The sequence below is a fragment of the Anolis carolinensis genome, chromosome 5 (genome assembly GCF_035594765.1).
Source record: "Anolis carolinensis isolate JA03-04 chromosome 5, rAnoCar3.1.pri, whole genome shotgun sequence".
NCBI classification, from domain to species: domain Eukaryota; kingdom Metazoa; phylum Chordata; class Lepidosauria; order Squamata; family Dactyloidae; genus Anolis; species Anolis carolinensis.
The window spans coordinates 37,743,044-38,031,401 of NC_085845.1; the positions used below are offsets into that span (position 1 = coordinate 37,743,044).

The window sequence follows — 288,358 nt, forward strand, 5'->3', positions numbered from 1 at the left end:
TGCTCATGCCTGATATAGATGTATATGTATGTGTGTATGGATTCACTGTATATTGATATTTATGTATGTTGTATGTCTTCCTTTGGGAAGATCACTCCAAAGGATGACATGACTATGATTTGCTTTTTGCCTTTCTGTGACTTTGGCTTTTTTACCTCCCTTAATGTTACACACGTGCCTGTATCTAGATGTATATGATGTGCGCATCTATATCTGTCTTTTTTGGTCAGATCACTCAAAAAGATGACATGACCATGATTTGCTTTTTGCTTCTCTGTGACTTTAGCTTTTTTACCTCCCACACGTGCCTGTATCTAGATGTATATGATGTGTGCATCTATGTCTGTCTTTTTTGAGCAGATCACTCCAAAAGATGACATGACCATGATTTGCTTTTTGCCTTTCTGTGACTTTGGCTTTTTTACCTCCCTTAATGTTACACACGTGTCTGCATCTAGATGTATATGATGTGTGCATCTGTCTGTCTTTCTTTGGGCAGATCACTCCAAAGCAGGGGTCCCCAAACTTTAGAAGCAGAGGGCCGGTCCACAATCCTTCAGACTGTTGAGGGGCCGAATTATCATTTGAAAAAAACAAAACAAATTCCTATGCATACTGCACATGTCTTATTTGTAGAGCAACAACAACAACAACAACAACAACAAAGCAATACAATATTTAAAAATGAAAACAATTTTAACCAACATAAACCTATCAGGATTTCAATGGAAAGTGTGGGCCTGCTACTGGCCAATGAGATAGTCAAGTTAATTAGGATTGATGTTGTTGTTGTTGTTGTTGTTGTTGTTGTTGTGTGCCTTCAAGTCATGTCAGACTTTGGCAGAGTCTAAGTCTAAAATTAATTATTTATTTACTGCATTTATTTATTACATTTATATCCCACCCTTCTCATCCCGAAAGGGACTCAGAGCAGCTGTATGTACACACAATATATTATATTATTAGCATAACACAATATTAGCATTATATATTACTATATTGAACTATACCACTATACTATTATATAATATGTAATATATAACATATAATTAATATTATTATATGGCATTACTATTAATATTATATTGTATAACATAATATTATTATCAATATTATATGTATATACAATATATTATATTATTAAAACTGATATAAAAATATTATATTATAAAACTGAGGGCGGGGGCCAGGTAAATGACCTTGGAGGGCCGCATCCGGCCCCCGGGCCTTAGTTTGGGGACCCCTGCTCCAAAGGATGACATGACCATGATATGCTTTTTGCTTCTCCATGACTTTAGCTTCCCCCCCCCCCTTCTTTAATGTTACACACATGCCTATCTAGATGCATATGATGTGTGCATCTATGTCTGTCTTTTTTGGGCAGATCACTCCAAAGGATGACATGACCATGATTTGCTTTTTGCCTTTCTGTGACTTTGGCTTTTTCCCCTCCCTTAATGTTACTCACGTGCCTGTATATATGTATATGTATATATGTATATGATCTGTGCATCTATGTATGCCTTCCTTTGGGCAGATCACTCCAAAGGATGACATGACCATGATTTGCTTTTGCTTCTCCATAACTTTAGCTTCTTTGCCTCCCTTAATGTTATATATGCGCTTGTATCTAGATGTATATGATGTGTGCATCTATGTCTGTCTTTCTTTGGGCAGATCCCTCCAAAGGATGACATGACCACAATTTGCTTTTTGCTTCTCCATGACTTTGGCTTCTTTGCCTCCCTTAATGTTACACACGTGCCTGTATCTAGATGTATATGATGTGTGCACCTATCTATCCATCTAATCTATCTGTGTGCCTTTTCCTTTGACCAGGCAATGGCGAGTCCTTCTCCAGGTGGTAGCATCCAGCTTTGGGCAATTTAGGAATGCCAGAGATCTCTCTCTCTTTTTATTTTTCTGTCTCTCTTTGGGGGAGAAACACCCTGCTTGCTTGCCTTTTCTCTCTCTCTGTGTGTGTGTGTTTTGAGGCAGGTCCCTGGATGCAAACAGAAGGAAGGGAACCTCCTTTTTCCTCCCTCCTCCTTCTCCTGGAGAAATGGAGCATGACATCTTCCGCGGTGGCAGGGCCTCCAAGAGTTAAAAAGAGACAGTTTCCAAGTGCAGTGGTGTCTCTCTCTTTCTCTCTCCACCCTCTTTCTCTCTTTTTTCCCCCCTTTAGTTTTGGCAGGGGATTAAAGTAGCTCCCCCCTGTGGCAGCAGTGACCCAGAAATGAGTTTGATTCACCGAGTCCTTCCTCCATAACAAGTAAAAACGTCAGTCAGGGAGAGAGAGAGAGTCTCCCTCTCTCTCTCTCTCTCTTTGGATATATCTCTGTGTGTGTGGCTGTGGGTCTTTTTGCACGGGAGGGAGACACAACCTTCTCCCCCCCCCCCTCTTTTTTTTCTCCTCTGGATCGATGAACTCATGAGGCAACACGGAGCCGAGAAAGTCGAACCTCGTTGGCAACCATTTCAGCAAAAGCAGCCAAAGCAGCCAAAGCAGCAGCAGCAGGTAACTGCAACCCGGGCGCCGCTTTGCAGGAAAAAAAAGAGCCGCCTTTTGCACAGCCATATTTGATGTTGTGTGTGCCTGGTGTGCGCCTGGATAAATGTGTGTGTCGCCTTGCCTTTTCTCGGGTTGGTTGGTTGGTTGCTTGCTTGCTTCGCTTTGGAGTTGTTCTCCTCCAGCTCGAGAGCGGTTTCGTGCCGAAAGGTCGCTGCCTAGTGGAAATAATCGAGTACGTCATTAACATGGCGCCAAAAGATTGGGTTCTTGATAGAGGGAGAGATATATATATATTTCCCTATCAAGGGGGGGGGGGGGAGTTGCGGCTTTGCTATCCCACAAGCAACTTGCAAGGCAAAGTGGGGCTAGAAAGGAAGAAATATCAACACATCATTGCTTGCTTGGAAGCCATACAATAATCCCAATGGAGTGTTTTATGGGCGGGGGAGTTGGCTGCGTTGCATGTTGCTTTGGGCATAGCTGGCTTTTTTTTGTATTTGTGTCCCCTATTTATTTAATTTTTTGCCCGCGCAGAGAGGTTTAAGACTTTCACTGTAGTTTTTTTTCTCCTTCGTGGGCTTTTCTCTTTCGACTTATTTCTAAAAAGGAGGGAAAGTGGGCCAGTCATTGCCACAACTTAAGAGATATACAAGCAAAGGGCAATGGCAGCAAGAGCGCAGGTCTCTCTCCAAAGGAGACAAGAAGTGCTGGAATTGGAGTGTGTATGTGTGGAAACAGGGGAGGAAGAAGTGCTGGAATTGGTGTCTTTTTCCTCGTCTAGACACCCCCCAAAAGTGCCCCAAAGGGCAGACAGAATGAAAGTTGCCCCACTAAAGTAAAACTTTACCACATCAATGGCCACTCCTCCTTTCCCAATGGAGAGAGAGAGAGAGTCCATTCAGTCATGTTTACAGGCTTGTAGGTTTGAAATGAGGGGTCCTTAACAGTGATGTTGTTTATAGGGGCCCTTCCACACATACCACATTATCTGCTTTGAACTGGAATAGCAGATAACTCAGAGCAGTGTGGACTCAGATATCCCAGTTCAAAGCAGATCTTGTGGGATTTTATGCCTTGATATCCATCCTGGGTTATATGGCTGTGTGGAAGGGCCTTAGGTTTGAAATTGTTCTGAGGGCCCTTTCAGATAGGTCCTATATCCCAAGATGTGGTCCCAGGTTTTCTGTTTATCTCAGATTATCTGGCAGTGTGGACTCATATAATCCAGTTTAAAGCAGAAAACCTGGGATCAGATCCTGGGATATAGGGCCTGTCTGGAAGGGCCCTGGGTTTTTATAGTGTAGAAAGCCTCTCTGGGCCCTTCCACACAGTCAGAAGATCCCACAGTATCTACTTTGAAGTGGGTTATCTGAGTCCACACTGCCCTATATCCTACTTCAAAGCAGATAATGTGGGGTTTTATTCATCTGTGTGGAAGGGGCCTGTGATAAACCTAAAAGACTTCTGGTGCTGGGTTGAGGTGAGTTTTCCAGGCTGTATGGCCATGTTCCAGCAGCATTCTCTCCTGACGTTTCGCCACATCTATGGCAGGCGTCCTCAGATGTTGTGAGGTATATTGGAAACTAGGCCAGTGAGGTATATGTATCTGTGGAAGATCCAGGGTGGGTGTTGTGGGCAAGTGTGAATGTTGCAGTTAATCACCTTGATTAGCATTGAAAAACCTTGTAGCTTCAAAGTCTGGCTGCTTCCTGCTTGGGGGAATCCATTGTTGGGAGGTGTTAGCTGGATCTGATTGTTTCCTTTATGGAATTCCCGTGTTTTCGGAGTCTTGTTTTTTTATTTACTGTCCTGATTTGAGAGTTTTTAAACTATTGGTAGCCAGATTTTGTTAATTTTCATGGTTTTCTCCACATGTTTGTGGATTTCAATGGTTTACAGGTTTGAAATTGTGTTCTGGGTTTTTATAGTGTTGGGATGGAGTCTCTCTGGGCCCCTCCACACAGCCATATAACCCAGAATATCAAGGCAGAAAATACCACAATATCTGCTTTGAACTGGGATACCTGAGTCCACACTGCCATATAATCCACTTCAGTGTGGATTTTATACAGCTGTGTGGAAGGGGCGTCAGATAACCCAGTTCAAAGCAGATATTGTGGGATTTTCTGCCTGGATATTCTGGGATATATGGCTGCGTGGAATAATATCAAGGTAGAAAATCCCACAATAATGGCTTTGAACTGTGTTATCTGAGTCCACACTGCCATATATCTCACTTCAAAGCAGATAATGTGGAATTTTATTCTGCTCTGTGGAAGGGGCCTGAAGACAAACCTCAAAGACTTCTAGTGTTGCTGAAGAGAAGAAACCTTTGAGGGAGACACTTCTAAGCAAAGAGGGCTTGCTTATATATTGAATAATGGTATTTAATATATATAAGCAAGCTCAGCAGAAGTGGCTGCCCCTCTCTTCTGCCGCCCCAAGTTGTAAGCCCACGTGTTTGAACGTATGGACACAACGTGGGAGCGAGGGGCGTGTGGGGAAGTGTCGGAGCCGTGGGCGACGGCGCTGGTTTGCTTCCCGTCTGGATGGCAGCGGGTTTCCCTCCGTTTTTGGCGCGGAGGGCGAAGAAGGGGGAAGGCCGCGTTGCCCTGGGATCCGAATCGTCGCAGAAGGGGCTGGGAGGCTCCGTGCGTTGCCCTTCCTCCCATCCTTTTCCTTCCTTCTTTTTCCTGAGAGGCGGGCCTTGCTCTCTCTCCCTCAGGCTGCGCTTCCTCAAGCGCCACCAGACCGAAGAGGCGGGCAGGTGCACGGCCTCGGCGGGTGTGTCCACACTGTGGAATTAATGCACTTTGACACCCCTTTAACCTCCATGGCTCAAGGCTCTGGAATCATGGGAGACATAGCTTGGTGAAGCGCCCTCTGGCAGAGAAGGCGAAATAACCAGGAAAACAATCACATGCAGGCATGGGCAAACTTCAGCCCTCCAGGTGTTTTTGCCCCATGCCTGTGCTATAGCATTGAGCCATGGCAGTTAAAGTGGCATCAAACTGCATTAATTCCGAGTAGATGCTCCCCCTTTTTGTGTGTGTCATAGTGCCCTTCCACACAGCCATATAATCCAGAATATCAAGGCAGAAAATCTCACAACATCTGCTTTGACCTGAGTTATTTATTTATTTATTTGCAGCATTTATATTCCATCCTTCTCACCTCGAAGGGGACTCAGGGAGGATCACATTGCACACATAAAGGCAAACATTTAATGCCATAATATAGAACAGAGACGAGAAGCAGGCATGGGCGGGCCTCGAACTCATGACCTCTTGGTCAGAGTGATTTGTTGCAGCTGGCTGCTAACCAGCCTGCACCACAGCCCGGCCCTTCCACACAGCCATATAACCCAGAACATCAAGGCCGAAATTCCACAATACCTGCTTTGAACTGTGTTATCTGAGTCTACACTGCCATATAACCCAGTTCAAAGAAGATAATATGGGATTTTATTCAATTTGTGGAAGGGCCCCGAGTCCACACTGCCATATATTCCACTTCAGAGCAGAAAATGTGGGATTTTATTTAGCTGTATGGAAGGGGCCATAGAATAGTCTCTCTGTGCCTCTGAGGGGGAGAAATTGAGGTGGCCCAGCCTTAAAATTTACCTCAGGACCCTGCCAATTTTGCTGAGGGTGCATCTACACCAAGCATGGGCAAACTTCGGCCCTCCAGGTGTTTTGGACTTCAACTCCCACAATTTTACCAGATGTTAGGAATTGTTGGAGTTGAAGTCCAAAACACCTGGAGGGCCCAAGTTTGCCCATGCCTGATCTACACTGTGGAATTAATGCAGTTTTTACACCACTTTCCTTATCATGGAACTATGGGTATTCTAGTTTTACAAGGTTTTTCGTCTTCTCTTGACAAAGCGTGTTGCTGCCTCCCCCTGCTACAAACCCCAGATTTTCATAACATTGGACCATGCCACAGAATAAACTGGTGTCAAATGGCAATAATTCTACACAGCATAATTTACAGCCTTAGGACCCTTCTACACAGCCATCTAACCCCGAATATCAAGGCAGAAAATCCCACAATATCGGCTTTGAACTGGGTTATCAGCCCACACTGCCATATATCCCAGTTCAAAGCAGATGATGTGGGATTTTATTCAGCTGCATGGAAGGGGCCTTAAGGGCCTTCCACACTGCCCCTATATCCCAGGATTTGATCCCAGAATATCTGTTTATCTCAGATTATCTGGCAGTGGGAGGAGCCCCCGGTGGAGTAGTGGGTTAAAGCCTTGTGACTTGAAGGTTGGGCTGCTGATCTGCAAGCTGCCAGTTTTGAATCCCACGGGGAGAGCGCAGATGAGCTCCCTATATCAGCTCTAGCTCCATGCGGGGACCTGAGAGAAGCCTCCCACAAGGATGGTAAAACATCAAAAACATCTGGGCGTCCCCTGGGCAATGTTCTTGCAAACGGCCAATTCTCTCACTCCAGAAGCGACTTGCAGTTTCTCAAGTCACTCCTGACACTGAAAAAAAAATCTGGCAGTGGGGACTCCTATATTCCAGTTTAAAGCAGATAATCTGGGATCAGATCCTGGGATAAAGGGCAGTGTGGAATTGCTCTAAGTCTCAGTTATAATCTAGAGAAAGAAACATTGGCGCTGGGCCTTTGATACATCACAGGGAAAAGCTTACACTCTGGAATAAATACTACTACTAATAATAATAATAATAATTTTATTTCTTACCCACTTCTCCTCATGCTTTGAGACGGGTTACAGACAATTAACATACATAAACACTGCAGGAACACCACAAATACACTTATACACGTACGTCTATAAAAGCAGTTTGCCATCACTATTAACTGCCATGGCCCAATGCTTTGGGATCCTGGGAGTTGTAGGTTAGTGAGGCACTAGTACTCTTGGGCAAAGAAGGCTAAAATCTTGTAAAACTACACTTCCCAGGATTCCATAACAATGAGCCATGGCAGTTAGAGGCACTCTTAGAAGCCCAGATGGAGCTGGTACGGGTTGTTAAATAACTCAGGAATGGAAAGAATGTTTTATTATATTATGATATATTATAATGCGATAATGTATTACAAATATAATATTATTTCGTTACAATATAAAATGATACAAAATTTTTGTATAATATTTCATATATAGGATATTTTAGATGATATATAACATAGTAATACAGCAAAGTCTCAATTCCCTGTCTGCCTCTAGTAAAAAAAAATGAGTTGTGGGTGGTGGTGTTTTCAAATGCCTGCATCATTGCCACCTAACGGTCTGTCTCTCTCTTCCCCGCCTCCAGTTGTAAAGGAAGACCAAGAGAGAAAAATAGCAGAGTGCAATTGGAGAGCTCTCAAGCTCCTTGATAAAAAATAAAGACAAAGCAGTGTCTTCTCTCCCCATCAATTTGCCTTCTTCCCAAACACATACACAATATCCATCCCTCGCCTCATACCCTTTGTGGTGTGTGTGTGTATTATGGGTAAAAATGATGTGTGTATTTTCCCTTCTCGCCCGTGGGTGGAGGCCAGAGGGCGTTTGTTTGCTTGCTTGCTTGCTGGATGGTTTCCTGTGACAAGAGGTGATCCAGTTTCCAGAACTGTCGAAGAGCGGGAGGGAAGGAAGGAGGGCATTCATCTCTGGGGCTGCCCTGTCCATGCCTCTCCATCCCCTCCCTCCTCCTTTCCCTGCTTTTTTTCTTCCTCTCTTCCCCAGACATTGCAACATGGAGATTTTGGGTGCACAGGGGGCGGTGAGGAAGAAGAGGAGGTGGCTGCATGGTTGCTTGGAGAGGCGGACTTTTGGGAAAGAGCAGCAGCAGCACCAAGTTTGATTTGCAACTGGGGTCTGAGCGGATTGGTGAAGCAGGGAGGAGGAGGCGGAGCGGAGAGAGGAGGAGGAAGACTGGGCAGTTTCAAATGGAAAGCCCAGGATGCTGGAAGGTACCAGCCTCTTCCTTGCTATCCACTCACTCCCTGCCACCGTTTCTCCTCTGGGGTTGTGTACTCTGGGCTCTTTGATGGCTTCCCTTTTTTTGGAATGCAAAATTGCGTGTATGCTGTCCTTTTCTTTTGCTGTTTTCCCCAGCTTGCAGTGCTTGGACACTGCAAAACCGGTTGGCAAAGTATGGCTTGCTTGCATGGACTGTTGGGGAAAACCCCTTTTATGTGGGCTCTGCAAAAATCTGGGAGGTTGTTGCATCTTCCGAGAATCTTTGAAAGGACCTATTGAAAACTGACGTTTTTAAAAAAGGGAAAATCCGTTTTTTGAATACTTCCTCATATGGCAAAGGAAACTTTAAAAATACTGACCTCTCACACTTCCCTCCTGGTTAAACTGTTGGTAGAGTCAGGTCCCCAGGAGTTTAGCAAATTCATCTTATCTACGATACTGGGCATTCTTTATTTCTTGGAATTTTCATTGCAGACTCATGTAAAATAGAGCCACCCATGTTTCGATCTGTATGTAAACAAGGTGGGAATTGGAAGTGGGAGGGAGTCTTTAAAAGCCTAAACTTTGTTCTTGTTTCCATAGTAGTAATATTCAGTCAAAAGAACTTACATAAATCAATATTTATATGTAAGCTCCATTAATTCAGTGCAGTGTTTCTCAAACTCTGTTCCTCTAGGTGTTTTGGACTTCAGCTCCCAGAAGTTCCAGCCAGCTTTCCAGCTGTTAGGAATTGTGGGAGCTGAAGTCCAAAATAATTAGAGGAACATAGTTTGAGAAACTCTGATTTAGTGAGTTTGCTTTGGTCAGACCAAACACTTTGATTTAAGCTATATAAGGGTGTATTTACATCGTAGAATTAATACAGTTTGACACAGGCTCAATTCTATGGAATCAGTTGTAGTTTTACAAGATCTTTAGCCTTCTCTGCTAAATTGTCCTGTTGCTTCATCAAACTACAAACCCCATGAGTCATGGCAATTAAAGTGATGTCAAACTTAATTAATTCTGTAATGTTGATGCACCTTACCATCACTCTGGTATACCATATTTGCTCAAATTTAATGCTCACCTTTTTCGCTATATTACCTTCCCAAAGTGAGGGTGCACATTAGATTAGTGTTGAGCCAAATCAAAAGGGGAAGCTATTCAGGAGCTCCTGGAGCTCCTATTTGAGGGCCATCATCTCTAATTTAATTGCCATTACTCAATGCTATGCAGTGCTGGGATTTGTAGTTTGATAAGATGTCAACATTTTTGGCAGCCCCCATGATACACCCCCATAACTCCATAGCATTGAGCCATTGCTGAAAGTTTTGGTGTTCTAACACTTTTGTTTTTAAAGAGGAAATTACAAGCCTGTAGCCACTGTAATGCACACTATTTGGGCCAGATTACAAAGAATGCACATTTTGCCTCTGTGCATTACATCTGCCAGTAAATACTTTTTTTCAGTTTCAGGGTTTTGAAAATTGTGGTGTGTGTTAGATTCGATGGTGCATTTGACTTGAGTTAAATACAGGTACAGTAGAGTCTCACTTATCCAACACTCGCTTATCCAACATTCTGGATTATCCATCGCATTTGTGTAGTCAATGATTTCAATACATCGTGATATTTTGGTGCTAAATTCGTAAATACAGTACTTACTACATAGCATTACTGCGTATTGAACTACTTTTTCTGTCAAATTTGTTGTATAGCATGATGTTTTGGTGCTTAATTTGTAAAATCATAACCTAATTTGATGTTTAATAGGCTTTTCCTTAATCTCTCATTATCCAACATATTTGCTTATCCAACGTTCTGCCGGCCTGTTTACGTTGGATAAGCGAGACTCTACTGTATTTCTGAAGAAATTCTCAATATTGATTTGCAGGAATGTCCTAACCTCCATATCCAATGAACTGGTGCTACTCAATCATAGAATAAGTAAAGTATGGATGGCACTACCTCCTTTCATATTACATTTAGTTTTTTCCTATATTTGAGATTATAAATATCTTACTGTTAACACTCACTCCACAGGAAGGTTATACCTTTATTAAGACCATCAAGAATCCCACAAAAGTTTGCAATCTTTCCAGTTCTGCAGGTCTCTTAAATAGGAGCAGTGATACAGACTCAGGGAGATCTAGAAAGGAAAAAAAATGACATGAGTGTTTTAGTTGAGTGCTGCCATAAAATTAATCCTAAAAATAGAGATCTCCAGTAGTTTGTCACTTCTTTAGACTACCTTTCAGAGAAAGGAACTGACAAAACCACCTCTGAGTATTCCTTGTTTAAGAAAACTATGAAGTTAATGTGGTCAACACAAGTTGGCAGGCGATTAAAGACACATGTACACACAATCACTAATAGGTATGCATGTGCCTTAAATTTAGACACTAACATAAAAGGTTGCATTGTGAGATTCAAGATTATACAGGTATATTTTAGTCCAATAGCTATTGGTCTGAAATACACCTGAGTAATCTTGAATGTTTAAATCTTTCTCACCACCCTTATTTATTTTATTATTTATTTATTACAATATTTATATCCTGCCCTTCTCACCCAACAGGGGACTCACGGCGGCTTATAAAAAACACATATATAAAAATTATACAGTGCAATATAAATCAGTTAAAATTATTATTAACTTACATCAGTATTCATAAAACACATAAAATACAGATAGGCATGTTCAGTTCAAAAAACTGGGTCTGTCGATTGAGTTCCAGCGTACATGATAATAATGAATGCTGCCAATTATTATTCGAATTTATAATGTTCCGTTCAATGTGTACATCCCTAGAAGTGGCAGCCTGTCTTGAGTTTCTGCTGTATTCATTAGGTGACAAAGGACACCATTTAGGCACAACACATGTGCAACTTTGAACAGAATAGATTTTTTTTTATCTTTGCCATTATGAAGACTATGGTCACATTCTGGCACATATAACCTGCTTCAGTATCTTTGACTAAGAATTCATTAATGTCTATAACAATGGTTTTGAACCTGGGGTCCACAGTTGTTTTTGGCCTACAACTCCCAGAAATCCCAGCCAGTTTACTAGCTGTTAGGATTTCTGAGAGTTGAAGGCTAAAAACATCTGGGGACCCCAGGTTGAGAACCACTGGTCTATAAGAATATGTGGCTGGCTACTGTAATAAAACATCTACGTATCTTTCCTATTTTGCTTAATTCCTTAAATAGATTGTCTAGGGCCCCTTCCACACAGCTGAATAAAATCCCACATTATCTGCTTTGAACTGGAATATATGGCAGTGTTGACCTAGATAATCCAGTTCAAAGCAGATATTGTGGGACTTTTCTGCCTTGATATTCTGGATTATATGGTTGTGTGGAAGAGCCCTAGGTTGCATGTCTGTTCTCCATTTGTTTTATCTGATAAAATACGCCCTGTTCCTAGAAGATCTTCTACTCTGTGGGATATTGCTGCACAGCAAGAGTTGCACATTTTAGTGACAAGCTGCTTCTTCCAGCTGTAGATTCTAGTCCAGTTCTTCTGAGTTGTTAACACATATGTTTAAAATAAAAGCCCCTCTTCCTCGCAGCTGTACATTTCCCTTCCAGTATCTCTGGTTTCTTTCCCAGGGTGCAGAACTGTTACACAGCAAAATCCAGCACCCTCTTAGTGCTTACTGCTGCGACATCATGCTGCTATTTCCTGCTGAAATTGATTCAGGTGACAGCTCCCTCCATGCTTAGGTCACCAAATAAATCTGGTGGGTGAAAGGTAGATTAAGCTAGACACACGTGAACTAATTCATCACTGCCTGAGTCCTTGACAGCCTTCAAAATCAAAGTAAGTTAGTTGTCCTCTTCATGGAGGTTTAAATAGCTACAAAGATTCAGGATAATGTTGAATTATCCTACTAATACGTGCATATTCTGTAGTGGTGCAAAACTAGGGAAAACATCTACAGAAGTCAACTGAGTGTAACTGAAGGGCACCCATGCATATATTACCCACTGGCTTTAGGTGCCATTCATTTACATATAGCCCACAACTAGAGTGTGTCCTTTTTAGCACATATATTAAAATGGTTTCAAAATGCTCTCTAGCCTAGATGTGCTAATTAGGTCCCAGTTTAACCAGCATTGCTTCAGTTCATGGGCTATTTTAGAGAAATGCAAATGGCATAGTTTTAACTTCAGGGTATACATTTGCATTAGCCCTGTGCTGTGTTTAGTAGTTCTGTGAGGTTTATTATGGAGGCAACCGTTAACACTGTTATAGTTAATGATCTGTCAGAACTTGAATTATAATTCCTGTTTACCCAGGGGCTTATGGAAGTCATTAAAAGTACTCTGGGAGGAAACACAAGTTATAAAAGCTTTGACCCGGGGATGCACATTTAATGTCCATATAGAAACTTCTTTCTTCTCAGCTATTAAAATAATAATTGTATATTTTCTCTGGATGCTAGTGGTCAACTTACATCAGGCTACACTGACAGATACATATCAGTATTAGAGATGTGTGCTGACCACAGGATTCTCTTAGGTTGCTGATTCAGCACTTTAGGAAATGGCTCACTTTGAAAGTTATAGGATTTGACTAATATTCTACATGTGGGTTGAAATTCAGAAGTTTTTAGAAATCTAGGAACTGGTGTTCCCACATCCCTCCATTTGTCATACTTGTATGACATTTGTGATATAGTAGCTTCTTAAGAGTGGATAGTAAAAAGGTAAAGGTAAAGGTTTCCCCTGATGTTAAGTCCAGTCATGTCTGACTCTGTGGATTGGTGCTCATCTCCATTTCTAAGCCGAAGAGCCGGCGTTGTCCATAGACACCTCCAAGGTCATGTGGCTGGCATGACTGCATGGAGTGCCGTTAGCTTTCCGCCGGAGCGGTACCTATTGATCTACTCACATTGGCATGTTTTCGAACTGCTAGGTTGGCAGAAGCTGGAACTAACAGCGGGCGCTCATTCCGCTCCCGGGATTTGAACCTGGGACCTTTCGGTCTGCAAGTTCAGCAGCTCAGTGCTTTAACACACTTTGCTCCCTAAGAGTGGATAACTCTTTCTAAATTGCTGACAAATGGGTGACTATTTCTTATGGAGTGTGTGTATGTATTCTTAAGTCAATGGGATTTTATTTACCGGCATGGTTGCCTTTCTGCAGAAATTAAGGGTGGCACGTTTGAGATGAATAGGTGAAGAGTCTTTGGACAAGATTCATGTATGATATTGTTTAAACAGATTTGGATGAAAGCAAATCAGTTCTAGGTAGCTTTAGGAATTAGTGATCAAGAGGTGGTTTACTTAGTAGGTGGTGCTCACTTATGAAAGAAAGATGATCTAGAGTTCCAGGGGAATGTGAATATTGAATAACTGAGGTAGATTTAAAATGAAATCTTTCATTCTGAAAAAAGAAAACTGTTTCTGTTAAGCTAGCTTTGGTATTTCCAAACATGAGTTCCTTTGTACTATCCAATTTTGAACTTGGGTTGTTCCTTCGTAGTAATAAAAGATGCTGCCTTACTGCAGGATATATAGTTTTCTTCAGCTTAATATTGTTGACACAGGCTGGTAGGACCAGTTCTTGGGCCAAGCACCTTTCTCAATCATTCAGCTGATTGGTGAAGGATATATGTAGTCAGATGTCACTGGATTGTGCTCCCCATCATTCCTCAGCTATGTTGGGCAGAACTAGTGGGAGATGTAGTCTATCAGTAATCATAGAGCCAAATGTTCCCCATAGCTGCTTTAACTGGCGATGCCAGAGATTGAACTTCACACTTGTCAGTGTTGGTGCTACTGAGTTAAAACATTTTACCTTTGTTCTGTATTGCACTATTATTGTGTTTTTCTTTCCAGTTTTTAGTCTTTTAGTTTTTAGGCTTTTTTATCGTGTCAGAAGCAAATTGAAGCAAGTGGCTTCTGGTGTGAGAGAATTGGCTGTCTTCAAAGATATTGCCCAGGGGACGCCCAGGTGTGTTACCATCCCGTGGTGGGCTTCTCTCATTTCCCCACATGGGAAGCTAGGGCTGGCAGACGGGAGCGCATCCCATTTCATGGATTCGAACCGCCAACCTTCAAGTCAGCAGTTCAGCCGGCACAAGGGTTTAAACCATTGCGCCACTGCGGCTCATTGTAGGCAAAAAAATAAAGGTTTTCCCCTGACATTAAGTCTATTTGTGTCCGGACTCTGGGGGTTGGTGCTCATCTCCATTTCTAAGCTGAAGAGCCAGCACCTCCAAGGTCATGTGACTGGCATGACTGCATGGAGCACATTTACCTTCTTGCTGGAGCGGTATCTATTGATCTACTCACATTTGCATGTTTCGAACTGCTAGGTTGGCTGGGGCTAACAGTGGGAGCTCACCCTGTTCCCCGGATTTGAACCGCCGACCTTTTGGTCAGCAAGTTCAGCAGCTCAGCGGTTTAACCCGCTGTGCCACCGGGAGCTTCTTCAGGCAAAATGAGGTATATAATTACACCTGAGTTAATGAAGTAGTAGACATATTTCTGGGCATTATGTCCTTAAGAGATATTTTAATAACAGAAGCATAAATAACATAGAAAGAATAGAGAGATATTTCTCCATCTTTCTCCACCCCAGAAAGCATTTCTGTATGTTTCAGCAAACATTTTATCCAAGACTAGCTGTGCCCGGCCACGCATTGCTGTGGCGAAGTATGGTGGTATGGGAAATAAAGTATTGAGGAATTGGTGGTAGTTAAGGTAAAGGGTAAAGGTTTTCCCCTGACATTAAGTTCAGTCGTGTTTGACTCTGGGGGTTGGTGCTCATCTTCATTTGTAAGCCGAAGAGCTGGCGTTGTCCGTAGACTCCTCCAAGGTCATGTGGCATGACTGCATGGAGCGCCGTTACCTTCCCACCGGAGCGGTACCTATTCATGTACTCTCATTTGCATGTTTTTGAACTTCTGGGTTGGCAGAAGCTGGGGCTAACAGTGGGGGCTCTCTCCACTCCCCCAATTTAAACCTGCGACCTTTCAGTCCAGAAGTTCAGCAGCTCAGCGCTTTAACACGCAGTGCCATCAGGGGATATTATTTCCTAAAGGTTGTGAATATACAGTATTTCTGATTGGTTTTTTTCCTGTTGAAGGCAAGTATGAATGCTGCAATTAGGGGAAATGATTAGCATGTAATGGCCTTGTAGCTTTAAAGCCTGGTTGTTTCCTCCCTGAGTGAACTTTTTGTTGGGAGGTGTTAGCTGGCCCTGATTGTTTTCTGTCTGGAATTCCCTTGTTTTCAGAGTGGTGTTGTTTGTGATATTTTATGTGCTTCTACTGTCTGTGGTCCTCAGAAAAGAGAGGATTTGGCAGACTTTGGTGATGGGAATACTTTGTTGGGAGGTGTTAGCTAGCCTTGATTACTTCCTGTGTGGAATTCCCGTTTTCAGAGTGTTGTTCTTTATTTAGTGTTCTGATTTTAGAGATTGTATTGTTCTGTTTTATTATACCACAGTAATTTTGATATATTCTGATTTTAGTGTTTGTGAATACTTGGAACCAGATTGTATTCATTTTCACGGTGCACAGCAACACAATAATAATAATAATAGTAATAATAGTAATGATAGTAATAATAATGACTTTGGTAATACACACTGCTTCACTCCATTCCCAGCTTCCTTTCTGGTAGAATCCTTTCTTGGGAGGTGTTAGCTGGTCCTGATTGTTTCATATGTGGAATTCCCAATTTCCCTGGTTTGAGAGTTTTGCTCTTTATTTACTGTCCTGGTTTTAGAGTTTATATTGTTTTATATTATTCTACCACAGTAATTATTTCATATTACAGTAGAATCTCACTTATGCAACATTCGCTTATCCAATGTTTTGGATTATCCAACGCAGTCTGCTTTTTAGTAATCAATGTTTTTGTAGTCAGTGTTTTAAATTCATTGTGATATTTTGGTGGTAAATTTGTAAATACAGTAATTACTACATAGTATTACTGCGCATGGAACTACGTTTTCTGTCAAATTTGTTGTATAACATGATGTTCTGGTGCTTAATTTGTATAATGATTACCTAATTTGATGTTTAATCAGCTTTTCCTGAATCCCTTGTTATTATCCAGCATATTCACTTATCCAACGTTCTGTCGGCCTATTTATGTTGGATAAGTGAGACTCTACTGTATATTTATAATCTTATATTATCTGCTTAGAACTGGATTATATGAGGCCCCTTGTACACAGCTGGATAAAATGCACACTGAAGTGGATTATATGGCAGTGTGGAGTCAAGATAATCCAGTTCAAAGAAGATAATATAAGATTCTAAATGGGTTATATAGCTGTGTGGAAGGGCCTTGAGTCTACACATTATCAGTTAAAATCTGATAATCTGTATTTTATAGGCAGTGTGGAAGAGGCTTAAGTGAGGCCTAACTCTGCCTGTCCCCTGGGCTGAGTGAGTTGCTAGGAGACCAAGTGGGCGGAGCTTAGCCTTCTAATTAGCAGCAATTGGATAAAAACAATTATTCCTCTCCCTCTAATTAGGACTTTATTTTTCTTTTCGTTTTCTTGTATCAACCTGGAGACATGGATGATGGGTTGTGTTGTCAAATTTCGAGGTTGGGGGGGCCTTTAGTTTTGTTGTTTTGTTGGTTGCTAGGATCCCATCACTCTTTTATATATATAGATATCCTCGTCTAGATATTGGACACCTACTTTAACCTGTGGAAATTGTGTGTGATTGGTTTTATGTTTTTTAAGTTCAATTATGTATTATTTTATTTAGTTTTATAAATTTATTTTGAGATTGTTTTATCCACTGTTTTGATTTGATTTATCATTGTTTTCAGCATTGAATGTTTGCCATTTTGTTAGGGTGGAGTACAAATAAAGTGTTGTTGTCTGAAAAGTTTTGGGCACCAGTGTTCATCTTTGCTGTAAAAACTGGTCATGAGTACCGTACTCCACTTTTAAAAAAAACTTGTTGATTTACAAGAAGACACTTCCCTTCTCGTTATTGTTTCAAACTCAACGTGAGAGACACTTGGGAAATGTCTTCAGATTCACATTTGATCCTATAGGGACTAGAACTGTGTTTCTGCTCTAAAGTACTGAATCAGCAAAAAGTTGAAACTGTACCTGATTTATTCTTTTATCCATTACTTCTTGCTACTCACAAAATTCTAATGAGTTTGTATGTTGTAGTTTTACTTTGCAAAATCTTTGTTGCTTGTTCCTTCGCAGAAGAAGTTTGACTGGTTTATTCTCAAGTTACGTTTTCTTATTACTGAGAAAGGGTCAAATGCCCAACTATTTGACCATAGCAACAAGGTATTTATTACTTCGTCTATGACATTTGGGATTACCTGATGTAAAACACTGCTGTATACTTAATTGAAATCTTAATTCTGATGACTATGGATCTGTAGAATAATGGCAGTCACTGTTATTGTTGTTATTGCTATGTCCAATAAAGTCGGTTTCCAGAACTCCATGAATGTGGGAGGCCTCCAGGCGATCATGTTGTCAACAGCCATACACAAATCCTGCAAACTTCCTATTTCAGATTACCAAATGCCAGCACTTTCCTTTCAGATGAGTCATGACTTTATTGGACACATCCAACATGCAGTAGCTTCAGTGTAGTCATTTTGGTTTATAGTGAGAGTTCAGGCTTGATTTATTTTGGGACTCATTTATTTGTCTTTTTGGCAGTCTAGAGAGGACTGTGCTCAGCACCATATTTTACATGAGTTGATTTTTTTAGCCTGTCAATTTTCTTCACTGTTCAATATCCATATGTGGAAATTGAAAATATTGTGGCATGAATTATTGTGTCTTTAGCATTTAATGATACATTTATGCACTTATAGTCTTTTGTAGTTTCTTTATAGCTGCCTTTTCAAATCTTATTTGTCTTTTGATTTCTTGACTGGTCCCGATTTTTATTATCTATGGAACCAAGGTGGAACCTTCAACAAATACTATTTTTATAAATTTTATAATGGTGTGTTTTTAAAAAAAACAATTTTATTCAAATTATTTTAAACATTTAACTAAAAATAAAGACATTATACGAAAAATAAAAATCCTTGGATTCTGAGAGCCAAGGGGGAAAGTTATAGGAGTGGGGGGGGGGGGGGGGGGAGGAATGGGGGAAGGATAGATAAAGTGAAGGAGGGATAGGAAAAAGGGGAAAGTTTATTGACTTCCGATCTTCATAGGTGGTTTTGTTTTTTCTCCATCACTTTTCTATCTTGTCTTATCACTTTGCTTAGTGGTGTGTTTTGATATATGGGTTTGTTGTATTAATGCATGTATCCGCCATAGCATGTGGTTCTCTCATCTCAGCTGCTCTGAGTGGAAAATTGGCAATGCACCCGGCCACAGATTCATTTGCTAGCGGCTGCCTGAGTCCTGCCCATGTATCGCTGCTCCTTCTGCTGGCCTATCTCTGCTGGTATCTTCAACCATTGCTGGGGGCCATTGCTGGCAGATTCCCTGTTGGTGAGACTGCCAAAAGTGGGTGAGTATCGGCTCCATAAAGAAGATTGGCAGGGTGGGCGGCCGATGATGTCAGCTGTTGTGCAGGCTGCCTGCACACTTCTGCCGCTCCCACAATGCTTCTATCCTTGCTGACCTCTTTGGCATGCCGCCATTGTTGCGGGCTGCTTTTAGTGATCCCCTTTAGAGAGGCTGCTGGGGTTTGGTCGTCAGCTGCCCAAGGAGGACTGGCGATGCACCGGCAGTTGTTTCCACCTGTTTTGCTGGCTGCTTGTGTATCACTGCCGCATTCTATCACTGCCTGGGCGCTGCAGGAGTAGGCTGGACTCTTGCTGTGGCTGACTTTTATTATCTGTCTGCTAGCCACGGTTTGTTGCTATCGCCAATGCGACTGCCCCTGTCGCCGTCGCTGGTGCTGCATCATGTTGGCAACAAACAGACCAACAGAGTTTTTCAAGTGGTCAGAGGGCTCCTTCACTCTGATTCTCAGGGTGGGATCCCGGTAGAAACTTCTATTGTGTAATACTGTGGAGGAGCCACCACAGTGATACAAGCGCTAGATAATAAATAGTGCCATTAGCAATAATTCAATGGTTCTTACTCTCAGGTTTGTAATCTTTGATATGGAGCAGTTTTTAAAGTATTGTTTGTTAGCCTTGGGACAGGTGGAGCTTTTCTGGGAAAATATCAAAATGATATTTTTATTTGTCTCATTTCCCGTTTCTTAGTGGGGGTTTGGACTGGATGGCCCATGAGGTCTCTTCCAACTCTACTATTCTATGATTCTATGGTATGAGGAGGAAAAGTGTAAATAGGAGCATGTCAAGTGTAGCAGTTCATTCGTCCCACATTCATAAGGTGTGTGCTATCAGCATTTGTGATAGAGGTGTGCCATCAACATTTTCACAGTGTTTTACACCATTAAAGTTTTATGTGAAAGCTGAATGGCTTATTTAGAAGTATCATGCAGTGTAACCATAGGCCTATATCCATTCATATTTCTGGATATCTGCATTTGAATACTCAGGTTGATCTACAATGTTTTGCTGCCTGAAGCAAATAATAAGATAGAATCAGTTTCCGTTCCGTGGAGAAACATAGGACTGGCAGTTGAACCTTTCTTCAACATTGCCAATGGGATATTTTCTTCTACTGCACATAAAGTATGGCTTAGCAAGTGCAAAGCCAATCCCATAGCATATGTTTTTCCTCCTCTGTATTGATGCCCCAACTGCTGCCTCAGATGACAGCCTCATTTTGTCCAGCGAATACTCTTCTCTTAAAAATCTAGATTTAAATCCTTTCTTAATTATCTACAGGTGGAGAGTCTGAGCAGAAAATCACGAGGAACTAGTATTCAATGCTGTTATTTTTCACTCAACTATGTGTTGACATTTTTGATGCTGTGTGCCTGTGTGTGTTTATGTGTTTGGTCATTAGCCTTGAACACTTCTTAAACAAGAAAACAGGCCTGTGACAGTTGTAGTGTGAGGGTGTAAAATTAGGCAAAAAAGCACTCAAACAAGCAATAAACATTTTAATGAGAAATTGTGTTATTAATAAATAGAAAATCCCTTTTTAGCTAGCATGGCTTTCTTCCCTTTTAGGTATAACACATTTCTGATATGCCTAATTTCAATCAGACATAATTTTAACAGAAATTTTAGGCAGAGATATATGATGAACACTAGTATGATCTCCATACCCATGGAGATACCTTCCAAGATAGACATAGATACCTGAAATCATGGATAATAATATGGCCTATAGTTTGACTATACTTGAGCAGAAACATACCATAGAATGTCATTGGAGGACCTAGCCAGACCCACAAACACTTATGGGGGAGGAGTGGATATTTTGTGGGGCATAGTTACTGTAAGTAAAAATTTGTATATTGTATCTGTGAATAAGAGAGTTTTGCTGTACTTCACTTGATTGAAACTAAAACCATATGGCAAACATTGGATATGTTTATACAAACACTGTAGATACTAAAATGTATGTTTAGGCCTTTACACAGAGTCAGACCATCAGTTTATATGGAGCTCAGAAAAGTTAGATTTTATATTACACCTGTATGACAGAGAGGTTGGACTGGATGGTCCTTGTGGTCTCTTGCAACTCTGGGCCCTTCCAGATAGGTCAAAAAATGTGGGGCCTGTCAGGCATTTGCCTGAAGCATCCAAAGAATGCCTCAGGTAAAAGCAAAACCCTGCTTTGTCCCAAATTAATTAGATAACCTATTCAATCCTGGCCTTCCTGAAAGGCCTGGGTCTAATGGGACATTGGGCCTGTGGGGACTCATCCATGAGTAGTCCTAGGACTACCTGGGGGTGAGTCCCCACAGCCATCTTGCTTCTTGGGGCTTCCAAAAGCTCAGAGGAGTGAGTTGGCGCCCACCCCTTCCCTCAAAACTGCCCTTAAAACTTGTAAAAACTTGCCGGGCTGCCATTATGGCGGTCTTGGAACCCTCCTGATGTATAGAAATGACACACCAGGAGATCGGGGGGGGGGGGGGGGGGGAGGAAAATCGCTCCTCGCTCCCATCTCTTGATGTGTCATTTCTACACATCAGGGCCACTCCAAGACCACCGTAAAGGCAGCCCGGTAAGTTTTACAAGTTTTAGGGCGTTTTTGGTTGTTTTTTTTTTTTTTGGAGGGGGGGGGGGTGTCCCCATGCTATCCCAATAAGCCCATTTTTTGGGGGGGGGCAGACATGTAAATTTAAACCCACGCTGAAGCGAGTTTTTTAAACCTGCTTCAGCGTGGGTTTAAACCATGACTGGAAGCCCCCTCTGTGTTCTGTGAGCTTCCATAATCTCCAACTTAGCAAAACTGCAGGTCATGCTGGCTGATAGAGATTGGGATTTGTAGTCTAAAAATAACTTTTCCAAGTCTATTTTTTTTGTTTAGTGTGATATTGTCTTTATTGAGTTGTAGGGCTCCAGTTTCCAGGTTTTCAGCCAAATATTTATCCATTATATCTATGCCAGGTAGGATAAACATGTAGTTTAATTTAGTTTAGTTTTTAGTATAGTGATATATAAATGTTTTGTGGGCATTATTTCTTTAAGACAAATGTTGATAGCAGAGGCAAAAATAATGTAGAAGAAATTGATATACGTTCCTACATCCCAAAAAGCAGAGCAGTTCAATTTGTTTCTGAAGCCTCTCTTAAAAATCCTCCTGTTGCCTATTCTGCTAAAAAGACATCTAGCTAGACAGAGGAAAGAATGAAAAAGAGAGCTAAGAGATCATAAAAAAGACTTTGTAAAAAACAGCTTCTTTGTCAGAGACTTTGCTGACTGAAGAATGTCTATACATTATTTTAATGATTTGCAACATAAATAAATGTGTATGCCTGTGTCCACTATTTTGTTTTTAAGAAATGGGGACGAATACAAGTGGTTTCATCTTGAATGTGTAGAAACTGGCTGCTTTGTTAATACTTGCCACAGAATTTGTTTTCTATATTCCTTGTTTCAAATGCATAATAATCCTTTAAAAACCCCAATAACAATTTGTGAGCTATTAGACTTCACAGGATAATTGCTCTCCAAATTATTGGAGTAGTTTTTTCTTTCTTTATGATTGAGTGCATCCTGTGCTGTCAGTGACATAAAATCAATAAATGAGTGAAGTTGTAAACCTCTGCCTTTTTTAACACTTTAGTAGCTAAATCTAGTACTACAGCTACTGGTGGAACATGTTAGTCACAGCTAACGTAAGCTCCAATGATTTCAATGAATCTTGGATTTAGCTCAAGATCATGTACCTGCCACATGTTAATTTAATTTAATCTCCCGACAGTCTTCTCCATTAGCTATGCTGGTGTGATGGAAGTTGCAGTTCAACATCTGCAGGATGATATGTTGTCCACACAATTTGTAATCCATATAACATTGAGGGTGAAACAACTAAGTAGAAGCCAGAACACTGATTCATAGGGTCTTTTGACACTATGCACTTATAGCACTGTAATTCCACTATGAGTCTCCTTGTGGAGAGAAATAAACATAATAAACATAATAATAATAATAATGATAATAATAATAATAATAATGTAGGGCCCATCTACAGGGAATAAATCCCGAGTCAGACAGGTCTGAGTTGGGACATGTTCTCAGATCCCAAAAATTTTTTTGTCCTCCATCTAAAATCTGCATTTTTGTGCTGTCTGGAAGCGCCCATAGTTGTTTCTTACGAAGTTGTCATGTTTGTAATTTGGTGAGCCATTACTAGAGAATTATAAATACTATGCCTCCCTCAAACTGCCAATCTCAAAATTTCATAGTAGAATCATGGCTGATAAAGTAGAAGCACATTGTTAATGTTTAGTATGAAAGTACCCAGGATAAGCCTCAATGAATGGCAGAGATTATCTGTTTCAGAAGCAACACCCTCCATGCCTGGTGACAGGAGGGGACTGTGGCTAGCATGTTTCTTCTCGTGTATTGTTAACAAACTTAAAACATGACTAGATGGTGCTTTTTTGTTTTATCATTCCCACTTTTTTATTACTTCCCCATGCTCTTCCCCAGCTGGTTATTTTCTGATTTTTCTTGGCTCTGTGTCCTTGGTGCAGCCAGTGGAGCAGCATATTAGAAGGTGCCACTTGCATGAGAATCTAACTAGTTCAGCCTCTGTACACCAGACTAGAGGCAAATCAGCTTGGCAGCTGTTTCTTAATACTGCACCTGGAAGGCATGCCTTGGGATTTTACTGCTAATGGCTTGGCCAGTCCTCATTGTTACTAGAAACTGAAACATGGCAAACTAAGCCTCAAGAGATTTGATGTATGTCCTATAATACTTGTCACTTTAATTCACACTGAACATTCTTTGCTTCCACTTGTTGTGTAACATTATTTTTACCTTTTTAGCACTTTTCCTATGTGGTCTTTAGGCTTACTGGGTGCTCGCTAGCTATTTTTATTTTGTAACTGAGAATCTGTATTCATTGCATAAAAACACTCTGATGGATCAGTTCTGACAGAGGGACTTGTTAGAACAGAATTTTTCATCTCAAAAGACTGATCCTTGTAGTTATGTTGAGTGTGCAAGCCAGTATGTACTGGACAGATCTCATGGATGTTTGTCATTTTAAATAGCGTTATGAATGCTCCACTGCATGCCCAGTATGAGACGTGTCGCAATGTGGTTCTATTAGTTTTGAATTGATTATTTTCGAAAATGATCTGAATATGTGTTAGATCATTCATAAGGTCAGGCTGCTAAATCAACAATTGCTTTCGGTAATTGTCAAGGAGACTTTGCTTAAGTACAAATTTTGAACTCATTGGTGACCAAATGAAAAGCATTACATGTGTATTTTATTTTATTTATTTCATTTATTGGTACTGTTTCATTATCCAGATGGAAGGCCATAAGGGGGCGTGGCCTCCGCCCAGATAATAAAACAGTACCCATATATTTATTGAATTGCTATCACACAATGGGATTCAAGGTGGCTTACAAAACATTTTTTAAAAGTTAAACTAAAACATTAGATTACAAAAGTTAAAATCAAAAAAGCAACAATTACTTAAAGCATGATTTAAAACTGTTAAAACATGTAAAACATATTTAAAATTACAATTCCTAGTCAAATATTAAGTCCCTATTCCTTGATCTGTTTTCCAAATGACCAAAAACATCTCTGTCTTATCTGGATCATAATTTCAATTTATTCATCTTTATCCAGTTCATTACTGGCAGGGGACACTGGTTTATTACAGAAACATCTTCTTGCAATTGGATGGAAACGAGAAATAAAGTTGGATGTCACCAGCACACTGATGACAGTGAACTCAAAGCTCCAGATGACCTGTCCCAGCAATTTTATGTAAATATTTATCAGAATGGGGGAAAGAGCCAAGCCCTGAATGACACCACAGTATAATACCCAGGTTGTTCAACAGGCATCCCTTAACACCATTTCTCTGAGCCTCTCCTTCCAGGAAAGACTGGCAGCTTTAAAAAACTGTATCTGATCTCATCCCAAAGAAATAACCCAGAAAGATACCATTGCTGATGTTACTGGAACCTGCTGAGAGACCCAGCATAACCGACAGAGTCACATACTCCCCTCTGCATAGTTCCCTTCATAGGTCATTTCTGAAGGCAACCAAAGTTGTCTCTGTCCCATAGCCAGGCCAAGCCAAGAGAGATCTGTTATAGCTACAGTGATCTAATACAGAATCCTAGGCAGTCTAGCTAATTATGCTGTTCAGGGAGTTATTGGAAAAAGCCTTATGCATTGTACATGTGCAGTATTTTATAGTATAAATGAAGTAGATAAGGAAAATATTTTATGTACTGTATTTTTCCTAAGTTGCTATATTACTGCACATTCCTCTCTAACATGTTGGTCACATCAGTGAGTGATTGGTACCTGGAATCCCGAATAGATAGAAGTGGTTATGCAAAATTGGTGTTGTCCTTTACCTTGATAGCTTTTGACTATTTTAACAACTTTGAAATCAGAACAAGAACAATCTTAGGGTTCAAGGACTGGTCTTACAGCAGCAGTTTCATTTATAAGGAACGTTTTGACATCCTTCAGTACAGTACTTCCTTTTATCTCCAGGGATAGATTTTTGCCCATTCTTTTTTGCCATGAAATAGATAAGGGTTTTGTTTCTTTTATATGAAGACACACATGGAAATAGATTATGTGAAATGCCCGCTTTAATTTAGGACCATGTTTTGCATGAATAAAAAATAAAGCTTGATCGTGCTCACTTTTATATCTGGTCTTGTGTTGTGAATGTCCCTTCTCTTAACTCAAAAACCACTTCCATCCAGAGATTGTAAAAGTTTAGAACATTGTGATTTAACCTATATTGGGTCTGACATTCCCTTGTTTTTCTGCCTTCGGTTGTAGTTGGGATAAGTTCCTTCGTTTTCCATCCCCTGCTTGCTCTATCAAGGTCCTTGTTTGAATTCCTCCCTCAGCTGTATAGCCTTTCAGAAGTGCTGGACAGTATAAACAGAGGAACACTATCTGATCTGGTGGAGTTGTGTTATTAAATATTAAACTAAATCTAGATGCAAAGTTCTTAGGATGATCGTGTCTATATAGACATCATTATCTATCTTCACATCTTTTTGCCCATCCCATGTGATAATGTTCCCACTGAAACATCTTTAGGATGTTTATGCTTTGTATTTATGCTGCTTGGTGCCATTTGTTTTCATTTTTGGGCATTCAGTCCTGGAATGGTATTTCATACAGAAACTGATGGCTGTTACTGTTGGGGGTTAACTTCTGTTGTATTGCTTCACAGGCTGCCTGCTGTTACCTGGGAAGATCATGAAACGAGGTCGATTTCCCAGCAGCAGTGAGGATTCTGACGACAATGGCAGTAAGTGCTCTTTTTGTTGTTGTGCTTGGATCACACCAGGATTATGAATTTCATGAAAATTTCATTTTTAATGTGACATTTTAAGTAACAAAGATGTTTTGCATATCAGCTGGATAGAGTATTAATATGAAAATACTTTGCTAAACTCTAGATTTCAACAGGTGAACTGTGGTAAGGCATCCTAAGGCTTTGCTACTGATTACACAGCATGGAATAGTAAATCCCCGCTTTCAAAAAAAGAAATTAACCTAATTAAAGCTCCTTTGGTACATAGTGTTCAAGATATGTATATAGTATTATGTTATTGTTATTGTTGCATATTCAGCAAAAAGATCATTTGCAGCTACTTGTCAAACAAATTTTGGCATAGGATTTATGTTACGTACCCAAGTTGATATTGTGTTTATACTGAAATGCAGTTTACTGTCACACAACGTAGTTTCTTTTAAAAAAAACCAACAGATCGTTTGGGTTTTTAGATTGCTGTATTTGCAAAAGAAAAATCTAGACTGACCCTACAGATGGGTGTGTTTCCTTGTATTTGTGTTCAGCATCTAGTATAGCTCTGCTGGCTTTGCAAAACTACATGCTGCTTGATTCAGTATTTACAAATGTTCCCTTTTTCTTTATCTCTTTGCATGTATCTTTAAGGTAGAGTTGTATGACTGTATTTCATTGTAACTGTTGAATGGTTGGGAATTTGAATGTGCTGTTTGATTTACTCCCTAAATAAGTCTTTACATTGAACCCCTGCTCCTAGGAGTTATGCAAGATTATGTGAGGAATTACCATTGAAGTGAGTTTTGTTTGGTGTAAGTTTATTGTTGGTAGGAGAAACGGATTGCCTAAATTCATCCCTGGAGAATAATTTTCCGTTTTGTGTAAGAAACCAGAGGATCTCATGTACTAAACAGTGCTGTTAGAAACTTCTTATTACAGATAAATTAGCCAGATAATCACGATTTTGGAAAGCTCTTCATGGCACCAACTTTGAGGACATATGTATGGAATCAAGATGGCAGATCAAGGTCCAAATGTTTTTGGTGATTTATGGCTGCATAACCAGGGATTATGGTTAAGTACACAGTCACTGAATTCCTTGGGTAACTGTATTGGCAGAGCTCTGTTCTCCTCCAATGCCCAAATAATCTTGACCTAAGGTCCCTTCCACACAGCTGTATAAAATCCGCATTGAACTGGATTATATGGCAGTGTGGACTCTGCCATATCAAAGAAGATATTGTGGATTATCTGCCTGGATATTCTGGGTTATATGGCTCTGTAGAAGGGCCCTCAGATAATCCAGTTCAAAGCAGATATTGTGGATTATCTGCCTTGATGTTCTGAGCTATATGTGTTGTACCCCAAGGCAGCGTGAGCACTGGAAACCAGACAGAGACCAATAATCATATAATATCTTTATTAAAACAATTATAAATTTAGGAATGAAAAGGTGGAAAGGTTGAGCATATAATAGTCCTTTAAGGAAAGGAATGTATTAGTCCAAAGAACTGAAGGAAAATGTCCAATATTATTGTCCAAAGTCCAGAAACCGAAACACGCTCAAAACTGTTGGAAAGTTCTTGAACGGGGAATAACAAGGAAGCAAGACTGAATAACAAAGTCCAAAGTCACTAAAAAGTTCTTGATATCAAAGCAGGAACGTGATGAAGCTGAGGGCAAACTTGGTTCAGGAACAAGGCAAGGAAGTAGACTTACTCCGGGTCTACTCAGAAGTCGCGGCTCGGCTTGGCCGCCAAGATCTGGGAATTTGGCTTGGAAGAAGCAGGAGCTAGAGTCGGTGAACCTTTCTCAGGAAATAGCAACTTTGACACCGTAGTGTCCACGGTGTAAAACACTTTTATGGAACCCAAATTGATCACAAACAAGAGAAGCCAAACTCCCTAAAGGTTCTCAAGGGAAAACCTTCTATCCATTATCCCCTCAAGATGCCAAGCGGTTACTCCTGCGGAGTCCTTGTTTTTCAGATCTCTGGCGATGCAGAAACTCCCTTCTGTTGAAGGACACATTCTCTGGGGAACTAAGAACATCTGGTTCATCCATGGGAGTAATATTTTCGCTTTCTCTCCCAATTAAGGAATCACCCGAGCTATCAACAGCCGGCAGTTGTAATTGAAAAGAGCTCTGTGGACTGGGTAAAAAGTCAGAATAAGCTTCATGTTCATTTCTGGATCAGGTTCAGAAACCAAAGGTGGCTGGGGTATGACAATATGGTTGTAATACGTAGTATAAGTTTTATTGTGAACTGAGCCTATGTTGAAGTAATCACAGGACTGCACACCTCATGTGTGCAGTTCTACACAGTTTTCCTAAGAGTAAGTTAATATCCTGAATTTCTTTTTTCTCTCGCTTAGTAAAATTTGATCAGAAGAAAGATAAAGGGAAGCCCTTTCTACACTCCCATATAATCCATATTATCAAATAAGATAAAACACATTATCTTCTTTGAACTGGATAATATGAGTCTAAACTGTCATATAATCCAATTCAAAGCAGATAATCTGGATTTTATATGGCAGTGTAGCAGGGACTGGAGAGGGACTAAGCTCTGTAAATAGTTGTACACTGATCACTAAGAGCTCCTCCCCCCACTTGGATTGAGCAAAAGTGATGGCAAGAGTTTGCTCAACCTTCAGAAATTAAAATGGAATATCTGATCTGATGGGAGTTTTTTGCCATTTTCTTGTCATGGCAACAATCTTGTCAAGTTTTCCATCTCCACCCCCAGTTCCTACTTGTGCCTTAATTAGTAATGCTTCCTTTTTCTTAAGTAATACAAAATCCATTGCCTGACCAGCAAGCTAGCTTGGTTCTGTGAATATGTTCTACCCACAGATTAAAAAAAGCTTTGTGGAATTAACTTCTTTTGCAACTTGTTTATGAGTTCATATAAAACAAGGTGGTGAAGCATAATGAATGGAATGAATGGAAATGGTGGCATTCTGAAAAATGTTTTTCCTGTTCAGATAAGTACCGGTAAATTACTTATTCTCTGTATCATTTGCCTGGCTCTCAAGGGCACTGCATTTGGTTTAATGTGAATGTACATCTCCTGGGGTAGAAGGTGATGTTGAAGTGCAGAGTCTTCAAAGTCTGTATTAGTCGCACAGGCTGAGACATTGAACGATGTATTGATGTTTGGGCACATTTTTCATTTGCAGTTTAATATAGATTTGAACTATCATGCTCTTTTAACCAAACGACAATTGAAACTCCCAATAAAGTTTTTAATGATTTATTTGAAGTGAGTGTTAATTTCTTCCTTTGCTGCTAGGTTACTGAGATGTCCCGTTCAAAGAATTTTTACTTTCAGGGAACAGATCCTTTGATAGAAATAAGTTACATAGAATTGCTTGTTTGTGACATTTTTATTATTGTTAAGGCCTGGTAAAGAAGGCTATTAGAGCTGATGGTCATGTACTGGATTCGTGTGTTGCTGGAAAATATAAACTCATTTTTTAAATAATTTTTATTAAAGATTTCTCGATTACATAGGTTAAAAAGAAAGGGGGGGAAATTCTGGGCGAGGGTCGGGGAAGGAAAAGGGAATAGGTGAGGTAAGGGTGGGGAAGGGTGTGAGGAAGTTGGGAAAGTAGAGGAAGGGGAGGGGGGTAAAGGGTTGGGTAATGGAGAGGGGGTATGGAGATAGTCTTCCAATTACTTCCATATCAGCAAGTATAGTAAGGTTGTAATAGTCATTCAGTTTTTGTTTTTACTTTGATAAGTAGTTTCTAAATTTTTCCCATTTTGTTTCCTTGATACATTTTCCTCTAGATTCTTTCAGTAAAAGTGTTAATTTGTCCATTTCTTGTATGTCTGCTAGTTTCTGTAGCCAAAGTTCTTTCGTTGGGGTTTCTGCCAATTTCCATTTTTTAGCAAATGCTATTCTTGCTGCTGTTGAACTGTACATGAATAAAATATCATCATTTTTATCAAATTGTGTGTCTGAATCTGTTATTCCAAGTAGGTAGTATTCTGGTTTGATGGGGAATTTCCTATTTAATATGGTTTGTGTCTCTTCATGTATTATCTTCCAATATTTCTTTGCCTTTTCACATGACCACCAAATATGATAAAAAGAGCCTTCATGGATCTTGCATTTCCAGCAAGCATTGTTGTAGGATTTATACATCTGTCCGAGTTTTTTAGGGGTCATATACCAGCGGTGAAAGACCTTTAGCCAATTCTCTTTCAATTCGGCTGCATATGTATACTTCAGCTTTTTGTTCCATATTAGTTCCCAGTCATCTAGCATGATTGGGTGTCCTATGTTTCTGGCCCAATTCACCATGCAGTTTTTAATTGTTCCTGTCTCTGTTGACCATTCTAGTAATGTATCGTATATCCTGGAGATTGTCTTCTTTTTTAATTGCATAATTTTATCCCAAATCGTATTGGCGTCATTGAAACCAATTTGAGAGTCCTTAATATATTGCTCTTTAATAATAGCATATTGAAACCATGACATACTTTTGAATTTCTCCTTCAGGGTTTCCTGTGGTTTTAGCTCGTAGGTTCCATTTTTTTTCATCAGTAAGTGTTTATAACACGGCCAGGTTGTCCATTGTGTAATGTGTCTTTGAGTGGATTCTAATGGAGAAATCCATAAAGGGGTTTTATTGTGAAAATGTTTCTTATATTTCTCCCATACTTTTATTAATGCTGCTCTCACGAAGTGATTTCCGAAAGTCTTTTCGACCTTTCTTTTATCATATCCCACATACGCGTGCCATCCACGGCGCAAATCGAATCCTTCTAATGTCAGTATGTTGTTATCTTCTAGAGTTGTCCATTCTTTCACCCATTGTAAAGCACATGCCTCATAATAGAGTTTTAAATTTGGTAGACCAAAACCGCCTCTTTTTGTTAGATCAGTCATAAGAGTATAACTGATTCTTGGTCTTTTGCCTTTCCACACAAATTTAGAAATGTCTTTGTTCCATTCCGCGAATGGTTTTTGGGTCCTTATAATGGGTAGATTCTGGAATAAATATAATATTTTTGGGAGCACATTCATTTTGATAACCGCCACTCGACCTAGCAAGGAGATGTTTAAATTTTGCCAATTCAGTAAGTCTTTTTTAATTTCCTTCCATTTGTCCTGATAATTGTTTTTTAGTAGCTGTGCATTTTTTGCAGTAATCCAGATTCCAAGATATTTCATTTTTGTTACTATCTTAAACCCCGTTGATTCTTCTAATTTGTTCTGTCTTTCTTTTGTTATGTTTTTGTTCAATATTTTAGTTTTTTCCTTATTTATGAAAAAGCCTGCTAGCTGGCCAAAACTTTCAATTTTATTGATCCATTTTGATAACTGCGAACATGGTTCCTCAATGAAACATATAATGTCGTCGGCGGAAGCACGGATTTTGTATTCTTGGTTTCTTATTTTGGTACCTTTTAAATGGTCGTCTTTCCGAATGTTCCTGATCAAGATTTCTAAAGCAAAAATAAAAATCAGAGGAGAAAGGGGACATCCCTGTCTTGTTCCTTTTTCAATTGGAATTATTTTTGAGTGATGGCCGTTAATTAATAATTTTGCTTCCTGTTTGGTATAGATCGCCTCAATAGCATTTGCAAAATAATAACCCATGTCCAATTCTTTTATGAGTAATTAAAAAAAAACCCAATTTAAATTGTCAAATGCTTTTTCAGCGTCAATAGCTATTAGGGCAATTTCCTTTTGGTGATATGTTTCGTAATATTCAATGATATCAAGTACACATCTGACATTATCCTTCATGTGCCTGTTTGGTAAAAAACCTTTTTGATCATTTCCTATCCAATTATTCAGGAATGTTTTAAATCTATTTGCTAGAATTGTGGTAAAAATTTTGTAATCCGTGTTCAATAGTGAGATCGGCCTGAAATTCCTTACGTCCGAGTTGTTTGTGTTGTTCTTTGGTATTACTATTATGTCCGCTTGTTTCCAAGATTCTGGGATTATTTTTTCTTTTAATGCTGAGTTCATTATTTGTTTTAGAAATGGCGTGATCTCTTCGGCCAGAATTTTATAGAAAATTGTTGTAAATCCATCTGGGCCAGGAGCTGAGTTGGATCTCATCATTTTTAAAGCTTTTTTAATTTCTTCGTCTGTTATATCTTTGTTTAGTAGTTCCCTTTGGCTTTCTGTTATTTTTTGCAGTCCTTGATTGCTCAGATATTGTGAGATTTCATTTGGGTCTATGTCATTTTTTTGATAGAGTACCTTAAAAAAGTCTTGAAATTGTGATACTATATCTTCATCTCTTGTCAAGGTCTTTCCTTCTTTATTGATTTTGATTATCTGTTGTTTTTGCGCTTTTTTATTTATTTTCCGAGCTAGCCAAGCACCTGGCTTATTTGCATTTTCAAAGCTATACTGCTTGATGAATTTAAGTTGCTTTGCTGTCTGCTCCATTTCCAAATTTCTTTTGTTATTTTTCAGTCCCATTAGAAGTCTAGCTAGTCCTTCTTCGTGAGGTCTCTCTTTTAGCTTTTTTTCTATTAGGGTTATTTCCTTGCTAAGTTCATTCATTTTTTGATTTTTCAATTTATTTCTTTTCGCTTTTTGCTGAATAAAGTGACCTCTTAGGACAGCCTTAAATGTGTCCCATACAATATGGTCACTTGTTTCGGGGATCCAATTAATTTTAAAAAATTCTTGTGTAAGTTTTTTGCAATTATCTATATCTTCTTCTTTTTTGAGAAAATTATCATCCAGTCTCCATTTTTTCATTGTCTTTTTTTGATTTATCTGCATTTCTATTGGACAGTGGTCTGACTTATCTCTGGGTAAAATATTAATATAGTCTACTTTAGTGCAAAGAGAGTTAGACAGCCATACCATGTCGATTCTTGACCACGACCTGTGGCTGTGGGAGTAGAAGGTATAGTCCTTACTTTCCAAATTGTGAATCCGCCAGATGTCTTGGAGGTATAATTCCTCTTTTAATTTTTTGAAGTTTTGTGGTATAAGTCTCGAATTTGCCTGTTTCTTATTTTTTATCTTTTTACTTGTATCTAAATTTATATCCATTATACTATTGAAATCCCCTAATATAATCAATTGGTCAAAGTCCGAATTGGTTAACTGTTTTCTTAATTCGCTAACAAAGTGACGTTGGGGGCCGTTGGGAGCGTAGATATTACAAATGAGTATTCTCTGCATGTCTAGATGAATTAGCACTGCTACGTATCTTCCCTCACTATCCTTAAACTCTAACGTAGCTGGGATATTTTCATTAACATAAAGTACTACACCCCTTTTTTTTTTTGGTCTGAGGAACAGAATTCTTTTCCAATTTTTCTGTTAATTAGCAAGGCCTCATGTTTATACGCAATGTGTGTCTCTTGTAAGGCCACAAAATCATACTTTCCTTTAATTAATTGGTTGAACAAAATTCTCCTTTTATTTGGTAAATTAATTCCGTTAATATTGTTAGAGTAGAATTTCAGTTGACGGTCCAATTTACATACATTCCTGTCCGAGTTCATCGTATACTTCTTTCTTCTTATTACTTTCTCTGTTGGTAGTTTCTTCTTCTTCAGTTATTATTTCTTCCTCTGTTACGTTTTTTTCTTCTTCCTCGTCTTCTCCTCCCACATCCGACATATCCGAGGCAGGCCGAGTTTTGGTTGTCCTGGAGCTCAGAGCCAATGGAGAGTGATGCCTTGCTCTTTTTGGTTTTTTCTTTTTTGTTGATGGAGGAGTTGTGTCTGGAGAGTGTTTTACTTTGCCTTGTATGTGTTTTCTATAAAAGTCTTTTGCTTTGTCTTCAGATGTGAGCCAGTATCGTTCTCCTTCCAGGGTTACCATGATGCCTTCGTTTCTTTCCCACCTGAATCTAATCTTTTGCCTTTTCAATTCCTCCGTTAGGAAGAAGTATTTTTTCCTTCTAGTTAAGGTTAGTTGAGGGAATTCTTTTAATATTATAATCTTTCTTTCTTTGTAATTCAATGGGTTTCGATTGTTTTTCAGCAATACTTCATCTCGTATTTTTTTCCTCACAAAATGCACAATCACATCCCTCGTGGCCTTGTTTCTTCTTGAAAAATTCGTTTGTATTCTGTAAACCTTGTCTAGCTCATATTCGATGAATTCTTCAGATTGGGATAGCAACTTGGCTAGTAGTTTGATAATGATTTGTCTAATGTCTTCATTGGTTTCCTCTTGAATGTTACGGAATCTTAATTGAAATTCTTTTTCATGTTGTTCCGTTTTTTCCTGTAGTTTCTCCATTTTTTCATTCTTGGCTTCTAGTCTTTCTAATTTATTTTGTAGATGTGTTTGAGTCTTGGTTAGCTTTTGATTTTCCAATTTCAGATCATTAATATCCTTGAGGGATTTAATCATTTCTTTTTTCAGCTGTCCAATATCTTCTTTAATTTCTTTTTTCATGTCCCTCATTTCCTGATAGAGTTCTCTTTGTTGTAAATTTTGTTGGTCCAATTTCATCTGTGATTGTTGTTGGTGTTCTTCTTGTCTTTCTGCTAACTTCTGGATCTCTCGAAGGATATCTTTGAGATTGACCTCCTCGGTTTGAGAAGATCTTCTCACCAATCCTCTGTTGTCTTTTATGTCCTTATCGAATTTGGTCTTGGGAACCGCCATGGTGTGGGTTGAGTTATTTTAGATGACCAGTTCGTCCTGTGGATATTTAAGAAAAATAAAAAAAAGGGGGGGGGGGAAGTAAAGGATGTAAAAAGAAGATAAAAATGTAAAAGAGAGATAGTGAGGGCAAGCCAGAAGAGGCAAGCGAAAAAGAGGGGAAAAGAAGTAGGGAGGGAGGAAACCAAAAGACAGAAAGGGATGGAGGATCAAAGAAAAAAGAAAAAAAAAAAGGGGCAAACTTGGGTCCTTTAAGTCGCTGTTAGCACAGTCTGCTTGTCACCAGATTTCCAGATAGCATCTGCAAGCGCCTCCTGCTGTCCTTCGTCTTCCTACCTTCTTGGCTGGACTTTATCTTCTCCTCTTTCTTCCTTAACGGAGTTTAGAAAGTGACGGACCAGTCGCACTTCCTGGGCAGATGAAGTTTTCCCTTCTCAGGGCAAGATATGAAGTTCCGTTTCCGGCTTATTGCCGCCACTCTCCGCCCCCTTTGATCCCGCGAGAATTCCGCTGTTATCTCACTGGCACACAGATAAGGAGGAGGGTAAGATAGTCAAAACAATTTATGTCAAGGTCATAGGAGTTTGATTGTTTTGTGGCGACACCTTTCTGGTTTATGTCAATGTCCTTCTAAGCAGACTCTCCTCCGCGTTCGAGTCTTAACACATGGCTAAATGTATTATATAGGTTTGGCGCGTCTTTCCCTGAGAGTTCCTCGCTTCTTCTCTATATTCACCATCAAATCGCCCCGTTTGGCTAAGCAGTCAGAGCGACAGTTCAGCCCTTCTTAAGGCAGATAGGAGGATAAAGTTTTGTAACTTTGTTGTTTGGCTATATAAACACGGGTAGCGGCTCTTTGGTAACCATCGTGTCTCCACGGGATTCCGAGGGGATAGCCGGGTTTGTGGAGTGAGGGTGGATTTGCCCCTCTCCCTGAGGTGGATCGGGGAGCAGCCCCTCAGTGCGCGCCGCTGCCGGGCGTCTTAGAGGTGTCTCCTTGAGGGAGGCACCCCTTTTGGCACCATCGGCCGGTCGCGCTCCGAGGTTTGTGCTCCCTCGCCCCCTCGCTCCTTCGTCTCCTTCGTCTCTCTTAGATTGGCATTTGTTGGATTGTTGGATTGTTGCTTTAAGTTGTCTTGCAAATTATATTTAAATATTTATCTACTTTATCGTGCTAGCAGGAAGGGGAGTTTGTTTGAAACTTACGTTTCCTTGCCCTTCCTTGCCTTCGGTTTCTTCTGTGTCTTCTCAAATAGTTAAAAGAGCTAGGTCGGCAGTTTGTGCCGGCTTACCGCCCGCTGCCGTCCCCGCGGTTCGCGCTCCCCAACAACAACCCGGACCCGTTCCCCCCCGACAGAATTCGGGGGGTCGGCTCAACGGGGTGATGGGGCCTTGCGTCCCTTCTTGTATCGATCCACAAGAAGAGGGGAGCCGATGCTCTACCCAACTGCTGGAACGTTGATCTATCGAGAGCTCTCAATAGACCCGTCCTGCCGCCATGTCAGCCCACCGGAAGTCCGAAAATATAAACTCAGACTAGCTTCAACTTCTGGATACTAACTGCATGAGTTCAAGACATGTCTCTGTCATTTGAGATATGGATTTTTAATGAAAAGAAATGAAAACTGTTCTATTTATGTTCAGAAAGCAATTAAAGGCTGCTTTCCTTTGACTGTGATTATTGTTTTTTATACAATAACAAAACTGATCTTGGAAAAGTTACTTTTTGGACTATAACGCTTTACATTCCCCAGCCAGCATGGCTGCTGATCATGTTAGTCTGGAGATTGTTAGCATAATAATACAAAAAATGAATTATTTTTTTCCAAATTCTGTAACCCCTTGCCCTTCTAAGGACATCCTGATGGTAAAGGTAATGAGTTTATTGCTGTAAATATTCCTGGAAATTAAAAGACAGAAGTATTCTTCCTTGTTCCTTCCAAGTTATCGTGATATTATAAATAACATTTCTAGATAACTTGCTCCTCCATTAGCTTTTTTGATAAAAATTATTTTTCAGATCTCCTTTTTCTGATTTCCTTTCAGAAAGAAGTATGTTTTTCAGATTAGTTAAAGAAGCTTCTTTTCTTGATTAGTTTCTGATTCTGTTCTGTTTTTACCCTTGTCGGGCCGGGCTGTGGTGCAGGCTGGTGAGCAGCCTGCTGCAATAAATCACTCTGGCCATGAAGTCATGAGTTTGAGGCTAGCCCATGGCGGGGTGAGCACCCGTCAATTAAAAAATAAAAAATAGCCCCTGCTCGTTGCTGACCTAGCAACCCGAAAGATAGTTGCATCTATCAAGTAGGAAATAAGGTACCACTTATAAAGTGAGGAGGCAAATTTAACTAATTTACAACGTTGGAATGAGGAAGTGCGGTCACAGTGGATGATGAAGCAACTGCTCCCCCCTGTGGCCAGAATCGAACATCCCCTCAGGAGAAGGTTAAATTGGTTCTGCGTCTGTTTCTGTCTCGGTTCTATGTGTATATGGGCATTGAATGTTTGTGTCAGGACCCAGGCTGCAGAGCACCAATAACCATACGCAGAGACCAGAATCTATCTAATATCTTTATTACAGGATTATATAAAGTCAATAAAAACAAGTGAAGAATATAGTTCAGAAGTAGACCTTTCAGGAAAGGTCAAATATAGTCCAGGAAAACAATGTCCAATATGTGATATTAGAGTCCAAAGTTGTAATCCAATAACCGAAACACACACTTTGCCAAGCAAAGTGTGGGGAAATGACAGGGTCCTTTAGTCCAATGGAGCTTGGCAACAATGCTGGAAGCAAACTAGATTCTTGGCAAACAAGGCTTGATACGTGGCAGCAAGAGGCAAGAAACAAGAACAAGGTCCGTGGCGAGGTCCGTGGAAACAAGGAAAGCTTGATGCTAGAACAAGGTCCGAGAAACAAGGCTTGGAACTTGGTCCTGGAGGCAAGGGACTGGAGTAGCGTAGTCCACACACGATCTCACTCCACAAGGTGACGAATTGACTCCGCAAGGATTTCTTTGCGGGCAAACACCTATATAGGATCTTGTTTTCCCGCCAAGGAACACTTTCCCTGGGGAACAAGAAACGAAACCCATACTGTGTCCAGATGCATGACTCCTTAAGATTTCCCAAGGGAAACAGGCTTAATCAGTTAATTGTCTGGCAGCAATCCTGGCGCTTCTGCGAGTCGCCTCCCTAGCGCCTCTATCTCGATTATAATAATCCCGGCGAGAAAATGGGGGAGATTTCTGCTCAAGGCTTGTTTGGCTGACTTCTTGTGGGCAAACATCTTGCAGGTGCAAGGGCTCCAATTCTGACTGAAACGGTGGGAAACCCAAGTTTTCCTCTTCATCTGCCACAATAGTACTGGGAACGGGACTACATGGCCCATGAGTCATCACAGTTTGCCCTATATGTATATAATGTGATCCGCCCTGAGTCCCCTTCGGGGTGAGAAGGGCAGAATATAAATACTGTAAATAATAATAATAATAATAATAATAATAATAATAGTCTCTCTTACAGCTACATATTATTCTGGGAAAAACCTGTTTGTTCCTCCTCTTTGCTCCTCCCTCCATAACTTTTCAGTCTCCTGCCTAGAAAAAGAAAGTATGAAGAAGAAGATAAGGGGTAGAATAATCAGAAGAAAAGGCATATTTAAAAAAGAACATCATAGTTTTTATCAGTGCTAAGGAAGAATAGACTTTCCTAGTAAAACTCCCTCTGCCCTTTTCTTCTGTTGAGTCATAACATGCTTGATTTCCTTCAATCTACTCTGAACTTTATGGTCTTGTGGCTTTACAGAATAATATTGCTTGCACCGAACGAATTGGAAAATCCTCATTGACTTTAAGGGGAGTGAGTCTCCTAGCTTTCAATAGTGCATTCTGAGGTTGAGGGGTTTTCTGTAATGTTTTATGGTCATTTATTTTAGTATCAGGCTGAACTGATAATTTTAGGGCTAAATGCCAACGGAAATTTCACAGTAATCTCTGGAAAAGTAGTTCATAAAATAGTCTGTTAAAGGGAATTGCAAAAAAATTAATAATGTTTACTAAAGTAGAAACAGTAGGTCCTTTACTTTTGCCGGAGGTTGTAGAAAGTGTGAAGTATTTATTTTATTTTTTTACCTCAGTGAACAAAAACGTATCTAGGAATCCCTTCTCTGGGTGATTCAACGGTCAAGTGCCATCTTCTGTCAGAGGTTGGCCATAGAATTTCCCTGGACGACCTTAAGATTCCTAGGAAAGTTTATGATCTCCAGGATGAGTCTATGGTCAAGGTCTGACAGAAGATGACTATAGAGTCACCCTGGAGGACCTAGAGATGAGAGAGAACATATAAATAAAACTCACAAATAATCAAACCTACTAAAATTAAACTTGTTAATGTGGAGGGCTGACTGACTGTACAGTATGTTGTTTTTTGAACATGTCTGCTGTTGTTATGGAAACATGTATCACTTCAAATTTTGGGCTGCAACTTCCATCATCCCCCACCCAGTGTGGACAATAATCAGAGGTGATGGGAATTATAATCCAACAACATATCTGAAGACATAGATCCAGAGAAGCCTGGCATAGAACTGTTGTATTGAAAATATTATAATGTTATGTTGTAAACAGTTGAATGTAGTTCAATAGGAAATAAAAAAGGCTGTTTACATAATTTTTTTGTTGGCAAATTGTAGTACAACCAGATTACCAAATGCCATGGAGAAAAATATCATTATTTCAAAGGGACTCAATATATAAATATCATATAGCAGGTTGGTAGTATATTATAGTAGACATGTCCATGCTGAGAGTCAGCATGGTGTAGTGTAGGTATGGACAAACATTGGCCCTCCAGGGTTTTTTGACTTCAAGGCCTATAATTCCTAATAGATGGTAAACTGGCTGGGATTTCTGGGAGTTCAAGTCCAAAAGTTTGCCCACTCTTAGGGTAGTGGCTTGAGTGTTGGATTACAACTCTGGAGACCAGAGTCTGAATCCCTGTTTGGCCATGGAAATCCACTGAGTGACCCTGGACAAGTCACACTCTCAGCCTCCGAGGAAGGCAAAAGCTAATCCCCTCTGAAGAAATCTTGCCATCAACCTCCAGCCCTTCAGGTGTTTTGGACTTCAGCTCCCAGAATTCCTGACCATTGGCTAGGGCTTCTGGGAGTTGGAGGCCCTAATACCTAGAGGCCTGCAGGTTGAAGAGGCATGCCTCTCTCCATAAATCGAAAACATCTTGAGTGCACACAACATCACTATCCATTCCTAGTGTGTGAACATAGGGCATATGGCTTTACACTACTATCTAAAGAAATTCCTGCTTGACTTCACAGAAGTTGTATAAAATCTAGTGCTGAATATTCAAACTTTAATAAGTATTCCCAGAGGTGGTACAACCACCAGGCCAACTAGGCAGTTGCCTGTGGCGCCATCTTGTTGGGGGCACCATCGAGACAACTCCTGTCTCCTGCGGCCTACCTCCGCAAGGTATTGAACTGCTTTTTCTGTTGATTTGTTGTAAAACATGAGGTTTTAGTGCTTAATTTGTAAAATCTTAATGTAATTTGATGTTTAATAGGCTTTTCCTTAATCCCTATTTATTATCAAACATTTTCGCTTATCCAACGCTTTTATTTTTCAGTGATTGGTTTGGGGAGGGGCGCCAAAATTCTGTTTGCCTACACTTGAAAAATACCTAGGGCCGGCTCTGAGTATTCCGAGTCACCTTAATTAAATGATTCAAAAGGTCATGATAATATTGTGGCTTGAAGTCTTCTTTCACATGTAGGAAATTAAACAAGTTTTCTGTCTGGTTAGGATTTTGGTAATCTGTGTATATGTGTTGTCACAGCTAGATCATTTAATCACCTATTAAGTGATCAGGCTGTGACAACACATATATGTTTCAGATTTCCATTTATTCCTAACCTCTGCAGGTTAGTCAGTTTTGGACACGGGTGTATTCTGATGGCTTTCTGCTGATACATTTAGTGCTGCTCTAGAAGCCATGATCAACCTCTGGAACACAGAAATGAACACACATGTCTGACTCAGCTCTCTTAGCACTGTATAATTAGAGGCCAGCTGGCTGCCTCATATATCACAAGGCTTTGGGCAGTGAAAAAGCAGGGTTGACAGGTAGAATGCAGTGGGCTCTGTGATGATGGCAGCAGAGAGAGTCAGTCATTCCATTTGTTTGATACTGTCCAGAAATCTCCTTCCCAAGAAACCCTGGGAGGCTATGTCTTTTAGCAGCACTCTGTAACTTAACATTCAGAATATTCTGTGGTTAAAATACCAGATTTGCTCTGTTCGTGGTGCCAAAATAATTGCAATACATTGTGATTTTTAATGTGAAGAGGCAGTTGCATAATAACCTCTCTTGACCGTCTGATTCACACTGCAGTCCCAGCAGCATTATGTATTTGACAAAAATGTTTGAAATAAGAAAAAGAAGTGCATGAGTGTTTGTTGAAGACTTTCATGGCCAGAATCACTGGGTTGCTGTGTGTTTTCTGGACTGTATGGCCATATTAAGTGCAACACTTCTCTTGTCTTTTGAGAATTGCTGTGATATTATTACACAGCTTAGGTTACACATCTTTACCAATATTCTGCATTGGTTAAATAACGTCTCCTGGCTTAGTCCCACTTCCCCAGTTCCCTTTAATCAGCAATCATTGGGTGAAGGAGGTCTGTTCAGCTGGCAGTCAGCATGAAGATGCGGCCAGTGAGGCTGCAGTGATTGGAAGCATACCTGTCGCAAATCTTTCCTGTATTCTTAGTTGGTGGCAAGAAGAGTTTGAAATGTCATCCTCTTTACACCTCAACCATGAACTTCTTAGAGCTCCTTTATCCAATTTCACTGCTGGCTGTTAAGGAGGACTTGGGGGTGCATTTTACATAGTTCTGCAGCAAGACTATGTCGTCTTACTGAATACAGAACAGTTATGGACCAGGTCTAGGTTATGAATACGTAATTGTAATAATGAATGCCAGCCCTTTTAAATAAATTCAATAATTTTGGCACACAAAATGTGATATTTGGTAAATGCATAATATTTTAAGTGAAAATGCTAATATGAATATGAATTATGGCACTTTTAAAAGTATAGGACTTTCAGGAAGTATGAAATTTTCCAGTTTTGACCTGGACACAAGATGTCACAGGAAATCTTAAACTCAGGTAAATGTCCTGTTTGAGCTGGGACTGAACCCAACCCATGTCTCTCAAAGAGATTTAGTTGATCTCAGGTACAAGCCATGGCTGCAAAACAGATCTGCCATTGTTAATTACTGTATGTACTAGAATGTAATGCACTTTTTTTTGGGGGGGGGGGGGGCTTAATTGCTTAGCCAAAATGCAGGTGCACGTTACATTCGATGGCACATTAGAATCGCATGCCAAAACGTGCTTGATCCCTGGGCTGGGGAATACAGTACCTTCAGGCTCAAGGTATTGTATTCCCCAGCCTCTGCCTGATGGAGCCACTGTGGCTTCCCCACCAGCCCCATTCAGGCTCTGAAAGAGGCCAGCTGGAAAGCTATGCCAGTCAGCCAAGCCAGGCTGGGCTTGGCTTGGCGAGGGGAGCCACTTCTCCTTGCCTCCCAACTGAGAAGCGAAGGAGAAGGAACCTCCCTTCCCAAGTCCATTTTCCATAGCCCCCCTTTGAGAGGCTAAGAAAAACAGACCCCCCTTTCCCAGGTCTGTTTTCTTTAGCCTCCCATTGAGAGGCTAAGGAAAAGGTACTCTCCCCTCTCCCCCCCCCCCCCCCCCTTCCCAAGTCCTTCCTTCAAGGATATCTCTGGCAGAGAAGTAACTCTTCTGGTGCTCAAGAAGGTAAGATAACTTTTATAGTATATTTAAAGCCCTCCTAACTTCCTATTCTGATATCTGTTTATTATTCTTATAATTCTTATTATTATTCCTGCTGTTATATTGAAATGAAATGAAATGAAATGAAACTTTATTTATAGTCCGCCACATCTCCCCGAAGGGACTCAGGGCGGCTCACAACAAAATACACAATGGCAAACATTCAGTGGCGACAGTAATATGTAATATTGTCAAAATGTTATAAAATGCCCTATGACTATAATGTTGTTCCTATACCGATGGATATGATCCATCAGATAGTCCGGACCTAAGACTTTATAGGTCATAATGAACACTGAGAATTGTACCTAGTACCATCTAACAAAGGTGAACACATCTTGTTTGCTGTTAAAATGGTGTGTGAAAATAGTGTTTACTACTTTCTGTGGGCACTAAGATGGTACTGTTCAACACATGAGTATCATCTTTGTCATAAGTATTGTTCCTCATCTGTAATGTGAAGCCTCACTTTTCTTCTCTCTGCCTTTTCTTTTGAGGCTCCTTAAGGAAAAGGTTACCTGATGTTGTCCTCCATTGCTGAAAGATTCTAACACTTCTTATTTTTAAAGAAGGAATTCTAAGTGCACAGCAACACCTTTTTGGAACAAATTACAAAAAGGGCACTTTTTGCTGCTGTGCATTGCATTCACCAGCAAATCTTTGTTTAGTTTCAGGGTCTTGAAAATTGAGGTGTCCATTAGATTCGATGGCACACTAGATTCAAGTAAACACAATGATAGTTGCAGCAGTTGTTATAGCAGATGAGGCTCTACTTCTCCATAATTATGTAGCTGGAACTCAAGGCTACAAGGGAAGGTTGAGAAGATAGGTCTTGTATAGAAAGGGTAGATCTAATGAATGAATGCATGCTGGTAAGCCTTTTATGGTCAAAGTAACAAAGAAATTTCAACTGTGTAGATATGACTCTTTAGTCCCCTTCTACACTGCCATGTAATCTGGATTATCAAAGCAGATAATCTGGATTTTATATGGCAGTGTAGAAGTGGCCTAAAAGCATGGAAAGTGAAGAAAGCAGAAAAGTAAAGGGTACAAACTCCCATGTACCCTTCCCAGTTAGGCAAAAGGATTCCAATAAGAGCTAAGTTCCTTATTAATTTGAATGTTCTGCTAAAGTTAATAGTGAAGCTGGCTCTGGTAGGTACAGATTAATCCTTCTGTGCCATTGAACACCTATGTTAGGTTTGTTGGCATTCTGTGCACCCCCAAACCCATCTGCCTCGTGGTAGTATCATGTACACTATTTAGATAAATGTCACTCAAGTAAAAACAAATATTTTGTTGCAAAATACTGCTTTATAATATTTTGAGGACAACTCAGTAGACTCAGAAGGATACTTTACTTCAGTATTTTATACATAACTATCATGTATGTGACTTGACATTCATCAACTTTACAGTCTTTTCATCTGATTTCTCAGGAGTTGCAAATAAATCTTGACTGCACCCACTGCCATCAAAGCTGCTTATAAAAAGCAGGGCACAGAACAGAAAACTTGGCCCATATTTATATTAAAATATGTATCCCTTGCAAGAATTAAGTGGCATGACAAATTATATCTTTTGCTTCCTGAGGATTCATTGTTGCAGTTCCCTTTGTTGTAGAGGACAGAATAGTGGCTGAAGGATTTTAAATTTGATGGATTTTGCCTTTTCATATCTATAAATTTAAATCACAGATTTAGTGCTTGTATAAGGTTCCAGAGAACCTTGGCTATCATGGATGCTTCACATGGCTGGTGCATGCAGTTTATCTGCTCTTGTTTTCCATTGACTTTCTAGAAAGGAAAAATGTGAGAATCTATAGAAATAATTGAAACATAACTCTTATTATCTTTCAACATTGGCTATGTTAGTTAGGGGTAATAGAAGTTACAGTCTAGTTATATTAGAAGGGCATGTCATCCAAAAATTGAACTTGGACTGTTGTTCCTTTTAGAGCAGAAATGGAAATTGTGTAGTTCATAGAATGCAGTGGATGCAGTGTAGCCCTTGAGATCCCCACTGACCCTTTCCTCCAGTCAAAGCAGTAGAAAAGTCATACCAGAATAGAACAAAAAGCTGACCAGGAGCAATGTGACATAATTTCTGGTTATCCAACATGGTAGCTATGGTGGCATGCTGAAGCTCTCTGGAATTCTAGAAAATAAGAAAATGTGGCCCTCTGGGCTTGAAAATATATACATCCAGCTGTACAAGCCAGATTTCCCCCATGTCTTAACTTGACTTTGTAACTGTGTTTACAACTGTCTGAATAGAATTCAGTCCCCTTTTAAGTTGCTCTGATTTCTACTGATGGTTATTGAATTAACAGAGATGGTGCCAGCATCATCTCACACTCAAATATCACACTATATTTTACGCAGTATGTAGTCTAAGGATGTCCTTCATGCAATTTAAGCTTTAGAGTCTTTAGGTGACAAGTTGAATGGTTCTCCCAACATGAAAATACTACCCTCTAAGCCTTTGCCTATAGTTCTATAAGGTTACTTTCAGAGCTTTCCAGCAGGGGCACCCCAGATGGTCACATGTTTTTTGTGGTCATATTGTCTTTATAAACTTGATGCTAGTACTGGCTTATTATCATTGTATAACAGTAAACTGTTGATAAAAAGAAAAAGATGCAATATCAATGATTACTTATAGCAAGGAATTGGAAAAGGGAAATAAATATACAAATTGAAGAGTGGTACAAGGAACGGCGCTTCATGCAGTCACGCTAGCCACATGATTTTGGAGATATCTACGGACCAGCTTTTTGGCTTAGAAATGGAGATGAGTGCCAACTCCCAGAGTTGGACAAGACTAGACTTAATGTCAGAGGAAAACCTTTACTTTTACCCATAAGGAACTATGGAAATTGGCAATAAATGATAAGTTCACATGTAGGCTAAAAGTTAAAAAAGGAATATGGAAAAAACAATTTTGATGAAGTTTGGGGGAAATTTATTGAAAGAGGATTAAATAAGAGAGATGGAAAATTACCTCCACAAGAGGAAATGAAATTTTGGACTGAGGATATAAAAAGGAGTGGCTCAGGGGGCAGGGAGCACTGAGGTGAATGTTGGGAAAAATATCTGAGTGAAATTAATAGTAGATGTAATGATATTACCTTGTGGATACTATATCTCTATTGTATTACAAATGTATTGTGCATGTATTGATTTATTTTAAATAAAATTATATTGAAAAATAAACTTGATGCTAAGGCCTTTAGTCAGTGGGAATCTTCCGTGGATTACTGTGGTACTGCTGGGAGAGAAGGGAACCCACACAAAGCTTTTACCTCATTAATAGAGGTGATAATGTAATTTCTACTAAAAAGGTAGAATTAGCCTCATATTAAGCCCTCTGGCTTTTGACAAGGATAAAAGAGGCAAGTTCTTGTTGAGTTAATTAAGCAACTGCCTGCTAGTATGGTGGTTAGCAAGTGAACTACTTCCAGGGGAATCTGGCAGAATGCCTTATCCCAGTGAAGTTTGGAGTAGTAAGAAGAAAGCCTCCACCGAAACAAGTCCATATCAAAGCCTGCTTGGAATTTACAGAAAATGCTCTGTTATGATGAGATCAAAACTGAACACCCAGGTTTTGTCATAAAATGCTATGTGGGGTGCAAATCCTGCAGTATTCAGTGCTCGGAAAATACTAGCCTGATGGTGAAACAGCCTCCTATTGTTGAAAGATTTCTTCTCAGCAGGGCTTCAAACACTAGTCAGGAAAAAGTTGATGGAGCCAAATACAGACCAGTTTTAAGAGTGAAACTTGCTTTGTTCTCAAAGGATATAGGATTGGGGACAAGGTTCTCTACCAGCAGGACAATAACCTTAAACATCTGAATTAGCACTGGAACTGAACAAGAACCTGATTATCTTAGAATGGGCCAGTCAAAGCAGGCCCAAAGAAGGCCGAGATGAGCTTTTAAAGTTGGTTTTTACAACGTATTGAATACTTACAAAGTATTGAATACTCAACAGGTGCAATTTGTTTTTGCTTACTTAACTTTTTGTACCACAGTAACCCTATTTTGCACTTTCACTGTGTTGAGTACCTTGTCCAATCAAGTGGTAATGATGCCAGTTATCCATTTTAGGTGTTAACATAACAAAATGTGGGAAAATCTAATACAACTGCAAGGCACCACAAAAGGAAATATTTCTTTCACAATTAAATGGTGGAGTTTACTATCACAAAGGATAGAGATGGCTATTGACTTGTCCCACTTCAAAAGGGGATCAGACTAATTCATGAAGGCTGTGGAGGGCTACTAATTACAATGACTTTGTATTACCTTTAATTGCACAGGCAATAAGCCTCTGAGTATCAATTCTGAGAGACACAAGTGGAATTCCAGGTGAGAACAGAATGCTGGAGTAAGTAAGCTATTAATCTGATCCAGTATGGTTCGTAATCATTTTTATGTGGTACTGCTTTGCAGTCATTTTCACATCGTATCAGTACTACTTTCTTTTGTAACAGAGGAGTGTCTTATCAAATATTCCTCAAATTGCTGTTTGAATTTCAAGTGTCTGTTAATCAAATAAATAAACCACACTGACCACATATATCTGCCTTGATCCGTAGGGAGAGGTGGGTAAGAAATAAAATTGTCATTATTATTATTACTTTTATTTTAATAATGGCTCTCTGTAATGTTTTAATAGGTCTAAATAACCAGATCCTATCTGACCTTGGAAGATAACTCTGGTTAGTACTTGGATGAGAGACCGCCAATTCATACCAAGAGCTGTAGACTATATGTTATGGTTGAGCCTTCTGGCTCTGATACTAGGAGACGAGGTCGTAAGACTCCTCGAGAGTCAGACTCTTTTGAGGAGCGTGAAAGGAAGCAGCTCCGGGACTTATTTGCAGAACCAACTGACGAAGACTCCTTTGAGGGTTTTACCGAGGGAATGGAGGAAGAGATGGTTAGCTCAGAGGAGGATGACATGGAATGGACTCGGGTGAGGGAGGATTTGGGTGTCACTGGCAATGATAGCATGGGAGGCGACTGGCGGGTTGCAGGATCGGACCCGTGGACGGGCTGGAGGGATGGAACGGGATCCACAGCTGGGGATGCTGTGGGGCGTAGTCAAAGGTGTGTTAGTTCTGATGAGGATGATGATGAGGAGGCACCTGGAATTAGGATAGCAGCTGACAGCGATGGGGAGTTATGAACTGGCATAAAATGGGGTTTAGAATCAATGGCTAATTGCGTTGGGCAAGGTAATCTGGACGAACGCTTGGGCTCTTGTTGGGGAACTTCCTGAAGACGGGTGTGATTCGTTTGCTGTATACGTAAGTTACCAAGGACACTGGGCATAGACAGCGGGAGGAACTGTGTGGGCTTTTCCTGTGCAACTTGTGTTTAATCTTGATAGCTTGGACCTCCGTCGTCTTTTTGACGGACATTATTGCCAACTCTGGATTGACGCTGGACTGACTGACTGACTACGACTCTGGACTAACCCTTCTGTGGCTATCGGTGGAACTTGTGGAACCTTAGACGTCTGCGTTTGGCTTTCGACCTCGGACCGGATTGGGACCCCGCTGACCGTCGTTACCCTGATTGATGTGCCTGGACCTGGTTTTCGCCCGTTGCACGGAGGAGCAACAGCCCGAGTTACTTCTGTAGCTCTTGAGTAGCAGAGGGAAATCTGCTGCTGGGTTTTGTGTTCATTTTGACCTTTTATTAACCAGTTTTTGTTTGTTTAATTGCCAGGCTGAAGTAAGCACCTTTGATTTAATCCGGATTAAACTTCTGTTTAATCCGGTTTATTCTTTTGAACTGTTTAAACTCAAACGAAGTTATTTTTGTTACTTTTCACACTGAAGACAAGTGTTTGCCTAGTCCTTTGTTTCCTACGGGCAATTTTTAGTTCTGTAACCTCAATAAATTGTGTTGTATTCTACTTGGAGCGTTCTGTCTTTGACACTATAATTCAGAGGAAGGAATTGGCAAAATCACCTCTGAGTGCTCTGAAATTCATGAGGTTGCCATAAGTCGACAGGTGACTTGTGGCATACATGTATAATTATGTAGCATTCAGAAATGATGCATTGTCAAACTAATGAAGGCACACCTTTCAAGAGTATGGCAGGGCTCGAGAAATAAGGATTGTAATGCTGCAGTCTTCAATGTACTGTACATACAGCTTTTACAATGCTGATTTACCTAGAGCTTCTGTGTAATTATTTATTACTCATTTAGGATTGAGAGTCAGCGTGGTGTTGTGGATCGAATCTTGCACTAGAAGTCATGTGAACAGGGTTTGAATTCCAACTCAGCTATGGAAACCAGCTGGATGACTGTGAGCAGGTCACACTCTTTTGGCCTCAGAGGAAGGGAAAGGCAATTCCATATGAACAGATCATGCAAAGAAAACCACATGACAGGTTTGTCTTTGAGTCGCCATAATTTACAAATGTCTTAAAGCACAAAGCCTCCACCATTCAGAATTCCCAAGTTTTATAGCAAGCCATTCTACATCCTATAAAGCTGGTTACAGTGCAGCACAGCCTTCTCTGCTTGTTTTCCCATGACAGGCTGCTACACACGTTTTATATTTATATAAATACTAGCTTGGGGACCCGGCGATACCCAGGTTATTTGAAAAAGGCATTATTTGTCTTTGAATGTTAGGTATTCTCAGTTTGGAGTGGGTGAACTACAATTCCCAGAATTGTGGGTCATTCGTCCCCAAACCCTGCCAGTATTCAAAGTTGGCCATTTTGGGTCTGTGTACCAAATGTGGTCCAGATCTGTCATTGGCTGGTCATCGCCTGGCTGCAGTACTCTCTGGATGGGGATGAACTACTACAACTCCCAGATTCCTGGGGCAGTTGTCCCGAAACATCTGTCGGTATCCACACTATGAGTCTGTGTGCCAAGTTGGTCCAGATCCGTCGTTGGCTGGGTTCAGTGCTCTTTGGATGCAGGTGAACTACAACTCCCAAGATCAAGGCCCATTCCCACAAACGCCTGCAGTATTTTCAGATGGTCATGAGGCTTCTTTGTGCGAAGTTTGGTTCCGGTCGCCAAACTTCGCACAAAGTGGGGTCACTGTTTCTCTGGATGCAGGTGAACTATAACTCCCTTTCCCCCAAACTTGTCCAATATGTTTTGTTGGTTATGGGGGCTCTGTGTGCCAGGTTTGGTCCTGGTCCACCATCGGTGGGGTTCGGAGTGCTCATTCATTGCAGGTGAACTACAAATCCCAGTATCTACTACTCCCAAATGTCCAGGCCAATTCCCCTCAAAACCCACCAGTATTCAAATCTGGGCATATCGGATATGCATGGCAAGTTTGGTCCATACCCATCAATGTTTGGGTTCATAGCGTTCTGGTTGCAGGTGAACTACAACTCCTCTAAATTCCCCAGTAGGAGTCACAGTGCTCTGACTTGATGCAGGGTGAACTACAACTTCCACCATGTGGAGTCAATCCCCCAAACTCCTCCAGTAAATTTAGTTGCTGCTCAGTTCTGCTCTGTTTGTTATGCAAACAGATATGAAAGGGAAGGGCAGTAGGTGGGGTCATGCAAATTCCACACCAATGGAGAACCCTGGGATGCCTGCCTGTGGTGGAGAACAATGCAAAATCTAGGATGAAATGGTCCCCAAATGAAAGCATTCCTTAGGTGGTGGGCCACAGTGTTTGGGGAGGACATTGGCAGGGGTTGGGGCTACATGCTCATGGTGCTTGCTGTAACCTGCAATGTCCTGGGAGGGAATGGCTTGGTGGCTCCTCAGCACTGGGAACTATAGCCTCTTTGTGGAGGCTGGAGGCTATCTGTGAGCGGACACCCATGCCACATACAAGTTTTCACCTTTATTATGTATATAGATTTGTATCCTTCCCTGTATTTGTGGATCTCAGGGCAGTGTGAAATAAAACCAGTTTTATGACAATACATAACAATAATGATTAAAAATTAAAACAAAATTAAATATTTTATCACTTAAAGCAAACCATTTAAAACAAACTGTTTAAAGTAATACCAACCATAGCATATGTTCAAAGATACATATATGATACTTTTGTATTCATGGCAAAAATGTAAGTACAGTGTTCCCTCACTTATTGCTGGGGTTACGTTCTAGGACCACTCGCAATAAGTGAAAGTAGGGACACTATATTTATTCTATGTGTGGAGGAGAGCAAACCACAGACCACTTACTTCAGTGCAGTCTGTAATTTATTTTAGCAGTTACAATATACAGTACACCGGCAGAAGAATGGAAGCTAAATAACTTTTTATTTCCTCCCCTCCCCCTCTCCCTTTATTTCTCCCTCCCCCCCCCTTCCCAAACCTTTGCACACCGTAAAAACCTGCAAAACAGCGAAAATACTGCAATAAATGGTTACATTAATATTTACTGAAAACCTGTGAAACATTGAGGGAGTGAAAAGTGAACCGCCGGGCTGTGGCGCAGGCTGGTGAGCAGCCAGCTGCAACAAATCACTCTGACCAAGAGGTCATGAGTTCGAGGCCAGCTCGGAGCCTGCGTTTGTCTCTGTCTTCATTCTATGCTAAAGCATTGAATGTTTGCCTTATATGTGTAATGTGATCCGCCCTGAGTCCCCTTTGGGGTGAGAAGGGCGGAATATAAATACTGTAAGTAAGTAAGTAAAGTAAACACTGTATAAAGGGTAACCTGGAAAGTTGTCCTATTTATTGGGCTTGTCCATGGCAACTTTCAAAAGAAAACACACTTTGTTAGCATAAGGAGTTGATTATTTTCAAGCATGTAAATGAGATATATTAATGGTTGCCTGTGGCAGCTATGAATCTCTGTCCTCCATATTAAACTCTAAACTCCACATTAGAAAGAGTTTTTAAAAGATTTTTTTAAAAAAACCAACCAGAAAAGGGTGAACTATTTTTCTCCTTTGAGACAATCAGCGTACCACAAACATGTAAAATGCCGACAGATAGGCAAATACAGCTCTTGTTCTAGATAAGTGTCTTTCATTGATTGGTTATAAGAAGGCTGCCAGAATGTTGACCAATAAATAAGTCAGCAGTGATAATGTCATCTAAGACACCTTTTGCAATTGTGAACAGAATTCTGTTCTGTGCACAGAAAGCTAAGCTCTTGTGTAGGCTTTTGTAAGTGGAGGAGAATATGGGTGAGATTTTATTTGTGATTTCCTCCTTTTTTTGAAGTTCCTGGCATATTACCCTTAATGTTACAAAGCATTTTAAATCTAGATGTTTTTTGTGGGGAGGGTGTGAGGAATAGTGGACATCAAAGGGAGAATTTGTGAAAATCCACCCCCTGATTTCATTCATAGAAACCTTTTACTAGAACAGTGACAGCAAAACAGCAAAACTTCATTAACTGCAGGACAGCAATGGCTACAAATGGAAGCATTTTTATTTCTGTAATATATACCAGCACTTGCATCTACTGTAAGTAGAATACTGAGTATAATTTTGGATAAACTCACATCATGTACTCTCTGTTTTTCAATTTAGAACTGTCTGTTTTGTGTAGTTTTCTAAAGAGTATTTCCTCCTCTGGCTGTGATTCATTGTGGCTTCTTGTTGCATGGGATGGGCGACTGGGTTGTCTGTGATTCTATGGTCTTGGCAGGCTTAGAAGGAAGTCTGAAATAAGGTTTTATGATGATGGGCTGGCAGGGCAGACTGTTCTAACCAATTCCATTTTCTGCTCCAGCTGCATGGCTTTTCCAACAAATTGTACTGTTGGCAACTGCCCACTCCCACTCAGAGAGAGCCCAGAAGGAAGCTCGGCAGATGGAAATACCAACATGGAGCGGGAGCAGAATCTACATATGAATCTTTGCTGGAACCTGTTGTGTGCTGTCTGATGTAGCAGTGTAGTAGCATTGTTTTTACAGTTGGGGGAAAAAGTGTGTGCAGACTCCAAGAGTGCTCAGGCTTTGAAGTGTCAATGAAGAGATAGCAGCCTGGAGCACTCCTGGGACACAGCTGGATACGCCACAGCTGGTTTTACAACAGGGTTCTATATTATGCACTCTAGCTAATTATCTGCCATGCAGCGTAACATATTGGTTGCTGGGTGTGCACCCTGGGATACCGGATATGTTCTGGTAGCTTATGGGTACTTATTCATTTTGAAAATACTGAACTATTCCCCTTCCAGTTCCTTTTTTTTGTGTGGGGGGGGTATGCATATAGAACTACATGCAGAACATTTCTGCATGAAATATATGTGCTGGATTTCAAAACATTTCTGCACGTCCAGTTTACCTTTTTCATGTTTCTAAGGTTTGGACTTCCAAATCTCATCACTTTTCTATTGGTATTTTTGCATAAATATCCATGTATTAAGCTATGTAACACAATTTTTGTTCTGGGCTATAAATGTTATTTCCTAATTGGTTCTATCATAAAAACATGGAAAAAGTTTATTAAACTGCACAAACTTTGTTTTTGCGGGACATCCTGCAGCACATTTTGCTATAGTTTTTCAATGAATATCTCATCCAACCAATTCAACATAGTTTGTGGCAGCCACAAAAAACAAAGTTTTTGGAGTATAACAACTACTTTCAAAGTAACTATGGCACAATTAAACAGGAAAAGCAGTTGCAAACCAAGAACAGTTTTTTTCCAAATTTTGTTATAGTGTTACCCTGTTTCCCCTAAAATAAGACATCCCCAGAAAATAAGACCTAGTAGAGGTTTTGCTGAATTGCTAAATATAAGGCCTTCCCCGAAAGTAAGACCTAGCAAAGTTTTTGTTTGGAAGCATGCCCGCCGAACAGAACACCAGAGCATGCAGGATCGGTAAATGTACGTACCATAGAGTGTTGTACATGGAAATAATGGCAGTAACAAGAAATTATTGATAGGATTCACAGTTCGTCTGGTTTGTGATGACAACTACTGTACAGTATATAATAAATGTTCATTTTTTTGTTTAACAATAAATGTGAATTCTTCTTCATGGAAAAATAAGACATCCCCTGAAAATAAGACCTAGAGCATCTTTGGGAGCAAAAATTAATATAAGACACTGTCTTATTTTCGGGGAAACACAGTATCAGTGCTGTTGAATTGGTTATGGCTCCAGATAAAAGAGCTTGAGTGGTTCTGCTGTGCTGTTTTTCCTTGAGCACAGTGCTATTTATCAGCACTATTAAGGCTATGCCAATCTTGGGCTGAAATCAATAAGATGGAGTGCAATTGTACACTCACAGAATTATGCAGTAGTTATGCAGCTTTGCCTTGTTAGAGAATTCTGATGTTGTGCAAGCAAATCAAGAACAGTAAGCAATGTACACGTGTACAACTCTTCTCTTGCTACCTTGAACTCAATATGGGGATTCTGCATCAGACTGAACATGTCCAAGCTATACAGTCACTTGTCATCAGCAAGATGCCAGCTTGGGTGTTTTTTTAAAAGAAAAAATTGTCTGCGTGTTTTAAGACAAGCGTCTGTCTAGAACAGTGGTTCTCAACCTGTGGGTCCCCAGATGTTTTGGCCTTCAACTCCTAGAAATCCTAACAGCTGATAAATTGGCTGAGATTTCTGGGAGTTGTAGACCAAAACACCTGGGGACCCACAGCTTGAGAACACTGGTCTAAAAGCTACTGAGAGGAAGATTTTAATTCTTTGCCATTTGTTTGTTTCCATGATTCAAGCCATAAAAGACAGTACAGGCAGTCCCCAAGAACAAGTACGTTTGTTCTTAAGTTGAATTTGTATGTATGTTGTAACAGGTACGCTATCTATCTATCTATCTATCTATCTATCTATCTATCTATTTGAGCTTTGAACAGCATAGGGAAGGGTTAACACCCCTGTGGTATTTGTTTTCTTCTCTGTGTCCCTGTTCAGAAGATTTTACCTCACTATATCCCAGTGATAATTGGATTTTTTAAAAATGACTTGTTGTAAAACAAGGATTGGTGATACAGCTTCAGTGGAGATACATTTTCCCCATGATAACTCTTTCAGGAGTAAATTTCCTTTCCAAGGAGTAGATTTATCTCCCTATCATCTTAACTAGGAGTCATTTCTAAGTCGGCTGTTTGTAACTCAGGAACTGCCTGTACTCTTCCAAAGTATGTTTAGAAATGACTTTTTCTTGTGATTTACATTTTGGTGGCCATATTTTAATAATGCCAGATCCATGCTTTTAAAAAAACCATGTGGGACAAAAGGAACTTGACTATCAGAGGCTCTGTTAAAGGAGGTATTTCTGTATATATACTACTGGACCAATGTCTATTTTAGTAAGATGCACTCATGAGTAGTATGGAACACAAGCTTAGGTGTTTGGTATGGAAAACTGTTATGGAAAACTGTTTAGACTTTCAGATCATGATTTGTCTTTTAATTTTTGTATTCTCTTTTTTTATAAATTGCCATTGAACAGATAATTGTTTAACCTGGTCCTGAATTCCATAACTAATGAAAACCTTGCAGTATATTCTTGGGATTTTTTGTTTACACTGACTATACTGTTGTCAGAGCACACTTTGATTGATTAGATAACTCATGGCAAAAATAGGCATTTGTCCGTGCATGTAGGGTTTAGCAACTTTCTTTGACTAACTTTTAAGGCTCTTTTACTTTTATTCTAGCATATGCTGCCAACTAAAACTTTGGTTATTTAAGGTTTTGGGATTTTGAAATTACCTTCTTTAGATGAACCATAATAGAAATTGTAATTGCAATTACACTGTCATAGGAAGTATCATTTTAAATATATGTTACAAAATTGCTAGCTAGCAACCAAATATTTCTGCACCTTTATTGAACTAGTTTGAAGATATCTTCTAAATTGCATTTCACTGTACTTCCCTTGTCAGCAGGAGGTAGAAGTGGAATGAAATATCAATGTTGAGGTGAATTTCTTGCTTCAAGGAATCATATCAGGCTGAAACAGGACATGTTTGCTTCTAAATTCCTGAAATGTGCAAGCAGTAGAGAAAGGAGCATGAACTCTTGACACCTGGTACTTGATAGTTCACTGAAGGTCAGAATGATTATCTCCCTTGAAAAGTAAGTTAGGGTAAATTCCTGAATATAAATCTGGGTCATTGACGTCTTAAATATTAGCCTGAGCAATATGGGTACAATCCAGTATAAATTTCAGTGGGAAGAGGGATATGTAATTAGTCAATTATTTTGGGAAATGAATCAGAATGGTTCTACCTAATCCATTCAGGGAATTACATACTATTTGAAATAGGTTGTAACAACAAGCTAAAAACCAATATGCGAAGCTTAGCATATGACAGTAGCAGTAATAATAATCATCATCATAATCATATTGATAGTGCTGATATCAGCATGGAGTTTGGTTTGGAAAAATGTTCGACAGTGGCACTGAAGAAGAGAAAAATCATTGAAAGTGAGGGCCATATTAGCGGAGCGAATGAAAGAATTTCTCAATGATTGGATAGGAGAGGAGCAAACGGGCTTCCTGGCAAAAAGACAAATGAAAGATAATGTAAGAGAAATAATAAACATACTTGAATACTATGAGTTTACAAAAAAAGATGAATTGGCTCTACTCACCATAGATATGGAAAAAGCCTTTGATAATTTGAATTGGGACTTTTTCAAACTGTTAATTAGTGAATTGGATATGGGCTACAAATTTAAGAATGCGATTAACCAAATTTATGACAAACAAGAAGCAAACATAAAAATAAATTCACTGGATTCACAGAATTTTAAAATATGTAAAGGAACTAGACAGGGATGCCCCTTATCTCCTCTGTTGTTCATCTTTTCATTGGAAATCCTCTTAAGAAATATCAGAGAGGATCCCAGGTTGAAAGGAGCAAAAATAAGAAAGTACAATTATAAATTCAGGGCCTTCGCTGACGACCTTATTTGCATAATAGACGACCCAATTAATACAGTACAATTTTGGTTAACTAAAATAAAAGAATTTGGGGAAGTCTCAGGACTAAGGATAAATTCGGAAAAGACTATGCTATTACCAAAAAACCTGACAAAATCAAGACAGGAAGAACTGGTAAAGGTATCAGGGATACAGGTTAGGAAAAAAATAAAATACTTAGGTATAATCTTAACGGCAAGGAACTCCCAGCTACTAGAGAACAACTACGATTATAAATGGAAAGAAATAAAAAAGGACTTGGAAAGATGGAAATATGCGAATTTATCACTACTAGGCAGAATATCGGTAATAAAAATGACTATCTTGCCCAAATTAATATTCCTCTTTCAAAACATCCCTATTATCAGAAGTACACAGAGATTTAGAAATTGGAACAAGGAAATTGCCAAATTTATCTGGGGAGGGAAAAAACCCAGAATTAAAAGAATTTATATGATAGATGATAAGAAAAGAGGAGGATTAGGCCTCCCAGACCTGCAACTGTACCATGATGCATGTGGCTTGGTATGGGTGAAAGATTGGTCGACACTGGGAAATAATAGAATTATAACATTAGAAGGAATAGGTCTGAGGGCAGGATGGCACGCATATTTGTGGTATGGGAAAAAATTGACGGAAAAAATTTTTGGCAATCATTTCATTCGATCCTCACTTCTAAAAATTTGGGAAAAATATAAAAATAAACTATACCAGAAAACTCCAAGATGGATCTCACCTTTGGAGGCATGCCAAAGGAGGGAAACAGGTGGAGAAATTTGGCCCAGATATAACGATATCTTAATTAAGGAAAATGGGAGATACACCCTGAAAAGTCAAGAAGAGATTAATAACAAATTCGGTAAGGTGGGATGGTTCCAATACATACAACTTAAAGAATATTACAATAAAGATAAAATACTAGGATTCGAAGAAAAAGAGACATTTTGGGACAAGATAATGAAATTGGAAAAAAAACAAATATCCATAATTTACACAAAGCTACTTGAATGGGAAACTGAAACGGTACCAATAAAAGAAAACATGATTAAGTGGGCCCAAAGCCTAGGGGAAACAATATACTTAGGGGAATGGGAAAAGGCCTGGAACTCCAGATTAAAACTCACCTATGCAATAGAATTGAAAGAAAACTGGATTAAAATGTTTCATCGTTGGTATTTGACTCCCCAAAGAATAGCAAATTTTAATAATAAAAATTCAAATAAGTGTTGGAAATGCAAGGACCAAGTGGGAACCTTTTTCCACTGTTGGTGGACTTGCAAGGAAGCGAAAAGCTATTGGAAGAAAATTCAGCAAGAAATACAAAAGATGTTGCAAATTAATATAGAACTGAATCCCAAATTTTTTCTCTTGGGGATGCTAGACATAAAAAGTGACAAAAATAAAGAAATCCTTTTCAGTTATCTCACTACGGCGGCAAGAATAGTATATGCCAGCTACTGGAAAAAGAAAGAAACCCCGAAATTGAGCTGTTGGCTAAATAAGGTCTTGGAAATAATGAATATGGACAAATTGACATATTTACTAAAAAATAACTACGGCATTCCGAAAAAACAAACAAACTGGGATGCGATAAAAAAGTATTTGAGGGAGAGACAAATGAGGGTGTTAATTTAACCTTTAAAGAAATGAAATCGTCAATGAGGAAAGATAGAGAATAGGCTGATATTGACTTAGACAATGTGAATAGAGGTTAAAGAAATGGACAAAGGACTGTAATTACTTCAGGTATCTGTGTAAAAGATGGAAGTGACAAATTTTACCTTTTGTTCCTTTTTGTTCCTTTTACTTTTTGTTCCTTTTATTTCATTTTATAATTTTTTTTCTTTTTTTTTTTTCCACTGTGGTTTTGGACTACCTCTGTTATGATTGAGCCTCATGGCTCTGTTACTGACAGACGTGGGCGTAAGACTCCTCGAGAGTCAGATACTCTCGAGGAGCGAGAGAGAAAAAGACTGCGAGACATATTTGCAGCACCATCTGACGAGGAGTCTTTCGAAGGGTTTACGGAGAGAATGGAGGAGGGGCTGGTTAGCTCAGAGGAGGATGAGATGGATTGGACTCGGGTAAGGGAGGAAGTGGGTGCCACTGGCCATGATGGGACAGAAGATGAATGGGGACCTTCAGGATTAGACCCATGGTTTAGCTGGAGGGATGGGACGGGATCCACAGCTGGAGATGCTGTTGGGCGTAGTCAGAGGTGTTCCAGCTCTGACGAGGAAAGTGATGAGGAAACGCCCGGGTTAAGGAGGACAGCTGACAGTGATGAAGATTTGTAACTGGCATAAAATGGGGCTTGAGAGCAATTGCAAATTGCGTTGGGCAAGGTAATCTGGGCAAACGCTTTGGATCCGTGTGTGTGTGGGACGCTTCCCTGAAGACTTGTGTGCTTTCCTGTGCTGTGACGTAAGTTGATTGGAATCCAGGGTCAGACGGCGGGAGGGATTGTGTGGGCATTTGTTTGTGCAAACCTGTGCTTACTCTTATTAGCTTGACCTTCCGTCGTCTTCTTGACGGACGCCATCTCCTGCTTTGAGAACTCGGACTGAACTGACCACGGCTTGTCTTCCCCCCTTCTTGGACTTGGAAAAACTACAAACGTCTGCTTCTGGCTTTGATCTACGGAACGGAACTGGTCTACTCAACTGCTACAATCCTTGGCTGATTTACTCGTGTTGGAGATCCTGTCTGCTGTGTGTGTGGGGGAGCGACGCAAGTTACTCTAAGCACAGTGTTGGCAGCAGAGAGGAATCTGCTGCCAATTAGTTGCATTCTTTGTATCTTTTGTTCCTTGGCTTTCGTTCCGTTTATACCCAGGCTGAAGCAAGCAGTTTGTTTTTACCCGGATTAAACTCCGGTTTAATCCGGTTTATCTTTTGAACATTTACTTTTGCCCCTTTTTGCTCCTAAAGGCAAAAACTGCCTGGCCCTTGTGTTTTACGGGCATTTTTGAGTTCTGTAATCTAATAAACTCTGTTACTTTGAATCTTGTGGCGTTCTGTCCTTGACAACCTCTTTCTCCTTTCTTTCCCTTACCCCCTTCTGTTTACCCACTGCACTTGTACTTTCAATGACTCACCGAATATATCATCTGGAAACTCAATAAAAAATTTAAAAAAAAAAAAAGAAAGTGAGGGCATAAATATGCCTAATGGCCAAACGATAAAGTGTCACCAGCCAGAGGCCTATAAATATCTGGGTATACTGCAGCTGGACAACATCAAATATGAACATGTAAAAACTGTGGTCAGCAAAGAATACACTCAAAGGGTCAGAAAAGTTCTCAAAAGCAAGCTCAATGGAGGCAACACAATCAAGGTCATAAACACCTGGGCCATACCTGTCATAAGATATACTGCTGGCATTATAAATTGGACGCAGGTGGAATTGGACAATTTGGACAGAAAAACAAGTAAACTCATGACCATTCATCATTCACTTCATCCTCGCAGTGATGTTGACAGACTATATCTGCCTAGAAGATCTGGTGGCAGAGGACTTTTACAAGTACAATAAGCAGTCATAGAAGAAGAACATGCCCTGGCAGAATATGTAAAGGAAAGTGAAGAACCTGCTTTGATTGAACTCAAAAATCAGAAACTTATAAAAGCACAGCAGACCAAAAATCAGTACAAGAAAACTGCACTATGAACTAGAGCTGACAGCTGGCACAACAAACATTGCATGGACAGTTCCTTGACAGAATTGAAGGAAAGGTTGATAAGGAGAAGACCTGGCTATGGCTCATGAATGGGACACTGAAGAAGGAGACAGAAGGTCTGATTCTTGCAGCCCAGGAGCAAGCCATCAGAACAAATGCAATTAAGGCCAAGATAGAAAAACCAGCCAGTGACCCAAAATGCAGACTGCAAGGAAGCTGATGAAACTATTGATCATATCCTCAGCTGCTGTAAGAAAATCGCACAGACAGACTACAAACAGAAGCACAACTATGTGGCCCAAATGATTCATTGGAACTTGTGTCACAAGTACCACCTCCCAGCAGTAAAGAACTGGTGGGATCACAAACCTGCAAAGGTAATGGAAAATGAACATGCAAAAATACTGTGGGACTTTCGAATCCAGACTGACAAAGTTTTGGAATACAACACACCAGACCTCTCGATGGTGGAAAAGAAATGTTTGGATTATTGACGTCGCCATACCAGGTGACAGCCGAATTGATGAAAAACAACAGGAAAAACTTATCAGGACCTCAAGGTCGAACTGCAAAGACTCTGGCATAAACCAGTACAGGTGGTCCTGGGTGCCGTGCCAAAAGATCTCAGCTGGCAATTGGAAACAATAAACATTGACTAAATTACGATCTGTCAACTGCAAAAGGCCACCTTACTGGGATCTGCACGCATCATCCAAAAATAATTTAAAAACATTATGTAGAATACACATATTAAAACACATTTCTATAAAATACATATTAGAATACACAAAACAAAAATTAGACATAGAGTGGAAGTTTAAAATTTGTCATTAAAACTTCTGGGTAGGCCTGCCGGAAAAAAATAGGTCTTCATTTGTGTCTTAAATTCTGACAGCTGATTTAGTTGTTGGAGCTCTACCGACAGGTCATTCCACAGTCATGGGGCAGACAATGAAAAGGTCCTCTGGGTGGTGGTTGCCAGTTGTGTTCTGGCAGGCTTGATTAGACACCCGCTAGAGGACCTAAGTGTGCGGGACAGATTGTATGGAAGAAGGCGATCCTGTAGGTAACCTGAACCCAAACCATGTAGGACTTTAAAGGTCAAAACCTACACCTTGTACTTTGCCCGAAAACTAATTGGCAGCCAGTGGAGTGACTTTAGGATAGGTGTCATATGCTCATTCCTTGATGTTCCTTTAACCAATCTGGCTGCCGTATTTTTAAACAACTGGAGTTTATTAACTTGGTACAAAGGTAGCCCAATGTAAAGCGCATTGCAGAAGTCCAACCTTGAGGTTACCAGCGCATGCATTACCATCTTCGTGTCCTCCAAATTTAGGGAGGGGCGCAGCTGGCGTATCAGCCGAAGCTGGTAGTAAGCACTCCTGACTGCCGCATCTACCTGGGCTGACATTTGGAGGGACAGATTCAGGAGCACTCCCAAGCTGCAAACACAAGTCTTTCAAGGGGGGTGTAACCCCACCCAGAACTGGTTGACACACCTCCACCCCCAGATTAGGACCCTTGATGGCAAGCGCCTTTTGTTTTGTCTGGATTCAGTTTCAGTTTGTTTTTCCTCGTCCAGCCCATTACCTTCTCCAAGCACTCATTCATTCAGAGACATGCTATCCTTAGCTGAAGCTGTTTTTGAAGGCATGGAGAAATATATTTGGGTGTCATCAGCATACTGATAACACCCGCCCACATGGCCTGGATGCATGCTTTTGGGCCTGCAATTCAGCCAGCTACTAATGCTCATGTGTACAATTTGTTTCTCTGAAATCATTTTGTTTAATTTTAACCTAGACTTTCATCGGATTTATAATAAATATTTTATCAAATCTCTGCAACACATCCTAGTTTGACATGATATTCAGAGGATGTGGCATGTAGTGTTCATTTCTTTATAATTTACATGTTAATTGGGTACTTCATTTGTATGATAGGTTTTTTTCTTTAATCTGTTGTTATCCAGCCTAAGCCCCTAGGAAGGATTGAGATTGAAATTGAACTAAAAGATTTTTATAGGGCACAAAGCTAAGCATTTTTAAGTCTCATTGCTCTCAGAGGGAGAGATTTAAACTTACGCTTGAGTTTCCCATTAAAACTAATGGGGTTTAAGTGCTTAACTCTGGCTGGATTGTGCCTAAGAAAGGAAGTTATCATATAGCTGTGGTGTTGACACCTGGTTTTGATTGGGTTTGGGAAACTATCTCTGGTAATAAGCTATCATTCTGTTAGCCTGATTTTTTAAATAGATATTATCATGTTCTCAAAATATTTCTTCTGCTTGGCCTTCCCTTACTCTATCAGGAACAGTTCCAGACCAGTTAATATGAATGCCTTTTTAAACACAATTATAAAATGACAAAGAGTAGCCATTTCGGTTCTTTTGCTTTGTAAAAAAAAGTTCATTTACTTTGCAGTATTCAGGTTGTTGGCTCTACTTGAAACACAGCATGCTTATCACTAGTAGTTTTAATAAAGTAACAAATGCACTATTATCTGCTCTGCTTAATATTTAATTCTTTTTTGAAAATAAGATAATATAGTTTTATTAGATTTCTTGCTAGGTAGTTTGGGGATAGTTTCAGTAAATCCTTTAAATGGAATATTTTAACTGTTTAGTGGACAGCTCTTTTGTGCACTTTTTCCTCCCCCCATTATGTTATATAAATATGGTCTTTTTGATAAGATCAACTATTTTTGTAGTGGTTTTAATTAGCTTTTGAAATACCCTTGTGTTTGTGTGTGTGTGAAAGCAGAAATCAGAAAAAATGCAACTTAAAAGACTTGTTAGTTGTATTCATATCCTAGCATGGTAGTTGGTTTAGGAGAATATATTGTCTAAACCAGGGGTTCTCAAACGGTGCTCTGTGGAGTCCTTGGGGCTCCACGAGTGATAATCAGCGGCTCCATAGTGCCATCCTGTTTTCTGCCTCCTCTTTCCTCCTCCCTCCTCCTTCTCCTGAGAAATCCAGGGAAATTAAAGTTTGGATCTACTGAAACAGTAGCAGCAGCAGTGTCCTCCCAGGGCACACTATTTTCCTTGCCACCCAGACCCTTCCTCCCCTCGCCTTCTCTTTGCTTCTAAAACCCTATTTCCCTCCCATCGCTCAGGGAGTGCTTTGATTGTTGTTTTCCTAAATGGCGGAAGGGAATTGAACTGGATGGCCCTTGTGTTTGCTCCTATTACTTTTATTATTACTAGTACTCCAACTACTATTACTACAGAGGTTGGATTGCCATCTGCCAGCGACGTTTTGGACTTTTCCTGCATGGTATAAGGGATCCTATTATTAAGGGGTAGGACTGGGTGGCCCCTGTGGTCCTTCATTAAAATACAGTAGAATCTTGCTTATCCAACCTTCGCTTATCCAATATTCTGTATTATCCAACACAGTCTGCCTTTTAGCAGTCAATGTTTTTGTAGTCAATGTTTTAATACACTGCGATGTTTTGGTGCTGAAGTCGTAATACAGTAATTACTACGTAATGTTATCACGTAATTAACTGCTTTTCCTGTCGATTTTTTGTAAAACATGTTTTGGTGCTTAATTTGTAAAATTATAACATAATTTGATGCTCAATAGGCTTTTCCTTAATCCCTCCTTATTATCCAACATTTTTGCTTATCCAGCGTTCTGCCAGCCTGTTTATGTTGGATAAGCAGACTCTACTGTACTGTTACTTTTATGTTGATTAAAATTGTTGTTAATTTTAAATATTTATTGTTATTTCTTCCCTCTTTTTTGCACTACAAATTAGGTGTGTGCAGTGTGCATAGGAATTTGTTCGTGTTTTTTTCAATTAATTCACACAAAGACTCTTCATCCATCTGTCTCTGGCCTGGCCTATCTGTCAAATTTTAAAATGCAATGGAGCCCCTGTGTCCAAAGGTTTTCCCATGCCTGATATAGAGAGAGGGGGAGGGGGAGGGGGGACATTTCTTAGGGCTCCATGAAAAACTTTTGCTTCCAAAAGAGTTCCGCGGCTGAAAAAGTTTGAGAACCACTGGGCTGAACCATTCAAACCCAGAATGGTGGCCACTGGCGCATTGATTATGTAATCTACAGAGAGATGGGAAGTTATCTGGAAATAACAGAGCCTGCAGTTTTCTCTTGCAGGCCCATTATGAAACAGAGTGATATGTGGAATGAATAGTCAAACTTCATTGGCTTTAATAAAGTAATCCCAGTAATGTCAGATTCAGATAGTGTGTGGGAATGGGGACAAACCAATCCCTATTGGATCAATTTGTGTTCAATTCTTAACCTTGTGTTTTTTTTCCTTTTCTAGGCTTATCAACCTGGTCCCAGCATTCTAGGTCTCAGCACCGGAGGAGTTCATGCTCTAAGCACGAAGACCGAAAACCATCAGAGGTACTCTTTAGTTAAATAATCCATGCATCTTGCTGAAACAAAGATATGTCTCCTTTTCCTAATACTTCTTTTTCTTTCCTTTTCTGCTCCGTCTCAGCTGGCACCCAACAACCTTTCTTCTGGCCAGGAGATCAGGGAGCTCAGCTGCTGCCACAGTCCCTGCCAGCATCAAGTTAGTTATTTAGCAATGAATATTGGGTTAGTTTGGCACCAACCCAACTTAGTTTTTTTTAGTCCTTTGTTTTTTTTTCTTTTAAAAATTATATCGGGTGATTTGTCTTTTGGATCATGGTAAACAGTGAAAATGTATTTTTAGGAGTGCTTTATGTAATTTCTTAGCTATTACGTGGCACTGATGAATATTGTTATTCAGAGAGTGGTCTGCTTCTTCCATTAAAATGATTGGGAAAACCAGTTATTTGACCCATCTTTAGAATACTGTACATCATTTAGTTGGAGTGTTGTATCTTTGACATTTCAAGTCTTCCCTCCTCCCTGCATATGTACAGGGCTAAATGCATAAGAACGAAATGTATAGGATCAAGTATTTATTAAAAACATTTGTTCCTACACTTTAGCCAATAGAGCTCCTAGAATGCTTATTTAAAATTATTGACAAGATGCTCTTGGGCTCCTCATTTGAAATTTGACAGAAAAGAAGGGAAGAAAGTGTTGATGGGAGGAAAGGAAAACAAAGCACAAGTTCTTAAATGTTACATGTGGTGATGCTTGTGCCAGTTGCTGTTTTAGAGATCAGTAATTTTACAGTGTTGGCTCTGGGCATGCTAGTTGCATCTACAGAGCAGTCTGGATGGCAATATGATGCAGTAATTCTTGAAATTATTTTCTTGATCTATTAAATTCTTCTTCGTCTTGTAGCCAAAGCAACTCACCACAAATGTTTAGGCCTAACAGTATTCACATCCTATTTCCCCCCCAGACATTTAAAGAACATTTTTAAAAAGATGTCTGAAATGTTGTGCTTGGTATAGTCATTAGAGAAATGTTACTCAGTAGCTTGTGATCTTTGCTAACATTTGTAGATACTACCAAATAAAAACAGCTTGATATTCCACAATTATCTACAAATACAATTTTTGTCTACCTTTAACTTAAGCAAAGATTTTTTTTTAAAAAAAAGTTCATTCTGTGTAGAGTTGTAACACTATCCTTCATCTGTAAAGTATAGCTGGGGAACATGTGGTCTTCCAGATGTTCCTGTACTGTAGCTTACATTCACCTAGGCCCTTCTACATTCCCACATAATCCAGTTCAAAGCAGATAATCTGGATTTTATATGGCAGTATAGATGCCTGCACATCCAATTGTGAGGATTGATTTTTGTTGCAACACAAAATCTGAATGGCCACACAATTGGAATCCTTGCTGTAAACAAAGAATAGTTTTGAGGTCTTTGGTCTGGAATTGCAGGCTACAAAAGGTTGATTTTTAAGGGAACAGGAGGATAGGGCAGACTGTACTCTTCTCCAACCTTTTTCAAGCTACATGAGACTTTGGATATGTTACTTTCTGGATTACAACTCCCTGAATCCCCTGTCCCTAAACGATCACTGTCTGTACTGTCTGGCGATTCCGGGAGTTGTAATCTAAAAACTAACTTCCAGTTTTGGCTATATGTGATATAGAGGCTAGAGTAAAGATCTGCCAGTCATGGAACCATGCGTAGGCCTGTTGTTCCTCATTTGAATTGGTTTTGGTGGGAGTTAATGGGACTTTCCATGATAGCATCAAAACCCACTGCTTTTAATTACTCACATCCCAGAATCAATCCAGCCAGCAATATTGCCTGTTTCTTTATATTTTCAGCAGGTCAGTAATGTTAAAACCTGAATTGAGCTGAAGTGTCTTTAATTTCGTTAATATGCCTGTAGAATGTGCACAATTTTTAGTCTGTAGAAATCTGTGACTGTTGTGATAGACTTATGCCATGATTTCATTGAACTAGAGCAGTGAATATATAGGCAATGTGTAATAAATACATTTATATGACCACTTTGCAACATTTGGAAAACATATTCTGCAGTATTCTAAGCATTGACAATGGATCAGTCCCCAGTAAATCTCTAAAATTAAACCATATACATGGTTTGAGGTTTTGAGCCAGAATAAACAATATTTTGCAGTTCTTCATTCCACCCTGGGCAGTCTGTTTGCAGCTTTTTAAGTGTATGCAGTGAAACTACTGTATTAGCATGCTGGGCCTAAATTGAAGAAGTTTTAGAGATGTTGTCTGTCTTATGGTAACCTTTGTTGGCTCTGCATGGAATAATTTATTTGTTATGCCTGTGTGGAAATTATCTAATCCTGGGCTGGAATCATGTTACAACACTTATTCTGGGACCACATGGTAGTGGCTAAGGAAAAGAAACAGAGGCTCTGAGCAGCCTCCCCCCCTCCCTGTTCTTAACAGAGGTGGTGTAAACATCCAATTGCAGCATCCATGACCTGTTTCCTCCTGCTACCACCATTTATAGTGCACCAACAAAATGCCAGCATCTACCTCCTTCCCCCATGGTAACTCCTACTTCGATTCACATGGCATTCTACGGTTCCTGTTAATGCAGAAGCTTGAAGATGCGGTGTGAAGCATGAATTATTTGTGGTTGCTTTGTAATATTTTATTGGCAGGAGTGTGTGGGGAGAGGAAATGCATAGTCTTGCTCTTTTTAATGCCTGTCACTCTGTGGCTTCTATTTTGCTGATCAGCAGTGACAAATCAGTTTGACTGAAGCACATGCAAGCACTAGATCTTAGGCTTTCCTCACACATGGATGCTTGCTTAACTTACGACAAATGCTGTGTTAGAGACCCCATCCTGCTTGCTTGTGGCTAATAACTTCCTATGACCTCCAAGATGTCTGACTAGTTTAGACATTTCTTGTGTTCAAAGCAAAGTTTGAACTGTGACTGGGAAGTAATTGCTAATCTGGAGGACAGATGGTGCTCTTAACAGTGCATACTGTGGAGCTCTGCAAAAAAACAAAACTTGGCTATAAACTTGCTGGCTGATATGTTGGCAAAATGAAATAAAACCATCATCTATAGCATGTCCTCTGGCGGACAGTTTGGTGTACAGCTTTCTTACTAGTCTGCTGCTCAGATGGTTGTAAGATTGTCACCTGCTTTTAGCCTGCATCTTCTACTTACACTTTCACTGTGGCTCATGTCTTGCCAGGTCCAGGGATTCTCATTTCTTAATCAGGCACGGTGCCAGAACAGAGTGGTACTCTGCTATATTGTCTATGCTTCAGCAGACACAAATCTTGTTATAATCACTATCACCATGCAGGAATGAATTAAAGTGCAATTGATGGTGTGACCTTAGGCTCTGTCCTCATATATTCACTCATGTGAATACCCATGCAGTGATTTCTAAAACATCAGATTTACACATGGAATCATTTTTATTAACACCTTAAGAATTCATAAAGATTCCTTACGTTCAAAACATATGGCAGAGAAAAGGCTCTTTTTCATTGTTACCATCCCTGGCAACTATATGCCACATTTTCCTTGGTGGAAGTTCTGAATTAAGATCTGTGTCTACAGCTTTATCTTTAAAGGTTTAGAGTCCATTGATGAATAAGATTTTGGTTTGAGCTAGTATTGTCCTGATGATGGAAGAACACTGAAAGCCATAATTTTCTTTGACAAAGCAAATAGCAACTCTTGTTACAGAAGGATGCAGGCAAACTATGTATCCTCCTTACTAAATCATTGTGGTAAAATCATCTTGAGAAGCAATCTGTGGCTCCCATTTATGGATAGCATATGCAGAAACTACTGTCTCATGCCAACAATTGGTTGCACATAACTCTTCGGGAGAACCAGAATTAGGTACAGTGGACTGAATGAAGGCAATAAGATCACTTCAGCTGAACAAAAGTGTAAACTTAATGGAATGTGTGTAGACACGATATGTGTATTTATGCTATACACTGTGCTTCTTGCTGCCAGTCATGATATGATATGCACATATAATTGCTTGTCCATACAAGGTTGATGTTGAGTTTAAATGACTTTTAGATAAATTCTCTTATGGTTACCACTTCAAAAGTTGCCTAAATAGCAGGCCAGTACAGGAGTGTCTTTATCCTGATCAGACATTTAGCCTACTAGCAATATTTAGCCTACTATTCTCAATTCTGACTGCCACTTCTCAAAAAATGGTGGTGGCAACTTCTCTGAGATATTCAATGTATTGTCGAAGGCTTTTCTGAGATGCTTTTTTTCTAGATGTGTGGGGAAGTCTTAAAAGGATGTGCCTTAAGAGGAGATGCCAGTAAAAACTGTCCAGCACTTAAAATGTACATGGTTTCTCCTTGTTTGCTTTTATATATAGCTTTGAGTAGTTACTTCTTTTGGACTACAGCTCCATGGCCAGTGGCCATACTGATTGTGGGGTTCTGGAAGGTGTAGATTCAAAAGAAACTTTTCAAAGTTTAGCTTCATAACACTAGCAGGGTCGGCCCCACCATGGAGGCCACGTGAGGCGGCCGCCTCGGGCGCAGGACCCCGGGGGGCACCATCAGGCTTCCCCCGCCCCAGCGGGGACCATGGGCTCGCTCGCTGATGAACAGGAAGGCCTGTTCGGCGACGAGCGAGCTCCACATGGCCGCTGCCGGCTGGGCAAGGCCAGCCAGGCCACAAGACCAGCCAGGCCAGGGCGCACTGGGCGGGAGGCGGGGCACCACCCTGACGGTGCCCCGCCTCCCGCCCAGTGCGCCCTGGCCTGGCTGGCTTTGTGGCCTGGCTGGCCTTGCCCAGCTGGCAGTCGGCCGGGCAAGCCTTGTGGCCTAGCTGGCCTTGCCCAGCCGGCAGCCGGCCGGGCAAGACCAGCCAGGCCCGGGCGCACTGGGCGGGAGGCGGGGCACCGTCAGGGCGGTGCCCCGCCTCGCGCCAAGTGTGCCCCAGCCCCGCCTCTCACGCAGCGTGGGAGGCGGGGTCAGGGCGAGTAGCGTGGAAGGCGGGGCCAGGGTTGGTCCCGCCTTCCGCGCTACTCACCCTCGCCCGTCTGGCCTTTTCCAGCTGGCCAGACTGCAGCGGAGGTCCCTCCAGGCCACGATCGCGGCCTGGAGGGACCTCCGCTGCAGTCTGGCCAGCTGGAAAAGGCCAGACGGGCGAGGGTGAGTAGCGCGGGAGGCGGGGCCAACCCTGGCCCCGCCTCCCGCGCTACTCGCCTTTACCCCGCCTCCCGCGCTGCGTGAGAGGCGGGGCCCGCCGGCGCCGCGGGAGGCATGGGCATGTGCCTCCTGCGGCACATGGCCACGCCTCCCGCAGTGCCGGCGAGGGGGGCACTTTTCCCTACCCCCGCTTAATATTTAAAATTATCTCCGGCCGGCCCTGAACACTAGTAAACATTATAAAAGGAGGGAACAAGGTATTTTGTATTAATCTGCTATTTTAATAATTTATGTTCTGGGAATTATGACTCTTGCCCAGCAGTGTTGTGTGAACTGAGGAAGGCAATTGATGGAACTGTATGTCCTGGATCCAAGTAATGGACTTTCCACCTCTGTTTCAACATGCTGATGTGGTTAACTGTGCGGCTTAATAGGCCGTGTTAGTTTAGTGATGAAACAGTGACCTTGTTGTGCACTGTACTCCATGGTTACCCTGGAGCTGTGAAGCAAAGAATGTAAATATCAAATGTCAGTGCTTCATCCTTCTCTCTCTCTCTCCCCCTTCCTCTCCATTTCTTCCTTCTGCAGGTGTTCAGAACTGACCTGATCACTGCCATGAAACTTCCTGATTCATACCAGCTGAACCCCGAGGAGTATTATGTGTTGGCAGATCCCTGGAGGCAGGAGTGGGAAAAGGGGGTTCAGGTGCCAGTCAGTCCTGGGACTATCCCAGAGCCAGTAGCCAGGTATAGTTTGGTGTAGTCACTCAGAAATCAACCAGTTAATCCATTTGCCTAATTATTTAAGCAATTCTAGATGTGTATATTTTGGATTTCCATTCAAGTTTGATTCTTAGTGTCATCAGGTGGATCTAAGAATCTTCAAGGACATGATGAGGGGTTTCTGGAGTGTGTTTCAGTCATTCTTTTTATTTTATTGATAATTCAATAAAGGTAACATATTACATCTATATTTCAGAATATCCATATTACATGTACAACCTTACACCATCTTTACTTACATTTCTCCACTAAGCCAAAATAATAAAACCATTCTTGCCCCTTACTCTATTTTTTTTGAATGCAATAAAACAAAAAAAAAGTATTAAAACTGACCTTCCATCTACCTACTTGAAAGGCATTTATAGAAATATTGAGTCATCTTGTTATTAAGTAAAACCAAGAATCTTAATTTCTGCCCTGTATTGTATTGCATTTTAATGCTTTGAATGTTAGCTCTTTTGAGTCTCCTTATGGAGAGAAAAAGCGGGATATTATTATTATTATTATTATTATTAACAACAACAACAACAGAATTATTATTCTCAGCATTAAACCCCACAAGTGTGCAAGTTTTTTTAAGTTATGAAAAGTTCCCAAAATTTTATAGTTTCCCAGCAACGTAATTAATTTTAAACTTTCTTAATTGAACCTTTAGTGATTCTGAAATTGTGATTTGTGTTTTTAGGTTAATATAATTTAATTTGATTATGTAATTTTAGTTTTATGTTACATTTTGCAATTAGATGTTGTTTTACTTTGGGATTCAGGTGGGTTGTTATTGTATTTGTATTTATGGCTGTTTTTAAGGCATTGAATGTTTGCCTTCGTGTTTATGTTTGTTAGAATCTGCCGACTCATTAATTTAGATGCAGATAGGAAGAGTAGTTTATAAACATTTTAAAGTAATGTTGAAATTGAATTCTGTTGTGTTGGCAGCATCTATTTTCTGTCTTCATATTTTTACATCGTCATGCCTATATCATTGTTTATGTAGGTTTCTGATTCCTTTTAGAATGTTATAATTATGGGTTTCCTAGATGACTGAGTGGACTGAAGGTTAGCTTTCCTGCCTTCTCAGTATTTTACTGATAAAAGTTTTAGTGCTGATCTTTGTGGTTTGTGGCAAATGTATTAATGTCAAGTACAAAATGCTGCTACTGTGCATAGCATCCATGTGCTGCGAATTTTCCACTTGTTCTCATAGGCAACATTGCACATAGGCAGTACAGTCCTTTGTTGGACATAATCGGAGGCCTGTGAATGCCTTTCATACATTGATTCAGGTTTTTTTTGCACCATTTGAGGCATTTTTGTATGACAGAAGACATTTTCTTAAGCTCATGGGAATCCTCAGTGCATGGGTTATTTTGCTGCAGTGGAACTGTATTGTGTTTTGTAGGGGCAGTGAGATGAATTTTTTGATAAGCACTGAAAACTAAATAGCTTCCTCTCCGCAGTGTTAATGTTCTGTTTCTTTGGATTTTAACAATATTTTTGGAATTTTATTACTTTAAACTATTTAATAAATATTATAGAATTTTGATTATTGAAAATTGATATATTTTTAAGAATATTGGAATCTTATTCACATTCTGGGAAAAGAAAAGCAGAGTATAAATACTTTTAATAAAGAATAGAAGTGCATATTTTTATTTTGTGATAAACTGCCTTGGGTCCTGTTGGGAGAAAAGTGGGGTATTGAATCGATACATTTATTCTGCAGTCGTATCACTTTAGTCAGTGTGATAGGATGATGAGATGGTAGTTGTGAAATCTTGGACAGTAATTGCATAAGAGGATTGAGAATTCAGAGCCTTCAAGAGAATTAAACCCTAATGTAATTAACACCTATTTGCTACACTTTCAGAGTTGTGTCTGAGACAAAAGCAGTCATATTTACCAGACCTCGGAAATATATCCTTTCCTCGGGTTCTGAGCCCCCTGAGCTTGGGTATGTTGACATCCGAACTTTGGCTGAGAGTGTATGTCGGTATGACCTTAATTACATGGATGTGGCATGGTTGGAACTGGCCAATGAAGAATTCAAAGAAATGGGTAAGTGAAACATTCAAATACAGTGGGTTGAGTTTTGAGAGAAGTGTCAGAGAGCAGGCCAAGTGGTCATAATGGTACATCTACCTCTTTATATTTTACATAGTTGTATTTTTAAGAGGAAAAGAGGGGGTAAGTGAAGGAGTGCATCCAAACAAGTTGCATATGTTTATGTTTTTTGGAGTGATGGATGTGATGTGATGATCAGAAGACAGAAACACTAATGTAAGTTGAGAAGTGACAGTATAACAGCTATCCCCCCCCCCCCCAAAGACAGGATTCCTAGGACTTGATTAAAAAGTAAGAAAAAGGGAAACCTGTCTGAGAAACAAATTCCAGGTTATGCTGAAATGAATTAATAGGCTAATTTATTAAATTTATGAAATTCCCCAATAACAACAAAAATGGTGGAATGCCTCGTGACGGCTGCTGTCAACAATAGCCAGGGATTTGCCAAATACAGCTTCATCATTTGGTCACTGATTGACATTGTGGGTGTCCCTGAGTTCAACCTGGCACAGGGACAAAGGAACAGTAATAAATAATAAATCTTTATTTATATCCCGCCTGAGAGGACTCAAGTCTCTGTCCTCATCATAAGACTCTCTATTCCTTCTCAAGAGCATGTCGAATGGGCCTAGTAGCTATACTTGCAAGCAAGTTAATAGCTACGGAGATGGAGTTGTGCCTAGCAGCCCAGTAACTGTTGCATGCTGGAATGGGATGGGGGTATTCATGCTGGCTATTTCCTTCCACTTGGTTAAAAAAAGTACATAAATAGATATAATCCCCAGTTATATCTGCATATGTTACCTAAAAGATGGTGGCCTATATACTGATTATGTAATTGTGTCAAGATAGTGAAATTCTTGTGTAATATATCTAACCACTTGTTGATGGTTGGGGGTAAGTTATTGAATCTCTGGTGGAATCTTTCAATTGATCGTTTTCTTTGACTTCACATGACGAAGATGTCATCAATATATGTATCTTAGCTAGAGAAAACATTGCTGGGTACAGCAGCTGGGCAATTTAATGTAATTCTAAAATGGTGAGGCTGTGCCTACCTGATGTTTTGGACTGAAACTTCCGTAATTCCTCGCCAAACCAAATAGGGCATGGCTATTGGAATTTGTAGGTCCAGAACTTCTGGAAAGCCAGAGTTTCCAACCCTGATGTAAAATTGACACAGAAATTTGTAGCCGCCATTGCCTTTGTGTGTTAATTGGCAGCCGCTTTGTACCCCATAGGAGAGTGGCAAGACATAACTTTAATTAATTAATCATTTTTTAAAAAAAATGTTAATTTGGATTGATTTCCCAGGGATGCCTGAGTTGGATGAATACACCATGGAGAGAATCATGGAAGAATTTGAACAGCGATGCTATGACAACATGAATCATGCCATTGAAACTGAGGAAGGACTTGGAATCGAGTATGATGAGGATGTGGTCTGTGATGTTTGCCAGTCTCCAGATGGTGAAGATGGCAATGAGATGGTGTTCTGTGACAAATGCAATATTTGTGTTCATCAGGTACAGCAGACAGATGCACCATAATTAATATTGAGACTATTTTGTCCTGATTTTTCCATTGCAAAGAGTAGACAGTGATGGTTTTAAACATTGCCAGTATAAGGATCTTAGATGAAATATATTTGTAGAAGTGAAAGAGATGATGTGGGAAGGAGATTTCTTTAGTAATTTGGGCAAAGCATTGGTATCTTCTCTCTGCTTTTTATGCTTTCAAATCAGGCAAGTGATTTCCAAAAGTACAATGGGCGGGTGGGTGGGGGGTATACCTGTGGCACTTGCACATTGCTTTTCTTTGGAAATCTAAAGATTGGGTGCTTGTTTTCTTGTAGGCCTTTCCTATAGATCCACTTTTCCTGAGATGATCTACTTGTACATCTCTTAACAAATGGGCAGTGTGTTTCAACATGTTTAACTCCAGGATTAGATCAGTGCTTAGAAAGATTACTTGTGTGGACTACAACTTGCAGAGTCATCTAGGGTCATACAAGATATGGCTGAGACGCTATAGGGGTTCTATTCCATAAACAATTCCATATTTCATATTGGACTACCTAGCCCATCATTGCCAACCTGCATGGGTTTTGACCATCCTGGTTGAGGATGATGGAAGTTTATTCTTACACTTCGTCAAGTTAAATATGGTGCATCTTAAGTGTTTGTTTTCTTTATATATGGTATATACATTGTGTCATCACTGTTCATATTTAAATTAAAATGTTCAGAGAAGCCTCAGACTCACAGACAGATGAATATATTAATACATCTTTAAAAAAAGAAATAGGCTCTGTTTCTCTTTCTCATTCTTTTTCCCTTTATAAAGATCACCAGCTACTTCTCTTGTCTATATGCATAACAAGCATTTGTTGTATACATTACTATAGGCGTGTGAGGTATTACAGAAGAACCTATGCTGATAAATGCTTTGAGAGCAAAACACAATATAGATAACTATTTTAATACATCACCATTTTGTGGTTGGCTATTTCCTGTTGAGGGAGTTCAGTGCTTGCTGCTGTTTATTCTCCAATAATGTCTGATAAGCAGTTAAGGGGTATTTTTGGGTGTTGTACCCAAAGGCATATAGATATGTCTATATATCCAGTAGAGAAAATTGCATTATTGTGTTTATTTTAAAAGGCATCCACTTGATATACTGGCAGCTATTCCTATAACATTTATTACACTGGACCATACAAAGTTAAAACCTGTCAAAATAAACTAAAAATTTCCACATGGACCCTGTTCTTACTGAAGGAAATAATGACAGTGCCACAGATGTGGTCACCCTTTCCTTGGGACAAAACTTAAGCCAGAGCCCTGCGTAGTATCATTTCTGCTTTTGGAACACCCTCTCTATTTTTTGCTTTCACCTTCTCATCTTTCAGGTGGATGCAGATATAAATATATCCTGTTCTTATTTCAGTTTCAAAATTCTGGCTCAAGTCCAGGTGAGATAATGATTAACTCAGGCAGGATTCCCCTTGCAGACATAGCTGGTTCAAGATTGTCCCTCTTTGGTTCTTGTTCCAGTTTCTAAAGTAGGACTTGCTAATGTCTGGAAGAACTATTCTAGTCTGTTCAAGATACTAGTACAGTCTCTGTTTGCCCAGTCATGGAGAATCAATGTTTGGTAGTCATGCCACATGAACCAAAGAGGGACAATCCTAACCAGCTATGTCAGCAAAGGGAAGGTTGTACTGGAATTAACTTAAAAGTTACCGGTGCTTAAAGGTGGTGTAACTACTAAAAATGTATTCTGCATGACTAGGCATCTGCATGCTGAGGTGATAATTGGAGTTGACGTCACACATGGCTTGGCCAGATTATATGATGGCTTATGCATTAGATTCATTTTCTAACTGGGTCCACATGTAGCCTAGAAAAGCTGATTACTGAGATCTCTTAGCCACTTGGAGTCCTGACCACTCAGAAAGCACTTTACCAACTATCATATCGTGATACGGTATGCTTGACAGGCGTCCCTGATATCACCTGTAGCAATCCTTGTTGTGGTCCTTTAAACAAGTCATTTCCCCCTTTCCTCCCTATTGGAGAGCAAAGTTAAAGAGACATGTGGCTCTGGGATTCTTTTAAGGCATAGTTCCTCCTGCTGTACCAAATCAAATGTTCTTTATTTTTATTTTTATTTATGTTTTAAATGCTCTAATTTAGTTCTCTCTTCACCCACCTTTTTCCTGGATGGATCTGTTCTAACCATTCTCAGCTTCAGTCCATGTTTGTAATGTGACCTACATCAAACATTTGTAGGTAGAATGGATGAGGAGCTGACTGAATAATAATTCTATATGCTATTGAAGTATTTACAAAACTCTTGTGCAAATGAAGTGTCCTTTTAATGATAATGTTTTAACACTCAGCCCCTTTTTCTTCCTTAATTTCCATTGTCTGTTATGAAACAACAGGCTTGCTATGGCATCCTCAAAGTCCCAGAAGGCAGCTGGCTATGTCGAACCTGTGCTCTTGGTGTTCAGCCAAAATGTTTATTATGTCCCAAGAAAGGTGGAGCCATGAAACCGACCCGTAGTGGGACAAAGTGGGTTCATGTTAGTTGTGCCCTCTGGATTCCTGAGGTGAGTGTTCAGAGAATCTATGCTTTGAATGGAAGGTACTTCTTTATTGAATCATGTTTTATAACAAGAGGTGGCATGTGGAAACACAGTAGACTGTAGCAGCAAGGACATCGGGGTAGCTGAACCAGTTGGGAAAACTGTTCCCCTACCTGTACTGAATGCGAAATAAGAGATCTTGAGGCATGCTTTTACCATCATGTGGTTTGGATGTATCGTGAGACTACTAAGTGGAAGGGAGGAGTTGAAGAGCTGCACATTCTTGTTTTGGGTTGACAATAGAATTTCCACTTCATTTCTTTTCTGATGTGTTCACAACTAATTGAGTGATGACTTTTTTGTGTAAGAGTGAGTAAAGGTACAACACCTTTACATGAGGTGGGTGTTCTATGGGTCATTTTGATCCATAGTGGGATTTCACTAGAGCATTGAGGGGTATTAAAAATTGATTGGGAACCTCAAGTGGTCTGTGGGCCTTAGGTTGCTCACCCCTGTTATAAAGGCAGGAATATGGCCCTGAAGGGGTCTTCTGATGTTCTGGCAAAGCAAACAAGCCTGCCCTGGAAGAAGGAGAACGTTCCGTCTCAACCTAGGGAAGAAAGAAGTTTAATGTCCATACAGCAGTTATCACTGTAGTGTTCATACAGTAGAGATGAAATTCACAGAGCTTTTCACCTAATGCAAAAAGATTTCAGAGAGAGTCAGATTAAGAGAAACTATTGATTCAGTGCATGCTGTAATTAGAATTTTACTTTGTAGTTGGACTAGAGAAAACTATAACAACAACAACAACAACAATAATAGCAGCAATAACAACAGCAGCTTTATTCTTATACCCTGCCACCATCTCCCAAACGGGACTTGGGGTGTCTTACATTTGGGAGCCCATAGACACAAATACAAACAACCAATCAAAGCAAAAACATAGTTAATATAAAACATTGTTAAAAATAACAAAACAGTTAAAACACAAATTCAATAAAAGATAAGAATATTGAACATGCACATAATCAATACTCAGGGGAACCAATTGCTGTAGTACAATGGGCGTGATCAGGATATACAAGGGCTAGGCATGGGGTAGTGCAAGCAGCATAAGATAGGGCCAGGTATTGGATAAAGTGAAGAGAGCAGCATATTCTAGTGGAACCTAGGGACTAGGCATTTGTGACTAGGGACTAAGCATTGTCAAAAGCAAGCTGAAACAACCAAGTTTTCAGGTCCCTATGAAAGGTGGACAGTGTTGGGGCTTGTCTAATTCTCATGGGAGGGAGTTCCAAAGCTGGGTGGCCACCACCGAGAAGGCCCTCTCTCTCATCCCCATGAACCGCGCTTAGCATGGTGTAATAGCTTGAGTAATGGACTACAACTCTACTTGGCCATGGAAGCCCACACTTTGGCAAGCCACATTCTCTCAGCCTTAGAGTAGGGCAAAGGCCAAGAAAATCTGATTGGTTTTCATTAGTCATAAATCTTTTGAGGGCACATAACAACATTAAGCTGGAATAGAAGATGGGGAAAGAGCGGAGTGGATGTGGAATTCCAAAACTAATGTAGAATTTAGAATAAAATAAATGTAGTTTGGCTGATAACACGATTTAGATTGAAACCTGTTCACTAGTGACCCTGACACAGGCTGTGGTGGGAAGTTAATATTTCACTGCTTAGCTTGCCTCTCTGTGATCCTTGGGAGGGGTAGAAATAAAACAATGAATTTCCTGTCCTTAAAATAGCTATGTTGTTGGATAGATTAAGATGAACTTTTGAAAACACAGTTAAGCATTTCTTCTTCATAATTAATTCAGGATGGTTGTTTACTCCTTTGTTTGTTTACTGCTTGATTTATATAAATGTGTGCTGTGTTTATTTATTCCATGACCTTAGGTGAGCATTGGCAGCCCAGAAAAGATGGAACCAATCACCAAGGTCTCCCACATACCAAGCAGCAGGTGGGCACTGATATGCAGTCTTTGCAATGAGAAGATTGGAGCATCCATACAGGTAAGCAACCTGAGTGTTAAGAATATATTTTTGCTAAAGATCCCCCCTCCAAATGCTCTTGTAGTGAGTTTTTCCTTGGTATTATGTTCATTATGTTCAGGGGCCGGGCGGTGGCGCAGGCTGGTGAGCAGCCTGCTGCAATAAATCACTCTGACCATGAGGTCATGAGTTCGAGGCCAGCCCGTGGCGGGATGAGCACCCGTCAATTAAAAAATAAAAAAATAGCCCCTGCTCGTTGCTGACCTAAGCAACCCAAAAGATAGTTGCATCTATCAAGTAGGAAATAAGGTACCACTTATAAAGTGGGGAGGCAAATTTAACTAATTTACGACGTTGGAATGAGGAAGTGCCATCACAGTGGATGATGAAGCAGCTGCTCCCCCCTGTGGCCAGAATCGAACATCCCCTCAGGAGAAGGTTAAATTGCCTCTGCGTCTGTCTCTGTCTCGGTTCTATGTGTATATGGGCATTGAATGCTTGCCCTATATGTATATAATGTGATCCGCCCTGAGTCCCCTTCGAGGTAAGAAGGACAGAATATAAATACTGTAAATAAATAAATAAATTAACTATTTAATGGAGTACTAGCATATATACCTGGTGTTGCTTAGGTTAGGTATTTTGTAATGCTGTTAATTAGAAATACTCATTGTTTGCTTTTTGACTTTTTGAATGATCTCATTAGAAATTGCGTACCCATGTAATTGGACCTTTTATGAAACTGTAGAACTGTTGGGCTGCACCTCCCATATGTCCAAGATCTCAGTTCTACACACTTTCCTTTGTCACCTGCACAAAGAGCAAATACTAGTTGCAACCTTTATGGCCTCATGATTAAAGGTCAGACAGTCGTATGAGAGATCACTAGTTCTAGACTGGCATGACAAGTGGACATGTGTGGGCTATGTAGAAAAATCACTTGAATTCTGTGCTCTTCCCCATACATAAACACCCTGTTTCTTCAAGTTGTCTTTACCAACGACAGATCAATGCCAAAACGCTGTTGAAATGCATGCGGTCTTGCTAAACTGCAGAACACAAAATGCCTTAAGTTGATGAACCACCATCTTGTGCTAAAGGTTGTGTGTGTGCTGGGAGAGGCATTTAGCGGTAATCATTGGAAACTTTGTGTCTCACGCTTTCAAGTGGTAACAGTCTTTCTTATGATAGTAGAGAGTTAGAGTTAGGATTGTGCTTTTCACTTTGTACCATGGCATCCAGTCATTGACAAGGTTGTAAAATATTGCTATTCTGCATGGGAACTGATAATGTGATGTGCCATTTCTCTGCATGAGGATATTTACACTCTACTGAGGGGATGTTGGATTGCAGCCACTATGTGTGGTGATGTGGTTTCCAGATGTGTAGTTTATATCCTCCAATACCAGTCCCTTTACCCTTATTATCTCTTTTCTTTTTATAATTGTTTTATTTGTCGCTGATTAAGTAATGTTCCATGTCTTGGCTTCTGTCTGCAAATTGTGTTGCTTTGCTTGAAATAGCTGTTCCCACTTGTTTCATTTATTTTTGGTATATATTCATGTTTGTTACTATCTTCAATCCCTTCTCCCTCACTATTCTTTTCCCTCTTTAAAATTTCCTGTTTCTGAACAGGAACAAAAGCAAACGTATTCTCCTCAAATACCATGTTTTACAGCACAGTATTGGGATTTAAAAAAAATGGTAGCAGAAACAGCAATGGCAACATGGATGAGATGAGGTGGTACTGCTTTTGAATGTTGTCAGTTTCTTGTCTCTGTGTCTTTGAACGATATTATGAAAATGGATTTTTAGGAAGATTTTTTAAATGGCTGCTGCTGATGCAGCTGTTTAGCTTGGTAAGAATAAGAATCCATACATCTTGGGTTTTTCCCCATCATCTCCCTCAGAGATAGGTTGGGAAAATGACCTGTGAATATGATCGGCCCTTTGGGACATGGCTATCTTGTTTGCGACCTCTACCTAGAACAGACTTTTTTCTCTTTGCTCCTTATTTTTTCCCTGCTTGTTCTTCTTCTATTCATATTTCTATAGTTTTTGAAGATACTGAGCCTGAACCTTTCTCATTTAAGGCTGGTGATGTTGTAGTTCTGTCAGGGCTTGGTGTATATTGCTATGATAATAGTGCTTTGTGACAATGTAAGAATCTCTTTTCTTCTTCTAATGAGCTCTTCCAGCTTTCTAGGTAAGGGATGTTTTTTTTCCTCATTGTGATGCCCCTTATACTTTGTTCCAGTGAGCTTTATATTAGAATAAAATTCTTGTAGTATATATGTGATATATTAGAAGTCAATCCATGTTAGCTCCCTGTTCAGTGATCTGTTCTTTCATGTTTATTCTTTCATGTTTTTGCATAAAATATTTATTAATGTAGAGGAATCATTTTGTGGTGCTTGGATTTTAGAACACTAATAAATGTTTTATGCATAAAATTTAAAGAAAGAATTGCTATCTAATTGTGAGCTAGCATGACAACATTCTAGTCTATTTTGTTGTATTTATTTTCTTAAAATTAGACATTGGTCATATGGAGAAAAACATACATCTATAATGAAGAAAAACATAGATATATAAGAGATTAGCTTGAATGATTTTCACAGATTTACAAATAGCTAAGATTAAAGATAGACATTCTGGGAGTCAGTGAACTGAAACGGACTGGAATGGGCCACTTCACAACAGATGACCACCAGATTTACTACTGCGGACAAGAGGAACACCGAAGAAATGGAGTAGCCTTCATAATTAATAACAAAGTTGCTAAAGCAGTGCTTGGATACAACCCCAAAAATGATAGAATGATCTCAATTCGAGTTCAAGGCAAGCTGTTTAACATCACAGTGATCCAAATATACGCCCCAACCACAACTGCTGAAGAAGCAGAATTAGATCAAAAAGAGACATTATTTTCATTACAGGAGATTGGAATGCTAAGGTGGGCAGTCAAATGACAACTGGGATCACAGGCAAGCATGGTCTGGGACAACAAAATGAAGCAGGACGTAGGCTGATAGAATTTTGCCAGGAAAACTCACTGTGCATAACAAACACCCTTTTCCAACAACCTAAAAGGCAGTTTTATACATGGACTTCACCAGATGGTCAACACCGAAATCAGATTGACTACATCATTTGCAGCCAAAGGTGGCGGACATCAATCCAGTTGGTGAAAACAAGACCTGGAGCTGACTGTAGTTCAGATCACGAACTTCTTATTGCACAATTTAGAATCAAACTAAAGAGAATGGGGGAAATACATAGACCAATTAGATATGATCTCACAAATATTCCTAATGAATATGCAGTGGAGGTGAAGAATAGATTTCAGGGACTAGATTTAATAAATAGAGTCCCAGAAGAACTATGGACAGAAGTTCACAACATTGTTCAGGAGGCGGCAACAAAGTACATCCCAAAGAAAAAGAAAACCAAGAAGGCAAGATGGTTGTCTGCTGAGACACTGGAAGTAGCCCAAGAAAGAAGGAAGGCGAAATGAAACAATAGAGGGAGTTATGCCCAATTCAACTTGTACGCAGAACACATCATGCGACGTGCGGTGCTTGACGAATCCAAGGCCAGAGTTAAAATTGCTGGAAAAAATATTAGCAACCTTAGGTATGCAGATGATACCACTCTGATGGCTGAAAGTGAGGAGGAGCTGAGGAGCCTTATCACCAAGGTGAAAGAAGAAAGTGCAAAAGCCGGGCTTCAGTTAAACATCAAGAAAACCAAGATCATGGCAACTACACCTTTGATAACTGGCAAATATAGGGAGGAAACATGGAGGCAGTGACAGACTTTATATTTCTAGGCGCGAAGATCACTGCAGATGCAGACTGCAGCCAGGAAATCAGAAGACATTTACTTCTTGGGAGGAAAGCAATGACCAACCTCAAAATAGTGAAAAGCAGAGACATCACATTGGCAACGAAGGTCTGCATAGTGAAAGCAATGGTATTCCCCATAGTAACCTATGGATGCGAGAGCTGGACCATAAGGAAGGCTGAGCGAAGGAAGATAGATGCCTTCGAACTTTGGTGCTGGAGGAAAATCCTGAGAGTACCTTGGACCGCAAGAAAATCCAACCAGTCAATCCTCCAGGAAATAATGCCCAACTGCTCACTGGAGGGAAGGATATTAGAAGCAAAGATGAAGTATTTTGGCCACATCATGAGAAGACAGGAAAGCTTGGAAAAGATCATGATGCTGGGGAAAATGGAAGGAAAAAGGAAGAGAGGCTGACCAAGGGCAAGATGGATGGACGGTATCCTTGAAGTGACTGGCATGAACTTGAAGGAACTGGGGGCGGCGACAGCTGACAGGGAGCTCTGGCATGGGCTGGTCCATGAGGTCACAAAGAGTCGGAAACGACTGTGTGAATGAAGAAGAAAAAAGAGACCTGAACATGTGTTAGAGTTTTGGTGTTTTCAGATCATGCTCTCCCCTCTGCACTTCTTTCTTCCTTCTGAATCAGAGGGATTACAGAATTTCAAGAGTGAATTTGACCAGTTTTTCAATTGTTTTGTCAGAGACTTTACCATTCCTCTTCCAAGGGAATCATAAAACAGAAGCTAAGAAAGTGATTTCTGTATGTATAAGTGGTGCATGGTGGATTAAGAAATAAATACTTATTGTCCCTATACACTGTTTTATTAACTTAAGTTTTGAACCAGGGAGTGAGCTTTGTCCATACTAAGAGGTGGCATGATAGCCATGTTTGCTAATTTGAATGGATGTCATGAAGCAAAGGGTTCAAACTGCTGGAAAAGAGATTCTACCTAAAGATGGGGAAGAACTTTCTTGTGATGTCTCAGGGACCCTCGAGTCATGACCCCGCAGCCATTATGGATCAGACTGAAGAGGATATGGGGTTTGTGCTGCCTCAGCAAGATTCTGCTCCCTTCCAGATGTTCCCTGTTGACAGTTTGAGCCCAAAGCTAATTACGAAAGCCCTTGAAACAGAGCCTGGTTCCCCGGATAGTGCTCCTTTTGATAGGAGATTGTTTCTGAAAACGTTTCGCTCTGAGAAGGAGAATCGGAGAAGCGCGAGGTTAGCGGAGAGAGAGGACGCTAATTAAACCGATTCCCTTGAGAGTTTCCAGGGGGGTTGCATCTGGCAAGTTGTTGTCTTCAGTCCGTTTCCCTTGGGAAAAAGTGTTCAGGCACCTAGTTTGAGGGGAGATTTGAAGTCCCATAAAAGTTCTGCGCGCAGGCTAGCCAGCGCGGTGTCAACGTGTCAGTTGGAAGGTTAACATCGACTCTAGATCCTGCGGCGCGCTACTCTTGAGTAGACCGCGCTTTGCATCTCATCTCCCTGTCAAGTCTGGACTGCAGATCAGTTCCACCACAACCAACCTTGCCTTGCCTTGTTATCCCAGCCTTGGACATTGAACCTGGAACTCTTTGAAAGACCTTGCTTTATTCCCCACTCAAACTGCTTGGAAGTTTGAGTGTGTTTCGGTTATTGGATTTAAAACTTTGAACTCTAATACTGGACATCTAACTTTATATTATTGGACTATTTTTGACCTTTCCTAAAAGGACTATTGCTGGACTGTATACTCTGCTTATTTTTGTTTGACTCCTTTATTGCTTTAATAAAGATATTAGATTGTTTATTGGCCTCTGTGTCTGGTTTCCAGTGCTCACGCAGCCTAGAGGCGTCACATTTCTGATAGCAAGAGCTGTTCATTGGTGGAATATGCTGCCTCGGAGTGTAGAGTCCGCTTCTCTGGAGGCTTTTAAACAGAGGTTGATGGCCATCTGTTGGGAGTGCTGAACATTTTTGCATGGCAGAATGGATTTGGACTGGATGGACCTTGTAGATTCTCTTAACTCAGAGTTGATGTGTACCTAATATCCCCATGCAACAGTGTCATTGTAAATATAGGCAGTTTTGGATATATGCCATCTTTCCTTTGGAAAGTCCAGCATAGACCAGGGGTCCTCAAACGTTTTAAGTGGAGGGCCGATTCACAGTCCCTCAGATTGTTGGGGGGCTGGACTATGAAACAGTCCAAAATTAGGATTGTTGTTGTTATGTGCCTTCAAGTTATTTCAGACTTAGGTCAACCCTAAGTCTAAAGTTTAGGACAGAGGCCAGGTCAATGACCTTGGAGGGCCTTAGTTTGGGGACCCCTGATCTAGATGATCTCAAGACCATCGGTAAGCAAAGAGACCTCCAAAGACCATCTAGATGGTCTCATAAGACCATCAGTAAGGAAAGGGACCCTCAAAGATCATTTAGATGGTTTCATAAGACCACAGGTAAGGAAAGGGGCCCCCAAAGGCCATCAAGACAATCTCACAAAACCATAGGTAAGTAAAGGCACCCTCAAAGGCCATCTAGATGGTCTCATAAGGCCGTAGCTAAGCAAAGAGACCTTCAAAGACCATTTAGATGATCTCATAAGACCATTGGTAAGTAAAGGGACCCTCAAAGGCCATCTAGATGATCTCATCAGGCCATCGATAAGGAAAGGGACCTCAAAGACCATCTAGAAGGTTTCATAAGACCATTGGTAAGGAAAGGGACCCTCAAAGGCCATCTAGATGATCTCATCAGGCCATCAGAAGACCATAGATAAGGAAAGGGACCCCCAAAGGCCATCTAGATGGTTTCATAAGACCATCGGTAAGGAAAGGGACCCTCAAAGGCCATCTAGATGATCTTATCAAGCCATCAGAAGACCATAGATAAAGAAAGGGACCTCAAAGACCATCTAGATGGTTTCATAATACCATAAGTAAGCAAAGAGACTGCCAAAGACCATCTAGATGGTCTCATAAGACCAGAGGTAAGCAAAGAGACCCCCAAAGACCAAGTAGACTTAGGTCAACCCTAAGTCTAAAGTTTTGGATAGGGGCCAGATTAGTGACCTTGGAGGGCCGCATCCGGCCCACGGGCTTTAGTTTGGGGATCCCTGGCATAGACTGTCTGAAGGTAAATTTACAAAATGATATTGTTGCCATTTTGAGAGGAACACTTGCAATGTATACTTGTATTACCTGCACTCTTAAAAAATACCACTGCATTTGTGGAATAGTTTTTGTTTAGACTTTAGAGTATTACTTCTTTATCTTCCTTAGATTCAACAGTATGATTTATTGTTTAATCATCAAAGATGAGAATTGCAGCAATAGATTGATATTTACTACTTTCCATGTGTGTGGTTGCTTGGCATTGTCTTGATAGTGTTTGATTAAATGAGATTCCTAAATTACGCAAGTGACCTTCCATGCTATTTCTTCCAGTGACTAAAATCACATTATGATATTCCTCAGCTAAATGAATTTCACTGAATATTTGTAATAAAGGAAATTGTGACAGTGCACATTTGATTTGAATCCTTTTTTTTGACACATTCAAATTCTACAGCCATATAAAAATGTATAGGTACTCATACTGAAATTTGGGGTGGAAGCAGAATGTAAGGCTACAGGTAGATTTGCAGTGCATGAAGTGCATGAAAACAAGCAAAAATATTTTCACCCCACTAGCAGCCTACACTGTTCTGTTTTCTTCTACATTTACTCTTAAAATTATAATATTAAGAGATACACCTTAGTTTTCTATCACCATTCTGAGAAGGTCTGTAGACTTCAATTTTCATAGAATTATAGGTTTATCAGTTCCAGAGGTTAATTCCAAACACCCAATAATAATTAAAATGGAGCTATGTCAGACTTTTTCTTTTACTCAGTTCAGACACCCAGTACACATTCACTTCCCTCAGAATGTCGTAACTGTCTTCCTCCCAACTGTCTGTCTCTGTCACAAATGAACTCTCTTTTAAAAAATCTTTTCACTCACATAAGCCCCCCTCATCCCTTACAGAGTTCTCTTTGCAGAGTCTTACCATTGGCTTTGCCATCCTCTTCCTGCCATCACTGTCCTGTTTGCTTATCCTTCTCTTTCTTCCCCCATCTGCCCCGGAGGCCTGTACACCACTTGATTGTATTGTTATACTTATCCATGTAGCCAAAATAGCTTGCAGTATGACAATTCAATGGCATTGTGGAATAAGCAAGAAGTTGCAGAACCATGTGGGTTTAATCTGTGCAAACTGTGTTTGTTACTACTTTTGAATATTCAGCTACCTAGTCATTTTCACCTGCTGCATGTTATTTATTGAGCGGTGTCTCTGTTGGGATACTAGTACAGAGAGAAAGTACTTCTGCCCATATAATAGGTTATCTGGATACTGCTCATTAATGAATTGACTGGTTTTCTATTTCCTGTTGAAGGCTTTTTGCAACTTCCTCCCCAAGCCTTCGTTGTATGCTATATTGGAAAGTACCTCAACAAATGGGAGTGAATTTTGGAAATGTACAGCTGCAATGAGAAATTGATGTTACGCCTACGAAGTTTCATTCAGATGTCTTAAGATACTATTCATCTATTTCTCACACCTCATTTTGTACTTGAGGAAGCTCATGATTAGTAATCGTAGTTTTTTTAAAAAAGGAAGTCACAAAAATAATTGTTGTTGTGATTATTATTTTACTTTTAACAGATGACATTCCAATGCTTCAGATTTGTAACTCTTTTTTGTTTCTAGTGTTCAGTGAAAAACTGTCGCACCGCCTTCCATGTCACTTGTGCATTTGATCGCGGTTTGGAGATGAAGACTATTCTGGCAGACAATGATGAAGTCAAGTTCAAGTCATACTGCCCAAAGCACAGTTCCACCAAGAAGCCAGATGAAGAAAACCTAAGTGAATGCACCAGCCAGGAAAATGAGAATGGGACACAGGACAGTTCTCCTGATGCCCACATAGAACCCTTTGACAGTATGGATCAAAACCAGGAGGAGGCCCACAGAGTCAGTGTTCGAAAGCAGAAGCTTCAGCAACTGGAGGATGAATTCTATGCCTTTGTTAATGCTTCAGAGGTAGCTAAAGCCTTGCAGCTTCCAGAGGATTCTGTAGAATTCCTATACCAGTATTGGAAATTGAAGAGGAAATCCAATTTCAACAAACCTTTGATCACTCCAAAGAAAGATGAAGAGGACAATCTAGCCAAACGGGAACAGGACGTTCTATTCAGGCGATTACAGCTTTTTACCCATCTCCGGCAGGATTTGGAGAGGGTAAGTTGCTATGTTGTTTGGTTTATATGGAAGACAGATTTTGCTTTGTTCCCATAACAAATGGTTTATGCCAGGAATGAGAACTGGGCAGCCCATAGGCTGCATATGGCCTGGAGAAAGGTTTTTGTGTAGCCCTCGACTCATTTGTCAGTACTAAAGAAATTAGAAAATTGTGCTTCTGTGGATCTTCAGGAGTCCCAATTCTCTATTATAGCAGTCTTGCCACCTTCTCCTCCTACGTCTGATACAGGTTTGAAACAGCTCAAAGGTGCAACTGTAAGTGACTAGAGTTATTGAATTCCAGACTGATGAAATGTGTGACTGTAGTGATAGAAAAAAGATGCTCTTTGCACTTGCATAATACAACTTACCTTCCCTGTTGAGAAACCATAGGCAGCCAAACATTCACAAAGAGGAGGTACATCTTCCTGCATGGAAAGACTGAATCACCATCTGTTCCCCTCCATTTTTTTTAAATGGTTGCTTTTGTCTCTTAAAATTCTTATGGTTCCATTTTATGTCACTTACTAGCTCACGAATTGGACAGTTTTTTTGAATCCTTCTAATTCCTGAAGATTTTTTTTTTTTGTAAATTTGGTAAATTTATTTGGTAAATAATTTTTCTTTTTCCAAAGAAACTTCAAAATAATGCGATTTCCCTTTATGTGAACCTCAGGTGTAGTTTGTGTGTTGTACTTTTTAGGTTCGAAACCTGACTTACATGGTGACTCGACGGGAAAAAATTAAAAGATCTGTATGCAAAGTCCAGGAACAGATATTTAATCACTACACAAATCTTGTGGAGCACGAAAGAGTCTCAGGTGAGTTGTCTTTATTTCAGAGCATGATGTGGCAAAAGTGCTGATAATCTGGAATGTTTTTATACTAAGAGCCAAAGTTGTGTGGTGGTTTGAGTGTTGGACCAGGATACTGGGAAACCAGGAAGGGCAAATCCCCATTCATCTATGAAAACCAGTTAGGTGGCTGTAGGGAATTCCTAACCGCCATGCTTTTGAGGAGGACAATTACAAACTTCCTCTGACTATATCTTGCCAAGATTCTGTTAGGGTTGCCACAAGCATGTTTGTTTGAAGGCACATGACAAACAGCAGAATACTGCACTATAGTAAGTGCCATTGGTTCTTATATTTTCCCATGATCCTCATTCCATATGTGGCATTATGTGGGTAGGGATCCAACATTCAAATGCTGAATCTGTGAAAGAGTTACTGAGTTATTGAGGGTCTTGGGGAACATGATAGACATAGTAGATAAAGTTTTCAAAATATATGTAGGTCTGTGACAGTTGCTAACTGTCTCCATAAGTTTGGATTGTGGTTATCTTCTCCCTCTCAAAACCATAACATATTTGCTGTTCAGGTGCATTAATTGGTGTAGGCTTGCATTTAAACTGCACCTCTTAGAACAATCTTCCTTATTACTCTTTATATATGTATACTAGCCGTGCCCGCCACACATTGCTGTGGTGTAGTCTGGTGGTGTGGAAAATAAAGTAATGAGAAGGAGCCAGGGTTTGAAGCTGCAAGGGTATTCAATGGTATTCTAACTGGCCTACTAAGGATTCCTAGATAGGAAGCAAGCAGGCTTTGTTGCTGCAAGGCTGTTCAGTGCTACTCAAGGTGGCCAAAGGAGGATCCCCTTAGGTTGGAAGCAGCCTGGGGTTGAATCTGCAAGGCTGTTCAGTGCTATGCAAGGTGGCCCATTCACACTTGCCTCAAGTAGGAAAGATTTTTGTCACACCAGAAGTGGCGTGGCTGCCGTATCTGGGACAGCCGTCTCCCTGGCAATGGATGGTTGGTGCATTGTTTTTCCCTTGCGAAGGGGGTTGCGGGACCAGTTGCGCATGTGCTATAACATCTTTTTGGTTTTTTTTTGGGGGGGGGGGGTTAAGTTTTTTCCTGTATTTTTAAAAGGTTTTTTTTAGTGAAGTACATACATTGGATTAGTAGGTGTATTGTGGTCAAATCTGGTTTCATTTCATCCAGTGGTTTTTTTGTTTACTGCGTTGGAAAACTGTACATTACATTTATATATATATAGATGGCAAGGATTAGAAACCCATTTCCATTGTGGGGCACATTCGGTAGGACAGTGATCTCAAGTGTGTTGGTCCCTGGAAAGTTTCCAGGAAAGGGTGGAACAACTGGCACCCAATGATACCAATTTTGTGCTGGTCCTTGGCATGTTGTGTGCCTTTAAGTTGGTTGATTTATGATGATCTAAAGAGCCAGCATGGTATAGTGATTTAAACATTGAATGATGACTCTGGAGACCAGGGTTCGATTTCCTATTTGGCCATAGAAACATTTTGGGTGACCTTAGGTGAATCACTTACTCTCACCCCGTTTGCGTGCATTGGTGGGTAAAGCCAAAGCCAAGAATAAGTGGAGCGACACGTTTCATGCCCTCTTTTCTTTTCAATGTTTCCCTGTCCATTCTATAGTTTGTTGAATTTATTTTTAACTTGTTGTGGTAGAGGACTGAACTAATAGTTTGTAGAGATTTTGAAATTAACTTGAGGGCTGGAGGTTACACACCCTTGATGTCAAGCATACCCTGAATCACTTAATTTCTTCTAATCTTTTTAAAAATCTAAACATAAAACTGTCTATTTTTAGATTTTGTACAGGGCTAAATATTACATGGTAGTTATTTTTCTCATACAGTATTTAATTTCCATTATCTAAGTTTTAAAAAACATCATGCCCCGCTTCAGTTCTTTATTAGCTTTGTACTTTTAATTCACATCTTTCGTTTATTAACTTAAGACTCTAGAAGTGTTTTCAGTGTGTTCAGTATGTAGAGTGTTGATAATATAATTGAAGTTTTTTTATCAATTTAGTTTGGAATCTAGAAGGCATGGATCCTTTTGGAATCTAGAGGGCATGGGAGTCATTACTGAAATAAAGGAGACCCAAGTCCAACTAACTTGATCTAGATCTAATTTAGCGCTTTCAGAAGTTTTAAATTTTGGACATGAAGCTCAGTTGTTGGGTTACCTGAAGCAGATTTAAGACATTTGTTTCTGTCTTTCCAGGCATGCCATCTTCCTTTTCTTCTATGGAAAACATGGTGCTCTTCAACAGTTCACCCCTTGGCCCTGATGCACCTAAGATAGAAGATTTGAAGTGGCATTCTGCTTTTTTCAGAAAACAAATGGGCATGTCATTGAGTCATTCTATGAAAAAAACACAGAAGAGGGAGCGAATGAGGAGACGCTCTGGGCATAATGATAAACCCTTACTCAAGCAGACCAGCCAAAGGGAAGGCCTTACTGGTAGCTTTTTCAGCTTTGAAAAATCATTTGAAGAAGCACAAGCTGGATTAGCAAAACAGAAGAATGGTATTGTTACAGCAGACCACAGGAAGAGGAGAGACAATCATTCCCACTGCGATGCGATGCAAGTTGGACTAAAGGAAAAACCTCCCAAACACAACCACAAACCCCTGAGATCCAACGACCTGTCTCAGCGGCAATTAGACAACAAAAGGGCTGTGAACCACCCGAGTGGGAGGTCAGCGCCCGGAATCCGGAGAGATACGGTGCCTAAATGTAATGGATCCTTTTTCAAAATAAACTATAACCCGACTCCGGTTAAAGTGCCTACAACACCCAGAAGCCCTGTGAAAAACTGGGGAGGATTCCGAATTCCAAAGAAAGGGGAGAGACAACCACAAGGAGAGGGTCAGGAAGAGGCATGCCACCAAACCTCTAACTACTCTTACTCGGGCCTGGACCAAGCTTCCCCTAAAGACAGGGCAAAAAGCAACCTAAAGGTGGATAGTGAGAATGACGGGTATGCGCCTGATGTGGAGATGAGTGATTCAGAAACTGAGATGGCAGAGAAAAAATGCAGGCAGCAAAGGCTTGCTTCCAGCAGCACTATTCCCAGAAGGACAGACATTATTAGGAGGAGCATCCTTGCCTCCTGACTGGAAAGTGACACACACCACTGGAATCAGTGAAGCCCAAGCCTGGAAAAAAACCCCCTCCACTCTTGTGTTGTTTGTTGGTGAGTCAAGGAAGAGGATCGTTAGATGTGGCTAAAAAAAAATCAGTCAACAATGAACCTGTTTTCCCTGGGCTGTAGAAAGATGTTTATGTGCACTTGACCAAGAGTTAGCCCTCTGCCCACCCTTGAGTTTGTGAGGCTTGAATCATCTTTAGTTGCAATTGTCACTAAGGAATTATCTGAGAAAATGACATGGCTACTCAAATTTATCCAATAGGCTTAACACTAATAAAAATGATATAAAAATGAAACACTTCTAGGGGGTAGATTTTGGCTTGGGGAGAGCTGGTTTAGGTGGATAGGACTGAGAATTGTCCTCTTTGTTCTTGAAAAGCACAAGCAATTAGTATACAAGAGGATAATGAATTAAATACCGTGGTTATAACCATCCTGCACTGTTTAACCCATTAAAATTGTCACTTTGATCAGGCTGTTTGAGGACTAAGTCCAAGTAGTCTGCCATTTTTTCTTCTGGAATCCAAGGGTGGAGTGGGGTGATAGCTGAAAACAGTTAGAAACCCCTGAAGAATTGTCATACAAAGTCCATCAAGCACATAAGACTATACTAAGACTACTAGATACCTGAAGGGATAGATTCAAGCTGTTCCTTATAAAAAGGAAAAACAAAACAAAAATCAGTGACCCATACACAATGCTATTCTAGATGGACCCAGATGACAAGTGGATGAAAACTAAGTCCTTCAAGTTTGGATAGCATCTGTGTCTTAAGTATTTTTTCTTGTTCTGAAAAAGAAAGTAGGTTCTTTCAGGTTCTGTATTTTTCTGGCACCTGACCATCTGAAATATGACCATTCAAGTGGGAAAGACCAAGCACATCTGTATTGCAAATATGAATAGGTTTTGTTGTCTTGGTGCCCCTCCTTTATTCAATTTCCCTGCCTCACTCATCAGCCTAGGAGCTGTAATTCTGTGATGGGTGAGAGATCCCACCCCCACGACCCCAGCGAAAGTATTAGTACCTAACATCAAACTTGGTAACCCTAGGCTTCCTTGGGAGAAGTCATGACAGGTAGATGGGTTGAAATTTGCCATGATGATATGTCCACATTTCTAAAGGCACTAGCCAGTAACCTTTCCCAATGTGCACTAATGGAATGTGTTGGGATATGCAAGTGTCTGACACAAGGGTTAATTTAAGTACAAAAAAAGGATGTAATAAATATATATGTATATTTTTGAATAAAATGGAAAGGCAATAAGATGTAAGAAGCGCTTTACATTCAAGCCAGTTTAACAACATGATTTCATGATATGGATTAGATTTGACAAAAAGGAGCTCGTGTTCTAAGTACATCTTTTTTAAAGAGAAAATCTGCAATAACTTGAGAGAGTAAGCCATCAGCAATAATGTGAACAGAAAATTAAGAGTCTATATTTTGCACCCAAGAGAGTGCATCATAGACGTGAAAGCCTAAGTTTTAGGCTGCTGTAACTTTTGGGGACTCAACTTGGATATAGAAGCAGACATAACCTAGTTATAGGAAAGTTTAAGCAACAGCTTTTTTTAAAAAAAATAGACCGCCCTCCTATAATTCATCAGCATCCAGTTACTTACTATAGTTTTGTTGTAGTTCCTTCTCCAACAATAGGTGGATTTATATCTAAATAACAAATGTTGCAATTTAATGCGTCTTCCAGGGATTGCAGCTGAGATCTGGACTGTTGCTGTTCCATCTTGCTATGCAAGTCACTGAATGATCAAGAACACAAATATATTGGGGGAGGCTAAACAGTAATTTTTTTATAATATGGAAGCAGTCATTCTGGGTTGGAGAAATGTCATGTGTGAATGTAAGAATTATAGATATTATTAAGAGCAATGTGCATATCATTTGAGAACTAGCCATCAAAATTCACCATTTCCTTCAGAACACTCTTGACCAAACAAAGCTTTGGGATTGGTGAAATCAGATGTAGTACTCACCCTTTGCTTTAGCTTTTTTTTTCGGTGTTTGTATCAGTACCAACATTTTCCAAACTAGAGTCAAATCATAATTTGAAGTGAATGATTGGTTTTAACGGATTTGGCTTTAGGTCTGAGAATTCAGATGTCAAATTATGATTAGTACAGACCAGAAAACTGAAAGGAGACCCAGTTTATATGACCTAGTATAAAGTTTATGTGTGAGGATAAAGCGAGGGAAAGAAAGAGTGTAGCTCAGCAGGTTGTTCAGACTTCTTAACAGTTGAGAATCTGAGCTTTAAAGCACCTGTAATAGACCCACTCCAGTAGCTGTTTACAGCTTGGGGTTTTGGTGCATGCACAGACATCTGTTTAAGTGGAGGCTATTTCATGCCTTTCTTTGTGAGGGAAATTCTCAAACACCGAATAGTCTCTCCACCATCATCTTCCAATTCTCATTCTAGTCTGTGCATAGTCTGGACCTGGAGGAATAGAATAAACAAGGAGGTTTGAGACTAGAGCTTCAGTTCTAAATGTGATTAATATACTGACACCACTTTAGGCTAGGAAATGATTGATATGTGAGAGGTAGTTTTATAAGGCTTCATTGCTTCTGATTAAACTACTTATATCTTTCAGGTTTGTTGGCCAGGTCTGCTGCTTTACAAGCAGATACGTTCTTGTTAAACATAGAAAAAGAGGGATGTGATTAATTCACTTTTCAATAAGTAGGTTTTTCAGGTGAGAGTTGGATGAAATATTGGTTAGCCTGCCCTGTAGGGAGTTGTTCATCAAGCCATAGAAAGTATAAAATACATATGATTCTAAGAGAACATTATTCAATGTTACAACCAATTTTGAAAGAAGTATCAGATAACATTTGCACTATTAGGAATGATAGCATTTGTGCAGAAAGAATTGCCTTATCTGTTTTGCTCCCCACCATATTTAGGTTAATAAGCTTTCTGATATTTTGAATAATGCTGAACCAAAAACTTAAAAAAGAGGAAAAATGAATAGTGCTTTCCCCCACATCTTCTGGTTGCAAAAGTAGAGAAACGTAGAGTATGACTATATGAGTTTCACACCATACTTAGAACCAGTAAAGAATTATAAATAAAGCAGTAATCATTACCTGCTATTGCATTCATTTTGTTGATATGGAAACAGTTGGTATTTCTCGTTAAGCTTCACCTTTTCCTTATGCAGACTGCCCAAGAAATCCTTTGATTATAATTGGTGCACTACATTGAAATGGAGGCCAATAAAACACTTTTATAATGTTGATTAGACTGCTATCTTGTTAGATTCTGGAGACAGGCAGAACATACATACTCATACCAATCTATAACAATACACGTCTCATATGTACAAAACTTAATTTACAAAAAAATGAAAAAATCTGTCATTACATTTGTAAAACCTTGTATAGAGGATTTTTCACTATGTGCCTAGCTTTGGTGTCCATTTTGCTCAAATTTGAAAACAGGTGCATGATGAAAAAACAGATAGAATCAGAAATAAAGTATATGTAGAGATGACTATTTTATATTACATGGCCCAATCCTGTATTTATTTTCCTCCCTTTTTGAAGTATTTATAAAGACCTAGTTGAAGATTGCTGTATTTTTTGTTAAAATATTTAGTAGAATTGTGCCTTTGTCTGTATGTGAATAAATGCTGTACATTTTGCAATACACTTCAGTGTAATGGTCTGGCATCTGTGCTTTAATTTTCCCAAGATTCCTGTGATTTTAAACAATTGGAGCAGATATTCTGGCTTTTCTCTGAGCTCTGGGCTGCGCTCTAGTCCTTGGATCCCATCTCCTAGAGTTCTTGTATGTGGAGGCCAACCCAAGGGCCTGCAAGTTTTTGATTTTCTTTGTTGAGATGTAACCCAACCCAATGCTGAGGATTCCTCTTTTTCTCTGTCGCAAGCCCCTTTACTCTCAAATGTCCTGAATCCATAATTATCCCTTCCTCTTCTCATGCTTTTTGCAGAGTAGTTACTCTTAGACTCCATATTTTTTCTCTTCTTTTTAGTATACCATATTTCATCACATAATAGTCCACCCTTTATTTAGATTGCCTCCCCGCTGTAAACGGCTTAGCGTTCCCTTCCACTCACTCACCCACCCACTCGCCACTGCTTTGCTTACTTGCCCACTCACCCATCTATTCAGCTACCCCCTTCCAGGAATGATGGATGGATGGGTGTGCGAGTGGTTGCATGATTGGGTGTCCAAGTGGATGGATGGGTGCCGTTTAATAAAAAGTTATTGTTTCAGTACAAAAAAGGCACGTTTTGGTGTAACAGTTGCGCTTTGCTCACTCCGTTATAAAGAGGGAGAAAGTGCGACTATTGTGAGAAATACAGCATTTGTTTTGCTGGGAATTCATTGCATCTCTATTCAATTTTTCCTTCTTTCAAAATCTGTGCTATTATTCAATTAAACTAAAGGTTCTCCTATAGTGTTAGTTTTAAAAGCCAGCTCTAATGGATAAACCTGCTATTTTGGCAAAAACAGAAGTGGACTGCAAAAAAGGAGAGGTTGCCCTAGCATCAAGACTAAACATTTCTCTACAACTGTTCCTGAGGCACCTACTCTGAATTAAGCTTTGGAGGTTAAATATCTATTTGCTAAGTCACTGTGGCAGTACTTTTTGATAACTGGATATTATGACTGAATATTTTGCAACAAAGAACTTTAGAATAGCCATTGGTGTAATTGCAACATTTATAAAGTTACAAAAGTACAGACCTCAGAAGAGTTGAATTTCAATAGTTTCCAATGAATGTCCAATTGAATGTAATACATTCATTCTTGGTAGTGATGTTACAAATATTCATGCATATAACATTCCTGTTCAGCAAAATTATTAATAGTCAGAATGTTAGCTTAAAGTACAATTAAATAAAGTACAGATACTTGCTAGCCAAAAAGTAGTCTACGTTTTAGACCAGCACTCTAGAACAGGGCTTCTTAAACATTTTCCACTTGCAACCCCTTTTCGCCCAGGAAATTTTTATGTGACCCTAGGTATATATACCTGTTTTACATTGGTTTAATTATGCAGTATTTTATTATATGTTGAAACTGGGCTTGTCCCCATGTGAGCCGCCCCGACTCCCCTCTGGGGAGATGGGAGCGGGATATAAAAATAAATTATTATTATTATTATTATTATTATTATTATTATTATTATTATTATTATTATTATATAAAGTACATATAAAAATAAAACATTTGCTGATAATAAATCAGCATTTGTAAGGATTGCTAGACAGGCTGATTTTCTTTTTTGTGGAATATAGCTGAAGCATTTTATGCAAAGTCCACTACACATACTGCATGACATTGCTAACAGATTTGTGTAAATGAGTGACATTCAGAAAACTTTTTTTACTATTGTCAAATTTTGCAGGACCCTAACATTGAGCTAAGGGGACCTCATTTGGGATTGTGATCCACAGTTTAAGAAGCAGTGATCTAGAAATGCCCACTCAGTTAAAGAAACTCACTAGGTGACATGAGGCAAGTTGTACATTTCCAGACACAGAGGAAGGCAGTGACAAAGCTTTCCTGAACAAATCTTGCAAGGAAAACCCTATACTAGAATTGTTATCAGAGCTGATTTGAAAGCATATATACACAACAAAAAAAGCTTCCAGTTCAGCAGCTAGATATATTTCTGATTTGTAGGCAAACTGCTGTACATTTTTTTCCATTTTAAAGCCAAAAAACAAAACATTGTGGTGTATGGTACATTTATTTTTTACATGCAGATAAAGGGAAACCACCCTTCCATCTGGCTTTGCTTTCATTCATCATGCAGTTTTTGGTGTTGCTTGTTTAATGTTTATTGGGAGAAAGCCACAAAAATGTTTTTCTTTGCTCAAGCAACAAGGTATTTTTATATATAAAAAGTCAATACATAATAGGACTTAGTGTTTCAAGTTTGCTCTTCAGTAAGTATATAAACTATGGAAGAACAACACATTACATTTAAATATTTTCCAGCTCTATTGAGGAGGCAGTCTTTTTTTTCTGCATGATAACTGCACCAAGCTGCAATGTAAAACAAAACAATAATTAGTTTCTTTCTTCAAAGGGGATCTCAAAAGTAATTGGATTATAGTGCAAGCAGCAGTAGATATGAGATAAGGAATTATTTTACTTAATTCCAATGATCCATCTATATATATAAAAGAGTGATGGAATTCGAGCACCGAGCAAAACAACAAAATTAAACACCCCCCAACATAGAAATTTAACTACACAACCCATCACCCACGCCTTCAGGTTGAAACAACACAAAATCACGTCATGCACCTCCACATCGGCAGAACCCAGAACCCACCATGGGAGCCATGATGCCAGGGAGGGAAAAGAGAAGCCCTCATGGCCGCCGGCTAGAGGGAAGGCAGGCAAAGCTGTCCCCTGGGTCCTAGCACCTGCCCATCATCCGAATTATTTACAGTACTGCCTCACTTATCCAAGCCTCGCTTATCCAAGCTTCTGGATTATCCAAGCCATTTTTGTAGTCAATGTTTTCAATATATCATGATATTTTGGTGCTAAATTTGTAAATACAGTAATTACAACATAACATTACTGCATATTGAGCTACTTTTTCTAACAAATGTGTTGTCTAACATGATGTTTTGGTGCTTATCTCCACAATCTCCACCATATAAATAATAATAGAATCCTACAGTCACACAGATAGGAGAGACCCCTAAAGGCCATCCAGTCCAACCCCTTCCTGCCATGGAGAACACAATCCAAACATTCCCAACAGATGGCCATACAGCCTCTTCATAATAATAATACTAATAACAATATCACGCAATCCTTATGTTTCCACACACCCCTAAGAATCATCCAGTACAACCACCTTCTACCATGCAAGACCACACAATCCAAACACTCCTGACAGATGGCCATCCAATATCTCCACAATCTCCACCATATAAATAATAATAGAATCCTACAGTCACAGAGATAAGACAGACCCCTAAAGGCCATCCAGTCCAACCCCTTCCTGCCGTGGAGAACACAATCCAAACATTCCCAACAGATGGCCATGCATCCTCTTCATAATAATAATACTAATAACAATATCACGCAATCCTTATGTTTGCAGACACCCCTAAGAATCATCCAGTACAACCTCCTTCTACCATACAAGACCACACAATCCAAACACTCCTGACAGATGGCCATCCACCCACTATACAATAATAATGATGATAATAAAAATAATAATCATGATGATAACAGCAACAATAATAAGAATAATAATAATCATAGAACTATACCATCCAATACTTTGGAGACACCCCTAACGACCATCCAGCCCAACCCTTTCTACTATGCACCAAGACACAATCTAACCATTCACAACACTTGGACAACGTATGCATACTATACAATACTACACAGCGACCAAGACCCCCTCTACTCTCACCACTTTCACATTACACAAACAACCAAATACATACTAAACATAAAGACAACTATACAACAGACATTCAATACCACCACTAACTCAAATTTCTCACCAACACCACCAGACAACGCCACAGCAACGCGTGGCCGGGCACAGCTAGTTTAAGTTATAAAATGCAAGGTTTACTATACTCATCACCATGATGAATATATTGAGAGAAGCTGCAATTAAAAGTTAACAGAACTAAACCATGTTCAGGCAAAGTTATTAGGGTATTAACTCCAAAACATTCTAGTTTTCAATATACAGCTGTTCTGCCATTCCAGCTAAGAACACTGATTTCTATATGCTTTGCTGGGTAGACCTGCTCTGATAACAAACTGTGAGCCTAAGGCATCAGTATGTTCCTGGACAATTTCCAGTACTGCATTTCATTTCCATCTTGCCAAATGCATTTCAACACTATGGCTTTCAATCACTACAGCAACCATGTATGAATTGATGTGCAGTGATGGTAATTGGGAAGAACTACTTATCTAGGCTCTGAATATATAGTGATAAGATATTTACTATGCCTCTCCAACCCGATAAGTGTGAGGTTAGAAGAGTATATGACCAAATCTGCTTTAATGCACACTTTACATAAGGCAACTTAAGCTGCAACCTAGATATACAAAGGTGGTTGGAACAGATGTTTTGAAATGAATCCACAAAAACCAGTTAGGCATCTATCTTTTATTAAACTCTACAATATTTATAATTCTGTATATGGATTAATTATAACAGAACTAGTAAATACACTTTTCGCCTTTGTTTCTTGGGAAAAATTAAAAGTAGGATTTTGGCTAATTGTAAAATTGCTCATTGCACCCCTGTATTATGGGCATTGCCTTTAGATACCTGTTGAGATGCTATAGCTGCCCTCTCCTCTGCCTGGCTTAATCGCCTTTGAAGTCTGTTGACTTTTTCTTGAAATTCCATCATTATTTTTTCATCCTATATAAATGAAGCAACTCATTACAAATGTAACAATCTATTATAAATTCATACATATTGAGAAAAAAAGCGTAGAGAGTGAAAAATCTTAGCCAATGGCGAATTTAGGAGTTATACAGTAACAAAGGCAAAAGACAGATCGATCTTCATGTGAGGAATTTCCAGACTTCAGTGAGGGAAAATGTATGCACATATTCACACACACACCGTATTTCATTGCATAATAATTGCAGTTGAGTAATATTCGCACCCTTGATTTACCAGTGTAAGCCTCCATCTGCTTCCCCACCCACCCACGTGCCCAAAAACCCACCCTCCATCATACCCATCTACTCATGCATGCTTGCACGAACACTCACTCGGATGCCCAACCATCCTATTATTACGTGATGACTATTATGCAATGAAATATGGTATATACACATACAATGAAATATAATTTTAAGTTAGGAACAAACAGTAATGTTAACTTTATACATATAAGGGCTGGGTACAGTTGTTCTGAAATGCTTTTATTATTATTAGCCTTTGGTGAGCATTAAAAGAGATGGGCGAGAAGTGAGTCTGTTACTGTAGAAAACACTTTCAGAAAATGGTGGCATTTCTAGAAAACCCTTTTCAAGATTAAACCACAAAAATGTATGAATATATATGGGTACCAATATTTTGTTTTTAATAGAAAGCAGCTATGTTAATAACTTCTTAGCATTTTTCCCCAGTGTGTGGACAGGACAAGATTTTTGGCTATGAACTACTTGGAAAAAATCGCCAAATCTGCAAGCAATACTTGAATCAATGGTTCATACCAAAACAGTTTAACACTGTTCCAAGATCTGCCTCATATTCAAGCATAAAATCTGGATGAGGTTAATTATCCTACCTCAATAATCTTCTCATTTGCTCTTTCCAGCTGACAAAGTAAGTCCTGGGTGTGAATTTTTTGACGACTCAGCTCACTTCTATCAAACAAGATAAAATAATTTTATTAATGAAATCAATGTTGAGGTAACTGCTTTACAGAGAAATTTGGGGTAGTCATGCATTTCTCCCTCACATTCTGCCAAATTCCTATTTTCTTACAGTTTAGACATATTCACACAGTGCTTAAATAAGGCATAAAATTCTGTCTTATCCTGGAACCTAACCATTGTTAGCCCTGGTAAGTATTTGGGTGGGAGACCATCAAGAATGCCAGGTGCTATAGCTTATATTTCAGAGGAAAGAATTGGGAAAACCATCTCAGAATTCCTTGGGTAAGAAAACCTGTCGAAATTCATGTGGTCGCCTATAAATCAAATGATCTCTATATAGATGCATATTTGCTCACTGCAGAGCTGTATCCGGAAACTCACAAAGCTAAGACGTGGGAGTAGATGCTGTGGCATCCTGTGCTTGAACAATTTCTCAAAGAATGTTATTTTTATCACAAGACTCATTTAGAGGTTACTTGTTTCATTTTTCTGAATTGTATTACACAAAGTAGCTCCTTCAAAAGGATGTTTGCAGAATGAATGTTTCCAATCTCTGAGAGACACATCAGTCTTCTGTGCATTGACATAGCAGGTTTGCACTCCCTTAAATTTACTAAACATGAATAAAATAGAATCTCATGTCTTTGTGAACAGGCTTTGCACATTGTTTAGAACAGGGGTCCCCAAACTAAGGCCCAGGGGCCAGATGTGGCCCTCCAAGGTCATTTACCTGGCCCCCGCCCTCAGTTTTATAATATATTTTTATATCAGTTCTAATAATATAATATATTGTATATACATATAATATTGATACTAATATTATGTTACACAATATAATACTAATATTAATACCATATAATAATATTAATTCTATATTACATATAATATTACAGTATAGTGGTATAGTTCAATATAGTAATATATAATGCTAATATTCTGTTATGCTAGTAATATAATATATTGTATGTACATACAGCTGCTCTGAGTCCCCTTCGGGGTGAGAAGGGTGGGATATTAATGTAGTAAATAAATGCAGTAAATAAATAATTAATTTTAGACTTAGGCTCGGCCAAACTCTGAAATGACTTGAAGGCACACAACAACAACAATCCTAATTAACTTGGCTATCTCATTGGCCAGAAGCAGGCCCACATTTTCCATTGAAATCCTGATAGGTTTATGTTGGTTAAAATTGTTTTCATTTTAAAATATTGTACTGTTCTTTCATTGTTGTTGTTGCTGTTTTGCACTATAAAAAATAAGACATGTGCAGTGTGCATAGGAATTTGTTCGTTTTTTTTTTTCAAATGATAATTCGGCCCCTCAACTGTCTGAAGGATTGTGGACTGGCCCTCTGATTCAAAAGTTTGAGGACCCCTGGTTTACATCTATGCTATGTTGCAAACCTTCATATTGTGTTCCATCTGAGATTATTTTTTTGAGTCAAAAACTTCACATTGTGTGAATCTGACACTATTTCTTTTATTTGTATTCCACCTTTTTCCTGGAGAAGGGTCAACAGTAGTGATCATAGTTTGTGCCCTTTGATCCCAACTACTGGTTTTGTTTGCTGTACTTTATACCTGAGCTCCTATAAATCTAAAATCGGGATGATTACCCTCTTTTCCTTCCTACCTGGTTTCTGAATGCACCTCTCAAGATGTCCATATAAAAAGATCTTCTGAATAAGATGTTCTTTGCTGAAGTATTGCATTTTGGTAAATAACAAATCAATGCTATTTCACACCTGCCTTGTGTTGTCATTCCCATCCTTTTCACTTATGCATTGAGGATTTACTCTTCAGTCAGAGCTTTTGAGTTTTGAACTCAAGTAAATGATATATGAACATGTCAAGAAATTAAACTTACAGAATTATCTTTGGAATCCTAAGAATCCTCACTAGTTTCAAAAGAGCCACTTTTGGTACGTCTTTGAACAACTCACTTCAGTATTGTACAAAGCAAGTTGACTATTGCTCATATACAGGCTCTGCACCTTCTCTATGAACCCTACTTTTCATCTAAGACTATCATATAAGGGCAAAGTGGTTCCCTCAAGAATTTTCCACCTACAGCTTCCCCTTTATGTCATAACGGAAGGGATTGATGAGGCCTGTACTGCAACATATAAGTAGAGCATAAAGTTAGCTATCCAATTTTTTACCTTATCCAAACTCAGGCTTTGATTTGTTTACCTTTTCCCAGGTTATCCTAGTCAATTTACCTAATACTTTGGGCAATTGCAACTTTCAGGTGTCTGGGAATTGCATACATACAGTACACTCAAAGAATTTCAAGTATGCCACATATCAGGTACGCAATTGATTTTCACCAACCTGGTGATGGCAACTAAACTGCATGTACTTCCTTTTAGAAAAAAGTACATATAACAGTTAAAAGGAGCTGCAGAACAAATAACTGTCATTTCCAGTATTACACTACACTAGTTGGAAGAAAGAGATCTTTTGCACTTTCCGTCATCTTCACAGAGAAAACAAGTTACAGAAATAAAGGGATACTTGTATGATCACTCCTTGTTGGTATCCTTCTTTTCCCTGCTTTTTCCGTGCTATAGGGTCACAAACTGAGAATTCTTCTCCAGAGGTCTACTGTACCTCAGAAGTTATCTTTCAGGAGCAGCATGCTGATGATAACTGACTTTGTCTCATACAATCTATTCATACAACTGACATGATTTATCAGTCTAAAACTAAAAAAGCACATATGGAGGCTTCTCTCATGTCCCCGCATGGAGCTGGAGCTGATAGAGGGAGCCCATCCGCGCTCTCCCCGGGTGGGAATCGAACCTGGCAGCCTTCAGGTCAGCAACCCAACCTTCAAGTCACAAGACTTTTATCCTCTAGGCCACCGGAGGCTCCACAGTTACTGAGATCAAACACAATCCAAGTCTTATTACTAATAACACTGTGCTAATGTCTCAAAAAATGTAATTAAGGCTAAAACCTTGAGCACATTCATGAAGGAGCAAAGTTCCACTGAACACATTGGGAAATTGTTCTAAACATACATAAGATTCATAAACGGCAAAAGAAAAATAAAACTGACTGCTAGAGTAATCAGTTCTAAAATGTTCTCCAAATTAAAATAGTCAATGAAATGGTATAGAAAAATGTTCAAATGTCTATTATCAAATGCTACAAATAGAAAACAAAAGGTGAGCTGTGGTAATACCAAAGCAGAAAAGATAATAAATCTGCCAGCTGTGGAAAGTGTTTAATGCAAAATTCTCATGTGACACATACAGCATATTCCAGATGTTTTTCTGTTGAGTTATGCCATAATATGCTTCAGTTATTCTTAGTAATGATATATTTTGTAGACTGCCAGTACCTGCAGCTGTTCCTCATCCTGTTAATGTTTTTAATCAATATCTTAAAATAAACAAGTATCATGGCCAAGTATTACAGAATGTCAGCCAAAAATAATGAGGTAGAAATGAAAGGAGGACTCAGAGGCCCCCAAATGTGATGTAATTTATTTAATAGACTAGATGATATGTCAAAGGACATTATTACAGCTATTACTCAATGGATAGTTCTACCATTCCACAAAGATCAGTGTGGGATATCCCAAGAGATTTGTACAAGCAAATTATTAGAGATACAAGGGCATAACGATGCATGAAAAACAAAACTGATGCAGTCTAAGGTGGAAGTTTTCCAAATAGTGTTTAGGGGAACCAAACAGCTACCAAGGGAACTTGTATCAGAAATTCATGTACAAGGTAACGGAAAAGCCTGTGTACCACATCTGGAAAGGTACAAGGAGGAGCAGCCAGAGGAAGCTGCAGACACTCCAGTGTGGATGAAGTAGCTAATGTTTTTGCTTTGAACTGTTCAGCTGTGAATAGTGACAACCCAGCAGTCCAACTGGATTCAACAGGAATTACACCAGCTTATTGTATTACCAATAGCTCTTAATGTGTTAAAACAATTTGGTTTTGAAGGCATTTCTGAGTGTCTGCATTTAGGATTGTTCATTTGAATTAATATCTCTCAATGCAGAAGGGTAAAGGATTCTAAACTTCACAATATCATTTGTGACCACAGGAATAAACAATAGGGCTGTATACCGATCTGTTTTTCAAAAGGGGTTCACCAGATCACCTGCAATGGCATGGGTGGCGCTGCCATGTTTTTGTTTAGCCACAACAAAACTGAGTTTCTTTTGGCTACAGGTGGAGCATGTTGAGGCAGCCACATGCACACATGGGTTTTCCTGTGAGCCCTGCTGACTGCCTGAGCCATCAGAAGAAGAAAGCCGCTCACGCGCTATGCTGTTAGGATTGCTTTGCTTGCTTAATTCTATTTTTTCTTTTGGCAATTCAATATTCTTAGTTTAATATCTTTCATTCCTTTTTTACAATTTTGCTATGGAAGTGAAGGTGGGCTTACGTGAGGGGAGGGCTGTGAATGGGCATTGGGAGGGGGATGTTTCGTTAAATATTGGGGTGGTTTATTGAAGTGAGGGCATAGCCTGACACTTCTGAGTCTCCACGGGGAGAATTCAATTCCTCCCCGGCCCTATCTTTTTGCTTCTCTCTATACTCAGTCCTGCACCTTCCTCCCCCCCCCCCCCCAAAAAAAATACTTTTAAAAATTACAAAACAGCCCCTTCACATTCACCTCTTTAACTAACTCTCACTTACTTCCCTCCCCTGCCCTACCTTGTGTATTCCTGCCCTAGTTCACCTGGCTTGTATATGCATACGTGCCCTCTGGCTTATGTACTCCTTTTAAAAGGAGATTTGATTTTTAGAAAGTTTAAGAATTTCCTTAAAACCACTGGATGACCCAAGCGTTCTGAAACTTTGAAGGCTAGAAGAGATAAATGTGTCCTCCAAGTATAGCCACTGTTGTTCCGACAACCCTAAAAATGATAGAAAGAGGAGCCTTGGAAGTCCACCCATTGCCACCAATGGGCCGGAACTTCCCGGAGTAAAAACTGATCTTCTGGCTGCTGGATTGAAAAATGGCATTCTGTCTTCCCAAATTTGGGTAGCTCCTGAAAAACGGGAAAGGAGGGGGAGCACCAAAATCGGGACACCAAAACAGCACTGGGTTTATCCGAATTGCACACCCCTAATAAACCAGAGTGTGATGTTAGAAACCATTACTATAAAATGTGACCATTATCTAGCAATCTCTGAAGAACAAGCTTTCTAGCAGACTTAGAAGAGTTAGAGTGACCTATTTTTCTATATTTCCAACATTTAAACTTGCTTTCCAGCAAATTAGCTTTTAAAGTGTCTCTCAATATGACAGGCCTCCTTACTAAGTGAAAAGACTAATAAATACTAGACACAGAGGTCACTTTCTAGCATCAGGAGCATGAACAATTAACATACACTGAATCAGCAGTATTGAGATCTGAGCATCATAAGACACTTCAAGATGTTCCCTTGGAGACTTGTTAAAACTGAGCCCGGACACTCACTTATTTAAATGCCCGGAGCTATTCAACTATACATACTTCAATTGGTATTTCATCTTGGCCTTATCTATTTTATGTATCCAAAGACTTGGAATAATATGCTTAACAAATTGGTTGAAAAATACTTTAAAAATAGCATATCACATACTCAAATTATGCCAGTTGAGCACAACTCTTAGTCGACCTATTAAGACTATGTAATCTCAGATTACTGTGGCATAGTGATGTTATGCCATCATAGGAAAATATAACTGCAGTGCTAATATCGAGGACGTGCACGCAAATGTGTGTGCAGGAAGACTTCAAGATGCAGTCAGAAAGAAATGGAGTACTGAGCAGCATCTTTAGAAATTAACAACATAGAATTATGAATCCACAAAATGCTCACATTATCCCAAACAGATGAATGTGGTTACTGCGTAAAAGTTGTCCCTTCTTAAACAAGCTCCCGCATAGATAATAGTGTCTTTTCTAAAGCTCTTCCACAAATAATTCACCAACTACTAACATGAACAGTTCAAATATTACAAAATACTATCACCACTGCTTGGAGACAAAGCCACCTTTCAAAACTTCTTAGAAGTTGCAGAATAAGAATAAAAGCAGACGTGACAGAATAAGGTGTGTCAGTTTAAATATACAATTGTCCAATCATATGGAAGGGTTGATCAGAGTTGCAAAAGGGTTATGTAGGATCAGAGCATTTCCTATATCTGCATCTTTCCTCCACACAGCCCTCCTCCAAATGACTAGTCAGCTCCTAATAATTAATAGCTAACTTGGAGAATAATGTTTTCTATGCTGGGAAAACATGGAAATACAACTTGACTGTCCAAAATGTTTTGCATATTGCAGTGCTTTAAAACCAATTTGATGTGGAAGACTGACAGGGTCCCGCTCCTTCCCCATCTGCCAGAACTGCTATAATACTTATGCCAATGATCACAGCTCTTTTTTTCCTGATAAGATGTCATAGATTGGAGTAGTGAGACATGAGGCACTTGAAGACTGTGTGTTGATCGGCCGTGCACCGACCTCCACACATTTAAAAAAATCACACACAGACGTCTTCCAAGAAAAATAGAAACAAACCAACAAAAGTCCCATGGTGATCAGCGAGTGGCAATGGGGGCAGGACTGTGAAATCTGGAAGACTGGCACATGGGCAGTGGATATGGACTCAGTCGCTCTATCTCAAGGTCCAAGGCAGAGAAGTAGTCTGGCAACTATATCCATGACTGAGCAGCCCTTTTTAGAATCTGCTCTGCTCACCACACATGGGAAAGGAGCTAGAAAAGGTGCCCTAAACATAGTCTGCCTCTCTTATCCCTGACTGGACTGCCAGAGGGGTCACCACTCTGCGGCCAGAAAAGAAAAATGAACTTTGGAACATGGAACATACCGACACTGTTGGATAACACTGACAGCGAACGCCCCGAATGCAGGACTGCTATCATTTAAAGGGAGCTGGGAAGCTTCAATATCGACATAGCAGCACTTCAGGAGACCCGGAGAGCAGGAGAGGGACAGCTGAAGGAAGAAAAAGGAGGCTACACCTTCTTCTGGAAGGGACTACCTAAAGAAGAACGGAGAATACATGGAGTTGGCTTTGCTATCAGAAATGACCTGGTGAAGCAACTGACTGAAGCACCCATTGGCATTAACGAATGACTCTCAACCCTCCGAATTAACCTTGCCAAAAACCAACAGGCAACCCTCATAAGTGCCTATGCACCAACATTAGATGCTGACGAAGACATCAAGGAAAATTTTTGTCAGCTGGACACTGTCCTATCGGAGATAGCTAAGAGGACAAAATCATCCTACTGGGGGATTTTAATGCAAGAGTCGGACGGGACTCCGACCTGTGGCCAGGGATCATAGGAAAAGACAGGGTCGGAAACAGCAACTCAAATGGCATCCTGCTTCTCACTAAATGCGGAGAACACAACCTTGTCATCACCAACATGCTCTTCCGCCCAGAATAACAAGCTCAAGACATCATGGAAGCACCCCCAGTCAAAGCATTGGCACCTCTTGGACTATGTAATTACACGTGCCAGAGACCGCTGCGATGTGCTTCTCACAAGAGCCATGACAGGTGCCAATGACTGCTGGACAGACTACAGGTTAATCCGATTCACAATGGCTATCAAGATTACCCCCAAACATAGACTCCAAGGAAGAAAAATAAGGCACAAAATGAACACCCAAGCCCTTCAGGAGCCCTCCAAACGAGCCCTTCTCCAAACAACACTCAAGGATCATCTACCCACAGAACACCCCGAAAATGTTGAGGAACATTGGAACACACTGAAGACCTCCATCATCACAGCCTGCAAAGAAACCATTGGATACTAAACTAAGAAACATCAAGACTCGTTTGACAATAACGACCAAGAGATCCAACAGTTAATTGATAACAAAAGGAAAGCCTTCCAAACATGGCAGAGACACACCAGCTGTGCTGCTAAGACAAAGATCTATGCTAGTGCAAAAGCTGAAGTCCAAAGAAGGACCAGAGAACTTAAAAACATCTGGTGGACAAAGAAGGCTGAAGAAATCCAACACTTTGCAGACACCCATGATGCTGAGGGATTTTTCAAAGCCACAAAGATCATTTACGGACCAAGAAACCATAGCATATAGCCTCTACGCTCATCAGATGGAATCAAACTTCTGAAGGACAAAACATAAATTGCACTATGTTGGAAAGAGCACTATCAGAGCCTGCTGAATCGCAGCTCCAATGTGGCCCAAGAGGTTCTCTCACAAATCCCGCAACAACAAACCAGGGATGAGTTTGCAGCACTGCCTAGTTTGGAAGAAGTCAGCAATGCCATCAGCCAACAAAAAAAACAACAAAGCCAGCGAACCTGAGCGGATACAACAACTCCACCAGCTCATTGAAAAGGTGTGGGTGACTGAGAAAATCCCAGCAGACTTCAAGGATGCCACCATCATCACCCGTTTCAAGAAAAGGGATAGAACAGACTGCGGAAACTATCGCGGTATCTCCCTTCTAACTTCCGCTGGGAAAATTCTCACAAAAATCCTTGCAAATCGCCTTCTTCCTGTCTCAGAAGACACCCTTCCAGAATGGCTTCCCCCCCCCTCCAGAGGAGCAGTGGACATGATCTTCACTGCATGACAGCTGCAAGAAAAATGCAGGGAACAAAATCAACCTCTGTACATGGCATTCATTGACCTTGCAAAGGCCTTTGACACAGTGAATCGCAGTGCTCTCTGAACCATCCTCCAAAAAATCGGATGCCCTGACAAATTTTTGAACATCCTGCGGCTCCTCCATGATGGCAACAGTCTTGGACAGCAATGGCTCCCAAAGCGATCCATTTAAGGTGGAATCAGGTGTGAAGCAGGGATGTGTTATTGCCCCTACCTTATTTTCTATCTTCATTGCTATGATACTTCACCTTGTTGATGGAAAGCTTCCCACCGGAGTGGAAATAATCTATTGGACAGACAGCAAGCTAATTAACCTCAGCAGACTGAAAGCCAAAACCAAGGTCACCACAACATCTATTATAGAACTCCAATATGCTGATGACAACGTAGTCTGTGTGCATTCAGAAGACCTACAAGCCACTTTAAACACCTTTGCAGAAGCATATGAGAAGCTCGCCCTCTCACTGAACATCGAGAAAACCAAAGTGCTCTTCCAACAGGCACCAGCTACTCCCTCTGCAATGCCAGGGATACAGCTTAATGGTGCAACATTAGAAAATGTTGATCATTTCCGCTACCTTGGCAGCCACCTCTCCACAAAAGTCAACATTGACACTGAAATACAACACCGCCTGAGCTCTGCCAGTGCAACATTTTTCCAAATGAAGCAGAGAGTGTTTGATGACTGGGACATCCGTAGAGACACAAAGGTGCTCGTTTACAAAGGTGCTCCCAACCCTGCTCTACGCCTGCAAAACGTGGACGGTCTACAGACGTCACACTCAACTCCTGGAGCATTTCCATCAGCGTTGCCTCAGAAAAATCCTGCAAATCTCTTGAGAAGACAGGCAGACAAATGCCAGTGGGCTTAAAGAAACAAAGACCACCAGCATTGAAGTGATGCTCCTATGCCATCAACTCCGCTGGACTGGCCACATTGTCCGAATGCCATCTCCAAAAGCAGTTACTCTACTCTGAACTCAATAACGGAAAACAAAATGTTGATGGGGAGGAAAAGAGATTTAAAGATGGGCTTAAAACCAACCTTAAAAACTGTGGCATAGACACCGAGAACTGGGAAGCCCTGGCCCTTGAGCACTCTAATTGGAGGTCAGCTGTGACCAGCAGTGCTGTGGAGTTCGAAGAGGCACGAATGGAGGGTTTAAGGGAGAAACATGCCAAGAGGAAGCCCCGTCAAGCCAACCCTGACCGGGACCACCTTCCACCTGGAAACCGATGTCCTCACTGTGGGGAAAACATGCAGATCAAGAATAGAACCCACCCTCAAGACCCCACAATTGGAAGATCATCATCCTCGAACTACGAGGGATCGCCTAAGTAAGTAAGTAAGTAAGTAAGTAAGTATATGAGTGGTACTACAAATATTGATTGTGCTGAAGCATAGATAATATGGCTTTGTCTAAGCAAGCTGTATCATTGCTGTAAATGTTTTCTCCTCTCCTTTTCTGCTCTCCTTTTGTTGGCAGGGTAAAAATCATTGCATGAATTGGTTGTACACAAGTGTTTAAAATTGTTTTTTAAAATATGTATTGTAACATTTTAAAATGATTTTATACTTTTAAAATTTAAGGATGTTTTAATATGGTAGGTTGTTAAATTGTGTTTTCCCTTTATAATCAATTTTAAAGTTCTGTCTGCAGGCCTAATTAACTTGACTCCACACTTCCCACTGAGCTAGACTTTTTAATCGCAGTCACAAAAATACAGTCAATTTAAAATACAAATACTGCTCTAGCAAATCACAAATTGATAGAAGTAGGAACATTTAGCAAAAAAAGAAGAAGAAGCAATAATTAGATTTATTCCACTGAAGACTTTATAGCAAGGAGGGATGGTGGGTTCTACTATCTGTCATAGAGCATCAGTATGGAGCCTGTCCTACAGTTCCCAATAAAATAAATCCCATCAAAGCTACTAACCAAAAGTTTCCAGATGGTATTTCTGTGTAGGCATTACCTTTATGTGTCTGAATGCACAGATGAAAACTATAAAACATTATTTACAGGTAAGCAACTGTTGTACCCTTGCAGCAGCCTCAATTCCCACTTGGATAGATAATAAGGATTTTAAAAAAATAATTGACGTATATTCCTATCAATTTAGCTGGTGTATATTTATATGGTGTGATGGTGCATATTCTACCATTACATAAGAATACACAATAAAATACTATATTACTTCAAATGTAGACATTAGTTTGGAGCAGTGATGAAGGGAAAGAACCATATGGGATTGCAATGCCAGCCAAGCCTCAAATCTGGAGATTAAAGATGCTTGATTGTGGATAATACTGTTATCTCATATTGCAGTAACAAGACGATGCGATGTATTTAACTCACTATTCATGTATACTGTGTATTCACAGATAGGTCAATCTATTAAATGTGTCTTACAGCATGATAACTGGCCATATGACAAGGTTCTTTTCATGAAATGTGCCTTAGATGTAGTTTTTAATAAAGAACGGATAAGAGTTGTTTACGCATGCTCTTGAGAAAAACAGGTTGAAATATGTATTACACTAGTAAATAGAACCTTAAAATGAGCATGATATTGCTGGCTATCACAATATGGACAGATTTTTACAAAGAAAAATGTTTTAGCCTATGTTATATTTCTTTAGTAAGTTTCAAAATCCATAATAGATGCAACAATTTGCCAACTAGTTTATCAGTTTATTTTAAGAGTTATTATTCATTATAGCCACTCACTGAAAGTAGACAAATAATATTGCAATTCTCTGCCTAAATGTAGAAAGGAGTCATTTAAATTCACACAAGTATGTGACAGACTACAATGCCATTTCGAAGCGAATTAAATATGTGCAGGTATATCTTTCATAACTTGTATTTCAATTCATTTATTTTAGTTCAGATTATTGTCAATTGATCTTAACAAAGATAAATAATTTAGGATAAAAAGAATATCCAGCATAAGTTTTGGACTTTTATAACACGCTCTCTTTTACTGGCTTCGAGCTAAGTTATATCTTTCCTTTGAGAAACTATTACCAAACAGCCAACCCAAACCCAAACTCTCCAAACTCCAAACTTTAATCTCTAGTTTTTTTTTCTTTCCTGAAACAGAAGAACTAGCTTTTAACAAAGAGCATAATACAGTCCTTCTTAAATTCATCTGTGTGGGAGCTACAGGTGCTTCTCATCATAGCTTCATGAGCAACTAGAAACATGATGTCTATGCCATAACTTTTTCATATAGTGCTCAATCTTACTATATGCATTTTGTTCAATCATTATGCTATCTTGGAGTAGTTTGGATTGTGCCAATCTCTCAGGAAGTGGTTATTTAATAATGCCTTCCCAGTCCTAGAGGCAGGACCTGACACATGTAGGAATGTATTACTTATTACAAGAAGAATGGTTCATCAGCAGTTTTCAATAACTAACTAAAAGGAAAACAGAATTTCAAGGGAAACTGACCATATTTGTGATATTACTATCTCGCTATGTTATGCCATATTTCAATATTTAAAGCTCAGGAGCATCGAGACACATCATGGAAAAACTGAGTGTAATGGATAGTTCAGTGACATATGTAAGCTGGAACAAAACCATTAAGCTTACAAAACCATTTCCTCTTACAAAAAGCTGTTTACATTATCATGCTTCTAAAGAATAATAAATTATATCCGCATGAGTAACTAGTCAAGGAGAAAACATGAAGAGTAAAAAATAAAAAAGAGAAGCATAAATGAGAATTGAACAACACTTCTAAAATGAATATGGTTTTTTTCTTCTTTTTCTCTTCCCCCAACCTCCAGGAATAACTGATCATCATGTAAACACAATTTATATTACTGTTAGTAAGCTCATCCCATAAAAACATAAATAATGGGGAATAGTTTGCTTTTTGTTCTTAGGAGCCATTTAGGACTAGAAAGTAGAATTCTCTCATTGTTCTAATTAGGATTCAGGCAGCATGTGGTTAAGTCTGCACAAAATCTGGCACTTCAACATTTTTGGCAGCTGAACTGGATACTCAGTGAAAAACCAAATTCTCCATTCCACGTCCTCCAATACTGAATGCTTTTTAGGGAAGATGGTACAGCTGTGTGAGGTATGTGCAGTGCACAAGTTGCTAAATGCCAGATTTTCCTCACTCTGCAGCCCCAAGCATCAATCCTGCTACACCAGAATTGCTTTTTTTTCTACAGGGCAACAGTTGCCTAATCTTGCAGACAGCAGAAGGGACTGTTACCTAGACTATTCATGGGAAGCTTTTTAAAAAGGTGTAACAAAAGAACATTACCATTAATATACATATTCATATTGGGTTTCCATCAACACGTAATCATGATTTAACTCACTGACAACAGACATTTCCCTTCAAACAAACGCATTTGAAACTTCCGAACTTGAAGTTTTCTTCCTTTGAAGTTTCAATTCACTCACAAGGTTATAGGAATAAATGGCAAAAGTTTTACAAATTTAGGACCTTTCCATACAGCCATATAGCCCAGAATATCAAGGCAGATAATCTACAATATCTACTTTGAACTAGGTTATCTGAGTCCACACTGCCATATAATCCCTTTCAATGTGGATTTTATACAGTTGTGTATTTTATTTATTTCTTGTGTCAGAGGTAAATTGAGGGTACAAGTTGTAATGGATTTGCAAATATAGAGATGCTTTTAAGAAAAAAAACTTGGCATTAATATTAAATGTCTTTTGCCCAGTAGCTAGCCACTTGGAGCACCTCCATTATGCATGTAGCAGGGCTCAGAATGCATTGCAGTATGTGGTCTGTGGTTTTCTCTTCTCCACAGTCGCATGTTGCAGACTCCCCTTTGTAGCCCCATTTCTTAAGGTTGGCTCTGCATCTTGTGGTGTGGAAGAGGCGATAGTGGTCGGAACTCAGGCTATTTTGCTAAGAATTCTTTGGGTCAGTTTCACATTAAAGAACTTATCTTGATGTAGCTAAAAATAACAACAGAATCGGATGCTTTCTTTTAGTTCTAGCATTCACATTGCTTGTTTTGTCACCTGCACCTGAGCCGTATGGAGCACTGATGTGGCTCTACAAGCCATATAAGCATAGCAGGAATCTTGGGAACATTGAAAACCAAAGAAATGAATAGCATAAATTTGTATGGGGAAAGAGGTTTTCTGACTACATTCAGAGTAAGAGGAAGAACAAGAAAGCAGTAAGGGTCACTGCACACAGAAGGTGATGAAATGCTAACTGGGAAAAGAGGGAAGATGAAACTCTAGAATACTTTCATTGCCTCAGTCTTCTGCCAAAAAAAGAAAACAGTTCTAAGTGATTAAAATAATCACTAACAGATCTACATATCTGCGTGTGGAATTGCTGATGTCTTGCTCTAGATAGCAGCTTACAATTGCATCCCCTACTCAGAAAGTTGCCCCTTGTTGAAAAGTGTGTGTATGTCATCTGTAACATGCTATGTAAATAGTGATCCCAGGAATAATAAACTCCTCAGTGGAAACAGAGCTGACAACAGTCCTATATTGGTTAAAATGTCAAAGAAAAGAAATCACTTACTTTAAATTATTTATTCTGGTTTCTGTAACTTCTGTTAATTTTTTTGTTTCCTCCTTCCACCGATTCGTTGCCTTCTGTTGAGCTATCAACAGACGTCTCAGTTCAGCAGTGGAGTTTTGGTTCACATCTTCCATTTCTTTCAGCTGCACTTCAAAACCATGCTCTTTTATTAAATGTTCATTCTCCATGGTGCTTATCTACAGTAAAAACAAAAGCCTCACATTTTGGAACAGTAGCAGCTTTTATCTTTTACCATAGGTCTAAAATTTGTAAGTATATTCACATACACATTAATGCTGTAATTACCTTTAAGAGATTATTGAGCATTTAATTGAGGACTCAAGCACACATTGAAAGAATCTATTTCACAATGACTTCACCTTCTTTTACTAAGCCCAGTTAACAAGTCAGTTGGGCTGAAAGGCTTTCATTTAAATAATTGAAATTCCCTTGAGGAAACATGCAGATGACTACAACTGATTACCAATGGCGAGTAATAACTGTTTGTAGCCAAACAGATATTTCATCTTTTACTTATTTCCTTACTGAATACTTGATGCTGTACAGTAGTCTTGTTTAGTTTTGTTGTTCCCAGAGTTGAATATTGGGACGATCTATTTTCTCTCCTTCCCATAGCTACTAATTGGTCTTCTAAATACAGGGAGACATCATTATAAGGGAGAAAAGAAAGAGAAGGGCAAATGTGTCTGGTTGGTTCAGCAGGACATTCAAAACTGTTAGGGGAGGAACAGGGCTTAAAAGATACAACTGAAAAGAATATGACGTTTTGCCTTATCAGGTGACATGCAAGGGCTAGACCCAATCACAAATAATGGTTCTTCCATGCCATTCTTAGAAAGCATGCTCTTTTTATCTTTTTCTCACACACACGTGTAAGACAAGTAGCAACTATATCAATGGTAGGGTTGGAAAAGAAATTATGATACATAATTTGGGGTATTATATTTAGTTGGATTGTATATTGTATATAGGAAATATTTACTATTCCATATTTTTGGAATAATGACAAAAGAAAATAGTGCCCAATGGGAAGGAATTATATGTATTTAACACCTGTATATTCAGTTTTATCTCTATGTTTTGCTTCATCAGAACATCAAATAACTTTATCTAATAAAATTATTTAGGCTCTGACAAGCAATCTTTAAACAATGTATATAATGCACATTGATCTAACAGGATCTATAGGCAAATCTGTGTATCTTAAGAAGTGTAAAAAGAAATAATGAAATAAAAATTGGGATGAGAAATTAGATACAATCGACCCCTTTATATACACATATTGTGTGTCCATGGATTCAACCCTCAACTGTTTGGAAAAATGTTTTTCCAAACGACAAACCTTAATTTTGCTATTTAATGTAAGGGGCATCATTTTACAATGCTATTGTTTATAATAGGACTACAGAAATCACAGATTTTGAAATTAACAGGGGTGCCCTGGAATTAAATCCAAGATACCAAGGGCCCTATGTACTTCAGATCCCTGTAAACAGCTTTCTCCTACTAATAACCTATGAAGCAAAATCTGAGGAGTTATGTAAACATTAATACCTTTAATTTGGCTGCTTGCTGTGCCTCCATGGCTAATTTTCTCAATTCCTCCATTTCTTTTAGAAATCGTTCATTCTCTTGCTGGAGTTTTAAGCACTCTTCACTGACAGTGCCACAGTTCTGTCTTTCAGAGTCCAGAATACTTTGCAACTTTTGGATCATTTCCTGACAACGGCTTATCTCTTCCTCATAGCTTAAAAAAAGGAGAATCAAGAAACAAAAATGGCATACAAAGGCAAACAAACAACTAATACCTTTTCCATAAATTACTTGCTAATGCTTAGAAATATCAGCCTATTGTGCATCAAATGACTGGCACTTAGCATTAACATGCGTTATCTATTAGACAAAACCCAAGGATTGGCATCTATTACATAACCCAAGATATGACAGCTCCAGATTTTTGGATAGAGCTTTTCTGCAAAAAAAAAAGAAAAAGAAAAAAAAAGAGTATAATCAGATAAGGGCCCCAGATTGGCTGATTTTGCCAAGCTCAAGAAGATATTGGGTGGAATTTATTTATTTATTTACAGCATTTATATTCTGCCCTTCTCACCCCGAAGGGGACTCAGGGCGGATCACATTACACATATAAGTCAAACATTCAGTGCCTTAACATAGAACAAAGACAGAGACAAATGCAGGCTCCGAGCTGGCCTCGAACTCATGACCTCTTGGTCAGAGTGATTTGTTGCAGCTGGCTGCAGCTGGCTGCTCACCAGCCTCCACCACAGCCCGGGCCTAACACGGAATTCCATGGTTAAGAGATGCTTAACAAAAAAGACAACTATGAAGTGCATACGTTTATGAAGAAGAAAATAGCCTCATCACCAGCATCATAAAAAATCCCATAGACAAAAAAATGAGCAACTGCTGAAAGATCCAATGTGGATTCATAGTAAAATAAAGGAACAAGTGAAAAGTAAAGAAATCATGTAGAAAAAAATGGAAGAAAGGACAAATTACCAAGGAAAAGTACACATATGTAGCCCAAGTTTGCAGTACAGCGTAAGGGAAGCAAAAGCTCAGAAAAGAGACTGGCTGGGGAAGGGAGAAACACCACAGTTTTTAGAAATATTTGAAGCAAGACAATGATCAAGGAAGAGGTGGTGCCACTGCTCACTTAGGATGATAAAATGCTAACAGATTAAAGGCCAAATTACCCAATAACTATTTTGCTTCAAAATTTCCCATCAAAAAGAGATGTTTCAGTGCATCAGCAGATAGATTTAAAAGGAATTTAAATTACAAATAAAGATTTATAAGGAGATACTAAGGGATCACATAATTAATCTTTAAAAAGTTCAAATCTGCATGCACAGATAAACTGCGAATAACAGCACAGAAAGAACTTACTGTTGCACTCGCTAAACCACTTGTATTACTTATTAGAAACCTTAGCAAATAGGTGAAATGCCAGAGGACAGGAAAAGAACAAGCATTATTCATTGTTTCCAAAAAGCAGGGGGTGAGGGTGACGGATATCAGAGGAACCACAGATCAGTCAGACTGACCGCAATATCATGAAAAATACTAGAACGGATTATAAATGAGTTAGTCTGCAAATATTTGGGTGACAATGTAGTGATTAGTAGGAGACAGCATAGCTTTGTGAAGAACAAATTGTGCCAAATGAATTTTTCATCTTGAATTATTACTAAAGAAGCCAATATAATTTTAGGCTGAATAGATGAGAGTATACTATGTAGCTCAAGGAAAGTATCTCACTTGGAATATTGTGTCCAAGCCTGGGCATTACAATTTAAGAAAGATATTAACAAGTTGAAACATATCCAGAGGAGGCTGAACAAAATTATAAAAGGCTTGGAAACCATGCCCTGGGTTTAGTGGCCATATTTTTTTGGCAGTTTGGGATGAAATTGGGTGGAAGGGAGACTGGGAACAGCTGCATGCACTTTCCCTTGGGAACAGGGTGGGGAAATGACAGAATGGGAGGAGGGAGGGAGGTGATACGCAGATCTCCAGAAAAGACAGAGGGAGTGTCATCATGTCCAAAGTTGTTTCCTCTACCCCTTCCCAGTGCTCTTGCCTCATCCCTCCACACCTGGCTCTATCTCCTTTCTTTCTCCCATTCTGCTCCTTCAGTTCACCCTGAAGGCTTGCCTAACTGAATGCACAAGGAGACACATGCTTGCCTTTCCTTCCACCCGCTTTCCCCCTACACTAGCAAGTGAATGCACAAGGGAATGCACACACCCTCCAATCTCCTGCCCAAACTGTGATTTCAAGTCATTGTGTATCTGTGGTACTGAGAGATACTCCACAGAGGGGCGGGGGAGAGGGAACGACGACGGACAAACCAGATTCCCCCCCCCCTTGTTTCTTGCTCACAATCCAGACATGTGAATAGCAGCATGAACAGGCTGCACACCTGTAACTGTGATTGTTCAAGTGGTCTCATATAAATGTGTCTTTTGCATATTTAAAGCCACACAGAAAGTTATAGAGCTAAGTAGTTTTTGGCAGTAACTCTCTCCACCTCAGATTCTGGAACAAAAAAGCTATTCCCTTCTGTTTCTTGATCCACTGAAGTTATGGATTTGCAGAAAGAGAAGGGAAGATTGTGTCAGGTCACAGATGATCACTTGAAAAATCACAGTTACAGGTTAATGGTCTGCTATTCTTTTTCATGATCTCTGCACCTCACACAAGGGTGACCAGCAAGCTTGCACCAACTAGTGAGTCAGGTCAGTTGGGGACAGACAGCAGTTTAATGGTCTATTACTAAGGAATACTTACTTGGTCACTGGAGAAGGCAACAACACTTTGTGAAGTGGAAGCTAGTAAGAAAAGACGAAAACCACCAAATACCTGGGCTGGTCAGGTTAAGAAAGCCACAGCCGTGAGTTTGTAGGAGTAGTTGATGACCAAGGCTACTGGAGGTGATTGAAATGAACTTGATACAAATAACAAATTACTTTCTACTTAATTATACTCTAGTTCTATTATTGCCTGCAATCCAAATAGTCACATGGATCATTCTACGTGATCAGTATGCAAAGGATTTTGTAGTACCTTTGGAACAGAGAAAGAATGTAGCATAAACGTTTAAAGATCTAAATCTCAAAGGTGCACCTAAACCTTAACATAACTCTTTAAATTAAGGGGAATGATAGATATGAATAAAAACAATGAATATAAAAATGTACAAGCAGAAAAATCTCAGTGGAAAAGACTTTACACAGATTAACTACTGAATAATGACTTGCACACAACCATTTACTTACTTCATTTCCAAATGTTTGATTTTGTTTTGTGCTGTTTGCAAACTCAGCTGAAGCTCATCTTTTGCCCGTTCAGCAATCAGACTTCTTTGGTAAAGTTCTTCTTGTTTTCTATAATCACCTTCATTTCCTTTTCTTTCACAATATATCTATTAATTCATTTACACAACAACTTTTATTATTTTTCAGTAAGAAATCAATGTTTCACATGTTTTTTCATCCACTGCAAAGTTTAGTTTAATTAAACAGAAATGGGAATCCGCCTATTCCAGTATTTTGAGCATCTGCAAGGGTTCTACACTTTACTTGAAAATTTTATTGATGAATTGTGTTGCCTTATAAAACTTAAATAGAATCAATGCGTGAAAATTACACAACAGAAAATAACATTCACCTTCGCTAGTTCTTCTTCCACTGCTCGTCTTTCTCTAACAGCCCGCTCAATTTGGCTTTGCTTTTCCCCACATTCCTACCAAGGAATCAAATAGTGAGTATTCCTTAAAACAGAACAAAACAGCAAGTCCTGAACAACTATATCTGGTTTCAGCCATCCATTAAGACAGACAAAGTCAAATGTTAAAATACTTGCCTTCTGTTCTTCCATACTAACATATTAAGGCATTATTACCCTTACCTGTTAATATATCTTGAAAGAATGCTTATATTTTATGTCATGATTTCTCTGCATGCCAAGAATGCTGACAGTTCTTATGAACAGCACAGTCTTATTTCTTTATACAGACTTCCCTATATAGACAACAATTGTTCACTTTCTGTTATTGTTTTTGTCTCCCTCCACTTTTGAAAATCTTAGAGATGTCTCATTATGTGTGTACACACAAATGTAAGTACAGTGTTCCCTCACTACTTTGCGGTTCGCTTTTTGCGGATTCGCTATTTCACGGTTTTTCAATAAAACTCTAAAATAATATTATAAATCACAAAAATTTAAAATTTACAGCTTAAGGAAGGGAGGAAGGAGAAGCCAAAGGGAGCGAAAAGGAGCCCAAGTGGCAATGGGAGGAGAAGGAGGTGATTTATCAACACACAATTGGTTGATAAAGACTTAAAACAGTGTATAACTACTAAAATAATGTACAAATCTATAGCGTCCCTACTTTGCGGATTTTCACTTATTGCGGGTGGTCCTGGAACCCAACCCCCGCGATAAGTGAGGGAACACTGTATTCAAAAATTAAAAACTATGAACTCCAAAACACTTCAGATTTCAAACATTTTAGATAAGGGATACTCAGCCTGTATATCAATGCTGAAAGTCTGTAGGAGGCCAATCCACCATTTTCCTTAGAGCTAAAGGATTCCTTTGCATTTTTCAGAATCAGAAGAATATAAGTGGAAACATCCTTTCCTCATCATCTTATAACATTGTGCCATATTCCTAAAGCCACTAACAGGAATGTCTTTAGTGTGAAGCATTTATCAGAGAAATGGCCATTTGCTTCACTGACTGCCTGCTGAGACTATGGATAAAATGGTTTAGCATTAGAATTTTGGTCTCCCGCACTGCTCATTGGCACAAGGGATTTAACCCAGTGGTTGTGGATTGTTCCTTTATCCCTCTGAGAATCAATAAGTATTTTGTCTGCACTGGAATATCCCACTTCAGTGGGGCAAAGTCTTGGAACTCTTCTGATAACAGAATTTCCATACTACTAGAAATTGGTTTTGTCAAACAGAAACTGTTCTCTGGCCCCTTTCTGATTTTGTGTGACCATCTTTAAATAATTTGCTTTTTTGTGATTCATACATTTTAGGCAGAAAGCATTTATATTCTATAATTTATAAAAGATAGGCTGAAGTCTTCATTACTGAGCCTTCAAGGAGCCCTCTGAATCAAAGCAAAACTGTCATCATTATTGTCCGGCAGGATTTCATTGTCTGTATTATTCATGTCACATGCAGTGTCTGAATCATCAGATAAATATATTGAACATCATTTCCCTCCTTAGATGGCATCTAATTACACATATCTTATGCTAGAACCTTTTTGGTAACAGGCTCTTCACTCACACTGAATAGCATAGCTTCCCCATGCACATTCTACCCTGCTGGTTGCACAAATATGCATTGAAATCTGCAGAATCTATTGATATCACTTTTGAATTAACTGCATCTCCTTAATTCACATTAAGCATTAGCTAGTTAAAATTACAGTAGAGTCTCACTTATCCAACATAAACGGGCCGGCAGAATGTTGGATAAGCAAATATGTTGGATAATAAGGAGGCATTAAGGAAAAGCCTATTAAACATCAAATTAGGTTATGATTTTACAAATGAAGCACCAAAACATCATGTTAGACAACAAATTTGGCAGAAAAAGTAGTTCAATACGCAGTAATGCTATGTAGTAATTACTGTATTTATTAATTTAGCACCAAAATATCACAATATATTGAAAACATTGACTTCAATAATGCGTTGGATAATCCAGAACGTTGGATAAGCAAGTGTTGGATAAGTGAGACTCTACTGTATATATGAAAGAATTGTGTTGCTAATAACAAATACTGATCCTCAGTTACAATCTCCCAATTAGTCAAGTCCAAGATTTTTCTGAATGTCAATACCTCTGAACATTCCACCAGCCCTACAACTGGCATTGGCAATCATTGGGAGATCTGGCTAATGCACTTGGGCTAATCTGAACACAGATTGCAGAATGATTTAGGAAGACTGTTATCCATCAGAACTCCATACTGTGAGAGAAAATTCCAACCTCTCGCTTTTTTGTGGTGTCTAATAGTGTAAATGAAAAAAACCCCAACAACATACCATCTGAAGTGCCGTAAGTTCTTCTGATAACTGGGAAATCTGCGTGTTATATCTTTTTCTTTCATTTTCTACCTAGTTTTTTTTTTTAAAAAAAGACTGATCACTATTTCAATGGCTGCACAGTACAATACTACATTAATAATAAATATGTACAATGAGATTTAAAAGAGAGACATGTACAGAAGGATAATATTAAAAGAAAAAAATAGTTAATCTGTACATCACAATACCAAAACACAGTAGTTCTCAGGCTTTGAGCCTCTAAGCTGCTTTGGACTTCGTTTCTGATCAATACTAGACAGGATGGTCCATAATGAGGGGTTCTGGGAGATGAAGTCCAAAAATCTAGAGAATCCAAGACAGGGAACCCCAGTCCTAAATGACTACTACAGGTAAAATGTTGAAAGTAAGACATATGAGAAACATCTCTTACACAATATGAAATGCTTGACATCAATTCTTGTTTTGTTGTCCATATTATTATAGTATATTAAAAGGCATAGACAATACAATGATGGAAAAAATGTCTTTCCATTTTTCAGAAAGCCAAAAGGTAATGAACGTAGTCATCGTATTGAAATCAAAGACAGTAACTGAGTGTACTAGTATTTCAGAACTTACTAGGGCTCAAAAATGATTTCAATGACAACATTAACAAGATTGATCATAATATTTATGTCGCAACAGACTTTTAAGAAAAGACAATAATGCTTGGTAAGTGGAAGATAAATGAGGAAACCCATGTTACAACTGGAATGATTCACTTAAGAGGGTCGGGGACCTGAGTCTGCAAGATCTGGGTTGCGGATCTTAGAAGACTCTCATTCACAGGGTTGCCGTAAGTCAAAGTCAGCTTGACTGCAAATAACAAATGCCTTTCGGACGTTAAGACATCTGCTGCTGAATTACAACTCTGCTAATTCTTAGATATTTCAACTTATCTGCACTGTATTTATAACCCTGTTATTTCCGAATACTGTATTTCCCAACATGAAGACCACAGAATAAGAGGCATGCCCTTAAAACTGTCACAATAAAGCTGATAGTATTGACTGCACTGAAGTAAAGGAAGATACATGTTGCATAACCTAAAGTACCTCTAGAACATGAATTTATAACAGTCACCTTAGGCTCCAAAATCCCAATTTTATTTGCAGAAATTAAGCATGACTCACTTCTTTCCTAGTTCTTGAAGCAGCATCCTGAAGCAGCTGAGAAACTGCTTCCTTCATGTTTTTTATTTCCTCTTCTTTCTGTTTTTCAGCTATCATTGCCTGTAGTGGCAGGATAAAAAACAAATATCCCACTAAAACAAGCAATTCACTACAGTGAATAAATTGTTACAGACTTGAAGGAACTTTTTTGTGGGATAGAAAACACAATGGTTTCCTAATTGTACCAAAAAAACCCAACTATTGAACAATCGTGCTTCTTGAGTTTTGGTAATGTTTTCATATCTTACTTGGATTATTTTAACCAATGTTAAATGTGTGCTGTTATTTTATATAACTTAACTTTTGGTTACTCCCATAGTGGAAATACAAAGAGTATATTGACTACTCTTGAATATAGGCCAGGATCAATGTTATGCACCTGAATTTTCAGGCTTGCTAATATTAATAAGATTTCAATCTCTTTCTAGAAGAAACATATGTGGCAGTTTGGTAATGATCATTACATATGCCATGTTATAGACTTCCTGGCATTATTTTTTATATGAGACATGTTGTTTTATACCTGAAGAGATTACTTGTACAATAGATTACCTCTATGATATCCAAAAATCACAGCATGTAATGCTCATTAAAATTATGCATTATTAGAGAGGTTAGGATTCTTATTTCTGAGATGCTATGGAGAAAGACTTTTTAATGCTATTTCACAACCAATCACAAAATCTTCAGTTCTTCGAAAGAATGCATGCCATTATTGGGTTGCATTACTAACAAATATTAAAAATGTCCCAAGGCATATATTTTAAAAATGTCTATTTTACAATGATAGAATAGATGTTCTAGGGATGATCTTCTATTAAAATGAATAAAATTAAATAGATGGTGGAATATTTTCTTCCAACTTGATGAATAAAATGTTTATCTCAAGGTTTCTTTATATATTTATTTTCCCAAAATCAGTCCTAAAATCTATGTAAGTGGAAGAATTTCGCGTAACTGTTATTTGACTAAGAGCCACAGCCTCCAAAGGTTGCCCATCCTGATATACCACAATATGCACTATCAACTCATTACAAATCCATGAGTTGGCTTCCTTTAATCGGTTTTTTTAAAAATGGTAATTCAAAATCCAAAACACACATTGATGGTACTTTTATTAGGCTGGTCAGAAGACGCAAAAGCTATTACATTGGTTTTCAAGTCTGACTATCTTCGTCAGGCGAAGACAGTAAAAAAAGGATGCAGTGACAACAAAAGTGATACTGTTGGAAAAATGTGTAGATCTGTGTTCTCCTGCAAATGGACCTTGAGCTTGTTTGGAGGTTCTAGCAGGGGAGCGCAGCTATCGTATACCCGGGACCACAGCTATTGTATACCCAGGCTTGTCCATTTACTATGGACAAGCCACTAGTTTCACCTATCCTTGGCCCTGCTCAAACCTTACCTTAAGAGAATAATTCATTTTAATCTTTTTATTCTGTATTTGCACAACTACCTAGGAGTAGGGTGGGTAGGCCTGTAGGCCGGGATGCTTTGTATCTATACACGGTTTTACTGTATGTATGGGTAAGTGTGTACGTTTTGTATGTTTCACATGTTTTGATATGGTCAAAATTGACTAATCAATAAAGAGTTGTTGTTGTTGTGTAGATCTGCATATTTTGATTTTGAATTTTAGAGTTTTCATATGGGCAGAAAGTAAAAAAAGGAGAGGTCAAAAAATAACAGGGGCAAAGGCTGAAATAGCTGTTGTCCTACGCCTTCAAGTAATTTCTTATGTATGACGACTCTTAAGAGTTTCTTGGCTGAACTCGTTCATGTGTGGTTGCCCTTCCTTCCTGAGGCAGAGTGTGGCTTGCCCAAAGTCACACATGGCAGCAGAATGGGAATTTAGTCCCTGGGCTCCCAGTGTCCTAGAGTCTTAACACTACCATCAGGGTATAAAAGGCAGCCATGAAATTTCTTTTTTCCATCGTAGCTATAAAGTCTCTTCTGTGAGATCTGTTCTGACTCACTGAAGTGATCTATATTCTATGCTACTTCTTCTGTATTTTATACCGCTCAGATTTTCATGGGAATTCAGACCACAGTGGAGCAAGAAAATTGAAAGTCTGAAAGGTTTAATCAAGTTACATAATATTCAGATATGCAAAACAGGCCTTCCAGAGTTTTGCTCACCTGACTCTTTTGCAGATTAGCTTCTTCTAAGAGTTGCAAGCTATCACGGACCTTTTCCACAGCATCGTATTTCTCCTTTTCTATTTCCACACAACTTTTTTGTAGCTCTTGGATTTGCTTTTCTAAAGTTGATCTATTGGTCCTTAGCTGTTCAGAATCTTTGGTAGCTACACAAAGTCTGCACATTAAAACAATGACCACTTAACAAATAGGAGCTAAGTCTCATCAAAATTGAATCTACAATTGCTGTCAGATCTTGTAACCTAGAGTGGACACAATGCATGGCATGGATCAACTCTTGAGGAGATTGTCCTCAATCTTTCTCTATGTCATGAAATCTAGATTTTAGGTGCTCAGCAATGCTTATTAACAACCTCGGTACAAAATTAATTTGAACAGCAAATTATCCCAAATGAAAATACATGCTCTGAGCATAACACAATATTAAATTACACTTTCATGTCCTACGTGAAGTGTTTCTTTTGTAAAAAAGAAAAAGAAAAGAAAGAAAACTTATTGAAGAGCACCAAAATAGAAATTGTGAATTATTCATTCAACATAAGTTACATATAAACAGAGGCAATTCACACTCAGTTTGTCCCTTTCCTGGGTGCTGAAGGTTGCATCAGGCAGAAAACACTTTTGCTCAAAGATCTTGTTATTCTTGACTGTAACTCCCAATACAGAAACCATTTTCGCATAGTAAAATGTTAAAAACGATTTGTCATCTCATCTAAAGCAATGAACTAATGAAGCAAAAGTTAAGGACAATAGTCATCTATTTGCTGTGAAACCATCAAGGATGACGACACTGCCCTGGAATTATGAACCTTATTAAAACTCTTCTGACTTCAACAAACTTCTAGTTCAGTATAGGTCAGATCACAACTACAACTTTGGCTTAATGTTACTGACAAATAATTGAAACATGGCATGCAATTCCTTTAGTTCAAATAATTTGGTGCATGCCAGGAGAATACTGCCTGGTACAAAATCCTGCATGAAACAAAAAGGACTTGATCTCAACGAGAACATAACCCAAGCTGATGGCCAGTGCATTTATTCACTTTAGACTCAATCTAGTCCAATCTTTCCCTTTCCAACTGATGAGCAACAGTGATCAAATGTAAGAGAAACTTCAATTTGTTTATTATGCTATCCAACGGTATATATAGTGCTATGTCTCTGCTGTTTCATGTTATTTCTCTTTAATGTAATACGGAAGGAAGGAAGGAAGGAAGGAAGGAAGGAAGGAAGGAAGGAAGGAAGGAAGGAGCTGGCACCAAATTAGGAGGGACAGTTAATACTTCAGAAGACAGAGTCAGAATTCAAAATGACCTTAACAGATCAGAGAGCTGGGCCAAATCTAACAAAATGAATTTAAATGGGGGAAAATAAAAGGAGCTACACTTAGGTACAGATATAGGATGGGCGGCACTTGGTTTGACCACAGTCCATGCGATTTCGGAGTCTCAGGACCCATTTACATGAGTCAAATCAGTCAATATGGAGGTAAATAGCCTCTCTGGTGGCAAAATGATGCACAACAGTTAATTGATCACAATACAGCTTTGTCCCACATTAAAAGAAGTCATGGGATACTCTGGAGCTTCCAAGAATTTCTGAAACTTGCCATATTTTGGGAGTGCAAACAGTTATGTCGCTTTCCAGGGACAGTACTGACCTTGCTCTGTTGTTCTGGGCTTTGCAGTTCCACTATATAATTTATTGTTTTAGCTATTCTGTTATGTTATAAGGCCCCTTGGGTCCCATATTGGGAAAGGCAAGGACATAATTCAGATAGATAGAGTAACGTCCTACTTTGTCTCCAGTTGTTTTATGCTAGACTGCAACTGCTGTAAGCGTTTATCAGATGCCTCCTCTCTCTCTTGAGCAGCTAACACCTCTTCTTCCTGGAAGGCACAGAAGTCAAACAGTTTTATTAGAATGTAATATAAGCACATCGAAAATCCATATAATTTCCTTGTGGCAATAATTCCCTGGTTGTAGCTTCACTGGTTGTTCATTCTGTTTCTGAGCACAGAAGCGCTGGCAATTTCCTGCTTCTTGGCAGGGGGTTGGACTGGATGGCCCATGAGGTCTCTTCCAACTACATGATTCTATGATGGCCTTTAAAGCCATATAAAGCTTGGGACAACACTATTTGAAGGATTGGAATTGCCGTTATGAGCTCACTAAAGCCTGAAGACTCTGCTCTCTGGTTCACCAGCTTCTCAGGTTTGTTTGGTGTGAACAAGGCAGTGGATCTTCTCAGAGGCTGACCTCAGATTCTGGAACTCCATCTCTGGGCCTGGATGATTCCATCCTTGCTCTCTTTCTCCCAACAAGTCAAAACATTTTATGTCATCAAGCTTGTAAATACTGGGATGGACTTTCAATGCTGTTTGGTGTGTACAGTTAGCTTTTAAGTATATTTTAATAGTTTAATGAACTGAAGTACTTTTAACTTTACAAACCGTTCTTTAAATCAGGTTGATATAGTTACTCTTATTGATGTTTTTGTATAGTGTTTAATTTCTATTATTTTTAAATGTTGCTAGCTGTCCTGTGAATCAATACTGGGACAAAGTTTGGGTATAAATGAGTAAAATAATAATCACAACAGCAGTAGCAGCATCACTCCCACCACAGGTTCCAAAAAAATAAAAGATGGCTAATTATTTAAATTTTAAACGAGATACTATATTGTACCTTTCTGGCTACTTGGGAACGAAGATCCTCAGTGAGTCTGAGCATTTCATCAACCTTTGACACAGCTGTTCTCAAGTCCAGTTTGGATTGTCTGCATGCAAAAAAGACCATTTTGCATCTTTGATCCATTTGCAATATTTGCTATATTAATAACTATGCTATTGAAACTACTTTTGTGAAGGAAAATGGGCACCACAGTGTCTGTAACCAGTCTGACTCACAGAAAGTATATACAATTGTATTGTGCCCTCTAAAACTATGCCATGCCAGTGTGACTTTCTATACATTGATTCATGTTAGAGTAGCAGCAAATATTTACTGCTGATGTGAAGAAATCATTTTAAGAATTTCTAAGTCTATAAAAGCCTGAACAGAGTTGGGAGTTCCCTAACAGTATATAGCTAAGAACATTCTGGAGTCAATATGCAGAAACCTGCTATATTGCTGTGCTTATTTTCGCTATACATAGGATGATCCCACTAAAATATTTATTCACTGTTACTTATGCAAAGATAAGCAATTAAAGCTAAGGCAATAAATTATTTAAGTTTTTCCTCTGACTGTATGATACAAGAGAATGCCACAATTGCATTTTAACTTATCATGCAATTTAGGAACATATCTAAATCAACTGTAATATGAAAGTTATGGAAATGTAATCCTTCCTTCAAAAAGGCTGTCTTGAACCATCTCACCTACTTTCTTTGAAGCCACATTTACTAATGTTATTTGAATTTGCAAATACACACAAAATAAAATTACAAGAGTTTTAACAAAGCATGATCTAATTAAAATTAGATATGCCTGCAGAGTTTTAGCTTTATATATCTTATTTTCAACATATGTGCACAGTATCATTCTAATATGTTTGAACAAGTGTGGGCAACCTCTACTATAGCATGGGATACAATGCGTGTGGCTGCAGTGAGCAGCTATTAGTAAAAATAGGCTGGTGATTTATTGTTGTGATATAGTTGACTGAACAAAATAGAAAATTATTAGAACTCCCAAAATGTAAGTAAGATTTAGAAGTCCCATTTATACCTCTGCTGTTTGCGCAATTGTTCCAGCTCTACAGTCTGTTCCATTACAGTCTTCAGAAATACTTGATTAATCTAGAAGGAAAATATTTAAATGTACTTCACATTACACTGAAATTACCTAAAGGGCCTCTTTTAAGAAGCATGCTCTTTATTTGGTATCAAAAATCTATTTCATGTATCTCCCTTTAAAGCTATATGAATACCATCTGTATCTTAAGTAACATGATTTTTTTTTAAGTTTGCAGAATTTGTTCCCTTGCCTTATTCTGAGGCTATGAGAATATGACTTTGCTCAGGATCACCCAGGGGGTTTCCATGGAAGAGGGAGGATTTGAACCTTGGTCTCAAATCCTCAAAACACAATTCTGGCTCCTACACAATGTTGGCTCCAAAAAAGAAAATTAAGCCATAATAGGTAAATCAGTGTTGTTTCACAGGGGGAGCTGATGTCGAAGACATTTAAATGACCTTAGTTTACAGAACAAGGACAAGTTGTGTTCTCTAATGACACTAAAATGGAATAACAATGAAGTCCAAGATACTGCACAGCAAATAATAACTATAGTACAGCATATAATCTATGCAAATAAAAAACTGACACTTCTACAGAAAGCACCTGGAATCCATTTAAGAAATGTCTGCATTTGCTATTTCTACTTTTACGAGATATACTAAAACAGTTTCAGACAATATTATAATGGTTCAGTGTTTCACTTACTGACTCTGTTTTATCATTGGCTAAATACAGTTGTTTTGTTAGCTGCTGAAAGCTTGTCAATTGATCCTAAAAAGAAAAATCAGAGCATGCAATTATAATATCAAGGATTTATCATGAACATAGAAATGAATGTTCAAGCTTAACATTTTAAACATTTGAACAATATTATAGCATACACATTACTGCTTGGCTGTTGTTCAGAATTCTCTGACAGCCAGTTAGACATTTCAAATGAAATATACAAACAACATACATTAATAATGGTGTATTATAACTTCTATTTTATCTGTGTGGGTGTGAGGCAGAGAATGAATAAGACACCTGCATAATACTACTTAAAATAAATGGCATTTTCCAACCAGATGTGTGGTACATACATCGGAACCAATAGTTCATTTGTTTTTATAAGAACTGAGTAAGTCAATGGCAAACCATTCTACAATTAATCTCTGAAAATTCTAAGGTTTGTTTTTCCATGATATAGAAGACAATAAAAATGTAGACGGTTTCAAAAGTAAGAGTTCTAAATACATGATAAATGTATTTATTTTGCCAAACACTTTGTTTTTTTGATCTTTAAGAACACATTATGTTATATTTTGAAGATAGCCTCAAATGTGGGTGATAGGGGGATACCTCTTTTTATATTACAGATACACATGTTGTCTGGATTAAAAACCCCAAATATCACCTTCACTTGGGTCAGAAACCTTGTTGGTCACTTGTTGTGTTACTTCTTTTTCTTAATTTATTCTGTCTTAATGCTAGTGCTCAAGTTGGAACATACTTGTGCACTCCACACCCTAATTTCCTCATGTACCAGCTTCATAGGCATTCTCTGTGACTCTTTTTGAATTATCTGAAGAGTTTTGGGCCCTGCAGAGAGAACCAACAGTTGGAGTTGGCTAGATGTCTGTAAAAAACAATTCCTGTCTTCTCTGTAATGCCTATGTAGGGCAAAATCAGGCTAGAAAGAGATTTAAGTAAACTAAATACAATGGCCTTGAAATGAACAGCCACAGGGTTGTTTTAGTATTTATGCCAAGGTTCAAGTTGCTATATTTCATGGTCTTGTAGGCTATGCTGGGAAGAAGGGGACAGGCAATTTTAGTAGATGAGATTCAAATGACATTTTAATCAAATGACATTTTAATACACAGATGTCAGAATAATCCAAGTTACTTTTTGAGTCTGCTTTTCAACAATGTGAATCTGTGCTTCTGTCATATGTTCCTGGTATATCTTCTGAAGTCGCCCCAATTCCTGTGATACTGTCTGCCACAGTTCTAGGACATGTTCTTTTTCCTAGGAAAAACAAAATACACAAGAGTTACAGTAGACAGAAACTCCATTTTTGTTTACTTTAAGAGTAAGATGACTGACAACACACTTCTACTTGCCTCTCAAATTAATGTGTACCTACCCCACACAAAAGTAAACATGAATTGCTTTCAGATTCCCTCACTAAACACAAATGAAGAGCAAAATAGAGAGAAAAGGAGAAAGCAGATTACCCTGTCTTATCAGTTGTGATGACTCATGGGCCATGTAGTCCCGTTCCTAGTACTATTGTGGCAGATGAAGAGGAAAACTTGGATTTTCCACCGTTTCAGCCAGAATTGGAGCCCTTGCACCTGCAAGATGTTTGGCCACAAGAAGTCAGCCAAACAAGCCTTGAGCAGAAATCTCCCCCATTTTCTTGCCGGGATTATTATAATCAAGATAGAAGCGCTCGGGAGGCGACTCGCAGGAGTGCCAGGATAGCTGCCAGACAATTAGCTGATTAAGTCTGTTTCCCTTGGGAAACTTTAAGGAGTCATGCATCTGGACACAGTATGGGTTTCGTTTCTTGTTCCCCAGGGAAAGTGTTCCTTGGCGGGGAAACAAGATCCTATATAGGTGTTTGCCCGCAAAGAAATCCTTGCGGAGTCAATTCGTCAGCTGGAGGAGTGAGATCGTGTGTAGACTTCGTACTCCAGTTCCCTGTTTCCCGGATCAAGTTTCCAGCCTTGCCTTGTCCCGTGTTTACCACGGACCTTGTTTTTGCTCTTGTTGCCTTGTTTCGAGTCTTGTTCTAGCCAAGTATCAAGTTTGCTTCCAGCCTATTTGCCAAGTTTCTATGGACTTAAGGACCTTGTCTTCTCCCCACACTTTGCTTGGCAAAGTGTGTGTTTCGGTTATTGGATTATAACTTTGGACTTTAATATCACATATTGGACATTATTTTCCTGGACTATATTTGACCTTTCCTGAAAGGTCTACTTCTGAACTATATTCTACACTTGTTTTTATTGACTTTATATATTTTCTTAATAAAGATATTAGATAGATTCTGGTCTCTGCGCATGGTTATTGGTGCTCTGCAGCCAGGGTCCTGACACCAGTTACTTTTATGGCACTCTAATATATTTTTTTATTATTTCTGTGTTATGTCTGATACAGAATTTTTAAGTTAAATTAGTAATTCACAGGTACAAATGTATATATTTGATTGAGATACACTTGTACCACTTTAACCATTACTTATACCGTTTCTATACAGCAAATCAGCATAGCAGAATTCTTCATGAGGGAATCACACTTTTATTTATATTCCTGTATGGTCATATCAACTGATTTCTAATACAAGAACAACACAATATTGTGCCAAAACTGGTTCCATATTTCCATTCCTAAAAAGGGTAAAGACTTTTACAAGAATATCCTATTGTGAGTCCATGTTGGTAGCACCATGTGCCATGTTCCAGGGTGAAAACCGTGGAATTAAAATGTTTTAAAAAATGAACAAAATATTACTTGGGGTTCATATCACCTTCAGTAAAAAGAAAGATGGTGTTCATGACAGAATCTTGATCTACCTAATTCAGCAAACATTCAGAAATATAGGACAGGACTAGTGTTCACTCACTTTATTTGCTAGTTGCAGTTGTTCTTGAAGATTTCGTATTAGATTTTCATCCAGAAATGCACCATCTTTTGAGGTGGAACCAGATGGCAGAGACTCCAGCTGCTTTTCAATGGCCTCTTTCAATTCCTCATGTAATCTACGTAACAAGTTGGCAGGCTTGGATCAGAAGGCTTCTGCAGACAGAAATAAACTTTCTACCTATGAAAAGCAAATTCTGAATCCAAACAAGGTGATTCAGGAAATGTAAAAGCATTCCAATTAAGATTTTATTTGTTGTTCATGGGTGGCACGTTATTCTTATCTTATTATATTTGGCTTGATCTTAGATAATATTCGTCTCTGCTGTGAACATATGGTTTCAAAAAACTAAATCCTATTACCATTGAAAGTCAAGTATTGCAGGGGGTAAAAAAACACACTAGATCTTATCTGATTTTAGAAGCTATGCAGTGTCAGCATTGGTTAGTTCAAAGAGGGGAGACTGCTAATGAATACCAGAGACTACAAGCTATATTTCAGAGGAAGGGACTGGTTTTGAGTCATCCTAAGAAAACCCTATGAAATTAATGGGGTTGCCATATGTTGCCTGTAGTATTCATGTGGTCGCCATAAGTTGGCATTCTTCTGTCTATAAGAGAGGAAATGCACTGCATCAAAAATCTAGCATACTCAAAATGTGTTCATTTGTCATTTCTACATTACCCATAAGCAATATCAGGGTGGTGAGTAAATCTCTTATGTTTTGGAATTCATGTGTTTGTGAGAGGAGGAAACAAACATGTCTGAACTGTAGTATTAAAGAATGTCCTTCAAATGTTTTAACAGTTTTAAAACTAAATTTAGGGTCCTGACAATTATGCCAGAGAATGTTAAGTCCTACTAACTGCCCAGAAGGGAAATACATCTGGGAATATAGAGTCATAGAGGATAAAAGGGACCATGGCATAGGAAAACATTACAATCATGCTTCCTTATTAGCTGATTTTAAGTGTGGCTGCACAAAATGGGGCTTACTCCTGAGCAAAAGTATATGCAATTGTCCTTTACGTTTGAAAATAAAAAAACTGAGGTTTTATTTAAAGTTGAGAATGCTTAAAAACACAGCACAACATATATATTCTGCAAGGTGTGATGAAAGAAAACCCTCATATCTGATTTCAAAAAAATAACATTTCTCCATTCCAATATCAAAACTGTTGACACACCATGTCAAATCAATGTATCTACCTTTCATTTTCCTTGATGACTTGTTCAAGTTTGAATCTCATTTCTCTCATTTGTAGCTAAGGAAAGCAATGAACAACAAAAATCCATTTTTTTTTTTAGCAAGGATCACCATGATCATTATGAAAATATTCAGCATGTCACAACCATCACATAGATACCTTAATACTAATGACAACATTGCACAGGTGGCCAGTGACAAAATTCAAGAAATAGAATACATTTTCTTCATTATTTGAAATGTGGGAGATAATCACATCTAAACAATTCAAACTGAAGATAATATTATTTACAATATCTAGTATACAATTTAGAAAGATACCAAAATTCACATCGTAGTTCAACTTTGTACATCACTAACTTTTAAAAGGTTAGTTCTATGAAGCTGGTGATAACAATAACCATTTACAAGTAACATTCACCCATACCATCAACTAAATCTTATGTATGCTTTATACCTGGCAATATCTCAGTTCTTTGTTCATTTCCTCCAGATGGTTATCATACTCCTCTACCAGAGATTTCGAACTAAAATTGACATTAAAAAACAACACAAAGTTACTAGCATTACTAAGCATACATAATTTGAAACAAATAAATTTCTCTCCCATAATTTCCTCAACAAACTAGGGAAAATTACTTGAAGCAGAATATTCAAGTACTAATCAAATTAGGGGAAGAGATGTATGGAAACATTATCTGACATCTGTGCTTTTTCATCCTTTTTACTTGTTCTGCAGCATTTGCTGTGAGCTTCATATTTCTTTGTTCCTCATTCATACTACAGCATTCAATCTTTCATTCCCATGTTCATTAACTAAACACCCTGTATGTTTTATGGGAAAACTACCCCTTCCAGATGTAAATTCAGCAAAACAATTAATATGCTTACTGCTTCAAAACTCTTTTTAGGTACCAACAGATGTGAATACTGATGTATGGGACCAATCAATATGGGTTCAAATGGCAATCACCTAACATTAGCATCACAGAATATATAACCTGTTCATTGATTACAGTTGGTGGCATTATAAATAATACTAAGCTGAAATGAGATTTCTGCATTTCAAAAACAATCAGCACCCTGGGAAAGTGAACATGTTTTGGTGAGCCTCTAGAAAGTGTGTGAACTGGAGGACAAAGAATTAGGCTTGTGGAAGTCAGCCAAAAGGCATGTCATTCTGGGGTCCATTTTACCAATCCCCCATTCTGTTTACTGGGAAGTTACTCAAATTGGGAGGAGTGTTGCCGTTTTTATTTGGCCCATTGGATACAATGGGAAACTTTAAAGGCTCAATACTCAGTCATTTTAAGGCATATCTATGTGAAACCTACCTCAGTTTTAGACCCCATTTACAACTGCAGGCCTACCAGGTTTCAGAACAATTCACCAATCTACTGATCTTTTACAATTACTTTAAGTTTTTACCATAACATTTTAAAAAATAAGACAAACCGCAAGAGAGGGTTCTGGGAATTGTAGTTGCCGGTTGTGTCCATTCTCAGCCAATCAGAATATGGACACAACCAGGCCTTTTATTGGCTGAGAAACACACAGAAAAAATCTCAACTCCCATCATACTCTGAGAGGAACTCAGAGACTTTTCAATGCCCACCCCATGCCACTGCTGCCAGGAAAGCGTGCTCCCAGCAGGGCCCTCTCTGGAAGAGGACCCTAGGGAACTTTTCCAAAAGAAATTGACGCTTTGCTGCCAGGGAGGGAAAAAATATGTTGCAGGTAATCCCATCATCTCAAGGAGCCCCGCAGCACACCCTTGCCTCAGGTATATTGTAGACTTAACTCCATCTTTTCCAGTAGCTGATAAATCTGGCTCTCTTGATTCGTTTTTCAGTTCCCTTCTCCCTGTTCTGTTTTTGGGGGATTTCATGAAATGGACCACTGAATATTACAAATCACTTTAGGTCAAACTAATCCAGGCCCAATCCTACAAAGCATTTCTATTTTAATCAGCAGTCACTGATTTAAGGGAAGAAATATACAGCGAATACAACTTTCTTCTTCTCTTGTAGCACCTGTGGTTTAGAGGTGCTGGTCAATAGCATGGCAGACATACAATAGCAAGCCTGTACCTCTTCTTGCAAAATTGCTTGCCAAAGGAGGATACATAGTACTAGAATGTTATGAAAAGCCATTTTTCACAAGTGTAGCTTGACACACAGTGGCATTTACTACCTTCAAAATGATAATTTCCCATCAATATCAAATCCAGTGAAAATTCTGTGCTATTTTAAATCTTGCACTGAACACTGGAAGAAAAATATTGATCTGTTTCAGAGGATACCAATAGCTACAGCTACTAGCACATTCAGGTTTCTTATGGTTTCACCCACTGCAGTTTCTAAAACACAAATTAGTTACAGAACTTTATCAAAGATGAAGTGTCATGTATTTCCCAATCATAGCTGATGGCATTTCTGGAACAGCAGTTTGGGGGTTGTGGAATGAAAATCAACACAAAGCTGGTTGCAGATGTAGTTATACTTAAGATACAGTTCTTATCAACACGATTTAGGTCTATCTCACTAATTTCTGGATCTACATTTAAGCATCACTAAACTCATAGAATATTTAAAAAGGGAGTCTTCTGTCTTGACAGTACCCCCAAAGTAGTAAAGTCTGGTTGTAAACATGGTGACTAGGCTTATGCATTTTGGCTGAACCTTGGTCCGTTTTTTTGGCCGAATTCCGGGAGACTCGCGGATCCATTTTCGCGCATGTCCCGAAAACAGGCAGGTTGCCGAATAGTCATTTCCAGTCCGCAGCCAAAAGATGCAGGAAGATCTGGCCCATTGGTGGGAATGGGAAACTTACGAAGCTTCCCCCTCCATTTCTGGGATCCTTTTCTTTCTTCCTTTCAAGGGAGTCTGGGTTTGAAGAACGGGGTTCAGGAAGCATCCTTCCTGGGACTCTTTCCTATATTTCATTCAAGGGAATCTGGGTTTGAAGAACAGGAAGCAGTGTGTAGGACACATCTTCTGATTGGCCCAACAAGCAGGGCTCACAGGAAAAACCCATGCGAGCAGCCCAAGGCAGCCTCTCCACACACCATATGGTGCCGATTAGGGGAAGAGGAGCCATGATTGGCTGCCATGTGGCCCTGTAACGGACAAAAAAAGTGACAACCGAGCCCTTACTGTTACAACCATTCAGCAAAGCTGAACAAGTTGATTGGCCAAAGGGAACTGACCACACCAAATCTGTGCATAAGCCTAATGGTCACACACTCTCTCTCTCCCCCCCCCCCCCCATATATATAAATGGATGTCACCAAGGTCAAATTGATATTTCTTCGTAAGAGAAAAAGGTAGGCAGAAAAAAGCCCCTAAATTATAAATTAATATTAGGATTTATATAATATGATCAGAATAACCAAAACTTTTACAAGATAGATCAAGGTAAGATTAAGTTACGAATACTACTTTTAACAACTTTCCAAATATAAAAGTGCCTTCTTATTGGAGAAAGGAAAAATGAGCTAAAAACAAAACCTAATTCTAAATGAGTCATTGCTTTATATTTAAATATGTCAGATTAATCTGTTTACCTTTGTTCCATCAACCAAGACTCCATTGCGTTCAACAAAACTTTTCTGAAACAAAATTATTTCATTTTAATATGGTATATTTATATGTTGTCATTCAGACAGATAGAAAAGTGAAGTCTTCATAAAATCTCAACGGTTTTAATAACCTGACCTAGTTTTCCATTTAACTTATTGAACATATACTTAGTTACATCCCTCATTATTTTGTTTTTACACTAAAATATTACATTATTTCAGTTCTTTTGAACACAAATATAAGACTCATTGCAACTGTTCTTAATTATGCTGTCTTATAACTCAGATATAAATTAAATGAGACTACTATAATTGGGGCCAGCAGTTCTATTTAGGAAATATGTTTCTTCACCAGCAGAAAAAAACAGCTTTCGGATAAAGATTCTAATATGACACGCAAGAAAACAAATAATTTGCTTTCTCGTTTAAGACTGCATTAACTCTATGGCTGTCATTGATCTTTTGTTTTTGTAGGTATGACAGAAATCTGTAGGTTTCCAGCTTTCCTTATACTGTATATAATGATTTCAATAAAAACATAATTAACTTTCCTTGAGTTAAAAGTGAGACTTTTTTAAGTTTGGGGAGATTGACCTAGGGTGATGGGAGTTGCAGTCCATCCACATCCAGACAGCCCTGTAAACCCCACTAACAATGGATCTGGACCAAACTTGGCACACATTCCCTTCATGACCAACTTTATGTGCTCGTGGGGTTTGGAGAGGAATGGACTCAGGACAATATGAGTTGCGCTTCACCCACATCCAGACAGCCATGTGATCCCCACCAACAATAGTTTTGGACCAAACTTGGCAAACATACCCCTCATGACCACCTTTAAGTACTGGTGTGGTTTGGGTGTGTGTGTGTGTGTGTGGGCCTGGGATGATCGTAGTGGTAGTTTATTCATATCCTTACGCATTTTCTAATGAGACCATTCATAAAATTCAAAAACAAACAATGACTTTTTCTAATATCCGGATACCTAAGCTAGCATAATATAAAAAAGACATAACCGTATTAGCCTAGAATATCAGGATTCAATGCTATTTGTAGCACCTCTGAGACTAAATGAGAAAAAAAGTCATAGCATAAGTTTTTGTAGACTAAGTCTACTTGCTTCATGCATTTGAAGGCATTGATGAAACAGTTCATTTGACTCTGATAAACATTCTAGCACATGAATCTTGTACCAACCTGAATTTTCATTCATCTATTCCTTTATTTACATATTGTGTGCTGGGACTCAAATTGTCTTTAAGGAACCCATAGATCATTAGAATGGCATATGCCGGATATAACTGATGCCATATTAGCTTTTTTGAGATAGAAGTGTATATCTCATATCATCAAACTATCCGAGTCTTCACAGTTAGTGTTGAGTTCAGAGAAAGCTATATAATTCTAATGCATGATTGTTCAAAAGATATCCACCCCTGCATCTTTACACTTCTATATAAATGTGTATAAAGATCAGTGGTCTGATCTTTGGTCGGCCACAACTGAAATAAAGAGTAGGGCTCCATGTCCTTCCCTGATCTCTAGATGATACTGGCCAACATTACAACATCACTGTCAGAAAGCACATGGAACAAGAGGAAATGTTATAGCATCCCAGAGTCAACAGCTGTGATTTCTTGAAATCTTTCATCCTTTCAAGTTTATTTTCATTCCCATCAGGTGATGTGATAAAAAATACACATAAAACAGAAAGGTTTATGCAGAGATGTACTAGTGCTTTAAGATCAACGTTATATCTTTGAGGAGCAAACAGAATGCCGGCTTCTTAAATATTCATGCTCTAGATCTGATAATATGCTGCTTTAAGGAAGATTTGCATCACAAAGTAAAGCAAGTGATATACTTCAAAATACACTGTAATGGTTTGTTATATGCTTCCACTTCTCTTCATGAAAGAAAGGTACTCTCTCAACTTACCAACATAAGGCACCAACTATTTAAAGGATCTAAAACAATAAATTTTGACAGAATCTTACACAGAACTTACTTTGATCTCCTGTAAAATCGGTTTCTGTTGTCATTCTATAACTTTATCTGGAAGTTTTGGAGGAAGGATTCAACAGCTGATTTTAACACACTAAAAAACATTCAAATCCTGCAATAGACAGAAGAATATAATTTGCCATTACCAAAATAACCTACTTCCATTATCTAAACCAAAAGTGTGCAAATCATGTATGTGAGTTACCCTACCTACTTTGAAAGAGACCTGGGAGGCTTGCATCCCTCCTCCCCAAACTCCCTAGAAAAATAACTTTTTTTTAACTTCAACATATTCTTTGGAGGACACAGGGATAATTTTGTTATGCTTTTTGTTGCCCTGGGGCATTTAAAGTACTAGAATGGTCTGTTAAAACAGAAAGTGACAAAATGCCCCATTTTGCACGTTGGGCTTTTAAATTTTATTTTAAGGGTCCTCTTGGGCTTAAATACATGGTTTAAATCCACTTCATGCCCTTAGGAGGTATTTGGGTGAAAACTCCAGTGCACCTATTTTATTTTAATTTCTTTTCCTTTTTCAAAATCTAAAACATTATATTATTGGTAAGAAAAGCATAATAAATCCCATATTCAGTACAACCACCATATCCATGGAGGATTCATTCCAGACACACCTCAAACTGTGGACAATAGCGAACCCTATAATTTTACTAGAAGCTTATGACAGAATTACACTGGAGGATTAGAGAGGCTCACAAACATTTCCAGGGACAGTGGGGAAGAGGGTTTTTCGAGCAAGGTTAAGGTTTTTTTTAATCATGTCAGAAGCGAACAAGTTGCTTCTGGTATGAGAGAATTGGCAGTCTGCAAGGACATTGCAAGGACGCTTGGATGTGTTACCATCTCATGACCCCACATGGGAAGCTAGGGCTGACAGACGAGAGCAAACCCTGTCTCGCGGATTCAAACGACAACCTTTAAAATCAGCAGTTCAGCTGGCACAAGGGTTTAACCCATTAATCCTCAGGCTTAATCCTCCCCAGGCTATCTGGGCAAACCTTTTTTTGGCTAGGTGAAAAGTGAAGTGGCTCACATAGAAGTCTCTAGGAGTGAGGATTTGTCTGCTGAATAGACTGCTGTTCCCCTTCCACTCTTAACATTAAAAACCCCTCTCCTTTTGCAAACTCAGACATGGACTGGCCACTTCTCCTCCTCCCAACATTAGGCATTTTCAGCAATCACTGTGGCCCATAGAGGCACAAGATTGCAGAGTGTAACACACTGATAGTTAAGCATGCTTAAAAACTACTGATTCAGACCACATTTATTTATTTGCCATATTTCTATCCTGCCCTTCTCACCCCAAAGGGGTCTCAGAGTGGCACACATAAAGACACAATTCCATGCCATACAACACATATCCAGCAAATAAACATATACATTAAAACAACTGCTAAAAACATTTCAACAATTAAAATCATTAAAATCACATCTATGGGTATGCACATGCTGTCAAAATTTATAACACAAAAAGAAAGATCCTGTTCTCAACCTTGCTGTCCATCAACTCAAGCATGCACCTTTAATCTTTATGAATTCTGACCATTTCCAAAGGTATTTTTTCTGTCTCTAATCTTAATTTATCTGTCTACTCCCAGACAACACCCAAAGCTGCCCTTACCTTAATATTTAGTACACTCAGATCCTCGCCTACCAAGCCCTTAACACAATGGAAATGAAAATGCTGAGATGGACCCTTGGCTTGATGCTTCTTGACCATGTGCCAAATGATGACATCCATCAAAGACTACAAATAAAAGCAATCAACAAGAAAATGCAGGAAGCAAGACTAGGGTGGTATGGCCACGTCATGGGAAAAGAACCAACATCAGTAGCACAAACAGCACTACATTTGAAGATTGCACAATGACGACCACATGGATGTCCAAAGAAAAGATGGATGGACACCATCAACAAAGACATGCGTGCTGCCAACCTGAGACCTGAGAATGCCCAAAATAAAGCCCTGTGGAAATGACAGTCAGAATGCTAACCCCTCTTGGGAAAATAGCTTAGAAAGAAGAAGATCCTCCTCTATCACATAACAATCCCTTAGAACAGTGCTACAAAAGATGGTGATGCGTCAACCAATACCAGATATAGAATTATTGGTTGCTGATCCATGGCAAAAATCCATGAAAGAAACAGTCTGTAATGAATGGAAATCCTGCCGGCCCCTCCACCTCAGATAGCTCAAGAAGCACTGCTCAGATCAATGCTATTCAAAGCAATGGTCCATGTACTCATGGCCTTCAGTCAGCAGTGAACTTCCAGGGAAATCAATGGGCACAAACATGGAACAGGACCCTGGCACATTGGGCAAAACATACAAATCCCCCACATCAGAGAGCTCAAGAACGTTATTACAAAACCAGATCTCACCTGCAAGAGCATATATACGACCAACCCATTACAGATTCTGACACAATTCCTTCCCATCTCTGAAAAAAAAAACATCATTGTTTTATTTTTCCAAAAGCATCAAATATAAATATCTGAGAGCAATGGCTGGTTGCCCTTGAGATCTCCTTTACATACCAAATAATACACACAGTACATGGCAGCTGATGAGGCTCTCTGTGCTTAACTTACGAATGATGACGAACAATTCAAAGGCACTATTGTCTCCCATGTCCTTAACGTATAGGAGTGCTGGGGGTCATTTAATTTAGTAAATTATACCCCTCTCCTTGACAAAAAAGTGTAGTTGAAATTCATGTGTTTATATCTGTAAGAGCCTAAATGCTCTTAACTTGGCACTAGATTCCCTCTGGTGTTGTAATAAAGCAGGGTCACCCTTGGTTAGCACTTGGATGGGAGACTGCCAAGATGCTGGAGGCTATATATCAGAGGAAGGAACTGGCAAAACCACCTCTGACAACTCTTTCCTAAGAAAATTCTGCAAAATGCACACTGTAAGTCAACAGGTGACAAGGGTTACATCTACATGGTAGAATTAATGCAGTTTGGCACCACTTTATTTTGCTCAATGATATAAAACTCTGGGATTTGTAGTTTGAGGAACCAACATTCTGGCAGAGAAAGCTAAAGACTTGTAAGACTACAACTCCCATAATCCAATAGCTTTAAACCATGGTGCTTAAAGCAGTGTCATTAATTCTACAGTGTAGACCAGGCATGGGCAAACCTCAGCCCTCCCAGTGTTTTGGACTTCATCTCTCACAAATCCTAACAGCCTACTGGTTTAGACGCACCTTTGAAGGCAAATACACAACCCACATACACATATATTCACTATACTCCAGAGCTAAGGAAACAGGTGTCTCTTATATATCACACAACGAAAACAGCAGTTAGAATCCTCTATTTCTATTTACTTCACATTTCCTCACAACTTGGAAGTCTCCTTGCAGATCCTTAAAAATATTTAGGGTTTGATTTAAGAACTCTTTGTACATGACTTGGATACTGATTCTCTGTGTCTGAGCATGAATGAGACAGCATCATGACAATACAGTATATGTAAAACATAAATGAATTTTGTGTTTAGACTTAAGTCCCATTTCCTAGATACTTCATTATATCTAAAACCAAAACACTTTTGTACACAAGCATTTCGGTAAGGGATACTAAACTTGTAGAGCCTGGTTAAAACATTTGACAAGAGCATGGCCAGCCTAGCAAAATTTCAAGGCTGGTTGTTTTCCTCAGCCCTTTGAAACTAGACTGCCAAGGACTAGTCCTAGGACCTTGTCCTTACAAAGTTTATGTTATTACTCTCTTCTCTAGTTAATATAAATACTTGCTTTCCAAAATAAGGGGAGGGGCGGGTTTCCACTGCACAGAACTTGCAATGTAACTTTCTGTTCCATAGGCATAATTCTCTGAACGTTAAATGTAATGATGTCAATATAACATACTCTACTGTCCAGCATTTCATGTAAAACAGACACAATAATATGTTTTCTTAATCTCCCACCCTCAAATATTTGGAAGTGCTGCAGTTTATATATGCATATTTCTGGGGTTTGTTTTTTTGCCCTGAGATCCTTCTTATGAAATACAGTTTTGGTTCCAGGACCCCTGTGGATACCAAAGTATAACAGATATTTTGGATGTGGATACCTGTAATATTTATTTATTTTTTACTACATTTATATCCTGCCCTTTTCACCTCAAAGGGGACTCAGAGTGGTTTACAAATTATATGTATATACAATATATCATATTATTAGCATAGCACATTATTAGCATTATATATTACTATATTGTACTATACCACTATACTGTAATATTACATCTATATATATAAAAGAGTGATGGCATCAGGGCAGCGGACAAAACAACAAAACTACAGGCCCCCCAACCTCGAAATTTGACAACACAACCCATCATTCACGGCTCTAGGTTGATACAACAAAAAGAAAAGAAAAATAAAGTCCTAATTACAGGGAGAGGAATAATAGTTTTTATCCAATTGCTGCCAGTTTGAAGGCTAAGCTCCGCCCACTTGGTCTCCTAGCAACCTACTTAGCCCAGGGGACAGGCACAGTTAGGCCTCACTTAGGCCTCTTCCACAGATTATCAGATTTTAACTGGATTATATGGCAGTGTAGACTCAAGGCCCTTCCATACAGCTATATAACCCATTTAGAATCTTATATTATCTGCTTTGAACTGGATTATCTTGAGTCCACACTGCCATATAATACACTTCAGTGTGCATACTAAACATAAAGACAACTATACAACAGACATTCAATACCACCACTACCTCAACAATTTCTCACCAATGCCACAGCAACGCGTGGCCGGGCACAGCTAGTGTAATATATAATATATTATTATTATTATATTATTTTTAGCATTATATTGTATTACATTATAATAATATTATCAATATATATATACAATATATTATATACAGTAGAGTTTCGCTTATCCAACATAAACGGGCCGGCAAAACGTTAGATAAGCAAAAATGTTGGATAACAAGGAGGCATTAAGGAAACGCCTATTAAACATCAAATTTTGTTATGATTTTACAAATTAAGTACCAAAACAGCATGTTTTACAACAAACAGTCAGAAAAAGCAGTTCAATACATGGTAACGTTATGTAGTACTAATTACTGTATTTACAAATTTAGCATTAAAACATCACAATGTATTTAAACCATTGTCTACAAAAACAATGGCCACTAAAAGGCAGACTGCGTTGGATAATACAGAACATTGGATAAGCAAGACTCTACAAACACACTATATATCCAACAGGCTTTCCTTAGTTTGAGATTGCCCTGTTTGTCCATTATATTTTTATAGCATTTTTACTCCTTGCCGTATATAGTCTTTGGGTGTATGCCTCCTCCAGCACCTTAATGGGATAATAGTCCCTGGTACCTACCTCCTTCCTATTCTGTACTGTATAAAACTATTTGCACTTTTCTGGCCCACTACCCCTTTTAGGAGCCAATCCAGGTTTTTATCAAAGTGTGTTTATTGTTTATTGGTATATGTGATTTTATTTGTTTATGATTTGTTTTTTATTGCTGAGTTTTATATTGTTTGTTGCCTGGGCTTGGCCCCATGTAAGCCGCCCCGAGTCCCCTTGGGGAGATGGGGTGGGGTATAAAAATAAAGTTGTTGTTGTTATTATTATTATTATAGTATAGCATGTTATTGGGAGGAGGGGCCTCCAGCTGATGGCACAGGAGACAAGATGGAACTGTTTTCCTGGCTCCCCCATCATATAATATAACCATATAATCCCCTTAAACACTTACCCATAATTCCAATTTATTTGAGTGAGGACTTACTTTTGGAAAGAACCCAGGCCCCTTTCACATGGCTGAATAAAATTCCCCATTTTCTGCTTTGAACTAGAATATATGGCAATGTGGACTCAGTTAACCTAGTTCAAAACAGATACTATGGGATTTTCAATCTTGATATTCTGGGTCATACGGCTGTGTGGAAGGGCCCTCAGTTTACCCAGATGAAGCTCAATGAGACTACTTAAGGTGCATGCATTCACACTGTAGAAGTGATGCAGTCTGACACCACTTTTGACTGCCGTGGAATCGTGGGAATTGTAGTTTTACTATGTCTTTAGCCTTCTCTACAACTCCCACGATTGCAAAGCATTGAGTCATGGCAGTTTAAGTGGTGTCAAACTGTGCTAATTCTAAAGTATAGAGCAGGCATGGGCAAACTTGGGCCCTCCAGGCGTTTTGGACTTCAACTCCCACAATTCCTAACAGCCTACCGGCTGTTAGGAATTGTGGGAGTTGAAGTCCAAAACGCCTGGAGGGCCCAAGTTTGCCCATGCCTGCTATAGAAGCACACTTAGAAACTAGTATCAATGACATTAAAAACAGCCTTCTCCTTACCTCACACAGACATTTCAGCAAGCCCTTCCCTCTTCTGGCGAAGGAGGAACATTCCTCACAGAGAGACCGTTAAAAGCCCGCCGGATGTTAATTACTGAGGAGTCGAGTAACACTGGAGGGAGGCTTCCCGCTTAAACCCGCCCCCCTCCGCTCTCATCCAATCAGCGACGCTTCCTCGAGAGGACGGCACGCGCCGCCGGCTGCCTTACCACAACACCGGCGACTTCCTTAACGACCGAGCTGGTTTGAAAGAAAAAAAAAAGGTGAGGGAAAGACGCGTGACGTCACACGCGCAGCCGCCAGTCGTAACCGAGGGTGCCTCAGGGACGCTTTTTTATTGGCTCAAGCCTTGTTCAACCTCCTCTTCAAGTTAAAGGAGGAAGCGACTAAGAAAGAAGTAAAGAAGCGCAAGGGTGAGGTGATGGTGTTGGTTGTTTACATTGTATTTTAAACACTTTAACTGCCATGGCGTCATGAGAGTTGTAGTTTGGAGAATTCTTTGGCCAGGAACGCCAAATGACCTTGTAAAAGTACAAATCCATACCAGTAGTGGTATCAGACTGCATCAATTCTACAGTGTAGACATGTCTATTCACTTTTAAGAAAACGTGTTGGAAATATTTTTAATTATTAAGTATATCGTAAGCAATACAAGGTAATAATGGGTTGCTGTGAGTTTTCCGGGCTGTATGGCCATGTTTCAGAAGCATTCTCTCTTGACGTTTTGCCCACATCTATGGCAAGCATCCTCTTTTGTCAGGTTTTTTTTTGGAAACTGGGCAAGTGGGTTTATATACCTTTGGAAGGTCCAGGGTGAGAGAAAGAACTTTTGTCTGTTGGAGGCAAGTGTGAATGTTGCAATTTATCACCTTGATTAGCATTTAAAAGACTTGCAACATCAAAGCCTGGCATTGGGAGAATCCTTTGTCGGGGAGGTGTTAGCTGGCCCTGATTGTTTCCTGACTGGAATTCCCATCTTTTCTGAGTATTGTTCTTTATCTACTGTTCTGATTATAGATTTTTTTAAAAATACTGGTAGCCAGGTTTTGTTCATTGTCAAATTTTCCTCCTTTCTGTTGAAATTGTCCACATGCTTGTGGATTTCAATGCAGCGCCCAAACACAAATCAAGGAACATGAAAGGCACTGCAGACTAACTCAACCAGAGAAGTCAGTGATAGCAGAGCATTTGATAAACCAACCTGGAAACAGTATATTATTTGAGAACACAGAAATGCTCGACCACTCCAACAACTATTATGTCAGACTACACAGAAAAGCCATTGAAATCCACAAACATCTGGACCATTTCAACAGAAAGGAGGAAACCATGAAAATGTATAAAATCTGGCTACCAGTATTAAAAAAATCCTAAAATCAGGACATGAAATAAAGAACACCACTCAGAAAACAAGAATTCCAGACATGAATCAGTCAGGGTCAGCTAACACCTCCCAGACAGGAATCAGCCAGGCCTTGAAGCTGCAAGGCTTTTCAATGCTAATTAAGGTCATTAATTGTAACATTCACACTTGCCTCCAACAGACAAGAGTTCTTTCTCCCACCCTGGACCTTCCACAGATATATAAACCTCCCTTGCCCAGTTTCCAACAGACCTCACAACCTCAGGATGCCTGCTAGATGTGGGCAAAACATCAGGAGAGAATGCTTCTGGAACATGGTCCTACATCCTGGAAAACTCACAGCAACCCAGTGATTCCGGCCATGAAAGCCTATTATGAACACAAGTTAATAATATTTACCCAAATGGCCATTTGTCAGTTAAATAAATCCTGTATACAAACTGTAAACTTTATTTTCAGTAAGATATTTTTTTAAAAAAACATGACTTTTTTAGTATTTTGATCATTTGAAAATAATTAATTTTGCCTAATGTACAATATTATAAATTTTAAATTTCAAACTTATGTCTAATTTTTGTCTGTGCATTTTAATATGTATTGTATTTAAACATGTTTTCAATATGTGTATTTTAAAGAGTGTTTTCACATGATTGTGTTTTGATTGTGAGTTTTAACAATGTTGTAACCTGCCTCGAGGCATGAGTAGAGGCGGGTAAGAAATAAAATTATTATTATTATTATTATTATTATTATTAATATTTAGATGGAATTTAAAATCGAACATCAGTGGAACAGCTTGCCAATATCCCATGAGCCGATAATAATCAAGCTGACACCAGAAAATGCAGGAATACTTATGGAAGTGAGTGCTCCATTTTTCAATGATCCTCCAGCTCCTCCTGGTGAGTCAGGAAAACCATTCAATGGACTGTGGGACTATGAGGGTAAGTGGTACCTTTGTTATTACTTTGTAAATATATTGTGTATTCTGGTAGCAGCTCATTTGCCATCAAGTTCACTTCAGTGGGCTGCTGTGAGTTTTCCGGGCTGTAGGGTCATGTTCCAGAAGCGTTCTCTCCTGACATTTCACCCATGTCTATGGCAGGCATCCTCAGAGGTTGAGGGGTCTGTTGGAAACTAGGAAAGTGGGCTTTATATATCTGTGGAAGATCTAGGTTGAGAGAAATAACTCTTGTCTCTTAGAGGCAAGTGTGAAGGATGTGACTTCCACCTTGGCCACCTTGATTAGCATTAAATGGCCTTGTAGCTTCAAAGCCTGGTTGCTTCTTGCCTGGGGGAATCTTTTGTTTGGAGGTGTTAGCTGCCCCTGATTGTTTTATGTCTGGAATTCCCCTGTTTTCTGAGTGTTGTTCTTTGTTTATTGTCCTTATTTTAGAGTTTTTAAATACTGGTAGTCACATTTTGTTCATTTTCATTGTTTCGTTTTTTCTGTTGAAATGGTCCACATGCTTGTGGATTTCAATGGCTTCTCTGTGTAGTCTGACATAGTGGTTGCTGGAGTGGTCCAGCATTTCTGTGTTATCAAATAATATGCTGTGTTCAGGTTGGTTCATCAAGTGCTCTGCTATGGCTGACTTCTCTGGTTGAGTTAGTCTGCAGTGCCTTTCATGTTCCTTGATTCGTGTCTGAGCAATTCTGCGTTTGGTGGTCCCTATGTAGACGTTTTCACAGAAGCATGGTATACGGTAGACTCCTGCAGAAGTGGGAGGATCCCTCTTGTCCTTTGCTGAACATAGCATTTGTTAGATTTTCTTAGTCGGTCTGTAGTTAGCTTGTAGTGATTTAGTTCACTTCAATCTGAGGCAATATGAAGGAGAGATCTCCAAAATACTCTTGTCATCAATAACCCTGCAAACATCTTGCAAATTGAGGACTCACAACTAATTTTTTGATTGAATCCATCTGAAATGTGACCTTCCTTTCTTACTGTCTTCCACTTTTTCTATTATTACTTTTCCAGTGAATCATGCCACTGCATAATATGCTCAAAGTTTTATAGCCTCATTTTAGTCATGTTGGTTTCTTTCAAGTAATAGTTCACTTGCTTTAAGACCCATATATCTGTTCTTTTGGCAGTCCATAGTATCTCCAGCACCATATTTCAAATGTCATTGATTTTTCTTTCAGTTTTATTCATTGTCCAGCTTTCACATTCATACATAAAAATCAGATGTACTATGACATGGATAGTTTTGATTTTGGTATTCCATCTTTGCACACGAGGGTCCTACTGAGTTTCTTCATAGCTGCCCTTCCAAGTCTTAGAACACATACAGGTTCTAAGGACACTGTAGAATTAATTCAGTTTGATACCACTTCTTGCCTATTGAAAACCATTCTAAGGTACTCATAGTACGATTCAAATTCGTGGAGTATTTGAATTTTTCTTATCAAAGATTATCTGATCTCTCAGTTTTGATGCATTTTTATATATTGGGATTGTATTTCACTTTTCTTCCAAAGTGGCTCTGTTAGGGTTCTGTGTACGTCATTGAGACAGAATTGCAGAACTAGCAATGTGAAATTTTGATTATTACAACTGTGTTATCTTTACTAATAGACCATAAATATATGTTTAATAGAGAGGTGGGATTGTTATGAAATGGGTACCAAATGCATTCTGGATTGATTTTGTGCTTCCTCCCTCAATTCTCTGTGTAGATGTTGGTTGAACACAGAGATTTATGTCTCTAGCAGGCCTGATTCTTCATTTAATCATTATTCACAACACTGTAGTGAGAAAAAAACCCTGGGCCTGAAAGTATCTTTTGGGGTGCAGTAAGACCTCCAAAATGGGAAGGTGCAGCCTCAGGTCCTCTATGGCTATTCTTTCCTCATTTAAAACATATATAGGACCTGTGGGTATTAGTTGGATACAATTTCCCTATGCTTTCTCTTTTGGGTCCCGGAAGAAGGATGCTTATTTTCCTAGATGTAGAAGAAATCTTGTAGGAACTATTTTTATTTCATCCTTGCCACTTATTCTTCAGGAGATTCCCTAATGTATTGGGATACCGCAATGAGATTACCAAGTACCCTTTTTATACACATGGATGAAATTCCTTCTCTGCTCCGACACTTGTTTCGCATTCAGTTCACTGCTCTAGAAGTTCATGGCATCAGTTTCTTGTACAGTACTTCCGTTTTTTCCTTGGGGTCAGTGTTGTGAGTGATTGCTCAGTTCTATTCAATTTCACCTACATAGGCCCTTGACAAAAATCCCAAAGCTACACATGCCTGATTGACAGCTAATACCAGTTAGGAAAACTGTTATTTTTTTACAGCTATGTTCAATCTAATCTAGATGGAAAAAATCAATCTATTGTCTCTATGTTGCACTGTAACTTTTAAAAACCAATCTTTATAGTTGTGACGGCGCGAGTGGCGCCATCTATATGTCAAACTATAAGTTTCAAGATTTGAATTGTTGTATCATGCCTGATTTTGCCCTTACCCTGTAAATGTAGTTGGATTGGTTATTTATATCTGTCAATCAATGTTGTTTGTACCTGTTATATTGCTCACTCAGCAAAACTGTTTGGCTCCACCTCTTCCTGGAGTAGGACTGTGTTTCCTCCTTTTCATTCCACTCTATCGGATGGACGTGAAAGAGAGGCTTGGCTCTGAAAGCCCTTCAAAAGTTACCTCTCAGCACCAATTCTGAGGTTCTTACCCTTGGGACTCACACTTCATGTTCAGGGCCAACCTGAACAACGTTGAGGAGTCTCAAGCGCCTTCACATCAGTCCTTTGGCAACAGAGGAAGACTCTTGTCTTCAGATATAGGTCATTGGACTGAGGCTGAGTTTGCTCCGGCATTCACAGCCAGAGAAAGAGGGATCTGGACAAGCTTCATGGACTTAAACAATCAAAGACTGTAATGTATATTTTCTTTTACCCCCTTTGTGAAGAATAAACCCAGTTTTTGAGTTAACTGCAGTGTTTTGGTCCTTGGGAGTTCCAGTTTCCCTAAAGGAGGGCAAGAAGCAATCCCCTGGGGAAAGATGTCACGTCCATGCCTCTTTCACTAAGAGTTTACAGCCCCAGGCGCGACGGCACAGTGCTGAGAGAAGCCTTCTTTTCCAGAAGTGCTGAGAGGACCCTTCTTTTCCAGCAGTGCTGAGAGAAGCCTTCTTTTCCAGAAGTACTGAGAGAGAAGCCTTCCTTTCCAGAACTGCTGAAAGAAGCCTTCCAGAAATGCTAAGAAGGGAAAAGAAGGAGCCAGGAAGGGCCTTGAATTTGCCAAGCCCATAGTCTCCTAAAGATAAAGAAGTCAAAAGAAGCCTGCCTTTGCCTCCAGAGGGAAGCTCAGCCTTCACAAAATTGAGACATTTGCAAGCTTTCCCGCTCTTTTTGCATCTCAAGCCACCAGCAAATTGCTACATTCAGCTCTTGTAGCTGCAGCAAGTTCAAGCCTTCTGCAAAGTGGATACATTTGCTAGAAGCCTAGCCTTTGCAAAATTGATACATTTGCTAAGTTTCCCGCCTTTTCTGTTTCTCAAGCCAGCAAATCGCTACATCCAGCTCTTGCAACTGCAGCAAAATCCAGGTTTCTGCAAAGTAGATACATTTCTCCAGAAGCCAGCCTTTACAGCAACCAAGCCTCTTCCAGAAACCAGTTTGCAAAGCAATAAATTCCAACCTTCTGCAGTTCCTGCCATTTCTTCAAAGCCTGCTGCAAGTTTATGAAAGCCCAGGCTTAACTTCCCAGTTAAGCAGCTGTTTTAATTGTCTTGTTTAAAATATTGCATTGCCCTTTTGTGTGCCTTTAATTGTATAGTTATATAGTATTGCATTTTGTACTGTTTGAAACTTGGGATAAGTTTCCTTTTGAATTACAGAATGTCAAGTCATAGCAATGAGATTTTGCAAACAAGGGTCAAATCTCCCCGCCCAGTCAGAGAAAGGCACCCCACAGAGAAAACAATGCTCTGCCTTTTGCAGAAGGAAGGCAAGCTTAGGCAGAGGTTTAACAGAGCTTGGCAAAACCTGCCGACCATAGCTGATGCAATAAGGGCATCCCTTTGCCCAAAGGAAAAGGAAATTCTCAGGCAAGAATTTGTAAAGGCCTTCAATAATGGGAGTGCTATTGCAGAAGAAATAATCTATGTACTGAACAAAATTAACACTCCAGAGTCTTTAGATAGGGCTAAGGAAATTTCTTTTAGCCTACAAGAAGAGAGGAGGCGCTACAGCGCAGTCCTATTTGAACCAGAGCCCAGTTCCTTATTCAAAGGTGCAGAAGAAAGGGTTCAAGGCTCCCCATGTGTAAGCCTTAGATCCAGTCTGCTCAAGATTCCATCTAATGATGCTAGCCTTAAATCCAAGCATTCATCTAGGCATAGCAGTTCCTCCCAATCCACACACTCATTCATCAGTACTTCTTCCAAAGCAGCCCACTACAACAGAGAGGCTGTCCGTTTGAAAATTAGAAAAGAGGTTTTAGAAGCAGAGGCGTCTGCAGAAATGGCTAGGCAAGTTTTGCCTTCAATGAAGAGGAACTCCTCCTTCAACAGGCTAAAGCCAAGCAGAAACTGCTTCTAGCTCAGGCTAGGGCCCAGCAAGAAGCTGATCTAGCGCAGGCTAGGGCCCAACAAGAAGCTGACCTAGCGCAGGCTAGGGCCCAACAAGAAGCTGACCTAGCGCAGGCTAGGGCCCAACAAGAAGCTGACCTAGCACAGGCCAGGGCCCAGAGAGAAATAGAGCTTGCAATGGCTGAAGCCAAGCAAGATGAGCTGCAACGGGATCTAGATCTGCTTCAAGTAAAAAGAGACACAGCACAAAAGATAGTCAGAGCTAACGTTCTAGCCAAAGCCCTATCACAGGAACTAACCCAAGAAAACCTTAGTTTCCTGCCAACACAAGAGCCTACAGCAAAGGTTTCAGCACATCTGCAACTGGAATCACCTGTAGTGCAGAGTCATATCTCCTTTCGCCACCTTGAAGATCGCTCACCTGTTCCAGTGTTCGCAACTTCAAGGCCAGCCCATTCCTCAGAAGTACAGCAAAGCACGGCCGGGAGAGTGCCATCTCTGTCAGAGTCCATCCCTCTACTTAGGCCTCAGAGATACCACCTGTCTACTTGGGAACGAAAGGATGACGTCTTTCAACAATATCCAGATGTCCATTCAGATTGGCAAGGCATGGCCGGGAGTGAACCACCACATTCATCCCTGCATACCAAGTCAATTCTCCCATCGCTGAAGATGAAGGCTTCAGAGGTGCTGCCTGCCAGCAATCTGCTGAACCCAGCATCGCCTACCATCGAGACAAGATGTGTTCAACCGAAGAACATTGACTTCGTCGGGCCACATCACACTCCTCAGATGTACCCTTACACACTGGAGTCTCAATTGGGTTCCCTCTTGAGAAATCCAAGAAGAGACATCAGAGACAAAGGCGTCCAGAAATTCACTGACCGACCAGATGACTACCTTCTGTGGAAAATCACCTTCATGAGGGCCATTCGAGATTTCAAGCTAGAAGCGGATGAAGAACTGTCCCTTCTTATGGCGTGGCTTGGACCCAGCTCAGCTGAGCAAGTAAAAAGACTTTATGCTGCTCATGTAGCAGACCCCCAAAGAGCTTTGTCCACAGCGTGGTCTCGCTTGGACCAGCGCTTCGGTGCGAGCACTGAGATAGAAGCATCCCTCATGGATCGACTCAACAGGTTCCCATCACTGAAGATGAAAGATTGCAAACAGCTTTGGGACTTTAGTGATCTTTTACTAGAGCTAGCTTCAGCCAAAGGAAATCCAGAGCTGCCAGGTTTAGCATGTCTGGACCAGCACACGTCGCAGAGTGCCATCCTCTGCAAACTTCCTTTTCCTCTTCGAGAAGCTTGGGGGAAACAGGTGTTCAAGTACAAAGAGGAGAATGCAAATGTATACCCGCCCTTCACCTTTTTGGTGGATTTCGTCACTAGAGCAGCCCGTGAGAGGAATGACCCTCAAACAGGTCTTCTCGCTTTGTACCAAGACCTAAAGCCTGAAAAGACCTCCAAAGAAGACAAAGCCCAGGGCAAAGATCTTAGAAGGAACCTAAGTGTCAAGATGACAGACGCAACTCCTGCAGCTTCTGCTCAACCAGTCAGCAACAACACCATATCCTGTCCCATTCATCAAAGGCCACACAGCCTAGCTGAATGCAGAGAGTTCGCAAAGAAGCCTTACAAAGAACGACTCCAAATAGTTCAAAAGGCCAAGGTGTGCTTTAGATGCTGCGGCGCCACTATTCACTTCTCCAAAGAATGCAAAGAAAAGGTTAAATGCCAACACTGCAACAGCATCAAGCATTGCTCTGCAATGCACAACTTCGATTCCCCTCAATTCAAAGCAAAGTCAAATTCTCCTACCAAAGAAGAAACCAAAGAAGACCAAAGGCCTACAGAACCTCAGGTAGCCCTCAAGGCTCCTGCGGTTGCCTGCACCAAGCTTTGTCAAAATAGCCACAAGCCCAGGATTTGCCACCCAATCTGCCTGGCAGAGGTGTATCCAGACAAGCAGCCATGGAATAAGAAAAGGGTCTACGTCGCCTTGGATGCCCAAAGTGACGCATCTCTTGCAACCCCAGAGTTCTTCGACATGTTCGACCTTCATACAGAGACAATAGAATACACCATATCCACTTGTTCTGGAAAGAATAAGATGAATGGCAGAGTTGCAACAAAGTTCAAAATCTCACCTGTCGGACAAAAGGCCAGGTACGATCTTCCCGACCTTATAGAATGCAGCCTGATTCCCAGGAACAAAGAACAGATAGCGACGAAGGAGGTGGTACAAACCCATGCTCATCTCAAAGGTATTCAAGATCTAATTCCAGCTTTGGACTTAGAAACAGACATCGTAATACTTATCGGTGCAAATTGTCCCACACTGTTCCGTGTTAGCAACCAGATTGAAGGTCCTAAGGGATCACCCATGGCCCAGCAGTTGCCTTTAGGATGGACGGTGTTAGGCCCAGTCTGCCTGAACAAGATGTTCCAGCCTGTCACTAAAAGGCCTTCACTAATGCAAGGATGTGCCAGCCACATCTCAGTTTGCTGCCAGGGAGTAATGCCAGATTACTCTCCCATCATCGAAGTCACAGAGAGAGATGAGTAAACAGCCTTCTCTAAAAATGATCAGAAGTTTCTTGAGATGATGAACAACCAAGTCACTCAAGACCCTGAAGGTAATTGGATAGCACCTTTACCTTTCAAGCCGGAAAGACCATCTCTACCCAACAACAGAGATGTTGCCCTTCATCGTCTCCTGTCCTTAAGAAGAAGGATGCTAAAGGATCCGAAGGTAAAGACCCAGATCACCCAGTTTGTGGAAGACCTCTTCAGAAGCAACTACGCTGAACCAGCCAGCGTGTGTGCGGAGGGAGAAGAGCAGTGGCATTACATATCCACTTCAGAAAATCCGGCAGATGTGACATCCCGAGGAACATCAGCCGCAAAGTTGTCCAAGTCATCCTGGATCACTGGACCCAAATGTCTTCAAAATCCTTCCTTTCCAGAAAGCATTTCCGTGCTCAAAGACACTGAGTTGCCAGAAATTCAGTCCTGCAAATCTACCATCGATGGCCAAGACTTATCAAGGCAAGGTTTAAATCCAGCCAAGTTTGAAAGATTTTCAAAACGGACTAGACTTCAGGCAGCCATTACCAGGCTCATAAATTACATCACTACAAAAAACAGTGGTGCAATTCAGCCCCAAGATCTTTCAAAGGCCTCAACAGTCATCCTGAGATCCACTCAAAGACAGTGTTTTTTAGAAGAAATAGCTTGTTTACAAAGAAAAGCATCCTTGCCCAAAAATAGTTGTTTAAAGGACTTGAACCCCTTCCTGGACAATGAGGGTCTCCTTAGGGTTGGAGGTAGACTAAAAAGAGCAAAGATTAGATCCTGTGTTAAAAATCCTGTTATTTTGCCACACCATAGCCACATAGCTCTGCTGTTGACACAGCATTTCCACACAAAAGTCAAACACCAAGGAAGGTCAATTACAGAGTCTGCCCTAAGAAACTATGGGTTTTGGTTTGTTAATGATCGTAAAGGTTGGGGATTTGGTGTTACTTAATCAAAGATGCTCCTAGATACCAATGGGCTAAGGGTATTGTGTCAAAATTATATCCTAGCTCTGACAATAGAGTGCGCAAGGCCCAGGTTAAGGTCATATCTAACGAAAAGGTTTCTTTGTTTGACAGGCCTATCAGCGACATGGTTGTGTTATTTTCAGAAGACATACAGTCTTAGCGTTATTAGAGTTAAAGGTATTTAACTCCATTTTGTTTAGATTTCCGAAAGTCCGGAAATCTAGGCCGGGAGTGTGACGGCGCGAGTGGCGCCATCTATATGTCAAACTATAAGTTTCAAGATTTGAATTGTTGTATCATGCCTGATTTTGCCCTTACCCTGTAAATGTAGTTGGATTGGTTATTTATATCTGTCAATCAATGTTGTTTGTACCTGTTATATTGCTCACTCAGCAAAACTGTTTGGCTCCACCTCTTCCTGGAGTAGGACTGTGTTTCCTCCTTTTCATTCCACTCTGTCGGATGGACGTGAAAGAGAGGCTTGGCTCTGAAAGCCCTTCAAAAGTTACCTCTCAGCACCAATTCTGAGGTTCTTACCCTTGGGACTCACACTTCATGTTCAGGGCCAACCTGAACAACGTTGAGGAGTCTCAAGCGCCTTCACATCAGTCCTTTGGCAACAGAGGAAGACTCTTGTCTTCAGATATAGGTCATTGGACTGAGGCTGAGTTTGCTCCGGCATTCACAGCCAGAGAAAGAGGGATCTGGACAAGCTTCATGGACTTAAACAATCAAAGACTGTAATGTATATTTTCTTTTACCCCCTTTGTGAAGAATAAACCCAGTTTTTGAGTTAACTGCAGTGTTTTGGTCCTTGGGAGTTCCAGTTTCCCTAAAGGAGGGCAAGAAGCAATCCCCTGGGGAAAGATGTCACGTCCATGCCTCTTTCACTAAGAGTTTACAGCCCCAGGCGCGACGGCACAATAGTATTCTTAAAACCTATGTTCAAGTTTATGGTAGTTGTTAACATTCACAAAGCGTTTTCAGTGGAGGTAAAATACATATAGTCTAACCAGTGAAAAATTAGAGTAGAAAATAAGATTTAAGAATACAGTTCCAAACATACCTATTCAGAAGTAACACCTATTTGTGGTTTAATCCAGGTAAGCAGCCACAGATTGCAGCCTAAATCCGCAGTGCTGTACACATTGGGCAATAAGACATACTGATCTTTGTAAGATTTACATCTAGGTAATCATTTCTGCAATTGCTCTATAAGTCTTTTAAATTTAATAAAATTGGTTTAACAAATATGTTTTTGGGTTTTTTTAGTTGTAGAAGCATTTTTCTTGAATGGTCAAACGGAGCAGTATTTAGAAGTGGAGCTGTGTCCGTAAGTAAACATTTAAGAATGTTTAAAAACTGTACCACTCATGTTGTTTTAATCAGTGCTTTCCAAGCTACCTTCCTTGGAAGAATGGTATTAAGTAACTATATTTTTTAAGCTTGACTAATGTATTTTATGGATTACTGTTAATGGTTTTAAATGTGTTGCTGTTTTTATTGATCTGTTTGGCATTGAATTTTGCCGGTTGTTGTAAGCCGCCCTGAGTCCCCTCAGGTGAGAAGGGCAGGGTAGAAATGTTGTAAATAAATAAATAAATAATGTGGGTAGCCCTGCAGGTTCCTCCCCCTACATCCCCATGTGCCAGAACAATATTTACGCCTATTGACTAGAATTGTTTATTTCCCAAAAACTTATCAGGGATGGTGGATTTGGGAGTGGTATCAATCCAGAGACTACCATTTTGAGTAGCCTTGGCTTAAAAACATGTTGTGTACAAAACTGATTTCTGAAGACTGCTAGAATTTTTTTGAAGTGTGAGGACTCTCTTTTTTTCTATATCAGTCCTGTCATAGTTTATATGCTTGGAGTTGTTATGCAGCTTTAGAAGTGGAAAAGGAACTCTCCAAACATTAGTTGATTGATAGCAACTAATGTTATCCCTAACCATTGACCATAGTAGCTGGAGGGAGCTGAAACATATATTTTTGAATTGCCACAGGTTCCCCATCTCTGCTTTAGAAAGTAACTACTATGATGTGTAAGTAACTATAAATGTCATCAGAAAGAGATATGGTGATATCATACAGTGAGTAAGGGGACAGCAGTAAAGATGGTAGAGAGGAAAGGAGTCCCTGGAAAAGGCAAAAACACATACGCTATAGCACTGTGTGTATACAGATAGAGCATTGGTTCTCAACCTGTGGGACCCCAGGTGTTTTGGCCTACAACTCCCAGAAATCCCAGCCAGTTTACCAGCTGTTAGGATTGAAAGCCAAAACATCTGGGGAACCACATGTTGAGAACCACTGAGATAGCGGATATGCTTGTGGGTGAGGGATGGTGTACAAGTCTTGTAGTTTGATCTCTTTACATTTAGATACACAACTGATTATTGTTCAGAATGCCTTTGCATTTTATGAGGCATCACATTTCTCATTTAAGAACTATCATCATTTTGTGGCTTGGAGATGCAGTAGTGAATGTATTTCTATTGTGACTATGCCATGTTTTCATAGGCATGGACAGCATCTTGTATTGTTGCTTTCTGGCAAACGGAAGGTATGCAAAGTAAGTAAAACCATATTAGTCTTTCGTTTTAAATATTTGGTTGCTTTTAGCATTGGAATAAGTATGTATATTTTTTTCTAAGCACAGCAAGACCTCCCTTTAATGTTTGAAGTGTCAAGAACAAGTACCAAATGGAATGGCAAAGCTCATCTACCTTGGAGCTATTTTCCACCAGCCTTTGACAAATTTAATGCATTTGCAATTCATGGATCAGGAGTTAACAGAATTTATGAAGCTCTCTACCCTGCCCCTCAGCTTGAGATCCAGAAAGAACAGAAGCCTGATTTGTGAGTGTATCTGTTATACTATAGCGACAGCTAAGGCCCCTTCCACACATCTGTATAAAATCCACACTGAACTGGATTATATGACAGTATGGAGTCAGCAGGGCCGGCCGGAGATATTTTTTGATGTGAAGCGGGGGTGCTGAAAAGCGCCCCCGCCACCGGCGCCCTGGCCCCGCCCAGCGTTCCCTGGCCCCGCCTCCCACGCTGCGTGGTAGGCGGGGCCAGGGCGAATAGTGAGGGGGGCGGGGCCAGAGTTGGCCCCGCCCCCCCGCCCAGCGTGCCCTGGCCCCGCCTCCCACGCTACCCCCGCTCGCCCGTCTGGCCATTTCTAGCAGGCCAGAGTTCAGCGGAGGTTCCTCCAGGCCGCGATTGCGGCCTGGAGGAACCTCCGCTGAACTCTGGCCTGCTAGAAATGGCCAGACGGGCGAGCGGGGGGTAGCGTGGGAGGCGGGGCCAGCTCTGACGCCGCTCCCCCCCCCCGCCCAGCGTGCCTTGGCCCTGCCTCCCACGCAACGTGGGAGGCGGGGCCAGGGCACGCTGAGCGGGGGGGGAGCGGCGTCAGAGCTGGCCCCGCCTCCCACGCTACTCCCGCTCGCCCGTCTGGCCTTTTCTAGCAGGCCAGACGGGCCAGGGCGCACTGGGCGGGAGGCGGGGCACCGTCAGGGCGGTGCCCCGCCTCCCGCCCAGCCTGACGGCGCCCCCCCGGGCCTGCGCCCGAGGCGGCGGCGTCAGGTGCCTCATTAGTGGGGCTGGCCCTGGGAGTCAGATTACTCAGGTCCCTTCCACACCGCTCTATATCCCAGAATATCAAGGCAGAAAATCCCACATTATCTGAGTGTGGACTCAGATAACCCAGTTCAAAGCAGATATTGTGGGATTTTCTACCTTGATATTCTGAGATATAGGGCTCTGTGGAAGGGCCCCCAGTTCAAAACAGATATTGTGGGTTATCTGCCTTGATATTCTGGGTTATATGGCTGTGTGGAAGAGAGTTTGGTACAAGAAGAATATTTTATTGTTCTTCACATGAAATGTAGCTAACAAACAAAGATATCACAGGCAAATCTGGACTATTGATATAATTTGAAAAATGTGAAAAAGATCTTGGAGTCCTTGTGGACAACAAGTTAAACATGAGCCAGCAATGTGATGCGGCTGCTAAGAAAGCCAACGGGATTCTGGCCTGCATCAATAGGGGTATAGCGTCTAGATCCAGGGAAGTCATGCTCCCTCTCTATTCTGCCTTGGTCAGACCACACCTGGAATACTGCGTCCAATTCTGGGCACCGCAGTTGAAGGGAGATGTTGACAAGCTGGAAAGTGTCCAGAGGAGGGCAACTAAAATGATCAAGGGTCTGGAGAACAAGCCCTATGAGGAGAGGCTTAAAGAACTGGGCATGTTTAGCCTGCAGAAGAGAAGGCTTAGAGGAGACATGATAGCCATGTACAAATATATGAGGAGAAGTCATAGGGAGGAGGGAGCAAGCTTGTTTTCTGCTGCCCTGCAGACTAGGACACGGAACAGTGGCTTCAAACTACAAGAAAGGAGATTCCACCTGAACATTAGGAAGAACTTCCTCACTGTGAGGGCTGTTCGGCAGTGAAACTCTCTTCCCCGGACTGTGGTGGAGGCTCCTTCTTTGGAAGCTTTTAAGCAGAGGCTGGATGGCCATATGTCGGGGGTGCTTTAAATGCGATTTCCTGCTTCTTGGCAGGGGGTTGGACTGGATGGCCCATGAGGTCTCTTCCAACTCTACTATTCTATGATTCTATGATTCTATGAATTTGATGTGATGCTGCTGCTTCTGTTCTGTTGCGTAAGACTGATCTTTTGTTTTGCTTTTAATAATCTCATTATTAAATACGTTAACTTATTACAGTGAAATAACCTTTCCAGATAATCCTCTTTCACATACTCCAGTTTGCTAAAGATTTTGAAATTTATTATGGGGATATAACACAGTACAATAATTAAAGTATGCTTCTTAGAATAGTAAAATAGAAGCATACCTTTATACATACAAAAAATTCCTACATGATCCCCGAAGGAGCATATTTTCCAGAGTGTGAATGAGTAACTGCCATCATTATGTATCTACTCTGTAAATATTGTTTTGATCTTCTCAGGGCCCTTACACACAACAATATAACCCAAAATATCAAGACAAATAATCCACGATATCTGCTTTGAATTGGATTATCTGAGTCCACACTGTCATATAATCCAGTTCAATGTGAATTTTATGCACAGTGTGGAAGGGGCTTCAGCCCCCATCAATAGGGTTCTATGCCTCTGTTGCTTGCGAAGCAGCTGGCTAATGTTTCCACCCCATTTCATGAGCAATCTCCATTGCAAAAGGTAGAAGCGGGGTTCTTTTTCACAATGTTTCTTCACATAAAATTGCTCATGCAAGGGGCAATGAAATCATGAATCAGCTTCTTCCCAACTGACAGTGAAACAGACCCCATCTATCCCAGCAGCAGAAAGTGGGGATTGATGGACTTTCACTGTCCCTTTGTGTTTCCTAAACCATGCAAGTAATGTGCAGGGGCCATGAATAGCAAACTGTTGTGAATGCGTAACTCTAGATTACATGTTTGTCACTCCCAACAGGATTCTATCCATGCTGTAAATGTGCAAAGGCACTCCTGACTGCCATAGAAACCTTGGCTTCAAGGTTCAATGCTGAGTCCAGGACTATATCCAAACTATGAATCTATGTCTTCAGGGGAAGTGTAACCCCATCTAATACAGGCTGAATCCCTATTCTGTGATCTCCCTTCTGACTGACCATGAGCACTTGTGTCTTGTCTGGATTAAGTTTTTATTTGTTTGCCCTCATCCAGTCCATTACTAGTTTAGGATCAGGACAGCCTCCTTGGCTTGGGGTGGAAAGGAGTTGTGTACTGGTTCTACTGGTATGGGTGGTGTACTCCACTGCTCTTTTTGTTGTATGAAAAGTCAGAAGGTATAGGAAGTTATTCTTTAAAGCAATTTTGTAGTGCAGATGTACAAATAATTGACACATTTGCATACAGATTTTTGAAATGGCAAAGATGTATAAATTAAATTTATTTAAATTTCATTTAAATTAAATGCATTATTTATTATTTAGACAAATGTGGTGGGAGTTAATAGGAGTAAGTGTAAAAATTTTAAATCCATCTGACCTCTTCATTCCTTTCTCTTGCAGCCATCGTTTAGAGTATTTTAAAAGTTTTAAGATAAAGCAGTTAATGGGAGATAATTGGAGGCAGCCAGAATCAGAACTATGGGCATTATACAAACATAGCAATTAGGACAAGAAATAGCACACCAACTAAAGTAAGGCAGGTAAGTCATTGCTTCCAATAAATTGTAAAACATGTAAGCATTAGCGCTGTGTCATTGATGAAAAAAATGTTTCAGTACTGATTACAAAATTAGGAGATGCTGGTGCATCATTTCTATTGTGTTTCTAAAATATTGTAAGGGTCCATTTTATTGCTATAACGAGAATAGCGAATTTTTCATTACTATTTCATTAAGTCATTGCCCAAGTGGGAGAATTCCAGGGCTCCTTACTCACTCATTTTTAGAGCTATTGGGGTGAAACTTGCTACAATGGTAGAACATATCTACCACTGTTACCCCCCCCCCCCCAAGTTTCAGAATGTTTCACTTATTGATTTTTGGGGATTTTAAAAGGTTTTTATGAAAACCTTTTTTGAAAAAAATGAAGTACAAGAGCTATGTTCTTGAATTTCTCTACAAGTACTGTACATAACATAACCAGGGCATAATTTCGCCCAAGTTTAAGAAAGAGTGTCACATTTTAGGGGAATTTTTAAACTTTGTCAAAAAAAGTTAAATCTTTTTTAGCTGCTATGGCTGGCTGAGGTGGGATGTGGGCCACACTTGGAGAACAAGACACATTTTCCACTGCAAGTGAGTTCATCAAGTTTCAGGTTGTTTGGGTCATCCACAGATTTTTTTAGGAAGTTCTTAATGTTTCTAGAAGTAAAATCTCCTTTAAAAGAAACCCAAAGGTATCCAGCCAACACACACAAAATAGGCTGGCAGTAGCCCTAGAAGATAATGATAACCTCAAAATGAACCAAAAAGGAATTGTGCCTACCTCAAACAACTTGTGGGTTGTGGCAGCCAATGCACACAAAATAGTCTGGCAGTCCCTAGAAGATATCCCCAAAATGCTGTTTAAAAAAGGGCAAAAGGCGCTCACTCACCCCAAAAAAGAAGTAAGTGACAAAGCCATAGCTTTAAGCTATCGCCGACTCCTCTCTCTAGTACTAGTGCTAGTACTAACTGAACCCAGCATGCACTTCTTTTAACTTTCCCTGTCTGACCACAAATGGAGGCTGCAGCATGGTGCTCAAGAATTTAAAGAGCAATGGCCACAGCTCCGCGCCCCCCCCCCCCCCCCCCCCGTTCTTCAGGCCTGATTGGCTGAGAGACATGGCAAGAAGTTTGGCCTCGCCTCCCAGTAGTGTTTGATTGTTCTGTGAATTAAAACTGCATCACAGAGAGTTACAATATTTACATAACTTACAAAAAAAAACCAGGTAAAAGTTTTGATCCTTAATTTTTTGGTGAGGGTGATATCACGTTGTATGCACTGCTCTAACAAATTAGATCTGACTTACAATGGAGAATCAAAATATTGCACAGCTGTAGTAAGCATACAAGAAATTAAATATTCTTGACTAAGGGCAGGATTCAGGTAGTGGTTACAGTGTTGTTTATACATTAGGAGTTACATGCATCCGTTTATTTGTATGAAAATGTCTGTCACCCATGCCTGGAATAAAGAACAGTTTTGCTTCTTTTTAATTGGACTTTTTCTATTCAGAACCTGCTCATAAAAGGTCAAAGGAAGGATACAAATATATATTAATTTGTATCCTGATTTTGATGTGATTTGCAAGTCGATGTGCATAGCAATGCAGTTTTCCTTTGATTTTTTTTGTCAGTGTGAAATATCGTCAGTGGTGAGGAATGATAGTGTCCAAAACATCTGGAGGCTTCTGTGTTACATGGATGGAGTGGTCAAATCAGTGACATTTATGAATTGTTGTATACTCAAACCTTCCCCTCCTTAGCATATAACTTCTATCTTTGAGGACCTTTGTTCAATAGGCTTAAAACAAGATCCAGTTTAAAGTCAAGAATAAACCCTTATTCCTGTGATATGTTCTCTGTTAAGCATGTCACTTTATTCAGGTTTCCTTATTGTTCTGTTTTACAGCTCATGTAAGCATTATACTTTTTTTTTCTGCTTCCAGGTTTCACACCAGATAATCTCTCAGAAATAAGGTATCATATTTTCTAGTCCAAGCTAAGCTAATATTTCAACAAATTCGTATTCAGGCTTCCGCCACCTTTTGATGATTCACTTTTTGACAACTCACTGTTTTGCAAGGCAAGTTCCATTAATTTGATGAGGGGTTCACTCTTTCATCAGTTCTTCTTCCTATGAGGCTTGTGCACACCTATGGAAATAGCAGACCCCTCCTTGAATCACGTGAAAGCTCTTCTTGTTTGATCTTGAATTAAAAAATGATATATAGTGTGCTATTCATTGGTTTGCTGTGAGTTTTCCAGGAGGTATGGCCATGTTCTGGAACATGGCTATACAGCCCGGAAAACTCATAGCAAACCAGGTATTCCGACTATGAAAGCCTTCGACAACACATTGTACTATTCACATTTTACAGCATCCAGAATACATTTGCAAGCTTTAAAAATCTTCGGTTTTACTTTTTATAGAATCATAAGAATCATAGAGTTGGAAGAGACCAGAAGAACCATCCAATCCAACCCCAGCTGATTCCATTTTCTGATGGCACTTCAATCCCTAATCCATCAGATAAGCAGCCTTCCTTTATAGACTTTTTCCTCACATACAATTTTTGTAGCAAAATATTTCAAATTCTAATCATTAAAGGGCCTTTGTGCGTCAACAATGTCTCCCTTGGAATGCAAAAATTAAAAAGGTAGAAAAATATTTGAACAAGTATGCAACTTATTTCTGTGTCTTTGGACACATATGTTCATCTGCACTTGAATTTCAACTGTGATGGTTATAGCATGCCTTCTGATAACTGATCATTATTTCTACAGTAAATGAAGTGGGAAAATCATTTTTGGCAAAGCTCTACTTTTGTTTCTAATGGATAGAAATCAAGATATAGTCCAGCTGTATGTTTTAATGAATCAGTAAAGCATGGCATTTGGAGCATGAGTGAAACACAAAGATTTTCCTGGTCTAGTATGCTGGGTGGACCCTTCTTGGATTCTGAATATTTATCTTTTTGCAACCTGAGCATATAATTCTTACATTTGCATTAGTAGTTATTCAGCCTGCTCATAATATATTCCACTACCTCTGTTTCTTCTTGCATTTTCAGTAAATTAACAGTAATTCTTCAAAAGGATTTAGGATCCTAATAACCTTGAATTCATGGAAAATCATTTCTTTGAATTTAAGCAAAACTTTAAAAAATGGGGAAAAGGTGAAATATGTTTCATTTAACCAGAAATATATATTGCCAAAATGTATTTAACAGGCTAATTTGTGAGTTGTGACCAAGAGCTCACCAGGGTAATGGAGCTTGACAGCATGAAGACATACTCCCATGGGCAATTAGGAGGACAAGGGTTGCCTTCACAGTGTTTGTGACAATTGTGCAGCAAAGATAGAATAACCATCATCATATTTCCAGATCTTCTGATAATATGTTGAATTATTCTAGCATAAATTGAATGGTGCCTGTCTGTTTCCTTACCTACTAATCAGCCATGAGAGCATGATTCATCTTCATCAGGGTGCAGTTGTGCTTGCGGCACATTGTACAAGGTTGTATTAGCTCCTTCTGAAACCGGGGTCCTCAAACTTTTTAAGCAGAGGGTCAGTTCATGATCCCTCAGACTATTGGAGGGCTGGACTATAGTTTGAAAAAAAAATGAACACATTCCTATGTACATAGCACATAACTTATTTGTAGTGCAACCCCCTGCCCCAAACCCCAATACAATATTTAAAATGAAGAACAATTTTAACCAACATAAATTTACCAGTATTTTAATGTGAAGTGTGGACTTGCTTTTGGTTAATGAGATAGTCAAGTTAATTAGGATTGTTGTTGTGTGGCTTCAAGTCATTCCAGACTTAGGACTAAGTCTAAAGCTTAAGGCAGGGGGCAGGTAAATGACCTTGAAGGGCCGCATCTGGCCCACAGGCCTTAGTTTGAGAAACCCTGTTCTATAGTGTTCCCAGAAGTACCTACCTTGGCACAACCCCTCTGAGTATTCCTTTTAACTGGTTTTGCCTCCGGGTTACAATATGTTTTAAACCCAGTATAAATTTTTAAACTGTGTATTTATTGTGATACTGTTATGTTAATTTAACCTGCATATAATTGTTGGTTACATATTTTGTCTTGTCTTTTTGCTTTTGCTTATGTATGTGTTATGATTTAATTTTGTTGTAAGCCGCCCCAAGTCCTTTTGGAGAGGGGGCGGGCTATAAATATAGCTTATTATTATTGCTTAGGAAGGCCCTACTAAATTCATGAGATAACCATAAGTCAAATGACAGTTCGAAGACACATACATTCCAGTATATGTCACCTATAAGATTTCCAGCTTCTATCTGGTGAGCTGAAAGCAACTGTGTCTCTGCACACTGTGTATCAAACAGGTTTTCTTTTCTCACGCTATACTGATTGTGCCTTGTGTAAAGAAATAATGGATTGACATATATTGATTCAGGTGCTTTTATGTTGTCTCTTCCCATCATACATAGACCTGAGCTAGCTGTGTTCTCTTTTAAGTCTGTCTTCATTTGATTTAAACTTGTTTTAAAGATACTTTAAATCCAAATAAAATCTGAATTTACAAATGAATTATTGTGTTTCTTTGTAAAATGTTGTGCCCATCTTCATCTTGGGGTTTTGAAAATACTATTCATACTTGTGGTGATATATCATTTTTGGTGTGGGAAGTGAGCAGGACTCTAGAGAAAGAACTTTTCACTCATATCAAAAATAAAATATTTAGCAATGACATTGCAACATACAGATACAAGAACCTTTCCAGCAGAAAACATACAGATTGCTGTAAATCAAGTCATTGTTCATTTGCTGAACTGTACCAATTTTTTTTGAAAGACTTAAGGACATAATATGGAAGGATGTAAGAGATCATGACTCAGCACTGTTCATAGGTGCTCTCAAAGAGAAATAAAATGAGATGAACTTTTTAGTCATATTGACACTAGACCACAAGTAGTCTACATACAAGCTATGGTTACTTTTTCCTCAACCAGATCGCCTCATAGGATTTGGAGTATGTTAAGCCACCAAAGGGAAAATGAATCAAAAGAAAGATTGTGACATTCAGATTACTAATAAAGCCCTTTGAAATTCATGTGGCCACCTATACATATTCCAATGCATGTCATCAAGACTATGACAGTTCAGTATATCTGAGGCCACCCTTGAAGACTCAAAAGCTGCAGCTAGTGTAAAATGCAACAGCTCGAGTGCTCACGGGTTCCATTCAGATGTCCATTAGCACTCATTCTAGAGAAATTGCACAGCTAATCCCTTTCCATTCTGAATTCAAGCAAAGGTGCTGGCAATAAAATGTAATGTTTTGGGGCTCGAGAGAGCACTGCCTAACAATTGAGATCTATTGTTGGGGCCCTTGTAGTAAAGCATGCACAATGCCAATTAACAAGGAAAGAAATAAAGGTTTACAAATAAAGTTTTATTATTATTGTTAAATCCAGCCTTCTTATGCAGCTGGATATACAGTTCAGCCCCTGCATCTGTGGGGCCAGTATCCATAGTCTCATTTATTCATACCGAATAGATAATGTCATTTCTACGTCCTCCAATGTAATTCTATGATATACTCGGGTCAGAAGGGAATGGTACAGTTTGCCAACATTGGAAAGGGTTATTCAGAAACTCTTGGATTGTAGTATTTCCTAATAATTCAACAGGAAAGGTTTTTTTTAAATACCATTTCTATGTCTTCATTTGAAAGAGCACTTAAGATTACTTTCAAAGTATCACAAATGGTTATATCCATCCAGGGCCATAGCCAGAAAAAAAAATCAGGGGGGTAAACTTTTTTAGTGAATCAGGAAGAGTAGTTCCATAACACAAAATAAGTTAGAAATCAGGCTCCATCGATAAACTTCAGTGGACACTCATGGGGACTTGGTGAATCAGTTAAAATTCATGAGTAAAAAACCTGAAAAATTTACCCCCCCCCCCCCCCCCCGGCTATAGCCCTGAATCCTTCAGTAATAAGAGGGAAAAAGGATTAGCACTCAGACCCCAGGGGCATAGGACAGTTATTATTAGATTTTTCTCTCTCTTTTAACAATTCATTTAAGATGTCATATATGTAGGTGGCAGCTGATTTTTCCCCCTCTTCTTTAGGTCAACTAATAACATGCTCTTGCCCGCTTAGATTTTTGTATGTACAATTCATAGGAGGAATGTTCCAGTTTCATAGGGCATTAGCTGTATAACATATTGGATCTGCCTGTACCATTCAGTTTAGGTTTAGATATTGGTGTTCTCTCATAAGTTTATAAAGGAGATGTATAAATAGATTCTTTCTGTACTGTGCTGAAGCATCTATTGATTTAAAGTCATTTTGTCTTTTCAGCATGAACACTGTGAAATACTGTTTATGAGTTTGTTAACAAAGGAACAGATTGTTTTAGTTTCAATAAGCCATTGAACTCTTCAGGTTATTGCAGATAGCAAATTTGAGCTGATGTAATGCTACTTTGGAGTTTGTGAAAATTATATTTGAAGGTCTTTATCCTTGGCCTTTTATTTACATGATAGGAACCTGTTTGTTAGCAATTTGGCAGATAGAAATATTGGACTAAAAATGAAGCATACAACACCCATTCTGTGTTTTGGAAGCAATCCTTATAGAATTTGGGTCTTCCCTTCCTCATTTATGTATTATTTCACTTTCTTCCCAGCTCTAGGAATCAAAATATGACAGTATTGATGAGCTTATCGATGTGTATATCAATTTCTAGAGAAAGTTGTTTCTTTTTTTAGTTAGGTGAAGCTGTAGCAGTAGATTTTGTTACCTTTTTGGGGCGGGGGGAATTGCTAGATTCTCATTGGTAAAAACATATATAGGTAAAGGTAAAGTTTTCCACTGACATTAAGACTAGTCATGTCTGACTCTGGGGATTGGTGCTCATCTTCATTTCTAAGCCGAAAAGCCGGTGTTGTCCGTAGACAAGGTCATGTGGCCAGCATGACTGCATGGAGCGCTGTTACCCTTCCACTGGAGCAGCACCTATTGATCTGCTCACATTTGCATGTTTCTGAACTGTTAAGTTGGCAGAAGCTGGGGCTAACAGCGGGAGCCCACTCCACTCCCTGAATTCGAACCGCCGATCTTTCGGTCAGCAAGTTCAGCAGCTCAGCTATTTAACCCACTTTGTCAACCGGGGCTCCAAAAACATATATGCAAATGGATAAATACTTTTGTCGACAATTCTTTTATCATCCTACTGTAACCTTTGCTAAAAACAAGCAAGGAGAGTGACTACTTTTTCACAATCTTTTTAGCTTCTACACATGGAAAGAAGGGCGTGTGGCATGACAATAAGAGAAGTCAGCAATAAAGAGCTGTGTCAAAGAAACAGAGTATGTGATGTGGTCAATGAAATCTATGAGGGAAAAAGAAGATAGGCAGGGCATATAGCATGAACAAAAGACAACTGATGGACATGTCGACTAACAAATTGGAAACGAAGAAACCATGAGCGGCCCTTGGAAAGACCTCGTATTCAATGGGACAAACCAATGGTTAAGCTATTTGGCCAGAAATGGAAAAGAAAAGCACAGGATTGCATATTTTGGCAAATGGTAGTTTTGCGTGAAGCCCAAAAAGAGTGGATCAAGGACAAATAGGATAGGATATGATTTAACTTCTACTACTTTATTTCTTCTTTTCCAGTCACAAATATCTACAAATTCCCTGCTTTTTGACCATCCTCAAACACAGAGTTTACAGACAGTTCAGACAGTGATATCATCAACTTGTAACCCACTTAAACTTTTCTGTTGTCACTCTTATCTCCCCCCACAACAAAGCAACACCACATTTCTTCAATTACAAGATGTCACCAATTGTACGACACACCTTAATATCAGTACCACTACCATCAACAAAAGTACATAAGATACACCCCTGATTCTAAGACGCATTCCATTTTTAGAGATATTTATATGGGAAAAAAGTGTGTCTTGATATTGAAGAAATATGGTTTTAAGCAGAATAAGACACAATGAGTTCTTTATTTAGAAGCACTGTTAGTTGTATTCAGAATAAACCTATTGATATCACCAGGACTTCCATCATGACACAGTCTTAATCCATATTTTAGGCAGTGACAAGGAAAATGTTTGAAATACCACTATGAAATATTTCACCTAGCTTAATATAGACAGGTTGCTGATTTTAAATTTTAGTCAATTATTAAAAATCTCTCAAGGCTAGCAAGTCATTAATTACCTCTTTTTGACAGTAACCATCTCAAAAGCCCAATTAATATTAGGCTCTGATAATACAGGCAGTATATAAAAGGTGATAAATTTTGAACTGCGTGATAGCTTTAAAAAAAATGAAAACTTTATTTGTTGTAGCTTTCACAGCTACCTGGCTTGTCGACCCTGTCCACCACTTCAAACTCAGCAGGTACTTACAAATTTTGTTATATGTCTGGGTCTTTCCTTACCAAATTGAGTAGAAAATCATGTTTGTTTAATGTACATGTTTGATTTCTCCCTGTGGGTTTTATAATATAAGTGGGTTGCATGCTGATGAAGCAGATATTTTACTGTCTTGCAAGATAAGGAATAGTTATGAGACTCTTCACTGTAAGCTAGCTTTCTGAGTGAGATGCAGAGGATGAGACAAAAATTTAGTCTATTCTTTTGACAGAGAATTTCTGGCAATGTACAGCAAATGAATTGCTGTATTTGTTCATATAGAAGTTTAGAAATGTTAGTTAAATGACACAAAAAACCTGGGTTCACTCATCCAGAGGTTAATGTCATTCGTTTCTCTTAACTTTTGTCAAAATGGAATCATTTCTGAGTAGAGTAGCAAAAGGCAAGAGATTAGTCTATCTAGGGCAGTGGTTCCCAACCTGTGATCCGTGGACCTCCAAGAACTAAAATATGGTCCATGGCCTCAAAGTTAACACAACGTTGCATCGAGAGCGACTGGTCTCGCGAAACCCTCTTATAGTGCCGAGGCAATAGGGATGTAAGGAGGGCAGAGGCTGACTACCCATGAAAGGCACGACAACAAGCTTCCTGACTGCTGTTTCTCCTCCTTTCTCCTCCCCCAAGCGGAGCCCTTCCATGTGGCGCCTGGAAGAGGTGGTGTCTTTATTTTTAGGCCTGTTCCTGGGGTTATTTGGGGTGCTGATTCAGAAAATTGCATTGGATAGATCATAGCAGTTCTAAATTATTAAATATGGTTTTCTGTGGGCGAGCATATAGCAACTACTGGATGGCATATGTTCTGTATCAGAAACTAGAGCTGATGTGGTCTATCCAATGAATCAGTACCCCAAATAACCAATCAGAATCTAAAGTTGACCAAAAACTGATTTGTAACCCTTTTGGTACTAATGTTGGAGAGTGGCCCCTGGTCAAGTGGTTCCTGGTCAAAAAAAAAAAAAAGGTTGGGAACCACTGATCTAGGGAAAGCCTAATAGAAGTATTAGCTCCCTGTCTTCTGTCTTCCATGGTGCTGCTTCTAGCCTTCTTTAATTCAGAGGTGTTAAAATGGCAGCTACCTTCCCCCCTTTTCAATATGACCCTCCACGGGTCACATCAAAATCCATGATTTTGTCCTCAAAACCTGTCCTTGACTTGTACACAAGGTTGGCTTATACATGATTATATACAGCATTCTCTATTAAAGAGCCTGGTTAAATGTTCAAGAGTTGCATGAGTGTTTTCACTGATGCATATAGAAACAATTATTGGCTCCTGTTTACCATATATACGTTATAGTTGTTTTGGGCAGAAAATAGCAATAATCACATTCTCTGTATTTTCTCCTCTTCCATTAGCTTCTGGTGGCACTGAATTGTAGGTACAGGGGCATGTGTAGATGAAAAATGCAACTATGCAAAACAGAAATAAATTCTCTTCCTGCTTTGTGTGTGCCTGTGCCTCAAGTTGCCTGTCAGTTTCCAGCAACCCAATAAAATTCATAGGGTTTTCTTGGACAAGAAGCACTTGGGATGGTTTTGCTGGTTCCCTCCATTGAAATATAGCCTATGGTATCTGGTTTTGCTTTTGGTTTCTCATACAAGTATTAATTAAGCCTGACTCTGCTTATCAGGTGGGATTGGTAACTTTGGGGTACTTAGGCCCCAACCCTTTCCCCTTTTCATCTCTATTATTAGGCTCATGAGTTGCAGTGCACATAGCATTTTAGTAGACTAAAATAGAATCTAGATCCCTAAATGATAAAAAATTGAAATAAAATGTTAGAATACTTGAAAAAACATATGCATATAAATAGAACTCAGTTGTTTTACTCTCCCTTTTGTTAATGCATTGATAGATTTATTCCAGCCAGAAACCTTGATTCTTCCTGCTTTTGCCACTAGATGGGAGAATAAAGTCATCAATGTTGTGTTTTAGAGATACCTGCTAATTTATCATCTAGATTTCATTTTGAAATTGTTTTTAGAAAACAACCTCAAATTAGTTAGGTATAGTTTACTTGCTTTGCTCATTTTGTGAATACAGAGAATATCATAAATTTAGTGCCAGTTTAGTCCGCTTATCTAGTAAGACTATATATGTTTCCTTCTCAAGGGAATATGAAGTCTTCAGTGATCATGAACCAGTATTCCTTAGGAATGAAAAGCAAGAGGTGAGTGTGTATGAAAGACATCGTTCAAATGTTAAGGGACTGACGAATATATTAAGAAATATTCTTAGCAGTTAATGAGATTGAACAAAATTTACTATCATTTCATTTTTTATATTTTGAATTTTCTAGTCTTTAATATGCTTGATTGTATGAGCATGTTGAGTTAAAATGGCAACACTGTGCATTTCATCATATATACTTGTCAAAGGGACTCATTGGGAAAGATGCTAGTTTCAGAAACTAAGATGAAGCTGAACAGGCAGTCCCCAAGTTACAAACAAGATACGTTCTGTAAGGCTGTTCTTAGAATCATAGAATGATAGAGTTGGAAGAGACCACATGGTCAATCTAGTCCAACCACTTGTTATGCAGGAAAAGCACAATCAAAGTACCCCTGATAGATGGCCATCCAGCCTCTGTTTAAAAGCTTCCAAGGAAGGAGGTTCCACCATTAAGTTGAATTTTTTTGTAAGTCAGAACAGGTGCATTTTTAAGTATAAATCCAGGCAATTTTTTTTTAAAAAAAACATTTGGCTAGCATAGGAAAAGATGAACACCCCTGTGGTGTTTGAATCACTGTCTATGCCACTGTTCAGAAGATTTTACTTTACTTTCTGTCTCTGTGATAATTGGATTTTGAATAAATTGGCCTGTTGTGAGAATGAGGATTGGGTTTTTTTATTATGTCAGAAGCAAATTGAGAACATATTGCAAGTAGTTTCTGGTGTGAGAGAATCAGCTGTCTACAAAGATGTTGCCCATGGGATGTCTGGAAGTGTTATTATTCTTTGGGGGGGGGGGCTTCTCTCATGTCCCCGCATGGGAAGCTGGGGCTGACAGACGAGAGGTCACCCCGTGTTGCGGATTTGAACCGTTAATCTTTAAGTCAGCAGTTCAGCCAGTACAAGGGTTTAACCCATTACGCCACTGTGGCTCCTATGAAGATTGGTGATAAAATTTTAGTTGGGACACCTTTTCCCATTATAACTCTTCCAATAGTGAATTTCCCTTCTGAGGGGCAGATTTCTCTCACTTCCTGTTGTCTCACTCCTGCTTTTAATATGAGTAGTTTGTAAGTCAAATGTTTGTAACTCGAGGGCTGCCTGTAATGCCCATTTGCATTTGGTTATTGCTTAAGACGGATCATTTAGAAATGTTTATAAATATTATGCTACCATTCAACTTTGTCTAAAGTCTGTCTGTCTGTTTCGATATATATATATATATATATATATATATATATATATATATATATATACACACACACACACACACACACACACACACACACACACACACACACATATATGCGCCTACGTTTTTTGAAACTCTGTTTTGAATCATGTGATAAAAGCTACGAACACAGTCCCAAGTGACATGGGTCCTAAGGATCCAGAACAAGGATTTCTCATAAGTGAGCCAATGTTGTTTAGGACAGGTTAACAGTGTTTAGTGCCTTATTTTTCCCCATTCCCAAATCCTAACAATGTAAGAACATGGTATTATATTGAATTATCACATCATAACATTGGCAAGCATTCCATTACAAATATTTTCAAGTGCAGCATTGCATGTGTTTGAATATAATGTATAGACCACACTCATAGTGCAATCCCATGCATTTCATGCATGGAGTTCAGTGAACTTACAATTGAGTATGTGCTTATAGTATTGTAGGTTAAATACACCACCACATTTTAAGAATATTTAATTTCAGCTTATTTTGTTGGTTAGAAAAATCACTCTGACAGATACCTTATGTTATCTTTGTTGGTCATATGTTATATGGTGCTAACTCTCTGAATGTACTCCAGAACTTGTTTAATAATAATAGCCTGAAATGAATTAGAACTCAATCTGTTGAGGCCAGATCAAATAATTATTTTTGTCTTCACGTGCATTTTTGTAGGTAGAATATAGAATAAAATACACCTGGGACAGTATACCTGTAATGCATCTACCGGTGACAATAAAATTCAAACCTGGTGATCAGGGTTTGGTAATGGAACTGGACTCCTTATTCTTTGATGATCCTCCAGCTCCACCTGGTGAACCTGGAAAGCCCTTTGACGGACTTTGGGATTATGAAGGTGAGAAAATTATTTTAAAATAGCCTCTATTTTTGAGTCTCTCAAACATCCTGTATGTAACATGGCAAAACACATCTGAGACTGAGACTGGGGCCCCGTCTACACTGCCATATAAAATCCAGATTTTCTGCTTTGATCTGGTTATATGACAGTGCAGACTCATATAATCCAGTTCAAAGAAGATAATGTGTATTATCTTATTTGATAATTTGTATTATATGGCAGTATAGGAGCCTGAATATACACTGCCAAGTAATGCAGTTTCAGAATACAGCTTATGTTGTGATGGAGTCTTTGAGTAATGATACTACTAGGTGCACTAGAAGAGGAAGAAAGACTACTCATGAGCAAGACTCCGATGAGGAGCAACAAAGGAAGCGGATCTGGGAAATACTTAGGGAGCCTATTGATGATGACACATTTGAGGGCTTTGAGGGGGATGATGGGGTTGAGAATCAGGAGGATGGGATGGCAAGTTCAGAGGATGAGATAATGGACTGGACTAAGGTGCGGGAGATCCAGGACATCTGTAGAGAACCCACAAGTAGCGACACGTTTGAGGGTTGGCACAGTGTTCTGAGCCTTTTGAGTTTGTTTTTGGGCTCCTTTTGGTTGTGAACTAATAAACTGTATTTTTACTAACGTCTCGTCTGGCGCTTTAAGGAGTCTGTGTTACAACAGCTTAACTGCATTGAACTACATTACATGGCAGTATGGACTCATATGCAGTTAAACTGCATTCTGAAACTGAATTATATGACAGTGTAGATGGGGTATGAGAGGCTTTTCAAAGTCATGTAGGGACAGGGTATGACAGAATGCCTTATCAAATATTTCACAGTTTATGGCCCAAGTGCTTACATTGACTAAAGTATATATGGCAACATCCCACTTATCCACTGGTGTGGTTAGGCTGAACCTGGAGGAGAAGGTTGTGGTTATGGTGGCAAGAAGAACATGCCTGTAGAAGTGATAGTAATAAGATAAAAACAGTGTACAGTGTTAGAAATGGGAGGATGAGGCAGTAGGCTCCAAGCTCCCTATTCCTGTGATGCCTGGGTTTGGAGGGGATATGTCAAGAAAGGAGGCCCTTATAGCCAAGGTGGTCTGAGAAGCGTGGTTGGGTAATTGTCTATACAATAGGACAGGATGCTTTCAAAACTACTATTTACAACATTTCAGATTTTTTGGGGGGTAAAAAAGACCCCTCTTGACCCTAAAAGACCCAGAAAGGACTACAAATACATTACTGGGAATTTGGAGGCATTTTTTAATTGATAGTTTTGGGGGGTTGGTAATAATGATGCATCTCCTCAAGATCCCTTGGGGGCAATGTGGTCTCCTTCACACAGCCATATAACCCAGAATATCAAGGCAGATAATCAATAATACGTGCTTTGAACTGGATTATCTGAATCCACACTGCCATATAATTCAATTTAATGTGGATTTTATACAGGTGAATGGAAGCAGCCTCAGTTTCCTGACAGATGACTATATCTCATTCCTTTTCACATACTGACATACCTTTGTTTTTTCTCAGTTGTTGAATCCTTCTTTTTGAATAGTGCAACAAGAAACTACTTGGAAGTAGAACTCTGTCCGTAAGTATTGCCACATAAAAAGACCCACATGGCATTTAAGAGTGGGCTACATCTGAAAGTTGTGCATTGTCATAATGAACCTCTCTAGTTTGAGAAATTCTCCTTTCAAACAGTGTCAAGTTATTAAAAAATGCTGTTTTGTGAGGAAGACGCGGGGAAAGGGAACATGGAAAGGATAAAGAAGGCATTGGGCCTAACACAGAAATTTGAAAAATAAATCAGTAGGTCAAATCTAACAGCTGGTTACACGTTGCATTTTTGAACTGAGTCCTGGGTTTCAGAGCATGTGGAAAGTTTATTGAAGGGAATAGGGGCTTAAAGAGAGAAAGCATATGCTCAACTTCACACTAGGAAGACTAAATATTAAACCAAGATTTCATCTATTTATGGGTCTCTGAAATTAAGCAAATTGGACCCAGAGACAAACTTATTTTGTGGGATGATGAGATAAGCCCTCTTTTAATTTTAGTGATCTAGTTGCCTAAATTGGCTGTTCAAAAATTATGTGAATACTTTCCTGAGTTTTCCATGTCAAAAGAAGCTGCCTTTTCAAGATACCTGGGTGTTGTGGGGAAAAAAGATTTTTCTTTAGGATATGTCAAAAAAAAGAAAGAAAATAAAATGTAATTTGCCTCTTGAGCGTTCCATATGAAACATGGGGGCTCCTAAAAGTACTGTTGCTGTGTTCAGAATACATATAAAATAAGCAAATATAGCACATTTGTTCATTTATTTTGCAACCACCATTTAAAATGATTGTGGAGATGAACTGGGATAAGCCTAAATGGACTGCTAAATTGCTTGAGAAAAGGGCCATGTATAAATGTAATGATGTGCCGTAACAGTCATAACAGATGAAATAACTATTATGGAATATGACTTCTCGTGGAGTTATTAACACACCTCTGGTCTCTTGCTTTTTCATATGCAAATACAAGGAAAGGCATAAAATTATCACACGTAAGTTTTCCAGCATGGGAGATTTCTGTGACATGCTTCTCAACTGTTTTCTCTACTCTGCTGTGAGATTCATTAAATGTTTGTTTGACAACCACATAGTCTAGTTAAATCAGCTTTGACATTGCATTTGATTTCTCTACTTTAATTGTGTATTTGTTTTGATAGGCATGGCCAACATCTTGTGTTACGTCTCTCTGGAGGAGATTGTCTTGAGGTAAGTAAAATTCCCCTGAAAAACTTTTCATCGTTAAATTAACAAAACAATCATCCAACTAAATGAGGCGTTCTCACTAGTATCTCTGTGTACTGTTCATAGTGTCCCTACTCTATAGTACATAGTTACTTGCACACTCATGCATGCTGACATAGGATATATATATATATGTGCAAATCTTTATATGTGCAAATCTTGCTCCCTCTGCATCTTAATAAGCATTCCAGTTGGAATGGCTTTCATTGGAGATGCCAGGATGTAGACCTCTTTGATTAACAAATACTATCAATATAGTTCTGGCTTTGCCATTATACTGAATATACTATAGAGATGATATACCAGCCAGCATCAGACATTTCTAATATATTAGTTTACATATTTGTAGTTTTAACTGTGTGGTTTTTATATATATTGTTAGCCACCCTGAGCAGCTATGAGGAATACCAAGGCATACATGAAGTACCTAACAACTATAATACTGTTTCTGTATTTTGTATAACTTTTGTCTGTTAAAGGTGATACAAAATAATTCCATGTACACTTCTTTAAATAGCAGCCAATTGTGAGAAACAGGGAACCTTAGTGGTTAAATAGGGGGGCACACGTGCCAGAAATGTTGGTGCCGATCTGGAATGGGGTATTTCAGATCAGCACCGCTGAAGTCCACAAGACCAACCTCCAAGCCAGTCCAGAGGTTGGATGGCATTCACACAGCCCAGTGGTGCCAGACGAAGTTTAGCACCTCTGGATTGCCAACCTTACCTTCCACCTGTCAATCCAGATGTAGCAGCAACCACTAGCAATGAAACTTCTGATGGTCATTTCTTGGTTTCTGTAGTGATGCTAGCCAGAGAAAATAAGCAAAGTAAGAGAGGGCAAGGAGGAATTGTATCCTCTTTTTACTTCTTCCTTCTCTAATATGTCGCTTTAGCTGGAGTTACTACAGGTGTCGAGTGATGACCACTGGCAGTTCCATGCCTTGTTGTTGCTGCTACACCGAGAACAATGAGGGAAGGAAAGTGCTATTCCTGTCCCCAGGCTGCCCAAACCTGGAGAAATCTGGATGGTGGTGAAAACAGTCATGGCTATTTGTGAATAGGAAGTGGCCCAACTATTTACACTGGCCCAAAATGTGTGCACGATCTGGAACACCAGGGAAGCTCCAGAGCATCCCATGTTTTTTTTTTTTTACATGGGGGAAGGTAAATGGTCCCTGTCAGGCCCGTAGCCGGGGGGGGGGGGGGGAGCTTGAGGGGCTTCAGCCCCCCCTGAAATTCTCAGGGTGGTCTGCAAGAAGGCCTTACATTTATTATTTAAACTGTTATGTTTATTCATATCATGATCTGATCACCATGCTTAATATATCCCATATGCATGGGGGTATTGGGATAACGATATAAAAGGTTTGCTAGTAGATCACCTCTCACCCAGACTCAGCTCCCCCCCCCCCCCCCCCCGAATCAAAATCCTGGCTACAGGCCTGGTCCCTGTGCATTGTGTGGATAACTAGGAGTCCATTTACTTCCGAGCCAACTCATTTGGCTTATGTTATGGCTTTCATTAACAATGCAATTTTGTCTGTCTACCCCAAAGTAAGTTGTTTAAGCTCAGAAAGATTTCGTTCCAAGTAAGGATTGTAGTCTGTGTGACGGATTTCCGTTCCCAGGTTTGAAGTCAGAAAATGATAAAACAGAGTTGTCATATGGTTAATATATTTGCAGTTAATGTCTTAGTCCCCTGCTCAATACAAACTCTGGCCATGGCATCATTTAAAACGAACGCATAAATAACTTTCATTGTATGTTCAAGGGACATTACTCATAAGTAAATATATGAAATAATAGGGCCCATATGTTTCTCAAGAGCCAATACAGTTATTCTATTAAAGGATTTTGCAAGGTATTGCAAATTATAGTATAAGCCATGCACCTTTTGCCTTACATATAGTGTTTAAAAAGTCAATCACTTTGTTCATGATTTTTTATATATATTCCCTTTTCCCCTTTGATATTTTTCTGTTCTGGTAATTACAGGCTATGAATTCATTTCATCATCTGCATTAGTGTTTGGAACATAAATCACAGTAATGCTGTTAAGTAATGCCAGCACATCTGCAAATCACTTGCAAATTGGTTTCATGGAGCTTATTCTATCAAATGAATTTAAAAAGAAAAACTCCCTCACCTGTTGACAAATTCTGCATTTACATCAAAGTTTTTATTATGCTATAAATTTATCTGAGACTATTTATTCCCCTGTTTAGTACTGAACAATTTGGCAGTCCTTGAAACTCTTATAAGCAATGCATATATATTTCCATGGAACTGACAAAAAGAGCTTTATGTGTCAGAAGCTAATACTCAAGGGCCATGCTATGGAAATGCATAATAAATTATTTACATATTATCTCATTTTTTAAATTCTGGACAGTAGTGATATCTTAGTAAATGGTTTCACTAACAAAACTATGATGCAGTTGAAATTCATGTTGTAGAACAAAGTACAAATTATATGACATACATAAAATTAAAAAGCATACTTTCTGGTTATATTTGACACTTCCCCATTCATGAAATAAATTGGTCAATACTAATAAGAATGCCTTATTTTAAGCATCTGTACTGTTAAAAAGTGGAAGCAGGAAAAGTAGAATAGTTTGTGCCATTAGCAGCAATGGGCACCACAGGAGGAAGCAGGTAGGTGGGAACCAAGTGAACAAACAGAATTGGGAATTCAGCTAAAATGGACACAACCTTTTTCTTTGAGAGAATTTGGCACTATAAAGGCTAAACACACTCATTGGAAGCCCAGCAAGTTATAGGGAACATGTAACTCCCTTGCTAAAACAACTTTTCTGGCTACTCTGTTATTCCTGGGAGCAATTCAAACTGTTGGTCTCAGGTTCGCAGCTTGGGAGTGATCCTAGATTCATTGTTCAGCCTGGAACCCCAGATCTCAGCGGTGGCTAGGGGAGCTTTTGCACAATTAAAACTTGTACCTTGGGAAGTCTAACTTGGCCATGCTCTTGTTAAATAGATTACTGCAACACTATCTACGTGGGATTGCCTTTGAAGACTGTTCGGAAGCTTCAAATAGTCCAACTAATGATAGCCAGGTTGCTCATCAGAGCGGCGTACAGGGAGCATACAACTCCCCTGTTGCACCAGCTCCACTAGCTGCCAGTTTGCTACCAAGCACAATTCAAAGTTCTGGCTTTAGCCTATAAAGCCCTAAATGGCTCCAGCCCAGTTTACCTGTCCAAATGTATCTTCCCTTATGAACCACCTCAGGGATTAAGATAGTCTGGGGAAGCCCAGCTCTCACTCCCGCCTCCTTGGTAGGCATGATTGGCAGGGATAAGAGACGGGGCCTTCTCAGTGGTGGCCCCTCAGCTGTGGAACTCCCTCCCTAGTGACATTGGATCTGCCTCCTCCCTCCTAGTCTTCAGAAGGAAAGTAACAACCTGGCTCTGGGATCAGGCCTTTGGGGAATAGCGCAGTGGAAGAATAATGTTGGAATATGTGCAGTGACCATGGAACGGCTCAGAAATATGATTTTCAGATGTCGTGATTTAAATATTGATTGCAATTTTAAATGTTTAATATGCATTAATTTTAATTTATTTCAAGTTTAATGTGTTGTATGTTTTTAAGGCATTGAATAATTGCTGTATGTAAGCCGCCTTGAGTCCCCTTCGGAGTAGAGAAAGATGGGATATAAATGGGGTAAATCAATACATAAATAAATAGGTTTGGACCTATAAAAAAACTACTGCATAAACTTGTGTATAAGTCTCAAATTTTCACTAAAAACTGTACTGTAGCTATTATAAAAAAAGGACCCATCCCGTTCTCTGGGTAGAATGGTAAAGGCAAGAGCTGAACTCATCCCTGGGAAACCTAAAAGAGGCACTGACAACCCCCACTCTCCAATTTTCTTTGCCATGTTGCTTACCACTTCTGACTGTTTTGAATGTCTGGACAGGAAAATGGTAGCATTCAGGGGCAGGGTTAAGTCTCTTGACTTAACTACAGGTCACATCAAAATTCATAATTTTGTCCCACAAACCTGTTCTTGACTTATACATGTGGTCAAATTATAGATGAGTATTATACAGTATTTGGCTTAGCTCTGAAAAAGTGTGTAGCCATATATGAAACTGCCTGAGTGTTAAGATTCTTGCGGAAGAGTTCTCTCTCTGCTCCAATGCCTTCATGGGTATGCCTGATGAGGAATGAGAGAGAGTCTTCTCAGTGGCTGTTTTCAAGTCATTGCCACATTTCCTTCCATGTTCTACGACATGAGTGGATTCTATGGCGAATCAAAGTGGGGTGGGCGTTGTACTCCATCCCCAGGTACACAAGATAAGGGAGTTCAATTATGGCTCTTTACGCCCCCTTCCTTGGCGAGCCATCAGAAAAGAGAAAAGAGGATGGGCTAAGTGGAACACAAATTGAGCAGCAAACACTCGCAACCTGCATCAATTGAAGATTATTTCCTCTTATTTTTCTGCTTCCCTTCAAATTTCCTGGAGTAAGGAAGAAGGAAGGGAGGAAATGGTGGTGGGGATGTTACAGCCCATTTAAGACAGATTTATATTTTAGCATGAACATTTGTGAATACCAATCCATGCCTTTAGATGTAATGAATAAGGAAGTGGATTGATGTCCACAACAGGTCATGCTAAATAGAAACCAGTTTGTCTTAAAGGGGCTGTGGACTCCTCCGCCCTACTGCTCTTTTTCCTTTTCATTCTTCCTCGAATGTGGGTTGTAACTTTCCTTCTTCAGCATCTTTTCTTCTCAATGGAATGGTGAGTGCATTGGAGATTTTAAAGGCTTTGGAGGACATAATATAAGGTTCCTATTCAAGGGTTCCCATATGACCAGATTGGCTAGATTAAATCCAATTGCTAAATATTCCACCCAGTAATCATTAAGACTATTAGCTGGTCCAGATGCTAAGTTTTTATTAAAGAAAAATAATTCCCTAGTTTATCTGAAATCGGAAATACTTTGCAGAAAATGACCCTCTAATTTTGTGCAGGGAAAGAGCTTGCTTTTGCAATCCCAGCATCCTGGGTAAAGTTGCCAAAAGCTATCATTTGGACATGGCTAGGGTGGAGAAACATGGTCTCTAGTCAGGTATGTGTATGTATGTGTTTACTGTTTACAGAGCTAAAAGCATACCAACATTCAGTGCAAATATATGACAATCTTTTCCAAAAGAATCTCAGTTCTATTTTATTGTCGTGAGTTGTTCCCAGATGGAAAGGAGATAGATGTCTAGACAGAGAGATAAAACTACATTGAGGAAAAACAGATATTTACTGTGAATCTTAAAAAGACTGTAGAATCAATATTTCTTTTATTGAATTTAGAATTCAATAAATTTAAATTAGAATTTTTACTCTCTGTGTTTGTTATCCAAACATTATTATTTAATTCATTTCATGATTATTACTACAAATAATTTAGTTGTAGAGAGTAGACGGGTGTTAAAACCATCTGCAGCAGGTATCAAATATACTAGGTGTGCCATTAACGAAATCTTCTGTTGTGACTCAGCCACAGCATAGCCAGAGTGAGGATGAAGAAGGGGATTCTGGATTTCAGATACAAGAGTCAGAGGATGGGATGCAGGATGAATTTCAGGATGATGGCATAGGAATGGGAATGATACAGGCTGACTCAGAGGCTCGAGAAATGCAGCTTGAGCAGAATGAACTGTTGACCCAGCTGGCCATAGATAACAGCCAGGATGACATTCCCATGGGAATTAATGAGCAAGAGATGTCTCAAACCCCAGTGTCTTCAGCCCCGGTTCAGGTGCAAGATAACGAGGACCTTGAAGGGGCGCCATCATTATCTAGGGTGGACCGGTTGTTATGGAAGGGAGTTCAGCCTCGTAGGAGTGTAAGATTGACGGGGAAGAGAGAGGCCTCCACAGGGAAGAGAAATGAATTTTTGGGTTGCTTTTAAAAGTGTGTGTTTTGAGATAGATTTTTGTCAAAGCAAATTCTCGCTTCATCTGGGTGGATGTTCCTGCTTCATGCCTAAAAGAAGTTTCCTGTTCCTGGATCTTTGAAACCTTTGGGCCTTTGTTCTTTGGGATTTATTGTCTACTATTTTGGCTTATGAATTATTGGATTTCTATGGCTTATGGACTAACGGATTTTTATGGCTTATGAACTATTGAATTTCTATGGACTCTTTTACTGCAACTTTGAAAACCTTATAACTGCCTGCTTTGATATATATTTGCTTTTGCTCAATAAAACTACAAAAGACTTCCTTCTGTGAGTGACTGGGTGTCTATAGCAAGGTGAACTATTCTGAGGTGCGACATCTTCTTTAGTTAAGTTATATTTCCTTAAAGACAAATGTTGTTCTAGTTTCAAGGGATTTTAATAAATATCACCTGAAAACATTTCTCTGTGTAATACTCTTCCCCATGTTCAAAACGGACTTCCAGAGAGGCACAGTCTCAGTGCAAAACTTTGGCTTGGGCAATGACTGCATCCTAATTGCTTACTAGTCCCCCTTGATGTTAATGCTTTGACTTCAGTACAAATAGTTTCAATTAGCACATCTCCATAATAAGAGCGAGGATAGATGCTTTTGTAAGCAGCTGGTGGCTGCCACTTCACAATTAAAATTCTCTGATTCCTGCTATTTATTTGAATTTAGGTCCGCTCCAGGGATTATGCTTCCTTTTTAATCTATTTTGTCAGATGGCCACAAGGAACACATATTAAAAAGCTGAAAGCAATATGGTTCCTGTACACAATGCTGAAAAACTAAGCAAGAAATCCTCTTGCTTTTGTGTATTGCCTGAAAGATATTTCAACTGCACAGGTTACCTTAATTTACCGTATGTTGATGCACTTTCTGAAAAGTCATTTCACACAGAGCTGAATATTTCAAAGTATAGAAGTATAGGACAATCTCCCCATTCATGGAGGATACTTTCCTGAATTTACCATGGAAACTGTGGATAATAGTGAACCCCATTGAATGACTTCTGCTAAAAGTCACATAGAAGATACCTAGACAGATATTCTTTGCTAGATTCTCCAATGTGACTCTGTTACTTCTAGCAGAAGCATATAATGGAATCACCTGAGGACTTTGAAAATTTCTAGAGAAGACATACTGTGTTGGATGCTGCTGGTGAAACCACGGATACTAACCCTGTGGGTACAACACCCTACCACACAATGTTTCCTTGATTATTAATTATAGCTTGGTTATGTAATATATGGAGCGCAGATGCTAATATGGTGTGGAAAAAATACCAATAAGATTTTTAAAGTGAAACTTTTCTTTCCTTTATGTAGAAAGAGCTCCCATTGCCATATAAAGTAGATATAAACTGGGGCACCTGGAATGGCACAGCAATTATTCCTTGGAGCTATTTTCCCCCTGGCGTAGACAAGATGAATTCATATGCAATTCATGGATCTGGGATTGGAAGAATATATGAAGCACTTTATCCAATACCACCAAAAGAGATTGAAGAAGGCCAGGGTCCTAACTTGTGAGTACCATGCCGCCCTCATTTCTCTTTCTTTGCTTTCTAGGTAATTTTGAAGCACTGTATGCTTTCAAAGTTACTTAGATAACAAATTTAGAAAATCTTCTTGGTTCACAGGGAAGTACTGAAACATACACTCTGTGTTCTTTGCATTGCACTACAGGGACTTTTTATGATGTATAAAAGCAGTAAAAAAGATGTACAGGTCATAAATGTAATGAGGAGACATGCTGTTTTTCCACAATGCATCAAACATATCTGATCTTTGACTTCCACATTATTCTCTAAATGAATCCCAGGGTTATTAGACCCACCAGGAAAGCATTTTGTAGCAAAGAAGAACAATATATCTCAATCCATTGTTTATTACTGTTCTCCCCTTTGGATTCTAGTGTGTTTATTCAGAAATCTGTAACAGTAGTTTCCAGATCTGGATCTCTAATGTTACAGATATTTTTTGGAGTACAGATCTTAAAAAGATGACTACTAGTCTAGGATTCTGAGAGTTGTGATCCCACAATGTTTGGAATCCAAGGTATGGAAAGGTTGCTTTGTATAGGAAACAACATATTACTTGCCACTAAAGTATGACAATTGATGTATTTCGCTGCTGTGTAACACTTTTGTCTCGATTATTTGTATGTGCACAATTCAAATTATATTTTGATAAAATTTAGTAAAAGCATTTTGGAAAAACTGTGTTTTTCAAGAATAGAAATATTATGTCAAGAAACACACACAAAACAAACAAATATATCTTCCACAATCCATACACTTCATCATTTCTGTTGAATGTGCCAAACATTTACAAACATACTGTTTTGACCAATATTGTAGGAACCTTTTTAGGAAAAAATAAACACTCTGTCTTTGAGTAGAAAAAGTTGCTATCCTACATCTCTCATCTGGCCTATGTTCCATTGAGCTTCTTTAAAGACATGTAAATGATTGCAGTGTAATCATTTAGTCACCTGATGCTATTAATTATTGAATCATTCACATGTTTCATGCTTTAATTCTAAGGAGGAAGACATTTGTCAAGCAAAAAATTACTCTTCCTGTTTAATTCCTGTTCTCTCTATCTAGGTATACATATAGTTGTCTCCCTTATATTAGAGAATCATAAATTGATACCAAAACAACAATAACATTTTAAAGAGTATTTTTTTAACCCACAGTAGATTTTAGGACTTTAACAACTCTTATGTTTATTTTTTTAATAGCCACCGTCTAGAATATTTCAGAGATTTCAGTCTAAACAGCATAATGGGAAATGACTGGACTCAACCACCATCAGATCTGTGGTCATAACTTCAGATGTTCCTGAAGTCAAGTCAGTCAATTATAAATCACCTGCAAATATTTAGATATGAAAGATGTCATATTTTGTTCGAGGTATATTGTGACTTTAATGGGACAGCCAAGTAAAATAAACAAAGTGATTACTTCTTTCATTGTTGCTTATCCTGCTGTTTTGAACCAATACATATTCTTCTTTCTTATACATTATACTTCATACATTGCTGCTATCTCGTTATTTGTTGTTCTACATAGTATGATGAACATAAATCGATCCTTTGCATCTACATTATCTGAAGCCAACGATCAAGAGCATTATAATTAGCAATGATGCTAATGTTGGCTTACAGTGTTAATATGAATTAAAAATATTGCATGGACAACCAAAATACAATAAAAAGTTCTGTCAGAATGGACAGAAGAGCAAGCATACAATCCAAAACTGGAGAGCGAAAATGTAAATACCTGATTGGTTCCAAAAATGACATCAAATTATATCCTAAGCAAGTCTTCCAAAGAGGGAAACTGTTTTATCATCAGCGTACATGAACAGGAAAGATATATTCTCATGTCATCAGCTGCCTTATCTGTGATAGTATAGGGTACTAGAAAAAGGGGTACTGAGGATGGCTTGAAGACAAAGGTGAGTTAATATGGGAAAAAACAATATTGCGAATTCTTTGATCTTGAGCCACAAAAGGTCAGGAAGAGGACAATCTTATTGTCTTTACCTGCTTTTCTAATTCCTTCTTGCTGGAACACTGTGAACTAGTGTCTTTGCACAGTACCTATTCACATTGATGTTTTTCTCCGCTTCTCGGAGTCTGCCAGAGCACATCAAATGACACAGGGCTACTTCAATTGGGACTCTGTTGGACTCCATGTCAGCAGTGTGCTGGCAGCACTGAGAAGTGAAGCCCAGAGGAGTGGGGTGTACACCTGACTCATCCAAGAAGCCAGGGAAGAAGCGGGAGGAAGCTGGGAAGGGTGGGATCCCACAGCCACCGATGTTAAGGGGACAAAGCCTTACATTGCTCCACAGTTTCCCCCGCTGTTCCCCAGCTTCTTGACCTCTATGTGATGAGGTCCTAGGTCTAATATAGTTTTTAGGTTCTGTCCTTCACAAAATATTTGGAGACAGCCTCCAGCTCATTCCTAGGAAAGGATACTCCTTTTTGAGAAGTCCAAATCACACTACACAGTGAGTGGAACAAAGAAATGCATTCTGTCATGTCCTTTTGCCTTCATTAGAGCACTATATATTAAGTCAAAAAAGTAGACCCATTTTCTTCAGGTTTCTTACTTAATGCATAACTACTTCTTCTTCTTCTTCTTTTTCTTCTTCTTCTTTTTGACTGAGAACAATTCTAGGACCATAAGAATGGAATGTAGGTCTGTTACTCGGTACAGTTACTCTATACAGAATTCAAGACCTGATAAGCAGGTTTTGATTTCATACTTCTGTGAATGAAATTGAGTTTCTAATTTAATCTTCCCTCACTTTGAAATCCTGGTGCCTAATAATATTGGAGTTAACATAATGGTCACCTATGAATGTGCTGAAAAAACACTGAGATGTTGAATGCAATCTCTGTACTGTGTATGAGACACCATCCTTAAGAAAATGGTTAGAATTCCAGGTAAAAAGAGCTTCAGGGATTAATTTGGATCATCAGCCCTTAAGCCTTTTCCAGCATCGTTTTTAATTTATCACATAAAGTGTGCGTTGGGAACTTTAGAGTGTATAAAGTTTGCTTTGCAGACTATTATTAACCAGAATAATTCTGGATTAATTTAGCAGCCAGGTCTGCTCTTCCAGCCATAAGCCATGCTGTCAGGGAAACCTAATTACACTTTAAGTGGGATGCAAATGAGTTGTGACACTACATCATTTCACATGAAAGGTTCATTACTTACATTAAGTCACACAATTCTCTTTCCTAAGCACAGGCTCATTACATTTTTTTTGGTATATTTTAACATGGTCAAATGTGAATATCACCTTTTCCTGTAATACGGACCTTCTTAAATGCAACTCCCTCCTTTAATAATTTAAGCTTTAAATTGTTGACATAATGGATCAGTATAAAGTGAACTCATTTTAGGAAGGCTAAATGTGTTCCTTAACTTCATAATTTCACTTTAATAAGTTTAAACTTTATGCTTCTTAAGGTCCTGAATTGGTATAAATTGAACTAGTACACACACAATTTTAAAACAATGTTTTAAAAGTCATTTAAGTCATTTGTGTAGCTCTGTCACATGTTATGAATTAAAATTTACTGTATTTCCAGAACATGGTACATCAAGGCATCTGATTTTATCTTGAATGGGATTCAAAGCAGTTTACAGCATAAATTCAAACAGAGCAATTACAGTGTGAAGTTCACTTTTTTTTTAAAAAAAAAAGCATTAATAATGTTTCCAATTAAAATGGTTTTAAACATTAAAATGGAAAATATTTAAAATACATATTGCTTATCAAAACAGTTACACCCAATTAGACATCACTCCACCCTGGTCAGGCAGGGCTGAAGGCCTATTTAAACTAGAAGGTTCTTGGCTTCTGGCAAAAATACAACAGAGAAAGAGGAATTTCCAAAGCCTAGGAGCATCCATGTCCCAGTCAACCTTGGAGGACAGTGGACTGGGAGAAAGCCCTCCCCTAAAGATTGCAAGAGTTGAACAGGTTTGTATGGGGAGATATGGACTTTCAAAAAGTATGTGTAGGGCTTTATTAGTTAAAACCAGCTCTATGAATTGTGCTTGGAAACATACCAATAACCAGCAAAGCTGTTACAGTAAGGAAATGATATGCTCTCTCAAACCGGTTCCAGTTAGCAATCTATCTGCGGTGTTTTGAATTTGCTGAACTTTCCAAACTGTTTTCAAAGGTAGTCCCACATACAGCACGTTTCAGCAATCCAACTAAGATGTGTTACCATGGCAGTATTATCTTTTGACATGTGAAGCTAATTGGGATAATGTATACAATGCTCATTTCTAGACATTAAAATATACTATGTTCTTTGGTAGGAGAGATTGGTACAAAGATATGACACAACTTACTTAAATATTCATGTGTGACTAAGTTATCCTACATACTTCAAGATCATACCAAAAATGTCTCTCCAGTGAGTAAAGCAATAGTTTTATTGGATGGAAGAAGGATAACTTCACAGATCTAAAGATACAATGCAACATAGGGAGAGCCCACATGGTAAATCAGAAGAAGATGATCTATCATAGGCTTTCTTCCAGGCCAGTTCAAAGAAATAAATGGCATTGCAGTTTTATTAATGCGACATTCAGCAAACAAGCTGCCTTTTTCACTGCAAACATACCCCTTATTGATTTTTAAAGGAATACTGATTAATATTGCTTCTCAGAGGAAGTGACAAGGAAAATATGAAAATCAAACAACATTGTAGTATTTGGAAAATTCATGTGAAAATGCATTCTAGACAATGAGATGGTTCCATATCTTGTCATGTGAATGGACTTCCCAATCTTTCTTCTCAATAGTATACATTTTATAAGAAGTGCTACACAGAGAGTTGGGGGACATTGCTGGGTTGGTTAGTGGTATGGAGAAAAGTTGCCAAGGTACTATTCAGTTGAATATGTCTAAATCTGGATTCAGCTCATAGTACTAGTAAGGAACATGTATAGTCAAGTATATATAGCTTCGAAATCCCCATAATTGTGGCAAAACACCCCTGCAGCTTTAATGAATGTCGAAGGCTGAATGGACAAGAACCGTTTCTCAGCTGTTTTGTCCTCTTTAACTGTCTTGTTTTGGATATATTTTAGGGGTAAATTGGGGGAGGGAGTGGGAACAGACCCAGCTGAACAGATATTAGTTTTATTGTGCTTGTGAATTTAGGCAAATCAAAATGGACTATGATTTTCAAATTATGTGATTTTAATGTTTATATTAATATGTTTTTAACTCTATGTTTTAATGTTTAATGTTACTGTATTTTATGATTTAATTGATAGTATGTCATTATTGTTTTATGTGGGCATTGAATTTTGCCACAATATGTTTGGAAACTGCTTTGAGTCCCTCGCCCAGGGTGAGAAAAGTGGTATATAAGTGAAGTAAATAAATAAATAAATAAATAAAATGACTACCAGTATGGAAATAGTGGTCTTATTTACAAATCAATGGAGGCTGCCATTATAGAGGACAGCAGGGTAATTGTTACAGAAAAAAACCCCTACAGTTGACCACATCTCCAGATTCTGAACCCACAGATTCACCCATCCATGGCCTGATGCACCCCTTCCCAATTTCCTGAAAGTAAACCTTGATTTTGCAAAGAGATTTAAAGATGAGCTTAAAGCTCACCTTAAAAAGCATGGCATTGATGCCGAGAACTGGGAAACCCTGTCCCTTGAGCATTCTAACTGGAGGTTATCAACAGTGCTGCGGAATTCGAAGAGGCACGAATGGAGGGTAAAAGTGGAGAAATAATAATAATAATAATAATAATAATAATAATAATAATTATTATTATTATTATTATTATTATTATTATTATTAAGTGTCAAGAGGAAGGCATGTCAAGCCAATCCTGACTGGGACCACCTTCCATCTGGAAACCGATGTCCACATTTTGAAAGACCATGCGGACCCCAAATAGGTCTCTCATCACCTACAGATCCACTGCCAGGACCCTACATGTGGAAAGCAATCACACTTGGCCATGAGTGAAAGCTGCTGCTGCTGCTGCTGCTGCTGTTGATGATGATGATAATGATGTTGATGTGGCCTGTGTAGATGGGCCCTGAGTAGCTCTGGACCAGAAATTAAGTATCAGCCTAGGTTATTTCATGAGGTTGTTGTGAAGATTAAATGGACAGAAGTGTCAATAGTGCAAGCTGTCTTTCATCACTTAGAGGAAAGAAAAAGGGATATAAATATAATAGGTCTGAATATGGGGGGACAGAATTGATGCTATCAGCATTGGCTGTGGCTACAAGCATCTTGTTCATGCTGTCATAACAAAAGGGATACAGTCAACAGTATATATGTTTTGTGATTCATTTCTCCTATTAGGTTAGTGAAGCTCAACTTGGTGTTTTTTCTGAAAGAAAATAATTTCCAACAGAGCAACTATGCCAGTTTGGCTTCCAAGTGTTGGGGAAGTTTCCGCAAAACAGCAAAAACATTTAAAAGAAAATAAGAACACTTAGTAGAGCATCTTAGCTCTCAGCAAGTGGAAAGCAATATAGTGTGTCTGTTAAAAAAAATCCTGAGCAAGATGCAGAGTTAAATCTCAATGGTTTGAAAAGGTTTATTAAAACATAAGAACTACATTTCTTGATAGAAAAGCATTGGGTCCAAGTTTTCTCTCTAACTCCATTACTTCTAATTTCAAACAAAAGGAAAAACTTGCATTTTCTCATTCACACACAAGTAGAGAGAGGCACAGACTGAAAAGAACAGAATGAAGAGGAATGAATGAATGACCATGAGGTCTTTCTACTTGGGTCTAAAAATAAAGGAACATGCATCCTGAAGAAATTCAGGATTTTCATACTCTCAAAAAGCAACACATTCAATGCGGAACAATGGGACAAGCTGCTTGTGAGCAATTTAAGTTTGTACCCTGAAATACTACATTTTTTTCTTCTAGATGAGAGAGAGGAGCAGTTTTCTTTTTCATAGTGAACACAATGATTTGAGAACAATGATCTGTTTGTAATGTAATCCATCCAATCCATATGGCATCATAAAGTAACAAAAGCAGGGGAAACTGCCATTTATTTTAATTCATCATGTACTGTATATTTATATGAGGAATGTCTAACACTATTTCTTATTTATTTGTCTGGATATTTCTACCGGGACTTTCCATTAAAACTGTTTAGGGTGGTTTGCAATTGCATATTAAAATAACCGTACTCCATAAAATTGCCTGCAACAGAAAAATTCAGTACTATAAACTGCACCAGTTTTTTAAAAATCCCTAAAGTTTAGGACATTGGTTGGAGTATCTGAGGGAGATCTGACATATAAATTTGAAATCTTAAAACATATTTATGTGGTTCTTCCATGGAGAGAGGCTTCCACAAGAAGGAAATGTGTATTTAAGTACTATATAATACTATATGAGATAAAATAAAAGAATATAACAGAAATACTGTTGAGATTTTTTTGAGAAGGTTAACTGAAACAGGCAGCATATAATCATTTCTATTAAATCCTAAACTGTTTATGGCCAACATATTTAACGTTTCTGCAAATACATTTGAACGAAGAAGTATTTTCCATTGAACAGCTCGATTGGGTCATGTGATAAATCTCCAACATTTTCATTTTAAACCCTGAAATAACAGCTTCAGTGTCTCTGCAGGCAGCAGCTTACATGCGTACTAGAATTATTTTCCCATAAGGATATGGGGTGAAAGTTACATCCTATGAGAGATTAAAGCAAAATTGGTTCAGGCAGTTAGGCCAGGTTTTCACACCATTATGGTCACAAATGTTGTAGGCTAAATTGCTTCTAATACAACATTTTGTGGGATAAGCTGCTGTTCAGGGCATAAATATGGCAATATTTGTCTCTAAATAATGTGCTCCCAGTCTGATGTACATGTAATCTATCCAACTTCCTGAAGTTCAAGGTTCCATTAATCAATATAAGCTCCCTACATAGACAGTGTATTCACCCTCCTATGACATTTGCAGGTTCTAACACAGAAAAGTATGAAAAAGTCAAAAGCTGTGTGCACGAATACTTCTGCAAATAAGTTCTTCAAAATTTATATTTAATATATGGTAATAATCATGCTATGTCTTGGTGCATGAATACCATGTGTGTGTGCAACCACATATATGTTGTTCAGTGTCTTCAAGTCACTGGTCACTTACAAAATATGGAACTTCTTTTCATGAGTTGCTAGATTAACCACACGCTAAGACTTTTCTAGTTACAGAGGTAAAAGTAAAGGTTTTTCCCTGACATTAAGTCTAGTTGTGTCTGACTCTGAAGGTTGGTCCTCATCTCCATTTCTAAGCTGAAGAGGCAGCGTTGTCCGTAGACACCTCCAAGGTCATGTAACCGGCATGACTGCTTGGAGCATTGTTACCTTCCCACCAGAGCGGTACCTATTAATCTACTCACAATTGCATGTTTTCAAACTGTTAGGTTGGCAGAAGCTGGGGCTAACAGCGGGAGATCACTCTGCTCCCCATATTCAAACCGCTGACCTTTCTGTCAGCGAATCCAGAAGTTCAGCAGTTTAACCCACTGTGCCACCAGGGGCTTCTGGCTAGTCACAGAAACCTTCAGCAAATAGTTGCCTGTTGTAATACTGGTTTTGACTGGATGATCTACACTCTTTCAGTATATTGACTTTATTTGCTAATACAGCATTGAGGAAGTTTAAATTGTTTTTTTAATAGTGTAAGGTCAATATTTTTGCATTTTAATAAGTATGCTATTATACTATTATTAAAATCTGAATGAATAAATTGTTTATTGTACCAGACATAGGCCATGACATCAAACAATATACAACCTTTAAAAATATAATAAGCACTTTACAATATAAACATTAAAACTTATTCCATATACTGGCTCTTTAAAATTACAGTAGTAGTGACATGGTAACAATAACAATGTCTGATTTGTATCATCCTAAACTATCTCCATTTCCATTTCTAGCCTCTGCTGTGGACTTTACTAATTTAGCTCGGATTTTTTGGGCTGCGACTGCAAATGGGGCAACCTTTAATGTTATATTTTTGGAATAATCCGCTAACAAGACACAGAGAACTGCTGATTGTTGCCATGCTGCCCTTTCTTCCAAAGGGGCTCCCAGAAGATTGTTTCTAGGGTCATTATACAAATGGCAATGTAACAGATAGTGTATTAAATCCTCTCTTTTCCCCGACCCACAAGTAAAAAGTTGTTGGGCATGTGGGATCCCTCTATATCTTCCCACTAGCCAACTTGATTGTTTGGAAGTGCAGGGCTGTAAATGCTTTTCTAAGGGCTACAGATGTTTAGTCTTGAAGATATTGTTGTCTATTTTGGTCACTCCTTAGTAGAGGATACAAATGGTGAAACCCTGCTGTTTACTAGTCTGCAAGTTGTCAGATGCATCCATTTCAATGATTTTTGCCTCTAATCGCCTTTCTATTCAACTGCATTAGGGTTATGTTGACCCATCAAAATACTGATGGAGCAGGGCTTGAGCCCAACCTCCCCACTTATATTACTCCATCAAGCATTGCTTTGTTATACTCTCATCCTCCATTTCCAGAAGTCTCTTCTTTAATAAGTATACCTTTTTACTGCTTTTATTTTAAAAAGACTGTGTTGGAAGCCACTTTGCTCTCCAACCATGGACATAGTCTGTAATATAAATACAATGTGACAACTAGTATGGTGCAATGGTTTGAGTTTCAGACTATGACTCTGGGATACCAGCTTTCAAATTCCGCTTGGCCAATGGAAGCTCACTGGGTGACTTTAGGTCAACCATACTCTCTAAGAGGAAGACAATGGCAAAATCTCTCTGAATATATTTTGCCAGGAAAAAATGCATCCTGGCATCACTTCAGAGTCATCATAATTCGGAAAAGACTTGAAAGTACACAATGACAATGAATAAATAATATGAAAATATTGTTCCTTCAAGAGACTCCACCTCTATATTTCTCCTTACTCCATTTGATTCAATATAACTAGTGTGCTCTTTACTTCTGTATATAGTACTCTACTTTTACAACATACAATGGGGTAAGAAATGCAGTCCCCCAGATGTTGTTCTGCAGCTCTCATTGCAGGGCCCAGTCATCAAAGACAATTGCGAGAAACAAAGAGTGTGGGTCTAAGAATAAGTGGGGGCACCTAATTAACACTCTTGACATAGAGGAATAGCCTTGTTACTATAAACATCAAGACTGCGTCAGAAATTCTGGAATTGCATGAATGTAAGAATCAGATGTTTTGATATGTTCCCAGTATGTTAATCCCATGAGCGATATGATAACCAATTCCAGAGTGTGCTCTTTATTTTGTGGCGAAGTCATGACAGTATTACTACTCTGATTTGGCTTTAAATGTCACATAAACTGGAACATTACCTTCTATAAACGCATTATTCTTACCCATTTTAAATAAATATTGTCAGAGATTGAGACTGTTGTCTTCCACTTACTAAAGGTAAAGGTTTTCCCCTTACTTTATGTCTAGTCTTATCCAACTCTAGGGGTTGATACTCATCTCCATTTCTAAATCAAAGAGCCGGCATTGTTCATAGACACCTGCAAGGTCATGTGGCCGGCATGACTGTATGGAGCACCTTTACCTTCTCACCAAACCAATACCTATTGATCTACTCGCATTTGGAGGTTTTTGAACTGCTAGGTAGGCAGAAGCTGGGGCTAACAGTGGGAGCTCACTCTGCTCCCTGGATTTGAACCACTGACCTTTAGGTCAGCAAGTTCAGTGGTTTAATCCACTGCACCACCAGGGGCCCTTGTCTTCCACTTACTACTGGTAATCTTTGTAGCAATGCTTCTTGATTATTTAATGCCATTTGTTGTTAAAAACAAAAGGCTCACTAGCAAAACTCTTAATAATCACAATTTTGTCTCCATTCATTGCCGTGGTGTTTATTGCATCAGCTTTAATCATGTGGTACGGGAGTATGATGTAAATATTTTATAGAATTCCTACAATAAAGAATAGAATAAAATTACTGTCTATTATTGTAAAAGATACTATTTTTTCCATTGAACAAACAGCGTGCCACTTTCTGCATCTGTGAATTATCCTTATCTCCATGGTTGTGGCTCTTCTGCATGCCAACATATGTTCAGGGAAAAGAATTTTCTCTCTCATGCAATCAAAACAACTGTCTGCTATCTTGCACTGCGGTCATGCTCCCCCCCTTTACAAAAAATTAAACTGAATATCCTGGTGGTGGCAGCAAAGTACATATAAGCAGGCAAAACCTGGAGCTCATAAAGAAGCAAGGAGATTGATGGTGCCTTGCAGAAGTAATGATGACTCTGAAAAAACACATCAGCGTTTCTTTGGTTTTAAAAAGATAGCATGGATAAACTGGGAGAGGCAGAGTTATGTTTTATCGGTAGCTAATTTTAACTGTACTAGGCTTCATCCAAATATTCTCAAGGCATTGCTTCTGCTTCCTGGCAGCAACAGGACACATAATCCTTCTTTGCTTAATCGTATTCCTTACTGCTTCTCCTTTCCCAAATAGGGAGCATAATTTGTGTTCTTAAGGTGCTCGTTTATCTGTCTACCCTTTTATTTTAAAATGCATTCTTCCTAATCTTGGATTCCTCTATATTTCAATTGTTCTCTCTCTTTCTGTTATCATGTCTTCAGCACCCATAAAGGTGTGATTAATGAGATGGGCGATGCATGTTCTAATAACAGATTGCAAAGGACATCATATTAGACAGCCGACAAGGCTTCTTTCTTCCAAAGTGTACATACAATAACAGTCTGGCAGACATAAGTTATGGATGCTGCTCCTGAATTACAGCCACTGTATCACTTGTGAATGCCAATGACAACATTATTGAAATGGGAAAAAGGAGTGCTTTTCCCATTCTCAAATTGCAACTGTTGCTTTCAGTTTAATATTTGTTTGTCAATATGCTCTTGGGAGGAGGAATCATTAGTACTTCGATCCAGAATGATTTACAGGTTAACAAAGGACTGTGTGAAAGTTTTGTTGTTATTGCTGATCTTGTCTTAGATTGGAGAGGTGATGAAGGGCTTTGTTTAAACTGTCCTAGATAGATACCGAACTTATATCTCGGTTATATGATAAATGCGTACTTATATCCCACTTTTAAGCCAGGATTGGCACCAACTGACTTGCAGTTAAAATCTGTGTAGTGGGTACAATTGTAATGAGGTAGGTCTGTGCATTTGTGTGTGTATATACAAATTTGTTTGCAGTCTCTGGTCATTGAAGCTGTTTTCAAAAATGCAGGCTGAAGAAACTCCAGGTAGACTTAGAAACTCTTTTTTCTCTGCAAAAAGAGGTTTTCCATAAAATATTTCAGGTCTGAAAACTTCTGAATACTGATAGGCCTGAGAAAGACACCCTTTACATGGTCTGAGGCAATGTAATAAATCTAACACTATCTATGGGCTTTGTGTTCTGGGGGAAAAATAATATATATATTAGATTGTACTCCAGGGGACTTTCAGTTCAAAAAAATGAGCAGGAAAATAACAGAAGAAAGGAAACATGGATGTAAGGGCACATAAGGGAAGGATATGTAATTATTTCAATTATACTTTTATTTGATTGCAGTAAAGTAATGGCACTGGAAAATTGCTCCTATTAAAGTAAAGCAAGACACAGTTTATATCAATAGTGAAACACAGCTTTAAAAGAAAACATAATAAATCAATGTAAATAAGCCAATTCAATGAGTTCAGTAAGACCCATGCCCCTATACTGATTGTAAAAAACAGCCCAAGGGAGGTTGGTGGTTTGAGTAAGGAGGGTAGTGAAAATCAGCAAGGCAGATCTTCATCTTATCTTTTTTTTAAAAGATGTAACCATTATTAAAAAAATATCCCTGGATGTCACAAAGCAGTCTCCAATAGCTCTCCTTTGGTCAAGGTATCGGAGCAGGTAGTGACTCCCCATCTCCAGGCATTCATTGATGAAATGGATTATCTAGATCCATTTTATTTTGGCTTTACACCTAGCTATAGGACCAGGAGAAACAACTATATCCAAAAACCAAGAGATCCCTTGCCCTGCCCAAAACCCCTTACGCTAAAGGAGACCGCACCAGTTTAAAACCACTTCTTTCCATGGGATCCTATGGATCTGCATCAAAGGCATAGGATACAAAAGACAGGGATCTAAGTTAAAACCATGTATTTCCATGGCACCCTGTGGTTCTGCATCAAAGGCCATGGGATACAAGAGACAGTGATTTTGGTTAAAACCATTTCTTTCCATTGGCTCATATGGTTCTGCAGCATACCCATAGGATACAAGAGACTGCTGTTGGTTGGGTAATGAAACAGGATGGAAAACCTTTGATGGTTCCCATCCCACCTCTTTTTAGTTGTAAACATGGGACTAAAGTGCAATAAGAGGTAGGTGCTCTGAACACGATTGCTTCCCCGTGTTCAGAGTTCCCTCCTTTCAGGACATTTCTGCCTCCTTTCAACCCTGGAACATGTGATGAGCTCTGTGCCTCTCCATGTTTGAAAAGAGGCTGGAGCGTACTACGAGGGGGAGATTTCTCAATGTAATGAGGTTGATTGCCAGAGTTCCCTTCTTTCAGGACACTTTTGCCTTTTTTCAACCACGGAGGGCTATGCATGACAGCCTGAAGTAGTTTAACTCATGTAATGAGCTCAGTGTCTCTCCATGCCTGAAAAGAGACTGAAGTGTCCTACGATAGGGAAGATTATCAATGTGATAAGGTGGCTGGTCTCAGCTCAGAGCCTGGATGCCCATGTTTTGGCTATGATCAGGAGTGCATTTGCACAGGAGTGCACCAGTTGTACCCATTCCTTGTGAAGTCAGACCTGGATATGGTGACACGTGCCTTGATTACATCCCATCTGGACTACTGTAATACATACTATGTAGGACTGCCTTTGGAAACCAAACACTTTGGATTCAAATACTGCAGAGTACTGACCACAGCCAGTTATAGGGACTCGTGATAGGTTTGCCTTAGTGTAAGAAATGGCTTGAAGGCACACAACAGTGGTTTACAAGTTACTATAAAGGATAGATCACAAATGGTGTTTTTTGTGTGTGATTTTTGTTCAACCCATCACAAATCTCTTAAAATTTCACCTTACACTTTCTCAGTGATCAGGAAATTGACCAACTGGTACAGTCACTGAAATCCACCAGCATAAATTTTTACCAGTTATTTGAATTCATACATGAAAGTCCTCATCAAAGATAGTGGTAAAATGAGATCTCCCACGGTTAATTTAGTTAATTTTTACAACACTGGATACAATATCGTGTTATCCCCACATTTACTGTATAGTATGTTAACTGTGGTCAAAACTATGGTAGCTGTTTTAACAATAAATACATTTTTTCAAAATAATATGGCAAATCTATAATCAGAGTTACTACCTGAAAGATTATTTCTGAATCTAGATTACATTTTTCATGGATTTTGCACAGATGGAGACAAGCTATCCTGTTGTTCCACATTTGATTTGTATTTATTGATTTGGTTTGAATGTTTCAAAACATGACCCAGTATGGTGCTATCCAATTTGGTACCCAATTTGGTATTAAAACATATTTCATTCATTTAAAGAAGAAATAAGTGAAAATCTTATTTTCTTCCTTTATTTCTAGAAACTTCTTTTTAGTAGTCCCTGCAATTTCCAGTTTATTTACCGGGGGAAAAAAACCTCTCTTGTCTCTTGTTTATATGTGAATGAGTGTCAAAGAAAACCAGAGTATATTCCTGAATTCCTCTGAAGTCCTCTTCTCTTGAACCTTTACATCTCTGCTTAACATTAAGGAGCACGGAAAGAGCCTCCCCGAAGATTGAGTAAATTCAGTCGGGTGTCCCCTGGGCAACGTTTCTTGTAAGCGGCCGATCTTTCCAAACCCAAAAGCATTGGATGAATGGATGAATACCAAAGGTCTTTATCAAGACCATTGCTAACGATTATGTCTATTAATATAGAAGGTTTGTCACTTGCTAAGGAAGAACTATTAGCCAAAATGTCTGAGGACATTTCGTGTGACATCCTATGTATACAGGAAACACACAGAGACATCACAATGAGAAGACCAAAAATTCTTGGAATGCAACTGGCAGTGGAATGACCTCACAGACAATATGGCAGTGCCATTTTTGTACGATCTGGTGTAGCAATCTCTGCAACTTCCCTCACAGAAGTGAACAACATTGAAATCTTATCTGTGGAACTTGATAGTTGCACTGTATCATCACTCTATAAACCACCTGGGGCTGATTTCTATTTTACACCCCCAACCAGTTGCCACAATCATGAAGCCCATTTTGTTGTGGGAGATTTCAATAGCCATAGTTGTGTCTGGGGCTATGACGAAGATGATAGAAATGGCGAAGCAGTTCTAACATGGGCCGACAATAGTAGAATGAGCCTCCTCCATGACAGTAAATTACCACCATCATTTAATAGCGGCCGATGGAAGCGAGGTTATAATCCTGATCTGATTTTTTTAAAGGAAAGCATAAGCCACCTATGCACCAAAAGGGTATTAAACCCAATACCTAACACACAACACAGACCAATATGCTGCGTAGCATATGCAGCTGTAAGACCAAAAAGTGTCCCATTCCGCAGAAGATATAACTTCAATAAAGCTAACTGGACAAAGTTTACAGAGACCTTGGAAGCAGCTATTTCTGATATAGAACCTTCTATAGAAAATTATGACCTGTTCGTAGAAGCTGTGAAAAGATCCTCAAGGCTCTCAATCCCTAGAGGCTGTCGCACAAGCTACCTACCAGGCCTAAACGAAGAATCACTAAATCAGCTACAAGAATATTTCAGATTATTTCAAGAGAATCCATACAGTGATGGGACTATAGCAGCAGGCCAAAAACTATCTACAGCCTTAGCTAATGCTAAGAAAGACCGTTGGATAGAGCTGCTTGAGAACCTGGACATGTCCAAGAGTAGCCGAAAAGCCTGGCAATTGCTGAGACGCCTGGATAGTGATCCTGTGGTCAACCATGGACACGCAAACGTGACACCAGATCAGATAGCTCACCAGCTAATTCAGAATGGGAAAACCAACTGCAGCAGAATTAAGATGAAAATCAACAGGGTGCCAGAACTTGAAACCCACCAGTTGTCTTCTCCTCTAAACCTGAAAGAACTCAGAGAAGCCATCAAGCGATGTAAGACTGGTAAAGCACCTGGCCTAGATGACCTGATGATGGAGCAAATCAAACACTTGGGGGCCAAAGCTGAAAACTGGCTTTTGAAATTCTACAATCAATGCCTGGCACACAAACAGATTCCCAGAGCATGGAGGAAAACTAAGATAATTGCCATCTTAAAACCTGGTAAAGATGCCTCCAATGCCAGGAACTACCGACCAATCTCCCTCTTATGTCATCTATATAAAGTCTATGAGAGGATGCTATTAAATCGACTAGGACCTGTTATCGAACCCAATCTTATTGCACAGCAAGCAGGTTTCAGACCAGGGAAAAACTGTACAGGTCAAATTCTTCATCTGACTGAACATATCGAGGAAGGCTATGAGAAAGGCTGCATTACGGGAACAGTCTTTGTGGACCTTATGGCAGCCTATGACACGGTGCAACATAGAAAAATGCTGCATAAAGTCTACCATATCACCTGGGACTTTGACTTTACAAAAACTGTCCAGACCCTCCTGGAAAACCGCAGCTTCTATGTGGAGTTTCAGGGCCGGAAAAGCAGATGGAGGAGGCAAAAGAATGGTTTACCCCAAGGCAGCGTTCTTGCACCAACCTTATTTAATATCTTCATGAACGATCAGCCACAACCACCACTCACAAAGAGCTTTATATATGCTGATGACCTTGGCCTTACAACACAAGCGAAATATTTTGAAACAGTTGAAAAGCAACTCACCAATGCCTTGAAAGATCTCTCCAACTACTACAAAGAGAACCACCTGAAGCCTAACCCTTCCAAGACACAAGTGTGTGCTTTCCACCTACGTAACAGTGAAGCCAACAGGAAACTGAAAGTTACTTGGGAAGGCAAAGAGCTCGAACACTGTTTCCATCCTAAATACCTTGGTGTCACCTTAGACCGAACACTAACATATAGGAAACACTGCACGAACACCAAGCACAAAGTAGCTGCATGTAACAACATCCTGCGGAAACTGACTGGCAGCGCATGGGGTGCAGACCCACAAGTAATAAGAACATCAGCCCTGGCCTTGTCTTTCTCAACTGCTGAGTACGCCTGTCCTGTCTGGCAAAAGTCTGCCCATGCAAAGCAGGTGGACATAGCACTGAATGAAACATGCAGAATCATCACAGGATGCTTTAAACCTACACCTGTTGATAAACTCTACAAGTTAGCTGGCATTGCCCCTCCTGATGTGCGACGGGAAGTTGCTGCTAACTGCGAGAGAAAAAAGGTCGAACATTGTGAAAGCCACCCTCTGCATGACTATCAGCCTCCTCCCACCAGACTCCAATCAAGGAAGGGCTTCATGAGAACCACCACTCCTCTTGATGTTCCTCCAGCAACAGCAAGGGTGTCTCTCTGGGCAGCTAAACCTGGCAATTCTAACTGGATGGCCCCCCAAGAGGGTCTTCCTCCAGGGGCAAACCAAGAATGGGCAACTTGGAAGTCCCTGAACAGACTCAGAAGTGGAGTGGGCAGATCTAAAGACAACTTGGCAAGGTGGCACTACCTGGAGGAATCCTCCACCTTGTGTAACTGTGGAGCTGAACAATCAACTCAGCATATGTATGCTTGCCCACATTGCCCTGCCTCATGTACGGAGGAGGAGTTGTTTAAAGCTACGGACAATGCGGTTGCTGTTGCCCGCTTTTGGTCCAAAACTATTTAGTTCCTTGTGATTTCCTCCCCCCCCCCCATCATTTTGAAATGTATTTGCCGTTCAATGCTTTTGACACGAAATAAATAAATTAAGGAGCAAAACAATTGACATTTGCCCTTTCTCCTTGGCATTGTGTGCCCTCAAAATTAAACCCAGAGGACCAAGCCACAAAGGACGTTCATGCACATGAACTTATGGATTCACATTGGATAAAAGGACCAGACCTTTTAAAGGACCCAAAGCATGTGGTTTCATATATTTGAACTCAGCATTCCAGAAGAGGATAAAGAAATAAAATCCAGCATAGTAAAGATACAGGAAGACTCATTCTCAAGAAGATTAGCCAAATTCTCTTCCTGGAAGCAACTGGTTACGAGCATAGCCAAGATTTTACACTTCATCAAACATAGAAATAATGAACCTACTTCAATAGAAGATAGAAAGGACGCACAGACAAAATAATTCAGACTGTGCAATCAGAAATATATGAAAAAGAGATACAATGCCTCAGACAATCCAAACTACACAAAACAAGCACTTTAAGATACCTCAACCCCTTTTTGGACAGTTCTGGCATGCTAAAGGTTGGGGGGCACTTGTCCCAGGTCAAACTCAAGTCAGGAGAAAAACATCCTTGTATATTACTAGCTAAACATCATGTCGCATTGCTCCTCATCAAGGCAGACACTTCACAGAAGGAGCTGTAAGAAGTGCTGGATAGTCAGAATGACAAGGCTAACTACTAAAGTTACCTACAACTGCATTGTTTGTAAGAGACTTAGAGGTAAGCCATGATCCCCTACAGATCATGGCCGACCAGCCAAAAGACTGTGTCACTGTGCAAGCATCCTTCACCAACATTGCAGTTGATATCTTGGGAGATAGTCACCAGAAAACCATGGGAGGAGGAGTAACAAACAGCAAAAGGTGGGCAATATTGTTTACCTGCTGTACACATTGAACTCATAGAGTCTATGGAACTGACATTGTTGATTTACGCCTTGCAGCATTTCTTTGTAATTAGAGGTTCAGTCAAAAAATTTAAGGCCAGACTGCAGCTCAAACTTCAAAGGTGCATGTAAAGACCTAGAGTATCCAGAGAGGTCCATTTTAAATTCAGATGTACAAGTATTTCTCAAACAAGAAGGACGCAAGTGGCTCTTCAATCCTCCACATGCATCTCATATGGGAGGAGCATGGGAAAGGATGATCGGCATCATCAGGAGAACTCTAGATGCAATGTCACCAATCTCATTCATGAGATCCTTATCACCCCCATGGCAGAAGTGATGTCTATAGTCAATAGTCATCCTCTGACACCAGTATCGACAGACCCAGAAGACCCAGATGTCTTGACACCAGCAACCCTGCTAACTTTCATGACCCCATAGAATCATAGAGTTGGAAGAGACTTACAGGCCATTCAGTCCAACCCCCTGCCAAGAAGCAAGAAAATTGCATTCAAAGTACCCCTGATAGATGGGCATTCAGCCTCTACTTAAAAGCTTCCAAAGAAGAAGCCTCCACCACACTCTGGGGCAGAGAGTTCCACTGCTGAACAGCTCTCATAGTTAGGAAGTTTTTCCTAATGTTCACGTGGAATCTCCTTTCCCAAAATGGAAAGACAGAACTATAGCGGCAGAGTTGAAGAATATACATCATAAACAATGGCAACAACTACAATCTTTAGTCGACACATTTTGGAAACTACGGAGAAAAAAAAATCTACCACTGTTCCATAAAAGAACAAAATGGGAGCAAGTTCAAGATAATCTATGAACAGGAGATGTAGTCCTGATGCAAGAAAAGGACACTCCCAGAAGAAATTGGCCATTAGCAGTGATAGTTCAAGTGATTCCAGGTAAAGATCAACAGGTGCGCAAAGTTAAAGTGAAGACAATAAAGGCAACAGGATCCAAGTCTTTAAAAGACCAGTTGAGGACCTTATTTTATTATTTTATAGGGATGAATCTATAAGTTAGAACAGTTATTATCTGCATTCGATTAGTTATTAATTTGTTTAATAATATTTTTTAGACAGAAGTATCATGCCCATGAAGGCCCTCAATGTTTACCCCCTACATAAGCCTTTTTTTAGTTAGAAATATTAATATTTTATGTACAGTTTCTGGGGGGGGGGTCAGTCTAGATAGCCTCTTTGCATTTGAAGCCTCCATTGCCCTGCCCCTTTAAGAATCCCCTCAGGGGTGGAGCCTCAGACAAGGCACTTCTGGTTCTTGGAAGAGACAGCCTTTTTGTGACTGGAAGGTGAAGAGAGAACTGGATGGTCTACAAAATAACTTATCCAGTTGGAACTGTATTCAAGTCCTGTCAAGAGTTAAATATTGAGACCATCTTAGAGACAGCTGAACACCATACAAGGAAGAGACAATAAAAAGAAATAAAATTCAAGAGCCTCAATTTGGCCAGAACTGGGCCTGTCTCTTAAAGATTTTACCTCTCCTCATAAAGACTTCATTGTAAGACTCAGGAGGAGAGATAGTCTAAAATTCTTGTCAGTTAATAAATTCTTGTTTTGATTCAACTATATGATCTTTGTTCCCTGCACAGCCAATTCACCTTCCAAGTAGTTAAGATAGCATGGGGGCAGAACATGTCTTCTAGACTAAAGTTGCTGAGGTTTTCTCCAGATACTTTCTTGTGAGGATGGTGTAGCAGGATTGTTAGATAATGTTATAGACTCCTGTTCTTTCAGCAGCCCGCTTTTGGCTCTCCAGTTCACCTGTGACCAACCATTTTGTGAGTCTAGCAGTTAACAGAAAGTGTGAAAATACATAGAATTGTCTTCCAATTAAACTATATGGCACTAAAATACTCTAAAGTGAAAGCATTATGGCTTTTCTTGAAATTACTTGCAATTTTCAGAAAGTTGAAGCACTAATCTTCTGAACCTCATTTCTGCCACAATGACTAGAACAAGATGAAAAAGTGAAACTTTAAAAAAACAAAAAAGATGAAAAGTAGGATACTGAAATAAAAACAGACAACCTCGGCACAAATTGTTCCCCAACCTACGTAAATATATCCAGTTCCCTTAAAAAATCATCTTCATTGTTTTAGCTGCTCCCCTCTGGACATGTTCCAGCTTGTCAATATCTTTCTTGAGATGCAATGCCCAAAACTGAACATAGTGTTCCTGGTGAGACCTGCAGTGTATGGATTCTATTCCTAGGCCGAATTCCTGGCATTAAATTCTATAATAGGGTCTGGTCCACATCCTGGGAGCCTCCGGTGGTGCAGCAGGTTAAACTGCTGAGATGCTGAATTTGCTGACTGAAAGGTCGGCGGTTCGAATTCAGGGAGCAGCTGAGCTTCCGCTGACAGCCCCAGCTTCTACCAACCTAACAGTTTGAAAACATGTAAATGTGAGTATATCAATAGGTACCACTCCAACAGGAAGGTAATGGCGCCCCACGCAATCATGCTGGCCACATTACCTTAAAGGTGTCTACAGACAACGCCAGCTCTTCAGCTTAGAAATGGAGATGAGCACCAACCTCCAGCATCGGACTTAATGTCAGGGGAAAACCTTTACCTTTACCACATCCTGATTGATTGCCAATAGATAGGTCTTATGGAAACAGTTATCATGTTGAGGGATGATGACATGAGGAAATGTTGACATAACTGCAGTTTCTGACCATCTATTTGCATGAGGGTGGCAGCACATTTTTCAACTTGCCAGGTTGTGAGAAATGAGATGGAACCTGCCCACAGACTTATGCTCTGTTGCTGAGTACATTATAGGGCCTTAAGCAGAGGGTTACATCATACTGATCAGTCAAAATAGGAGATGTACCATGCTAATGGAGCCTACCTGCATATGATATTTTTTGTAATGTGCTAGTACCACATCTTTTAATACAAGTGGTGGCATTGGCTTTGAAACCTATCCCATCTCCTGTTACACAAAAAAGTTACTTGATGTTCAGGGAATATATGATCTAGAAGCTGGGTCTATGTACAACTGGGGTAAATCTTCCTGTCACTTTTGCTTTATATGCTATTGAAAATGGGATGAAGTTAATCAGTGTGCCAGGATGGGTGTCCGATAATTCTCCCAGACAGGCTATATGACCACCAGTTGCTTCTCTGGGTAATTTACAAAGTTCCCCGCTGTGTGATAAAGCACAGGTGCTAAAGCTGTCACCCACAGTAATGATTTATTAGCTTTTGGGGTAGTACAGCCCTTGTGCAGCAGACACTAAATCAAGAGAATGTATACAGAAATAATATGTTTTCTGAAGATGACCCATGGAGACTCTTTAACTGTTCTTGCCCTTTTTACCACTCCTGTTGGTTTTGCCATCTCTTCTCATTATTTTAAAACCCAGAGGATTCACATTCCATCTTAATTCCTAAGCAGCCAAGGTTGCTTCAGTGTTAGTTTTATTGCTGGGGATGTCTAGTTGAAATGTCATACCACTAAGGAGTTGAGGCTAACACAGAAAAGGAGAGACACCCCAGAGTGAAATGGGATCATAAAAGAAATGCTGAAGGCTGCTGCAAATCTTTCCCAGTCTGTCTTTTTTGGCACATGGGGAAAATTTGTCTCTGTTTTTCAGCCCAAAGCATATTTTCTACACAAGAAAGGCTTCTTCATGGAAATATGTTCAAAGGTCTCATCTTCCAGCATGTCTGACAGTGGCTATCCATCAAAGTCATTGCCTGTTGATTATCTGAGTACCCTTTGAACAGATTTGAGAAATCTTTAATTACTATTAAATGTCTGCCAAGTGTGGACAGAGAAGGGGAGGGGAAATCAGTTAGTCAATCAAAGTACAAGGTTAGTGTGAATGCTGAATTTTAATGAGAAAGTATTTGAAATTAGGATATAAAATGGAGCAAGAAGATTTAGCTGATGGAATAGAAGTTCACTGAAGAAAGGGGGGTTTGGTAAGCAGGAATGGATTTTGCTAAAACAAAGAAAAGTTGTTTCTTAATGGTCACATTGATCACCATTAATAATAATAATAATAATAATAATAATAATAATAATAATAATAAACTTTATTTATACCCCGCCACCATCTCCCCAATGGGGACTCGGGACGGCTTACATGGGGCCATGCCCAGAACAATACAATATAACAAAATATAATAGAACAACAAATCATAGCACATTAAACCACACAATAAAAGAAAATATACACTACATTAAACAAGATCAAAGAACAATAAAACCAAGGGCGGGCCACATGAACACTAGATTAAAACTCGAGGTGAGAAAGGAAGTAGGAGTAAAAACCACAGAGGACAGGATCATAAAGTGGCGGTGCGAGCTGGAGGACAAATATTGAAGGAGAGCAGCAAAAGGGATGTATGTAGTGATTACTCTCCAAAGGCACAACGGAAGAGCCATGTTTTCAGGTCTTTCTTAAAGGCTGCTAGTGTGGGGGCTTGCCTAATCTCACCGGGCAGTGAGTTCCACAATCGGGGGGCCACAATCGGGTCTCACTTATGGTATTACATTGTGCTATAGTTTATTATAATTTATTTATAGCATTTATATCCCCTTCTCACCCTGAAGGGGACTCGGAAGTGGCCTTACAAAAGGCAACAAGTTTTTCTGGTTGAAAAACAAGACCACGATTTCATTGAGCACCCTCCAATATTATGTAATTGTATTCTCTTTAAAACATAGCTACTGAAATCGTTCTAGAAATCTCACTTTTATTTCTACACTAGTTTGGGTACCCGGCGATTCCTAGGATATTTGAAAAAGGCATTGTTTGTTTTTGGATGTTAGGTCATATGAGTTTGGTAATTGCAATGCTTTTTTTTAAAAGGAAAAAAAGCCAGTCTTTCCTTTTGTTTTTTATGTTTCCATTAGAAAATGCATAAGAATGTAAGTGAACTGCAATTCCCAGAATTGTGGGTCAATCACCCCCCAACCCCACTAGTATTCAAAGTTGGCCATATTGGGTCTGTGCGCCAAGTTTGGTCCAGATCCATAATTGGTGGGGTTCAGAGGGCTCTGTGGATCCAGGATGAACTACAACTCCTACCAAGGTGGGTCAGCCCCCCCCCCAAAAAAAAAACCTCCAGTATGTTCTGTTGATCATCAGAGTTCTTTGTGCCAAGTTTGGTCCAGATCCATCATTGGTGGGGCTCTCTGGGTGCATGGTGAACTAAAACTCTCATCCAGATAGGTCAGTTCCTCCAAATCCCTCTAGTATGTTTTGTTAAACCCCAGTTCAAATACCATTAGTGCCTTGCCCAAGAGTATCAATTGCTTTCATTGCAGCAAACCAACTTCAAGAGACAACACTGACTGACTAGAAACTTTAGAAAGGTCAAATACTCAAGCCATGACTAACCCATTACATTTTATCACAAAGGATAGGCCTGCCAAATGGAGAACTATGGCACATCCCAATGCCTTTAAATAATGGGAACATGTTCAAGGGTGGGATATTGCTCAATCTTTTTGAATTTAGTCATGTATATTTGAAGCTTTTGAATACATATTTGAATCCTCAGAACCAAGAAAACCAACAAGGTATCAATAAGTCAGCCCCAAACAGTATGAGATGAAATAAAAATGAAATTGGAAAAAATTTCATGATCACATGTTCATAATGTGGTCATGATGACAAGGACTGGAGTACAAACTGGCTGTAAATAAAAGGGGCATGGTGGATTTTACTGCATATACTATGAAATTAAGGTATATTTCTTCATCAGAAACAAGGATCAACTATCATAATGAGAGTCAGCTGTGAAATGTTGGCGGTATCTCTTGTCTATTGGTTGGCACAAAATGAAAATCACAGAGGTAGAGGACTCTATAAATGTAATTCACCAAAATGAGAAAGGTGATAAAAGGCCCTTTTCTTGTCTTTTGCTGGGATAAATTACAAAAATACTCTTTTTCTAGCATCTGATGAAGTGGGTTTGTATAATAAACATTTCTGTAACATGCAGCTACTTTAGTCCAGACAGCTCAATTAGGCCCATGCGATAAAATACAACTTTGGTGCACTTTCTGAGCACTTAATGTGACTGAAAGCCTGTTAGCAAGAAATTGCAGAGAAAATAGGTTCTGTCAAGTGTTTAAGGAAATTGAATTGGCACTGTATTTAACTCACAGATTGGAAAAACAGGAGATAAGCAGGATAGTAAGTAATTTAATTATATCATGATATTGGATTTTCATTTTAAGCCTTCATTATTATATTTAACACATTAAAACTCGAAAGGAGTAAAAGCTCTAAGAAGAGACTAGAGGATTACTGAGCACAAGTTTAGGTTTGGATCCTGTTTGGTGATTTGAAGAATTGTCCCATTTAATTTTGTCAGATTCAGAAGCTGACCAATCAACTTCTCCCAATATCAATCTGGAAATCCAGATTTCTATGTAGTTCCCATGACATAGAAAGTCCAGGAAAATCATTAAGTTAGTCTTACCTAGTTACCCCTCATTGTACCCCTCTCTTATGTGACATTCTAGTTCTTCGTACTTTGGGAAGTGTTTTTTTTTTTTTGGTAATGCCCAGCTAGCCAGTCAAATTGCTGATATGTAGCCATGAGGAATTGAAGGGCTCTTATTCTGTATCTAGGGCCAGGAATATTGAGGTTTTTGTACCTCTTCTTGGGAAGGCACAGTGTTCCTACAATAGTACCAAGTGCCATTGAGTTAAGCAATATATGGAGTGTATATATTGAAGCCCCTGGCTGGGGTGGTGGTGGTGGTGGAGGTTGCGGGTCCGCCCTCTCAAAAATTTCAGATTAAAAAAAAACACCCCGGTTTATGTATAAATTTTAACTGGTTAACCAAATCCCCATGCTAAGTCTATGAGAAGGAATAATTAGAGTTCCTCCAGAACTGCAAACACTATCTCAACCAAATTTTGATAATTTATTCATACAATCACTATATACCTTTCCACTAATTTACATTCCAATATGAACAATAGCAGACATAGCAGAAGTGACCAAGTTTTGACATTGTGGATGTTTAATCAACATTTTTGATGTGAAGAGGATGTAATCTGCCAAAACTATCATCAGAATTGGATTCCCCAGGTTAAACTCTATAAGAAAAACAAGTTTAAATACAATTTATGATGTTTCCAGGTACAGTAGAGTCTCACTTATCCAACATAAACGGGCCGGCAGAATGTTGGATAAGCGAATATGTTGGATAATAAGGAGGCATTAAGGAAAAGCCTATTAAACATCAAATTAGGTTATGATTTTACAAATGAAGCACCAAAACATCATGTTAGACAACAAATTTGGAAGAAAAAGTAGTTCAATACGCAGTAATGCTATGTAGTAATTACTGTATTTATGAATTTAGCACCAAAATATCACGATATATTGAAAACATTGACTACAAAAATGCATTGGATAATCCAGAATGTTGGATAAGCGAGTGTTGGATAAGTGAGACTCTACTGTATTTAAGAACTATGATAATTTTTGCTTGATTTAAAAGTTTATAATTAATTTCTCCTAAACTATCAAGTATTTTTAATAACTAGGTACCAGATTAAAAGTATTTTATGTAGCTTCTAAAAATCTAATGCTATGTGTGGGTCATAGATCTTGGTTTTTAGATATTCAATTTTAAAGTGAAAATATATGTATCTTTCAAAATGCTGTATCTCTGATTCTAATCAACATTTTTTGTGAAATTTGGACACAATTATAGATTTTATTATGCAGTTTCATTTGTTTTTACCCCATGTAATTATCTTTAATAGTTTTTGAAATATTATTTAAAAACACTTGAAAGTATTTGCATCACTGCTCTCTTGCTCTTCTCTTTTCAGAGCTTCCTCTTATGTCTGCCTTCTTGCTCCTCCCACTGGGGCATAAAAGGAAGGCATGAAAATAGCTGTGAGTCATTCCAAACACTACAGTCTTACTGTGCAATTGCCTGCTAGCTTGAGTTGCTTTTCTGAGACTTAAAGTCCTGTTAGTTGTTGTTAGTGCTTCCTGTTATCCATCTGACTCTAGAAGATGCTTAAACATCTATCAAAGCAACTGAAAGAAAAAGCCAAGAAGAAGACAGCAGATTGACAACCATTGTAGCAGCTGGTATAGATGAAGACCCCAGAACATGTACACCTGGATTACAGGTGAAAACTGAGGAAACAGTGGAAACGGAGGTGTCTGCAACTAGTTTATCAATTCTAAGCCCTGCCAAAGAAACCATGGAACAGTACCAAAGAACAGTTATCGCTCTTGGTAAGGTATATTGATGTTGAATCTGCAGAAGTAAAATAAGACTTGATAGGTTTTGTTAAAATAAGTGAGATAACAGGTGGAGGACTTGCAGGCATTATTTTGAAAACACTAGAAAAATTGGGTTGAACTTGCAATACTTGTGTGGAGCTGCTTAATGTGAGTGGCTATATTAGTGGTGCACAGGCAGTTATATTGCAGAAGCATCCAAGTGCTGTCTACATCCATTGTGGTGCTCACTTACCAAATCTAATCTTAGCAAAGACTTGCAGCATTCCACATATCAGAAACTGCCAAGGAACAATATCATTTGTATGCTTTGTATGTTTCTTCAGAGCATTATCCATCAAACTGGAACTGTTGAAAAAAATATAAAATACTGTTTCCCTGAATCAATAGCAAACAACCGCTTTTCATTTTGTGAAATCTGTTGGGTTGAGTGACATGATGCAGTTTTACATTTTATTGAACTGTACAGTGTGGTTGTGAGAACACTTGAAGAACTAAAAGAGAGTCCTCTATACAACAGTGAGACTTCTTCCCCAAGCTGGACACCTTCTTTTAGCTATTCTGAATGTTGACTTTTCCCCTTCAGCTTAGCAAAACATTACAAAGAGTAGATATGCACATTTTCTGTAGTCTGCAAATATCGACAATCTCCCAGAAAAAACCCAGGGAGATGCACACAGAATCTGTGAAAAATGTTCTAAGCAACTTCACCAACACCAATGGAATACTCCCCCTGAAGACACAGGTTCGCAGTCTGGGTGTTCTCCTGGACTCATCGATGAGCCTGGAGTCCCAGGTTTCAGCGGTGGCCAGGGGAGCATTTGCACAACTAAGACTTGTGCGCTAGCTGTGCCCATTCCTTGGGAGGTCTGACTTGGCCAAGGTGGTCCACGTTCTGGTTACATCCCGTTTGGACTACTGCAATGGCCTCTACGTGGGGTTGCCTTTGAAGACGGCCCGGAAGCTCCAGTTAGTACAACGGGCGGCAGCCAGATTAATAACTGGGGCGACTTACAGGGAGCGTACCACCCCCTTGTTAAGCCAGCTCCACTGGCTGCCAATATGCTACCGAGCCCAATTCAAAGTGCTGGTTTTGACCCATAAAGCCCTAAACGGTTCTGGCCCAATCTACTTGTCCGAACATATCTCCTCCTATGAGCCAGCAAGATCCCTGAGATCATTTGGAGAGGCCCTGCTCTCGGTCCCACCTGCCGCGGAGGTGTGGCTGGTGGGAACGAGGGACAGGGCCTTCTCGGTGGTGGCTCCCTGGCTGTGGAACACCCTCCCAAGAGAGATACACAATAGTGTAAGCCGCCCTGAGTCCCTTCGGGTGAGAAGGGCGGGATATAAATGTGAGAAATAATATTGTAGGCTAAACCTGTACATGAATGAGGGTGAACAAGCTGAGGATAAATCTAGACAAGACAAAGGTCCTCCTGGTCAGTCGTATGGCTGATCGGAGTATCGGGTGGCAACCTGTGTTGGATGGGGTTACACTCCCCCTGAAGACACAGGTCCGCAGCTTGGGGGTCTTCCTAGACTCGACACTGACACTTGAAGCGCAGGTGTTGGCAGTGGCTGGGAGGGCCTTTGCACAGATAAAACTTGAGCGCCAGCTGCAACCGTACCTCGAAAAACCTGACTTTGCCAAGGTGCTCCATGCCTTAGTTACCTCCAGATTGGATTACTGTAACGCACTATACATGGGACTGCCCTTGAAGACAGCTTGGAAACTTCAACTAGTTCAATGAGCAGCGGCCAGGTTGTTAACTGGAGCAAATTATAGGGAGAGGACTACTCCCCTATTGAAACAGCTTTACTGGCTTCCGATATATGTCCGATCCCAATTAAAAGTGCTAGTTATTACCTATAAAGTCCTAAATGGTTCAGTTCCTGCCTATATTTGTGACCACATCTCCTATTATGTACTTGCACAAACTTTACTATCCACCGGGGAGGCCCTTCTCTTGCTCCCGCCATCGTCTCAAACGCATCTGATGGGGACGAGATAAAGGACCTTTTTTGGTTGTGGCGCCCTGGCTCTGGAACTCTCTTCCGAAATAAATTAGACTAGTGCCCACACTGACTTCCTTCAGGAAAGATCTGAAAACCTGGTTTTTCCAAGCTAACTTTGATTAAGAAGTGACAAGTGGAGTGCCGCAGGGCTCCGTCCTGGGCCCGGTTCTGTTCAACATCTTTATTAACGACTTAGACGAAGGGTTAGAAGGCACGATCATCAAGTTTGCAGATGACACCAAACTCGGAGGGATAGCTAACACTCCAGAAGACAGGAGCAGAATTCAAAACGATCTTGACAGACTAGAGAGATGGGCCGAAACTAACAAAATGAAGTTCAACAGGGACAAATGCAAGATACTTCACTTCGGCAGAAAAAATGGAAATCAAAGATACAGAATGGGGGACGCCTGGCTTGACAGCAGTGTGTGCGAAAAAGATCTTGGAGTCCTCGTGGACAACAAGTTAAACATGAGCCTACAATGTGACGCGGCAGCTAAAAAAGCCAATGGGATTTTGGCCTGCATCAATAGGGGAATAACGTCTAGATCCAGGGAAGTCATGCTCCCCCTCTATTCTGCCTTGGTCAGACCACACCTGGAATACTGTGTCCAGTTTTGGGCACCGCAGATGAAGGGAGATGCTGACAAGCTGGAAAGCGTCCAGAGGAGGGCAACTAAAATGATTAAGGGTCTGGAGAACAAGCCCTATGAGGAGAGGCTTAAAGAGCTGGGCATGTTTAGCCTGCAGAAGAGAAGGCTGAGAGGAGACATGATAGCCATGTACAAATATGTGAGGGGAAGTCATAGGGAGGAGGGAGCAAGCTTATTTTCTGCTGCCCTGCAGACTAGGACACGGAACAATGGCTTCAAACTACAGGAAAGGAGATTCCACCTGAACATCAGGAAGAACTTCCTCACTGTGAGGGCTGTTCGGCAGTGGAACTCTCTCCCCCGGACTGTGGTGGAGGCTCCTTCTTTGGAGGCTTTTAAGCAGAGGCTGGATGGCCATCTGTCGGGGGTGCTTTGAATGCGATTTCCTGCTTCTTAGCGGGGGGTTGGACTAGATGGCCCTTGAGGTCTCTTCCAACTCTACTATTCTATGATTCTATGATTCTATGATTAAGAAGATCCTTCAGAGTGAGCCCCTACTGTTATCTATATCCCAGCATCCTGCACTTTATCGCTGTCTCATGCCATTAGAAATCCTAATACAGTGCATTATATTAACTTTATCCCTCACCCTCTAGTTTGAAGATTGAAGTGCCACTATGTTGCTCTTGGTCATTGAATATGTTTTCAAATTGTTGATGGTGTATGTTATATTTTGATGTATTTATTGTTGTGTTTGGATTTGTTTTTACCATTGTATTTTACTGTACACTGCTGGGCTTGGTCCCCATGTGAGCCGCCCCAAGTCTCCTCAGGGAGATGGGGCGGAAAACAAGAATAATAATAATAATAATAATAATAATTATTATTATTATTATTATTATTATTATTATTATTATTACTACTACTACTACATCCCATTTCTGGAATTTTTTTCCCTGCAGTCAGCTTCAAGAAGGTTTACAAAGCACGGGGAAGTAGTTTGGGAACAGCAAGAGTTCCTCCTTATTCATTGTGGCTTTTAAAATTAAACTTGAACAAGTGCACAGAAATTTACAATGAATGCCTTAAAGATACTAACACAATGATGGAAGAGTCTGAGCTGTGGTGTAGAAAACAGGAAAAGATTACACTTGCAGAAAAACCATCAAATGCCCTGGAAACAAATCTTGCCTGTGATAGGCAGGTTTTTTTTCCAAATGCGAAGAAACTTCTTCAGATTTCTGCAATATTGTCAGTGTGAACAGCTACAAATGAAAGATCAGTTTCAACTCTTAAACGTTAAACATAAGCACAATAGGGCAAGAAAGAAGGATTGGACTTGCACTCTTTAGTGTCTACTGAAGTTATCAATGGAGCCTAATTTCTGTCAAAGTGTATTGATACATTTATCAAATGTTTTCAACAGGCATTGTGGTATTCTTTTGGAAACACAGAATTACCAATTAAGAGTCATTTTCAGGGTCTTTTTAGACTTGAAACTTTGTGGCTAAAGTAGAAATTTGATTAAATCTATATAAAATAATATAGAATGAGTCATAGAATTTAAATTATTTTGTTCTTATGGACCTACTTTTCATGATTTGTTAAAAAAAGTTCTTTCCCTCAATTTTTTCTGGATATGAGCTTGTATATATTATTTCCTTGTTTTCAGCCTCTCCACTCTTACTATTTCAATTCATCGAAATAAGCACTCCCTTGATTTCACAGTGTTTTGTACAAGTTTTGATAATATAAAACATGAGGAGTGATACACAAGTGAGGGAAACATAAACAAGAATCAAGAGGCTATCCAGCTCAGGAAGTGACATGCTGTTTACTCTGGATGGAGCTATATTCTCAGGCTTGCAGTCTGGGGTGATCTAATATCACCTTTATCTTTCGAAAATTACGTGGTGTTATTGCAAAGCTCAGTGCCTCAAGAGTACCCTTAGCACCTGGACTCCAGGAAGCTTTACTCTGTTTGTGAGACTCTGCAAATCAGAAGTGTATGCATTGCAGGAAGCTCAGAAGAAGCAATGTAAAATGGCTCTCCTTGTTTTACACTACATGTAAAGAATGTCTTCCCTTTAGGACCTTGAAGAACCATAACATCTATTTTCCTTTTGGCACCAAATGAAGATCTTTCTATTTGCCCAACATTCAGTCTTGACTCCTAGGGTTCCTTTCCTTCCACCACTCAATGTCTGAGTGTCTTACAATTTGACTGGTGGCTACTGTTTTAACTGATTTTTGCAGAATATCTTTGAAAAGAAATATTTGCAATGGGCTAAGCTATCAATACTATCTATTAGAAACTTGCATAAAAGGTCAATTGGTAGCATTAAGAACAATAAAGAAAACTAATGCAGCAGAGAGTATTTCTGCTGAGAAGTCGAGAGATCTTCCATTCCTGCTTAACCTGAGGCAAAGAATGTTACAGGTTTGTGAAAAACAAACTGCGTGCAGTCCTGTCCAGACTTATCCAGCCCTTTTGTGCATCCACAATGAGCAAAAGAAACAAGCCAGGAAAATGGAAAGATCAAAATTTACTCTTAAGTAGCAGAGTCAAAACACAAAACCTCCAGCTTCAAAATAATTCAGTCTCTTTGAAGCAACAAAACTCACATAAAGTTCTTTGCATTAAACTCATGCATCTTCTTTGGAGATTTCTTCATAGTAGGCTCTCAGCAAATTCTGAAGCAGGTGATTCAGTAAGTCTTCCAAAAGACATTACAAACATTTCCCCATGTTATACCCCATTCAGGGAGTGGTTCAAGCTTGTTAGCCTTGATTGTTCTAATTGCAACTATGAGTTGCAATTGACCAGGTGTTTTTCCCTTAACACACACATACACAAGTAGTGATCCCACAGAAACTTAGTCAAATACATGCATATACAGTAATAAAGAAGAGTGGCAGGCAGTGCCTCAGTCAAAGTAGCCATTTCAAATAATGAGTTAGCAAAATAATACAAATGTCAATATTATCAAGTATACCTATTCAGACTGCTCATATTGTTCAAATTAAATGTTTTGTTCTCCAAAACATGAAAATAATTGTAAACCCAAAATTTGCTATTAGTTGCGATCATATAGAATTATTCTGGTAGCATATAGCAGGAGTAAAGACACCTTTTGGTCCAGGGAGAAAAGTTGGTGGTTTGAATCCAGGGAGCGGAGTGACCTCCAGCTGTCAGCTCCAGCTTCTGCCAACCTAGCAGTCCGAAAACATGTAAAACATAGGTACCGCTCCAGTGGGAAGCTAATGGTGCTCCATGCAGTCATGCTGGCCACATGATCTTGGAGGTGTCTACGGACAACGCCAGCTCTTTAGCTTAGAAATGAGATGAGCACCAACCCTCAGAGTTGAACATGAGTAGACTTAATCTCAGGGGAAAACCTTTACCTTTGGATACCATGGGATGGATTCTAGGATACCATGGGATGGATTCTAGCAGTTCATGGGACCAAAGGCACAGGATGAGCCTAAGACAGAACAGTTAGGGCCAAGGAACAATTGGGGCTAGATGTAACTCCTTCTGATCTAGACATTACTCTACTGAGATTGCAAAGCAACTCAGATTGCAAAGCAACTCAGTGTGTACTTAAGAGTAAACTGAGCACATTTGAGTTCTATGCAATTCCTTTCCTGCCTAGAGATTTTGTAGATCAGCTGTAGGCAAGTGTTTACCCACCTGAAAAACACAATTCAGGTTTATGCATGATGTTGAAGTTTCAATGGCTTTCAAAGACTGGAGATAATAGTAGGAGTTTGCAGTGGAAAGTGGAGACCTCTTCAGGGTGCATTGAGTTCAAGATCTAGCACTCTTGCATTTTCATGAATAGTATCATAATTATCTTTGTTTCCCCTTCAAGATTTGGTGCTTTATAGTAGAATCATGCTCATGCTGACAATTTTGTAGTGAGAAATAATTAAACAACCTGCTTGTGAAAGGAAGAGGGGGAGAGGAGGGAGAAAAAGGGGGAAAGAGACAGAATGTGACCAGTGAGGAACCCTGGCTAATGGAAGAAAGTAATTAAAAGCAGAGTTTGGAAAACTTCCATTTTGCTTGAAATGAAGTCTTTGTTTGGACAACAATCCCCACCTATTGCTAAAGGCATTTCTTAAAAGAGCATGACAAATAGAATTGGAGAAAAATACTTTTTCTATTCAAAGCATATTTTGGAAAACTTTCTGTGACTGGACTCCTGTGGCTAGACATAGACTCCCCGGTGTTGTCAAAAGCAATGCTTACAAAAGTGTCAAAACAGAGCTGCAAAATATTTGATTTTCTGTTCAATGTAGAATTTAGAACATTTACCTGTGTCCCAGATAAATATTTCTTTATCTGTTAACCTGTGCATTAAAAAATTGAACAATATGCTTTGAGTGACTCTTAATGTAATAAGAGTCACTCTTAATGTATAAAAGTCACTGCCATTTCCTTTTTGTGAGAGCCTCTGGTTTTGATCTTAAAATTTAAGAATCTGGGTTGCTCAGGACCTGGAGCTCTACACATAATGGAACGTATTGGGTGGCTACTTGTGCTTGACGGGGTCACACTCCCCCTGAAGGCACAGGTCCGCAGTTTGGGGGTTGTCCTGGATTCATCGCTGTCACTTGATGCTCAGGTGTCGGCGGTGGCCGGGAGGGCCTTTGCACAACTAAAGCTAGTGCGCCAACTGCGACCGTACCTTGAGAAGTCTGACTTGACCATGGTGGTCCACGCTCTGGTTACCTCAAGGATGGACTACTGTAATGCACTCTACATGGGGCTTCCCTTGAAAACGGTCTGAAGACTGCAGTTGGTACAACGGTTGGCAGCTAGGTTACTAACCGGAGCTGCTTACAGGGAGCGGTCAACCCCCCTGTTCAAGCAGCTCCACTGGCTGCTGATAACTTTCCGGGCCCAATTCAAGGTGCAAGTTATTACCTATAAAGCTCTAAACGGTTCGGGACCTGACTATCGTCATGACCACGTTGTCCCCTATGATCCTACGCGATCTCTGAGATCTTCCGGGGACACCCTCCTCTCGCTTCCATCTTCCTCACAACTGCGTTCAGTGGGGACGGGAGAGAGGACCTTCTCAGCCATCTCAGCCTTCTCAGACCCCTGGCTCTGGAACTCCCTCCCCAGGGAGATTAGGTTAGCTCCCTCACTACCCTCCTTCAGGAAGCAACTGAAGATTTGGATGTTTCGGCAGGCCTTCGGTGGGACAGTCATTAACTAATCAGCCCCAGATGGTTTTTAATAATCTATCCTGTATTTATTATGTCCTTACCATTTATGTGTTTTAAATGCAATTTTTTGTCCTTGTATTGTTGTTTTAATTGCCTGGTTTTAACTCTTATAATACTTTTGTTTCATATTGTATTACTGTTTTATCTTTTTATATTGTGATTTGTATCATATTGTCGTTTATCTTGTCCATATGTTGTTTGGGCCTCTGCCCCATGTAAGCTGCCTCGAGTCCCCGCAGGGAGATGGTGGTGGGGTATAAATAAAGTTTATTATTATTATTAATTATTAATTATTACATGGTAGCCAAAGCACTTCATCTATTGCATCTCATCTGTCTCATTATGTATCCAGGATGATGCCAGAATTTGTAGTTCTCCTAAGCCCAGAGGGATGCTTGGCCAGTAACTAGTGAGGATAGCGAATCAGAAATCAGGAACTGAAGACTCCACCAGGATGAAGGCAAGCGACAGAGGCTTTATTCAATTTGTGCAAAAGGGACAGCATGGGTACTAGAAGGGTACAAGTGTAAAAATACATTCACAAGCAAACATCTTTAGACACATAAGTTTCCATTCACTGACATTGTCCTGTTTCGTAATTTCCCTCCCTCTTCCCTAATTGGCCAGCTCACCAGATTTGGATGGCGTTTTTCCTGGCCTCTGATTGGCCAGGAAGCAGGTCCAAGCTGGTGCACTTCACCCTGATTGGCTGAGGTGACATAGCCGGGGATTTCCTTCCAGCTGGGCAGAGAAGCCCAGAAGCATCCAATCAGCCAGTAAAGGCAGTCCGAGGGAAGGAGGTAGCTCCAGGGGCCATGCTAGCCCCTGGGTGTGTTGTCCAGGAATGTAATGAACAAAAGAAAAGTCCAAAGCCAATCTGTCAGGTTTATGCAAATGCATGGCCCTGTCAGATGACACAATGGGGGTTGTTGTCCCAGATGGATTTCCAAGTCCAGAGACCAAAAGAGAGCCTGCAGATGTATTTTTGCAGATGCGTTTGCAATCAGAGTTTTGGTCTAGACTTTTGTCCTGCGACTGTCCAAGATCTCCAAGAAGATATCTTGAGGCCGTGAACGGATGGCCTTCTGTTGGGATCCTGGAAGGTCCTTTGTCTAAGGATTATGACCCATCTCTGGTTGGCATTTGGGGTGTGGATGTGGTGTCTGGAAGATTGCTCAAGGGGAGAGGTTACTGGAATTTACAGTTTTCATGAACTTCATGAACTTTTTTAATGGAATTTAATAATAAAGTAATAATAAAAAAGCAATAAAATAATAAAAATAGATGAGTAACGGTCTTTGTGTGATGGAGGGGGAGAGAGATGGAGAGATATGAAAGAAGGGGAAAAGTGGGGGTCTTGCCAAATCTGAACAGCAGCTGAGGAGATCATTTGCAGTATTTTATTATATTTTTAACTTATTCAATTATGCACATGTTCATAAAAGGAAAATAAAATTTAAAAATTAGAAGGAAAGAAGTGAGGGGAGATATATAGTAGCCAGCAAAGGAATGAAGGAGATATAAAGTTGCTGGGGCTGGGAAGTGGAGGTGCTTTGGTTACAATGTGGCTGTCCATCTGGCTTCCAATTCACATACAGTAGAGCAGGGGTCCTCAAACTTTTAAAGCAAAGGGCCAGTCTACAATCCTTCAGACTGTTGAGGGGCCGAATTATCATTTGAAAAAAAATACAAATTCCTATGCACGCTGCACATGTCTTATTTGTAGTGCAAAACAACAACAACAATAACAATGAAAGAACAATACAATATTTAAAAATGAAAACAATCTTAACCAACATAAAACTATCAGGATTTCAATGGAAAGTGTGGGCCTGCTACTGGCCAATGAGATAGTCAAGTTAATTAGGGTTGTTGTTGTTGTTGTGTGCCTTCAAGTCATTTCAGAATTTGGATGAGCCTAAGTCTAAAATTAATTATTTATTTACTTACTACATTTATTTACTACATTTCTGTCCCACCCTTCTTACCCCGAAGGGGACTCAGAGCAGCTGTATGTACATACAATATATTATATTATTAGCATAGCAAAATATTAGCATTTTACATTACTATATTGAACTATACCACTATACTGTAATACTATATGTAATATATAACATATAATTAATATTATTATATGGTATTATTATTAGTATTATATTGTATAACATTTTAATATTTTAATCAATATTATATGTATATACAATATATTATATTATTAAAACTGATATAAAAATATATTATAAAACTGAGGGCGGGGGCCAGGTAAATGACCTTGGAGGGCCGCATTCGGCCCCCGGGCCTTAGTTTGGGGACCCCTGCAGTAGAGTCTCACTTATCCAACGTTATGGATTATCCAACACATTTTTGTAGTCAATGATTTCAAAACATCATGATATTTGGTGCTAATTTCGTAAATATAGTAATTACTAGATAGCATTACTGCGTATTGAACTACTTTTTCTGTCAAATTTGTTGTATAACATTACGTTTTGGTGCTTAATTTGTAAAATCATAACCTAATTTGATGTTTAATAGGCTTTTCCTTAATCCCTCCTTATTACCCAACATATCCACTTATCCAACATTCTGCCAGCCCGTTTATGTTGGATAAGTGAGACTCTACTGTATATCTTTTATTAAGGAGGGTCTGGGGTCTTCAATAACAAGGACAGTGCCAGATTTACCATTGTGCTTAGGTGTGCTTAACCGCAGGGCCCCATTGGTCGGGGGAGAGCATCTAACCGCCTGTCTTCCAAATTACAATGGATTTTGCTTATGTGATGCAATTCTAAACTTGAAGATGTTTTGTTTCCAAGCAATTCCAGATATAATGATAGAGTTAATAGTCTATGGGAATGTTCCACAAAGCACTGGTCCTACCTCCTTCAGAGCCCAAGTAAGGGGCCTCATAATTTAATTAGCACAGGCCCTCATTGGTCCTAAATCCCACACTCATACAGGGGTGTAGTAATGGGAATGTGTGATAAGAATGAAGGTATTCCCACAAAGAGCAAATATGCCTCCCCTAAATGAAAATTTCCCTCATTCTTAAATTTCTAGTATTGCAGAAAGTGAGAAACCTGTTTACACATACAACTTCCATACTTGCTAGGTTTACATTCATTTGGTAGACTGCTTGATCATTTTCTTTGGATGCCTAAATTATATTTCTAAAGGCTGAAAGGAAATTTTAAGTAACTGCAATGCTAGCAATACTCTGATGCCAGAGGCAAATTCCTCAACCTGCTTAATGGGAAGGCTAGCCCTTGTAAAGGAAAAGCATGGAGAAAATGGCTTAGACACTTATATATAGTTAGCGAGACAAAAAGAGTGACACTATCATTTTCGGGCCAAGAACTGTATGGCTTTTCTCCTGTTGTTGCTGTTATTTGTTTTAACATGCGTTATACATAAAGATTGGGGGTATGTTATCTGAAGCAGAAAGCCATTAGTAGCCAGCCTCACTTTCTTCCACAATTACCAATGTATCTTAAAATGTGTTAGGAGGTGCATATTGTAAGAGACAGATGCATTGCAAGTGGTGATGATCATTTATGTTGATATGGATTGTAGGTGTTAGTCCCAGGTTGTCATATCAAATGTAAGTGAGAAATTGCTGTTTTCTCAGTATAATGGAGCAGATATGGAAAAAAGTTTGCAAGGCAATAGCTTTGCCCAGAATTTCCTATCAAGTGTACTGAAAACAAATTTGGTTAACACTGTTGGTTTTAAGGCACATTGAGGGAGATTAAAAGAGTTTATAAATCCATGTAATCTCCTTCAACCTTCTTGTGTAGTCAGATAAACTGAAAAAAATTAATGTTGGATCCCTCTTCCCCCTGGTTTGTTTGCTAGACTAAAATAATTGCTACTAGAGGGATTTTTTGTGTGTGTCGTCTGGGGCTACAATGGTTTCTTGATAAAGATTTAGTACAAACTCTTGCTGCAAAAGATACTTATATGTTGGTGTGGCACCCCTACATATAAATAGGTTTATATGAAAGCCCTAAGATTTCTAGAAGTACAGAAATAATTTTTAGATGGAATCTGTTTCCCCTTGGAGACCAATGGGCAATGAGCATGCCCAGTTCTCATGGAGTGCTGGCTGCTTGTTTTAGAGGAGGGAAATAGAAAAGAAAAAGAAAACCTTAGAGCAGGGGTATCAAACCCATTTTCATGGAGGGCCACACCAGCCTTTTAGTTGCCTTCAAAGTGCCATTGAATCTGTGGATACAGAGGGCCAACTATAATTTTTTAACGTAATAGTCAGTGTTGTTTAGCTTTTACCCAATTTGGGTCCTCAGCTATTATTTAACCAAAGCTCCCATAACTTTTTATTATCTGCCATGCAGTGTGGGGATAATGATAATTGCAACCCAAAAGCACTTGTGGCTCTGAGACTGGGAAAAGAGTAAATGACATTTTAACATCAGTCATCATACCCACAAATTCACTATCCTGACTAAACAGAACAAATGGCAGCCTTCCAGATGCTCAGGTATTGGCAGTGGCTGGGAGGGCCTTTGCACAGTTAAAACTTGTATGTCAGCTGCGACTGTACCTCGAGAAGTCTGACTTGGCTATGGTGGTCCATGACTTGGATACATCTAGATTGGATTACTGCAATGTGCAAAGGTCGGCAGCCAGGTTGCTAATAGGAGCTAGCTACAGGGAGCATATGACGCCTCTACTGAAGCAGCTCCACTGGCTGCTGATAATTTTCTGCTCCTAATTCAAAGTGCAGGTTATGACTTACAAAACCCTTAATGGTTTGGGTATCTTCGTGACTGTGCCTCTATCAACGAACTGGTGCGGGCTCTTAGAACTTCCAGGGAGGCCATTCTCTCGCTTCTGCCTCCATCACAAGCACGACTGGTTGGGACAAGAGAGAGGGCCTTCTCAGTGGTGGCCCCCCCAGCTCTGGAACACTCTCCCCAGGGAGATCCGTTTAACCCCCACCCTGTCCACATTCCGTAAAGACTTGAAGACATGGATGTTTCAATGTGCCTTTGAACAATAGGTCAGCTTGTACTTTATCACTGCCTAGTCTGAGTTGTTTACTGTCCTGGCTTTCAGAACTTTACTCCCATTCCTGGTCCTATTGTCCTGTGCTATGCACAAGCCCTGCCCTTTCCCTTGCAATCTTATTTGTCCCATTTTCAGTTCCTTGATGCTAGATGTATTGATTTTTTTGATGTGGTTTAATTATTTTTAGTTATATTGTTGTTATGCATTTTATTCTTATATTATGTACACTTATTTTCTGGGCTTGACCCCCATGTAAGTTGCCCTGAGTCCCTTCGGGGAGATGGAGGCGGGTTATAAGAATAAAGCTATTATTATTATTATTATTATTATTATTATTATTATTATTATTATTATTATTATTGTTTCACAACTCCCATCAGCTCTGATCATGCTGTCTAATAATGAGAAATACAGGAATTGTGGTCCAGCATCTGGAGGATTTGGCCCGTGAGAAATGAGTGTGACATATATACTTTAAGGGAAGTGTATTGGAATGGAGTGTCCTGGGAGATGGCCCCTTCTCAGCTATGCCCAGGAACACTCTATATTGCAATGTTTTGTTGAATGTTCCATTTGTCAGTAGAACAGCAAGTGCATCGGACTAATGGAAACATAACTTTTGTCATGTATCTGGACATAAATGGAAATCTTTTGTGCATGTGTGCATGTAGGTGGAGGTCTTTCAGGTGCCCTTCAGTTCTTGCACTTTGCAAGGCACTCAGCAGCGAACTGGCATGAAACAGAAGTTAAATTCAAACAAGTGGGAAAAGTGACTTATTTCCCTGCTGATTCAGTGGCTTTTAAGGCTTAAAGTGGCCAGGAGTGAACTGCTGCCTTAAAAAGCATTAAATCCCACTTGGCTGCCTATATTCAGTGAATCAGTGAAGACCGGTAGATAAAAGCCGACATCAAAGGGTCACTGCAGGGCTGTACTTTATTGAATCATAAGGTACTTGATATAAAGGGGCAATCGAAGGGATGTTCATCGTTCTCTCTATTAAAGCAACCTTTTGTTCAAAAACAAAAATGCTAAAATGTCAATTCTTCAGAGTAAACACTTGTCTTTGTTGGGTGGAAAAATAGGCACTCGTTGGAGTAGATGATATAGAGAAAGGCAGAAGAGGATTAAGAAAATATCACCTCACTCAAAAAGGCTTAGAATTTGATACTTTAAAAATGCAATAAAATCAATGGTATTGCTGAACCATATGAACCACAGAGCCATGATTTTTCTCAGAGCAGAATCCCCAAATGGGCATTTACTGTATTATGTCTGCATTTGCTCACATAAAACTGAACTTAGAATTGAGTTCCTTAGTTTCCAGTATATACTTTTTTTCTTTGCTGGAAGATGACACTGAAACCGTAAGAACAGCAAACAATGAAATATAGAAGGAACTCAGAAAGAAGGGCTGTTTAAACTGGGCCAGCAGATGGCAAATATGTTTCACTGCAGAGTAAGGTAAGATAATTAAATCTGAAGTCAGGAAGCAATCCACAGACCATATAGTCATGCAAAACATCTATTTGGCACAATGCTCAGAAACAGTTATAAGGAATATGGTGCCAAAATAACCTGAAGTTATATGATAGCACAGCTGCACTAGAACAGGTAAGTAGGAACTGTAAGTGGGCTGTACAATGAAGGATAAAATTGTAGCACTTGCCTGAACAACCTGGAAAATTTAATCAGCAGATCTAAACATATTTACTAGTCCCTATTAAAGTAACTGGCTAGTGAGGTGAAAAGCAGACATGTTCACCCGTTTCAATATGCTGTGATTCCTTCCCACACCCTATGTCTTGTATTGCATTGTTTTTTTTATCCTCTTTCTTTGCATAACATTTCCCAATCCCATTTGCATTTTTTCCACATTCTCCATGACTTCTTGTCCAAAGATGATGGCAGAAGTAGCAATTTATTCTAGTTTGGGGTCTGTACACAGCACTTGCCCTAAATGCCTGAGAAGATGTCTTAACATTCTAATGTCCTTCCAGTTGACTTCTATCTTTCCCACATTTCCCATTCTTCACATGACCTCTGGCTTCTGTTTACTTGTTCAGAACAGCTTTAGCTGCACACTCCTACCATAGTGAACATTCATCTTCCAAAACAGGGATCCAGTTTTGAAAATGATTCCATTTTGGCAGCAACCAAAATATCCAAAACGTCACACAGTAGGGGACTCATTATCATAAATCATGGCTGGAACATTCTCTAGGAGTACTTTCAGACCACATGACCATGAAAGTCTGGAAGATATTATTTGGGAGTTATTTAGAATTATCAGCCAGAGGCTCTAGTGCAGTGGTTCTCAACCTGGGGTCCCCTGATGTTTTTGGCCTACAACTCTCAGAAATCCCATCCAGTTTACTAGCTGTTAGTAAGTAAGTAAGTAAGTAAGTAAGTAAGTAAGTAAGTAAAATTTTATTTATATACCACCCTCTCTCCCTGAAGGGACTCAGGGCAGTTTATAAGCATAAAAACAGCAACATACATTATATAAGTAGCACAATACACACATTATTAAAACAAAATTGAAACCTATACAACTTGTAAAACAGTGAATTCAGAATTTCTGTTAGAATTTCTGGGAGTTGAAGGCCAAAAACATCTGGGACTCCAGATTGAGAACCACTGTTCTAGTGCCTCATCAAACTACATATCCCAGGACTTCACAAGATATGGCCACGGCAGTTAAAATGGAACCACAGTGCTATAATTTGTGATGTATATAATGGTCCCAACTGGGAGATGGAAGTAAGGAGGTCAAGAATTGATACCACATAAGTGACAGTGGGAATAATGGGGATCCAAAAACAGAGAAAGGAGAAAAACTTCTTCTCATTCTTAATTTAAACACAAATGGTGGAGGAGATAGCTGGCAGAGCTAAAGATAACAATGGAACAGTTGGGAAAAACAAAGCTGTGTTTTAGCATGATGTACTCTTAGTAATAGACTTAAATGATGGAAGACCCCAAATGAACAACCACATAGCAGGTTCTTGCTATCCACTGGGATTTGGTTCCAGAGCTCCCTGTGGATAACAAAATCTGTGAATGCTCAAATCCCATGAGATGATAAGAAAGCTTTCCCTGTTGTGTTTGATTTATGGTAGGGTGTTTAATGATTATCTCACCAAACATCTCTTGATATAAAGGTGTCCTGGAGATAAGTTACTTTACTCACTGGAGAACCATTCAAATGTATAACCTCTTATGACCTCATCACATGGGCTTTTTAATATCCTAGGATGCTTGCCCACCAGTTCAGTGACAGATGGGCATGTTGCCCATCACATGACCTTGCTGGACTTCTGGTGGAGGCCCCACCCACTATCAGAGTGGAGGCATCATATGAACCTTCCCTCACAACACGGGAGGCATCCTGTGTTTTCCTGGCTCCATTGGAGCTAGCACAGATCCACGCAGCTTTGGTGATGCTTCTCCCTTGTGATGAGAGAAGGATCACCAGGAAGGAGCAGTGCACAGGGTGACAGATTCGTCCCACTGCCCCTCAGTTTCTTGGCGAAGTGATAAGGTCCTTAATGTCACCATACTATCATGAGATTTGCAAAATTTGACCATTATATATTTAAAACTAACAACCATGTTACCTTTTCATGCTCATTTCAGTATTTCTTTATGCCAAGTAATCCTAAATGAATTATCCACCCCAATTTTAAATAAATTAAGTAACAGGCATTCTACTTTTGCAGAAGAATATTATTTTTACCTATTGATTCTAATTTAAGATGTGTTCCTGATGCTCATCATACATTTTCCTTTGGCAAGCTTAATCTTATTACTTCTAGATAAACTACTCTGTTGTGCCTGCAAAAATTAATCTCCCTCTGTGATATTCACATCTTTCAAGTACTTTCATCATTCAGAAGTTTTAATCTTTCTTTACAAGTCATTCCTACCAATCACTTCTCACCTCTTCATAAGTACCATTATTCTCTAAAGTCCCCCCTTCTGCCCAGCTCATAAATGAGTGCTGGTAGATATTGAAGTACTCTAAAAATAATCTAAGGGGATATTAAAATTTGCTAAATACAGGAACATATTTTTTCTCATGTGTTATAAAATGCTAAAGTGATTTCTAAAGATTCTAGCTTACAATTGGTTGTTTTGCTTTCCTTCAAGAATCTGTGTTGTTTCAGAAGGATTATGTACTGTAGGACTTAAATTATGTGACAATAATAAAAAACTTAATAATAATAATAATAATAATAATAATAATAATAATAATAATAATAAAACTTAATTTTTATCCCACCCTATCTCCACAAGGGAACTCAGGGCATAACACACCCACACAACACACCCACACACAAAATCACTATTGAAATAATACTTTCATAATGCTAATGCATGTATTAGATTTAAAAACTAACAAATGCTTTATTTATTTATTTGATTCCAAGACTGCCTTTTATTAAGAATGATTCCACTGATGAACAACAGTGCAGCTAAATATTACTTGAAGCCTCAAATACTTCCAGACAGACATCTCCTAGATGTACACAATTTTGTTTCATGCACAAAAATATTATAAAATATTGTATATAAAATGACCTCCAGGCAATATGTATTAGCTTTATCTGAAACATAAATGAATTTCACATTTAAACTTGAACCCAACCTCCAAAATATCACATAATGTATATGCAAATATTCCAAAATTCAAAAAAACTGTAATCCAAAACACTTCTGATACCAAGCATTTAGGATAAGGGATACTTAACATGCATATATTTTCATTGCTGTTGCATATGTATATCTTAATGTTCTTTTAATGTTTTTAATCTGGGGAGGGGAGGCAGAAATGTAGCTTTCCAGATTTTTAGACTATAGTTCCCTTAAATTCTACATATCATAATCAGTGGTTAAGAATGCTGGAAACGACACTTATAATAATAGCTAGCACTGCATGATTGCTTATATTAAGTATTTATTGAAAGGATCTTCTGATCTGTTACATTTTTTAAAAAAATAGGAGTCACTGTTCTGGTTGCTACTGATACTTGCCTTCAACTCTTAGGAGAAATAAATTATTTAAAGAAATAAATATTTCATTTCCCCTTCTGTTAATTAAAAATATGGAAGAAGAAGCAGGAGAACATAGGTTACAAGTGGAAGATGGTTACCTCTGCAACATCACTTCCCTGAAGATTTCCTAAATGAGATGAGGACCAATGCCAACATTTCAATCTATCCTCTTCCTCTTTTTCCTCCAGATTGGGATTTAGAATGATTCACAAATTTAAAAAATCGGTGTCTAATGCAAAACAATAAAATGCTAACATCAAGCAACCACAATAAAAGCAGCAATTAAAAAACTAAGAGGCATGGGTGATATTATTACAGAAATTAAAATATCTATTTTTGAATACCTTCTTTATTCAGCGTCTAAAAGACTGTGAGGTACAGAGTATACTCACTCCAGTATAGACCAAATATTTTGGTTTATAATTCCCAAAAGCTGTAGTCAGCATGGGCAATTGTGATTATGAGAGTTGTTGGCTGAACGTTTTGAAGAGCCAAATTCTACGTGACTTAACTAACAAATTAAAACTCTCTGAAGATGTACCTTCCTGAGGTGTAGCTAGAACAAACTTTTTTTGACAAGGGCCCACTTTAACCAGGACGCACTTTGACCGGGACCACTTGACCAGGGACCACTTTAATCAGGGACCACATTAGCACTAAAAGGGTTATGAATCATTTTTTGGCCAACTTTAGATTTGGTTTGGTTATTTGGGGTGCTGATTCAGAAAATTGTATTGGATAGACCACACATCAGCTCTAGTTTCTGAAACAGAACATATGCCATCCAGTAATCGCCATCTGCTTGCCCACAGAAAACCATGTTTACTAATCTAGAGCTGATGTGGTCTAACCAATGCAATGGTCAGCTCTGCGGAAAGAAGCAGAAATAAAATAAAATAAAATAAAAAGTAAGAAGGTTTGTGGACCAGATTTTCGTTCTCATGGCCCACTGCTGGGACACAGTGCATAGGTTGAGAACCATTGAGCTAGATCAAATCACTTGTTTCACTGCTTCTCTATATAATATATGTGAATAAGTATTTGTGTATATTTCTTTTATATGTATGTGTGTCTTTGTCTGTGTTATGAATCATCCATCTAGAGCCAGCATGGTGTAGAGGTTTGAGTACTGGCAACCCTATAGTGGATTAGGATTCCCAGTTTAGTCACAGAAACTTACTGGGTAACTTTGGGCAAATCACACCCTCTCAGCCTAAGATTAAAGTCTCTTTTCCAAGAAAACTACACAATAGGATTCTTGTACATTGGAGTAGTCTTGAAAACATGTAAAAACAGCAACCAATCTATCTATTGCCCAAATCCAACTTGATATTGGCGGTAGGTATTTTTTTTTTTGGGGGGGTGGGATTGGCCCTTCTAGGTCCTCCTGAAGTCAGAGAGATAATCAAACAACAAACCAGCACACACCCAAAATCCACAAACCTCATGTGGGATTCTCCAACTGTCTGAAGCATTTATTTCAGCAGGGAACAGAAGCTTTTTCTCTTTAATGTAGTGTCATGTATTTCAAAAGCTCAGTAAAAGCTGTATCACATGATTATTCTGATGATTTTTCTGAATGCTCAGTGATTATTTTATGCCTTAGAATGTGGTCTTGAACTTGACATCCATATTTCAAAAACAAGTGTTATTAATCAGCATGAAATTATTCGGCAAGATGGAACAGGAGGTTTTTACTAAACCTTCGTCATTTACACGTGAAATTTTGATGTGTGGACTTACAATGAGTCTGAAATGTGCATTTTAGTTATTAGTTTGGTTTAGTCATTGGTCAGTGGTATCACTAAAAGAATACGGACTATCCCAGGTGATACCATCAAAAGGGGTGACACCAACCATGGGGATGAGGAGGGTTACACGAGAAGGGCTGGAAGAGGGCTGCAAAGTTGGGAGCTATCTGAAATGGCTGAGGCTGAATTTAAACATAAAAATGCATAATCTTTATTGTAATGTTGTTTTGAACCTTCTAATACGCATGCACTCTGCTCAGATGACTCATTCTTCTTCTTGTTAATTGCCCTTAAATTGATTTTGACTTATGGTGACCACATGAATAACAAACATCTGAGTCACACTAAAATTTTCAGCCCTACTTTGATCTTGCAGACTCAGGTCCCTTTTAAACTGCCGTATAAAATCCAGATTATCTGCTTTGAACTGGATTACGGTATATGGCAGTGTAGACTCATAGAATCCATTTCAAAGCAGATAATCTGGATTATCTGATTTGATAATCTGGATGATATGGCCATGTAGGAGGGTCTTAAAGGCTGGATCTACACTGCCATATCATCCAGATTATCAAAGAAGATAATCCACATTATCTGCTTTGAACTGGATTACATGAGTCTACACTGCCATATCATCGCGTTCAAAGGCTTTAATCCAGATTTTAGATGGCAGTATAGATGGGGCATCAGAACTGTGGCCTTCTTCATTGAGTATATCCACTTGTAATGCGGTCTACCTCTTTCCCTATATTCTTCTCTCTTACCAAGCATATTATTCTAATGAATCATGTCTTCTTTTTATATGGTCAAAGTACAGCAGTTTCAGGCCCCTTTTACACTGCCATATAATTCAGAGTATCAAAGAACATAATCCACATTATCTAATTTGAACTGGATTATATGAGTTTACACTGCCATATAATCCAGTTCAAAACAGATAATCTGTATTTTATATGCAGTGTAGAGGAGGCCTCAGTTCAGTCCTTTAGAAAGAGTTCATGTTTGATTTGCTCTAGGATATGTTTTCTTTTTCTTTTTTCTTTTTTGACAGTTTATGATATCCATAGATGTCTTCTCCAGAACCACATTTCTAATGAGTTGATTTTCTTCTTATCAATTTCCACATCCATTTATACACTTGATGCACAAGGCCACATATAAGCACATGCCTGTTTGGAAACCATGGAGCCCAATGCCCCCAATATCCTACCTAGATATTATATCCTGAGGGAAAATAGTATGTGAGAATATAAGATTAGTTTATGTATAATTAAAGTTGTGCATCACACGTAATGCACAGCAAAGTGTCCAGCATCTCTGTCTTAGTGCAACAGTCTTGCAATGATAGTAGTTCACTGTGGACATTGCAAGCCAAATAAATGGAGCTGAACCTGCTTTGAATTCCACAGCAAAGACAAAAACAATATTATATATCTCAGACTGTCACAAATTCAATTTACCTAAATTACTCCCTCTGACTTCTTCCAAGTTCTAATCTATAATTCAACACAAAGAATTTGATTTTTATGTGGACAGGCTGCATTTTTAAATGTTCAAAATCTGACAGAACAGGGGAAAAGTATGTGAAGAAAAACCACGTTAGAGTTGGGATGACTGACTACACTTGATCTTGATGCCTTTCCCTACTCCTCTTAGCCATTGGCTCTGTACTTCACTTGCAGTATATCTTCTGTTTCAAATATGCAAGGGAAGAGTGCCAACTCTTGACTACTCATACATAAGAGGGAAGTTGCTGTATTATTGGCACAATTACTTAATCACTTTCAAATATTTTTAAAGTCATTTGAAAGACCAAAAGATAGGAGAAATAAAGAAGGATATAAGCAGCATGAAGACAGAGCATATGCAACAGTTAGAAATCTTAACTTAAGGAGGAAACACAGCAATGGCTTGGAGAAAGAAACCAAGCTTTATTGTAGGAACATTCTGAGGTAGGAAAGTTATTCAGGGTGCTGATCTAACCTAGCTACATCTTGGAGGGTCGAGAGGACTCCTGGGAAGAAGAAGAGTTAGTGAAATCAGAGTATCAGTTTACATCACAGCAGGGCTTAGTGTAGGTAGACATAGAGAGAACACTTCAAGTCATTCAAACCATCTGATACTACTACCACTGCCCACCCACTCTTCACTGACTGTATGTCACTGCATTTCCATCAGACAGAAGGCAGAGGGATGACAAACATTTAGGTAGGAAGGCAGAGCAGGAAGAATAGCAAGGGGAAAAATGGCATGAAATTGAGAAGGGGTGGGATACAATACTTCATAAATTTTACTACTTCTCCCATAGTTAGTAGTAAACAGGAAACAGGAAGACAATGTAGCATACCCCACAGGTATGCCATTGTCATAGTAGAAGGCATCCTCAAAGTAGAAGCCTGATGTCAACAGGCTGAAAATCACTTGTGTTTCCACCAGGGTTTAACCCTCCAGAAGGTCTCATGCATGTAATTTTTTTTCATGCCCATTATTTATACATACATGGCTCAATAGTAGTACACGTGAAAAAGATCTTGGAGTCCTGTGAACTTAACAACAAGTTAAACATGAGCTAACAATGTGATGTGGCGGCTAAAAAAGCCAATGGGATTTTGGCCTGCATCAATAGAAGTATATGTCTAGATCCAGGGAAGTCATTATTATTATTATTATTATTATTATTATTATTATTATTATTATTATTGACACAACGATGTTGTATGACACAGCAAACAAGATAGATATGCTGGATTTCGTTTCACAAAATCACAAGTTGAACACTTCCCAAGTGTCTAGGACTGTGTGATGTATTTTCGGATGATGCGCGCAGATCCCAGTAGGGTGGCCTTTTGCAGTTGGCAGATCGTGATTTTGTCAATGTCTATTGTTTCCAAATGCCGGCTGAGATCTTTTGGCACGGCACCCAGTGTGCCCATCACCACCGGGACAACCTGCACTGGTTTCTGCCAGAGTCTTTGAAGTTCAATCTTGAGGTCCTGATAGCGGCTGAGTTTTTCCTGTTGTTTTTCATCAATGCGACTGTCACCTGGGATGGCAACATCAATGATCCAAACCTTGTTCTTTTCCACAACTGTGATGTCTGGTGTGTTGTGTTCCAGAACTTTGTCAGTCTGGATTCGGAAGTCCCACAGTATCTTTGCGTGCTCATTTTCCACGACCTTTGCTGGTTTGTGATCCCACCAGTTCTTTGCTGCTGGCAATTATTATTATTATTATTATTTACAGCATTTATATTCCGCCCTTCTCACCCCGAAGGGGGCTCAGGGCGGATCACATTACACACATAAAGGCAAACATTCAATGCCATAACATAGAACAGAGACAGAGACAAGACGCAGGCACCGCCTGGCCTCGAACTCATGACCTCTTGGTCAGAGTGATTTGTTGTAGCTGGCTTGCTTTCCAGCCTGCGCCACAGCACATACCCCTGTATTCTTCCTTGGTCAGATCACACCTGGAATAGTGTCCAGTTCTGGGCACTGCAATTCAAGGGAGATGTTGACAAGCTGGAATGTGTCCAGAGAAGGGCGACTAAAATGATCAAGGGTCTGGAGAACAAGACCTATGAGGAGCAGCTTAAAGAGCTGGGCATATTTAGCCTGCAGAAGAGAAGGCTGAGAGGAGACATGATAGCCATGTACAAATATGTGAGGGGAAGTCATAGGGAAGAGGAAGCAAGCTTATTTTCTGCTTCCCTGGAGACTAGGATGCAGAAAAATGGCTTCAAACTACAGAAAAGGAGATTCCACCTGAACATTAGGAAGGACTTCCTAACTGTGAGAGCCATTCAGCAGTGGAACTCTCTGCCCTGTACTGTGATGGAGGCCCTTTTTTGGAAGACTTTTAAGCAGAGGCTGGATGGCCATCTGTCGGGGGTGTTTTGAATGCATTTTTCCTGCTTCTTGGCAGGGGGTTGGACTGGATGGCCCATTAGGTCTCTTCCAACTCTATGATTCTATGATTCTACATGCTCTATTAGGTACCCTACTGAAGTTAAACCTGGTACCCCAGTTTCATGGTAGCATAAAAAGACCCCACTTGAAATGGGGACCATCGCTGTAACACATAAAGGAATGCTTTCTCATTTTTCTTCAAAGATCCAGTTTTCTCAGCTTTTTCAGAATTACCTCATCTTCAGAGGCAAAACACACTTTTTGTGACATATAAATAAATAAAATAAAATAGGTAGAGAACAAACCATTGCTGCGAGGAAGAAGTGAAATACATGTTTTATCAGCATGGGTTTGTGATGGCAACATTACTCATAAACATAGCAGCCCTGAGTGAGATAAGCAGGTCTCCCCAAACAAGTGTCTGGGGAAAAATCATTATATATGTCACTGCACTGTGTATTCTTCATATGTTATGGGAGAGTTGCTTTATGAATTTTTAGAGAGGCATTGAAAAGTTTATTGATACTATTTTTCATTTCCCTTAGTCTGTAAAGCTAGGCGAGTCCAGCTTGCACACAATAAAGGAAGAGAAGTGAGACTTTAGAGAAACTTAAAAAGATACTTTAAAATGTAGTCATGTTTCTGGCTCAATGTTCCAGTTTTCAAGGGCTGATATTGACAATATAATATGTCATACTGAATGGCTGGCGGTGATCGGGAGCGCAAATGGGAGAGAAACAGAGCCAACCAGCAACTTGATCCTTTGCTTGTTTACTCAGAAGAATGCTATGTTTACTTCCACAAAGAATAACGTTGCAGCTCATCTGTAATTTTAATTTATATATCTTTCTTTAGTACAAGTTCAATTGAAATTAGTTGAATTGCCTAAGAAGAGCACTTGATGAGGGTAATGTTAACTAGGAAGCAAATCATGGCCTTGCTTGAAGTAGATTAATAAGCAAACTGAGCCACTTAGGTATCTTTTGGAGTAATCATATCTGGTATCCAGGGCTCAAACCTGATTGTCACTTGTTTGTGGTATCAGCCATTATGTCTGTGAGGGCAAAATATTTTTTAAATAACAGTACATGAGACATGAAAAACAAAGCAAGAGAGTTTGTGATGCTTGGGGCTCTAGGGACATAGTAACAACACCGGATTTTTTTTTCTGTAATAAGACCAGCAAAGTAGAATAGATAGATAAAGTAAGACACCCAATTTGTTGTCTATAGTGCATGGGAACCATAGGGAAATTATAATGGGCATTCTCTAGAGTTTCAATATGGCCAGCACACATCAATCCCAGATGCAAGAATTACAAGTGCTTTTAATATGTATCTAATCTTCTAGTCTAGTTTATCCATCAATGAAGTCAGCATACTTGTATTTAAAACAATCAATAATTGGTATAGGACTAAGGCCATAAGCTAATGCACACTTCTGGAAGTAAATTTCAATGAGCAAATGGGACTTACTTATTTTGCTGGATCAACACTGCCATTGAATTCAGTTTCTGAATCCATATTATGTGCTTTGAACTGGGTTGTATGAGTCTACACTGCCAGCTAATCTGGGATATGCATATATTCTGGGATCAGATCCTAGGATATAAGGCAGTGTAGAGATACAGCCTGAGGAACACTGAGGCTGCATCTACACTGCCCTGTGTCCAGGATCGGATCCTAGATTATCTGCTTATCTCAGATTACCTAGCAATGTAGACTCATATAATACAGTTCTATGCAGATAATCTGGGATCAGATCCTGGAATATAGGGCAGTGTAGACCCAGCCCAGTAAATCCTCTCACAGACCCCTACCATACAAAATCCAGATTATCTGCTTTGAACTGGATTATATGGCAGTGTAGACTCATGTGGATTATATGGCGGTGTAGAAGGAGCCACAGTCTAGGGAAGTTGGAAATATCTTAAGAGTTACTCATGTCCTGACTTAACTTTATGTAAGCATTATGGTTTTGTCGCTTGGTGGAGATTTGGATATGGCATTACTTGTCTCCTTTTTTGCCCTATCCATCTTGGTCTTTTTGCCTTTTTTGCTGGCAGATAGATCTTAGCCACAAAACAATTCTGCCCACAGATTGCTCTGTTGACAGATCTCTTATATGAAACGAGAGAAGACAATTTCTACTGGTAGAGGTGATATGTAATTCTAGAGCTGGCCCATTTTAGATTTATGATTGCCTTGTCATACCTGATCCAACCAGTCCATTCTCCAGGAAATAATGCCTGACTGCTCACCAGAGGGAAGAATATTAGAGGCAAGGATGAAGTACTTTGGCCACATCGTGAGAAGACAGGGAAGCTTGGAAAAAAACAGTGATGCTGGGGAAAATGGAAAGAAAAAGAAAGAGGGGCCGACCAAGGGCAAGATGGATGGATAATATCATTGAAGTGACTGGCTTGACCGTGAAGGAGCTGGGTGGCAGGGGGTGGCGCGCCGACAGGGAGCGCTGGCGTGGGCTGGTCCATGAGGTTACGAAGAGTCAGAAGCAACTGAACAAATAAACAACAACCTGTACCTGAATGAATCTCACAGCCCTTTAAATTAGCCCATGTTGGTTTACTTGATTAGGCTGACTATTTGTATGGCTATTCTCCAGAAGAAGGAAGCCTCGGCTACTGTTGTAAGTGCTTGAGAAATGCCAGTTGCTTCCCAAAATACAGTAAAATATGTATTTCCATGCATATTCGTATAAAGCCAGTGAGGAAAGCGACTACCTATCTACCTATCTATGTCCTTGGCATATGTCTCATATACCCTAAACTGGTGATGATGAGTGACAGTAGCTCAATGCCAAGCCTCGTTTTGTATTTCCACCCCCCTTGCTCATATTAAATCATAAGTCTTCTCAGTCTCTAGCACAAAAAATGTAAATGAACAGTCGGGTAGCATTGCCAGTTTCCTGGATGGCTCTGATGACCATGTTGCTATGGTGACAGCTGAACATACAGGTTCATGAGACAGTATTAGCATTACAGCTTTCAAACGGTAATCAGTCAGCTGCCACCTCTTCCCCATATTTCAATATCACTTCAGTAAATTGAATTCCAGTCAGTTGTCAGTCCAGCATATCCCCTGTGGTTTTCCTGAGCAAAAGCTGCCTCTTTGTTCTGCACACTGATGATCGCACAGCACTTGAGTCGGCGGATGGTAACTGTGCTGGTGATACAGCTGTATCTTGTAATAAGTAATTTTTGACTCTGATGCTTTGCAGGTAACAATTAGGCCTGAAAATATTTTGCAAAAATCACTTTAGCCTTCTGGCTTCTTTTTTTCTTCTTAGATAAAACATGGGCTCTAGTCATACATTTAAAAGATCTTTCCCCAGAAACAGATAGCACCAATGAACAGAGAAGAAGTAGACTTGTGCATGAATCCATTTTAGCCATTTTACTTAGGCCAAAGTGGTTTCTTTTGCTCTATCGGCTGTCCATAATGGCAAGGGCCCAGCCATCATGTTTTCCCATCTATAATGGGGCCATGTGGCAGCCAGTCACAACATCTCCTCCCCTATTTGGCATCACAGTTGCATCCTGGCTTCAGTGTATTTAGTTACCTCTCATCTAGAGTAGAAAGTAGAAACAGCTTTAAGGAAGCATTAAGCAGTAAGGCGTGAGGGGAAAAAAGGCAGTCAGGGCCTGCAGTACAAAAGCAAATCAAGAGAAAAGGGAGGGCTTTACAAAGGAAGCCCAGAGAATAGCTCCAGGTCATGACTCTTCCTTCCCAGTGGGAAGTGGGAAGTCTCCTTAAAATGCCTTAATGGAAAGCTGTGTGCAGGGCGACAGCAAAGCAGACAATCTGGATTCAGAAATTGGATTATATGGCAATGTAGATTCAGCTTCAATCAGACCAATGTCTTAATAAGAATGCAAAACTAAAGTCAGCTCTTGGCTTTGAGTAATGTCTCCTTGATTGACAGAAATACCATCAGAAGATCATTGAAATGTATTTGTGAAGGCTTTCATGGCCGGAATCACTGGGTTGCTGTGAATCTTTCGGGCTGTATGGCCATGTTCCAGAAGCATTCTTTAATGTGAAATCAGGGCCGGCCCCACCATGGAGGCCACGTGAGGCCGCCGCCTCGGGCGCAGGTCCCCGGGGGGCGCCGTCAGGCTTCCCCCGCCCCAGCGGGGACCATGGGCTCGCTCGCCGGTGAACAGGAAGGCCTGTTCGCCGATGAGCGAGCTCCACATGGCCGCTGCCGGCTGGGAAAGGCCAGCCAGGCCAGGGTGCACTGGGCGGGAGGCGGGGCACCGTCAGGGCGGTGCCCCGCCTCCCGCCCAGCGTGCCCTGGCCCCGCCTCCCACGCTGCGTGAGAAGCGGGGTCAGGGCGAGCAGCGTGGGAGGCGGGGCCAGGGCGTGGGAGGCGGGGCCCATCGGCGCCGCGGGAGGCGTGGCCATGTGCCTCCCGCGGCACATGGCCATGCCTTCCGCGGCGCCGGCGGGGGGGGCGCTTTTCCCCACCCCCGCTTAATATTAAAAATGATCTCCGTCCGGCCCTGTGTGAAATGTAAGGAGAGAATGCTTCTGGAACATGACCATACAGCCCGAAAGACTCACAGCAACCCAGTCATTGAAATGGCAATTTAATTTCCGTTAACTGAAAAATACAGTGAAACTTTGAAACAAAAACAAGCCCATGAAATATTTGCACTGCTCAAAACCAAAAAAATCTTGGTACCAAAGTTGATTTTGGTAGAAAAGTAGATTGTGGCAAAATCAGGTATTTGTGGTAGAAAAAAAGACATGTTTCAACAAGGATGGTGGGGAAAGTAATGACAACCCACCCCAGTATTCTTGCCATGAAAACTAAATGAATCAGTACAACCAGAGAATAATTCTGACAGGAAGATCTGGTGTGGGCTGGTCCATGGGGTCACGAAGAGTCGGAAATGGCTGAATGAATAAACAACAAGAACAAAAAGGGATGACCTACCATTTGGCAGAATTGCTTCAGGAGATGGATGTCGTGAATGCAGCACTAGGCCATCTTTTTGACAGGCAAAGCTGCATTCTGCCCTTAAGGATTTCTGCTCCCATACATAGAGATGGGTGCTCTCTGATCATCGCTCTCAATGCTAGAGTCTAGTGCCATTTTAATTAGTTTCCATAGGCAGGATAGGATCTCACTATTTTGATGCTTGCTTCAAGAAGTACAATGCCTGAAATAACAAAACTGTATTAATGCTGATCCCCTGGTAGTGTAGCGGGTTAAAGCGCTGAGCTGCTGAACTTGCTGATCGAAAGGTTGATGGTTCGAATCTGGGGAGTGGGGTAAGCTCCTGCTGTTAACCCCAACTTCTGTAGACCTAGCAGTTCAAAAACATGCTAATGTGAGTAGATCAATAGGTCCCGCTCCGACGGGAAGGTAATGGTGCTTCATGCAGTCATGCCGGCCACAGGACCTTGGAGTGTCTACAGACAATGCTGGTTCTTCGGCTTAGAAATGGAGATGAGCACCAACCCCCAGAGTTGGACCGGCTAGACTTAAAGTCAGGGGAAAACCTTTAATTAATTAATGTCTATCCTTAAAAGATATATGCCAAGGCCAGTGATGTAAGTGTACATATAACATTTAAAAAGCAATAAACATTCAAAATGCGAATACTTCTGCATTAAAATAAAAACTGAGAGCATTTTAAGTATTTTATTAATATCATGTATATGCTCTACCTTTTTCCCAGGCATGGTACTTGGGGAATGATTGTAAACATCAACAGTCTAGAATAATTTCCAAAATTATATACAGATAGTTTATCTCATGCACTAGTTAATAGTAGAAAAATGATGCCATTACAATAATGAACAGTCTACTGCAAATTCCATACGTTGCTGCATAGACAGATGTTTTGTCTCACATATCATGCCAGACGTGTTTCGACAGGACTTTGTTCTTCAGTTGCAGTGAGTGCGGATAAATCAATCGTTCACAGATGACAGAATAAAAGGCTTCCAAGTATCAAGCATGGATTTAACAAAATTCTTCAGTTATGAAATATCCACTCTCCTACAAAAAGTCAGAATTCTTTAACAACAACATATTGTGTTGTTGTTGTGTGTCTTCAAGTCATTCCTGACCTATGGTGACCCTATCACAGAGGTTTTTTTTTTTGCAAGGTCTGTTCAGAAGAGATTTGCCATTGCTTGCCTCAGATATACATCCTTTAAGGCTCTTTTTCATGTGCATGCAACACACACCCCTGCATCTTCACTGTCATGAAAAAAGGAGGAGAGAAAGATAGTAGTGGTGACAATTCTAATAGAGAAAGCAATAAAGAAGTCCTTTGGCCTGAGAAGGTGTCTGTTCTTCCTTTTCTACCTTCTATGGGAGGGATGTGGGGCAGATCAAGAAGTGTGACATCAAGCCTGTATGAAGACATGGTCTCTAACAGATTGAGGCCACAGGTACAGAAACTCTGAGCTAAATATGGATATGATTCTGCATGTATTTGCATGTGGACATGTCAGGACATGCTTTTGTGCTGACAACCTTATGCTTTGAGTTTGCAGTCCATAGAACATGTAAGCCATCCAGATATTATTGACTCCAACTCCTTTCAACCCAGCCAACCTAGCCAATGGTGAGGAATCTGGGAATTAAAGCCCAACAACATTTGGAGGTTTGCTAATTATCCACTTTCAATTAGAAGGTCTGGGTCATTTTAGGAATACTCAGTCAGCCGTCCTGTACACTTACTATTGTTATTACATGTTTCTTCAAGCTGTCCCCAACAAATCCTATTTTATGACTTCCTTGACAGGATTTAATTTGAGGAGGAGATTCTTATTGCTGTCCTCTTAGGCTAATATGATCTCATTGATTGTACACCACTTTCTCTCCCCTCTACACAACACAAAATGACTACTTACTCCATGGTGAAAGGGGAGAGCAAGCAGTGTATGTTGCCATGGCAGAACACAAGAGGCTTCCTTCGTTGCCTTTGGAGCAATGGGGGGGGGGGAGTCGTGGCAATGCTCCCCCCCTCCCGGATGGGGTCAGAGCTAAGTCAAGCCATGTGGGGGTGTGGAGTGTCAGGTTCTCCATGCCCTCCACTTGGACCCCATGGATTTGCCACAATGCGTGGTGAATCCATAGGCCTTTGTAATAAGGTCTGTAGAGTATGGCATGTCCAAGGGTTGAGTGAGCAGCAACTTGAACTGTGGTGTTCTAGGGTCCTACTCCAACACTCAAATCACTGCACCATATTGGTGCTTTACATAGGTATTACTGAACTACAATTTATAACTGTGCTAGTCATTATCTCTAGTGATGAAGAATGTAGGACGTAGCCAACAACACTGGATGAACTGTACAGTTTCTACTCTAAAAATACAGATATGGTGATTCATCCATAAGTTAACTTTGGCTAGTATAAATCTCCATGGTATCTCAGCTGGTTCCTGGTATGCTGAGGACTCATGCTGGTTTGCACACAATAAAGTAAGGATGACAGTCTCCTGCTGCTGCCCTGGATCTCCTAACAAGGTCCGTCACCACTTTGATGATAAATTCGAGCAGTTTAAGTAAAATGTTGTTTAATATCCTAGTGAGTCCATTTCTTCATTGTGGTCCCTTTAAAACACCCTGTTAATTCCAGCTTGTCTTGTATTGAGTAATGATGAACCAGGCTCCTGCTATGATTTTTTTCTGACCAAGATAATTACAATCTGGTTGAATTATCTTATATTTTAAAATTGTTCTCAGAACTGATTAATTTTGCCTTATTATTATTGAACGTTTGCCGTTTTTGTTATTCTTTGGAAACAGGCCTGTTTCCAAAGAATAACAAAAATGGCAAATGTTCAATGCCAAGAACAAACAAAAAGCTATCAAGATGAAACATAAAACTAACTCAATATAATGTATAGACAACTAAATAAACATAATATAACACAAGGAGTCAAACCAATTAAAACACAGTACATTAAAAGCATAAGATAGTATATCATATGTAATGTATGGTAAATGATAGACAAGTTGGACCTTTAAGAGTAAAATACTAAGTACCATTAGTAGGGAGTAAGTGCCATTGCAGTCAGATTGAGTTACTTTTTCAGAATGGGTTGGAAATCTTCTTTTGCATTTAGTGCTTACAGTTTACAGTCATACAATAACCGACTGACAATTTCCAAGGGTTCTTGTATTTCTTATTTTATGGAATTACAAAACAACAACACAGGCAGAGCCTGTGAAAACTCTTTTAAGAATAGTTTTATTAATCATCCTAGCCATCTGCTTTGATATTTTAACAAGAAAAAGAAGGCTAACATAAAACAAGTTCCTTAGGTGCCAATATCTTTTTTTTTTGGTTGGGTACAATAAGCCTGTATAAAGATATGCTCTTCAACAGATGTTCAGACATAACTGTGATCTTATGTTATTCCTTTTGAGGCTGAGGATCAAGACTCTAAATCCTAGCCTGAGAAACTGAATTCATAGACTTCTAAAATTAACACTTATGTTAAAGGTTGGAGGTTTCAAAGACTTACCCAAGAAATTGTACTTCTCTACATATTATATGTTGTTCCCCAATTCTTTCCTCCAGATTTCATGTTGATCGGGGAAAGTAGTTTTGTATGACTGAGTGCAAGGTGGTGCAGTGGAAAAGTGTTGTTTTACCACTTTCCATTCTATCCATTTTTATTTGTGCACTAAAATGGTTTTTACTCTCACTTGTTGTTTTACTCTCCAAGATATTAAAGATATGGGAATCTGTATTCCATCCATTTCTTTATCTAAAAGAAAGCTCTAAGGCATCCATGAGAGAGGAAGAATCCAGAGCTAAGAATTAATTTGTGAAAAACACATTTGTTAGAATTTTAAATAATTGTTTAAAAGTTGATTTAATCACTGTAACCTCAATGACATTAATGGCATGAGTAATAGTCAATATTTCATCATATTTTAATTACCGGTAGTTATTCTTGAGACATGTGGGTATTTAGGGCCATTTGTAGTGATTGTAATTGTTTTTAACTTTAAAAGTAAATGTGTCAAAAACACAGTACTAGCAGTTAATGAATTAATTTTATGTTATTACTTATGATTAATGTTATTAAATCAGTTTCAAATTAACATCAACACAGCAGTATTAGCACAGCAGTGGTGTTCCAAGCTCTGGTTCTAATTTTATGGACAGGATGCACTGTTGAAATAGCAAGGTTCTTTATTCCTTAGGAAAAAAAATGTACACCCTTAGCTGTCTCAGGCTCATTCAATCTTTTTTTTTTTTTTAATCATGTCAGAAGTGAATTGGGTCACCTCTGGTGTGAGAGAATTGGCCGTCTATAAAGATGTTGCCCAGGGGACACCCAGATGCGTTACCGTCCTGCTGGGAGGCTTCTCTCATGTCCCCACATGGGAAGCTAGGGCTGACAGATGGGAGCTCACTCCATATCGTGGATTCGAACTGCTAATGTTCAGGTCAGCAATTCAGCCAGCCAAGGGCTTAACAACCCATTGCGCCACCGTGACCCTGTATTCTGTTGGGGAATGTGAGAGATACAATGCATCTTCTAAGCAGAGTGGTAAGTATTTACAAGCAAAATGGAGCAACAACCAGTTCTGTCCCACCCCCAAAAGAGTCTTGCAGGACTAGTCTTTATAAAAACATATGGAGTAGGTTCACTTATCACACTATAACACTAAGAGACTTTGTGGGATGAACTCTAACAGAGAATTAACAGAATTTATAATGAACAAACACAGACTAACTGATGTAGGAAGACAAGGAAAAGCTAAGACTAACAACCAATAGAAGAAATGAGTACATGCTATGTCTAAACATGGATAATGACAACTGCTAACTATAAGCCGGGAACCCTGGTGGTGAAGTGTGTTCAAGCACTGAGCTGCTGAACTTGAAGACTGAAAGGTCGCAGGTTCAAATCCTGGGAGCGGAGTGAGCACCCACTGTTAGCTCCAGCTTCTGCCAACCTAGCAGTTTGAAAACATGCCAATGTGAGTAGATCAATAGGTACCGCTCCAGCGGAAGGTAACAGCGCTCCATGCAGTCATGCTGGCCTCATGACCTTGGAAGTGTTTACGGACTACGCCAGCTCTTCGGCTTAGAAATGGAGATGAGCACCAACCCCCCAGAGTCAGACATGACTGGACTTAATGTCAGGAGAAAACTTTACCTTTTTACCTATGTATAAGTCTGTGAAAGTTGCTATCTTTAACAGAGTGAAGGAACCCCCTTCCCAAAAGTAGCAGTAATAAAGGCAAAATCCACAAAAAGCACTGTAAAGAGATGAATTATCAACCCTAAATTGAAATTGAATTGTCGATCCTCAAACACTTTTAGCTACATGGTTCTAAAATTTCCTTACACTTGCTTCTGCCTTCCAGTTTTGAAAACAAGTGAAGTAAAGTAAAATAGAAAGAGCACAGCTTGAGTCATTTACTTTCTGATTGCAAAAAAGAAGGCAGTTTTTGAAGGAATTACTTCTTTAATGCAATTTGCTATATATATATATATATATTTTTAAAAAAAACAATGCATGCATTGCAGGAGTAATATTTTCTTTGGTTTAGGAAGTACAGCATCATACTTGTCCAGAGAGAGAATGCAATGTTATAATCTATCATAGTAATGTCAAGAATTTACATAGTAACATCTTTTGTTGGTTTTAATAGCATAATGTTAAAGCTGTATCAACTTTTGTTATGGCCTCCAGGGAAACCTACATAACCCTATGTGTCATTAACACTGAAAGTGATAAAAAGATAAAAATAAACTGAAGTTGCAAGGCCTTTTCATTTGAGTGTCACAAGCTAATGAAAATTAAAGGATTACAAGTTTGAGGGTTGTTACTCACACCGATCTATATAAAGGTGTGAATATTTAGGAGCAAGGAAATGTACTTATGTGTTTCACAGCGAAGAAAGCAAATGCTGACTTTCTTTTACAATGGGCCACATGACTGGTTGCCCACCCGGAGCTTAAGTAAGATATATGTGAATATGGAGGGAATTCATTCTTTTGACATTACAAGTATTTTGCTACTCCTGAGTAAGTATGTCATTCTGGGTATTTATAATATGACAGGTGAATCTTAAAAAGGACATACAACTTCCAAAATAATGATTTAGGTCACAAGTTTAGCACAGAGTTTTCCAACTCACAGATGTTTAGGGGAGCATCTACACTGCAGAATTAACACAGTTTTTCAAAGAAGTTTCTTTGGAGAAAAACTCCATGTTTGTTTTACAGATGTTCCAGAAGAAGGCCCCGTGGTATGAGCATAAGCTGGGACTTTAGTTCCAGATAAATTTACTTGGAAGTAAGTGCTGCTGATTTCAATGGTACTTCAAAGAAGCTCCATGTAAGTCAAAGCTTTCAAGCAGAGGTTTGATAGGCATAATAACACTTCGATCTTTGACTTATCTTCGTTTTTATTTTATCTCAGTACTTCAGTGCAATTCTGTATTCATTTCTTTTTGTACCATACTTCTTCAAATGTTATACATTTTCCCTGAAAGGTGGCTGTCTATTGCTACGACAGATAGCAATCTACCACTTGAGCTGTTAATAGTCTTTGGAGTACAGTATGTTTGCTGCTGGAACACATTTACTCGGGAATGGAAAGACAGAACTTTTGGATAAATATAAAACTTTTATAACACAAATATGATTGACTACAGTGTAGTTGTTAGTCTCATTTCAGATATTCTCTATAACTTTGAAAATAAGATTTATGAAACAAAAACTGTCAGAATATGAGCATTTATGATGGCAGAATACCCATCTCAGCTTTGTGAAAGCAGCAAAAATGGTTTTAGGAAAGATTGTCTACACCTGTCTTTGTACTAAAAAATTAACAACATTAATATTGGGACTTTTTGACTTTTGTGATTCCCAAACTTATATTCTTACAGATGTTCCATATCACTCATTGAGACTCCATATTAATGACACTAATTGGCAGTGCAATTGATGGGCATTACAGTCCACAAAATCTGGAGAGACTAGATTGGGGAAAGTTGCTCTGTGTATAATGTATATTGATAACAGGATTAAAAAATCATAGAGTTGGAAGAGATAACAAGGGCCATCTAATTCAACTACTTGCCATATAGGAATGCACAATCAAAGCTCTCCTGACAGATGGCTACCCAGCCTTTGTTTAAAAACTTCTAGAGAAGGAGGCTCCACCACACTCTGAAGCAGAATGTCCCACTGTCGAATAGCACTTGCCAGACCTGTAGCCAGGATTTTGATTCGGGGGGGGGGGGGGGGGGGAGGGCTGAGTCTAAGTGAGAGAGGATCTATCTACCCTAGCAAACCTTTTGTATTGTTATCCCAATACCCCCATGCATATGGGATATATTGAGCATGGCGATCAGATCATAATATAATAAACTTAATAATAATAATAATAATAATAATAATAATAATAATAATAATAATAATAATCTTTATTTATACCCCGCCACCATCTCCCCAACGGGGACTCGGGGCGGCTTACATGGGGCCATGCCCAGAACAATACAATATAACAAAATATAATAGAACAACAAATCATAGCACATTAAACAACACAATAAAAGAAAATATACACTACATTAAACAAGATCAAAAGAACAATAAAACCATGGGCGGGCCACATGAACACTAGATTAAAACTCGAGGTGAGAAAGGAAGTAGGAGTAAAAACCACAGAGGACAGAGTCATAAAGTCATAATATGAATAAACATAACAGTTTAAATATTTATGTATCCTGAAATAGCATTGTTTTCATTTGCCTGCCACATCACATTATTGACTCATGTGCAGCTTGTGGTCTACTAAGGACTTCATCACATTGAGGTCCATATGGCGAGCGATAATGGTGGGATTCACCATGCAGCTAATCTCGTGGGCAGGGTGGGGGGGGGAACTATTGCCCCATGCCCTGCATCACCCCTTACCTTATTCCACAGGGGAAGTGTTGCTACCTGGTCTCTCTCCTTTCTTCTCAATGAGACCACGGGAAGCCTCCCATGTTCTCTGGGCAGCATCCTAGCATTCTGCCAGGATGCTTCCTCTACAGAACCCTGTTGGAAGTAGTTTTATGTCATATGATGGGCTTTGTTGGGCTCTTTTGAGGAACCGTCCCAGGATTCTTTCCGAAGCCTGTGCGATGAAGTGATAAGACTCTTAAATTCCTTTCACGTTCACTGTCATCAAACTGGGTGTCAGCTATTCTGTATCTGTGTAGTACCTTATATTTTGTTCTGTTGAAGTTTATTTTGTTAGTTTTGACCCATCTCTTTAATCTGTTATAATCATTTTGAATTCTGATCCTGTCCTCTGGGGTATTAACCACACTTTCTAATTTGGTGTCATCTGCAAATTTTATAATCATGTCCTCTATTCCTTCATCCAAGTCATTGATAAAGATATTGTATGATACTGGGCCCAGGACAGAACCCTGCGGCACTGCAGTAATCACTTCTCTCCAGGGGTTTTTGGAAGCAGTTTTAAACATAGCTGGCCTTTTTTGAGATATGCTTCTATCTGGCAAAAACTTGAGAAGACTTGACAAAGAGGCATTAATGTGAAAAGTACCATGGTTCAATGAGGGGAATGTTTTGTATGTAGAATGATTCCAATTAGTTCCTGCCCTCTTGATTTAAAGGAATTAGGTAACCATGTGATGTAAAATACTTCTGTTGTTTTAGTTTACTGTTGCCTATATGGTACTTGCTTCTTTTAACAGGATTTGTGATGTGCCAGAGGATATGCTTTTCCATGTACATCAATGATTCTTTAGAACACATCATATATTTTGCTGAAAATTGGGTGGCATCCTAGTCACAGCTTTTGTTGTGTGTGCTTTGTATCTTTCAAAATCAGTGCTGAAAAAGTCAGGACTTACCACTAGTCTAAACTGAGATGTGGAGAGGGAAGAATGTTTTTTTTTGGTCATTTTATTGTAACACCATACCTTTTTTCCATATTTGTGAGATACTAAAGCATGCTATTATTTCATAATATATAATTCTGAAATGGCAAAGAAGCTTGTAGCCACCTGTAGAAATCATGAGCACCCCGATAATTTGTGGTCTACTAAGGACTTCATCACATTGAGGCCCATGTGATGCTTTATTCAGATATTCTCTATTTAAAGGCTCTCAATTTGGTTCAGAAAATCAGTGTTCAAAATTATGTAGAGAGTTTCCATAGAGAGAGAAGGCTATCTTCATATGGCTCTTCATATGATAAAAGCAACAATGGGGCTAGGCTTGGGTAAATATGCTCTCCTTAGGGATGCTGTTTACTTAACATAGATAGAAAATACTTGAATAAGGTTGGTGGGAATCCAGGTTGTCTACTAAATTTTGCAGTTTGACAGTCTTTCTGTTTGCTTCTCTTAAATTCAGTTTAATGTAAGGTGCTAGAAAGAAAGCAATTGCATCACAACTAAATAAATTATCCAAAGCTCCAAAACATAAATTAGAATTTAACTGTGCCATTAAAAGCTAATTTAATTTGCAAGCCATCATTATTAGATAATAAAGACCTACTGCAAAATGCACAACAAAACAAGGGAAAAACAAGCTATAAATCTCTCTGAGCAATTGAATCACTCTTTCACTAAGAATAAGGATTGAAGGATCTTGAATGTGAAGCTCAAGAGATAATGAAAAGGTAACAATGAAATAACTTGAGAGTTTAGTAAAGAAAGGTTGTTTTTAGTGTGCAAGGGAAAGCCTTAAGAAGTCTAAGAGCCTTTCTACAATGTCAAAGTTATCGTGCGGAGCTGGGTTATTTTAACCCAGTTCCTCCCGAGATTTTGTCTCTACCCCTAACCCAGGGCTTTCCCTTGGTGGGTGGATAGATGCCATTCCAGGTTAACCAAAGGTCGACCTCGGAGGGTATCCAGTCACCACTCAGCCCCCCATTTTCCTCTCAAAAACTTATCCAAGGGGCCTGCCGGCAGTACAGGCCCCTCTGGACAATACTCCCGACACAAGAAAATGACATCTGCTGGCAGGCCCCTCAGGAAAGTTTTTGAGGAGGAAATGGGGGGTTGGGGAAGGGGGTGGGTGCCATCCCGCTCCTAGGGACTCCAGGTATCCAAAGAACCAGGATGTCTGTGGGGCCGGCAAATATCTGGTGCTTAGCTTCAGGTCTGGATCTTTGCAGGTGTCAAATTAATCCAGATAAAACTGGGATATCCCAGTTCTCTCCAGATTAATCTGGGTTTACCTAAGGCATCTTTAGAGATATTGGGTAGTGTAGAAGGGCCCCAAAAGAAAATGCTCCTTTAGATTTTAAAAAACAACAACCTCTGGATTTGATTTTAAATGTACATTTGGAAGGCGCTCCATGCAATCATGGGAAGGTAATGGCCATATGAACTTGGAGGTGTTTACAGACAACGCTGGCTCTTTAGCTTAGAAATGGAGATGAGCACCAAACCCCAGAGTTGGACACAACTAGACTTGCTGTCAGGAGAAAACTTTTACCTTTTAAACCTTTACCTATATTTGGAAGGTAAACAGGAACACTATTAGCTGTTCTACCTCAGGCAGCAAAATGGCTTTGGTCCACATTATCTGCTTTGAACTGGATTATATGAATCTACATTGCCATATAACCCAGTTCAAAGAAGATAATTTCGATTTTATATGGCAGTGTAGAAGGGACCTGAGTCTACAGTCCCTTCTACACTGCCATATCATCCAGATTATTAAATCAGGCAAGCCACAACATTTGCTTTGAATTTGATTATATGACTGTCTAGAAGGGGACCAAGTCCAATGCTCAAACCACTACACCATGTCAATCAAGCACATTGAGATATTTATTAGGAGCACATCTAGGTATCTCATCCTTGCACTCCATAGCAGCCATCAGTCTCAATAAACCGCAGTTTTAAGAGTAACAGTAAGACAGATTGTAAAAATTCCAACCGATATGAACAGTTTGTTTCTTTTTGTGATCTTTCTCTGGCTGAAAATCGCTCAGAGCTCTCATATTCTAAGATTTGAAAAATGGATAAAAATGAGTCCGTTGTCATGATGTCTTTGTGTCGTGTTGTCAGCAGATGGCAGTGCAGTACTTTGCTTCTAATTTCCCAGTGGTCTAATTTTAAATGATGATTACCATTTTAATAAAATTAATGTTATTAATAGGAGAAGTGGTAATAGGTTCATTTGTCCAAACTGTCTTATCTCATTCCATACAAGGCTGTGGAATTATATATGGTCCATCTTTCCTCTCTTCCCGAGAGTGGCTCAAACTTCACCCACATATGCGATCAGCAAGAGTATTAAATTGCTTTGCACTGCCTGACTCCATAGATGTGTGTAAGGTCATACAATGGCGGTACTGATAGGGCAGTATAATTAAATGGTGCCATATTTTAAGGCTCATTTAATTTGTGTAATTATAAAATCACCCTCTGTATGATCCCTGGAGGATAAGACTGGTTAGTTTCATTCACGATCTGCTGTGGGGTAGTTGGTTCCTGTGCTTCTAAGAGGCTCAAATGCTGTCTCAGACATATGGGCTCTTTAATTTAATGCCCCATCCACTGCAGCATATGTGTAGTCATCAACACGACTGGTCTCATTGACTGTGATGGCACAAGTCAGGCATGTCAAACTACTCCTGTGCCGAAGTGTTTGCAGGTCTGGGTCCAGCGTTTGTAAATCAATATTATGTGAAGCTTGTTAGAGAGGGCTTCGAATGAAAGAAGCTATAGGGATGTCAGTCATTATTATTCTCAGCTTCACAAATATCCCCTGCACTAGTCATGTTTACTCATACCTGCCAGTGAGATGGAGTGATCGTAAACAGGGAAGACAAAGTCCACTACCAGGTTCTCAAAATATATCTTTCTGGGGACATTTATTTCATCTGCTTCCTTCTGCAGTAGCAGCAATACTTCGGAGATTTATACAGATGCATAACTAGTATCATTAAAAAGCAGACAATGCTGTGTTTTGCAGCATGAGAAATGGTTCTGAGTTGGTCATTTTGCTAATTGTGAAGGCAGACGATTCTCAAAATGTTTCAGATCCTTTAATTCAGCTGTGGAAGTTAAGTGGCCATTTCGATATTGTTGGATTGCAGCTCCCAGCATTCTTCCCCATTAGCTATGTTAGCTAGGGCTGCTGGGATGCGCAGTTCAACATCTGGAAACCTGCATAATTTCTGCCATGTTCTAATTCCATAGTTGATCAACCAGGCTCCTTTGAAATGTTACATCACTGGATTGCAAGTACCAGAATTCCCAGCCAGCATGTTCAATGTGGCATTCTGGAAATTTATAGTCCAATGAGGTCTCTCTTCTGAGCTCTTCTCTCTGAAATCACTGGCTGTGTTGGCCACATTGGTGCTCCCCAATTTGTCCAATGGCCAGGAATTCTGGGAGCTGATGTCCAAAACACCTGGAGGGCCATCACTGGTGAGTGACTCTGGAGACCAGGGTTCAAATCTCCACATACTTATGGAAACCTATTGGTTAACCTTGGACAAATCACATTTTCTTGGATGCAGAGGAAGGCAAAGATAAAGTCCCTCTGAATACATCTCACCTAGAAGACCTTTAGGTTCGCCATAACTCCAAAATTCATTGAAGGCCTATAGCAGCAACAACAAAAGATGTGTTTACTGTTCTGAGTTGAAAAGGTTATTGTGCACACACAAGAAAACAGTATAATTTCCATGACATGATTTGCATAATGAGCAGATAATTTGAGCAACATAGCAATCTGATACTTGATTATGGAGTACTAGGCTATGGCAACCCTAGAAGAGAAATTCCTGGTGCTTGAAATCCCTTTTACACTACTCCATATCTCAGGATCTGATCCCAAATTACCTGCTCTAAACTGGATTATAGGAGTCTCCACTGCCAGATAATCTGGGATTAGATCCTGGGATATAGGGGCAGAGTGGAAGTGGTCTGAGAGGAGGAAGAGAGGAGAGTTAAGTGGTGGAAAGGCTAAAGCAGTGGTTCTCGACCTGGGGTCTCCAGATGTTTTTGACCTACAACTCCCAGAAATCCCAGCCAGTTTACCAGGGAGTTGAAGGCCAAAAACAACTGGGGACCCCTGGTTGAGAACCATTCGGCTAAAGGAAATAAAGGCCAGGGCTTTCTAAAAGCCTGTCTGAATTTAAACATTTTTGTGGGAAGGCCTTCACTTTAACCTCATCATCATCCCAGGTGCATTTGAAGAGGGCATAGAAAAGGACCTTTTGGTAGCTGCTCCCAAGTTGTGGAACTCCCTCCTGTGAGAGACTCTGGCCTCTTCTACACAGCTGTATAAAATCCACATTATCTGCTTTGAACTGGATTATATGGCAGAGGAGACTAAGATAATCCAGTTCAAATCAGATAATGTGGATTTTCTGCTTTGATAACCTGGTAGTGTAGAAAGGGGCTGAGGATTTTCCTCCTCCTCCCCTCCCTTGTGTTCTGGCAAGTCATTTCCTTGCGCTAGGAACATTATGGTGGTCAGGTAAGTTTTATTTTCTTTTTTACAGGGAATTTTGGGGTTTGGGGGGAGGGGCTGGGTGCCCTCTTGGTTTTTCAGGCTCTTGGAGCCCAAAAAACAGATGGCTGCGTGGATTGGGCCCGGGAATAGTGTGATGCGGTCCCTGGGTCCAATCCACACATGGCCCACACCTGGTAAGACTCGGATTTTGCCATAAGATTTGGATCTTACCAGGTGTTTAAATAATTTGGAACAAACTGGGGAAACCCCAGTTTGTTCCAAATTAATTCTTTTTTACCGGAGGTATCATTTGGATGCCTTCGATAAAACTGAGACAGTCCTGGGTTTTGGGCCTGCCTGGATGGGCCCAAAGTTGCGGATCATATCTCCTGTGGATATAGGTGATGGCAGAGTACTGTACTTCATTTTTCTGGAAGCCCTGGAGAAGAGCAGACTATCAATTATGTGAGGAATAAATAAATAAGTGAAATAAAAAGCGTAAGTGAGGTCCAACAAGAGTGAAACAGAAGAGAGAAGCAACCATATTGGGTTGAGATGGAAAAGACAGTTTAACTCTGGGAAAACTGGTATAGGGCATAAGAATACCAGTGTACACAGAAGAAAAGATTAGCTTAAAAAGGGTAGGCAAAGGGAAATAGAAAGAGAACAAGCACCATGCTGAGGGTTTCTAATCCTAGCAAAGCTTAGAGGTTTGCTAGTAAATATCACTTCTGGTAATTGATATTTTAGAACATGCTTGACTAAATCATCTTGATCTTTGAAAATAAATGCAAAGTGATTATGTAAAAAAAAAGTAGAATGTTATATTTTCAAGCTTTTAAAAAGCCCTGGCTTTTCTGATGCCACATATGCTGGGAGGACATTTTTTTCTAAGGTGGACCCAAGTACAAGTGAAGAAATCTTTGTTTTTATGAGCTGCCTTCACTTGTGTGAGCATTTTGAGCAATGCTAAGAGGGTCTGCTCATGTAAACATGTAATAATTGCTTAATTAAGCCATTAAATTGAGGAAAGCTGCTAGGCTTGAATAGTCCCAAGTTATAATACATAGTTATTTCAAAAGAGTGATTAAAAATAGTTAATGACCCATGATGGGTAAGCAATATAAAGAAAATAGTAAGTGAGGCAAATATGAGTTGTTTCATCATGTTTTACTCTTGTTTTCTTTGAACATCTAGGGGTGATCGCAATCTGAATGTTGAATGGAAGTCTTTAATCTCAGGTTAGAATAAGGTGCATGTGAGGAAAGGGTCGGTTTTCACTTTGACATCTCCCTCAAATAGGTCACATTCATATATCCACATGTACTGGTAATGATATCACATTGTTTCCAATTGCCTCATAGGACTTGAATACAGTGAAAAAAAGCATTATGGCAGGGTCCTCTAGGTTGTGGAATGGCAGAATGCAGCACTTTACAGTGTGTGTTTGTGTTTGTGTGTGAATGGGGTGGTTTGACATGGTTGTGGGGCAAAACTAATCTGAAAATTGTGCTGGGCAGACTCAAAGACCACTTGCAGTTCATAGGTTATGGTTTCCCAACACTGCGATAAGAGATACCTTCCAATTCTCTTGGCAATGTGTTTTGTCTTTTTAAGCTTGTTATTGGAAGCCTTGTGACTCCACTGCTTAATATAAGTATAAAAAAGCCCATTAATTCATAACTAATTAATATATTTTGGATATCATCTAGAATTCTAAATTCACTCTTGTTGATTTGGCCAATGTGAGTGAGGCATAGGGTACATCTACAGCATTGAATTAATGCAGTTTGATACCATTTCAACAGCCAAGGCTCAATGCTGTGGAATCTTGGGAGATGTATTTTTAAAAAAGGCTTCACCCTTTTCTGCCGAATAGTGTTGGTGCCACACAAAATTACAACTCTCATGATTCTATAGTACTGAGCCATGGCAGTTAAAGTGGTGTCAAATTGTATTAATTTGACAGTGTAGATGCACCATGAGCCTTGTGTAGTCCCACTGGCATATTTTGTGGCTTCCATTTCCTTGTTTGTCAACCCATAATTCAATGTTTCTTATAAAATCTGAAGTTTCAGCAAACTATAGTCTTTTCCTCTCTCCTTCCCTTTTCTCTTGTCAGTCTGTAAAGCTTTATGATGATGCAGCAGAGAGTTGCACTGCAGTTGTCACCAAACTTTGGAATCTTGGTAAAGTTTGGTGGTATTTGCAGTTGAACATTCTTTGCAATATTCATTCATTTTCAGCTCTTCATGGTGCAGCTGTGGGTGGGATTCAAATGTGACCCTCAAATCTAGAGGTTTCTTGCCTCTAGATCAGTGGTTCTGAACCTGTGGGTCCCCAGGTGTTTTGGCCTACAACTCCCAGAAATCCCAACCAGTTCACTAGCTGTTAGAATTTCTGGAAGTTGAAGGCCAAAACATCTGGGGACCCACAGGTTGAGAACCACTGCTCTAGATTATTCCAATATCAAATTCAGTGACATCACTAGCACCTGTGAGGGCCTTGAGGCCTCGAAGCAGGCTATGCCACATCAAAGCCTGGTGTCATCCTTGCTCACTAACAGAAATATTCCTTTGTAATAAATCAGGCCTCTCAAGTTATGACATTTTTAAAGTGGCCCGATTTTCTTTGATCATTTAGTTTCTGAACTTGTAGGGCACAAATACTGGCAATGCTTTGATGCTTTCTTCAAAATCTTACAACCTATCAATTTAGAAATATCACTATAAAAATGAGAGTTCGTACTGTTTGCAGTTTTGAAAACCTCCCTAGGACAGCAGAGAGGACAGGCTCTCAAAATTAACTTTTGTGAGGGATTAACTGGATTTCTACAATTATGCATTTCTTTTATATTTGAATTACACTGATGTTGTTATCAAAGAGAATGGACTCCTTTCTTAGGAATGGACACTGTACCCAACTATTAGATGTTATTTAACTTCTACATCTTTATCTTACTTTACATCTTGGAACTAAAGGGAATTTAAAAAATGAACTCTTGCAGGCATAACGCTCGCAGATATTTTCTAGAATCACTGATACATACATATGTTACCTGAAGGTTATGCCTGGGGATATATGTGGTTCTTTGTCTCTCTAACAGTAGGAATATATTACGTATTTCTGTCACAGTGAATCAGATGAGATGATCAGGATGGTCTATATAGTCCATGAAAGTTAAAGATGCCAGTTAAACATAGGGTGAGAAATCTGGATATAGAATGAGGTTAGTAACTTAACTGATAGGAGTTACTGTATCTAATAGAGGTGCGTGCAGTACTCGTTTCTCTCATTTCATTAATTCCTTTTGTTCCTTTCATTTCAGGTGAGAGCACTGTTTAATCTTTTTTATTAATCCCAAAGCAAATAAAAAGGAAACCCTCATTTACTCTCTTCCAGGGGGTCATCACTCTTCCTTATCTGAAAGTGGGAAGCCTCCTGAAAATGCCTTGGAGAGTGCGTGGCAACCAAGGCCCTCTCCTCCTTCCTCCTCCTCAGCTCTTGGAGCTGCCGCCTTGGGTTGTTGCTGCTGCTGCCTGGATGGTGCCTTCTTCTCCTTCCCCTCTGTTTCTCATGCAAAAAAGGTTCCTCCACCCACCCACCCCCCTTTAGCCTTCTCCTGCAAGGAAGGCTGGAGGCACCTTCCTTTCACGAGAGATGGAGGAGAAGTAGAAAAAGGCACCCAGTCATACAGCAGCAGCAGCAGCAGCAAGCAACGACCCAAGGTGGCAGCTCCAAGACAAACCATGCCATTGCAAAAAATGATGGGAAGGTGAGGAGAAACCCCCCCCCCATTGCTGCCAGCTAAAGAAGAAGTGAAATAGTGGGTCTGGGCACTGGGCTGTGTGTGTGGTGTGTGGAGCATCTTTGACATTTGGCAGGAAGGAATTGTGCCTTGCCCTGTATCCCTCCGGCTGCTGCGCCTGGAGAAGTGAGAGGACGGGGCCAGTAGGGGGAAAGAGGGAATGTTTTTAGGGTGATTTTATTTATAGAAAGAAAAAAATCCCTAAAAATTGAAGATGACCCAACCATTATAAAACTTGGTGGGCTAAAAGTGGTAGATTTGCCCTCCACGTGTGGTGATTTTCACTCCTCTAGCCCTAAAACTGAGGGGAAGGGAAGCCTAGGGAAATCCACCCATAGTGGCCAATGGGTTGAACATTTTCGTTATTTTGGATGCGGAACAAAAACACCCATTCTGAAAGGTGCCCAGGGGGCTTACAAATGAAACAAACAGAAATGGATAGTGATTCTATACAAATACACAAGCCTAGTATCTAAGAACTTCATCCCACAAGCAGGGGGAAGTGGATGGAATAATCTTTTCAAGGCATTTCATGGGGTTTAAATATTTACTCACCCCCATCACACAGGATTGTTTCCTCCCCTTTCTAACTCAACCATTTCAAGGACACCAGCATACATTTTAAATACAGACATCCTTTTTGAAACATCATTTTCCATATTATTGTTCCCTTTAAGCTCTTACACTAAAGGAAACTGACATCTTTTCCTTTTTGAAACACTGCTTTCTATGGGATCATTAAACAACTCAGCCAGACAAGTCCTTGGCCTCACCAAACTACAAACCCCAGAATTCTTCAGGAGGCAGAAACCATATTTAAAGTGGATAAATACTCAAGTGTGATGTGCATATAGGCATGGAGGCAGATATAATAATAATCAGTATAATCTAAATTGTGTGTCTAAATGCAATCCTTCTGATGTTGTTAGACTTCAATATCATAGTCTTAGACTATGAATGATGGGATGTACAATCCAATAATACCTGGAGGATTGCATGTATCCCACTCTGGATCTAAACAAAGAGCCCAAAGGTACTTACCATCCAAGACAGATTCTGCAAGTGAAATCATTTCGCATTTCTGCATTCTGCATGAGAAATCTGTCACACCTTTAGATGCTGTTGGATTCTAAATCCCTAGCTAGCATAACCAGAAATAAGAAGTGCTGAGAAATACAATCCAACAGCATCGTAAAGAGCACATGGTCTACTCCCTACCGCAAACAGAAATAAAACACACCACACTATACAGATTAGAACTGTAACCAGGTAACCTGTATGAATGTTCAGTCTGCAGTCTAGGTGCTGTTGATTGATGGAAAAAATTCAAGGTTCCTGCTCTTGCTTCTTATAGTTCTTTTTCTTTAAAGAAGACTTGGGCATCCATTGACACAGAAGGCATAAGGAAGGCATCTCCTCTTGTAAAGGGGGACACATGCCCAGTCTGTTATTTGGAAGCTCTTGACTGGGAGACTGCAAAGAGGCTGTGCTGTCGTAGTGTAGTCTTCTTTCTTTCAGCATCTCTTCTTTCTGGAATATGGAACATGCTGAAGAACTCAATATTTGAGATGGCTGCTACTTCTTTCATTTTTGCCTGCTCCCCAGTTTTCTTCTCCTCTGTCTCCTCTTTCTCATGCTCCGTGCTTTGACATTTAGAAACAATGACTGAAATAGAACTCCTTAGTGCTGCTAGGATACTTCTCAAAATTCTAATTTATAATAAACACCTTCCCTGGATGTGAATAGTAAAATAATAGCCATTTCAGCAAATGCTTTTCTATCCTTTAGCTTTCTTTTGTATTGTTTAGCCCTGGGATTCTTTACCTTGGGGCTTTTTTTCTTTTACCAAATTGAATTTCATAAGCCACTTATTTGTCTATGATTCCAGTCTCTCTGAGTTATTGTGAGTTTTATTGCGCCTCAGCTCTATGCTTGCAAAGCTCCCTCCATTTTGTATTGTCAGCACCTTTGCCTGCCATGCTGCATTTTCTTTCTTCGAGGTCTTTAAGCTAACAGGATCAATACTAATATTATGGCATGCTACAAGTCAACCTCTTCCATTTGGAAATGTTCACAATCATAAGTATTTTCTGCCTGCAGAATCATGGCAGGGATTTTATCCACTCAGGATAACTTGGCATCTATGACATGTGTCTAAATCATAACATGCTGTTTCTCGTTAAGTGTACTTTTCTCAAACTAGAGAAACACATTTTTGAAGAGGCCTGAAAGAACAAGACTTGGTGTAATTATGCTTTTTTTACAATACTGAACAAAGGATGATCTTGTTTTAAGTAGTGTTTGGTCACCAAGGTTGAATACTTAAAGGACACTGTTTACGCAATCAAGGATATCGAGACTGTGCCCACAAATTTGTTATCATAGAAGAGATGTGTGAGACCACATTGTAACACAATTACACTTGGGAGTCTAGCCCTAGTAATGTCATTCCTTGATAATATATGTAGTAAAAGGTTCACACTAGGAGCCTCAATTCAGATGTTGCATTGCACATAATTGTCCCTAGATGCGTATAGTTGTATGGAAAAAAGACTTTCTTCCTGTAGAATTTTGTACTATATGTGTGAATATCTGGGAATGGGGTTATGGGATCCCTGTGGCATGTGTCTCCTCCACTGATGAGGACTCTTTCAGATAGCCAATGGTCCTGGTGAACGACAGGCTATTCAGCTACATCCCTCATAGCAGTTGCTCCCTTGTCCTCTGCATCCAGCCATGGCCAGCATACACTGGGGTAGTGTCTCCTACCTGTTTGAAGTGTGGTAGGGTCAGGATTTCCTCCCCTCTCCCCAGAAATATAATGTGGGATAGGTCATATTCCCATTCAAGATAGCATCAATAGAAGGAAGGAAAGGAGGAATCAAGTCAATGAGGCAGACATGGGGCCAACTATATTAGAAAGTGCTAAGAGAGCAGGGGGGGATCTTCTACTCTGGGTCTAAAACAGGCCACCAGGGAAAATTAAGAAGAAATAGACCAGACCAGGAAAAACATCATTTGGGTAGTATTGACCCCAATACCCCAATACCTACAGAAACAAGTACAGTAGAGTCCCACTCATCCAACACTCACTTACCCAATGTTCTGGATTATCCAACGCATTTTTGTAGTCAATGTTTTCAAAACATCATGATATTTTGGTGCTAAATTCGTAAATACAGTAATTACTACATAGCATCACTGCGTATTGAACTACTTTTTCTGTCAAATTTGTTGTATAACGTTGTTTTGGTGCTTAATTTGTAAAATCATAACCTAATTTGATGTTTAATAGGCTTCTCCTTAATCTCTCCTTATTATCCAACATATTCGTTTATCCAACGTTCTGTCTGCCCGTTTATGTTGGATAAGTGAAACTCTACTGTACTGACAAATTCTGAGACTTTTCATCAATCTGTATGATTGGTAAATATGTTAAATTATGGATCCTGAATATCTATAGAAACACAGTAAGCTGCTTTATATTAAGTCAGACTACTGGTGCACATAGCTCAGTGCTGTCAAATCTGACTGGCAGTGATTCTTCAGACTTTCAGATAGGATTCTTCGTGTTCTGTCTTCGTGCTTAACTAAATAAACTGGAAGGCGCCATAGGATAAAGGACAGATTGGAGACTGTATTTGGCCAATTAAACAACGTTTTATTAACAGACAATTGAACTTCCTTTTCCCCTTGGTTACCACTATAAAGTCTCTGTGATGAAAAAAAAACCTTTGAAGTCTATGCAGTTCTGGTTCTCAAATCTTTGATTCTAGATTGTTATATAGTATAAAGTTCCAACATGACTGGATTCTATTTATCTTTAAACTAACTTCAATACAATGCCGACATGATTTTATGTATCACTGTATTATATGGCTCTTTAAACTAACTCAAATACAATTCTGACATTAATTAATAAGTTCCGACATGACTTCAGTTAATACAGTTCCGATGTGACTTAAATTAATACAGTTCCAATGTGATGTGAATTTCTGTACACCTTCTACATTCCTATGTTTCCAGTGCTAACTGACAAAAATAACTGCCATTTCAAAGCTAGCAGGCGCCGAGGCTACCCGAGAGGTGAGAGCCTTCTGGTGGCATGACACTTCCCAAGTCTTGCCTGGAGAATGAGTAAATTCAGTCACCACTGCTTACAAAATTCTCAGAATGACCCAAATAGGATGGAGACTACTGTATGGTTTTGCTTTCCTTCTCTTTACCTGTTCTATCTTGAAGGAGCTGCTTGCTCAGCAGGAGAAATAGGATGGCCTTGTTTCCCATTTTTCCAACTGTTATGCAGTGATGGGATAGTTGTGGCAGGTTGTATTGGCCCACACACCACTACCTGTAAATAACCTTCCCAAGGAAAATGGCAAAATAATTGCAATCGTGTTCTACTTATGCTCTTACTGGTAGTCCATGGTTTTTATTCTATTGCACACTTTTATTCTATTGGCCACTTCTTCCAGGACAAAGGACGAAAGGCTGTGATCTACTGAAGTAGCACTTACCCTGCCAAGATATTGATGTATTTCCTGATGAAGGATGTGCAGTGGGTGCAAATATGCTTTATATTTACAAGCATCATGACTTCTCTCTTTTCATTTTAAGAGTTTTGTCCACCATCCCGTTATTGAAACAACTTATGGCCATAGGCCAAGATGTTAGGGGTACAAAAGTATTCTGAGTGCTGCTTTGCTTTCCCTATGCTTTTCTATAGAAGTCATGATGTCATATTTAATGGAAAGGCTGCAGCTAAAGTCACCTTCACCTTAGTTATTCTAGTTTGCTTCAGCTCTTGAAATGTGGAAAGGATCACTACCAAACTGCAGATGTTTTCTAAGATGTAGACTCCATAGAAGGTGTGCTCATTTCTAGGGGTTGTTTCTAGATTATGTAGCCTCTTTTTGTGTTGCACAACTTGCTGAACATAGGCCATTGTCTGCCTGGTAGAGGTGTAAGTGAAAATGCAGTGAGTCACCAGATGAAACTATAGTCAGAATACCTGTTTATTTGTGTATTTTTAAAGAAGAGGGCCTATTCACAATTGTAGCGGATTGATGATGATAAATGGAAGCTCTTACATGTGCCCATGATCCAGAATCACCTGCAGAACAATAGCATGCCACTTAGGTTTGCAAAACAAAAAATACAGGAACTTTACTGAATTCAAGAAATAAAAAACCAGTAGTGTTTACAAAGATCTCTCTGATCATTTACAGAAGTCTACAGTCATAAATAGTCCTTTCTCAGTCCACAAATCTGCTTCAGAGAAGAATACAGTCCTGGTTCTCCTCCCTCTTTTCTCAGCAGCAAACAGGCCTCAAAATAGCAAGGGCTCTCTGGGTACACTGCTCTCATCACCAGCAGTACTCAGTCAGCATTGAAAACTTGACCAAACAGATTCTGCAGCAGCAGAACAGAAACAGTATCAAATCAATCCCCAGATCTTTGCAGGCTCAGCCAATCGGCTTCATGCACTTCATTTTCCAGTTTAACACACACAGCACAGTGCCTTTGGAAACCATGACAACCATCACCTAGGAATAGATTAGATAGCAACACAAAAATGTGAAAAAGGCACTGATCATTAGCCTCACATCTGCACCATTCATAAAGCTACAGAATTTCCTGAAGAAATGCTTGGACTTTGCTCTGCTGAGAAACAAATGCATGTGATAGCAGGGCACTGTCTCTGGCTGCTAGTTGTTATGTGCCACAAATTAGATTTTAATTAACAACTAAATAATGAGATGATAAAGGCTAAAGAACTGTCTACAGTTCACAGCACGGGCTCTCCCCAGGGTACTGAACAAGAGTACATTCTCTTGACTTGTGTAAGGGAGAAAATAGTTCAGAAATGTTATGTGGCCACATTGCATTATAAATTAACTATTTCAAAAGTGTGCTCCATTATGAATCTCTGTATTTATCCGTTTTCCCATTTTTGTACTCTTTCATTTCATATTTCTGAATACTAGGTTTAAACCACACTCCTGTACACACATCAGAATCAAGAAAATGCCATTCTACAGTTTGAACTTAAGTGAAAAGCATGGCATATCTTCATTTGTAAGTCCAGTGTTTAATCTGAATTACTCAGAGGTAAATCTGCAGTCAAGCTGACCTCAATCTTAGATCTATAGTTTGTTCAGGCTCTGGAAATATTGAAGTATGGTTCACTGACACAATGTCAGTGTAATCTGAAATGAATAGGTATGGTGATGTGTAGAACAGAAACCAAGTAAAGTTAGAAGTGTCCACCCCAGAACAAAGAGATGTTATTTTTTAGACTAAAATTTCCAGTATTTCCCAGCTAGCATAGGGATTGGAGGAGTTGTGGGCCATAAATTATTTTTCTATGCTCTCATTCAGCATGAGCAGAAAGGCAACATATCAGAACATTGGCAAGACTTGGAAATGAAGTGTACCCAGGTAAATAGCAGCACGTGCAAGACCTGGACAACCTGCCCACTTTGTGATCCTGCCATTCTTACTTAGAAAAGGAAGCAGCTGTTAAAATCTAATCAATGGTGTATGTGTTGTATGTTTGCAGGTAACGGCAACAGTTTTTCACGTATTATTTTCTTCAACAGCCAGTATTTAGGTAAAGGTAAAGGTTTTCCCCTGATGTTAAGTCCAGTTGTGACCGACTCTGGGGGGTTGGTGCTTATCTCCATTTCTAAGCCGAAGAGCCGGCACTGTCCATAGACACCTCCAAGGTCATGTGGCCGGCATGACTGCATGGAGTGCCATTACCTTCCCGCCGGAGCGGTACCTATCGATCTACTCACATTTGCATGTTTTCGAACTGCTACGTTGGCAAGAGCTGGGGCTAACAGCGGGCACTCATTCTGCTCCCAGGATTTGAAACTGCGACCTTTCGGTCTGCAAATTCAGCAGCTCAGCGCTTTAACGCACTGTGCCACCAGAGGCCCCCAGCCAGTATTTAGAACATGTATAATAATACCCCTATATACTGACATTTGTGCTTAGAAGGGAAAATACACACAAACCCAGTCCCTGAGCTCAGGCTGTCCTCACTGAATGTCGAAAAAGTGTCTTGGTAACCTTTGCTCTAGAGACAAATATGAGTTTGTAACAGTAGCTGTAAGCAACATTTGAAGGCTAGCTGTTCGAATACACAAGATTTCTTAGAAGGAGTACAGGTCGATGTACACTGTTATCCAGATGTTTCCCTCATAACATCCCTGTGAAATAAGTGAAGCTGAAAACTGGAGGATTCGTGACATGTTTACTCATTGAACTTTATGCATTAGCTAGATTTGAACCAGGATGTCTCCCCAGTCCTACTCTGACTATACTGTAAAGTAACAGTTGCTATCTCAATGCTTAATACAGTGGGGTTCATTTAAATGTTAACTCAAAAATTGATTCAGTGAGTTTACTGTAGGGGGGCTAACCAGTAGAACTGAAGTTGTTATAATGATGTACTGACTAACAAGCAATGTGTCATTTCCTCCCTGCATGCATCTTTTAAATGTTGTGGAGTACATAGCTGTGGATGTGGCTGAATATTTGACTCTTACCATCAGTATATGTGTTACACAAAATAAAGCCAATTGCCATGAAAGCTTCCAAACAAAACCATAATAGTACATCTATGTTTTGATGAAAGCCTACAATCACCTGGAAGCAAGGGAGAATGCATCACAAAATTTCTACAGGCATTACCACAGATTATATTTTTTGATATACACAGTATTCCATATCTATTTCAATTGGGAAAACAGGAGCATTAGTGATTTAGGTTCTATAAATCAGAAAGTGTACATGTAAATGCACTGTGGATTGATGTTTTGATTACCTTTCTCGGGCAATTGTGGTATAGACTGCCTGTAGATGTCACCAGAGTACTTTTATATCTTTTCCCCTCCCCACCCCCTTTTCTTGCTTTTCTCATTTCCAACTCTGCTGCACTATGACTTAATAGGGCTTTGATGCTGTAAGATGTTGGCATGCACAAATCAGTTTCTCTCTCTTTTCAACCCCCCAACTCTAAAAAGGATAATATACTGCTTTTTCAAAGTCAATTAACACTTAGGGCAAATGAAATGGGAAGAGCAAAAGGTCAATTACTGCAGGGTGGCCACAGAAACCTTGCTGGTTTGCACAGTGTTCATCCAGGGATTAGAGATTGCAGCAAAAAGAAAATTGTAATTAGCACATTTTTTAAAAAAAGTATTATTATTTCTTGGTGACTTCGAAAAAGATGGTTTCAGACAGTTGATTTGTTTTAAGCCTTTCAAATCCACTCTGCTAGCATTTCCCACCCCAGCTGGTCCATGGCTTTGCCATTTCAAGGTGTCCTGCAGATATTGGGGCAGCAGGAGATTGGTGCGAAAATTGGTATGTCAGGCAAAAGGCAGAAGAGAACATTTCATTTAAATTGTTGTTATAGTCTGTGTTAGTAAAGAAATACCCCCTTTCAACTTCTGGTTGCCTTTTCATCAGGTATTTTTTAACCCACAGCTTGGTTTCAAATAGCTTGTCACCATTTTCTGCCTTATACATACCTCTGCAAGCACTGTATGTGTCCCTGTTTTTACTTTCTTTTAAGATGGCTCCTTGGGAAATCCTGTACATATTTATTTAGAAGTCCCACTTTTCTTCCTTTCTTCCATAGAGTCTGAGACCATCTATGGAAAATCATACATTCAGGACAGAGAAAAGCAAATACTTATTATTCTTAATCAGTATTAGAGGAAGTATATCCCTGGATTATCAAAAGCTGGAGAACACATCAGGAGAGGGCAGTTGCACTTATATTTTACTGGAAGAACAATTGGTTGGGCACCGTGTGAACAAAGGGCAGAACTAAATAGCTTTTCAGTGTGATCCAGTATGACTCTTACTAACTTTTCTGTATGCAATGGGATATACTCCCAGGTTAAGTATACATAGATTATATGTACCACTTTGCACATTTACCTAGATGCAAGCCTTCCTGACATCTTTGAATTTTTTCAGCAATGGGTTTTAGAACAAATCAAGACTGAACTCTTACTAGAAGCGAAGATGACTTAAGTGAGGTTATCATATCTTGGAATTATCATAGGTCAACAGGATTCACTAGGAAACATGATAATGCTGGATAAAATGGGAGACAGTATGAACAGAGGTAGTATTTATTCAGTCAAGGAAGCCATGCTCCTCAGTTTGCAAGATCTGAACAGGCTACCTGATGAACAGGGATAATGGAGATCTCTTATTTATCGTATTGCCATAAGTTAAAGTCTACTTGATCAACAAAAGCTTGTCTGTGGATATTTGGAATTACAGTCAAGCTGCTTATTAAAAGGAGTTCCACCATAGCATTGCACTGGATTCCTAGAGAGAATGTTTCTCTAGGCTTTGTTAGATCTTCCTGCAGTATTCTACCCTATGCTTTGGTCGGAAGACCAAGACCTTGTTCATTTCAGGTTAGAAACATAGGGCTCCAGATTATATGTGAAAACTGTATTAGATGATGGGATCTGGAATAGATCCTTGCATAATACATGGCCCTACTATACTAATAAGTAAGCTTGCATAGATTGCACTGTGAGTATAAAGCACAGTTATGCTTTAACTGTCACATGAAATAAAAAGATGTTGATGATGGGTTCTAAGACATGAATTTCCTTACAGATGTAAAAACTGTGGCCCTTCTGACTACCCTTCTGCATCTGCCATCAATGGGCAAAATGATGTTTTATTCTATTTGAAAATTTACACACCAGCAGATCCTTTGAAGTATAAACTTTTCACAAGGGGCATAATTTTGACATCGAAACCTTTCAAAGATGCAACCCTTAATGTGAAATCTGTTCTATCACATAAGAGGACAGGGCATTAATCACATAGGCCAAGCATACGTTATGTGGGAAAATAATATTTTAATAGATGTATGCCCTACTTGTATCTATAAGGGTTCACAACAGCTAATAGTATGAAAGTGTACATAAGAGTTCTCAACAGTGTATGTAAGAGTTCGCAACAGCTAATAGTATACATAAAAACATAAGGGTCCTTAAACCACAAATTACAAAACTATTCATTGTAAAGATCTACTAAAATATTCAAACAAGTAATATTAAAAGACATATCAAACACTTGCTTATTACTTAAGAACTTGCATAAAAAGACTAATTCTTAACGAGAAAGATAAGCATGTAAGGCAACAGTTTTGTCTCACCATCAGCAGAATAACCTGAGACCTTTAAACACTAGTAATAATGTCTCCCTAGACCACTTCCATCTTATTCCACTCCTGCCCCCAACTGCAAAACTGCATAAGACTACTCAAATGTAAGCCTGATTGCAATACATGAGATTACACTGAGGCCCCTTCTACACTGCTATATAAAACCTAGATTTTATATAGATTCATATAAATTCAGTGTAGACTCATATAATCCAGTTCAAAGCAGATAATGCAGAGTATCAGCTTTGATAATTGGGATCATAGGCAGTGTAGAGGGGGCCTGAGGTATCCATGGTGAGTCTTATGGTCCTACCAGACAGGCACAAAATGTGGGAGCTGTCATGGGTTTACCTGAGGCATCCAAATGATGTCTCAGGTAAACCCAAATTAATCTGGAGTAAACTGGGATTTCTCAGTTTATTTCAGATTAATAGAACACTTGGAAAAATCTGGATCTTAATGTAAGTCCTGGATCCCTCCAGGTATGGGCCCTGTGGGGATTGACTTCTGGGACTTCTTCTGTGACTTCAGGAGGGAAATCCCTAAATGGGGGCTGGACCTCTAGCTGACCTGGGAGGGCATGTAGCCACTCCCCCCCTCCTGGGAAAGTCCAGGGTTTTGTATGGATGTGGGCTCTCAATCCCAGGAGGAACTGGGATAAAATATCCCAGTCCCTCTCAGGATTGAGGCATCTCTGGAAGGGCTCTTAGTGTGTTCAGTTTAAGCCCTAAGAGAAAAAAAAATTGAAAACCTATTGAATATTAAAAGTATTGTGGTACAGTAGAGTCTCACTTATCCAACATAAACGGGCCGGCAGAAGCTTGGATAAGCGAATATCTTGGATAATAAGGAGGGATTAAAGAAAAGCCTATTACACATAAAATTAGGTTATGATTTTACAAATTAAGCACCAAAACATCATGTTATACAACAAATTTGACAGAAAAAGTAGTTCAATGTGCAGTAATGTTATGTTGTAATTACTGTATTTACGAATTTAGCACCAAAATATCACGATATATTGAAAACATTGACTACAAAAATGGCTTGGATAATCCAGAAGCTTGGATAAGAGAGGCTTGGATAAGTGAGACTCTACTGTACCTTAAAGACAAATGGTTTTGGTATAGCAAGAACTTCCATAGGCTCAAGTCTTCATCAGTACCTGTCTCAGTTGACAGGTATATATGTTTCTGAATTTTGTGTAGGAAAAAATACGGAGTATATTTTTACACAGAGAAAAAACCCATGGTAAAACATGGGGCCAAATGGGAATGAAATGCAACTATGACAGCTTCAAAGGGCAACTTCATTGCTATTTGAACCTATAGCTGCAGTTGTTTCTCTTTCTGTAAATGGCTATGAGTTGAGAAAAATATTTCAGGACTCTGATGAATGATATTCCATAACCAATTTTCATTGCTACTACAGGCTAACAGGGCGACTACTTGGGTCAGCCCTACGATTTGATAGAATGAGATATCAATCTCAGTCAGATTTTTGTCTCATGAAATAACAGCTAAGGATTAGCTGTTCAATTTGTGATTTTTTTATTGGCAGGGATGGGAAATCTTGCTCATGGAATTTTATGCCCTATCCACCAAAGTAACTTTTTTGACTTTGAGTTCATACTTTTTCTAGGATTGGTGATGATTACCGTTTGTTCTCCTTTTTCAGGCAGCAAATTGTTGGCTTTGCACCTGGAAGACTGTGAATAGGAGGCAACATCTGAGTCACACAAGCAATCACTGTATTTTCAAAGCCACATCCCAAGTTCCATCTAAAGGCCAATTTCTTTCCCCAATGTTTCTTTCTTTTACTGAAAATCTCAATTAAAGCTCAATTTACTAGAAATTTAATTAGCTCCTCAATGACTGTTAAAATTAGTGCTGACTTGGTAGGCTTTATTTAAGCCTGCACTTTCCACTCACCCCAAATATTTCAAACAGTTTTCCATTCAAGCTTAATATCACCATTGTTATTTTTATAGCTCCATACAGATTAATATTTTTTCCTTTTCAAATAAAATATTTTAGTTTCTAGAGATGTGGGGGTCTGGGAAAAAACAAAAAGGGAGTGTGGGATGCTTTATGCTGTGTGTGAAGCAAGGCGACTTTGGCAACAGTGTCTCCCATTTGATTGGGGTGGGTCAAGGGGAGGCCCTTCTCTTCCTCCATCTCCCATTTTATTCCTGTGAGTGGTTGTATAGGCAAGGCCCAGATCTATAACTTTTAAAGACTGCCCTTATTGGTGGGCATTCTGTTAGGGACATACACAGGCATATATTTTTCTTACATGTACATAACATATGTGCTTTTTAGGCTGTTATGGAATTTGGAATTACTTTCCTCCTTCTGCAGTGCTCAAAGTCACTACTGGACTTCATGAACAGCATTTGAGCCCCACATATGATTATTTTGTGCTGGAGCATGTGTGTGTGTGAGAATCTACACTGTAGTATTAGTGCAGTTTGACACCCCTTTAGCTCAATGCTATGGAATCCTGGGAGTTCTAGTTTAGTGAGTCACCAGCAGTCTTTGGCAGAGAAGGATAAACAGAACTACATCTCTCATAATTCCATAGCACTGAACCAGGGCAGTTAAAGTGGTGTCATTAGTTTTACTGTGTAAATGCCCTGGTGGAGATTGGGCAGGATGTCAGAAAAATCCAGTTACATTCCCATAACTGGAAATGACATGATGACAGCAGCACTAGATGTTTCAGTACTTCTTGTTCCCTGGTTACAGGGACATAGCCAAATACTTCTGCAATTTTGCCTGCTCCCACAAAGCATGGAATGGCAGTGTACAAGCCTTCGGAGACTGTGCATTAAATTGGAGGAGATGAGCCTAGCATAGGTTCACATGCAGAACTACTTGCAACATTGAGCTACGCAGGGTTGTGACCAACAGCAGTGAAATCCTATACATACCTACTCTGAAATAGATATTCAGATCAGTGGGTGTTATTCCTAGGTAAGTGTGTACAAGACCGCAGCCCGAGATTTATGTATCCCTTATGATTTAAAAAGGCTTACATTTTAGAAGCTTTAGAATTAGAGGAATTAAAGCACAGCATGAGTGCAGATTATTCATTTGCTCTTGCATCATCCTTCACAGTAGTCTATGACGGACAAAAGGAAGTGCTTTACATAGTGAATATTACAAGGGTGTTGTTTTGGGCATTTACAGTATTTCTAAAAGGATTTGATGAACTCGTAGATATATAGTCCACCAATAGGTGCTAGCCTAAGTACCTAGGAAGAGATTATAAAATAATTGCAATTATTAAAAACAGAACAATTTGTATGAATTTTTGCGTGTAAAGTCTGATTCATGCACTTGGCCACTTATTTGGCACTTATTTGGCATCCAAAACAGAGCATTGCCAGACAGATAGGAGGCACTATAATGCTTTTAAAATATTACTAAAGTATCAGCATGTTTTCGTGTTCTTGGCTTCAGAAGTGTAGTGTTAATGGAAGAAATCACTGGAGTGTCTTTGGCTTTTCCAGTTGTTTTTGTGCTCTTGGTGTTTCTAGTTCTGCAACTCTGACACCTGTGATGGATCTCTGCCCTGCACATACCCCAGATATCATTCCCCATGGCACAACTCTATTGTTGTATTCCTTTTTAGCTGACATGGTACCATCCTAACAAATTTACAGTAGGGAGGGGAACCTAGAATTCTTAGACAAACAGCTTTATCTCAACACAAAGGTGTTATTAATGACACTATTGTATTCTTGTCTTTAAAAATGTCTTTAGCACTTCTGATCTGTTCCATATGAATCTACTGCATTACAGAACTGCCACCTTGCCAGTGAAATGAAGCAGAAAGAATGACAGAATCTCCCTGGTCAACTGATCATCTCTTTGATGTTATCAACTGGATTTTGCCAAGCATACGACATTTTTGGGATGGCAAAAAAGACATTAACCATGTATCAAAGTAAGAAGATGTCATTTTTCTTGTATAATCCGGTACTATTTGCTTTAAAACAAGGTGAAAAAATGAGTTGAGTACAATCCTTCCCACTTTTCATACAGTAAGCCTCTGAGCAGTCATTATTATTGCTTTTACTTCTTGAAAGGTGTCAGTCAAACATGCTTATTTTCCAAGCCCTAGGGGAAAGAGTAACATTAACTTTTACTCTCATTTTTGGAAACACTTTATTTCAAGTGCCCATTAAGCAGCATGTACTGCAGCTCATCTTGAATTATGATGAGTCTGACTTACGTAACTCATTTAATATGGATACTAAATTTCCTGCAAAATGTGTTTGGTATGAAAGCTATATTTTTCACTTAGTCAACAAGATACAAGTTTTTCATTGGTCACAGCATTTGGTTTTCGTAATATTGATCAACATTCTCCAGCCTTGCTGATAACACTTTTTAAAAATGGATGAGGTATTCAATTTCTGTTATTTATAAGACAGGTCTTAGATGTTTCGGGATACAGTTTTAGATTTTTAACACCCTATAATGAAAAGAAATGCAAGAGAATATATGGAATGTCAGATTTGGTTCAGATTCATCATTTTAAATGTTTTTATCTGCTACAATGGTTTAATTAGAGGACTCTGCTTTGGTAGAGGCATTTGTATAATGTTAATGAAACTGAGGAGCATGAAATGTGGTTTCCCTGTTTTTAAATGAAGCTACTTTTAGAGAAATAAATGAGAAATGAAGAAATTGTTGAAGTCACAGTGCATGAAATTAAGAGAGCCCAGACTTTATTGGCAACATTTTCCCCTTTTATGGAGTTTTTGATATTTTGATGACTATGGAATTGAGTAGTAATGGGATAGAGGTTAGATTTGTTTGTTTTCATTCACACACTTTTTGGAAGCATGAACAGGAAGTTCATATTAGGCAACTTCTGCCTTCATCATGAAGATTCCAGCAGATTGATACAGTTTCAACCCAGTTGCATCATATTGACTTTCAATGCTAATTGTGCTTTACCAGCCCTCGGTTCTTGCAATGCATAGGGTATAAGCAAACATTTCTAGTATCTCATTGTCAACAGGTCTGTTCTCATCTTTAATCAGTTGTTTTTGTTCTTGTTTGGAAGAATTTGTTTCTTCTCAGTCACTACCATAGGTTTATTCTGTCTACATCTTAAAAGCCAACTGCATGGCAAATAATGCAACCCCCCCCCCCCAACAAAACAAAAACAAAATGTGAACAAAATTGCACTCCATCAAACACACTATTGGAATAAAAGCATTTTTGTTCCTTTCGATGGAGAGTTGGATCTATTTTCAACTTCAGTTCATTTTCCTAAACTATACTCAACCGTTACAGTATTGAAGCCTTACTGTTTCTTTACTTTTGTGATACACATGACTGTAATTTCTATATTTCAATCCAATTGTGTGGTGTCAGTCTTCTCAAATGACTTCAGAGTTTGGAACCATTTGTGAAACTTCCATCTGGAGTAAGTCTTTGGTGCTTTGTTGCCTCATAACCACTTGAGTCTATGACCCACATCTCTCCATTTCTTGTATTTTGGTGACAATTATACCCACCAGATGTTTATTACAATATTTATTACAATATTTATATCCCGCCCTTCTCACCCAACAGGGGACTCAGGGCGGCTTACAATAAAACAGACATATAAAAACAGTACAATACACTATAAATTAGTTAAAAAATTAACTTACATATAACATTCATAAAATGCATTTATAAAATATAAATGTTCTTCCTTTATTCCATTTCCAAATGGAGTATTGAATTTTAGCCTAATCTGGAGGTTTCTGATTCTTTTTTTTTACTTCTTGTAATGCTGTGCTTCATATTTCCTCCCCTTGCTATTCATCACAATTAGAAATGTGTCCTAAGCATTTTAGATATTCATAGAATGCTAGCCTTTTATCTTAAAAAAGATCTTTCTGGAGGATGGCAACCACTTTGTGTCCATCTGTTCCTCTAGTCTCAAGAGATGCATTTGCGTTTCTCCAGAAATACTACTGTCTGCTTGGTGAGTTGCCACGATTACACTTTTTCATCAAAGTACAAAGTGACTTTTCCTTCCAGAAATGAAGGCTCACTTCCCTTAGGTAGTGACCTTGTCAAGAACTATTTTGTGTGCACTTGAAAAGGAGAAGAACATGCTTTCTTGTCTCTTTAGAGCCCTCAAATGCTCCTAGAGTTTACTCTTCAGAGGTTCAAGACCCTTATGTGTGAATTTATAGACAGGTTGTGTTGTTTTATTTTACAGAACAAAGAACAGGAAGAAATAATTTCTCTGTTTAGGATGGATGGCAGCCATATCTTGATTTATATGTAAAATCTGATATGCACATATGTATTTCAGTCCAGTATTAGGTGAGGCCAGTGTTGCTACAGCATAGTTGGATAATTCTAGCAGGACCAAGGATCAAGTCCCAGGCCAAATCTGCATGGAGCTGCATTTTTTACTGCCAGATTTGGTGCTGTATTGCAGAATGTTGATAGTATCATGAAGATGTTTACATTTCTGGTTTAAACAATAGAAGTGAGGAATGTGCATTGTTTAAAAGGAGAACTTTGCTGCTGTCAAAGTATTTCTTGTTGAAAACAAGGTATACACCCCTATGTGCCATGCTATAACCCCACCCCCAAAACACTTTATTTTGCCAGCACATCCTGTTGGATTCTGACAAATATAGTGGCCACAATAATAAGGAGAAGGGCTGCAGAAAATGCAGAAATTGAGAAGAGTTTATAAGCATCTCAGGGGCTGTAAGTTACCCAACCAATGTTAATGGAGGGGGGGCTTTGGGCAGGGAAAGTGATTCAAAATCCAAGATATACTGGTTCGCTAAAGTTGGAGAGAAAATATTACTGCATAGACAGCAATGAAAAGAATGATGTAAGATACAAAGAATATCATATATATCATGACCTCATGTTTGCTTTCCTCTCACACATACTTTAAACAGAGATCTCAGCCATGTTTTCTTTCTTTTGATTTTAGCTCCTTCTCTCTTATTCCTGCCTCCCATCTATTGATGTGCATCAATGGCTCCCATTTCTCCTCAAGTCAATACAAAACAGCACTTTTAAGTGGCAGCAGCAATCATCTCTCTCTCTCTCTTTCCCTTTCTCTGTCTCTTTGAGCTTAGTTTACAATGATGCACCCTCACTCTTTTTCTTTTGATTTTTGTTGGAGAAGTAGTATATTTCTCAAGCAGTTATTAGTATTCATAAGCAGAAGGTGAGCCACAACCAATCCTAACTATCACATCCTTATGTGTAATAGAAAAGTAAAGCAGACTAAATCTTCTCTGAAACATATGAAGTAGTTTTACTTACTTGTTGAGATACGTTCTGTAAAATGTCCTTTTCAGTCATATTCTCAATGGATACAGGGTCTTACTATATGTATGGCAAGGTTGCTATCTCTCACACCTTTCACCTCGGTTCAATTTCTGGTTCTATCAAGGTCAATATCTACATGGAGACTAAACCCAAACATTTTGTGCCTAGCTTACAGATCATAAAGACATTATCCTCGTCTAGACACAATGGGCAGTGGCTAGGGCGCTGAGATTGCATGTGAACATATGAGAGTGTTTTTTAATCTTCCTTCACTAAACAGCAGAATCATAGAATCATAAGGTTGGCCTACAAGGGCCATCCAGTCCAATACTCCTGCCATACATGAAGGCAGTTGGTGCATGAAAATACAGGAGATGCTGGGGAGCTATTGGGAACAGCATTGAGTGAAGCCTAGGACTAAATGCAACAAAAATTACAGCTATACCACTTCTAATCTCACTCAGGGAGGAGGGAGCAAGCTTGTTTTCTGCTGCCCTGCAGACTAGGACACGGAACAATGGCTTCAAACTACAGGAAAGGAGATTCCACCTGAACATTAGGAAGAACTTCCTCACTGTGAGGGCTGTTCGGCAGTGGAACTCTCTCCCCCGGACTGTGGTGGAGGCTCCTTCTTTGGAGGCTTTTAAACAGAGGCTGGATGGCCATCTGTCGGGGGTGCTTTGAATGTGATTTCCTGCTTCTTGGCAGGGGGTTGGACTGGATGGCCCATGAGGTCTCTTCCAACTCTACTATTCTATGATTCTATGATTCATGAACTAAAATAAAAAATAAGTGAAGACCACCTAATAACTTTTTTCTTAACTGATTTTCAGATTTTCATGCCATGCAATGACAAAAGTTATCTGTACCACTTTTATTCACTTCTTAATGTAAGAAGTTGTTTTTGGATTGATTTATTATGTAGCTTGGGGAAAAAAGCATGCAGTGCATTGTATATTTACCAGACAGCCAATATCTGGTCACAGAATGTGTGCTATTCCCTATCATCTTGACAGGCTAGCATGGCCAAAAATCAAATCATTGTCCTATCTAAATGATATTTTTCTATACGGAATATTAACTATGTATTTAATAATAGTGATGTCTTGAAATGATATTTTGGGCAAGATACACTGTACAAGGATGTAATTGGTTTTCATTAGAGGAGTTTCAGTTGTAGCATTTAAATTGTATGCAGATGGGTTTTTAACATAGCTAATTGCAGCTCTGCAGTTTATCGAAAAAGCTGACTTGACAGTGATTATCCTTGACAGAACAGAAAGAAATAAAAATGATGTTGGCTTTTCATATGGGGCTGATGTCTACTGGCTCCTACTAACATGGGTGGCTCATTTTTTTTAGTATTTTGGTAATTTTACAGTATAAAATGATGAACTTACTCTGCCATGATATATTACAGCAGAGCTACTCAAAATATTGGTCCATGGACCCGTGCTAGTCCATGAGCCATCGCCTGTCCCTGGAGAGTTTCTAGGAAGGAAATTATAGCCAATGGACACAGATGTGATACAAGTTCTTGGCACACTAGGGGAAAAATTATTGGTTCCTCACATCAGAAAGATAAGAGTTTAATAACCGTATATTAGAAAAAAGTTTTATATTACAAATAGAAACTATGACTTGTCAGAAAGTCCTCATCTCAAGCCTCAGCTCCATTCTTCAACTAGAGTTTAGAGAAGTACTTTTGCATATTCAAGGAATGTGTTTAAGTTCAAAATATGTTCTCAAGCAGCCACATCAGCAAGGTGAGGAAAACATTTTTATAAGATTAAATTGTTAGTAGTTTGTGGCCTAAAACCAATGGATAACTGAGTATGCTAATAATGACCTCATCAGACGGCCAGCAGCAGTACTCCGATTTGTAGAAGGGCATTGGAAATCTGGTGCCCATGCCCCGCATCACCCGGATCCAACTGAGGGTGATCACATGGGGTGAAGCATGAGCACGGCTTCCCCCCGTATGACAATACAGGACCTCTCTGTGATGTGAGCTGGATGGCTCTGTGGGTGACCTGGGCTAAAATCAGTGCATGCCCCCGATTTTAGCCTTTTGTGATGCGGTGGTTATTAGTGGCATACAGTAGAGTGACTGAATCAATAAGAAATTTGCATTTTCTATTAATCTTTGCATGTTCTATTAATCTTAGCCTTTTGTTCCTGTTGGAACAAAAAGCTGACTTTAAGCCTATAATAATAATAAAATAATAATAATAATAAAACTTTATTTATACCCCGCCACCATCTCCCCAGCGGGGACTCGGGGCGGCTTACATGGGGCCATGCCCAGAGCAAAACAATATAACAAGTATGAATACAACATAATATAGAGCAATAAACGATACAGTAAATAATAATATACAATATACACTACAACGCAAATCACAAAAAACAGTAAAAACAGGGCCGGCCGCAGAAGTAACATAATAGAATAGAGTAGTTTATTTGTCATTGTGCTATTGCACAATGAAATTACAAGCCTTCCCCATCATACATCACAAAACAACACATCCATCCCCACTACACAGGCCCCAGTGCTGCATCAATGCCAAACCACAGAGTTCAACATAACAATAGCTCTAGGATAGAAACTATCCTCCGGTCTGTTTGTCCTTGTCCCTGTACTGTCTGCCAGATGGCAATAATTAAAAAAAAAAGAATATGCCAGGTGAGATAGATGCCCAAGAATGCTCTGAGCTTTCTTAAGTCAGTGGGAATGATAAAGTTCTTCCAATGAGGGGAGAGGGCAACAAATGATTCGCTGTGCAGAAATGGGGACCCTTTGGAGCGCCTTCCTATTTCCCCCTGTGCAGCAACCAAACCATCCACTGATGCAGTAGGTTAGGACACTCTCTATAGCACAGTGGTAGAAAGTCACCAGAAGTTTTTCATTTAGTTGGTGGTTCCTTAGGAGTCTCAGGTAGTACAGTCTCTGCTGGACCCTCTTAATCAACGCTGCGATATGGGTGCCCCAGGTCAGATTCTCCTTCACAGTGACACCCAGGAACTTGAAACTGGTCACCCACTCCATTTGGTCTCCATTTATGACCAAGGGCTGAATTTCTGGTCTGTTCTTCCTATAATCTCATGTGAGCTCCTTGGTGTTGTTGATCTTAAGAACCAGATTATTGTCCCTGCACCACAAGACCAGCCGATCCACCTCACCCCAATAGACAGACTCATCCCCTTCAGAGATATGCCTCACCAAAGTTATATCATCTGGAAATTTGGTAATGATATTGCTATGGTAGACAGGGGTACAGTCATATGTGTACAAAGTGAAAAGCAGAGAACTCAACACACAGCCCTGTGACATCGCAGTGTTGAGAGTGAGAGCTGATGAAGTACGGTGACCTAATCCAACCCACTGGGAACATCCAGACAAGAATTTCATAATCCAGGAAAAGACTGAATATGACAATACAAAATCCATGAGTTTAGACACCAGTCTATGTGGAAGGATTGTGTTGAACAAGGAACTAAAGTCTGCAAAAGCACCCTCACATAGTTTCTGCATCATTCCAGGTGGGTCAGAGCAGTGTGGAGCGTGATGTCTATAGCAACCTTTCTAGATCTGTTGCCTCTACATGCAAACTGATATTTATCCAGTGCATGTAGAATGCAAGAAATGATATGCCTGCAGACCAGTTTTTCAAGGCACTTCATGATGATGGATGTGAGTGCCATTGGTCTGTAGTCCTGAACATTTCTGGTTGGAACTTTTTTTGCACTGGAATAATGATGGAGGCCTTCAAACAAGATGGAATAATAGATTGAGATAAAGACCAGTTAAAAATTGCAGTAAAAACACTGACCAATTGGTCGGTACAGTCTTTAAGCACCTGACCAGAAATGCCATCTGATCCACTGGCTTTCTTAGGATTCACAGCCCTCAAAACATGCCTTACTTCATGTTCCTCCAGGGTGAAGTTGGAGCTGTAACTGCCCTGTGGCTGAATTCCAGCTACCACTGGTAGGCTTACTTCAAAGAGGGCAAAAAAGTGATTCAACTCCTCTGCCAATGAGACATCCCCCTCAGAAGGAATATCATTGTTTGGTTTACAGTTAGTAATTTGTTTGATCCCCTGCCATACCTGCTTTGAGTTGTTACTATGGAAATGATCCCAAATCTTCCCCTTATACTCAATCTTGACCTGCTGGATGACTTTCTTGAGACTTGCTCTGGCAGCACTGTATTTTACCTCATCGCCAGACCTGAAAGCTTTGTTTTTGTCACACAAAAGTTGCTGGACTTCCTTGGTCATCTAGGGTTTCTGGTTAGGATAAATATGGATGCGTTTGCCCATAGTGACATCTGTGCAGTATTTGATGTAGCTCAGAACAGTTACAGAAACTGTCAATCAGAAACCTGACTGTCTTTTAAAACTTTTGCCTTTTCTACTTTTATATGTCTCTTACTTGCTGTCATTTTCTTACTATGGCAGTGATCCCTCTACATTTCAGATGGCTCAGATGCTGGGTTTCTTAAGTATGGAAAAGAGAGAGCCATGATAGTGATCTTCAACCATCAGAAAAAATTCTCATGCAGAAAATGGAACAGACTTGCATTCTGTTGCGTTAGATAGCAAGATTTGAATCAATCGACTGATTGAAGAAAACCAATGAAAATTGAAAGGAATTTTAGCTAATGTATAAGGAAAAAGGAATTCCTTTCTTCTTTCCAATTTCCTTTAATCAATTGATTGATTCTGGTCCTACTGTCCAGAGAAAAAGTCTACTCCAACATTTGCATGACCTCTCTTCAGATGGTTGAAGATCACTGTCATGATTACCCTTGCTCTTGTCTTTTCCATGAGCCCTTCAATCATTCCTTGTAGGACTTTTTCCCCCCTATATCAGCTAAATTATTTTAATTAGGCAAAAATGTCTTACTATAGGAACAGCTCAAAATGGAGGAAAGTGAGTTTTATTCACTGGGAGTATTTAATCAAAGTTTAGATGGTCATTGCTCAGTCATGCTTTTGATTTCTGAAGTGATCAGGATGAATAGACAACCTCCAAATTCCCTTCAGACTCTTACAATTCTAAGAAAATGATTCTACACAAAGCATAATTCTAATAAATTAAAAGAAGAACAGATTAACATGTATCAAACACATCAATTGGAAATGTTTGAAGTAGTTCAGACATGAATGTGCAGAGACAGCAAAATGGCCATCATCTGGTGTCAAAGAGTTATATTTATTAGATCAAACATTCCTCAATGGGTGACTGTCTTCCAAGGTGCTTGTTGTTGTTGTTGTTGTTGTTGTTGTTGTCTTCCTCTTCCTCTTCTTCCTCTTCCTCTTCCATGCCGCCTTTCTCTCCATGGGCAGCCCCTAGTCATCACAACTTCATCTAGGCTGAACATGAAGGAGAAATTCAGAGAAAAAAACCCTCACAATTACTGTGTTTGACAGAACTAGGTGGGCAAAGGTAGCCCAACACACATTTTCTTGTGTGTGTGTGTGTGTGTGTGTGTGTGTATGTATGTAAACATAATGTTAAAATGCCTCTATTTCAGTATTGGCTCTCTTCCCACTGTCAGGGCTGCAACAACCTAACTTTGATATTAGAATAATACATTTGGAGGAAAGAATGAAAACTCTGGCAGTTTCTGAATTTCTTAAAGACTGCTTCTGTTTTAAAAGAAGAAAGTTCTATATAAAGTTCTTGTAAGTATATTCAAATAACTTAATATTTTATTATATCAGTGTGAGGTGAAGTGATTCTCCCAGTGAAGTGAAAAATTGTTTCAATGTGCTCCTGCCGACCGAATAAATGTTCTTAATTTCTCATTAAATAATAATAACGAACAGAGCCAACTTATTGAGCCTTTTCATTCTAATATTACTCTGGTCACATGGGTTATTATAGTATATTTGACAGGAACATTAATTGTAAAACATAATCAGATTATTCTGAAAAAAAAATCTTTCAGTTTTCCCCTCTCCATTACATTTGCTTTTGACGTCAAAATGTAGAAATAGGTGGTCTATGCTCTTAGCATGGTAAGAGATAGGGTATTCGAGGATATACAGTAAATTCTCAGTCAGGAAATGGCTATGCATACATCTCTGCTCTGTGAGGAACTAGGAGGTTGTCTATTCATCCTGATCAGTGCAGGAATCAAGAGCATGGGATGTTGGGGAGGTTAATCCTCTATGTCTTTTCATGACCTCTGTTCCTGACATTTGTTTCTATTTTGACTATTTGTTATTCAGGGGCTTTTTAAATTTGGCAGAACAGCTCAGATTCATATGCACAATGGCTCAATTGTGAATGACATACAAATCCTGGAAAGTTATTTTAAAGAAAAAACTGTATGATGGTATCCTGAAAGTATCTATAACTAAGCACTGAAAACTAGAGCACCATTCTATCACTGCTCAGCTATGGATAACTTCAGAATGTTTCTTAATTAATTTTTCTTAAAAATAATTTTCTGTGCTTAAATTTTAAACTGATAGAGTAAATGAATGGAAAATCAAAAAGGCAGTTGAGAAAAGGTCACCTCCAAAAAATCAGGACTATATCTGGGATATTTGTATGGCAGGTTTAGAAACTTCTTTAACAAATTAACATATTTTAAAAATTTCTTGACTTCGAATCATACTGAATTGTATCAACTTAGATTGTGTTCTGAATCTACCCCATAGAGTTTAAAATAATTTCAAATGACACAATAGTCTATTGTAATTGACTGAGTGAAACTGGAACTCGAAGCACTTTCTTTTTTGGCTTGAGTTTCTGATGCCAGAAAGATCATTACATCACACTGCAATTTATACAAGTTGAGAACATTTCAGTAAAAATACATTTCAACCACCAAAAAAAAGGCAATGTAGTAATTAGAACCAACCTTTGCTTCTGCTGACAGAAGCCAACTCATTTATTAAGTCAGTGTAACAGAGTAACACAGCCACATCACATTTGATTGAAATCTTGGCCAAGTCTGACAGATGTTCTCAACTCATTGTCAATCTCAAGTATATTTTAATGAGTTTCAAGTGGCTAGAGTGCCCCTCTGCAGATGTTCCTGTTGCAAAAACTGTGAAACAGAATTGTTAGGTCAATGACAACCTGGAAAATTCTTCCGAGTGAGTGTTATATGAGTGAAATTGTAAACAGTCAACTGGTGGTCTTGAGAATTCTTCCTGCCATTTTAAAACGATGAAGTGTCACAGTAAATACATATGAAGGAGGGCCCTCTAGGGAACAAATTCAAGCAGGAAAATAGTTGAGAACAAGGCATCAAAAGTATGTTGGCATTCCTAGACTTTCAAAGTAGCTTTGATATGGGAAATGAAACCCCCTTTAAATCTAACACTTTAAATATTCTGCTTCCTGTTATTGTTGGAATCGAGAAGGCAGAATATTAAATACTAGCATGGCAACACTCTGGCAATGATGGGCAAGTTATCTTTGTGGCTTATTATTATTATTATTATTATTATTATTATTATTATTATTATTGAAAATTCTTTATTACAAATATATAAAAACAAAGAAAACCAGAGTTGGGTAAGGGGTAGTAAGGGGAGAGAGAAAGGGGGCAGGTGTAGAGGGGGTAGGAAAAGGGAAGGGGGGCTGAAACTAAAATTAAGTTCAAGAGGAACAAATGCAAGATACTCCACTTAAGCAGAAAAAATGGAATACAAAGATACAGAATGGGGGATGCTTGGCTCAACAGCAGTACGTGTGAAAAAGACCTTGGAGTCCTTGTGGACAACAAGTTAAACATGAGCCAACAATGTGACGTGGCGGCAAAAAAGCCAATGGGATTTTGGCCTGCATCAATATGAGTATAGTGTCTAGATCCAGGGAAGTCATGCTACCCCTCTATTCTGCCTTGGTCAGACCACACCTGGAATACTGTGTCCAATTCTGGGTACCACAATTTAAGGGAGATGATGACAAGCTGGAATGTGTCCAGAGGAGGGCAACTAAAATGATCAGGGGTCTGGAGAACAAGCCCTATGAGGAGTGGCTTAAAGAGCTGGGCATGTTTAGTCTGCAGAAGAGAAGGCTGAGAGGAGACATGATAGCCATGTATAAATATGTGAGGGGATGTCATAGGGAGGAGGGGAGCAAGCTTGTTTTCTGCTGCCCTGGAGACTAGGATGGCTTTAAACAATGGCTTTAAACTACAGGAAAGGAGATTTCACTTCAACATCACAAAGAACTTCCTCACTGTGAGAGCTGTTCGGAAGTGGAACTCTCTCCCCTGGACTGTGATGGAGGCTCCTTCTTTGGAGGCTTTTAAGCAGAGGCTGGATGGCCATCTGTTGGGGGTGCTTTGAATGTGATTTCTGCTTCTTGGCAGGGGGTTGGGCTGGATGGCCCATGATGTCTCTTCCAACTGTATTATTCTATGATTCTAGGATAATAGCTACGATCTATGACGTTACATAAATTGTAAATTTGTGTTTCCATTTTATATTATTAGGTCGTTGGTATAGATAAGATTATGTTCAAAGATTGAATGGCAGGTATAGTATTTTAGGGATGTATATGGATGGTTATATGTTGAAGCTATGCATGGGAGATGCTGTTGGAATGATATCATAATGATAAGGATGAAAAGTCAGATAGGATTAGAGTTCAGTGGAACGAAAAGTGAAATTGATTAGATCTCTATGGAAAGAGTGAGAGATTATGTGGGGGAAGATTGAATAACATTTAAAGCTAGTTGATTAATGCTAAGTTAATGATAAAAGGAAACCTGAAACTACAGGTGTTTAGGATTCAGGATTCCCCCCGGTGGCGAAGTGTGTTAAAGCACTGAGCTTCTGAACTTGCAGACCGAAAGGTCGCAGGTTCAAATCCCGGGAGCGGAGTGAGTGCCCGCTGTTAGCTCCAGCTTCTGCCAACCTAGCAGTTCAAAAACATGCCAATGTGAGTAGATCAATAGGTACCGCTCTGGCGGGAAGGTAATGGCGCTCCATGCAGTCATGCCGACCTCATGACCTTGGAGGTGTCTACGGACAATGCCGGCTCTTCGGCTTAGAAATGGAGATGAGCACCAACCCCTAGAGTCAGACATGACTGGACTTAACGTCAGGGGAAACCTTTACCTTTACCTACCGGTAGGATTCTTGTAGCAGTAGTACTTTTAGAAAAAGTGCGGGACAAGACAAGGGAACACCTAGAGCACATTTGAATTGAAAAACAGTATGATTCCACTTTAACTGCGTTGGGAACTTCCTATGGGATCCAGCCTGAGGATTCTAAATATCACTCCCTAAAAATGGAAGATTTTTAAATTCCATAGGATATTGTAATGGCAGTTAAAGTGGACTCACAGTGCTATAATTTTATAGTGTAAGGACCCCTGATGTAGGGATTTGTGCTGTGATTTTTTACAGTTCGTGGTTGTGAGGGAGATCGGTATGGCAACATAGTCCAGGAACGTCTGGAGCACAACAGTGTCTTCCCTGATCTAGAACGCACTGGTGCAGTAGGTCTGAAGATCTAGATCACTGAATTGAAAGGCTTCAAAGAAGAGTTAGATTTGAAGAAACATTTGAAGAAAACCAGAGCCACCATCACTGGTATTTTGGGATTCTATTCCAAATACATGATGGACTATTGCTTATCAATGCAAAGAATATTTCAAAACTTTACTTTTTCCTGAAGTTCTACAAAGAATTTGAATGAAATCTCAATATAGTTCTTCCCACTTATCATTTGATTTTTTCAGTACACAAAGACATATTTCATCTTAAATATGACTTCTGGACACGGAAGTGCTACTTTTGCTGTTTATTAAATTTGCTGCCCCAACAGAAAATGAAGAGGGAATACTATTTGATTTGTTTCCTAAATCTCTCACTATATGATATTACAGTGAACTGGGAAGGCATTGCAGGTATATTCTCCATATTTATATAAATAACAAACTTGAATAATATATATTACTAATGACACATGTTACTGTGACAGAAACCATGATGTTAAAATAATTATGTGAAAAAATCCAAGCTTTTCCTTGGCAGCATCTGAAACCTCTTGGGTCTGGAAACTTATTAGAATTTGCATTAGCTTTTATGTCACCAGCTGGAACCACTTCAGCTATGAAGCACTTTGTTTTTATCACGTCCATAGTGGTAATCTGCAGGCCTATTTTCTCCTAGCAATCAATAGCTGTTATATCAGCTCCAAAATTATTTATTTCTTAGCATTATTACATTGACTTTAGGAGCTATTGCTTTGCAAGGAGAAAAGTCTCTCTGCCATCTCAATGGCATTTGTAATAAAGTGAGATAATGTTAAAACATAAATGAATCTGATCTCAGTCTGAAGGATCAACAAGATGTATGCAATCCCCTTTTATGTGTATCTTCTGACACATGATTGCCAAGTTCAAGGAAATATCAGAATTTTGGCGACAAAATCTGATTGGTCCCTTCCTTACCCCTAGGGCTATGGTTCCCAGAATCCCCAGGAATATGGGTTGTTCTGGGAATTGTCATCCAAAAAAGTCACTTTCCCAAGTTCTGCTCTTTCGTGCAAGGCAAACTTAAAGCTGCTCAATGTTTACAACATGGCTAAAGTAACAGAGGTGCAGTCTTCCTTTTCTCTGCACAAAATGTCCCCTTTAGATTGTGATGACATGATTAGAATTAAAAGATGATCTCAGAAGAAAATTATTGCAGGCCTAGAGGAAGAAATGGACCAGGTTACTGACAATCCTGAATACTGAATCAAAGGGCATGTGAGCACAAGACAGGTGGCTTTCCTCCTGGAAAAAATAGATTGACATATAAAGTACCATCTTCAGTACATGAAGGGCTCTAATCAAAGGTTAATTAGTTCTCAGATGCCAAAGTAATAGGCACTTTATGAATACTTCCAATAAATAGCTTTTAGGGTAATTGAGTGCTCTGATGATTGGGGAATGGCCTCTTCTGCCTTCCAGTCCTGCTATTTGACACTTAAAATAGTTGTAGTCATCTTGATCTCAGAGAATGAAAGACAAGACTGGTGAGGCAAAGCCTTTCATGGAAGGAACCTTTCTTGCAGAAAAGGGATGTTTCTATAAGTGTTTGAATCCTGGGGGTGGGGTGAGGGGATTCATAGAACATGTGTGGTCCTTTCCAATACTGTAATGAGAAGTATGGGCACTTTTCAATTGACTTCTTTTTTGGAAAAAGTGGAAAAGGAATTCTTTAAATTATAAG

At 39.4% G+C, this 288,358-nt stretch overlaps 4 protein-coding genes and 1 long non-coding RNA gene across 16 annotated transcripts; 3 read left to right on the forward strand and 2 right to left on the reverse strand.

Moving 5' to 3' along the window:
• The first annotated feature begins 2,091 nt into the window (after window positions 1-2,091).
• Window positions 2,092-95,538, forward strand: jade1 (jade family PHD finger 1). Of its 3 annotated transcripts, none has more exons than XM_008112032.3 (12): window positions 2,092-2,518; window positions 26,192-26,269; window positions 64,605-64,687; window positions 64,785-64,859; window positions 70,420-70,577; window positions 72,481-72,668; window positions 73,989-74,200; window positions 76,624-76,791; window positions 78,673-78,789; window positions 87,351-87,881; window positions 88,585-88,702; window positions 90,940-95,538. In XM_008112032.3, exons 2-12 carry the CDS (start codon window positions 26,218-26,220, stop codon window positions 91,833-91,835), a joined length of 2,598 nt encoding a protein of 865 aa, XP_008110239.2. In that variant the 5' UTR covers window positions 2,092-2,518; window positions 26,192-26,217; the 3' UTR covers window positions 91,836-95,538. The 3 variants fall into 3 exon arrangements, with proteins under 3 accessions (XP_008110239.2, XP_062839722.1, XP_062839721.1); XM_062983651.1 differs by lacking the exon at window positions 2,092-2,518 and adding an exon at window positions 2,584-2,744; XM_062983652.1 differs by lacking the exon at window positions 64,785-64,859 and having other exon boundaries at window positions 2,097-2,518.
• On the reverse strand, window positions 93,040-147,203 carry sclt1 (sodium channel and clathrin linker 1). 9 transcript variants are annotated; one of them, XM_062983655.1, is made up of 22 exons: window positions 146,976-147,203; window positions 143,006-143,064; window positions 140,610-140,717; window positions 138,587-138,631; window positions 135,479-135,548; window positions 135,024-135,079; window positions 133,797-133,932; window positions 132,071-132,193; window positions 130,889-130,954; window positions 130,172-130,242; window positions 129,128-129,218; window positions 128,237-128,328; window positions 126,416-126,593; window positions 124,238-124,336; window positions 123,063-123,134; window positions 120,662-120,736; window positions 120,271-120,416; window positions 117,023-117,215; window positions 115,448-115,644; window positions 101,170-101,248; window positions 100,194-100,289; window positions 97,507-97,909 (listed from the first exon to the last, which is right to left on the reverse strand). In XM_062983655.1, the coding sequence occupies exons 4-22, from the start codon at window positions 138,610-138,612 to the stop codon at window positions 97,847-97,849; spliced, it is 1,929 nt and encodes a 642-aa protein (XP_062839725.1). In that variant the 5' UTR covers window positions 138,613-138,631; window positions 140,610-140,717; window positions 143,006-143,064; window positions 146,976-147,203; the 3' UTR covers window positions 97,507-97,846. The 9 variants fall into 9 exon arrangements, 6 of the variants coding, with proteins under 6 accessions (XP_062839724.1, XP_062839725.1, XP_062839726.1 ...); XR_010007036.1 differs by lacking the exons at window positions 138,587-138,631; window positions 140,610-140,717; window positions 143,006-143,064; window positions 146,976-147,203 and adding exons at window positions 93,040-94,321; window positions 94,975-95,083; window positions 137,854-138,004 and having other exon boundaries at window positions 97,845-97,909; XR_010007035.1 differs by lacking the exons at window positions 138,587-138,631; window positions 140,610-140,717; window positions 143,006-143,064; window positions 146,976-147,203 and adding exons at window positions 93,040-95,083; window positions 96,602-96,703; window positions 137,854-138,004 and having other exon boundaries at window positions 97,845-97,909.
• A 57-nt stretch (window positions 147,204-147,260) lies between these two features.
• Window positions 147,261-168,206, forward strand: c5h4orf33 (chromosome 5 C4orf33 homolog). Of its 2 annotated transcripts, none has more exons than XM_062983660.1 (7): window positions 147,261-147,388; window positions 149,102-149,282; window positions 158,712-158,772; window positions 159,963-160,014; window positions 160,102-160,301; window positions 163,496-163,635; window positions 165,585-168,206. In XM_062983660.1, the coding sequence occupies exons 2-6, from the start codon at window positions 149,102-149,104 to the stop codon at window positions 163,599-163,601; spliced, it is 600 nt and encodes a 199-aa protein (XP_062839730.1). In that variant the 5' UTR covers window positions 147,261-147,388; the 3' UTR covers window positions 163,602-163,635; window positions 165,585-168,206. The 2 variants fall into 2 exon arrangements, with proteins under 2 accessions (XP_062839730.1, XP_062839731.1); XM_062983661.1 differs by having other exon boundaries at window positions 166,069-168,206.
• Window positions 168,207-168,295: 89 nt separating this feature from the next.
• On the forward strand, window positions 168,296-188,113 carry LOC100565378 (UPF0462 protein C4orf33 homolog). The gene is made up of 7 exons (XM_008112030.2): window positions 168,296-172,050; window positions 174,198-174,255; window positions 176,165-176,345; window positions 177,889-177,949; window positions 179,075-179,123; window positions 186,463-186,662; window positions 187,883-188,113. Exons 1-7 carry the CDS (start codon window positions 171,977-171,979, stop codon window positions 187,968-187,970), a joined length of 711 nt encoding a protein of 236 aa, XP_008110237.2. The 5' UTR covers window positions 168,296-171,976; the 3' UTR covers window positions 187,971-188,113.
• A 66,098-nt stretch (window positions 188,114-254,211) lies between these two features.
• Window positions 254,212-261,806, reverse strand: LOC134299779 (uncharacterized). Its single transcript, XR_010007038.1, has 2 exons — window positions 260,903-261,806; window positions 254,212-254,963 (listed from the first exon to the last, which is right to left on the reverse strand). It is a non-coding gene; the product is annotated as an uncharacterized LOC134299779 (long non-coding RNA).
• Window positions 261,807-288,358: the final 26,552 nt, after the last annotated feature.

Coding starts and splice junctions, on each gene's coding strand:
- jade1 (XM_008112032.3), top strand. CDS start 26,218: ATGAAACGAGGTCGATTTCCCAGCAGCAGTGAGGATTCTGACGACAAT. Junction 70,578..72,480: donor ATCCCAGAGCCAGTAGCCAG/GTATAGTTTGGT, acceptor CTACACTTTCAG/AGTTGTGTCTGAGACAAAAG. Junction 74,201..76,623: donor GCAATATTTGTGTTCATCAG/GTACAGCAGACA, acceptor ATGAAACAACAG/GCTTGCTATGGCATCCTCAA.
- sclt1 (XM_062983654.1), bottom strand. CDS start 137,966: ATGAAATATAGGAAAGAGTCCCAGGAAGGATGCTTCCTGAACCCCGTT. Junction 128,329..129,127: donor GTTCCCAAGTAGCCAGAAAG/GTACAATATAGT, acceptor TGTGCCTTCCAG/GAAGAAGAGGTGTTAGCTGC. Junction 101,249..115,447: donor ACCAGAATAAATAATTTAAA/GTAAGTGATTTC, acceptor CTTGTTTGATAG/AAGTGAGCTGAGTCGTCAAA.
- c5h4orf33 (XM_062983660.1), top strand. CDS start 149,102: ATGGAATTTAAAATCGAACATCAGTGGAACAGCTTGCCAATATCCCAT. Junction 160,015..160,101: donor GCAAACGGAAGGTATGCAAA/GTAAGTAAAACC, acceptor TTCTAAGCACAG/CAAGACCTCCCTTTAATGTT. Junction 160,302..163,495: donor AAAGAACAGAAGCCTGATTT/GTGAGTGTATCT, acceptor TTTCTCTTGCAG/CCATCGTTTAGAGTATTTTA.
- LOC100565378 (XM_008112030.2), top strand. CDS start 171,977: ATGAAAACTTTATTTGTTGTAGCTTTCACAGCTACCTGGCTTGTCGAC. Junction 172,051..174,197: donor CACCACTTCAAACTCAGCAG/GTACTTACAAAT, acceptor TTCCTTCTCAAG/GGAATATGAAGTCTTCAGTG. Junction 174,256..176,164: donor TTAGGAATGAAAAGCAAGAG/GTGAGTGTGTAT, acceptor GCATTTTTGTAG/GTAGAATATAGAATAAAATA.